Below are 288,358 nucleotides of genomic sequence, written 5' to 3'. Positions count from 1 at the left end.
CAAAAAAGAAAACTACAGGCCAATATCCCTGATTAACATAGAAGCAAAAATCCTTAACATCATGTCAGCAAACCGAATTCAATAGCGCATTTAAAATACCATTTATCATTGATTCATACCAGGGATTCCAGAATGGTTCGACATATATAAATTAATAAATATGATACATCACATTAACAAAATGAAGGACAAAAGTAGAAAAAAAAAATCCTCAAATTTTTATTGAACCACAAAATATTTCAAATAGCCAAATCAATTTTGAGGAAAAAGAACAAAGCTGGAAGCATCACACTACTTGATTTCAAAATACACTACAGAGCTATAGTAACCAAGACAACATTGCACTGGCATAAAAAGAAATATATCAACTGTTAAAGAAAACTCCTTACTTCTATATTTGAGTCCTTGTGGTTGAACTGTAACCTAGCTTAATAGTCAGGCAAAATTGAAAACCTAACTTAATAGTATACACCAGTAACAACAGCTGAGTGTTGGCCAACCCCGGCGGCCATACTTCAACCACTCATAGACTGCTGAATGTTCAAATTGGGTTCAAATAAGGCAAACACCTAGCTGTAACCAATCTCGCTGTTTCTACACCTCACTTCCGATTCTTGTAAGTCACTTTACCTTTTTTGTCTATAAATTTGTTCTGATTGGGAGGCACCCCTGTGAATCTGCTCTGATTCTGGGGGCTGCCCCATTCGTGAATCATTCATTGCTCAATTAAACTTTAAATTTAATTTGGCTGACGTTATTCTTTTATCAGATGGTGTCAGAAGCGGAATCCGAAGTGGAGCTTCTAGAGACACCCAGGAACGCTGAGTGAACACGCAAGGTACCTGCAGGACCCTCTTGTATCCATAGATCTCTCAGAGCCGCTGGGGATTATGGGTAAGCTCCCTCTTGGATTTCGGAGCTCCACAGATTTGTGTTTTGAGCTCTCTGAGTTTCTTTGAGCAAATTTCTGATCCAAACTGGGTTTGGAGTTGAGACAGAAACTGGACTGGGTCCAGGAATGGAATTCATCTGGGAATTAACTGGCTTGGTTCCAGTTAGAGGCCACTTACATCTGACTGGGTCAGAAAGGAAAGGTAGTAAGCAGTGAAAATGCAGGGGTTATAAAATTTGGTTTTTGAAAATTCACAGGGAATTTTTTGCTCTACCCCCTTTGTTTTATTTTTCTTGCCTGCTTAAGTAGGGAAAAAAAAAAATCACTGGCTAAGTTAATCAAGAGATCCTGAGAGTAAAGCCAATATTTTAGGTAAAAATGGGATCCTTAATTTCTAGAAAACTGAGTTTCTTCTGGGTTGTACATTAGGCCTGGGAGGCAGCAAAGTCTTATAGAGACGGCAAAATCTTACTAAAGATAACTTACAGTGGAATGTTCCAAATGAACAACAATGCATTGAAGTACATTTGAAAATGAGGGCTCTCGGTAAAGTCCCTTTTGGCTAAGAACAGGTTTGGCACTACAGGATGGCAACTGCTGTTCTCTTTGGAATAATCTGCTTTGCACTCTTTGCTGACAACTATGACTGACAGAATTAGGCATCTACAGGATAGTGGGGCATGGGGAGCTTCTTCCTCCCCAAAAAGGGGAAACTTGGGAGCTTATGGGACTACTGGAAAAAATCCCTTCATGACAGCAGCTGCAGCTTCCTGAACTTTTCAGTACTGCTGAAATGGATGGGTCTTTCTCTGGCCTGCCTGAGCATTTCACCTTCTCCACCATGCAACAAGCAATGTTTTTCTCTGTCTTCTTGCCCTTTTTTGTCTTTTCTGTTACTCAGGGCAACTGTCTTGCCCAGACACCAGGTGTAGAAGCTGCTAGTTGGAGGTTTGGTTAAAGATGATGGGACCCATCTGAGGGCAGATTTAAGCCTTGCCTGTTCGATATTGGGTGCTAAGCAGAGTAGCTAATAATTTATGTTTTATCACATGTATTTTGCTCTGGACAGAATGAAAAAAGATAATTTTCCTTTATATTGTGGTTTGGTCCCCTGGGAGACGGTGTGGCAAACTGGGTCACTAGGGCTACTCAAGAAAAGGGAACCCAGAAGTCTGGCATACTGGCAAAAGGGTAAGAGAGTTTCTTACCAGTCAGATTTCTGGCTTCTCTCTCTATGCAAATGGTTGAATGAATGGTAAAAATCACTGTTTATCTCTTCTGTAAAGTTTTGATTAATGAGAAAAAGAATTTGGAGGCTAGTCTTAAACTGATGTATTTGTGCTATGAATTCGTTTTTCTGAGTCAAAGGGGTTCCGTAGAATAAAACCTGGGCTTAGAAACTCATAAGCTTGCTGCTCAACATGACCCAGCAAGTTGGTCAGTGACAAACTTTGCTGCAGGTCCCTGAAACAAACAAACAAAAAAACTGGATAGGGTCTCAATCTTGTTTTATGTCCTTGGGAGCTTGATCTTGTAACCGTGTGGCAACTTTCTGTTGGTCTCTGCCTTCCAGGGAACAGGAATTTTAGAGTTTATGTCATAGCTCTAAAAATTATCTTGAGTAGTTAAAAGGCTTCGGAAACTCAAAATTAACTACTCTAGACTTCTTCTGGGAAGTTCAATAAAGACTGCCCTGTGCTGTAGCTCAGGGACCAAGATTCTGGCCATTTCACATTGGTGGTCTGGGTTTGATTCCCTGCTTAGGAAGTAATTCCTTTCTCATTTAATATCTGTATAACCTTGTCTAGTCTCTTCTCCTCCATAGTCTATCTTAAATTTTTCTTCCTTGAGTACCTGGGAGGTTACCTTTGGTAAAGTTCAAAAGCCAGAAATATCAGCCGTTTGGCCTGCCTAAAACCAGGTAATAAGAAATTTTAAAAGGTCTTTATTACAGAGTGCTATGCTTAAAAGTCAGCTTCGTTAAAAGTAGATATTCCGGCTTTTAACACCCAGGACTCCTTAGGAAAAACAAGAGGCATGAGAAACCCCTTTCTTGGCCCTGTGCTTGTGAGGACTACACCATAAAGCCAATAATCAGTTAAGAAACTTAAAAACTGGGAAATGAAAAATCTTACAACTACTATAGTAATCTTATTCTGTCTCTCTGTGTGATTACATATATGTTGTGTGTAATGTTTATATATAAGAGCTCTAATTAATTGGCTTAAGCAAAAATAAGCACTTAAACCAAATATATTGAAAGCAAAATAAAAACTACAGTACCTTTTAGTTCATGTAACTTTTGTAATATTGGGGAAATAAAGACAACTTTAAAAATTATTAATAAAATAAAGACATTTTTTCTAAATTATGCAAGTCAGATATTAGGTTTGCTAAATGCTTTAAGATTATAAGCTACTTTGACGTTTGAAAATTGTTCAATTTATTTTGGAGACATTACGTTCTAAATAAGGCCTGGGGATATCTGGAATTACCCATGCTCCCTAGCTATGAAAAGAAGGTTATACAGAAAAGAGATTTTATATAAGAAAGAATGTCATATAGTAAATTCTTGTCCTAAAGTAAAATGAGTGGTTGTTTAAAATGAGGAATGTTTAGGTCAAGTCAGAAAGTCTAAACATGTTGTTCATGGTCTGTGGAAGTCGTGAAATAATTTATAAAAGGGAATTTATGCCAGAAATGTTATACAATTTAACATTAGGCCTCCTAAATGCTTCATAAAATACTAATATGGCTCTTAACTGTATAGTTTGCCTGCTTACAGGTAGCTAAGTCCTGGGACACGTGGAGTTAGAGATTGGAAAGAGTCAGACCTCATCTGCATTTCTGTCTGGGTCCCAGACTCCACACCTAGTACATAATTAAAATCTCTTACTTACCAAGATTTTCACCAAAAGTAAAAATTGGTAAGAGTTAACATTGTAATATGCAATTGAGACTACTGGAAAAATAGGTTTGCATGCAAGGTGTATAAGGAGAATGAAACCTGTTTTTGTAAGAGATTATAAGAAACTATGGGAATGCAGATTTTTGCCTAGGTTAGAGAGTTAAAGATTGTTTTAAATTAAAGCTAAAAGTTTGAACAAGTTGTGGAAGGTTTATGAAAGTTAATTATAAGAGATTCTATGTGTGAACATAGTGGCTAAAGTTAAAATGGGATTGTTATTGTTGTTTTTTTCCCCCATAAATTGGACATTGGAATAAAACCACAGCAGAGTTTTCTTAGAACATTGTTCTGCTATGAGGAAAAAAAAAAATGTAAAAGGTTATAAAAGGTTTATTAAAATCTTACCTTATGGTCAAACTAATTAAAATTGAACAATCTATAAAATGTTACTAAAACCTAGCTTTATCATTAAAAATACACTAATGGAAACATAAAATTTGGTTTCTCTTTTAAAAGGATTTTTATGTAATATCAAAACATAATGAAAGGGTTTTGTTTACTTCTTAAGTAAACTATAAAAAAGGAAGGAGAAGGAAAGAAAGGAGACAGAATCAGTTGACCTCATGCTATCTTCTTTGGGTCTTGTTTGGAAAGCTGGGTCTCTTCTCTATCAGAATAATATTTTTTCCTTTAAAAAATTTTTGAGTTATCAGTTTGACCAAATGAATGACTTTTGGTAACTTAAGATTCTATTTTGTAATATCCAATGTTTTAAACCTTTGGTATTTAACCTTTCAAAATCAAACTCTATATTATCGTGCTAAATCAATCAGCCAATACTGAAGTTGTTTAAATATACAATTTGAATGAACTCCCTGGTCTAAGTCGAATTACCTGTGATAACTTATTAGTTATCAGTGCTATGCACCTGAATTAGAGAAACAGCTGGTATTCAAGAGGACATAAGTCTAATGTTAAGCATGGGCTCATGAAGAACCTGGATGGCCACCTTGTCCTTCCTGAGTCCTTAAAGCTTTTGTTATTAAAGGTTCTGCATTGCATGATTCATCATGAAAAAATAAATAAATAATAATCCAAATAGATAAATAGCATTGCAGTAAACTAAGAAGCTTCTGTATAGCAAAGGAAATAATCAACAGAGTGAAAAGACAACATATATAATCAAAGAAAATATTTGCAAAATATATGTGATAAGGGGTTAATATCAAAAATATACAAGAAGCTGAAATGACTCAATAGCAAAAAAGCAAATAACTCAATTTAAAAATGGACAAAGACCTGAAATAGACATTTCTCAAAAGATGTACAAATGGCAATAGGTATATAAAAAAATATGTTCAACATCGCTAGTCATCAGGGAAATGCAAATTAAAGCCCCAATGAGCTATTACCTCATACTTGTTAGAATGGCTATTATCAAAATGTCAAGCGATAACAATGGTTGGAGAGGATGCGGAAAAAAGGGAACCCTTGCACACTGTTTGTGAGAGTGTAAATTAGTACAGCCGTTATGGAATACAGTATAAAAATCCCTCAAAACATTTAAAATAGAACTACCACATGATACAGCAATCCCTAATAGGTTTATATTCAAACCAAAAATGAACTCAGTATGTTGAAGAGATATCGGAACTCCCATTTTTATTACAGCATGATTCACAATAGCCAAAGTATAGAATTAATCTAAGTGTCCACCCATGGATAAATGCACAAAGAAAATGTGGTATGAATACACAATGGAATACTATCCAGCCATCATTAGCATTAATCCATAATCATTCTATCATTTGCAACAACATAGATGAACCTGGAGGACATTATGTTAAGTGAAATAAGCCAGGCATAGAAAATTAAATATTGCATGATCTCACTCATATGTGGACTCATATAAGTAGGGTAGATTGGTAGTTACCAGGGCTGGGGTGTTGGAAGGATGGGGAAGCTGAGGAGATATTGGCCAAAAAATTAAAAAAAAATTCTTTGTTAGGTAGGAGAAATAAATTTAAGAAATCTATTGTAAAACATGTTGTCTATAGTTAGCAATGTATCATGTTCTTGAAAAATTCTGGCAAAGTGGATGTAATGTGCTCACTACAAATCTGGTAGTGATGCATATGCTAGTTAGCTGGAATTTTGTCATTCCACAACATATATATACTTTAAAGCATCTTATTGTATATGATAAATACATGAAACTTTACTATTGTATGAACAAAGTGCTTCAAACAATGTTGAGCACATATTAAAAAATTGCTTAGCACTACCTTTAGTTCAAGTTGTTAAAGGACACTATTAAAATGTAAATGTTACCTAGAAAACCATCTATACAAATACATATACCAATTTAAATCATTGATTTTTGGGGGGTTGGGGGGAACATCAGCCTGTAGTCCATTCAGATAATCACTGGCACATTAATAAAGATCCCAGCTGAGACTGATGCTAGGACTCATAGCAGGTTTTTTTGGGCAGACAAGAGCAAGAGGCAGGATTTGCATTGTGAGTGTAAGAGGAGATAAGAAGAACACAACTGATAGGAGAAAACAATGAGCAGAAATGGAGGGTGCTGAACTGTGAAATTTATGTTGGAGCACCTAAATCAGGCATCCTAATTTTTCCAGGAGTGAGTTTCAGTTCAAAGAAATAGGAGCTTACCTACTATAAGCTCCTATAATAGTTCAAATGGAAAAAAGACAAGAATTATTAAGCAGTCAGGTTGCAGAATCTCTCTCTCAGTCTTCACTTTCTAAAAAGTTTCACTTGGGCCCTTGCTGACCCTTCCTTGAAATCTCCAGTACCACACCCTCTTTCACATTGGAAAGCATCAAATGTCGGCTCTGTTTATTATTCTGACATGTAATCTAGCTCCTGAATCAATATGCAGCACAGTTGAAATTACTGGAATAATGCTCTGAAATCAGGCTAAGCACACACTCTGTATACACGATGACCTTCAATAAAGATCACAAATGCGTATTTTCGTTTTCGAATGAGAACATTTAACTCCAGGATTACCACCCAGAGAACCATGTTCGCATTGCTGGGGCATGATTAATTTTGAATTATAAAAATAGAACTCTTTACAATCATATCTTAGATTCCATTCAAACCTGGTATGCAAGCAAGTATAATACACAGAAATACTATGAAGGGTGCAAATTAAAGCCACACAAAGAGGGATTTGGGCCAGATTTCTGGAAGAACAGTCAAACTTAGTTCATGTCACTGTTGTGCAAACATAAATTAAAGAAGGGAAAGTGCCAATATCCTGACCGCGTAACAGCATGAACTTAGCCTCAGGCCTAAAGTCTAAATTACCCATTAATAATATTTTCAGTCTTATTCAAACTGGGCATGATCCTTGGAGCAATACAGGAGAGTTTGATGCTTGGTGAGCATTACTAGCCCACATATGTGAGGTAATAACATTCTCTAGTGGGAGGAGGAAACAGAGGTAATTTACCAAATGGTACCCTACTGACCTGAAAGAACTGATTTACCTCATATGGAGGTTTCATTTTAGCGGAGATTTTATTTACCAGGCTTTATTGTGAGTCTGAGATATTTTACACTGATTAAGAGTGAATTGGAATATTCTTCTTCCCTATGGTCCTTTTTTTTGAAGTAGGAAGGTTCAGATTTGGTTTCAGATTACAAAGTGCTGAGTTAATATTCTAGAACTGGAAATTGGAGGTATGCTATAGCATATTGAGCTATATTTTCATCCTCACTAAGTCAGGATTACAACTATTGTGGAATTTTAAAACTGCAGATTTACAAAGGAGATTATTTTCTTTTTGAAACAGTCAGCATACGTTATTATATCAAAGTCTGAGTTTCTCTGTGTTCTATGTTCTATGGAAAATTACATTTAAATGTGATATATTGGGAGCATCCTAGTCTTTGGTTTAGGATCAAGTCACTAAAAATTAAACTGTTTCTTTCACTAAAGAAAAAGAGAAGCATCTTGGATAAGTAGGTAAAGTGAAGAATTCAGTTATATAGGTAGGTACAAAGACAGGTTGTCACCTTGCAGTGCATGATGTCACTGTAATTTCTGTTTAGAGAAATCATTTTCAGGATAATTTTGAGACCACTCAAAAATTTTACCATCATAAAAAACAAATTCCTTGTCAAGCCCACAAAGTAGAAAACCCAATTGACTTGAGGAGTTAGAAGGAGAAATAATTATTGAAACACAATTCCAAATGCTCTGAGAGCTGCATATCATATTTTGTCCTGTGGGTCTCTAAAGGACTCAACTGACAATAACACTGTTGCTAACCCCTGTGATACTCCCGCTGCGTCGTTTAGAGTTCTCTCATCATTAAATAACAGACGTTTTGTGGAATTGATAAACATAGTCCTCAACATTAACTAAATAATCCTCCCAATAGTCTGGTAAAACAGATGGAGAGAATAAAACAGAGAAGTTGTTAAGGGGCTTAACTCAGTCCATAGAGAAAATCTTGTGACTTAGTTAGTATTGGACCTCCCTAGTTTAAGTTTATGACACCTTCTCTTCCATTTTTTACTAATAAATACCAACCATGCCTCCAAACCACAGCCATCCCAACCCCCCATCCCTGGTGATGGTCTTTCATTCTTTCCATTTAATTAAGAACAGGACACAGTTCTGCTACAAAGCAAATTGTAGCTTTCTCATGTGTGTATTTGCTTATGTATATATTCATGAACATTAAAATAGCTTTTAATAGGACACAATTTCAAACAAACATATATATTTTTCTTTTTTTTACAGGACCAATTTAGTTTAAAGCACATTGTTTATATCAGCTACTAAATTAATTCCACTTTTTACACTTTGCCACAATCAACCCCGCTTCATTAAATAAAATCCATTCTCTTTCTTTGTGTTTCCTCTTGATGACAAGCACTGTATGAGGCACCTAGGAGAGCGTAAGAGAGTATAATCTGGCTGCAGTCTTGCAGTAAGCCATAGTGGGAAAGGAAAATGATGACTAAACAAATAATTATGGTCATACTAATGATAATACTTCCTGGAAGTTGACTATGTTCCAGACCGTATGATAAGCATACCTTTCTTCATTTGATTCCTTGAAGTAGGAACTCCATTTTCTGTTTTCACAGACCATGGAACTGAAGTTTTCCAGGTTAATGGCTTTACAGGTTGAATTCCTGTAAATAACTAGTACCCCATTCTCCCATTCAAGGCTTATCGAACAGTCTTTTAATACCTTTATTTTTTAATATAATTTTCCCACATAAAGCTTGTCTGACAGTTTTGATTCCCAACATAATTAATACTTTTCATTCTAGTTTACATTTTTTCTTGGCTTGAATTCTATTCCTAACTCCAATAAACTCTGGGTCAGTGACAAATAGCATTTCAGAACCCGCGGAGTTGAGGGTTGTTTTCAAAATTATTATTAGGTCATGCTACCATGTCTTTTTGTGGTTAGTGCTTTTTCTCTCAAATATCAGTTGATCCTAGAAAACTTCTTTGAGTTTCAGATGGATGTAAATGCCACTTTTGTAGAGCCTTTTTGAAGTATTCCTACAGTGTTATATTTATTTTTCTACCTTATTCATATGATATTCTTTTTCAAATAATATATGCCTTATGACAGAAACTACATCTTGCTACATTGGATTCTTTAGGGTTGACATTGTATGGTATACAGTGAGTCTCAATAAATACTTGATAATTGAACTGAATTTTACTTTCTTTAAGAGGCCTTTATGATACCTTTATCTTTTCTTTGCAACAACTGTTCAATATTTATGTTTCTTTACCTGTCTTTTGTTTATTCCTTCTCATTTCAGAGGAGTAGAGAGGTCTCTTCTTTTATCTGAATGTGACACTGACATTTTTGCACTGTGGTCATGATTGATTTATTTTACTTTTTGACCAGTAGCTACTCAGTGTTCGCCCTTCCTGTTTGGGTGCTCTTATAACTCTCTCTTCTTTTCCATTTAATTATGTCTTATTTTGAGTTCTCAAAATTCCTTCCAAAAGGTACAATATAAAAAGGAGGGGAAAAAGGGCAACTTCTTAATGGATAAACATACCTGACCCTGGTGATCAAGATCAGCATCTACAGTGATAAATCATGCTAATAGTACATACACTTGATAGAAGAGGCATTGTGCCACTATGGTCTTCCTCCCAAGAACGCATAATCCCACTCTAACCAGGAGAAAAACACCAGACAAATTGCAACTAGGCAAACTACCTGACCAGTACTATCAGGACATTCAAGGTCATTGTTTTAATTTCCTGTGGCTAACATAACAAATTACCACATTCTTGGTAGCTTACGAAAAACAAAATTCCTTACAGTTGTGGGGACTAATAATAGTCTAAAATCAAAATATTGGCAGGGCTGTGCACACTCCTGAGACACCAAGAGAGATTCTGTTCCTTAACTCCTCTAGGTTTCAGTAGGTGTCAGCGTTCCCTGACTTATGTCTGCATCACTCCAGACTCTGCCTCTGCCACTTTGCTTCTTCTCTTCTTAGTGTGTATCTGTTTTCTGTGGGTCTCTTATAAGGGTGGATAAAATAAAATAAGGTGATCTTGAGACCCTTACTTAATCACTTCTAAGAGAACTTTTTCATAGAAAGGTTCAAAGAGATTAGGACATGAAAATAGCTTTTTCGAGGACCACCATTCAAACCACTACAGTCATCAACAAAGAGGAAAGTCTGAAATTGTGGCAGCAAAGAAGAGCCTGAGCAGAAATGATGACTCAATGTCACATGGTACCCTGGATGGGATCCTGAAATAGACAAAGGACATTAGGTAATACCTAAGAAAATCGGAGTAAAGTATGAACTGTAGTTAATGATAGTATATCAATATGAGTTCATTCATTTTAAATAATGAACCATATTAATGTAATATGCTAGTAACAGAGGAAAACATATGTGGAGTTTATGGGATCTACAACTATTCTAAAAACAAAGTTAACTTTAAAATAATTCTATGTTTACTCTTCTATAAGAGGTCTGTTCAATAGAAACATAATGCATACCACCTGTGTAATTTAAAATTTTCTGGACGTCACATTTCAAAAAGTAAAAAGAAATAAAATTAATTTTAATAACACTTTAGCCGAGTATGTACAAAATATTATCAGTTCAACATGATTGGTATCAAATAATATCAATTAATAATCAATAATTGGTTACTAATATTATTTGGTATCAGGGTCTTTATAACCAAAACTGGAGTACAATGGTGTAATTATAGCTCACTACAGCCTTCAGCTCCTGGCCTCAAGCAATCCTCCTACCTCAGTCTCCCGAGTAGTTAGGACTACATGTACTTGCCAGCACACCTGGTTAATTTTTGTTATTATTTGTGGAGATAGGGGTCTCACTATGTTGCCCAGGCTGGTCTCAAACTCCTGGGCTCAAGTAATCCTCCTGCTTCAGCCTCACAAAGTGCTGGGATCACAGGCATGAGCCATAGAACTCAGCCTGGTATCAAATTATTAATAATATGTATTACAGTCTTTTTTGGTGGTGTGTTCATGTGTAATACCAGATGTCTGACAGAACTACGATCCAGTAACAATACAATAGACAATAAAACCATTAAAGTGAAATGTCATCCTACCAAAATAAAGTTTTGTTTAACAGAAAATTTATTTTGCATTGCTTCAGTTTTTAAACTTAATACATTAAATCACACAAAATTCAAAATTCAGTTATCAATCATAACCATTTTCCTAGTGGCTAGCTCATTAACAATATGTCCATATGTGTTGTTTTTTTCCATTATCTATTACTGTATAACAAACTATCCCCTAAAACAGTGACTTAAAATAACAACAGTATGTTATGTCTCAAGATCCTTTGAGTTGACCGTGTAGTCATTTCTCTGGTCTTGCTTCAGGTTTCTCATGCTTTTAGAGTCTGAGAACTGCTGGGCCTGGAATGTCCCAAATCTGGCTCCTCAGCAGGGAGAGGTGTATGGCTGGGCTGGTCTTGGACGCTGGAATGGCTGAGCCACTCTTTTTTGTGGTCTCTCCAGAAGGCTAGCCAAATTTATTGCATGGTGGTTCAGGGCTTCCCAAAGCTCAGAAGGAGAAACTGCCAGGCCTTCCTAAGGCTTAGGTCTGGAACTTGCACAGTGTTACTGCTGCTGCCCGCTATTTTTTTAATGAGACTCACATAGCCAGCACAGAATCAGAATGAAGGGGAAACACACAAAGGCATAAATACCAGAAGGCATGGTTTACTGTGGGCCATCTTGGAGATTAGTGTTCTTGACTGTTGGTTAACTTTTCAACAAGTATTTATTTTTTCAATCTATTTTTTTTTAAACACCATAAAGACCAAACCATGCCTCACTACTCAGTTTTCCCCTAGTAAGTGAGGCAGGTGGAGTGCAAATCTAGGTAGTTATTCAGATTTTTGAGCACCTGCCTTTTTTTGTGAATTGTTTAAGTGTTACATTTGTTGACTCAAACAACTTCTAAGCAGTGGGGCGAAAAAAAAGAAGGAAATGGGTCTGCCGAGCAGTATTTTAAATCCCTGATGTTATGCTTCTTATGCTTAGAGAAGTTCTAATTAACTCAAACTTCCTGCAGTCAAAATTAATTAGATTTGTTGTGAAAAATTCTTTCTCTCTCTCTCTTCCTCCCTTTCTCACTCTCTTCATTCTTGCTCTTGCTCTCACTCTCTCTTTCTTCTTCTGGATAACTCCTGATGGTGCCTTGAAAACTTCTGCCAGTTTTACACGATATTTTCACTTAAAAATCAAAGGGAAACACATTTATCTAATCACCCATTCAGGGCTCTTTCTGCTGACCTTAACCTCTTTCTCCTTGTTTGTAATCATTGCAGACTCATCAGTGAAATTTCCAGTTCCGTGTAATCTAATATGTTTGCATTCCATATTTTTCTTAGGGAAAGAAATCAACTCTGATAAAGTAATGACCTCAACATAATTGTCATTAACAAAAAGGTTACAATGTTCTCACCAGAATAATAGAGCTGAGAATCACTCTGTTTTGTGACTCTACATCTTACTTGGCTCTGAACTCTTTTAACACAACAAATAATCATGCCTTATTAAGCACCTGCTCAATCAAGTTGGGAAATCGGACTGTGGCAGCATTAAATCCTGACCTTTGACTTCTTCTGTCAGATGCCAGAATGATGATTTCTACTGGATCTTGGCTTGACATTAGGGAGCAATTGGCTAATCCTCCGACTCTTCAAACTTGCTCTCTGATCCTTTGCTAAAGCCCATCTTGTTCTGCATCTTAGATTTATTATGATTTATTTACCATGTGGGGTAACAATATCTCCTTTTATCTTTTAAAGGAAGAGCATCTATATGACTTTAAATCCCGATTCTCAGGGGGAGTCAGAAAAAAAGTTTTAAAACTTAGAAATAAGCTTTTGTCTCTTCCTTTTGTCTTCCTTCCTAATATAGAATTTGGAAAAATGAATAAGTGAAGAGAAGTGTGAGAGGAAAAGGGACTGGGTCTGGTTAGTTGAGACTTCGCAATTAAGGGGGACATATTAGAGAAATACTACACCCAGAGCAAATAACTATGGATTTAAATCACTTTTCCCAAGGTTGGGCCCAACAGATTTCTGTGGAAATGTAATCACGGGGACTTTAGGGTTTTAAAAATGAAGTGTCATTGGCTTTAAGTCACAAATGTGATGAAGCCCAGAATTGTGAATAATGTCAGCCCAGATAATGTACAAAATGAAGCGAGGAAAAAAAAAATTTGGTAGACCAGATAGGAGAGATGAACAGATGTACTCAAACAGAAAATGTAAGAATAATGAAACTCACATTAAACATCTATTACGTGTCAGGCATTTTGCTGGGCATATCATAAACAGGAAAACTCAACAATAAGAGTAGCAGCCTTTGATGCACTGCTGGATTCAGTGTGCCAGTATTTCATTGAGGATTTTCGCATCGATGTTCATCAGGGATATTGGTCTAACATTCTCTTTTTTTGTTGTGTCTCTGCCAGGCTTTGGTATTGGGATGATGCTGGCCTCATAAAATGAGTTAGGGAGGATTTCCTCTTTTTCTGTTGTTTGGAATAGTTTCAGAAGGAATGTACCAGCTTCTTTTTGTACCTGTGGTAGAATTCGGCTGTGAATCCATCTGGTCCTGGACTTTTTTCGGTTGGTAGACTATTAATTATTGCCTCAATTTCAGAGCCTCTTATTGGTCTATTCAGGGATTCAACTTCTTCCTGGTTTAGTCTTGAGAGGGTGTATGTGTCCATGAATTTATCCATTTCTTCTAGATTTTCTATTTATTTGTATAGAGATGTTTATAGTATTCTCTGATGGTAGTTTGTGTTTCTGTGGGGTGGGTGGTGATATCCACTTTATCATTTTTTATTGTGTCTATTTGATTCTTCTCTCTTTTCTTATTAGTCTTGCTAGTAGTCTATCAATTTTGTTGATCTTTTCAAAAAACCAGCTCCTGGATTTATTGATTTTTTGAAGGGTTTTTTTGTGTCTCTATCTCCTTTAGTTCTGCTCTGATCTTAGTTATTTCTTGCCTTCTGCTAACTTTTGAATGTGTTTGCTCTTGCTTTTCTAGTTATTTAAATTGTGATGTTAGGGTGTCAATTTTAGATCTTTCTTGCTTTCTCTTGTGGGCATTTACTGCTATAAATTTCCCTCTACATACTCCTTTAAATGTGTCCCAGAGACTCTGGTTGTGTTCTGGTTGTGTCTTTGTTCTCATTGGTTTCAAAGAACATCTTTATTTCTGTCTCCATTTCCTTATGTGTCCAGTAGTCATTCAGAAGCAGCTTCTTCAGTTTCTATGTAGTTGTGCGGTTTTGAGTGAGTTTCTTAATCCTGAGATCTAGTTTGATTGCACCGTGGTCTGAGAGACAATCCAGCAGCACATCAAAAAGCTTATCCACCACGATCAAGTTGGCTTCATCTCTGGGGTGCAAGGCTGGTTCAACATAAGCAAATCAATAAACGTAATCCATCATATAAAAAGAACCAAAGACAAAAACCACATGATTATCTCAATAGATGCAGAAAAGGCCTTGAACAAACTTCAGCAGCCTTTCATGCTAAAAACTCTCAATAAACTAGGTATTGATAGGATATATCTCAAAATAATAAGAACTATTTATGACAAACCCACAGCCAATATCATACTCAATGGGCAAAAACTGGGAGCATTCCCTCTGAAAACTGGCACAAGACAGGGATGCCCTCTCTTACCACTCCTATTCAACATAGTGTTGGAAGTTCTGGCTGGGGCGATCAGGCAGGAGAAAGAAATAAAGGGTATTCAGTTAGGAAAAGAGGAAGTCAAATTGTCCCTGTTTGCAAATGACATGATTGTATATTTAGGAAACCCCATTGTCTCAGCCCCAAATCTCCTTAAGCTGATAAGCAACTTCAGCAAAGTTTCAGGATACAAAATTAATGTGCAAAAATCACAAGCATTCTTATATACCAATAATAGACAGACAGAGACAAATCATCAGTGAACTCCCATTCACAATTGCTTCAAAGAGAATAAAATACCTAGGAATCCAACTTACAAGGGATATGAAGGACCTCTTCAAGAACTACAAACCACTGTTCAGTGGAATAAAAGAGGATACAAGCAAATGGAAGAACATTCCAAGCTCATAGATACAAAGAATCAATATTGTGAAAATGGCCATGCTGCCCAAGGTAATTTGTAGATTAAGTGCCATCCCCATCAAGCTACCAATGACTTTCTTCACAGAACTGGAAAAAAACTACTTTAAAGTTCATATGGAACCCAAAAAAGAGCCTGCATTGCCAAGACAATCTTAAGCCAAAAGAACAAAGCTGGAGGCATCACACTACCTGACTTCAAACTATACTACATGGCTACAGTAACCAAAAGAGAATGATACTGGTACCAAAACAGTGATATAGACAAATGGAACAGAACAGAGCCCTCAGAAATAATACCACACATCTACAACCATCTGATCTTTGACAAACCTGACAAAAACAAGAAATAGGGAAAGGATTCCCTATTTAATAAATGGTGCTGGGAAAACTGGCTAGCCATATGTAGAAAACTGAAACTGGATCCCTTCCTTAAAGTTTATACAAAAATTAATTCAAGATAGACTAAAGACTTAAATGTTGGACCTAAAACCATAAAAACCCTAGAAGAAAATCTAGGCAATACCATTCAGGACATAGGCATGGGCAAGGACTTCATGACTAAAACACCAAAAGCAATGGCAACAAAAGCCAAAATAGAGAAATGGTATCTAATTAAACTAAAGAGCTTCTGCACAGTGAAAGAAACTACCATCAGAGTGAACAGGCAACCTATAGAATGGGAGAATATTTTTACAATCTACCCATCTGACAATGGGCTAATATCCAGAATCTAAGAAGAACTTAAACAAATTTACAAGAAAAAATCAGACAACCCCCATCAAAAACTGAGCAAAGGACATGAACAGACATTTCTCAAAAGAAGACATTTATGCAACCAACAGACACATGAAAAAATGCTTATCATTACTGGCCATCAGAGAAATGCAAATCAAAACCACAATGAGATACCATCTCACACCAGTTAGAATGGTGATCATTAAAAAGTCAGGAAACAACAGGCGCTGGAGAGGATGTGGAGAAATAGGAACACTTTTAAACTGTTCATGGGACTGTAAACTAGTTCAACCATTGTGGAAGACAATGTGGTAATTCCTCAAAGATCTAGAACTAAAAATACCATTTGACCCAGTCATCCCATTACTGGGTATATACACAAAGGATTATAAATCATGCTGCTATAAAGACACATGTACATGTATGTTTACTGCAGCACTATTCACAATAGCAAAGACTTGGAACAAACCCAAATGTCCATCAATAATAGACTGGATTAAGAAAATATGGCACATACACACCATGGAATACTATGTAGCCATAAAAAGGATGAGTTCATGTCCTTTGTAGGGACATGGATGAAGCTGGAAACCATCATTCTGAGCAAACTATCGCAAGGACAGAAAACCAAATACCGCATGTTCTCACTCATAGGTGAGAACTGAACAACGAGAACACTTGGACACAGGGTGGGGAACATCACACACCAGGGCCTGTCATGGGATGGAGGGAGGGGGGGAGGGATAGCATTAGGAGATATACCTAATGTAAATGACGAGTTAATGGGTGCAGCACAACAACATGGCACATGTATACATATGTAACAAACCTGCACGTTGTGCACATGTACCCTAGAACTCAAATTATAATTTTAAAAAAATTAAATAAAAAATAAAAAGAAAGAAATGATTAAAAAAAAAAAAAGAGTGGCAGCCTTTAAAACGGAGTTAGAACAAAGAGGTTGGAATAGAAAGGAGAAAGCAGTATTTTAATAATGAATTTATAACTTGGATTTGCTGAAAACATCTGAATATCCCTTCCAAATCCCAAAATAGGGCACACTAGAGCTCCACATCAAACTATGAAAATTTAAATGGAGGGCACACAGTTTTCTACTTCCAGCAATTTACTGTTTTATCAATTCTATGAGGTCTCAAATGTCCTTACAATTCATTCTTCCCCTTTTTGCTTAAGTTGTTCACAGTGTTTCTGTTGTTTGCTGCTATGAAGTGAAACTAGCTCCCTGTCACAGTTGTAGACATTTTATGCTGTTGTTGGTCCATATGTCTTCATTTTGATTCGGGGAATGGATCCCTTTTAAGAATCTGGGATGATGGCTGCTAAACGGAATCCAAGGTCAATACCTAATAAACTGTCTAACAGTAGGGAGAAAAAGAGGATAAGAATAGTCAAAAGTCTTTAATGTAGAGAGGAGGGCCTATATCAGGGGCTAGGATGATAAATTATCTAGAACACAGAATTTCTGAAGAGAAACAAGAAGTAGGGAAATGGTGATTGTCGGGGAGGTAGCTGTGAAGTCACTATTGCTTTTTTGTTTTGTGCTTTTTTACACTAATTTAATTTGTTTTGTTTTCAATCACTGTTAGGAAAAAATTAAACTTGAAATTCAAAAAGAAAATAATTTAATCCTATTGAGACATTATAAGAAGTGAAGGAAATAATTTAAATAAAAACTGAGAGTGGAAATTGTTATATTTGCAAAAGAAAAAGTCTGAAAATGCTGGGTCTCATGCCAGGATCTACAGAATAAGAGAAAAGACAAAGAATAGTTATTAGAAGTGCTTAATCTGTGGTTGATTTCTGCAGTGGCCCTAGTAGGAAAATTGGCTTGACCAAGAACTTGACCAAGTGGACTGAGCAGTATGAAACTTACAAGAAATTCTCAATATTCAAATAAAATTGACCTAAACTGCACTTATGAGACACACATCCATGACCTTTGCCTTTGTAGTATTCAGTTTTCATCTCATCCAACATGCCTGCTCACAACATTTATTCAGTAACAGAGGCACTGACACTGAGATCATCATTATTACATCTCAAACTAACAATTAAGACATCTGAAACTTGGTGTTCCTATAGATTAAGATTTTAGGAGTTATTTAGGACAGTATGGTTGTGAGAGAGAAAGTAAAATTAGGAGGATATTGAAAAAGATGCTTAAAGGTAGAGAAATGTAGGATTCATGCAAGGCCCTTAGCTCTTTTGTTCAGCTCTTCTCCAGAACTAGGCACACTATGGAAACATGATCAGAACTGAGAGACAAAACATGTAAATTGTTCTTGGCCAATGCTTCAAAACTGGGGTAAACTGGGATAAACTGAAGTAGTCTCTTGCAGCTATAGAGTATTGACTTCTGGGCTCCCAACCTTGTAAGGCCTTACTGGGATGCCCAAATGACGAGCAATCGAGTTCCTGAGAACCTCTCTGTGTTGTGGCCCATTGCATGGGAAGCACTAACCTAACCTATGAAAACTTCATTTTAAATAGACTCTTCTTCAGGTCTGATATTAGCCTATCCTGACCCTTGTACCTGCTGGATTGCTGGCAGTTTTGTGGGGTAAATATGCTCTCCTTCCTCTGGTTAAATGCAGCCCCTACTTTGCAATATCTGAGACCTGGCAAGAGGTATGTGAGCTGGATTTAGCTCTTGCTCACTCATCTACTGGGTACCCATGTATAGTATGTCTATTCTATATTCTATTGTCCTTTCTTTTATTGAACTAATTTTATGCAATCTCCAATATAGTGGTCATCGATGACTTTATTCTTTTAAATTTATCAGTTATGCTTCTGTCTTCATGAATTCTTTCTTTGGCTCAAATATTCCCTTCTTCATCTAATTGTTCGTTTACTCAAGTTTAAGAGTTTCATATTCTCTTAAATCTACCTAAAAAAAAGGAAAAAGAAACCTAAAATGTCTCTTCCCTGTCGTCTTTTTGTGTTGTTGGTTTTGTTTTAGTTTGTTTTCTGTCAAAGAAATTCATACCTCATACCGAATCACATCCTCTAATAGTTCAAGAAAGTGTTGAAGCTCACTAGTCATGACGTCCAGGAACACACCTGTAATGTTTGTTTCCCTTGCTGTAGACATGTGAGGTATCTAGAGAAGATGTTTTTAAGAGGTGCTTGCTTATTATAGTACTTGGCTTAGACTGTGTGATTCTAAGAAGGGATTAAAAAAGTAAAGGCTCAGTTTGAATTGAGTGCTGTCAGGAAGCTAGAGTTGTCATTGATAAATAGTAAAAAGAACTGTTATTTTTGTATGCAGAATATTTCTGTCTCTGTCTTGTTTTAGGTATCAGTATGGAGCAGTTTTACCTGTCTTGTCCACCACAGTCCACGGGTGGCCAAGTCTGGGTTTTGTTTATATTCTGCAAGGGTTGTTTATGTTTAGTTGAAAATATTAGACCTAACTACTACGTCTCAACTGCCAGGTATTAATCTTTTTCAATGCATAATCTTTTTATCAATATGCTTGCTTTTCTCTATTTGCTCTCACTTCTCTCTAGGTCTTTTCTCATGGAGAGTGCTGATGCATAGTTATGTGGAAAATAGAATGGATCCTGTCAGATAACAGGGTGAGTCCTTTCCTGAAATCTTCAGACTACAAAAAGAAGAAAAATAGAGCTAATGTGAACTTGAACTCACTTTGCAAATATCAAAGATCTTTGCTGGAGAGTAAAGAGTATATAGGTCACAGGAGTGACAGTACAGAGTTTTGCTCCTGTGAAACCATCTAATGGCATAAAGGAATCTTGTCACCATCTGCATTCTACCTTCATTGGCCATACAATTCAAGGATAGCCCCCAAGTATCTACTTTTTGGATTGATGATCCCACCCACTTTAGATTCCCCTTTGTGGTTTCCATCTTGTGTTAGGGAGATTAGTGGGCTTTTGTCAGAATTACCTACAAACTGCAATGATATGAGGGAAATCCCAAGTGTTTCTTCCATGCTATACCTTAAATTCATCCCATCTGGCTAGATACAGCAAAAACTCTAAAATGTCTGGAAGGTCTTCAGCAACAGACTTCTTTAGTTTTTACATCTAATATAGCTTTTCCTTATTTTTATATTCTCCTGATAATTTCCATGACAACTGGTGTGAGAAAAGAGTAATTGGTTTGAAAGGTAATTATTTCACTCACTTATCTAGAGAAATGTATGATTTCTAAAGATTGAAACAGAAAAGGTATATTGCCTATGATAAGTATTTAAGTTTTTATATGTAAATGGTTATAATCTCTGCAAAATTTCATTAATCCAAAATTCTCAGAGTACGATAAACTGTATGCCCCATTCTTTCCAAATGAGAGAGAAACAAACTAGCAAGCAGAATTAAAGATGCTTTCAGTACCCTTTGGTAAGGAAAGTTTCGAGTGTCTTACTGCTGTATAACCCAACACTTCAAACATAGACATATCTATCAAAGGGATGACCAGATAGCCAATTTACAAACCTGCTGACCTGTTCTTAAGGAAGAATTCTGTGAACAGGAGTTAGTCTAATGTTAAACCTCAAGCTGACTTCCTCTTGTCATCCAGAAAATCCTAATCACTGACTCTTGAAACCAATGGATGTGCAGTAAAGGAATGTGGGCGTTTTATTATTATGTTCAGAAAAGCATAATTTATAAGTAAAAAATACTACAACCATCAATGCCTGATAAAGGAAAAATACCTTAAAATTGTTTTTATTTGTGCCATTGCTCACTAATTTGAATGAGATTGATAAGGATGAATTTATTTCTCTCTCTTTCTCTCCTTCCTTCATTCCTTCCTTCCTTTCTTCCTTCCTTCCTTCCTTCCTTCCTTCCTTCCTTCCTTCCTTCCTTCCTTCCTTCCTTTCCTTCCTTCCTTCCTTCCTTCCTTCCTTCCTTCCTTCCTTCCTTCCTTCCTTCCTTCCTTCCTTTCTTTCTTTCTTTCTTTCTTTCTTTCTTTCTTTCTTTCTTTCTTTCTTTCTCTCTCTCTCTCTCTCTCTTTCTCTCTCTCTCTCTCTCTCTCTCTCTCTCTCTCTCTCTCTCTCTCTCTCTCTCTCTTCCTTTCTTTCCGTCTGTCTGTCTGTCTGTCTTTTTTGAGACAAGGTCTTACTACATTTCCCAGACTGGTCTCAAACTCCTGGGCTCAAACAATCCTTCACTGACCTCCCAAATGCTGGAATTACAGGTATGAGTCACCACACTCAGCCCTAGGATGAATTTCTTTTTAACTGGCATATTATTTAGGTACTTTAATAACTACATTTATAGATTTTCAAAGTGTGAGAAACTTTGGAAGTCATCTAGCTTATAAATGTATCTAGCTTAGAAAATACTTTAAAAATGTGTTCCATTTTGTTAAGTACATAGTCCTTTAAAAAGGTAAATTGCAGCTTTAATTTTTTAGACTATAAATATGCCCTGTGAATTTTTCAAGACAGGATAGAAAATAGAGAATTGCCCAAACTAGTCTTATCTGACAACCCATTTTCTGATTCATATCTGTTAAAATTTTCTAGAAAAACATTTTAGGAAGCACTATTTAGAAACCTCAACATCTGTCCCAACTTTCTCATTTTCTTCAATGAAATCTGACAGAGATAAGCTAAGTGATATGTCCATAATCTGTTATTGTCAGTTCCCAGAATAGTACTCAGCTTCCTGATTTCCAGGCTAATTTTTCCACTGCATCACAGACTTGCAACTTGTAGGCATATCACTACCAGATGATCATTGTTATACATACTTATCTGTATAAAATTATATTATTTATTCCTTTAGAATGTATTAAATAGTTGTTTTATTATTTAGTGAATTTACAATCAAGTAAATAATTCAAAACTCCCAAAGATGCTATGTTTTAATTTTGTCCATATTTGACTATGCTGCCAAATATATCTATTTTTAATAAAAAATAAGTGCAAGATTGCTAAAAATCAATGCAAATTGGATACTTTTGTTTAAATCTTCCATTACAGCCTGTAAAATATTGTCAAGTAGCTCATATTGGCCTAAAATATGTTTCTCTTCATTGCCACAGCTGTAAATTAAATCTGAATCTAATGTTTATGTATCTACTGCATATTTAGAATAAACCATGGCTTGAAGTCCCTTTTATAAATAATCAGTTTTGCTATTAATCAAGTTAAACATTTCAATAATATATGAAATACATTAATTTCTTGGAGGAAAGTGTCAGCAGTAAAAGTATCATGGAAGCACTTAGCTCACTCAGTAAACAAAACTAGGGTGGAATAGTGACTGTAAAAGATTGAGTCAGGGAAAAAATAACAATGTTATACAAAGGTCTTTTGGAATTTTCCCTTGAACATATTTTTAACTATGTGCTAAATTGAAAAGCAAGTATAATTTTACCAAACTGGAGAGAAGTTAGGAAATAAAATATACCTAAAATCTGATTATTGCCATTAGTAAGAACTATTATTTTTAAACCAAGATAAAATTTGGATTAATTAACTCTCTTAGACAGTAATTATCACGCTAAGTGAATATATTTATTAATGTTTATTATTTTAAAAGATCTTTGATTTAAGTGTCACAAACTTTCTTATTTTAATAAAGAAGAAAGTTTATCAAAATCCAGTGGAGAACTGGCTTTTACATGAAATAAATCTACTTATTTTTCTTTCTTGGAATTCAGAGGCATGGGTTTCTGAGTCCTTGGGAAACCTGATAACATGTCATATGAGAGAAGAGAAGCTTATTTCTTCCAACTTTTCCCAAGTGTATTATTCTACAAATGTTTCTCCTCTGTATTGTCAAGATCTTTCTTCCAGATTTTTTTTTTTTCTATCCCACCTAAGTACAGGTTAAAAATGCCTCCAACCTTTACACATTCCCTATCTCTTAAATCAGTCTGGTTATTCAGCCCTAGGAAGAGTCTGTATCAGACGTATCCATTGTTATGATTTTCTGCCCTGAGTTCACACATATTTATAAAAAACACTTTAAACTGTAAATTATTTTGAGGTGTTACGCAGGGATCCTTAAGGAACAGTAATAGCAAAATCATCTTTGTGTCCTCAAAACCTAGATAGTGCTTGTGAAGTAATAGCAGTTTGGCAGTTATTGTTTGTGTGAACAATAAATGAACACTAAATTCACACTGTCGTAATTTACAAAGTGTGTTTCACCTTACAATATAGTAGTTTATAAATAGGGTGACCAAGTATCTTGGTTTATCAGAATTGAGGAGTTTCCCAGAAAACAGGATTTTAATGCAAAATCTAGGACAGCCTTGGGCATGCTGGGATGATTTTTCAGCTTATTGGTATATAGAAAATGAAGACAAGGAAGGGGCAATATAAACCTTCACTAGATCTGAAGAAAGCTAAGAATTATTTCTGTATCCTCCCATGCACCCCTGTTTTCTTGGCAACTTGTTTTAAATTTTCCCTTGCCTGGAGGCTCTTGACCCTGTCTCACCACTTCTCTTCCTTCACTTACCCTGGGACACAGTTGTATTCTGACAAGCTCTAGCCTCAGAGAGTCTTTTTTTTTTCTTGCTGTTCATTGAAACTCACCTATTTTATTCTATTGTTTGAGAGACTATACTCACACTACAATGAATAATGTTCTCATACACCCTAATCCTGGCATATATTCATTTTCATTTTACTTATTCAAGAAATATTTATGTGGTATCTACTATTTTTTAAGGATTGTTCAGGCCCTGAAGATAGACAATATGAAAGGATAGAGTGACAACCATCAAAAAAAAAAATACACATAGACGTGAAAACAAATATATAATTGATACTTATTGCTGACTGTAGTAATGTTTTATAAAGTCACTGTGAACACTGAATTAATGAGTACTGAACCGATGGTTCTAGGGCAAACACAGGTTTAGCTTCCTCTGAGTCTCTAGTCACAATATTTTTGTCAACCAATCAAGACGTAACTTTGTTCTATGTAAGTTTCTGTTTTAAAAGACATTATCTAAATATATTGTAGATTTGTTAACATTGAACTCATGGCCAATAGCACAACTGATGCCTGAGCAAAGCTTATTCATATGCCTGTGGAGAACTTCAAAAGGGTTGTGAGCATTGATTTGGGGGTTACAAATAAATTATAGCAAGTCAGCAAGTTCTCAAATATATAATACATAAATAATAAGGATTCATTATAATTCAAATAAAGATATTTTGGGAGAAGAGGAGGAAAAAAAACAAAACAAAACAATACACAACCCAAGACTGATGAGTGGAAGATTCAGGGCAGGATTCACAAAAAGTAATGTTTAATACAAGACTCTAATGATGTGTGTAGACACAGATATGGGACAGTCGAGATGAGGGAAACAGCATATGTGGAGGCAAAGAAGGAAACCTTCATTTATTGTTTAAATGTAAAGGATGGAGTGAGAGGGTGAATACCATAAGATGAGGCGGAAGGTTAAGGAAAGAGAATTGCTTGAGCCCAGTAATTCAAGGCCAGCCTGGGCAATGTAGCAAGACATTTTCTTAAAAAAAAAAAAAAAAAAAAAAAAAGGCAGGAAGTAAGCAGCCAGCTTAGAAGGGTTTACCATGACAGGAAGTGTTTAAACTTTGTGAATCATAAAGAAATACTAGAGGCTTCTGAAAGAAAACCAGCAAAGTGATTAGATTTTCTCTTTAAAAAATTTCATTGGCATCTCTGTGAAGGATGGATTAGAGAGGCATATGACAAGTCAAGAAAATCAGAAAGTAGGTGATAACAATTCAGTAATAATTAGCAGAAAAGTGGAAGTGCCTATATGAAAGCAATAATAATTGAGATATTAAGAAGGTGGACATAAAAAGTGATTAGGTTCTTCTTTGAGTTAATAAATAAGAGTTAATCAAATTAAAGTAATGAAAGTTGATGTCAAGTTTGAGGCAAAATAGGAGAAAAAGTTTTGGATGTTGCAATCCACCAGAATAAGAAATATATATAAAATCTTGTGTTCAGATTTGGTCAAGTTACTTGTGGTGAATTGTAAATCCAGAAAACAATAGATAAGAGAAATCTTAGCATAAGGGTCTGGAGCTCAGGAGAAGACTCAGAACAAGATACTTATTTGGGAATCTTCAGAGTAGAAATAGCCGATGGAGTTAAAGGCATGAAATAAATTGCCTGTGCAAAAGAACAGGCAAAGCTAATACTTACGTTATATATACTATATTATTGTTGTCACTCCCAATTTATAGGTGGGCCACAGAAAGAATACATGACTTTCCAAAGTCACATAGCTGTCAAATAATAGGGCCTAGATTTCAACCAAAGAAATATAGCTTCAGGTAACCTAGAAACCTCATTGGGGCATGTCAGAACACAATAAATAGATAAGATAAAAAGATGCTGGGGGAAAAAAAAAAAAAAAACCTTCAAAAAGAATACCAGGGAAGCAGGAATAACCAAAAGATTGATGATCTTCAACAAAGGTGCCAAGAACACACTATGGGGAAAGATAGATTCCTCAGTAAATGGTGTTAGGAAAACATGATGTCCATATGCAGAACCACCCCATATGCAAAAATCAACTCAAAGTCGTAAACATAAGATCTGAAACTGCAAAAATAAATGGACGGACCCCAAAAGTACGGGCAACGAAAGCAAAAATAGACAAATGAAATTATATCACACTGAAACCTTCTGCATAACAAAGGAAATAATCAACACCGTGAAGAGACAACCTACAAAATGGAAGAAAATATTTGCAAACTATGCATCTGAAAAGGGATTAATAAATAGAATATATAAGGAACTCAACCAGTTAACAAAAAGTCCCAAATAGTCACGTTAAAAATGGGCAAATGACATGAATAGGCATTTCACAAAAGACAACATACAAATAGTGAACTGGTATATGAAGAAATGCCCAACATCATTAATCATCAGGGAAACACAAATAAAAACTGCATATCTCCTCTCACATGTTAGAATGTTTAATATTAAAAAGATGGAAGATAATGAGTTAGGTAGGATATAGAGAAAGGGAACCCTCACATACTGTTGGTGGTAATGTAATAGTATAGGCATTATGAAAAATGGTATGGATGTTCTTCAAATTGTTAAAAATAGAACAACCATACAACCATATGATCCAGCAATTTTACTTCTAGGTATATCCAAAGAAAATCAAATTCATATGCCAAAGAGGTATTTGTAGATATCTGTATTCCCATGTTTCTTGTAGCATTATTCAGAATAGCTTATGTATAGAATCAGCCTAGCTCTCTATCAATGATTAATGAAGTATGTATAAATATGTATGTATATATGTATATATACACACATAATTATAGATTATAGTTATAGACTATATATAGCATTCCATCATGTGTATATATGTACACGTTCTATAATATAGTATCTATAGTAATATATAGTATTCCATTTTGTGTACCTGTACTATTCAGCTTTAAAAAAGAAGGAAACCCTGTCATTTGCAATAACATTGTTGAAGCTACAGAATATTATGCTAAGTGATATAAGTCAAAGAAAAAAAAATACTGTATAATGTCACTTGTATGTGGAATCTAAAATGTCAAACTCATAGAATCAGAGTAAAATGGTGTTTACTCGGGGATGGGAGGTTGTGGGAGGCGATGAGATGCCGGTTCAAGGATACAAAATTTGAGTTAGACAGGAGGGATATGTTCAGGAGACCTATTGTAAAGCATGATGACTATAGTTCATAACAATGTATTGTATACTTGAAAATTGCAAAGAGAATAGATTTTAAACATTTCCACCATAATGGTAAATCATCTGTATGTGAAGTTATGAAAATAGCTTGATTTAGCCATTTTGCAACATATACATATATCAAAATATCATTTAAACCATACATATTTACAATTTTTATTAGACAAATTCAACAATTTTTTTAGACAAAGTCTCATTCTGTCACCCAGGCTGGAGTACAGTGGTGTGATCTCAGCTCACCGTGGCCTCCACTTCCCAAGTTCAAGTGATTCTCCTGCCTTAGGGCCCCAAGTAGCTGGGATTACAGGTGCCCACTACCACACCCAGCTAATTTTCGTAGTTTTAGTAGAGACAGGGTTTCTCCTTGTTGGCCAGGCTGGTCTTGAAATCCTGACCTCAAGTGATCAGCCCGCCTTGGCCTCCCAAATTTTTGGGATTATGGGTGTTAGCCACAGCACCCAGCCAAAAATTATTATTATTTTTAAGATAAAACAAAAAAGAGCCAAAAAACTCATTTGATAGAATTTGAAGGTGAAATTAGTTCAAGACAGTTAGTTATCAGTGAAAGAGGTGGTACATCAATAAATAAAGAGAAAACTAAAATGTATCTGTTGGAACTGAGACCTCCTAGGTCATTGGTTATCTTAGGAAAACTTTAGTTTTTCATGGCTTAAGAAATATAAGGAAAGAAACAAAATATATGCAGCAATTTGTAGTACCTTTATGTTGAAACACTACTGTAAAAGAAAGGAGATTGGAAGGGATATAACAAAAGAGTATAGGCCAGGAGAAGTGATGTTGAAAATAGAAAAAAAAATGATTGAAGCAGTAAGTTCTGGTGAAGGCTGAAGTGGATGAGATCAAGAGCACCATTAGAAAGTTATCTTCAAATTCTAAGGCACAGTTTAGAGATAATAAGTGCAGGTACAATATATATAATGGAGAAAGTGAAGAAATTTGTACTAGATGTTTTCTTTTCTTTGAAAAATAAAGCATAATGCATATTGGTATTTTTTAAAAAGAAATGAAATACTTTATCCTTAAAAATCAACTCTACCCATTTCTAATAACAATGTTGTCAGCCATCATAAGAGATGAGTAGAAGAGAAGGTTCTTTGGTCAAAGGGGAGTTTATAATATGTCTTCATATATGCCATTGAGATGACTAAATTACACTTGACAATAAGCAGAATCTTGACTGAAAATTGAGTTATTTGGCAGAAAAAGAAAATTTAGTGCTAGGAAAATTTTCTAGTGATGATTCACTTTATTTATCTTAACAAAACCCGGAGTCCCAGGCTAACAGTGAAGAACTACTCTTCTCTGGGTACTCCCATGTGTAAGCACAATACACATGGGAATAAAGTTCCATTTGGTTTTGCCTGGGGCTTTGTAAATTAGACTGGCCAAACACCCTCAATCTGTATTTGGCCAGTCTAATTTCCAGAGCCCAGCTTGAGAATGTAAGATGGCTAGAGGAAAATATTTTTTCATTTCCTCCAGTTTTGGTGATGAAAATGAGATAGCTGGGACACTTCACTTGCTCCAGATGCAGTTGAAATCTGGGACTCTCTGACAACACCAGCCCAAGATAAATTCTTATTAAAGTCAGCCTCCCGGATTTCTGTCTGCAGGTTGCAATACAGTAGGGGTGGGAAAAAGCCTCTGTCTTTTTTTTTTTTTTTTTTTTTTTCAAATTTAGATTAACTGAAGAAAAAATAATTTGCTAAAATTTGTTCTGTGGATTGTGACTTCTGTGGATTTGTTCCCAGTATTTGTTGGTTATTGATCCTTTCTTTCCCGGGGACAGCTATTGCTTTCCTGTGTTTCTCAGTTTGTGTCATGAGCACCTGGTTTGACTTTCTGCAAGGTTGTACATGTTGTGGGGCCTACACCTTAAGGCAGTCAACTGCCTGGTTGCAGATCCTGAGAATATGTAAATGCAGGGGCAGAAATGTGAGATGCACCTCCTTTGTGGCTGATATCCTACCAATTGTTACCAGCTCAGAAGGTTGATCAAAGTCTTTGAGTTTATCTTTGGGAGTGAATCTGGATCAGAAAGGCTGACTCTTTTGAATACTCTTTGGAGACACTTCTTAGCTAAGCTACAAAATGACTGGTTTGGTGTTGGGTCACAATTAGAATAGGTATACTTTTGGCTTAAGAAAGGGTGGGGAGTGAACTAAATACTGCCAGGAATATTTACTGTTTGTCATGGTGGCATTTTTTCAGTGCACTATGGTCAGAAGTTGGCCTAATTCGAGGCAAAATTTCAGAGCCTGAAATGAACTATGTTTAAGGCCTTTTCTCCTAAGCTAAAATGTAACTGTGTACTTAGAATGAAAGAGAATATCCTGAATTATGTGTGGAATGATTTATTGAAACAGTTCAAAGGCACAAAGTTCTAAGTCTCGAACTTAGGAATCTTTTCATTTTCATCTTAGTTGGAACTCTTCTCCCTGATATAAAGAAGCAAATTCAAGATAATATAACTGGATGAGTGGGTCCACCCTTTGACATCATTCAGGCTGCAAACCAGTTCTTTGAGGAATTAAAAACAACTGTCCAATCTAACAGTAACAAAGGAGAGAGGAATGAATGCCTCCATCTGTCCACATGGCTGAAGCCCTGATCTTTGTTTGCTTTCTTGCCTTTAACACAATTCTCCAACCCCTGTCATGAAGATGTGAGAAACAGCATCATTTGACTTGCGTGTTGACTTTCATCTCTATTTTCCCTGGGGCTCTTCAAGCTGACAGGCGTTTCTTTCTCTGGAGTAAAATCTCCATGCACCATAACTCCACAATAATTCATATAATTCTCCCTATATCACTGTCCAAAATACCAGATTCTGATGTTTAAATTGTGCGTTTGTCAGTCTCAAAAGTTGAGTATCATCATTCAAACCTCTGATTTTGCCTTCTTTCTGGTCTTTAATTTGGATTCTTATCCAGGTTTTATTCCCTGTCAAGTTTCTAGCTGTAATCTCTACTACTATTTGGTTTACCATTTCAATTTTCTTTCCTTTCTTATCCCGATACCCTTGCTGTGTTTACTCCTCTTCTCTTCTACTTTTAATATTATTATCAGATGTACATATGCTATGTGTGTAACTGTGGGCATAATGTGTAACTAAACATGTAATTGACACCCACTGTTCAGTGCGGGTATTCATGTCCACCCAGGAAGGGCATGGGCCATAAACTGAAGATTTGCATCCCCCCAAAATTCCTATGCTGAGACCTAAAATCTGACGTGATGGTATTTGGAGGTGGAGCTTTTGGGGGTGGGTTATTAGCCCTCATAAATGGAATTAGTGTCTTTATACAAGAGGCCTTGAAGAACTCACTTGCCCTTTGCCATGTTAGATTATAGTGAGAAGATATCTGTGTATGAGCCAGGAGGCAGGCCCTCACCAGACACAAATCTGCTGGCACCTTGATTTTGGACTTTTCAGCCCCCATAATTGTGAAAAATAAATTTCTTTTATTAATAAGTCATCCAATCTATAGTATTTTGTTATAGCAGCCTGAATAAACTAAGATGGCGTGTGTAAGTAGGTTGTTGAATATTTGTGACTTGCTAATTTCTGGAGACATGACCAGGAAATATATTGTATAATTTGACCAAGCTGGAAGGAACTATTGAAATCTTGTGGAAAATTATGCCAGGAAGAGGTAGAGATAAACCTCTGCCAACCTCTTAACATACCAAGATTCTCATAGAAAAGCATGGGATTTCCCATACACTTTTTGCTTTCTTTTCCCTGGCCGGATTCAATTCTTGCTTCCCATATCTTCAAAGCAGAAAAAGTCAGAATGATGAGTAAAGATTGCCTATGAACACACAGATACACACCAAATCTGAAGAGTTTAGATTCTGCTTCTAAAAAGATTATTATTCAAATGGAAATATTTTTGATCCTGTTGCTTTAGGGATATCTCCATTTCAACAGTGATGTGAGAACTTTCCACAGTTTAAGAGGGAAGCAAAGATACAGTTTGACAAGCCTCTCTGGGAAGCTTCAGTCTCTCTTGTAATATTGGATAATTGTGCAGTATGTATTAATCCACAGTGTGTTCACACAAGTCATTGTCAAATTTTAAGAAAAATGGACAGAAGATAATTTGGAATAAAGCATAAAATATTATTTATAACATTATTAATAACTATCTCCTATCATGTCTTTTTCTATTTCTGTTCCTTGTAAGTCAGTCTTAGAACAAGATGTTCTCTCCAGTTCATTGTTTTTCTAAATACACATTATATTAATTGACTGTAATTCTCTTCTAGAATTCACTCTTTGATGTGTAATCAATGGAATATAATCAGTCTTGCACTTTTGTCAGTTCAGAATATGCAAATGCTATTCTGGAAAAAAGTACAGCCTGCTCCTACTGATAGTGTTACCTAACTATGTCCTGATTACAAACTTGGCTTCCTGGGGAGAAAGTGATCTATGCCAAAATGGAAAGTGTAATGAAGTCCTCCAAACCTCCGGGAGAGACGGTTCTGTCTAATATGTCTCTTAGAATGGAGTCATAATTTACTTAATTTCTAGACGCTATCACTCTTCACTTCTAGGCAGCAGAGCAACATTTGACAAACAGAACCCCTCAAACTTAGCAAAGAGGCTTTATTTGATATTTATTCGATACTCATTCCAAAAACAGCAATTGGTCTTAGCTGAAAGGCTAATGTTAAAACAGAAAAGTAACTAAATGTTTATGGAAATAAAAGAGCTTTGACTTCACAAATGTGAATGAAAAACTAAGTAGAGTACTATTAACAATTTCTTGACTGTGGTGAAATAACATAGATATTCTTATAACAGAGTTTAAGGGTTGGACGTGAAAGTCAGGGCTTGCTTTGTCAATTTTCAGCCTAAATCAATAGAGAATAAATGTCAGAATAACCGAATTTGGGTTCGAGTCCTATCTTTGTTCCCATGTGGCCTCAGACGAGATATTTCACCTCTCTGTGCCTTATTTTCCTTATCTGTGAAATCTAGATCAAAATAGTACTGACTTCAAAGAGGTTGTGGGAATTAAATGTACTAATATTCTTAATACACTTAGAACTGAAACAAACTATGTGTATTAGTATGTGTAAAATAAAATATCCTTGGATAATTAATCTAATGTGGAATTCTAAGTTTTTTCATTAATAAATATAAATTAAAATGGTATTTACTTTATTAGATTATTAATGGATTAATATTTTGCATTACATAAATACTAGCTTCTATAATTATTGCCTATTAACAAAAAAAAATTAAATATCCTTTAGCAGTAATAAGAATACTTACTACTGACATTTCCAATTTACTAATGGGCCAATATATAGTATTGTTATTGTTAACAACTTGGAATTTAGATCAGACCGCCTGGATGTGTATTTTGGTTCTGTCATTTACTAGCTTTGTGATAGCTGTAACCATGGTAAGCCACACATTTATTCTCTGCCAGTCTCAACTGCTTCTTCTGAAAAATGGAGCTAATAGTTCCTATGTCTAAGGGTGGTTTTGAATACTGAATGAGATTATATCTGCATAGTAGCTGGCATATAGTATGCATTCAATAATTGGTGGATATTAATAACTTCTTTAGTTTTTATTATGTTCCCAGGTTTGAAACTCATATCTCATTTTTTCCAAGAAGCTGTATTTGAGATTGTTGCCAGTAAGTATCCTGGAAAAGTCCATGGGAGACTATTTCACTGAAAAATTAACTAAAATGAAAGTAACATTCCAGTGGAAAATATAGTGGTCTAAGTAGTTACTTAGGAATTCTGGACTATGAGTGCCGTCACTGGAAGGAGTCCTCTTTCTGCAGTAGCATCTGTGGTGGGATCTGTGTCCACAAAGGAGCAGATGCTCCCATGAACAAGTAGCTCAATAGCGGTCCTCTCTCCTGTGGATCTGCACAAACTGCATTGCTATTTCTTTCCCTTTAAAACTTCAGTTACAGAGACTTGAGTTGATTATAGCCCACAGTTCATCACACATTATTATCATTGGTTTGGGCAAGTCCACTCTCTTAGCCTAGCCCACTATATTTGTTGGGCTGGGGCAAGAGTATAAATGGAAGCCTCAGGCTTCAGGTTCATGACTTACTTCTCTCTGCTCCCTGAACCACAACCAGCCTCAAGCAAATGCCATGTGAATACCCTAGCCTACACATCTGTATTTCATCCTCCACCACTAACTTCCCTTTTGGGCCTGGGAGTGCCACACTGATGAAGACTCTCCTTGATCAAACTTTAATCAAGCTTTCTAATCCCTCCTCTCAACTAGACTTTTATCTTGTGCTTCAGTGTCTATCCTTGTTGGGCCTGCCTTGCTGAGTTTTAGCAAGAATCCTGTCTAGTTGATGTAGCTAGGATCCCTCACCCTTGATATTTTATCCCCCTGATTATCTAACCAAATTCCTCATTCCCAGCATCCCCCAGGTAATATCTGATCACCTGGACTGCCTTCAGCAGGAATACTGTCAAGGCAGTATTCAAGGCAGGTCAAAAACTTGCCACTCACCCTGATGTTTCCTCTTAGTAATTTTCCGTCCACTGACTGCCAAGTGGTTCCTTGGCTACAAAACTCCACTTGTCCATGTTGTATTCAGAATTGAGCCCAGCTCTATACTAAGGTCTCTTTTCTCCTACTGCAGTAATTCCTGAATAAAATCTATTTTTATTGCTTTAACCATTGTCCAAGTCTGTTTTTTCTTTAATAACATCGTGGATTACTGGACTCAAGAAACAGAAATTCACAACCCTGGAAGTGTGCTTGAGTTTCAGTTATGGAGCAGAGGGTCAGAGCATGCAGCTGCCCAATTCCTGGGGTTTTATGGCAGATACTCCACTTTTAATTTCCTGTCTCTCCTTAAACTATCATTTATTTATGTTAAATTTGTATATTTTGAAGTTTAATGAATATATTTGTGAACATGAGTGTTTCAGCTTCATAGGCACACATTGTTAATGTATAAAATGATAGTAGGTTGGATATTTCAATCATTTCATTATTAACTAAAAATATACTGTTCTTTTTCACTTACCTTTCATAGATTAGTTCCTTGTGAATCAATAAAGCACAGTGTAAATGTTCTATAATAATTTTGATTGGAATTCAACTCAACTTATCTTATTTGGAAAAACTTAAAATCTTTTATTATAATATTAATATTAGCTTGTTCCATCCTTTAGCATAGAATGTCTCTACATTTGTTCAGATCATATTCCAGTTAAAGTTTTTATGTTTACTCCATAGAAGTGTATGTATTCTTGGTTAAATCTAAGACGTTTTATAATTTTTCTTATTTTTGTGTTTTAGTCCATTCTCACATTGCTATAAAAATGCTACTGGAGACTGGGTAATTTATAAAAGAAAGAGGTTTAGTTGGCTCACAGTTCCGCATGGCTGGGAAGCCTCAGGAAATTTACAATCATTGTGGAAGGTGAAGAGGAAGCAAGGCACATCTTACATGGTGACAGGAGAGACAGAGAGGAAGAGTGGGGAGCTCCCAAACACTTTTAAAACCATCCGCTCTCGTGAGAACTCCCTCACTATCATGAGAACAGCATGAGGGAAACCACCCCCCATGATCCGGTCACCTCCCACCAGGTCCTTTCCTTGACACGTGGGGATTACAATTGAGATGAGATTTGGGTGGGGACACTGAGCCAAACCATGTTATTGTGTGATTAGAATTTATTTTTAGTTTATAATTTTATTTGTTAATTCTGTTTTAAATAAATGCTATAATTTTTAGGCTAATTTTGTATTTATATTAATAGATGTTGCTTACTAATTTTCCCCATTAGAAGACAAATGTATCATCTATCAATAATGATGTATTTATCACTTCTTTTCTAATTCTTTTAATTATTGCCTACTTATCTTTCTTTTAATATTGAACAGGACTCTCAGTACTATGTTAAACAGTAGCATTGATAATGGGCATCCCTGTTTTGTTCTGGAATCTAAAAGGAATGTAACAAAATTTTGTCCATATATTTGCTTTATACATTTGATTTATAACCTTTGCCAAATTACAGATTTTTCTTCTACTTAGAATTGGCTAAAAAATTAAGTAAAAAAATCATTGTTAATCTCTATCAAAAGTTTTTTTTTCTTTTTTCCAATTAGAATAATAGCTAGGTTTAATTCTATGTAGTCGCTGATAAATTACATTTATCAGTTCTTTTTTTTTAAATTTTATTGGGATATAATTAATGTACTATACAATTTACTTGTTTAAATTGTACAATTCAATGGCTTTTAGTATGTTCGCAGAGTTATAGATTCCTTTGTTACTGAACTATACTAACTTTCTGGGATAAATCCTTACTTAATCAAATTATTATTTGTCATGTTGAATGTAGATTTTATTCAGCTATTAACTATTTATCAATTGATATGTAATGCAAAACTCAAAATTGTGATAAATTAAACTCACTTCTGCATCTGTCTTCCAGATCATGAAACAACATTCTTAGAACCCCAGAAGCCCTTATTCTCTTCCTGTTATTTCCCTTTCCCTCAGAAAAACTACTATGTTGACTAGAGATTACTTTTGCCCATAATTTCTTTATGTAAATGGAATCATAAAGCGTATATTTTTATTTTTGTGCCTCACTTTTTTTTTCAACCCTGATATTTTGAGATGGATCCATTTGTATGCAGTTAAAGTTTACTAATTCTCATTCCTGTCTGAAATTCCATTTGCATAAATGCACTATAATTTAATTACTCATTCAGTAGTAGAAAGAAATTTGGAATGTTTCCAACTTTTGACGATTAATAGTGCTGCTGTGAACATACTTGTCAGTGTATTTTAAAAATGCAAGTATACCTTTCTTTTTTTTTTTTTTTTTTTTGAGACGGAGTCTCTCGCTCTGTCGCCCAGGTTGGAGTGCTGTGGCCGGATCTCAGCTCACTGCAAGCTCCGCCTCCCGGGTTCACGCCATTCTCCTGCCTCAGCCTCCCTAGTAGCTGGGACTACAGGCGCCCGCCACGGCGCCTGGCTAGTTTTTTGTATTTTTTTAGTAGAGACGGGGTTTCACCATGCTAGCCAGGATGGTCTCGATCTCCTGACCTTGTGATCCACCCGTCTTGGCCTCCCAAAGTGCTGGGATTACAGGCTTGAGCCACCGCGCCCGTCCAAGTATACCTTTCTGTAGGGGCTGTGCTAGGAGCAATATTGATGAGTTATAAGATACGTCAGCCTTTGAAGATTTTGCCGAACAGTTTTACAACATTTGCTTCTGTTAGCTATTTTCTTTTTTTGTCTTTTCTTTTCTTTTTTTTTTTCTTTCTTTTTTTGAGACAGACTCTTGCTCTGTCGCCCAGGCTAGAGTGTGGTGGCATGATCTTGGCTCACTGCAACCTCCGCGTCTCAGGTTAAAATGATTCTCACTTATAATTGGGAGGTAAATTATGAGAACACATGGACACGTAGAGGGGAACAACAAACACTAGGGCATTTCAGAGGATGGAGGGTCAGAGGAGGGAGAGGATCAGAAAAAAATAACTAACGGGTACTAGGCTTAATATCTGGTGATGAAATAATCTGTATGAGAAACCCCCATGACACAAATTTACCTATGTAACAAAACTGTACTTGTACCCCTGAACTTAAAATAAAAGTTAAAAAATAAATAAAAGAAATAGGAGCTATGTCTAACGATGAGAGTGAAGGAGAAGTAGAGAAGAGCAGAGATTTAAAAAAATCTTCATGGAATTCAGATCGCTCCTTCTAGTTATTTCTGGGGTCCAGCCACATCTTTGTCTTTGTATCTTATTATGCATATAACAAATTCTCTTTTTAGCTTAAACTAAAAAATAATAAAAAAATCTTATAGACTAATACATGATCTATTTTTGTGAATCTTTTATATTTCTTCAAAATGCATATTACCTCGCTTATGAATGTGGTGTTACAGTGTTATATATATGTTACTGTATTCTTCACTTATTCTTTTGCTACTTGTACTATCAGCTCCCAGGAATAATGTATTAAAATAGCCAACTAGGAGAAATAGGAACACTTTTACACCACTGATGGGAGTGTAAGTTAGTTCAACTATTGTGAATGACAGTGTAGTGATTCCTCAAGGATCTAGAACCAGGAATATCATTTGACCCCACAATCTCAGAACTGGATCTAGACCCAAAGGTTTATAAATCATTCTATCATAAAGACACATAAATACATATGTTTATTGCAGCACTAATTACAATAGCAAAGACTTGGAACCAACCCAAATGCCCATCAATGATAGACTGGATAAAGAAAATATGGCACATATACATCATGGAATACTATGCAGCCATGAAAAAGAATGAGTTCATGTCCTTTGCAGGGACATGGATGAATCTGGAAAACATCATTCTCAGCAAACTAACACAGGAATGGAAAACCAAACACCACATGTTCTCTCTCATAAATGGGAGTTGAACAATAAGAACACATGGACACAGGGAGGGGAACATCACACACAGGGGCCTGTCAGGAGGTGGGGGGCAAGGGGAGGGAGAGCATTATGACAAATACTGAATGCATGTGGGGCTTAAAGCATAGGTGATGGGTTGATGGGTGTAGCAAACCACCAAGGCACAGGTATACCTATGTAACAAACCTGCATGTTCTGCACCTGTCTCGCAGAACTTAAATTTAAAAAATAGCCAACTAAAGTTATTGATCATTTAGATTTTCCTAAATTAATCATACAGTTATTGCTTAGATTTTGTGATATTCAATACATATGCATTTTAAGTGGGTGTATTTTCTCTCTATTATGACTCTCATCTGAATTTAACACCATTTTTTGCCCCTTTACATTTGCAAACTTCCTTATTATGCAAATTTTCAAAAATACACAGAAGTAGGGAGAAAATAAGTTCCCTGCATCTATAAGCTAGCTTCAGCAACTATTGTTTCAAAAGTATATATTCTACTTTTTTATTCTAAAAATTGTCTCATTTCAAGCTTTAATGTTTGTCTTAACAGATAAAAATGTCTTTAAGTATAATCACTAAGCTGCTTATATTTCTTCACCTAAAACGTATTTTGTCAGATATTAACTATGTTTTGCTCATTTTTGCTATGTATTTCTTTCCTTTAAATAATACCCTTTATTATTTAGAGCCGTTTTAGATTTGCAGCAAAATTTAGTAGAAAGTATGAAGATTTTCCACTATCCCCACTCATGCATAGGCTCTTCCCACTATCAAAATTCTCTACCACCATGGTACATTTATTACAATCGACTACATTGACACATCATTATTACCCAAAGTCCATAGAGTGCATTAGGATTTATTCTTGGTATTGTATATGTTCTATGGGTTTGGACAAATGTATGGTGGCATGGAGCCTCTCTCATAGTATCATAGGAATAGTTTCACTGGCCTAAAAATCCTCTGTGCTCTGCTTCAATTTATTTAGCTCTGCTCTGATCTTGGTTATTTGCTTTCTTTTGCCGGGCTTGGGTTTGGCTTGTTCTAGTTTCTCTAGTTCCTTGAGGTTTAACCTTAGATTGTCTGTTTGTGCTTTTTCAGACTTTTTAATGTAGGCGTTTAGGGCTATGAAATTTCCTCTTAGCACGACCTTTGCTGTGTCCCAGAGGTTTTGATAGGTTGTGTCACTATTGTCATTCAGTGTGATGAATTTTTTAAATCTCCATTCTGACTTTGTTTTTGACCCAATGATCATTCAGGAACAGGTTATTTAGTTTCCGTGTATTTGTGTAGCTTTGAAGGTTCCTTTTGGAGTTGATTTTCAGTTTTATTCCAATGTGGTCTGAGACAGTGCTTGATATGTTCTCAATTTTCTTAAATTTACTGAGGCTCATGTTGTGGCCTATCATATGATCTATCTTGGAGAAGGTTCCATGTGTTGTTGAATAGAACGTATATTCTGTGGTTGCTAGATGGAACATTCTGTATATATCTGTTAAGGCCATTTGTTGCTGGGTATAGTTTAAATCGATTATTTCTTTGTTGATTTTCTGTCTTGATGACCTGTCTAGTGCTTTAAGTGGAGTATTGAAGTTCCCCACTATTATTGTGTTGCTGTCTATCTCATTTCTTAGGTCTATTAGTAATTGTCTTATACATTTGGGAGCTCCAGTGTTTGGTGCAGATATGTTTAGAATTGTGATACTTTCCTGTTGGATAAGGCTGTTTATCATTACATAATGTCCCTCTTTGTCTTTTTTCACTACTATTGCTTTAAAGTTTGTTTTATCTGATATAAGAATAGCTACTCCTGCTCGTTTTTGGTATCCATTTGCCTGAAATGTCTTTTTCTACCCCTTTACCTTAAGTTTGTGCGAGTCCTTATGTATTAGGTGAGTCTCTTGAAGGCAGCAGGTGGTTGGTAAATTCTTATCCATTCTGCCATTCTGTATCTTTTAAGTATTGCATTTAGGCCATTTACATTCAATGTCAGTATTGAGATGTGAAGTACCATTTGATTTATTGTGCTATTCATTGCCTGTATACTTTGGTTTTTTGTTTTGTTTTTTTAAATTGTATTTTTTTCTAGGTCCTGGGAAATTTATGCTTTAAAAAGGTTCTGTTTTGATGTGTTTCCAGGATTTGTTTGAAGATGTAGAGCTCCTTTTAGCAGTTCTTATGGTAGTGGCTTGGTAGTGGCAAATTCTCTGAGCATTTGTTTGTCTAAAAAATACTGTATACTTCATATATGAAGCTTAGTTTACCTAGATACAAAATTCTTGGCTAACTGTTTTGTTTGAGGAGCCTGAAGATAGGGCTCCAATCCTTTCTAGCTTGTAGGGCTTCAACTGAGAAATCTGCTGTTTTTCTAATAGGCTTTTTTTTTTTTTTAAAGTAGGTTACCTGGTGCTTTTGTCTCACAGTTCTTAAGATTCTTTCCTTCATCTTAACTTTAGATAAACTGATGACAATGTGCCTAGATAATGATATTTTTTGCAATGAATTTCCCAGGTGTTCTGTTTCTTATATTTGGATGTCTAGGTCTCTAGCAAGGTCAGGGAAGTTTTCCTTGATAATTTTCTGAAATATGTTCTCCAAACTTTTAGATTTATCTTCTTCCTCAGAAGCATCAATTATTCTTTGGTTTGATTCTTTAACATAATCCAAGACTTCTTGGGGGCTTCTTTCATGTTTTCTTATTCTTTTTTCTTTGTCGTTGTTGGATTGGGTTAATTCAAAGACCTTTTCTTTAAGCTCTGAATTTCTTTCTTCTACTTGTTCAATTCTTTCGCTGAGACTTTCCAGATAATTTTGCATTTCTATAAGTGTGTCCATTGTTTCCTGAAGTTTTTATTGTTTATCATTTATGCTGTCTATTTCCTTGAATATTTCTCCTTTCACTTACTGTATCATTTTTTGAATTTCCTTACATTGCACTTTGCCTTTCTCTGGTGTGTCCCTGATTAGCTTAAAAACTAACCTCCTGAATTCTTTTTCAGGTAAATCAGGGATTTCTTCTTGGTTCAGGTCCATTCCTGGTGAACTAGTGTGATTTTTTGGAGGTGTTAAACAACCTCGTTTTGTTATATTACCAGAGATGGTTGCTGGTTCCTTCTCACTTGGGTCAGAGGAGAGGTCTAGAGCTGAAGAGTGTTGTTCAGATTCTTTTGTCCCACAGGATGTCCCCTTGATGTACTCTCCCCCTTTTCCTATGGATGTGGCTTCCTGAAAGCTGAGCTGTAGAAATTATCTCTCTTCTGGATCTAGCCACCCAGCAAGTCTACCAGGCTCTGTGCTGATACTATGGATTGTCTGCACAGAGTCCTGTGATGTGATCTGTCTGTGGGTCTCTCTACCACGGATACCAGCAACTGTTCTGGTGGAGGTGGCAGTGGGGTGAAAAGGACTCCATGAGGATTCTTAGCTTTGGTGGTTTAATGCACTATTTTTGTGCTGATTGTCCCCCTGCCAGGAGCTGGAGCTTTCCTGAAAGCATCAGCTGTGGTAGTATGGAGAGGAACCAGTGGTGGGCAGGGCCCTATAACTCCGAAGAGTATATGCCCTTTGTTTCCAGTTACCAGGGTTGGGAGGGAAGGATCATCAGGCGGGAGCAGGGCTAGGCATATCTGAGCTCACTCTCCTTGGGCAGGTCTTGCTGCAGCTGCTGTGGGGGATGGGGATAAGGTTACCAGGTCAATGGAGTTATATTCCTAGGAGGATTATGACTGTTTCTACTGTGTCATGCTGGTTGTCAGGAAAGTGGGGGAAAGCTGGCAGCCACAGGCCTCACCCAGCTCCCATGAAATCCTAAGGGCCGGTCTCACTCCCACCATGCCCCGCCCCCAACAGCACCCAGTCTGTTTCCAGTCAGTGGGCGAGCTGGGCTGAGAATTTGCCCCAGGCTACCCACATCCCAGCTGCAAAATCAAATATGGCTTGCTTTCTTCCCCGGCCTGTGGAGTCTGCACACTGAATTCACTCCCTCCCCTGAGTTCTGGCCGGGAGGCTTCTTGATCAATTCAAATTGTTACAAAGCTCAGCTGGAGACTTCCTTCTCCCTGTGGACTTTTTCTGGTGCCTCTGGCTGCCCTCCGGAAGGACCCCTGTGAGGCCAGGCAAAAACCGCTTGCTAGTGAACCCAGTGAGCTTCCAGGCCTTTTTCTGCTGCTTTCTCTACCTCTATATTTCGCTCGGTTCTCTAAATTGACTCAGCTCCAAGTAACGTCAAAATCTTCTCCCATAATCTAGGCCCTCAGTTTCTTCGGTGGAGGAGTGTGTTCCAGGGTAGATGATCCCCCTTTCCCACTTCCACATTTTGGGCCCTCACAGTATTTGGGGTGTCTCCTGGGTCCAGCAGAATCAATCCACTTCCTTCAGGGGCTCTGTGAGTCCTCTCAGACTTGCTGATTTGTTTCTGCATTCATTCTGGAGCAAAAATTCATGATGCAGGCCTCCACACACTGCTCTGCACATCCGAGTTGGAGCTGCAATCTAATCCTGCCTCCTGTCCATCGTGATCACCGTGGACTCTTTGCTCAATATTTTTAATATATATTTGTCTTCTTTATTTCTGTATCTTTTTGCTTTATGTTTATTTCTTATTCATAACTTGCTAGAATTTTTTAAGCCCATCTGAATTCTTTGTCTTAATTAATGAATTAAATATTTTATTTTTCCATTTGTTCTACATATCATATTAGGTCATGTTTCCATTCCCTTGTTTCATATTTGATACACACAATCCACCCTCATTCCTTTCTTTTGTTCTGCTTTTTCCTGGATAAAAATAGTTCTCTTCAATTAGTTTAAATGACATTATTATTTTATTTCTATAGTGGTTGTCCTTAAGACATATATGTATTCACGGTTATGATTTCTTACACTTATTAGTATCTATATTTCCTCACTTATAAAATAAGAATTGAACACTTTTATTTTCATTTGGTTCCTATCATCCTTCACACCATCCTGTTGACATTGTCTTTTAGCATTTCTTTAGGGTTAATTGGGAGGGATAAACCAGAACTTTATCTAATTTGCCATCTTGGATAGATATGCCACAAAATACTTCTCTATGCTATTCACTCCCTTGTTTAGAGTAAATGGAAAATAAAGAAGCGTTGTCTAAGCTGTGTGATTTTCCTTCTTAGATTGCATAGATATACATCTCTATCATATACATCTCAGTTAATTCTCTACATACAGAAATATATTAATTTTTATATTTTTGTTAAATTATTTGTATACTTATATAAAATGATGCTATACGAATGTTAAATAACCAAAAGATACAATTTTGTTTGTTATTTGTTGTTTGTTGTTTTTATGTAATCACAAAAAAAGCAGAGCTACAATTTTCATTAATGACTAGAAATGCTTGTTTCTGAGGAGCTGGTCTAAAAGAGCTGATTTCTGTTTATCAAATTACATGTATCATCCTGGGTTCAAATTCAAATCAAAATTCTCATATATAAGTATTTTATTTTTAAAAATACATAATGAGTTTTATTGTTACTATTTAAGTCGATGATAGAAATTAACTTTATTATAACAGTTTGTGTAAAAGTAATTGAGGTTCTTATCATTACTGTTAATGGCAAAACCACAATTACTTTTGCACCAACTTAATATTTTGCTGTTAATGGATCAAATATGTAAATATATCCAATATGCCTAATTCAACTACATTTTTGAGACAATATATAATGGTAGAAAATGGATGAGAAACTGTTATAATTTTGGTTTGGTCTCATTTAGTGCTGAGATTTAAAGTTCTAATAGAATTTTTTCAAGAAGACTATATCTAAGACTTTGTGCTCTTTAAAGTAAATCAAACAGAAAAATAATAGGAAAAAATAATTTAAAATATTTTTAACCCAAAACTGTCAGAGAAATCTGTCAATATTTTACTATGCCATGAATTTACATCTTTAAAACTTTCTTCAAAGACCTCTTCAAAGTTCCTGTGCTTAAAGAAACCATCTATTACAAATTCTATGGGCCCCCCTGTCTATCAGTTTGAAACTGTGTAGTTTATGGCACTGAGTCCACCTGAGTCAAAGCAATTTGACAAAAAAAAAAAAAAAAAAAGAAAAGAAAAGAAAAAAAAAGACCAACAGCATCAGTTTGTAATTGTTTTCTTTAAAACAGATGAACATTCAAAATGAAAATAGAGCTTCATCAATTTACTAATTGAATTTAAAAATAGGTACATGGGGTAGGAATTTTAGAAAATGCTTTCATTTGGTGGCATTTTTTCTTACTAGTTTTTACAATAACAAATCATAATTTAAAGAAAACTTATTTTGCAAAAGTTTTAACTTTTTTAGTTGATACAGATTGTAGTAGATATTAAGAATATTTAGTCCTTAATAAAATTAGTTTCTGATTAAAAAAAAGGAAATTCATAAACTTTAAGCTCTTTTATACCTTAGAGACATCGCATTGGGGTACAGAGAAATTAATGTTGACTTACATCAAGATATACACTAATTTTAGCACCAAGTTGACCATCCCTTTCTGTTTATGTTCACTGCATTCCCTACTACATTGCTTCTGTCATCTGTAGGCCAGAAACCACAAAATAACCCCAACTTTCATTTTGCCTGAACACCAAACCGATATATAAAACTGCCTACTGGATACTCCTCAAATCTTCTCATACTCATAGAGTTCAATGCTGAAACCATGTTCTCCCAACCCCATCCAGTTTCCCCCACTGTACTTCCTCTTATTTTTAAATGACACTAACATCCACACAGTTGCACACCATGAACATCAAGGAGTCGTTTTAATTCTACGCTTATTTTTCATATATGAAAATTCTGAAATCTCACTATGCCACTTCTCTGCTTCAAAATACCAAAATGTCTCCCCCGCCTACAGGATTAAATCGCTACATAGTGTGAACAAGAACTTTCTAATAATCAGACCCTTGTCTTCTTGTCAAACTTTCTGTAATTTCCAACACATGAATAAAGTGTGGCAATACTCACTCTTAGTTTTGGCCATAGCTACTGAAACGAAAGGCTACTTCCAAATATCTTTAAAGACTAATTACAACAGCACAAATTACCACAGGAGATTCAAAGTTTTTTTGTTTATTCATTTTTCAGTGATAAAAATGACCTGCAGGAAAGCTAGAATTGAAACACAATTCAATAATTGGAGATAATTGTGCAACAGTAATTTGTTTCAATATATTAAAAGCATAGAGAAATATCACCCATTGAACAACCGTTTCCTGATTCATTCAGTCAATTGGTCTCATTTTCTCCTTATCTATGTTTTTGTACTTTAAACTAATACTCTCAGAATATGCTACCCTATACTTCTAAAATACTTGTTTAAACATTCTAGCTCCGGCCGGGCGCGGTGGCTCAAGCCTGTAATCCCAGCACTTTGGGAGGCCGAGACGGGCGGATCACGAGGTCAGGAGATCGAGACCATCCTGGCGAACTCGGTGAAACCCCGTCTTTACTAAAAAATACAAAAAATTAGCCGGGCGAGGTGGCCAGCGCCTGTAGTCCCAGCTACTTGGGAGGCTGAGGCAGGAGAATGGCGTGAACCCGGGAGGCGGAGCTTGCAGTGAGCTGAGATCCGGCCACTGCACTCCAGCCTGGGCGACAGAGCGAGACTCCGTCTCAAAAAAAAAAAAAAAAAAAAAAAAAAAATATTCTAGCTCCTCACTAGCAGAACCCAGTAAAATTGAGAATTTGCAAAGGTCTAAAATGTTGGGCTAAATTTTGACCTATGTCTACACATAAAATTTTCGTTGTGAATTAAAAGTGAAAATTAAATTGATATAGAATCGTTCTTTAAGAAAATAACCATGTGTGAGACCATTTAAAGACATCTAAAGTGATGTAAATATTTCTTCTTTATGCTTCAGGTTACATAAAGAGCATGAGTTGGTTTATAAATTTGATTTGTAAGCCAGGAAAAATAAACTTTATATTTTAAACATTAACCTTAAACAGTATTCAATCTAAGAAAAGGCCAGCTCAGCTGTTCAGAGTCTTCTGGTATATTAAGCAAATAGCTTGATATCCTAGATGTCTCAGGCATTTTCACAACAATATGTTGTTACTTTGAAGACTAGACATTATTCATGGATCTCTGAGGTCAACCAAGGTCTTAGCTGACATATTTTTAAAATAATCAGGGTGTTCAAGAAAGTCCATGTTTTAAGAGCAACTGGAACTGTATCTACTGTATAGTAGCCGAATGTTTACTATTTCTGTGTTATTCTTTTTTCTCTTTACCTCTCTCTTTGTCTTCAGAATTTACTACTGAGTAATTTGTTCTTTGGTTGAGGTAGAGATACTTTATGTACTTTTTATTTGAACTATTTCAAGCACACAATTTTGTTGAAAGTAACATAGAGTACTGAAATTGTAATCTAACAATCAACTTTTTAAAATTCAACTTTTTACTATATTGGGTTTAGATTTTTTAAAAAAAGAATTTTAGGCCGGGTGCAGTGGCTTACAACTGTAATCCCAGCAGTTTGGGAGGCTGAGGCGGGCGGATCACAAGGTCAGGAGATGGAGACCATCCTGGCTAACACGGTGAAACCCCGTCTCTACTAAAAATAAATAAAAATAAATAAAATTAGCTGGGCGTGGTGACGCGCACCTGTAGTCCCAGTTACTCTACTTGGGAGTCTGAGGAAGGAAAATGGCATGAACCCAGGAGGCAGAGCTTGCAGTGAGCTGAAATCACACCACTGCTCTCCAGCCTGGGCGACAGAGCAAAACCCCGTCTCAAAAAAAAAAAAAAAAAAAAAAAAAAGTATTTTAAAAGCTATTGAAACAATTGTAGCTCCCTATGTCCTCATCTTTTCCTTTGATACTTACAGGAAAATTTATTTTGAATTTAGTACTTAACTTTTCCAAAAATTGTTTTTATATATTTACTACTTACATATGAGCATATGTACCATAAGCGTTATCATTTGCTTCTTTAAACTTGATATACCCGGGACAATTTTTTTTGCATCCCTAGACTCCTTGATTTTACTTGTTTAACATTATATTTTTGAGATTTTTCTGTTAATATATACAACCTTTCTTTTTTTTTAATTTAAATTTCTGTATCTATTTAGTAAGTATATTTCAAGTTATTCATTCTCCTTTTCTTGAACATATAGATTGTTTAGTTTTTCTGTTATAATTATCCTGTAATAGAGTTTCAAAAATGTCTACTACTACACATGTGGAGAAGTTTCTCAAGGGTATATATTAATTGTTAAGAGCTTGTTCTTGAGATAATTATACTCCAATACAGTTAAACATATAGATGAGTATTTTTAAATAATCAGACGGCAATCGGAAACCTTTTTTTTTTTTTTTGAGATGGAGTCTCGCTCTGCCTCCCAGGCTGGAGTGCAGTGGTGCGATCTCGGCTCACTGGAAGCTCGGTCCCCCGGGTTCACGCTATTCTCCTGCATCAGCCTCTCGAGTTGCTGAGACTACAGGCGCCCGCCACCACGCCAGGCCAATTTTTTTGTATTTTTAGTAGAGACAGGGTTTCACCGTGTTTGCCAGGATGGTCTCAATCTCCTCACATCGTGATCCACCCGCCTCGGCCTTCCAAAGCGCTGCAATTACAGGCATGAGCCGCTGCGCCTGGCCGGAAACTTTAAAAGAAGTAGTTACTTGTGGTAATAACATTAATCTCAATCCACTAAAATCCAACTTCATTGGATATTGCCAAATCACTCTCCAAGGTGAGTGTTTATGCCAACATATATGTAACGTAAAAGTATATGAGCTTTTGAAACAAACATTAAAGGTATTTTCAACTTCATCTTTGGGCAAGAGTTTTTTTGACTAGTAAAGCCATGTTAATAAAGACAGCAAGTTGTGTGGTCTTACATGCTTTCCATTTTCAACTAAACTGTTACATTCTTGTTTCTTCTGTCTTGGGAATTACTTAAGTGTCTTTATGTATTCCAACAAATATACCTGAAATTTTCTCAATTATTAATCTTGTATTTCATCTACAGTAAAAGCCTGGACATGATCTAGTACCTAACAGCTCTGCTATGGTCTGAATTTTTGTGTTCCCTCTTTCCTCAATTTATACATGAAAATCCTAACCCCCCCCGCCCAAGGTGATGATGTCAGAAAATGAGGCCTTTGGAAGGTGATTAGGTCATGAGAGTGGAACCCTGATGAGTGGGATTATTGCCTGTGTAAAAGAGGCCTAGGAGAGCTCATTCACCCCTTCCACTAGGTGAGGACAAACAAGAAGGCATTGTCTATGAATCAGAAAGTGGCCCTAACAAGACACAGAATCTGCCAGTACCTTGATCTTGAACTTCTCTGGCTTCAGAACTGTGAGAAATACATTTCTGTGGTTTATGAGCCACTCAGTTTATTGTATTTTTTTAGTAGCCCAAATGAAGTAATAATTTTTAAGTGTTTTGTGTGAAAATTATTTGTTCTTTTTAAAGACTATTAGTGTAATCTTACGTTACAAGCTTATCAGTAAAGTCAGAAAACTTGACATTTCTCAACACAGTATCTCTATATTATTTGAGTACCATATTTGTAGAACATTATATTATTTATTTGCGAATATTAAATGTTCTTCATGTGTGTCCCAAATTGGCAAGAAATATGTGTCTGTAAAATAAATTTAAAAAATGTTTTTATAAAGCAAAATTAAAGACAATCCACACCTTACTCTTTAATAAATTATACTCCAATACAGCTAAATGTATAGATAAGTATTTTTAAATGATCAGATGGCAATTGGGAAATTTAAAATAAGTAGTTATTTGTGGTAATAACATATATCTCAATCCACTAAAACCTAAATTAAATCACAATAAAGCTTAGCAATATAATTGTGTCAAATTGGGTGGGACACATTCTTTTCTTTCATAAATGAAATTACTGCGTACTTACAGTGTAAAACACATCTACTGAACATTTCTGAAAATACTGCATCTTATATTTTCTTTAGTCCCATTTTATATATAAAATTTACCATATTTGGAGTTTAAAAACAAAATTTGCACACAAACCAGTAGTTTTCATAATCATAGAACACTAATGTTTGTGTTTTATTATAATACAACCAAAATATACATTTAACAATTTTTAATTATTTCATCTACAAGACTACATTTCTTTTAAAATAGCTAAATTATAAATTCAAAATTGATTGCTAACCACTCACAATACTAGAATTAAATTACATGATTAACTATGGCATCTGACAGATTTTGCCCTTTTCCAAAAACCATCTATCTCAAACACTTCCCATAGATACTTTATACTACAAAATATTTAAATGAGAGGTATAAGTCATATGTACGATCCTGTCTTTGCACTCCTAATGTATGGAATCTGGGAATCTTAGATTTTATTTGCTTTACCTCACTTCTAAGATGAATTATTTAAAATTGTGATCGTTTACGATGACAAAAATACATCTCCTATAAAAACACTTCAAATATCTTTTTTTTCTTTTTTTTGGTTTGTTTCTAAATTATCCATTCCCAATAAGGCTAACCAATTCCAACATGTTTTTGAAGAAAAATGTGACATTCTAAAGGGAGGCTATTTCAGTTTTGATTTCCACTTGCATTATATACATAAATATGAAATATAACATTTAAGTTTAAGAAAATCAGTATTTAATGAATGCCCTTTTTATTATTTTGTGGACAGTTGAATGATATCAAGTTGTTCTTGGAAATTTAATTTTGATAATGAAAAGTAAAAAGTGACTACTGATAACTTATTGTTTAGCTGAGTCTGTAAAATTCAGCAGGAACAAAACATACTAGAATATGAAGAACCAAAATATGAACCAAAAGCAAAATTCAAGAGTAAGACCATTTTGTAGCCAGCATAATGTAAAGAGCATTATTTTAGCCAACAGAATGATGAGACTTTATGAATTGTAATTCTTCAACTACTGTTGTGCCTTTTGCAAATTACTAAGTTTCTCTATGACTACTTTTCCATTTCTTGAGTAATTTGGTTGGTTTCCGAAAGTGTTTATTCAATAATTTGGATGTAGTGTTTTGAGCTCTTTGGAAAAAAGGACTCTACATAAATTAATTAGACTATTCGTTTCTAAATAAAATCTTCAAATTTACAATAAATTGAATGTAAATGAATGCAGACATGCAGGATTCTATTTAGCAGCATAGATTGCAGAAATTAAATTCAGAAAATTCAGAAAAGAACACACAAGGCAGTCAAAGACAAAAGTATTAGAGACAAGAAAAATTCAAAAACGTGAGTAAACAGGCATTTTAAGATCCCCTCCATAGAGAATCAATTTCTTAGAATATTTGAAACCATTAATTATACTTTTCTTTTTCATTATTTTAAGGCAAATTTGATGACATAGTCAGTGGTAAGGAAGTATATAGTGTGTTTGTAGATTTAATATATTCATACTCTCTCTAAATGTTCTACACAACTAAAAAGCTAAGAAAAAAACACAGTTTAGATATTCTTTATCTTTAAAAATACACATAAATATTTGTCCTCTATGTTGTTTTTTGTGTGAAATTTTATTTTACCTATAATATTTTTAATATATTTTAACTAATTATCATAAATTAGGAGTATTGTATCCAAAGCAGCCAGAATATTAGAGGTGGTCATAAAATAAGTTTCCCAAATTTTGTTTGAATAACTAGGATTAGAAAGAAGTAATTAAAAAATGGCTTGGACATTCAAATTTGGATAGAAATAAAATTTATTTTCATAAGTCAATCCTCACATTTGAGCTTCATGTAATTTTTCCGAAGTCATTCATATTTACTCTTGGACCTACAAATATTTTGAATTTTTTTTTAAATTAAAAATGTTCCCACTTAATTGCTTTGAGCTCACTATGAGTTCCTGAACATTTTGTCCAAGCAAATCTATAATTACAAACACTGTTGTTATGCTATTCAATTAGAAGTCTGGTCATGCCACACAGTTCTTCTGAATTACTTTTTAAATGAGTGATTTGTTCTGGTTCACTTTTATTAAAATTATTCCTTAACTTTTCCTTACAGTGAAATACCTACAAATATTCATCAGTATAATATCAAAAGGGAATACTCAATCTCATATATCATTTTGACCAGTTTGACTACTTTGAGATAGGTAACCAATGCAAATAAAATAAATATAACAGAGAGATAATGCTCTCAACATAAAGCCACAGATTTTGCATTAAGTTGCCCTCTAATCACTGGGTTTCTCACAGACTTTTCTTTCAAGATATGTAGAATGCATGAGAAACGAGCAATGTCTGTTATTTAGTTTTCTGAAAGGCTGCCTTCCATGTGAGGAAGTGACTAATTTTTCATTTCACACTATAAAGGGCGTGAAAAGGCAAAACCGAAGAAGGGTAAGGGTTCTGTGTTACAAGAAGGAAAGGTGAGTTCTGCTTAAACAGACAGGAAACACACCATACATAGTCAGAGGGAAAGTCAAATTGAAAACATTTGAAAGTACTAATAAAATATGAAAGATGTTTATGTTAATATTGTGAGTTTGGTTCTTTTTACACGTGGCAGGCTTATTTATTGTTAAATTACTAAAACAATAATACTACCATTACAACAGATTAACTCAGCAATGCGAAAAGGTTGCGTGAAGAAATGATGTCAAAGAGTTAATTTAACCCTTTCCGTTGTCAAAATTTTACACTTGTTCTGCTATTCAACAAATATATATCCCCACTCCCCAGCAATGTCATTTTCTTAATTCTCTTTGTGTTATACATTGTTTTCTCCTATTCACTGAAACATAATCACAAAATCCAATATACAGGAAAGAAAAAAGGCAGTAAAAAGAAATAATATACAGAGAATGATAAATATTTTTGAGAGAAAATATATATTGAAATATCATTGGTTATAAATAAAATATGTCTACCCTTCCTATGATTCTTCAGAAAAATTTATTTTTTCCTCAGACTTTTGCTAGCAGTTTGTTATAATCTAGATTTTTTTTAACAGATGAATTACAAATTGGCAGCTACTTATACTCTAGTGAAAAGAGCTCCATTACATTACTCTCACTTTATTTGTGATTGTTCTTTCTTTTCATGGGGATATGAGTTTTCCCCAAAGACAGAATTTATGGCTGTCTTTCCTTCTGTCTTCTAACAAATCCCATCTGCATGCCTTTCCATCAGGATGCATTATACATCATTATGTTTTCCTTGTTTTATTAAAATATTTTCCCATATCTTATTAAAATATTTATTAGGCATTCTGTCCCTGTAGAGCTTAGCATATATTCTAAAAACACATAACTAAGCACCAACTTCTCTCTGTGAACCTGTTACTCCTGACTTGTCAATAGAAATGCTGGGGGAAACATTAATGCCTTTCAGTAAATCAATGTTGTAGTACACTAAATTTAACCCCTGTGGCCACAAAGAAATAATGCACCTCTCCAAATTCCTATACCATTCTCCAGGAGCGAATGGCTCACTGGGAAAGTTCCTGTTGATAATGGAAGTAGTCTTAATTTGTGTCTGACCTCTAATTCTCTATCACAAGGTAGCTGGTTCTCAATAGGAATGATATATCTGTTCATAAGAACGTAGCACAACTGCATGGTAAATTCCATGCTTAATGGACATTTGAGGGAATAAAGCACCTTATATACTATCAACTTTGGTGCTTACTTAGCTCAATTATTTACATGACAATAAATTCCAAAACTCAAAACATGGAACATTAACAAATGTAAAGCCCCTATTTTTAGGATAATTCTTATGCTTTGCTGGTGCAAGATTTGTTCTTGGAAAACTGGTTCAAATGACTTTTTTGCCCTTTCTTATATTCACCACATATTGTCTTGATCAGATTATTGTCTTGTGCCTCAGCAAAACTCCATGGGAAGCATTTATGAATTATTTTAAGGGATATACAAAACAGAAGACAGTGTTTTTGTAGGTAAATAATTCTTTTCTTTAAATTAAGTAGAAAACTACGTGGCCACAGCTCTAGGGAGCTCATCCAGGTCTCTGTGATGTCTTCTATTTCTTTTCTTCTTCATTTCCTGCATGTGCTTCCACTTTGGGCCCCCCTTGTTTCGCTGTCTCCGCTTCTCCCTGTGCCACATCTGTTCGCAGTACTGGTCAAGGCTGAAGTTTGGGCTGCTAAGGATTTGGATGTAGTCTTTGTATCTCAACCGTGACTCAGCCAATAGATCCTTGACCTGCCCCTCCTCATGCTCTGCCCTCTGGGTATTTTCCATCTGTTCATTCTCAATGACATTCAAAGTCAGCTTCACTATGGTGTGGATGAAAGTGTGCTCCTGTGCTTTGCAGTAATACATCCCAGAATCCTTCTTCTGCAAACTTCGAATCAGTAGCCCATATTCCGTTTTGATGATTCTTTCATCAGGCTTCAACTGCAGAATTGGAAAAATATAGGTAATAAATTAAAAACAGAGAGCTAAGAGCAAATGAAAACAGGCTACATAGTTTTACTTAGATGAACCTAAAAGACATATTCACTGTCTCTTTGTCTCTGTCATCAAGCATAATATTGTCAGCCATAGTTTAAAAGGTAAAAAAATTCAACTAAAGTAATCACCCCCAAACTCTATCCTTAATTTTTCACATTTGTATCTTAGTAAGTCTAACAACCTTTGGAATACAGTTATTTTTTTTCTCCCAATTTACAGATAGGAATGAAAAACTGGAAACCATCAAGTGACCTTCTTTACAGAGATTTCATATACAAATTACTATACCAAGATCATAAATTAGCACCTGAAATGTGGAGCGAGAATGCAACATTTACAATCATTGTATAGAGAACGAGCTTCAGTACATGCTACTACCTAAAATGTAGAATAGAACAATAATTCCAAGTGGAATTTACTGTTTTCCAGATATCACCAAATAAGCTATGTGAGTAGCATATGAAAGCTGTAAATGATGACTTCTTTAAAGTCAAACCCAAAGGTATGGGTATAGTCTTTTGGAAGTTAGAGCTGTAATTGAGTAGGACCCTAGTCAGAAGGTTAGCAACATTGAAAGCTGAATTTCCCTCTTTACTGTGGATTGAATTTTCATACTGTATGTATACGTGATACTTTCAACTGTCACTTGTGGAAATATTTGCCATGCCTTCATATACTATGACATGGTAATGTGATTTCAAGTGTGAGAAAGCACAATGAACACAAAGAACTTCCACTGAAATGTGATGCTCTCCAGCCTTTGAAGCAATATTACTAAAAGACAATTCTAACATTAAGCTTGCCTGGCCCATGATATGGTGTGAATAATGAACCTATCTTCAGTCAAACTAGAGGCATGTTTACCCACAAAAGAGCCCTGCTTAATGTGGAGTATTGTTGAGTGGCTCAGCATTAAGTGGAATAACAAAAACAACAACAGCAGCAACAAAGAAGTCTGGAAGATTTCCCAGTTTACACATCTGCCCCTGTATTGTAGACTTTTAGATGATGGAAATCAAGGAGGCATAAAGATGGTTAAATTAAATTTATTCACAGTGGGTGGACTGTACTCTGCATCTTTATGTGAAAAATATGTAGGAAAAAATCTCCCCAATTCTAGAAATATGAGAAAAGGAAAAGAAACATCTCTGGCTACCGGCCCAGTTAACTAACAAGTATATGGCAAGCCACCCTCTGTGCCAGAGAAGTGCAGCTGGCGGGGAACCATTTGAGGCCAAAGGCAGGTCACAGCTCAGATCCCTGGTTAATGAGGCTGAATGGTCTCCAGGCCTGCCTTTGCTCTGCACTGAATCCACACCATCAGAGCTTTGTGTGTTTGTTTCTCTTATGTTGCCCATTTGGTAAGCTGGATGTGGTATTCTTTTTCTTATGGATTTATTCTAAAAGCCCAGACATTTAGAAATGCTATTGTAATACAAACTAACTTTGAATTAATTTACATTCTCAGAAACCATAGGAGTCTCATGCCTAAAATAAACGTGATTTGAATTAGGAGAGTTCTAAATGGCCAATCTTAAACAGAAATGACAATGTCAAATTTAATACACTACATATAATTATTTTTTTCCCCTTAGATAATTTCACTGTATTTTTTTTTCTTTTTAATTTAATACATTTTAGGTCTCAAAATACTAGCTTCATAACCGAACCTTCTGGTCTCTACTCTGTTTCCTATGATGACTCATTTATCTTCCCCCATTGGTCTCCCATCTATCAAGTTGTGGTGCAGCATATGGTGTATTTGGGGGATTAAAAGCAAAGCTCTTTGAAGGTTAAAATGTGAAGTATTATTAGCAACATTACATACTACTGCCATGCTGCTTGAGAGGTAATATTTTGAAGCCTTTATTACTGTAATTCTTTTAATAGAAAATGGCCTGAGGTTATTAGCATGACAATCAAAGTGGATATCTCCAGTTCTAGTTGATCTCTAGATTTCCTTTACATAACTGGTACTCTTGATAATGTTTAAATTACATTTAATATGGCTTTTAGAGATTGTCACAGCTCTGACTAGACTTTTGATTGTTCTCTTTAATCTTCTGACAGGAAGAAATTATGACTTCATCTCACACATATTGTGCAACACTTCATCATTGCTTTTGCTATTATCTTTTTGTATCCTGTTTATGTTGTTGTACTTTGAGGTCTGGTCCCCTTCCATCCTTTTCCCTCTAATTCTGTCCCCACAGGACTCAGGATTCCATAAACACCTGGCATTCCATTACGCGGTCATGATCTTTCAACTTTCTTTTCTTCTGTGGAGTGCTGGATTTGTTCTTTGGTTTTTCACCTACTGATATCGTACTTGATTTAATAAATTTTCAGCTTTCTACATCTAACTAATGTCAATTAGATCATTTAACAATTTTTTTCTTGCTAAAATTTCAATAATATGCTTTTAGTAAACTGGCAGCTCTAATAAAAGACATTTTGAATAGATACATTTACAGAGAATGTTTACAATCTAGAGATAAAAATCTGTGACCCAGAAACTAAGTAGTTGATTAACATTTGCCTACTTTACATTCTCTTTCTCTGTAATGCTTTCATTCTTTGCTGAAATAGGATGCATTATGCAGACTGTATCTCAACAGTGAAATGTCAGCACAGTCAATTTAGAAAATTCAGCTCCTCAACAAAGAGATAATGTAATCTCTGGTCATTGATTTAAACTCTTGGAATTTTCTCCACTCTAGAAGTGATAAGTTAAAACTGCTCAACTTTACAAATTAAAACCACGTTTGAGCTGGGGTCGACTATCCATTTGCCTAATGTGAACAAGGATAATATATCTGGCATTATTAAATGTAGATCTCCAGTGAAGGGCAATTCATTTAACATGAGAAGAGTAACATGGAAGGCACAAAGGACATTTAAGTATTAAGCAGCAGGTAAAGGTCAGGGACTTTATCTCTTATAATAGCAGTCTAATGGTAGTTCTGTTACAGATAATTCACCTGTCAGTTCTTCCATAGTAAAAGCACTGCACATGCCTTGGAAGAGGTCAGGGCTTCAAAAATATCTCCTTTCTCTAACAAACAGAAAATATTACTAGTGGGAAATTAGGATTAAAAAATAAAGCAAGCTGCTTGTGTGAGAGAAAAAGATGTCTGCAAAACTGTGGCAAAAATTTTTCTGTATTTAAAAAATACACTGAAAAGTTTTCTTATTTAATTTGGAAGAAAGGAAAAGGAATTGGAATAGAATCATTGGTATACATGTTTTTAAATTTATCAGAGTTTACTTACATGACACTGTATATGATCCATCTATTAATATACCACAAAACCAATAATTAATATTTTTAAGCAAACATTAGAAAAAGGAAAACTTGCTAAAATGGATGCTAGAGCAATGAGCTCATTATTAAAAAGAAAAATCAAATATCTACATACATAAATAACTACTAGATTAATTTACTATCTTTGGGTACATGTAAATATAATATGTAAAATGTAAATGTAAATGTAAAAAATCATAAAATAACTAGAAAAAATATATAATTGCTGTCTGATTGGGGAAAGAGTCTTTAAGCATAACAGGTGAAATATCACAGAGCCATAAATAAATCGATTTGCCTGTATAAAACAAAATGTGTAGGAAAGTCAGAAATTGTCAGAAACAAAAGAAATGTAAAATAAATGTATAAAGGTATAACATTAAATTATTAACATATGTAATATACAAAGGACTTATTACAATTATTATTAAATAAATATGCCCATATAAAGTAAGCAATGACAGGCAAGACAATTCACAAAATACAACTGAAGCCAAGAACCAAGACACTTAAGAAGGTCAGTTCGCATCCACTAATATGCAAAGTAGTAGATATTAAGGCAATACAGTTTTCATATTCAACTGGTAAAGATTTTCTTAAATTGTGAACCATAATTTTGCCTCAGGGATTTATAACAGACACTAATACAGTGATTTTTATGTGAAATTAGCAATATGGTGTTGTTTATCAAAATCCATAAAGATAACAAATGTCTTTAACTTATTTTACTTCTAAGATTTTTTCCTAAGAAAATAGTTAGAAAAGCAGAGAAAGACTCAGATATAACGAAGTTCATTATTATTATTTCAAACAGGAACATGATCTAGTGAGAGAACACCTGGAATACCTATGGATAACTACGACATCAGGGTGGGATGTGTGGGAGACAGAAAAAGCATGGTATTGACATTAAATGATAATGGAAAATGCTCACAGTGCAATGGTGAGTGGGAAAAAAAGCTGGAATAGACATCAAAATATTATTTATGCTTATCTACACTTAGTGGCCTCATACTTATTTTATGTGTTACTATAATTTTAAAATCATTTATATTGCTTTTAGAATAAAAATAAAATAAGATCTACAAGTGGAATAATGCAAATATTTGAAGATGTTTTTAAAATGTTATTAACATAAACAGAGAAAATATAGTACGGCCTCGTTTACTTATTCAGATCCCAAAAGTTCAACAGAAGCTTGGGGACTGCCAATTGACTCGCTAGTTACAGCATAAACATCATCCATTTTAAGAACAGTTTTATAAGAAAGTCAGCAGATAACTGACTCATGACCTCCCGTACAGCACCCAACTGTGAAACAGCTCAGTAAGGAAATGTTCTCCTCCTGGCAGAGAATAACCTGGTGACAGCCTCTGTGCCACAGGAGATCACGGTCCCTCCTGCAGGCTGTTTTTGAGTGGAGGAAAGATTCCAAACTGTGACCTTATGGGTAAGAAGCAGAAGGCATCCTGCTGGGAAAAATGCTTCAAGTATAATCTGGATATTGCCCTTTTCCTCAGCTCAGGAAGCAGTATTGCATATCCTGGATAATGTGAAACTCTCTATTTACAAAGATAAATTAAAATACCAGTTGAAATATTACAGTGAAGATACTTTTAAGTAAAATTCAATAAATATTTCTGCTCCATTGAAATTCATGGAGCATGGTACCATTATGAATATATAATATACTTTTAAAAGGTAAATTAAAGTAATGCACGGAATTTTCAAGAAAATGCAAGATGTGAATGCAAACAACCACAGGCAAATGTTAAGTATCTAGAGCTGAGAGATGAACTCAAGCAGAGGACCACATATTTTTAAAAATCAGATTAAATTTCCCATGAAGAAAAATCCATTTATTAAAGAATTATATTTAACTGAAAAGCAATTATCAAACTTTATTTGCTATGAAATTCAAAATATTGGTTTGTGACACTTAAGATTAAAACATTGCAACATAATAAAAAAATCTGCAAGTTAAAAAATTTCAGTATCGTTCTTTCAATATTTCTAGTAAATGCCTTGTATTTTGAAATTAAATAATCATTTCTCTATCAAACAATATTTCAATATAAAGGTAAAAAATTGGACCCTTAAAATAAATATGCAGTGTAAATATGAATCTGCCATAGTCTTAGGACTTATAGAAGTCAGGAATGATGATGTATCTAGTTTTATTGGCGAAATTTGACTTAACAAAACATGAAGTTATTCTTTTATTTATATATTAAGTATGTAAAGAGTTAACACTTAGAAAAAGTTATTCTTGTAGCTGTTAGATGAAGAGAATGATGTTAAACTCTTCATGTAACAGTATAACTATATCTTTAAATCAATTTCTTATGATAAAATTTGATTTTTTTTACCTGAAGTTTTCTTAACCTCAGCATCTTTGACATTTGGAGTGACATAGTTTTTTTACTGTGAGGGACTGTGCATTGTAGAATTTTTGGAATCATCTCTGACCTCTACCCAGTACACACCAGGGGCACCCACTTGGCCACCCACCCACCCAGCTGTGATGTTCAAAAATGTCTCCAGACATCGCCCAATGTTGGTACTCTGGAAACAAAATTACCAGAGGTTGAGATCCACTATTCTGTACTAATGTTTGACTTAATTACATGTACTATTTTAAATGTTTATAGACTTGTCAATAAGGCTGATATTTTAGGGAAATTTGATCTACTTATATAAGAGAGAAACTAAGTGCTAGAGAAGTTACGATCTGCTCATGAATTCTCAGGAGTCAAGCCAAAGGTAGAACTAGTATTTTCTAAACACATGATTAGTACTCTTTCCTGATGCACATGTAAAATACCCTCATTAATAGAGTATCTGTAATTTTACATGCATATTTTACAGTTGTGAGAGCCTCTTTATTGAAATTCTACATTCTCATATGCATTTTTTCACTTATAGTAACTTTTGAATTTATTTTGTTCACTTAGAAAATTGGGGGCTCAGGAACATTACCAAAGGTTTAAGGACCATGTTTCAACTCAAGATATGTAATTCTGAATCCTGTGTTTTTTTCATTATTCATTACAGTGTTCTTAGTTTAACATGTCTGGATACTTACCTAATTTGCTCATATAATTTGATAAACATAGATATTTCTGTTTTGTTTGTTTGTTTGTTTTTAGATGGAGTCTTGCTCTGTTGCCCAGGCTGGAGTACAGTGGCACAATCTCGGCTTACTGCAAGCTCCGCCTTGTGGGTTCATGCCATTCTCCTGCCTCAGCCTCCCCAGTAGCTGGGACTACAGGCGCCCACCACCACGCCTGGCTAATTTTTTTGTATTCTTAGTAGAGACAGGGTTTCACCGAATTAGCCAGGATGGTCTCGATCTCCTAATCTCATGATCCGCCCGCCTCAGCCTCCAAAAGTTCTGGGATTATAAGCATAAGTCACCGCGCCCGACCAGATATTTCTGTTTTAATACAACCTCAACATGCTTCATTTCATGATCTAAATTAAACACAATGCGAACTAAAATGTAGTCACTGTGCTACTGTGGGAAGAAAAATATGGTGTTCTTGTTATTAGTCAGGGATTTGTTCCTAAATATAGGCAACCTATGAAATATGGAATTTGGAAAAAAAATGTAAAAGTCTTTAAAAAATTCAGTCTACTTTTAAATATATTTTAGGAAAACATTTGTGTGAAGTTGGCCTATTCTTATCTAAAAGCTATTGTTACTTTTGGTGTTAGTAAGCAAAAACATTTTTTTTTTTAATCAAATAATGATAAAAGTAGCATACAGCACTAAAAGTTGAACATCTCTCAATCGTACACTATTTCCCTCAAAGTGAGTATTCTTTGATGACAACAGCTTACCTCCTCTCGATGCTCATCCCCTGACCTCTGGATATACCATTTAATAGTTGCTTGTTGGGATTTAGGTATACATTCCAGAAAGGTTGAGTTAAATTCAATGCCAAAAATCACCTTTTCATCAGCAGTTTCATGACTAATGCCTGGAAAGCAAACATGGAATAAGAGATTAACCTTGACCTGATTTTAAAAGCAGTGGGAAAACAGACTGATTCAGAACAGATGCCATGGGGAAAGAATCATATACATTATTAAAGAGAAAGGAAATTCATGTTATAATATTGTTACCTGAGACAAATATTACACAATAGATGGATTTTAAAAATTTTATCCCTGTATTGTAATTTTTATTCTTTCATCAATATATTAGCTATTTGCACTTGATTTTAAAAAATAATGTTCATAATATCTAACTCTATATATTGAGATTTTTTTCTTTGAGCTGAATAAATCTTTTGCATCTTTTAGTGCTTTAATACTTTTTTGTTAATATAAAATATAAACAATGTTTTAGATAGTTCTGGAGCACTTTGCTTTAATTTAAGGGCAATTTCTATCATGAATTGCTCCACAGAGCTGATCAGATAACATAAAATTTTGATATCAGAAAAGTAAGTTATAGTGATCTACGCTTGATAAAATTCTATGATGATGATCATGAGCCAGATGCACTAATACTCAATATCTGGGCCTTATCTGTATTAATCTATCATTTTTATGCTTTTTTATACAGAGGGATATTTTAGCCCAATATACATTTGCTATGAGATAGTTACTGGGATGCTTAAAAGAACAGTGTCTCAGACACCTTATTCTCGTAAATCAATGCACCATCTGAAATACATTCCATCTAGAGTAGCCAAAGGCTGTGTCCCTTGTGTGATCTAAGAGCTCTAGCTCAAATTTGATCAAACAAAAAATGACAGCTGCTCAGCTTAGCCCAAATATGCACTATTTCATCATATATTGAGATATCTCAAATTTACAGATTGGCTTACTTAGCACTATAGAACATCAACTAGAGTAAGGTTTAAAAGACCAAGTGAATCCTAAACCTAAGCATACAAATGATCAGCAATGGCATAAATGCACATATGTTAGGCTTCTTTTCAAGAAACTTATTTTGAACTTACTTGTGTTTTACCAGCAAGGATTAAGTCAAGCATGCTGACACCATTATGAATTAACCTCATCTAACCTTCAAAATGTGCGGATTCCATTTAAAACCTGTAGTCAATCAACTATCTCCACCAATTCAACAGATTATAGCTGTGTTTTTCACAGTTAATAAATTCCTAATGCACAAAAAGATCACTGGTGCCAGTTATGGAAAAGAAAGATATGCACCATCTTATAATAACAGATACAATTTTCCTGAGAAAAGGATTTTGTCAACAAAGTAGGGGAGGATGCAGGTTAATTTTTGGGATATGGGGCAAGGGCTCAGGAGAAATGCCATTAGACTGACTTGACCAAAGAATTGGTCAATTTAGTAAAAGATAAATTGGTGAAATCAACTGGAAAAGTGATAGCGAGCTCACTATCTGAACTCTTTTTTCAAATTAATAAAAATAATGTCTGACATCTCTACATCAGTTTCACTGAAAATGAATTTATTGTTACTTCCAACATTTGTTTCATTTCTGAATTCTAAGTTTTCCACTTTAAAAGTTTTTAAACGTATACAGATGTGTGCATATTATATACACATACACACATACACACACACACACACACACTATCATACACAAAGGTTCTGCATCCTTAATTCAAAAATCTGAAATCCAAAATGCTCCAAAATCCAAAACATTTTCAGCACAGACGTGAACCACAAGTGGAAAATTCTACTTGATGGGTTGCAGTCAAAAGACAGGGACACAACATACAGTTTATGTGTGAATAAGAAGATGATTGCTTATTGGTAACATATAAATTCAGAGTCAGGAATGGTGGTGATGGCATACAACCACAGATTGTCCGCATTGGTGGCTGAGAAAATAACACCTTTACTTTCTTATGGTACAATGCACACACTTTGTTTCATGCACAATATTATTTAAAATACTATACAAAATCACCTGAAGGCTATGTATATCAGGTGTATATGAAATATAAATAAATGTTGTGTGCAGATTTGGATCCCAGTCCAAGATATTTCATTATGTATATGCAAATATTCCAAAATCTAATAAAATATGGAATCCAAAAACCTTCTGATACTAGGCATTTCAGATAAGGAATATTCAACTTGTTTTATTCTATCATGACCTAAATTTTAAATGTGTAAAAGTTATATAGAATAGTGTTTGAAATAGTTAAAATAGCTTCTTACGACATGTAACATAATTGTGGAGTATTTTTTTCCTCCAGATTGCAGTCAAAAACATTTTTTATAGTAAAATGCCTAGAATACCTCTTTATAATAAATATATATCTTATCATTGAAGTGCAAGATTGATCTGTTTAATGTTGTTGAACTATTTTTCTGCATGTATTGCTGGTTTTATGTCATCAATAACCATGCAGTTTTGCAGCTTTTAACAATAAAAGCAATAAAGAAAGAAAATAAAGAAGAAAAGAAAAATCTTTGCCCATTATTCAAGACTTGACTTCCTAATAAAATCCGGCACACATTTATGATGGATTAGAAACAAGTCAATTAATTTGTAAATATCTTTACAGTCTCTACTCTAACTCCCACAATTGATTCTCCGCCTCTAGCATCTCATATTCCAATCAATGTTTTATACAGGTGTCAATTACTTTTATTTAAAAAAAAAAAAAAACTTTTCTGAACAATATGAAATAGCTCCTAACACCTATAAAGTAAACATAAAATTAATAGAATCATGTAGAAACTTTCACAAACTTTACCCAATCTATGTGAGGTCTTTCTGATTTTAATTATTGTTTCTTCATTTACTTTATAAAATCTAACTTTCTCCTGAAGGCATGGCTCAAATGCTATCCATCTGAATATCCCTCTATTTACTTCTCTATTACACAACTGCTATTGTGTGCCTAACACATTAACATCATTTTAAGTGCTAGGATAATATGACAGGATGAATATGAAATTCACTGCCCTCTAGAAACTTACATTCTAGTGACATAGACAAAGTAATCAAGTAAATGAAAAAAGAAGGAATATCTGCTACAAAACAATAAAGGAGAAAATACCAAGGGCAAAAAAAAAAAAAAAAAAAAAAATACTTTAAATGGGATGATCAGGAAAGGTCTCTCTGAATAATTAACATGTAACCACAGGATTAATTGATGTGAAAAGATGGAGCTAAATAAACATCTGAAAAATGAGTTCCTCAGGTACAGAGGACAATGAATGCAAACATATATAAGGCAGCAACTCATTGGTGCTTTTGAAAAGAGAAAGCTACTAAGTGAATTGAGCAACAGTGATGTGAAGGAGGGTCAGAGAATATACTAGAGATCAGGTCAAGAATAATCTTACATGCCATAGGAAAGCTTTCCAGTTTTTTACCAATTGTTCTAAGAAGCCATTGAAAAATGTTGAGTAAGGGAGTGACATGCTCTGACTGAAGTTTTTAAAAAGATGACTCTGGCTAGTAAGTGGGGTATATAGCTAAGTGGGGTACAGATAGAAGTGGCACAAGTGTGGAGGCAGAAAGACCAGTGAAGCAGCTACTGAAGAACTACTGTGGCTTCAGTTAGGCTGGCGTTTGTGGGTGTGATGAGAAGTAGGAAAGCTTGGCCATGGGCCAGAAGGACAAATTGAGAGGTTGGTGATAGGATGGGAAGGAAAGAAAATAATATAAAAGTGACTCCTAGCTGCTTTTTGACATAAGTAGCTGGGTGAATGGTGTGCAATTTGTTAATATAGGAAAGTCTGCAGAACAAATAGGTCTTGAAGAAGATAACAAGAATTCTTTCTCGGACATAAGTTTCAGATGCTAATTAGGCCTTCAAGTGGAGCTCTTTAGTAGGCATACAAGTGTCTGTGTCTGGCATGTAAAGGTGAGTTCAGAATTGGACTATGAATTTGGGAGGGAAATAGCCTCTGACAGTGTTGAAATAGACAGTATTAGAGAGTGAGTAGACAGAGAATGGGAAAGTGGCTCAGGACACTCCAATATTTAAAAGGTGGGACAAAAAGGAAAGTTAAGGACACTCAGAAGGCACAGTCTGCAAGGTAAGAGGTAAACCAGAAGGATATGGTACAAGGGCACATAGGTATGCTGGAACATCATTTCTCTGAAAACACAACAAAACAACAAAAAAACTAATTTATGGTGCTTGCTGATTTTGCTGGTGTAAATACTCCCAACATGTCCGATTCAAGCTTTCAGTGGTTTAAAATCAGCTCACAAAATTTCAAAATTTTAAGCAACCAACTTATATGAGGCCACATGAACTGGGTCCAGCACACGAATGCATGGAAGTCAAAAGAAAGTGTTTCAAAAAGGAGGGAGTTACAGCTTAAGTAAAAATGAGAACCGAAAATTGGTCATTGGATTTGGCAAGGAGGAAATTGCCGGTGACCTTGACAAGAATGGATTGGATAGAGTGATGATCATGATGATTAGAAAAGACTGTGTGCAGTGGGTTATAGCATGAATAGGATATGGTAAAGTGAAGACAAAAATTGTGAGTGCCTTAGGCAGCAACTATGTTTTGTGTCAGTTTCTTTATAACATTTATCATTGACATAGCATTTATTTTACTTGTTTTGGTATTTATTGTCTGCTCTCTCCCCTAACACACTCTTGAATATAAGTATCGTGAACGCACAGATTCCGTTGTTGTTTTCTTTGTTGTTCATTGCTGTATCCTCAATACCTATAATCATCCCTGATACATTTCATATGCATGTGTAGAGAATTGCATATGTATTGCACAGTAATGATTGGTAACTAAACCAATGGACATCACAATGAATCACCTACACATTAGAACAAGAACCCAAGCATACTAATCTGGACGAAGGCTTATTTTTCAGAAGAATTAAGTTGCAAGTTAAAAATAACTGTTTTGTTTTTAAATCAAGAAAACACTACCAGACCACCAGTTATAGGTTATGAAATCTGGGTTACTTACATCACTGGTGGAGTGGTCAGTAACATTGTGATGAATGTGCACTACTTCTACCAGTTTGTGTGTGTGTGTATGTGTGTGTGTGTGTGTGTGTGTTTGGTGTGTATGTGCATATATTTTCTATCTTAAGGTAGAGCTTGAGAATGGATAGTAACTGAAGCTCTGGAATACATACTTTTATCAATTTTTTTTTTCTCTGTTTTCAGAATCACTCATCAGGCCTCCTCTCTATTCCACTACACTGGCCTTCTCCTTCAGGCTTTCAAGATCTTCTATTCTATGATTCATTTTTCTAAACAATACAGCCTCTCTTTCACTAAACTCCCCTATCACTAATTGTGCCTTATGACATTTCCCTAAAGATTCATAAGCTCTCTAAGGAGTTTCTTAGTCACATAGTATACCCAGGACAATTACATGCATATGGAAGTCGCTTAATAAATATTTATTGATTAAGTGAATATATGATTTGATAGGTGAATATAAATAAAGTATAGGCTACCTAAAAACTTCTTTCAAATAAGACTTCTGGGAGGTCTATTTGAGTTTACTCTAAATGTCCAAATGTTTTCTGTTATATCCTGTTTTATCTCTAATAGCAGTTTTCAAACTTTATAAGGATGGAAATGGTAGTAAAAAGAAACAAAGGCTACAGTTTAGGAATTTTAAAAGACATATGAAACAAATAATGATATAACAAAGGATTATTCAATTAGGCACGTAGACAGGGGTTGATTTATACAATTTCCTGTTCCTCTTCCAGAACACGTGCATTACACAAAATGGAGATATTCCCAGATAATAGATGGGTTAAGTCATATAATAAAAGTACACAAAAGAATGGGCTTAGCATTTTAAATCAGAGAAAAAGCATATCACAGCTGTACTTACTGTCTTCGATGTCCCAGCACTGGGTGATCGGGTCACCATATTTTACGTCTTGGCGTCTAGCTCTCCTACGGAAAGGGGATTACACTGATTAGAACCTCAAGCATGATTACCATCATATAGAAAGGCTACATCTAACACTAACAACAGTAGCAGATGCAGTTCTATGCTTGTCTTAGAGCTCAACTTAAATGCAAGTCAATATTCCAATCAATCTAACATTGATTTAAAAAACTACTGGTAATGAGGTCCTAATAGAAGAAATCCTGTTCAGACAATGAGATGACATGAATTTTATTTAACTGTGCTTCTTTTTCTCTGATTTTTCACAAAGTTGTCAACAAAAAAGGTTAAATAAAAATACAATCCTGGTTTTATATAATTAAAATGAGGATAGCTACTCTTGTTTTTTTTGTTTGTTTGTTTTGTTTTGTTTTTTGAAACGGAGTTTCGCTTTTGTTGCCCAGGCTTGAGTGCAATGGCGCGATCTCAGCTCACCGCAACCTCCGCCTCCCAGGTTCAAGCGATTCTCCTGCCTCAGTCTCCCTAGTAGCTGGGATTACAGATATGTGTCACCACGCCCGGCTATTTTTTTTTTTTTGTATTTTTAGTAGAGCCAGGGTTTCTCCATGTTGGTCAGGTTAGTCTCGAACTCCTGACCTCAGGTGATCTGCCTGCCTTGGCCTCCCAAAGTTCTGGGATTACAGGCATGAGCGACCGTGCCTGGCCAGCTACTCTCTTTAGGAACTCTCTTTTTAGTCAATCATTGAGAAATAAAAATATATAAAAGAGTTCAGTCAGTGGATAGGAACATACACACAAATACAAAACACCTTGTCATGTAAAGATTCATTATTGCATAGATTTAATTAAGCAACAAACTAAATATTGTAACTTGAAATAGAATTATAAGTTCAATATGGTATAAAAGACTACCTGTTATTTCTATCTGCTGATGAGTAGCTCAAATTGTTTTTCTGGTAGTTATGATAATAATAATATTAAACAATGGCTTTTGTATTACATCACACATTTTCCTTAAAATAAAGTAGTAACTATTTTATAAAAAAGAAGGAAAAAAAAAAAACCTGCTACATCTAAGCAAGTCTTACATTCTTACAGCATATTTTCATTTGCTTTGGCTATTTTATTTTGTCATTTCAGAGATCAGAAAAGTATCAATAAACGTTCTGTGATATCTAGAGTGTTCCTTGAGGGTAATGCTGAACAGATGACAACAGATGACAAAATTCATCCATTATAAACATCTTTTGGCTCACATGACATTATGTTAGGTAAGGGAAAACATCACAGTGGCATGTCTGAAAGATCAGAGATACAGTCTTGGGAAATACAAGAAGAAAAAATTATGATGGTGTAAGGTACATAAGGTCAAGAATGTTTTTAAATCTTGGCTTCTTAAGGAACAGGGTCAATTCATCACACTGAAGGTTTATTACCAACTAATGAGCATTCTTGTTTTTCAGCTTTCCAGGAAAGCATTCCCCAAAGACTATAATGAGTATGTTCTTGGCCAAAAACTATAACAAAATGTGGGTGACTTTTAACTTGTAATTTCTAATAATCATATGTGCCCATTTCAATTTAATTCATGGATTTCAGGGAATATAAAATGTTTTCTAATTTTAAGTAATATTTGCTATTGCACTATACATTCAATCCATAATTTCTTAGAAATTAGAATTTGAGAAATCAATAAAATTCCAAAAAGAAAAAAGTGTACATGTGGTAATGAGACTAGCATGTGCCTGTTAGTTTGAAAACAGACCTAAAAATACACTTTGCTTACATTTCACCTAGAGGAAAATATACTTTGAATACTTTAGAAAATAATATTACTATAATTGACATTAAACTAATTAATATAATATATTTAGCTAGCGGCAAGCATATCAATGGACATTCAGATTGTTTGCAGTTATTTTGCTATAAAAATAATGCTGAAATAAACATTCTTGAACATAGAACTTTGTGGTACTTTTGCACATGTGTATATAGAACAAATTCCTAGCTTGGAATTGTTGGCTCAAAATAGCACTATTTCTAAGAACACATAAAGCAATGAACTACAAACAGCAAGGAAAATGTTCATTGTTTAATTATATGAGTGGCAGAAATTGACCAAGTTATAATTATTAGAGTAAAACTAAAATTATGCCAAGTCACTGGGCTACACTGTGGGTTTTATACAATCTGTGCTTGTACCATCATATATATTTATATATTATTTGCAAAACAGTAGGCATCAGTATATGCATATTTAGAAATAAGAAATAGGGAAGGAACAATTATAAAAAAGCCAAAATAGTGAATAAACAATTTATTAAAATTGTTCGAAGTTCCATATTTCAGAATTTCAGAGCGTCTGTTTTATCCTCCTTCAAAATTAAATTTTATGTAAAAATATAAAACAACATTTTGATTTCAATATTCCTTCCATAGGCCATGTTTGGTATATATTTTCTGTTTAACTTAAACTATAAGACAAGGCATTAATGTGAGATATTCATCTTGTAGAAAGGAAGGCTTTATACTAACTCAATGTGCCTCTTACCTTTTAGAAGTAGGAGCATATCGAGAGCATGCATTTCCATCCCAGGCACAGTAGGGGTCTCTGGCAAGACAACAGTCTGCACAAGCTTTCCCATAAGTGTCGCATCTGTGCAAGGAGAGCTGAACTAATCCATCTCGGGAACCAATGTACAATTGTTGCTGCAAATCGGGTAAAACAAATGAGTTAGAAGCATCTTTCAGACTAGTCTTAAGAATTTTCTTTTCTTGAATGTCACATAATACATATAAATCTGTTTCTCTGGGTGTCCTGCCCATTGTAAACACTTGTACAGAAACATAATGAGGAGAAAAATAAGTCAATCATTTCTATTATGGTTGGATGGTAGTTTGAAGATTTTGATGCTGAAATAGCATTCTACAAGCTTGGCAGTAATTTCAGAAGGTCAAAAACCAGCTGCTAGACAGGAATTAAGATGTCAAATTCTTTCTCAATACTAGAAAATGTACTTTGAGAGATTATGTCCAGCACAGATGCTATAGGCAAAGCTCACGGTCTTCCCAAGACTTCCCATGACTCCTTATATGAGATGACTGAAAATAAATTTATAAAGCATTCCCCTGGTTTCAATTAACCATTTCATTTGTTTCATTTGTTATTGAAGTACTGATCCTTGAAAGAACATGAGTTATTAGTGGGAGAGAGAGTATTTGTTATCATTCTGAAAGAAAGTATTAAACAAGCTTGAGGGATGCCATATCAAAAATGCAAGGCTGCATGATACTGAAAAACCCAGCAAATAAGATCACATTTTCAATATGAGTCCTGAAAGTAATGAATTACTTCCCTTATACATTCTTTTGAGTATCTGTGGTAGTAGTGGTGGAGGAGGAGGGGTGATAAAAGTGAATAAGCCACAATCTGTGCCAAAGAACTCATGGTCCACTCTAGTGGACCATTTCAAGAGTTAAAGGAGGGAAATCCATGTTAGAAATAGGTATCGGCATAATAACATAGTACTCAACTTACAGAAATAGGTCTTACACCTCTAGCATCCATTAAACTGTCAATTAAGACTTCCTAGTTGCTAAATGCAATGAACACTGTTTCGTATTTGTTTTACGAAATTCTCTATACTGTATGACACTAATGACTATATATTCCTTGAAACTTTCTCCACTTTCTATTCTCCCTCTTTATTTCAGATTAAGACACTTGTCTCCTTTGTGATTTCTTTTTTTGCATTAAATGTTCGGTTTCCCTCTTTTCGCTTCTTATTTATTTACCTTTTATATTGTACAAAAGACTTACACATATCTTGAAAACAGTATAAATATGAACATAATAACCCCCCTAAATCTGTTCCTCCTGCCCTACTTTGGAGAGCAGCACCCTCATCCACCAAGTCATCCAAGACAGAAATCTGGGATTTGTCTTTGAATCTTCTTTCTCTCACATTCAATCTGTCATCACTTCATTTCCATTCTCTCATACAGAATTTTCTAATCTATTTTGTCTCCTCCCTCTCTACCGCCACTGACTTTGTTTCAGTCCTTATCACTTCTTTCCTGGATTACTTGTAAGTGTCCTATTCTGCTGGCTTTGATTTTGTTTTCCAACAACCCCCACCTCTACCCCAGTACCCAATCTATCTTCCACACTGCTGCACCAGACTGATTTTTCTAAAAAGAAAATCTTATTATAATACCCTTCTGCTTAATCATTAATGTATTTTTGTTTGTTTTCCTTTTCAATGGCTTTTTTCTTTTTTTCTCTCTCTCTTTTTTTGAGCCTGGATCTCACTATGTTGCCCAGACTGGACTTGAGCTCTGGGGCTCAAGGTATCCTCCCACTCTAGGTTCCTGAGTAGCTGGACTACAGGTGAGCATTATTGAAGCAACCAGGGGTTTTCATTGTTTTTAAGATATGCTACTAAACTTCTTAGGAGGATATATAAAGATGTGTCTAATCTTGTTCTGTCTTACTTCTCCAGATTCATTTCTAGCCTTCCTCCCCTTTGAACACACATATGATCCATAACCTAATTGTACACACACTTATTACAATAAGCTATGGTCTCTCACTCTTCACACTTTTGCAAAGATTCTCCCCTTCCGGTTGGCACATGCTCTTCCATTGGCTCTTCCATTCCATTCTCCTTTTAATATATCTGGTTAACTAGGACATCCTTCATAATTCAAGTTGTATGTCTCGTCTTTCAGTTATCTTTCCCTGTTCCTTCTGGCTCCCTTTAGGCCCCTTTCTTGTCTCTGTCTCTCTAGCATATACCCTATTATTACTGGGCAGTGTTAGCGTCTTCCTTTGACTCTCAGCTCTACTGTGAGCTTCTGGAGGTTAATGGCGAGCTGTGTTATTCATTCATTTATGTACCCTCCAAGCACCTTAGGCCGTCAATAAATAAATGATAAGTGAATGAACAAATAAATGACAAAGACCTGAAGAAGAAAACTATTTAGATCATTTTCTAAAAAAATCACTCTGCCATAGGAACTGTAATAGATTAAGACAATTTTAGCAACACCTTGATGTTGAACATGTCATATGGCTTTCTTAAATATTGGGGGTGCAAATAGAAATAATAGTGCAGTCTGAATCCCTTGAATCAATTACAATTTGGAATATCATCAGACAGTTATGAAATCATATTGAAGATTATTACTATTATTATAATTAGTTACCATTTACTTTACACTTGTGTGTCTGCTCTCTGTTTAGAACGTTACATGAAGCATCCTCTTTAAACTCCCAACAAACTCTGGAGGTGGATATTGTTTTTCTACCTTCACTGTTGAGGAAATTGATTCTGAGAGTTTGATATTATGTGACTTGTTGAAGGTTGACTTTTGGATTGTTTGTCACCACAGTTCATATTCTAAATCCTAGACTCCCAGATTTAAAACCCTTTATAATGGTTAGGGTTGATATTCTACATGAATGTCTAATGGGCTTGAGAGAAGGACATTCTCATGAGACTAGGAAAGTGAGTTCAGTTTTTAAGATCCAAAGGAAGGGGAGAATGCATCATTCAATTAATGAAATTTAACTCAATTTCTCCCAAGGCAAGGCTGAAACAATGGTCTCTAATGAATTACAAGAGAAACAAATAACATTTTACATTTCTTAAAATTTAACTTCCAATTTCAATGGATTGTTTTCCAAATAAAGTTTGATTCAAGCAGCCCGTTGCTTTTGTGGTTAACTTTCATCCAAAAGTTAAAAAGTACCTGCTTCAGAGACAATTCCATGTTCAAGATGATCGACGGGTGCTGAAAAAAGAAGTTAAATGTCAATAAAGATAATCATTAACAGGTTTTTATATTAAACAATATGTTGTTTTATCTGATGCCATATATCACTGAAGTAAACATCAAGTCTATTACATGAGGAAAAAAATTCTTATTGTTTGCTATTTTCTTCAAAATTTAGTGTTTGTACCTTAACAGAAATGATAAAAATCATTATTTATAGTATCCTGTTAAAGATAAGTGACCTAAATACGTAAGAAAACACTCTGCATTGAAAATTGTTCCCAGTTACTCACAAGTGTTCTTCTTCTAAATCTGCTTATCTTAACGGCTTCCATATAAGTCAAACTAGTGTTGACAAGAACATCTCTGTAATTATTTATTACCTCTTTCTGCTCTTACTTAGATCAGTGGTTCAAAAAGTTGTTTTAAGTAGCAGAGTTTTGAAAAGTTATAGTGCTCCTTGTGGATGACCACATTCTTTACGGAACACTATACAATACTGGTGCAAATGATTTCACGATATGAACTAAGGCTAGTTTTATTTATAGAAAATATGGCTTGATGCATGCAAGATAAAATCAGAAACATGAACAAAAAAGCTACCAAACGAAAAAGGACAAGATGATTTAAAAAATTTCCATCTACCTATCATCTTTCTGCTATTTTTCATTTAGCACCAGCTCATATTTACTAATTGACAAGAAATACCAGATGTTAAAGTTTAAAGAAATATATTAAAGAAAAAATTTCAGTGAGAAAGTTCTATCAAATAGCATTTTTGGTTATCAATTTTAAAAACATGGCAAAACATCAAATCATATACATAAAATATATTCAGTTTTTTGTTGTATTTCAATTATACCACAATAAAACTGTTTTTAAAATGAGAAAAGAAAACAAAAGCTGGTCATTATGTAATTTTAACAGAAGAATCCAAGTAATTCTTCTTGACCACTGTCTAACACCATTGAATGAGACTTGTTCTAATGCAACTATGTGTGTTACAGGGACTGTATTTTTGGCCTCTGGGTTCACACTTATATTTGACATCTGGCCTTCCCCTAGGAACCACCCAAGATTTTGTTTTGGTAGACACCAGATAGCAGGTCTTGTTCTTGTTAACTCCTTGACCACTATTATCATCACAATGTAAACAGGATCCTGTGGAACTCAGCATGTTAATTAACTTGAGCCCCTCACAGAGGAGGGCTTTATTCTCTTTTAAAGCATTAGATATTGACATGGAAACAATCTGTTTTAATAAACAGTCTCAATAAAAATGTTTCAATAGACAAAGCATATTTTTAAAAAAGTTTCTCTAAGCAAAAAAGTATTTCAAATGTTATTATCAGCAAATAATTGTAAACTTAACTTTACTGAGGATTTACAAAACATGCCACAGTTGAGAGTTACTGTTAAAAGTCAAAGGCATTCATTCTCCAAATCTGGAGAACTATTCTTCTAGATCTACTAACTCTTTTTGGCGGGTGAGAGGAATTTAGCATACATGAAGACATAGTATCATGCAACCTATATTTTTTTTTAAATTTCCTTACAGAGAAGCAGGGACACATGATTTATATACTCATCTAGTTTTCTCAAATTCAATTGGGGAAAAAATTGAAAAGTAAAATTTATAAAGTAGAAAAGCATCTGGATAGTAAAAGAGACCCCAGGCTTTCATTTAATGTGGCAATTTGTCTGACTATATGCTTAGAGAATGCAGTAATGAGAGGCAATCCCGGGAGCCCTGAATTCAGCGGTATGCTACAGAGGAAGGTGAGTCCCATTCCTAGTCGCCTATAAAACTTTTTCCACTGCTTCGGGAAAAGAAAACTAAGAAAGCTAATTTCAAAGGCTTCTCTGGGAAACGTGATGATGTATTAAAACAAGGGTGCCCTATAACAAGAGCTACTCAGTTTCAACATCTCTTCTCATGGAACTCTGGACTAAGTCTTACCTTGAATATCTGCAACTCCTCCAGCACTACCTCTTCCATATTCCACTTTTCCTTTGAAATGCTGACAACTTTGAGGACAGTTCCAATGTCTGAAAAAAAAAAGCATAACGCATGATCCCATTGTTTCTATCTCAAAAATCAGTGGTAAACATATTCCCAGAAACCTTCAAATTACTCCCCTCCTCTTTAAATGCCTTACAAAAAAAAGATTAAATGAAACACATATGAAATGAAGTTTAATGTATAAGTTTTGTCCTCCTAAAATATAGCTTTTAGCTAGTAGAACACCCATTTATAGAGAGAATATTAAAGGATGAATATTCAGAGTATATTCTTAACAAAAGTAATATATGTAATGTCTAATTTAAATATTGTTTGAAATGTTAACAAGGGTAGAGCAAATGTTTTGAACCTTAACTTAAAACATTAAAAATACATTAAAATAACAAGTTCTCTCTCTTCCTTCCATGTAATATATATTTATTTAATAGTTATTATATCCAGTTCATGAAAGACAGATATATATTCTTTTAATAACATGGCCAAATGAACAAAAAATTCATCGCAGCTATCTGAGGGAAATTGTAGCTCACTCTTCAAATGTATTCTATCTCCAGAATCATTATTAATATATGAGAAATGGAAGTTTGTTTAAAATTATTTAATGTCAACTTAATACAAGGTTGATAATGCAAACCAAAAATTGACATTTAAAAGAGGTATCTTAAATACATCATCTTACATTGAAATTCCATGAGGTGTAAGGTTAGTACAGAAAGAAAATTAAAAGAACAGTTTAGAAAAAGAAAAAAAAACAATCCCACTTTAATTTATACAATATAGGCATTTTTAAACTTCTGAGCACTGGGGTTGGAGTATAGTAACGTATATAGTAAAGATCCTGTTTGCACAAAGTAGTCTGAATTATGTAATTGTTTTTAAATAACTCTGGGAATTTTAAAGAATATTAAATGTACATTTTTTTCCAAATATCAAAATTAAAAACCTATCTTAGCAGGGCTAGAATTTTCTCAGTAAAGGTTAGATAGTACCACCTAGTGGCTAACTGACATTCATTGCAGTGAATTGCTGAAGACCTAGTTTTGGTGGACAGTGCAAATTAAGTGTCAAACTTGTAGGAATTAATAGCAACTAATTAATTCTACTTTTGACTCTTTAACTTCTATCTCTGTTGTCTTGGGAATATCCCTTATTTTTCTGGTTTGTGGAATTGCCATCTGGAAAATAATCAGGTTTGACAATCGATGACAAAGGTCCTCTGAGTCCGTCACACACATACTTCCTAATAAACCTAACTTCTATAAGACCCATATTTTTTAAAAATAAAATTATTCTAAAGTTGTTTTGAACTCTTAAATATCTATTCTAATAAAAAGTTTTGTTTCTTGAAAATTCTTAATTTTTAATCTTTATGAAATGCTTGATCCATTAAGTTATATAACATGATATGGAATACAGTGCTTTTGTTTTAATGATACATGGTATTTTTACTGCCATTAGAATTCCCATGACATTATTAGTTAATATTTTTACCTTTTTTGAGATTAAATTTTTCTTTTTATAAAAACATTTTAATCATTTCATAGTTATTGAGTTGACATGCAAAGGAAAATACAATGGGCTTAAAAACCAAGTCTGTGAAATACATTTTAATGCACAAAATTCAAGAAGAAAGATAATCTCCAAGAACTTTCTATTTAAAGACCTTCACAAAGTAATGCTTAATGTTTTTGAAAATCTATCTTAAGTCAACTAAGTTAGTGATTCTCAAAATCAGGTGAAGGAATCTTTTGGGCATATACTTGTAAAGAGAGGGAAAGGCAAAGTTTGAAAATAAAAATTGCTTTGCCCTACCTGTTTAATTTTAGTTCAAAATCATTCAACAAATATGTATTGAGCATGTAAGGTAGAGCAGGCACATTGCTGTCAAATACATTTTGAAATCTCAAATATGAAGTTCGGAGATATTTATGATTATCAATTAAAAGCTACATAATTTTAAGAAATGTTGACAAGGTTTTATCTAATAATTACTCATTTTGATTTTGAACAATAAATATTTTTGAAGTTTTTCTTCTCTTTGTCTAACAATGAAAAATTCCTTTTGAAAAAATCCTAATCCAGTTTTAGCTTACCTGTCCCAAGAAACATTACATCGTACTGGCCATCTTCTGCAGTGACATGATCCACTACTATCTGTGTCAGTCTGTAATCCACATTGATTCTCTTGAATGTTGGTCCTCCTGCAACTGGGTATATGGACTTATACATCACAGAGTGCCGCTTTATGAAACTGATGACATCATCTGGAAAATCTCGGGTGGATTTAATCAGTGGGTCATAGGTTTTGCTTGGACACTGAAAATAAATGTGGAGGAAAGTAAAGACATTGTTTATGCACCTGAGAAGTTCACACTTATTTCCAACAAAGTTTGTATAGCTTATCATCAATAGTATTAAATGAATGGACAACACAGTCAATATGGAATCATGTGTACTTGTAAATAAATGTAGTGTGCCTCCAATAAATGTAAACCCAGTTTTCTCCTTCAAAAATTTTCTAAATTATATCTGCATTTTTTAACGTTTCCATAGTGAATTATTTTCTTATGAAGATTATTTCTTCTGAAGATTGTTTCTAATGAAGATATTTGAAATCTAACTTGAAATAACTGTTAAGAAACTGATCTATAAACATGAGAACATGTGGAAAGCCATTATTTTCAATTTCCTTTGAGTAATTTATAATTTTGGTTCAAATGAAACCATGTTTAATTAAAAAATAAAAAAGGAACAAACAAACAGTTCACAAAAATTAATTTCAAAGTATTTAATAGCTTGAAATTGTAATTATGTAGTTTCTTTTATAATTAGTGTGAAAATTACACTTCGAACAATTCAACAGCTCTTCTCCTAAAGAGTCTGCGAAGAAACCCTTAGGGAATTTTATACTTCTGTCTAAAATTGACTTATGTGCCTTTCAGCATCCACTAAATCAATAGTTAGCATGACCTGCCTCCTGGTGGTAAGAGTAAAAAGTTCAAAATGATACAAATCAAATGAATTTTATGTGCCTTTATCCAAAAATAAAGGGGAAAAAACACTTTATGATTAGACTTTTTTTTTTCCAGAAAATATCACCTCTCCCATATCCTTAGTCTATTTTATGTTTAAACATATTGCAATTTAGGAAGGTACCTCATATAGAACGGTCCTGTTACAATATTTGAATTCTTAATAGACTAACGCATTCTTTTGGAGTGGAAAACTTTAGTCAATTAATGCAGTCATGGAGAATAAAATGATTGACAGTAAGGAAAGTTTTGTTTTTGTTTTTGTTTTTTAATGGTGCCTTTCCTTTATTCCAGTTTTTAGAGAAATTGGAAACAGTCTCCATGGAACTGAACCATTTATACTTGGCACAAATCAGAATCATGCCAAGGCTCCAAAAACATAATGTACTTCTCAAAATATTCAAGAGTGTCATTCTTAGGGAGCTGAAGATACTAGAACTAGTCCCGATATTTGACTTTGACCCCAAATTTTATACCAATAAAATAATAATGACTTAAATATCAAAGAAGTTTTACTAAAAGTCTGTTAATGTTTTTCTATAAATACCTTAAGAATATCTTTATCTAACAAAAATTTTCAATGTCTGGTATTAAGAAACTGATACTTTCTTGATATTTACTTATTTGTCCCAGGTCTGCATGACAGAGATTAGAAATGTTCTAGAATATTAGCCACTTGCATTTACTTAGCACACTCTTAACTGGATGTCGCTGTAAAGATCTAAGTCTGCAGGTTCAATCATTATTTCCAGCACTTAACCTTCAGCCAAGCGGAATCCGTCAACTCGATAATGGAAGAACCCTGCATTAAGCAGATTAAGCAGGGACTCAAAATGGATATGGAGCTCAAATGATACAAAGCTCTTGTCCAATTATAGGCTGCATGTTTAAGGCTCAGTCAAAGACGATTCATAGCAGGCTTATAATGCCTGCGGTTCAATCTGGTTGGTGTATCATTAGAATCAAAGCCAGAGCAAGATTTCGCCTGCACACATTTTTTAAAAAGCCCTCCAACTTAAGAAAAAATCACTTTTGACTTTGCGGCTGTAGTTGTGCAGTAGCCAAAGTTTTCAAAGAAATAATATCATGACATTCAAGCCATAGTTTTTGATATCAAATTGTTAAATAATTGGAAATTTTAATGTGAGAAAGTATAGCTGAATGAAAATATAAACATTTAGGAAAAAATAAATATTAATTTTCCTCATTGCTCTGACAAAAAAGGTTTAAGTGTAATAAAATCTAAGGGGAAAAAAAGGGAAGGAAAACCTGGTTTCTATTGACTATAAAATGATCTTTGAAAATATGTATTTTTTCTTATGGCAGCTTTTCCTCATGGCATGTTGCCAGTGTTTGGATAAGATCTTTATCCTCTCAATTGCTATGCGTGATATCTCAGGTCTGCGTCTCCACTATGCTTGCACAAACGAAAATGATTTGGTAGAGTTACTCTCTGAGGTTTAGGATAGTACAGTTTGAATTAAATATTGTTATTTTAGTACATTCAAACCCGGGAAATTTTTGCTTTGATATCATATAGCTGTGCCGCACACAGATCTAAAAATAACGAGATGCCAAGCAATGTATGTAGGTAAGAGTAAAGTAGGAAAGAAAAATTCCATAAAGGAAAAGAGACAGTGTAGGGAAATGCTACATCTAAAGCAGATGGTCATTCATATTCAGTTATTTTCCTTTAACAAATTCTAGAAAATTCTCCTATGGCAGCTATACATCTCAGGTATTAGAAATCTAGTGGGTTTTTCTCTGTATGTACGTACTTTTAATTTCTCGGTATTAACACAGCCCACCTGAACATACCATAGGCGGTCATTTATTTCTGCCTTCAGTTTTCCTACATTTGCCAGTTTAGCTACTAGGAGTGTAGGAAATAAATCAGGAAATGTATCTGTGTCTCTACCCACTGTTGTAAAATACTCAAAGACAGTATTCTTCTCTTGTGCTGGAAATTTTAATACCAGAGCAAAAGAAGAAGAGAAAATAGAACATGCCTAAACATACCCTGAGATGAAAGGGAAAACCCGACAGCAACAAGCCCTGGTTCAGGGCCTATCTCCCATAGCTGGCTGCCACAGCTGGCTAGGTGTGATCACGTTATGCTTGGCAAGTCCGTGTGTTTGTCTAGGGCCTTTAGTAGTGGAGTGGGAAGCAATGGATAAGAGGAGAAAAATGGATTTTATCCAATGAGAGAACTTTTCCCCTTGGCAAGGCCCCAGATAGCTGCCAAAGGATTTTTCTCCCTGCAGCTTCAGGCTATTCTCTACAGGTTGCAGTTTCCTTTTAAACAAATCAGAGGAATGACTAACGTGAGGGAAGACATGGCAAAGGAAAGACAGAACTAGGCTTTCGTTTTCAGAAGCTTGAGTTTTATTTATGGAGTAAAAATGCAAATGTAACAGTTGCCATCTTATCCCCCTGCTTATTCATCGAAGAGTCAATCTACAACAGATAAGGGCAAGGAAAGATCCTATATTAAACATCAGAGACAAAAAGGCCTGGGGCAAACATATAGAGGTAAATTTCTGTCCTTCCCTCTCCCTCTCTTTCTCTTTAAGGTTCCCTTTCTCTTAGAGGAATTTCTATGCCAGAAAAAGCAAAACACTATTGAACACAGTAAATAGCCTGGGATTTGAAGAACTTAATTTTAAAAGCAAATTACTTGCCCTCTGGAAAATAAAGCTGAAGCCAGTTGGAAAGGTCAATTCCTGTTGGAAGCCTCTTGACTATCTCCATTTTAGGGAAAAATGGCCTACACACAGTTAAAGGGAAATGACAGTGATATATGATGTATCTCCTTTAGTGTCATTTGTTTTAGGAATCTGGACTCAGAATGTCCACAATCTAGTCCTGCCTCTGCTTCTCCCTTCTAGAACCAAAACCAGGACTGAATGAACAGAGCTAGAGGTATCCTCAGTAATTTAGAGAGATGATAAAGTAATTGTTATCCAATAAGTGGAAGGTAATGGAGTGAACAAATATTAAGGAGAAAATAAAACTGTGAATTCAATATGCTAGAGAGACATGAGTGAGCTACTGATGCCTAAAATGAGATATCCCCAAAAGTTTTCCGCAGACTTTGAATTAATTAGAAAAGACTTGCTTAAATGAAACAAACAATAACAATAAGATGTTAGCTACATTCCTCAGGCAAACAAATGGGAAGATAGTGTGAGACACTATGAGAGAATTCCTGCATCATACTCTGTAGTTTTCAATGTCCTTTGGAAAGACTATCATAGTCCAATACTAGACAAATTAATAGAAAGTTCTGGATATTATTTTGAATTACATTTTTTTTTTTTTTTTTGGTAAGTTACACTTTGAAAGTCAACTGTAAAATATGTCTTTTAAAACTCTTACTTAATAGGATCAGCAAAGTTTACAATTAAAATCTAATGTATGAGGTTAAGAAATACATATATTCTGAGAAACATCACCTCTTTAGGAAAAGAATGTATTTGGAATCATGCTGAAGCTTAAGTAAAATAGTTTAGGTGGAGCAGGAAGAGAAAACAGGGTGGCTAAAGAGTTTTGACTTGTGGAATCCATGGTTACCTCAAACCCTTGCTGTTGAGAAGATCAACCAAGGTAAAAGTTGGAATTTCTAAGCAATATTCCAGTTCTAGTTGAAGAACACATTATGTACTTCAAGTCCACTATGAAATCCCAATTGTTGATATTATGTGTTATTATCCTATGATCCATCTTCTCCAAGGTTTGCTTTTGTAAAGCAAAATCAGAAACCAAGCTCAGGCATGGCAGTGATGTCTTGATATGTTAGAGTGAAAAAGACCTTTTTACAACAGAAGGGTATGCCAGGACCCAGAGATGGTTCATGGTAGTGCATTTGTAAGATGAATTTTTCAGTGGATCCAGAATCAAAAGAACTTCATAATTTCTCAATGACTTACAATGTTAGAAAGTCTAATGATTTGATGGGAAATACATGACTGTCAGACATATCTAAACCTATATCTCAAGTTTGAAGGTTTTATCATATAGCAAAAAAGAGGAACAATAAAGGTCCTACAGCAAAAGAGGGAAGTTTTAGCATTTATATTTGATTTTCTCTAGTGAAAACCAACGTGAGTTGTACATGATGGGGCCTTTTTTTTAGACAAAGATTTGAAATCTTGCAGAAGGGGACACATTTCATTATTTTACATTGGTGGTAGTTGAAACAAATTTTTTTTTCTTAATAAAGTTTTACAGAATATTCTTAGTCAAATTTTGTTAATCAAGATTTATAGGGTATTTTATTTTATTTTATTTTCTCACTAAAAGGACATATATTCAGAAGAAAAACCATGGAAGACAATTAGCAGGAAGAAGGAGGTTAGCTTAGTGTTTTTGATGGTTTATGTGACTTAATGTTTGTTTTCTCAACATAAAAGGAGTATTAAACAAGGGTTTCATTGAACACAGCGGCAGCCTTTGGGGTTCCTGTGTCTCACTTTGCAATCTGAGCTGAGTGTGCACACAAACTACCGTGGCTCACGGACCTGCAATTGGTATTGATCTTGGCACCACCTACTATTGTATGGGTGTTTTCCAGCAAGGAAAAGTAGAGATAACTTCCAATGATCAGGGAAACCAAACCATGCCAAGCTATGCCACCTTTACAAATGCCAAACAATTGATTGGTGATACTCCAAATAATCAAGTTCCAATGAACCGTGCCAGCATGACTTTTGATGCCAAATGTCTGACTGGATGTGATTTTGATGATGCCATTATCCAGTGTGATATGACCCCCTGGCCTTTCACGGCGGTAAATGATGCTGGCAGGCCCAAGGTCCAAGTAGAGTACGAGAGAGAGACAAAAAGCTGCTACCCAGAGGAGGTGTCTTCTATGGTTCTGACAAAGATGGAGGAAATTGCAAAAGTTTACCTTGGGAAGACTGTTAACAATGCTGTGCCAGCTTACTTTAATGACTTTAATGACTCTTAGCATCAGCACTATCAAAGATGTTGGAACTATAGCTGGTCTCAATGTACTTGGAATTATCAATGAGCCAATTGTCGCTGCTATTGCTTACAGTTTAGAGGAAAAGGTTGGAGCTGAAAGAAACATGCTAATCTTTGACCTGGGAGGTGGTGTTTTTGATCCTCACTATGGAGGATGGAATCTGTGAGGCCAAATCTACAGCCAGAGACACCTACTTAGGTGGAGAGTACTTTCACAACTGAATTGTTAACCATTTTACTGGTGAGTTCAAGTGCACACATGGAAGGACATCAGTGAGAGCAAGAGAGCTGTCCGGTGCCTCCGTACTGCTTGTGAACGTGCTAAGCATACTCTCTTCCAGCACCAAAACCAGTACTGAGATCAATTCTCTTCATGAAGGAATCAACTTCTATATCTCCATTAACTGTGCCCAATTTGAAGAATTGAATGCTGAGCCTGTTCTGTTGTCCTCTAGATCCCACAGAGAAATCCATTTGAGATGCCAAACTAGACAAACCACAGATTCCTGATATTGTCCTGGTTGGTGGTCCTAATTGTATCCCCACAATTTAGTAGCTTCTCCAAGGCATCTTCAATGGAAAAGAACTGAATGAGCATATCATTTGATGAAGCTGTTGCTTATGATGCAGCTGTCCTATCTGGAGACATCTCAAAATGTTCAAGATTTTCTGTTTTTGGATGTCACTCCTCTTTCACTTGATATTAAGACTGCTGATGGAGTCATGACTGTCCTCATTAAGTGTGATACTACCATTCCTACCAGGCAGACACAGACCTTCACTGCCTACTCTGACAAGCCTAGCATGTCATTACCAAGGATAAAAAACTTGTTTGGCAAGTTTGAGCTCACAGGCATACCTCCTGCACCCCTTGGTGTTCATCGGATTGAAGTTACCTTTGATATTGATGCCAAGGGCATCCTCAATGTCTACTATCACTGATGACAAGGGCCATTTGAGCAAGGAAGACATTGAGCCTATGTTCCAGGAAACTAAGAAATACAAAGCTGAAGATGAGAAGCAGAGGGACAAGGTGTCATCCAAAAATTCACTTGATTCCTATGTGTTCAACATGAAAGCAACTGTTGAAGATGAGAAACTTCAAGTCAAGATTAACAGTGAGCACAAACAGTAGATTCTTAGCAAGTGCCATGAAATTATCAACTGACTTGATAAGAATCAGACTGCAGAGAAGGAAGAATTTGAACATGCACAGCAAGAGCTGGAGAAGTCTGCAAGTCCATCACAAACAAACTGGACTAGAGTGCAGAAGGCATGCTAGAAGGAATGTCAGGGGGATTTCCTGGTGGTAGAGCTCCTGCCTCTGGTGGTGATTTTCAGGGCCCACCACTGAAGAGGTTGATTAAGCTAACCCAAGTATAGATGAAGCATTGTTCTACACAGTTAAAGCACCAAAGAACCCAAATTTGCAGCAAATTCTATGGCAGTTTTAAGGTCAAGTTGGTATAATAAATTACTGGGCATTCTCAATGCTTGAATATGGAACATGTGCACAAGGAAAGGAAATAACATTGCACTTTATAAACATTGTATTGTAAGTGGAATGTCTTAAACAAAACTGTATTTAAAGTTGGTATCAAAAAAAGATTAAACAAAAGAAAACTAACCACAACCTCCACCCCTGAATAAAAAAAAAAGATTTTGAGCTGAAAATGAGCATTTACTTAGTGTCTCTAGTGTTGGATAGTGGAAGAGGCAATGCTGGCATGAGAAGTCCAATCTCTAGGTACTCTACCCGGGATGTTTCTTACCATGTTATGATGTTCCTTAAATATGGCTTTGTTTCAAATTTTTGAACCAAGAAATTTTCAGGAATCCTTAGAATCACCATTTTTCACTACCTATTTTTTTTTAAACAATGTAGATACAAAAAAGTAAAAATAAAAGGCTTTTCTCATGGTTGAGCTATTAATAGAAATTATCATGCCTTTATGTTCATCAGCGTCCACATAGTAAAACGAACTTATGAAATATTTAAAAAATATTTATAACTACCTCCTTTTATTTCCTACCAAAAAATGGAGACTTAGTTGGGAAATTCGTGTGTAAACTTTTATCTGTAAAAGTAAAACTAAAACAACTAACATTTAACACAATAACAATTTGGGAGTAAATAGAATTTAAAAAGGAATTGTTATTTTTACAAAATCAAACATTTAGTAGTTGTTTAAAAATGGTGGCAAAAGGATTCAAGAAAAGTAAAACATGCATTCTTTTTGATAAGGGAATGGTTTAAAACTGAAACTCACTTTTGAGCAAACATTTATTAATACTTTACATTTACACATAAATCTTAAAAATACCTTGACAACACAAAATAAAACTGCAGAGTACATCAGTTATAAAAAATCAACTATCACATTGGAAATTTTCTGCCTTTACAAATCTTTCTTACATTCTGGGTTTTCTAGTAGTTTGTTATTTTGGGTTGGATTCAATTTGGTTTCTGTCTCTGACCTGTATGATTGATTCACTGTATCATGGACTCTTTAATATTTTATTTCACTTAGAACTTCCTATTACCAAGACCTGGCAGGTCAATAATGATTGAAAAAATCCTCCTGAACAAAATATGGCTTGTTCAAATATTCTATCTGGACAGCAGAGGGCAGAAGAATCACTTGAAGTGAAGGCATTCTATAATATATCCTTTTGCATCCTTGCATTTCTAGGCTTATTAACATTGCAGAGCAGTGATGTCACGGTTAAGCTAGGAGTTTAAGTTTGACTTTTTGTCAAACAAGTACAGCATTCTGTCAAAACCAAAAACTTAAAGTAAGCATGGCACACTGCAAGTTGTAGTGTTTATTTAACTGAGTGATAATGTCAACAGAAGTTACTACTGAAAGAACAACTTAGAATTCAATCTTAATAGCAATACAGGTGCAGAAAATGTAAAAACAATTTTTTTTAAAGTAATCTATGTTAAAGCTTTAACTTAAGTGTAATACAGCTTTTAGTAAAGGTTCTAACAATTTCATAGAAAGCAAATTATTCAGCAATACTTTTATTAAAGTAAGATGTGTTCCTCCGAATTGCAGTAAGATAAGTGTAATAAGGTTTCAAAATTCATTATTATTTGTGCAGAGAATAGACAAATCTCTGGAAAAAAATAGCATAAGGTTCTGTTTGGTTGTTCATTTGTTATCATTTTGAAGGTAGAACAAAAGGTGGGTTAATGGCTTTTGATTTGGAGTTAAGTAGAGTAAGTTTAATTCCAGTCATAACAATCCATAAGCTGTGAGATCATGAACATATGTTTACCCTCACTGGGCTTGTTTCTTATCTATAAAATTGGGATAATAATACCTACTCTATGTGTTTGTTTTAAGAATGTAGTGAGATAACATATAAGGGCTTATCAGAGTGTCTGGATCGGAAGGAGTGTTCAATCATGACTTTGATCAAAATATGCTGGATATTTAGAGAAATAGAATCATAACTTCATGTAAACAAAAATTACTGAAATTGGGCTGCTTTTAGAAAACAAATAATAAAGAATGCCAGGAGATAATGTAAAATTCAATGCAGCTAATTTTAGGTGGGACATTTGGCAGTATATCAGTGAGATAAATATTAGGAAATAAGTGCATATTAGAGAATATTAACGAATAGAGAGAGAAGACTGATCAGAAAATTTAACATCCCTCTTCATTCTGCTGTTTTTGGCAATATGATATTGGTAAAGTTATTTAATTATTCTGGGTATTCATTCCCTCCCCTGTAAAATGAGGGTGAATTATGTGGTCTTTATCATTCACTCCAGTTCTTACATTCTCAAATTTTACAAGCATAGTTACCTGATATGCTGTGAAATATAATTTCAGTGATTTTATGTGTAATGTTATTAATGGTAAAGTTAGTTTCTGTAAAGTGTATTTGTATAACAGATTTTCACATCACATATATGATGCCCCTAAATTCAACATTAGTATTCTAAATATAAGACATAATGTAGAAAAGCAGACTAATAGCATTTAATGCTAATAAAAAACAAGATGTTGTAAAAATGACTGAAGAAGCAATGAAGTAAAAGGCTACCTATCTATGCATGATTTTAGACATTTTCAAATTTGGTCACAGTGATTTCAAAGAGAATACATAAGTAACTAGTTATTTGGAAATAGCTGATGTCCTTAGCTACCACAGATTTCTAGATAAAGTCTGCAAATATGTTAGTAGAAATGATTGTCACTATTCTAACACAGAACCAATTGGATAGGGTTGATCAATAAAAATATTTTAAAATACCTCAATATTGTTAGTCTCATACTAATAAATTTATATGATGTGGTTTCTACTTATCTAAAGACAGCATAGATACAACAGCTTAATTCAGTACAACGAAAAGAAAATCCTCCTTCCTTTAACCACACCTGTATAAATAAATAAATAAATTTTGACAGTAACTGGCATGTTTAAAATCTCTCTAAGTTCTATAAAGGGACATAATATTTGATGAAAGAGAGTTTTCTAGGTGGAGTCTTCCAGAGCGAGACTTGGTCTTTCTGTCTCTATTACCGATTATCGTCTTAATAGAGGCTACAGTGGAAAGATTCATTATTAGGTATGGTTCTCAGAGCTCAACTTCACGTGCAAACGCTTTTACATATTTTTAAAGGCATATAAATTGTCTGATAAATATTAATGTTGAGGAAAAATTGAGTAATAACTCTCTTAAATGACCCTTCTCTAGTCCTAATAATGCTTTTGTTTTCTCAAGTTGTTAGAAAGGACAAATTAAGTATTTATTTGATGATTTGGATACAGGCTATTTGCTAAATAATTTTGAACTTTCAAGACAATTTCTTACAGCATAAAGACTGTATTCTGAGTAGCCAGCAGAAGAGACAACTATGTTGAACATAATTTGGTGTTTCTTTTCTCATCAATGAAAGACACTCCTCACTGACATTTTTGTTTTCCTACTTTTGGGGAGTCATTTACTCATATTTCAGAGAAGTGTATGTGTACTTATGAGGACAGTCATGTAAAACGTGAGTTCTCTTTAAGCTTTGCATGACATTCACAGCCGTTCTAGGCAGCAGCAGGGAAAGCGGTGACAACCACCACTTGTAAAGCATCTTAACTTACACTCGAGTTGGAAAATAATGTAACCGTGATGCATCAGCATGTAGTCATTTTGATGATTATTTTCTATTTCTGAGTATTATAGGACTCAATGTTTACATATGCAAATAATTTGTTATTGTTGTAATAAATGTGAATAGTTTCAGCTTCCAATTCATTCTCCTATGATATCTAGATAATTGAGAAAAAAATGACCTGAATGGTGACAGTCTTTATTAAAAACAAATAAAAACAAAAACAACCCAAAGCCAAAAAGCTTATGTAGTAAGAAAAGGCTCAGAATGTGACAGTCTATAATATGTAACCCCAAAGTATTAATACCGTAAAATTTACCCAGCTAGAGCCGTTTCCCAATTTTAATCTCTCTCTCTCTCTCTCTCTCTCTCTCACACACACACACACACACACTCCCATGGAAGGTTAAAAAATTTAATTTAACATTTTTATAGTGCAACATCATAGTATAAAAACTAATAACTTGGACTTACAGTAAGAACAATGACCTTGAATCACAGTAGAAACCAAGAATTTGGAGCTTGGGGTTGAAACCCAGTCCTATCACTAATTAGCTTTGTGATCCTGGGCAAGTTTGTACTTGTCTGTGCCTGACATTCCTCATCTGCATAATAGAATTAATGATAATAGCATGTGTTTCATGGGATTATGATCAGTATTAAGGAAGTTAATATTTGTAAAACATCTAGAAGAATATCCCCATATCCTAAGTGCTATATTACTGTTCAAATATAAGTAAATGAAACTAGCAAGTACAGCTATGATATTCAATGAATAAAAAATAGTTAAAAAAGAGAATGACCTAGGCCAGGTGCAGTGGCTCATGCCTGTAATCCCAGGACTTTGGGAGGATGAGGTGGGCAGATCATCTGAGGTCAGGAGTTAGAGACCAGCCTGGCCAACATGGTGAAACTCAGTCTTTATTAAAAATACAAAAATTACAGGTGTGGTAGTGCACACCTGTAATCCTAGCTACTCTGGAGGCTGAGGTAGGAGAATTGCTTGAATCCGGGAGGAGGAGGTTGCAGTGAGCCGAGATTGCACCACTGCACTTCAGCCTGGGCAACAGAGCAAGACTCTGACAAAAAAAGAAAAGAATAACCTAAATAAAAAATGGGCTAAGTACTTGAATAGACATTTCTCCAAAGAAGACATATGAATGGCCAATGGGTACATGAAAATTGTTCATCACTAATCATCAGTGATATTGAAAAAAAAAACACAATGAGATATCACTTCACATCTGTCAGGATGGATAATATGGATAATATCACAAAAACAAAAGGTGAGTAAAAGATGAGTATTAAGGAGGATGTGGGGAAACTGGAACCCTTGCACACTGTTAGTGGTAATGCAAAATGGTACTACCACTATGGAAAACAGTGTGGCAGTTACTCAAAAAATTAAAAATAGAACAACTACATGATGCAGCAATCCTGCTTCAAGATATTTATCTAAAATAATCAAAATTAAGATATCAAAGATATACGAAATATTATCACTCTTAGATTCATTGCAACACTATTCACAATATCCAAGACACAGAAACAACCTAAATGTCTGTCAATAGATGAATGGATAAAGAAAATGTATGGCGTGTGTGTGTGTTTGCACATTATATGTATACAATATATCTGGGATTATATATTATATACTTATATACATATATATGAGACTTGTATCATATATATAAATGTATATATGATACATTTAGACATAAACATATCATACATATATGTATATATGATATATGCATCATATATGTATATATCTATATACATGTGATATATATATAATATCTCTATATGTGCATATAGATATACATATGGGATATGTGTGTATATGCATAAAATGGGACTGCATTCATCCTTGAAAAACAAGGAAATTCTACATACACTTTGCAACAACATGAATAAATCTTAAGGATGTTATGTTGAGTGAAATAAGCCATTTGCAGAGAAATAAACACTGCATGATTCCACTTATATAAGATATCCATAATAGTCAAAATAATAGAATCAAAAAACAGAATGGTGGTTTCCAAGGGCTAGGAGGGAGCAAAATGGGAAGTTACCAATCAGTGGATATAAAGTTTCTGTTAGTTAAGAAGAACAGCGTTAGAGATCTGCTGTACAGCATTGTACCTATACTCAATAATAATGGATGGTAAATTTAAAAATTTAAGGGGATAGGCCTCATTTTAAATGTTCTTATCACAATATTAAAAAGTGAGAAAATTAAAAAATGACTCCTGAAAATCATAATATTATTTAAAAAAAACACGCTTCCACAAACGTCGTTATTACTTTATAATCAAGTCAGAAACCATCCTTGAAACAAATTTATATTGAGGAATTATTAAGGGGAAAATAGAGACGGTTGTATAGCATGCTTCCCAAATTTAATTAAGTTATATAACAGGAAGATGGAAACAGAATTTAGAAAGCATATCTACCAGCTGGTTCTCCTTTAAGAATGAACATATGAAAAGATAATATTCAGTAAAACTTGAGGAGTTAAGTCAATATTTTTTCTCAGATATTTTGGTAATTATTTTATACCTCTTGGTTGTAATATTCAGAATAAATCCAAAATGAAAAAACACATTTTTTCCTCTAATATTAGGTCAATAAATAATCCTGATGTTAACATAACTTAAACTGTCATAGTAATATCAACAAACGTTTTAAAAATCCTTTTACTTAAAATGCATATAACAGCATTTTGAACTGCAGTTGTTTTTTGTTTTAAACAATTGTATAAACTCTAAAATACATTCTTACATAATTTGTGCTTTAAACATGATTTATACTACTTGAAAAAAAATTTTGACTGAGGGTTTTCTAAAATTCTTTCCCATTTAAAAAATGCATGTTATTCTAAGGTACAATTAAGTAAAGAAAAGACAAATGCATACCAAAAAAGAGATAAATTAAGTGAACCATTATGATGTGGTCTTTTCAAAGTAGAAGTGGGGATTAGAAGACTAGAGCTATCTGCAGAGCTGTGTGTGAGAAATAATACTTCTTTGACATTTCCATCTAATTTAGAATAGCTGTCATTCTAGATAACTAAATCTTTCCAGTGATTCTATAAACATAAACATGCTGGGGATAAGCTCCATATTGTCAGCATGGTTACATCCTTATGACATAGTCCATTGTTTCTCAAAGTAACTAAAATTCTTAGTGAAATGTTAAATTTCAATGAAGGATGAAAATGCTAATACATCACTGCAAATAAATAATGGTTATTACAGCACATGTGGCTCTGGTGAATAGCAGAATTTATCACAATTAAATTAGGAATTAAATATGAGCTTAGGAAAATAATTTGATTATTAGGTTGGATACATACTGTACCCGGCCGCGGATAAGGAATTCTCCCATCATACTGCACCCAACGATGGTCTGCACTTTCCTTATGAGCATATGGACCGTTAAAAACTGCTCTGATGTCAGCCATGCTATACACACAAACAGCAGAGCCTTTGAAGATGGAGCTGAAAAAATAAGCGACATCATTCAATCATTCACTGATGAATTCAATAAACATTTATTGAGCACATACTATCAGCAGGTGCTGTGGACAAAATTTACTTAGCACATTAAATTTGATGAGCACTGTAGACACAATATACCTATGTCCTCAAGCGGCTTACAGCCAAGCAATTCTAAACAAGGTGCAATAATAACTCCATTGCCAGTAAATATGATAAGCAAAGTAGAACATGCATGGGTACCCAGTATTGGGCAGCCAACTAAGTTTTCAGGGAGGAGGTGTCATCTAAATTGACACCTGATAGATAAACAGAAATTATCTAAAACAAGTCCTGGAGGATAAAGAGGAATATATGCATGAAAGATTGTTATATTTTTCTATATGTTCTTCTATTTTATTTAAAGTTATCATAGCATAATGCATTTCAAAGAGCTTACAAAATAAAAAAAGTGATATTATTTACTTTTAAAAAATAATTATTTAAATATTTTAATAATAATCCTCTCATTTGTTTTCTTACAATGAATGAATATCCATAAATATTAGTTGCTAAATTACTTATATGATTTTTATTAAACTGATTTTAAAATGTTGAAACAATCTTTTTCTTTTTGGTCCTCCTTAAATTTATGAGTTTATGTATTACAGCAGGTCATCTGATACTTAAAGTAATTCTAATTACACAGGATTAGAGAAAGTATTAAGAAGCAAAAAACTCCATAGGAATTTTTTTAAACTTTTGCAAACTAATAAAAATGAACACTAATCAGATGTCTTTTTACTTTGCTTTATTTCTAGAAATTAAAAGATACTTTCTTTGAGTTGAAAATTTTTAATCATTCCTATTTCAAAAATGAGATCACCCTTTATGATCTAAGAAATATATTAAACATCTTAGCATTAACAAGCTAATGATTCTCTAGCATGGTAACTCAATTATTAATATTCTTGGAGTGACATTAACGGGAACCTTTAGAGAGGTAACAGTAAATAGGTAGGTGGGAGAAAAGTAGCTGCTGAGAATAGAGGTGGTGTTGCCACAAAAATCACAGAATCTGCCTAGGATATTTTAAGGGTATGATGCCTCATGCTTAATGGCATTGCCATTATTTCAGGTTAATTATGTCTTCTTGCTGGACAAAGGATGTGACATACATTCCAATGTCACCTTGGTCTTTAGGATGGCATTAAAAACAAAACAATAAAGTATAAGAAGAACAAAGAGCTAACTTGTAACTTCAAACTCTGGGTGGGCAGAAACTTAATAGAATAAAAAAACGAACTATCTTGGGGCTATATTTTCCTGGCACATATCCGTGCCTTGTGTGTGGAGCACAGTGACTTCAAAGAAAGTGCTGCAATTGGAAAGGTGCCAATGGAACTGGGATTGAGATACTTGACTAGAGGCACTTCTTATACCTTTTTACATTAGGATATAAATTAACAGAAAAATGGAGTCCAAAATAGCAGCTTCCTAGGATATTGTCTTTATTCTCATATTTAAACATTCACATCCTATATATTATAATTAACCAAATAGGGTTTTGTTTTCTGATATATTCTGAACCAGCAGTGCATTTCAGTTTATGAATAAGGTATTGTGAACTAAATAAGGATTGTGCCACAGAAAAAAATTATATTGTGCATATAAATAGATTAAAAATTTATTCACTAGGAGGCAGTAAGACCTTTTCTTCAGTACCAATATCAGTATCTTCAATTCCTTCTATACTGATGTCAATATACATTGATAATGATTGACAGCAAAACTGGAAAATATGAAAACTATTTCCAACAATGTAGGCAGTCATAGGGAACAGGAGTAAGGGTGTGCTTTGAACAGAGTCAAATTTAAATTACTGAATTCAATAAAATTAAGGCAGGGGGGCCTACATATTATTTGAGAAAGTTTCATAGATGCTAGTACAACTTTTTTTTTTTTTGAGACAGAATTTCCTTTTGTTGCCCAGGCTGGAGTGCAATGGTGCAATCTTGGCTCACTGCAACCTCCACTTCTCAAGTTCAAGTGATTCTCCTGCCTCAGCCTCCTGAGTAGCTAGGATTACAGGCGCCCACCACCACACCTGACTAATTTTTTGTATTTTTAGTAGAGATGGGGTTTCACCATGTTGGTGAGGCTGGTCTCAAACTCCTGACCTCACCTGACTAATTTTTTGTATTTTTAGTAGAGATTTGGTTTCACCATGTTGGGAAGGCTGGTCTCAAACTCCTGACCTCAGATGATCCACCCGCTTTGGTCTCCCAAAGTGTTGGGATTACAGGCATGAGCCATCACGCCCAGCGATGCTAGTACAGCTTTTAAGGAAGTCAGAAGGTCTCAATGATAAGTACATGAGGGCATTATGCAAAAAGAAGACAAAAATACAGGAGTAGAAAACATGAAATTATCATTTTGAATCTTTTTTTTTTTTTTTTTTTTTTTTTACTACTAATAGGCTACTTCTCTTTGAGCAAGTAATGTAAACATTCTTTGCCTAAATTAGTAACACGGTGAATAATAGCCACACCTATCTTTGTAGGGTAACTGGGAAATGATAATAGGATAGCATGTGATGATGTTTTAAAACTTAAGAGTGTCCCATCTCATGATTATAGCCTTAAAAATGAACTTAACTATTTACCCACATATTTCCTTAGTATTATCAGTATGACACATATCTTGGAATTACTATGATTAATATATGCAAACACCTTTTTTTTTTTTTTTTTTTTTTTTGGTGACAGGGTCTCTCTGTGTCACCTAGGCTGGAGTACAGTGGTACCATCATGGCTTACTGCAGCCTCTACCTCCCAGGCTCAAAGAGTCCTCTGACCTCAGACTTCCGAGTAGCTGGGACTACAGACATGTGCCTCCATGCCCAGCTAATTTTTTTTTATTTTTATTTTTGTAGAGACTGGGTCTCACTGTGTTGTCCAGGCTGGTCTTGAACTCCTGAGCTCAAGTCATCCTCCCCTTGGACTTCCAAAGTGCTGGTATTATAGGAGTGAGCTGCTGAGCCCAGTCTGCATATGCCTTTTGTACACAGAAAATTTATTTTAGGATTTTATCTCACAGATATATTTGTTCCTATGGGGAATGGCATTTGAACAAGATTAGTCACTGAAGCATTATATGCAACAGTAGGAGTTTGGAAATAATAGAAATGTCCACGTTCAGATGACTGGTTAAATAACTTGTGGTAATTATTATAGCGAATGCTATGCTGGTGTAAAAAGAAAAAAATATGATTTTTACATTGATATTAAATGATTTTTAAGGAACATTAAGTAAAATGGTAAAATGAAAAAAAAAAAATGTTTACGACATGCTACTACAAAGGCAGGGACAAAAAGATCCTATAACTATATCGGCTTGCATACATATACAATTCTCTAGAAGCATTAAAAGCATTTTGTTGAACATACCTGGTTGTAGTAAAGACTCCGTATACTACAGGATTTCTTTCATCTCTTGTGGGGAGTAAATATATATCTTCTATTAAAGGGGAAAAATAAATATTTACTCTTATTTTTCAGTATTACATTTGCTTTTTTGTTAATAACACAACGGAAACTCTGAAAATCTAAACTGTTTATAAGGTTAAAATAACAGAGGCACGCCGGGCACGGTGGCTCAAGCCTGTAATCCCAGCACTTTGGGAGGCCGAGACGGGTGGATCACGAGGTCAGGAGATCGAGACCATCCTGGCTAACACGGTGAAACCCCGTCTCTACTAAAAAATACAAAAAACTAGCTGGGCGAGGTGGCGGGCGCCTGTAGTCCCAGCTACACGGGAGGCTGAGGCAGGAGAATGGCGTAAACCTGGGAGGCGGAGCTTGCAGTGAGCTGAGACCCGGCCACTGCACTCCAGCCCTGGCGACAGAGCAAGACTCTGTCTCGAAAATAAAAAAAAAAATAAAAAATAATAATAATAAAAAAAATAACAGAGGCACTATATTATGCCTTGAGTAATCAAATATAAGATTGTTTTTTTCTCACTGACTATGTATAGTATGGTACAATTGATAATCTCTAAGGCAGTTTCCAATTAGAAATCTTTGATTTCATAGAAAATACAAACCAAAAAATAAGTAATTTTTACCCTCTAATGTAAAAAATTCTGTCCTATAATTGTGTCGTTAGTAATTAATTTACCTTTTTTTTCTTTTCTTCTTTTTTCTTTTTTTTTTTTTTTTTTTTGATGGAGTCTTGCTCTATCACCCAGGCTAGAATGCAGTGGCACGATCTTTCCTCACTGCAACCTCTCCCTCCTATATTCAAGCAATTCTGCTACTTCAGCCTCCCAAGTAGCTGGGATTACAGGTGCCCACCACCAGCCCGGCTACTTTTTATATTTTTAGTTAAGAGACAGGTTGAACTTCTGACCTCAAGTGATCCGCCTACCTCCGCCTCCCAAAGTGCTGGGATTACAGGCGTGAGCCACCACGCCCAGCCTCATTTACTTATTTGGTAACGGTAAGGAAATAGTTACCCCCAAATTAGCGCAGTATTGACAGTAAGTTATGTGCGAAAAATATTCTTTAAAAGATTAAGATGTGAATGTGCTTACATACAATATGAGAGGTCATCCATGATTACTCAATATATACTTTAAGCTTGTAAAATACACAATACTGATGAAATAAATTAATGATATAGATTATCATTTATACATTACATGGCAAAAACAAGAACAAGTTCAAGAAGCTGATGATGCTAACATTATACACAATCAAAAAAGAAAATCATTCTAGGACTTGGAAGGAGTTTTTGAGGGAGTGAAGAGGAGAAGTGAAATAGAAGAAGCTGTCTACTGCTTGTGCTTATTCTTTTCATCAACAAGTCGGAGGGACAGTGTTCACCAAATCTCCTGTACTTGCCAGCAGAGGGCATCCGTGGAACAAGGAATCCAACTTTTCCTACCTATAGAAGGTGGCTCCTTTCAAAACGAAAGACTGCACGGAAAATGGATGAACTTTGTAGTTTCAGAGCTCATACCTTTCTGTGTCTTGCTGGAGTTTTGTTTCCTTCACTTACTTTGAGGACTCTTACAAAGAGAAGAGTTACTGCATTACTATGTGTGCCCAGACCTAGAGCACTTCCGTGTACTTTCCGTGTGAATTTCAGTAAGAACCATTCCTGTAAGGTTTGCTCAGCTATAATTAATCAGGCCAAATTGGACCCAAAGGGAAACAAATGCCAAGTTACTTAATTAGGCAGTAAGGCTTTTCCAAGAAAGAAGGAAAGAAGGAACTTACGAAGCTCATCAAAGTAAGTATCTGCCCCATCACTTCCAGGAATTGAGCAAATCAATCTGGCCTTAAGAAAAGTCGTCCACTTGTTTATCAGGCTGCGTTGTCCTCCTACATCATTCTGACATGAGAGAAAAAAAAAAGATAAATATTTACCAACACAATTCTTTCACTCACTAAAACTGGTAGCTATTACAGGTATTACAGTGTTTTATTGATGCCATTGTTTACAAAGACACGGGATCCAGATATTGAGTCCTTGAACTTTAAAATAAGGGAAAAGATAGTATATGCCTTCAATCTTAAATGTTTTCCTCATAGTTAAATGAATTCAATATAAGCAATTCAGCTCTACTGGATGAGTAGATGCATACAAGGTAATAGTAAAGGCAACTTGAAATTAAATCCCACTTGCCAATTTTTTTGCTTCATAATCTGCAAGAGACTATTTATTTTTTTAAGTCTCTATTTTCTCATTGATAAAAATGATAAATCTCTTGAAATATGATTAGTTATTTTTGTTGTTGTTTTTCAGAGATGAGGTCTTTCTATGTTGTCCAAGCTGGAGTGCAGTAATTATTCACAGGTAAGATCATAGCCTCAAACCTCCCACATTAGACTCCTGAGTAGCTGATGCTACAGGTGCATACAACTGCACCCAGCTGAAATATGGTTAGTTTGATGAGTAAATGGGGAAAAAAAAGTCTATAAAATGCTTAGCATAGTCCCAGGCAACTTGAGTTCAATGAATGCTAGTGCTGGCTTGTATAGTATTTATAGGATTAAAAACAGTATTTGTAGCCTTTAGCAATATGTTTCTTTATAGGCTTAAAAGTCTTTTTCAAATTTAATGTCTTACTGATTAAACATCAATGCAACATAAACATATGCATAATAATACATATATAAAAACCATCCTTTTGCCTATAATCACAGCACTTTGGGAGGCTGAGGCAGGAGGATCAGTTGAATCCAGTAGTTCGAAACCAGTATGGTCAATATAGTGAGATCTCATCTCTACAAAAATTAGTCATGTGTGGTGGTGTGTGCCTGTAATCCCTGCTATTCAGAAGCCTGAAGGAGAAAGATCGCTTAAGCCCAGAGGTTCAAGGCTGCAGTGAGACAGGTTTTGTGCCACTGATTCTAGTCTGGGTGACAGAGCAAGATCCTGTCTCAAAAGCAAACAAAACTAAAACCAAAACAAATCTTTTAAATAATATTTATCTATATTTTCCATACTTTATTTTTACTCTGAAGTGGTTCATTAAAAATGTTCTTTAAGCATTTAGCAAAACATAAACACTTAAATCAATTACACAATACAAAAGATTACAGGCCGGGCGTGGTGGCTTACGCCTGTAATCCCAGCACTTTGGGAGGTCAAGGTGGGTGGATCACGACGTCAGGAGATCGAGACCATCCTGGCTAACACGGTGAAACCCTGTCTCTACTAAAAACACAAAAAATTAGCCGGGCGTGGTGGCGGGCGCCTGTAGTCCCAGCTACTCGGGAGGCTGAGGCAGGAGAATGGCGTGAACCAGGGAGGTGGAGCTTGCAGTGAGCCGAGATCGCACCACCGCACTCCAATCTGGGAGACACAGCGAGACTCTGTCTCAAAAAAAAAAAAAAAAAAAAAAAATCACAATATTCAATAATTCAGCATAAAAATTTATATTCTCATTTTTAAATTAATATATACCTGTTGATATGGTTTGGCTCTGTGTCCCCACCCAACTCTCATTTTGTAGCTTCCATAATTCCCACATGTTGTGGGAAGGACTCTGTGGGAGATGATTGAATTATGGAGGTGGGTCTTTCCCATGCTGTCCTCGTGATAGTGAATGGGTCTCACGAGATCTGATGGTTTTAAAAACAGGAGTTGCCCTGCATAAGCTTTCTTTGCCTGCTGCCATCCAGGTAAGATGTGACTTGCTCCTCGTTGCCTTCTGCTATGAATGTGAGGCCTCCACAGGCATGTGAAACTGTGAGTCCAAGTAAACCTATTTATTTTATAAATTCCCCAGTTTCCAGTATGTCTTTATCAGAAGCATGAAAACAGACTAATACACCTGTGAACACTGAATAAGTATGATTTTTCGTTCATTTGACTCAACTAGCTCTGCTGTGCTTATGATAAAACTAATTTATTTAAATTACTATTGGAGCCTATCTTTTCCAATAATGTATTTACATTTAAGTATAAATTACATAAAATCATTTATCCTTGAATCAATCTATGTTCTGTAAAGTTAATGAGAAGTTAACTGTTAAGTTTCAAGTTTGAATATCTAGAAACTTTCTTCTTTTATCTCTGAAATTAAACTAAATTAGAGAAAGGCATTTAAATGACTACAACAAACAGGAGAATTTGAAATCATATAAATACTATGCTTGAAGAAAGGGGGAAGGGAAGAAGGAAAGGAAACCAGAGACCAGAGGTATGTTTATAGCCTTAGCACCTAACACCACGGGCATCTATGGTATGTGATACCCAGAGTGAATCATTTTTTACATTCCTTTCCCACTAAACAAAAGATACATTTTCAGTAATAGTTCTGTAAAATTCAGGAACAATTATTATTTTCTTTATTTGCTCCTTAGTTTATAACACACAATTTTAAAATAATAACTTTGAAATTTAAAAGCAACAACACTCAATAAAATATTTCTTGTACGAACTAAAAATTGGCACTAACTATAGGAACTAACTATCATACCTCATAGTTTGCAGTATGTCTCACTGTTTTAAATTTTAAATGATTCCAAATCATTATGAACTTACTCTTGGAACATGTGTGTAACTGAGTACATGTGTGCTGGCGGCTGACTATCCTCACAAATATCCATATATCCATATATACATATATGTATACATAATAGATACACAGTAGTAAGCAACAATTTAAAATCTAGACCGAAAAGACTCTTCTATGATTAGCATATTGTCACTGATACTGTTTACAATTACTGGCATGTGGTGATAATAAAAAGCACAATAATTTTTAGTTGGTTTTTGAATAATTTTTAATTCTTGCTAGACAATGCACTCCCTAAAATTCCCTCCACTCAACTCCCGATATGTCACTAAATCCCTATCGCTGTTGAATGAAGACATGATTAGTAGTTAATACATAACTAAGAATAAAAGACAAAATTGAAAAAATTTTCGGAATCGTATAGACTAAGGGCCAAGGAGTTTGAGTTTCCTCTAAAATTTCATTATGGTGGGAAAATGGCAAAAGCTTCACTGAAGAGTTGGATTTAATGCTAACTTTTTACAATAATAGATGGGACCAAACTACATATGGAGAAATTGGTTCAGGAAATACACTCAGTGCTGGAAACTAGGGAAAAGGACAATGGGTGGAACAATCCAGGACATCTAGGGAGAATCAGGATAAACTGTTTAGTTGAAGACTGAGATCAATTAAAATAGTGAGGGAAAAAGTTATAAAAGTAAATTGGGGTAAGATCAAGGAAAGCTTTAATGCCAGGCCAGAGTGTCTGTATGTTATTAAGTTCACATGAAGAACTACTAAAAAAATTAGTAATTGGCAAGGAAGTTAAATAATCAGTTTCCTTTTAAGAAAATGCATAATATATTCTATATAGTGACTCTCTTATTAAAAAAGTCAGTAATTGCTCTTACATTTATATTTTATATACAATACCTTTATTATGAGTATCATTGTTAAAAAATAAAGTATATTTCCGCCAGTTATTGGATGATTGCAGATGTCTGCAGATGCAGATTTATCTAGATATGACTTGTTTTTAATGCCAATATCCTCAGATCATTTATGAAAAGATATCTATACATTAATAAGAATGAGCAAAAATATTAAATCTTTTTCCTAATGTAACAGTGAGTTCTGTGTTCACATATAGTAGAATTCCAGTGAGAAGATGTATATCTGGAATTATCAGAAACTAAGATAATTTTAAATAAATTTAAAAATATAAGATATTTCCCCATCTATTTCATGATCTTTGACTTAGATCTTTTTAAAGTAACATATCTAATCTTTACATTTTTCATCAGCTTTCTAGTGCTAAGAAGAGCACTGGTAAAAACAATTTTATTTTAATGCATTCTTATATATTGATAGTATTTATTAAATTTTCTTTGCCTACATTTGTATGTTTTGAGAGGGTCAGCAGTGAATACTGAAAATAGTGTTGATACAATAAATAAAAACAAAGATATCAGTGATCATGAATATAATGCCAGAGACTAAAGTTTGGGTTACCCAACTCAGAATATGTGCTGAAATTATTTTGTTAAGTGAATACATATATAAGCAGAATATCAGTTTAATGACATTCCTTTAACAGGCATACACAGTATTACTTCATAAAAATGAATAATTGTATCCTCTTTTAAACATTTTACTAAGTAAAAGTGACAATAAATGTTCATTTTCAAACATTTCCTCCCTTTCTATTTATAATTATCACTGATATTTAAGGTAACCATGAGAACATTCTAACTAGTAGAATAATCTTATTTAGATTTGAAGGAGAAGGGATTTATACTGTACCTGCATTTCTTTTAACCTGATAAAAAAAAATGAAATTTTCTGAACGAAATAATCTTACCTACCCATCCTACAGCCTTCTCTAGCCCCTCAGAAATAAAAAGATAAAAAACCAAGACAAAACAAAACAAAAATAATCCAAGCCAAAGATGAAAGCCACCTGCTGTCAGAAGGGAAACAAATACAGTTCCCGAGATAACAGCACTCAGGAATGGATTATAAGCATTTAATGACTGGATAGTAACTCTTACAGACATCCAGAAGCATGACCTGAGATGGCAAAGTTCAACTCACAAGGAGTTGTATTTCTCCTGCAGGGAAATGTCAGTTGGGTGTATTTTGTTGACCAGTTTCTCAGTCCCTGGATTTGTTTGCATATCCACACAATCTCCTCTAAGAACTTTAAGCCCAGGAGAGGGCTGAAAGGGAGGTAACCACTTTTGTACTGAATTGTCACCTCCTTGCTTATTTTTGTGAAGTTCTAAAGAATACAACCATCTCACTAACACAATAGATTTATTATTAAGATGTCAAAATCAGCAGTTCTTAGTCACCAGTCACTTCTGTGAGTCTCTACACTGTTTATCATTCACTTTTTGTAGTCAGGTTTCCAAAAGCCTTGACACCCTCTACTCAAAGATGCAGAGGAAAGTAACAAAGAAATTATATGTAAACAAGCCTGATCACATGTGTTCAATTTGGGTGGTAAGTAGAGAGGCTGCCTGTTTTCTTTTTCCTGTACCTTTCTAGGTGTTTGTAATATTTCTTAATTTAAAATGATTAATTAAAAAAAGAAAAAAATAAAGACAAAACAAACCACAATTTGCAATACTTCAGCAGCTTTAAAATATAGTACCTCTGAGTCGTTTGATGGTATGATGGCTGCATGTTACGAATTACTAAGATCTTCTAATCATAGCATCTACTAATAGGTAGATCAGACTTAAAGCAGGGTAATATGGCATTACATTTTCCTTCTACTGTCCCAGAAAAACTCAAACTCTTATAAATCTTACATAGACATGTAAAGTAGCTAGCAACTGTCACACCTGAACTTTTATTGAGTGTGCCTTTTGACCTTTAGGTCACTATGCTGGGTTCCTCTGTTAAACATGATTTTATCTGTATATACCATCCTCTTCAAGGATCCCTCAGTACTTTATAAACGTTGTCATTTTAACCTATATATTAGATAATAGTGGCTTTTGGAAAATGTAATAATTGACTTTCAGCTCCTATGCTCTTAAGTCCTGAAGATTTTATAAAATCAGTTTACAAGATATTTGAAAACAAGTGTTTTGTTAATCTACTAATTTGTATGCAGAGATTTGTAACCCTATTAATGAGTTTAAGTTGAAGGACACTATTTTCAAATCAATAGAAACTGAATAATGACAAAGTTTAAGAACTTTAAAAAAATAGTTGATGCTGGAGTTAGAGGTTATAAATTATTCTTTGCTTAACATTTAGTTATTTTGCCTAATACTGCTCTTCTGTATCTTTGTGTAAGCAAGAGAATGAAATTCTCAGACTCTTTGAAAACCATGATATATGCATCCTTTGTGTGCCACACTCCCTGTTCTACCCATTAGTAACACTTATGCTTATAGATTTTAGTTTGAATTAATACTACTCACCTTCTTTTGAAGCGTGATATAAATACTACAGTATTACAAATTAATAAAAACCTATTCCATTACCCAAACTAACACGGAGGCAAACACACAGGCTTCCTGTTGGCCATTTTTACAAATTCAACAAATAAGATTAGAGAAATTTAATACTTTTATCTTTTTGATTTAATGCCTGTTATATTTCAATCCATCATTCATATTATTTGCTTGATTTGTCATTTATAATAGATCCCACAGCAACTGTCCAATCCACATCTATCTGTGTTGTCTCAATCTTCACTGGGTTATTTCTAGAGACAGATTTTAGAATCTTTCTTTGAAAACTTAGTACAAATGATCTTCATGGGGCTGTATAAATAAATAATGATAAGGATAATCCAAACTCAGGGTGGCTTATTCAGAAGGTTGAAACTATGAACGTGACATGGTAGAAACAAAAAGTGAAACCTGGCATAAGCCCCAAGGACACTCATTAGAAGTGTATGCCATATATTGACCTATATTACTATATTGTGAAGAAGATCTTAAAGGAGTATATTTCAATACATTAAGTGAACTAATGGAAGATAGTGAAGTTATGCTCATTAAATCAAATGAAACAAACTATGTTGAAATTCACTTTTTAGCCTGTGGGTCTTCTTTTGCAATAGTTGCAATGCTATAACTATGTTTCATGTACCTGGTTCATTGGGATTAAAAAAAAAGGGTCTGACCACTAAAAAGTAAAGGCAAAAATAATAATATGAATTTAAAAAATAAGGTTGTGAGTTTTCACCTAACCATATTTGGCCACCAACTCAGGTAGGTTAAGTTGTAGAAACAAATGTAGAAACAACTATGTAACATAGAACATGTAGAAATATAACATGTAGAAACAAATATCTCTTCACTTATTTTCTTTGGCAACTGAAATTATAAGCATTTTTTAATATAAAGAGAAATGTATGGATACCATTTCTCTTGACTAGAGGAAGATCTATTGGCACTTGCCCTTTACTATTTTCAAAGGTTTTGTCCCCTTTCTGATACTTAGGAATCCCCCCAAAATTCTTGACATATAATAACATAGAGTCTTTTACCTCACCTACTAATAATCTTGAAATACCTTAGAGGAAATAAAAATATACAAACTCAAACATCTAAGGAAAAAGATAGACAAAAAAACAAACAAAAAAAACAAAACAAAACAAAAAAAACCTTTTGTGGCAGGTATTAAACACACTAAGTTTTAACGGATAAATTCTATAGAGGCTTTCAAGGTAATTTTTTTTTTTTTTTTTTCCGAAAAAAACACCTCGTATTTAGAGACGACTATTTGTGATTTGCTGTTAATGACTAAGCAAACAGAAATGGAGAGCATGTTTTTCTAACTACTTCAGAAACTCATAAAAATTATTGGAAATACAGGACTGGTGTAATACACTATCCTAAACAACTCAGTTTCTAAGATTTAGCACATTCAATTAGGTAAATCTAGGCATGTGAAGCAGTCCTTTTCAGGTAGAATCAGAGTTGATTCAATTAAAAAAAAAAAAAAAAAAAAAAGCTGTAGCAAACAGTATAAACCCTTTCCTAGGAATTTCTCAGACAGGAAAACAGATGGAAGTGAAGCAAAAGCACATCTGTAACTCGTGGGCACTAAATCTCTCATTTAGGTTGTAAGTGACATGCTGAAAGTAAGCACAAAAACCACAGCTCAACAGAGATCAATAAATACGGAAAGTGTCATCGGCCTAAAAACACAAATCTTCAAAGGCAGTAATTGTCCAAATAGGACCATATATCAAAATAGACAATGCAAGTGGAATTGAAGCAAAGGGCTATTAATGAGACCCCCAGGCAAGTTATGTGAAAGGGCCATCCAAACTGAATTCCTGGCACGGGGAAAGGAAATACTGAAAAACACAAGACAATTGGCATAAACTACAGCTGGGATCTGGAGTAGACTCCCGTAAGTATAATGGACAGCTCTTCCAAAAATGAATAGAATTAAAAAATAATGCAAAACAGCGTTGAGGTGAAAAATTGAAAGCAAGTCTCACTGAAGGAACTAGTATTTCCACCCATTGGCTTAAAAGGTGGGTCATGAAGGGAAACACACACACACACACACACACACACACGCAGAGTAATAAACATCACACAGACATAAATAATGGTATTTTGAAAGTACTAACTTGCAAAGTAAATAGACACAAATCTTTTCATGAGTTTATTTCATGTGGTTTTGGCTATTCATTCAATTAGCATTTAATACCCCATCACAAAGATCTCTGTTATTTACCATCTACGAGAGCAGTTCTTTGGGGTGTAAGTTGCACCATTTTGTGCTTCAAAATATTGACTGCTTCACAAAATGAAAGAATTGTAGAGCTTGACAAGGACTTTAGAAATCCTTCAAGGTTAAACAATTTATTGGAAAAATAGAGTAAGTAGTTTGACTGGAAAGTGGGAACACTACTAAAAATAATTCATTAGAAAATGTGCTCTACCATGTACAATTATAAACATATTAAGTTTAAAAGATATTCTGTGGATGAAGGTACTTATTCTCCTCAGGCTCTCATTGATCAATATTGCCAAGTAAAATTATCTTTTAAAGCAGTTTTTTTATTGTGTGTCTCTTCATTGATATCCCTTGACCAAAATTTGCATTGTTCAGATCATTTATGCAACTTTGTCCAAATACAGCTCCAAATTACTTTGACTGTGTTCAGAAATATGATCAATCTTCAAAGCACAAATTCTCTTAAAGATAAAGAAAAATAATAATGGTAACTCCAGCCTTTAAAACTAATAAAATGACGTATCTTATCTTTGGTAACTAACCTGCCCCTAACACCGCAAAATACACACACCACTACCATGAACACCAACTTCTTCCACTCCTAAGGACAGGTACACTGATATGACTCCAAATGTATGTGTGATATGTGTGTGTGTGTGTGTGTGTGCGCGCGCGCATGCGCGTGCACATGAACATATGCATATGTGTGATTGTTGGGATTAAATTCACTGTAGTGTGACCAGATATTTACATTATTTATTCGTCAATCTCTTATAGTAAATTGTTACATGCTTGTAAACTTAGATATCTAAGTTACCCTTGTTTTTGGTAACTTCCTCAGTTTCTGTCACATCCAAATTCATATGATCTCATTAAAGCCTTACATTTGTTTGGTAAAACAGTCATGGAAGCAATAGGTCCCTGGTGTCCTCATTTGTTTAGGTTAAGAAACTGAGAGAATGAGAAGTAGAGCAAAATGTAAACCTAGATCTGATTTTAAGTTGAACATTCATATACTCCAGGCAAAGGTCATTGATGATATCTTTACTGCCAAATCTAACACCTAGTCTTTAATCGTAACCTTACTTGACCTCTTTTTGATAAGCGACATTTTTGATAGCTGCTTTCTTCTTGAAGCAGTCTTTTCCCCTGACTTGTGACAACACTCTTCTCCAGTTTTTCCACTCAGCAATGACACCATTCCACTCTGCAAATTGTCTTTGCAGACATTCTTCTCTTCTATTTCTTAAATGTCATTGTCCCTTTGGATTCTATGCTTGCCCTTTGATCTTGCACTACAAATCTGTCTGAGCAATGTCAGGCACTTCCATAACTTCAAGATCTGCAAGTATACTGGTAATTTTCAAATTTATTAGTCTAGAGACTACTGAGCCTCAGGTTATATTTTCAACTGGCTATTGAGTCCCCATATCTCAGAACCACATCAAGTTCTTCATGTCCAAATATAAAAATCTGTGCTCATAATTTTTTTTTGTTATTTACTGTCTCATATCAAAATATGTATCTGTGCACATGTTCCTGGTCCATGCTGTATCTTCTAGGAATCACAATTACGAAGAATAAAAGGGTACTTGTCTACAAGGTGGGTATCAAAATCTCTGTGATGGGAGAAAGAGAATTAAAATGCATTAAAAAATTTGGCTCATGAGTCATGCCAGTCATATTTGAAGACTAACATCCACATGGCTATTGGATAGTGCAGGTGTAGAACAGTACCATCATTACCAGAATGCTCTATTGGTCAGCCTTATGCATACCAGGCAAATAATAAAAGAGCAGTAATAAAGTGAGGACTTTATAGAAATCTACATATACTTTCTCCCTGAACTATCTCTTGAACTTACTCTTAGTGCTTATCTCTTTGTTCCTGTTGTCTTTAGGGAACAACCTAACAGGTTCTCCCAGTCACAAATATTTCTCGATCCAGATACATTCTTCAAATTGCTGCTAACTGTATTTACCTATCTTGTCACTTCTCTGCTTAAAACATTTTATAATCCCTCATTGACTAAAGGATAGAGTTCACACTCACTAACATGGAAACAAGACTTCTTATCAACTAATTTACCACTCTAATCTCAAAAGTCATTGCTCCCCAGACACATCCCTTGAATTCCAGTTAGAACAAGATTTCACTGTTCCATAAACAAAAAATAAAACCAAAACAAAACCAAAAAAAAAAAAAAAAAAAAAAAACTGTCACCACGCTGCCTCAAATGCCTGGCGTCCACTCCTTAGTGTTGTTCCACTTCCTCATAGAACTCAACTAAAGCACCACTTCCTTCGTTTTTGGGCTTCACCGAATCCTTAGAGTTCTCAGCTCATAACTCTATCACATCACATTATGATTATTTGTTGATATGTCTATTGCCCCCACTATACTATAAACTTTGAAAGAAAAGGGACAGTGGTTGATTATTTACACTAATTGTCTAGTATAGTGCATTTTGCACAGAAATTATTTTATATTTTGTTGCTGTTGTTGAAAAATGAGATGATAAAATAATAAACAAAAGAGTTATAAAATTGAGAAGATTTACCCTTGTTCTGCGAATAATCCTTTACCCATTTTTATATAATGTTTCTCTATTGCCAAAGCCTTTTCCCCACCAATCACAGTTTACTACTTAGTCTAATAATAATATCTTTGACAGGTCAATAAAACGAGTTTTACAAGTCAATAAAACAATTGTTTTTCAGTTAGTAGCTGAAGATGAAGGGAGCTCTTAAATTGTCAGCAGTTCTTTACTGTGCTAACGTATTCAGTGAAACATGAAAACAAATGAACAACTATAACAGCAAGAACAACAAAACCTGACTATTTCCAAATATGTTCTGTGGGAATATGCTGATGGAACAAATAGAATAAAGGACTCTCATGTTACTAAAAAATCTTTGTAAATTCTGTGAAGCATACAGAGTTTACTCTTAGTTTCCTCTAACGTGATTTGTTGCTTCTTAGATCTTTACTTGTATCTATTGAACTCAATTTTGTTTCACAGCATAGAGGTGCATTCTGTTATTATTTGTCAAAAGAAAAAAAACAATATTATAATGACGTTGGGGGGAAGAAACAACAGAAAGGAATAATAAGTTTCAAATAATGTCAAAATAATCTTTTTTATGTGAAAATAAGATACCACAGCAATAATGATGCTGAGGTCTTTTTAAACTATTGCTAAAGTTGTTACAGTTTTGTAGGACATCTTGTCATATTTTAAATAAAGATTTTCAGTCATTTCTCATGTTGTCAGTGAAATCTCCACTTGAAAGTGTTCACTTTTTGACACAACTTAATCTTAGATTATTAAGTTAGAAACATGGGCAGCATGTGATGCAACTAAGAAACTGCAAAGAAAGCATTTAGAAGCAAAACATTATAGACATTTGACCAATGGATTATATGTACAGCGAGAAAATTCTGAAGACGTGCTCATTTAAAAGAGTGATTGAGTAGAGATACACTAATTAATGAAGAACCTCTTTTTTTAAAAAAGTAAATTCATCCATTATATATTCTTTTTTGATCTCACAATTTGTTAGCTTTTTAACCAAGAACAATAGCATGACAGAATCTTGCTGTGTGGCCTCAGAGGTTTTGTGTGTGTGTGTGTGTGTGTGTGATGGGAAAACTCATTTATGACAATTTTCTCTGCCTTTCAGTTCTCTAGGTGTTTTTTTCATAATATAAATAAAATATTACATGTTGATGTTTAGAGAATAGGTTATAATTTTAATATAGGAATTTATACATGGGGCAACTACATTTTTCTTGAATACATTTCTCCACCTCTGAGATTAACTTTCAGTATATTTATATTAGGGTAAGACATTACTTTGTTATAAATACATTTCGGTTAAATGGATTATATTTATCAAGAAATAAGCATTGAACTGGTGCACAAAATATATACTTACTTGCAATGTATGTTCATCAGAAAGTGACTCTTGAAATTCATTTAATTGATTGTAAATCCCTTATTCTTTATTAAACAGAGCTCATTTATACAAATAATGTCAATCCACAACACAGCTTTTCAGGATCAGGATACTATTGCTATAAGGCATGCTTCAATACACTAACACACTAGGACTACTCCAAACAACAGGCATTCATCTCTAGGCAAGAGGCTTCAAGAGAAATTACTGTGAATTCTTAGAGTCTGAAAGAATGAGAATGCTTTTTAGAGAATCTGTCCCCTGGGGGTGAGGGGATCAGTGGGAGACAGCATTATTGGCTAGGACACTAGGTAAAGAATGATCTGGGCTCACAAGTTGGCCTCATTCAAAAGCCATGTTTTCATTAGCACTTTTAAGTGCAATGATGGTTTGTATTTCTGTCCCCGAAAGTGTTCAGAAGCCTGAGGGTACAGATTGAAACAAAAACGTGATAGGTTCAGATGGAAGAAAATGAAAAGTTTGTACAAGACCAAATAAAGCTTCCCACTGAGAGTATTTATTAACAGCTCTTCCCCTTAATAACTGAGTTGATGCTAAAGGTGTGTATTTAAGAAAAGTTATTTCAGTGGAGACAAATCTAAGGAGAAAAATAATATACTGAAGTCAAAGTATGATTATACTAGCATTATTATTCCATAAAACTTGTATTCAATCAAAAAATGGAAGCTTCTCATAGAGTATCTGTGCTTATCTATAATTTACATAAAATAGCAAGATTAAAAACTCATTGCAGTTTTCTTCAAAATAAATATTTTTCCTTGTGGTTATTTGTTTTTTCCTCTTTGCTTCATTTTCTCTCAGAACCTAATCTAGATTACAGGTCTAGAAAATATTTAATAGAGTAATAATATAACAAAATTTCAGCTTATTTGATGCATGTAATGATATATAATTTTACATATGTGATGTGCATGATGATAAAAATATAGAATATACATCTGATGATACTTAAATTACTCTAGGCATTACATTAAGTTACTTTCATTTAGATTATTTAACATTATATAAAAACATTTTAAGCTCCAGGGATCAGGACAATGCACTGATGTTACTGGGAATAGCAATCACTGGCAAAGGAATAGCCCTTCAATAAAAGAAATAAGCTGCCAAAGATGTGTAACTCACACCAGGGCAACAGTTCAGGCACTGTTGGAAAACAAACTGTAATGTTTGAAAAATGTGAATTCTTTTCTTTTTCTTTCTTTGCTTTTCTTTTTTAACATTTGGATCTCAAAAATTACACATCTAGGGTAGTATGAATCATATCATTTATGAATAATGGGCATTAACTTTGACTTAAACCTTGCATGTTTTTTTCCATATATATATGCTTTAAGTAATATATTATGTATATATACTACGTATATATGTATATATTATGTATATATGCATGTATATATGTATGTAATATATTATGTATATATGTATGTATATATACCCATACATATATATATATATGCTTTAAGTAAAACATATAAATATATCTTGCCTTACAAACTCTTCCAACTCGAGAAAGAATGGTTTTATCGGAGGTACTGCCTTCTTGAGATGATTCACGAAAGAAGAAATATATTTTATCGTCATCTGGATTGTAGGTGTCTGGTATGGGGAAAGTTCCAATAAATTTTGCTCCTGTTTGAAAGAAAAGAAGCTATACATTAAGATGCTGAAACAATCCAGTCATCATAGTGTGGTGATATTTCCATGTAAAAGCAATTAGCAGTAGGATTTAAAAAAAATGAACTATGGGCAGGATGTGGAAAATGAGATGTTGTATATAAATGAACATGACACAATGTATAAATATGTATCAGCATAGAGGTACTGAACAAGTTCTCCAGGAATTCCAGAGAACAGGTGAGAACATGACTAGATTGAATTACTTGTAGATCTTTTCAGATATGGAGATACTATGACTTTATATTCTCTTTCTATATAATGAAGTTTTTAACCACCATGTCTTTCTTTTTCTTTTTTTTATTAGGAGACTAAATTTTATTTTTAAAACTATTCTTCACAACTGAAAGCTACAACACAGGGCAGAGGTTGCATATTTCATATTTGAGTGCTTGTAAGGTTACTGTTCTCAAACATTTATTGTGTGTTCTGCTTATAAATATTTAGTTTCATGAATATTCTGGCATCATGGCTCAGTTCCTCTTTTCTCATTATGAGTAGAGGCAGGGTTATGTTAGCAAACATAATAAAAAGCACGTTGGTATTGTTGACCATGAGGTTCTGAGGTCCAGGTGGAGTAGGCTCTGTTTATTTCAATTTATTTGTTCACCTACATAAGAGATTCTGTTGCTACCCCTCTCTGCCTCTCATCCTCCTATCTTTTACTGATGGATTATAAATTACAGCTGGGAAAGGTATATACTGTTGATTTATAATCAGTTAGATAGGATGTGTCCTTTGAATTATGTCTCTATTGGTGGGGCATGATAAGATTTCTCTGAGGCAATAACTTTTGTTTTTTAAATCTTCTTTTCCTAATTGAGTACCCTTTCTTTCTTTCTTTTGCTGATTGCCGTGGCCAGAACTTTCAATACTGTGTTGAATAGGAGTGGTGAGAGAGGGCATCCTTGTCTTATGCCGGTTTTCAAAGACAGTGCTTCCAGTTTTTGCCCATTCAGTATGATATTGGCTGTGGGTTTGTCATAAATAGCTCTTATTATTTTGAGATACATTTCATCAATACCTAGTTTATTGAGAGCTTTTAGCATGAAGGGCTGTTCCATGTCCTTTGCAGGGACATGAATGAAGCTGGAAACCATCACTCTCAGCAAACCAACACAAGAACAGAAAACCAAACACCCCACTCTCCCACCCACAGGTGGGAGCCGAACAACGAGAACACACGGACACAGGGAGGGGAACATCACACACCAGGGCCCGTCTAGGAGTGGGGGACTAGGGGAGGGATAGCATCACGAGAAATATCCAATAGAGATGATGGGTTGATGAATGCAGCAAACCACCACGGCACGTGTATACCTATGCAACAAACTTGCATGTTCTTCACATGTACCCCAGAACCCAAAATACAATTAAAAAAACACACCCTAAGAAATCTTCTTACTTAGTGTCTGGCCACAAATAACAATCATATGGTGGCCAAGGTTAGAGGGCCCAGTCTGTGGTCAGTGTTAGGGGTTCAGTCTGGAGCCAGGGTTAGCTAAGTGCCAGGGGACACATTGAATGATTAGTTCAGGTTAATCCTCTCTTAACTTTTTCTGTACCCCAGAAGGGTATTTACTTTTATGATCCACCATCTACCACATTCTACTCAGAGAACACAGCCCTGAGGGAAGCGATCCCAGAGCTGGAAGGTGGAGGGCAAAGGAAGGAGGAGGTGAAGTCAGAAGCAAGTCCAGGCTGGGGTAACACATGCAGCAGCTGCGACTGTGGGAAGCTCAAGTAATCACCATGTCTTTCATAAAAGGCTTAGGAAATAGTAAATATCTAGCACTGATTTTGACATATTGTGATGTATTACTACTTTGATGAATTTTGTGTAATTGCCCTAGGGGTATAAAAATGGAAACAACCAATAACGTTTGGTTCAAGTTCAATATACCAGTATAGGCTCTAGATAAACTTTCTGAGTGTATATCTTTTCTCTGCCACTTACTGGAATGGTGACTTTTGACACATTATTTAACTTTTCAATGACTCAATTTACTCATATGTAATATAAGACTACCAACGTCATCTACCTAATAAGATAATTTATATTATTACCAAGTGAATTTATATGTGTGTATATATAGCATTTATATACATAAAGCATCTATATAAGCATTAAATTCCTTTTTATATGTGTATATATGCCATATATAGCATTTATATATATCATTTTATATATATAGCATATATATAACATTTTATATATAGCATTTATATATATAGCTTTATACAACAAACATTTAGCTTTAACACCTCCAGTATTCCCCCCAAAACAATTTTTTACAATACAAAAGCCAATGTTTACCAGAGTTCTATAAAATCAACAATGACTGAATAAACAGAATAAGGCTATTTATGGTATATATTAGTTAAAAGGTAAAATAAATAGGACTTCAAAAAAAATCCATGCTTTTTCCTCCTCCCACCTCATTGATGTCATACTGAAATGTATATAGCATATATATATACAGCATATATATATATGTATAGCATTTAGCATCAGGCAAAGGCTGATTATACAATAAGTGTTTAATAAATGTGATTTATTATTAAGATAGTTATGGGGCTGATAAGCATTATCATTATGATGACAATACAGAGGGGTTAATAGAAAATTTAGTACATCCATGTACTTGTAAAAACAATATGTCATTATTAAAAATTTACTAGATCTGTATGTACTGACCTGGAAAGATGGCCATAATATATGTACAGTGTAACAATGTTTGCAATATGATAAACCTCTTTTCACTGTATCAGTGACAAATCTATTTGGGTTTCTAAATCCTTGTTTAAGAGTTATTGGGCATTTTAAGTCTTGGTTTTAAATAACTGTGAATTAACCAGGTAACAGATGTGTAATAGGACGATATTAGTTCAGAAATAATTGGATTAAAGCAAGGAAGACAGACCGTATGGTTATTGAGAAATGAAGGAAAGACTTTAAGTAGGAAATGTGTGGCACCTGGAAAGAAGCACAGAGCACTGAGTTTTTAAGAAGTAGAAGCAAGAGAGAAGAGAAGCCAAAAAGGTTTAAAAGAAAAAATAAATTGGCGGGGAGTGAAAAAGATCAATATTGCCTTTTCTAGAGTTTTGCCTAGAGCTCTGATCGCTGTGTGCCCCATGTGTTATGAAAATCACTCTCCTGCAAATGCACAGTAATTGGCCAATATCCCAATAAAGAAAGCTTCACAGTAGCCTTTTTCAATAGACAAAAGTTAATGTTGGGGTTGGGTATGGTGGCTCATGCTTATAATCCCAGCACTTTGGGGAGGCTGAGGTGGGTGGATCACTTGAGGTCAGTAATTTGAGACCAGCCTGGCCAATATGGTGAAACCCTGTCTACTAAAAACACAAAAATTAGCCGGGCATGGTTGTGCACATCTGTAATCCCAGCAACTTGGGAGGCTAAGGCACGAGAATCCCTTGAACCTGGAAAGCACAGGTTGCAGGGAGCCAAGATCACACCAGGTCACTCCAGCCTGGGCGACAGAGAGAGAGACTACGTCTCAAACAAAACAAAACAAAACAACAACAACAACAACAAAAAGTCTCAGCCTCTCTGGGTTGGCCGTGTATCTCCCATCCAATCTCTTCTTTGCTTTAATGCAAAGCTTTGAAAGGAAAACAGAGGAGGGAAATACATTCATGAAATTTCTTCTCCTTATTCTATATTATTTTCCTGTTTTGTTTTGTTTGTTTTGTTGGTAATTTAGAACTTCAATGGACTTTTTATATTCTTGATAACCTCACTTTGGTATGGTTTTTCAAAAACATATAAAAATAAAACTTTAGAAAACCACATAAAGTATTTATTTATTTTTTTTCTAACTAATCTCAAATTGGCAAGGTCCATTAACAATTCCATTCAACGTCTCCCCCCACCCCCGCCCCGGCCCTCTTTCAAATTATTAGTAAATCACAAACACTTAGTTTTAATCACTGAGCAAAGTAAAAACCTTTTTTTTTTTTAAATCTCAAACCAGTACTTCAGATTTTTTATTTAAATATGTTTTCTTTTAAAAAGCAACTCTTGGTGTGGCTCACACCTGTAATCCCAGCACTTTGGGAGGCCGAGGCCGGCAGATCACCAGGTCAGGAGATCGAGACCATCCTGGCTAACACGGTGAAACCCTGTCTCTACTGAAAATACGAAAAATTAACCAGGTCTGGTGGTGGGTACCTGTAGTCCCAGCTACTCAGGAGGCTGAGGCAGGAGAATGGCGTGAACCTGGGAGGTGGAGCTTGCAGTGAGCCGAGATCGCACCACTACACTCCAGCCTGGGTGACAGAGCGAGACTGTCTCAAAAGAAAAAAAAAAAAAGGAACTCTTTGTGGGATCAAATTGTTCTATAAATGTGAGATTCGGGTTTCTGAAATTTAAGAAAACAGAGAAATAATGTATTTAATTATTATATTCAAGGAACTTAGTGCAAAAAAAGAAAACTATTGAATTAATACAAGAATTAATAACAACTGACACTCTATATCAAACCAAATATAATCTGGATTAAGGAAATATTGACATGGCTAAGGAGAATGCCTAGCCATGATTTTCCCATTGACTTGAAATGATATTGCAACAATGAACAGAGAAAACCAACCAACTGTGGGTTCCCACAAACACAGACCAGGGATGAATAAGAATCTACAGAACTTTTTGAATTTACAGATGTTTAAATCCAGTGCTGCCAAACTGGATGGAATTCTCTAGCTGGACTGCCATGTGTATTTCAAACATATACAAATACAAAAATAAATAAAACCCTATGTATACATGGAATGGGAAAAAGATACATTTAGACTCATTAACTCAAGGTAAGTATTACAGTTGTATGGATGGACAGGGCGGTATGGTGACTTAATAATAAAGTCTTAAGTAATATAAATGGGAAAAATATATAAAACTGAAACTATGCAGAAATTATAGGAAATGATTAGCTTTCCTTATCTTCACAAATATGTGGGATTAAAATTGGTATTAACATTAGTAGAATTTATCGTGGCACTTACATATAATTAATATAGAAATTACACATGCAGCATGATGGCCCTTGAAATTTTAGTGTCCTGTCAAACCTACAAAATGATTGAATTGAATTTATAATTTAAAAAATAACATAAAGGTACAAAGTGTATAGAATCTCCTCTCTAGAGAGAAAAAAAAAATTAGAACTCAGTGATTTGAAACAGGAAAACATAACAGTTAAAAGGGATACCAATATGAAGAAGACAGTCGCTTATAAAGCTTTCCTCAGTCACTCAAATGGGAGAAGAGGTTCCATGAACTGATTTCTGCTCACTTATTTTCATAGTTCAATTAAAAGAAAAAAGAGCAGAATAATAAAATAGAATAGAAAGATAAAAGATGTCTAAAAGGAGTATAAATAAATATGGCAATTCATTGTCATATTGTAGAAATGCATAGGACAATCCATTTAGCATATGAAAAAAATCATCCAAGTGTTGACAGGTATGGCTATTTGAAATGGCCAATAGGTAGGCTATGACACCAGTCTATGTTTCAGAAATTTCAGTATGACATCAATGAGGTGGGAGAAGGAAAGAGCATGGATAATTTTCCAAGCGATATTGATTTTACCTTTCAACTAATGTATATCATAGATAGTCTTATTTGTTTATTCAGTCATTATTGATTTTATTGAACTCTCTTTTAAATATTGGTTCTCTTGCCAGCACTGTAAAAAATGTTTTAGAGGGGAATACTGGAGGTGTTAAAGCTAAATGTTTATTGTATAAAGAAATTTAATTATAAGAAAAAGAGTTAGTATCAAATAGTGCTTTATTCTGTGATTTAAACAGGAAGCATACTTGAGAGTTAAAAATAAATACAAGTTGCAAGAACAGAATTCCTTTCTTGTAGATTCTGCTGAGGTCCAGTCTTAGAACTCTGATGTTAGTATTTTATGACAGAAGCTCTTCCTGATTTGTTGCCAAATTTGGATAAAAAGAGGTATCATTTAATCAGTGCATACTTGATGAATTCAACAATTTAAAATTATACCATTAGGCACCTGGGCTTTATTATAGCACATTTTCTCCATTTGGCATTTAAGTACATGCCCCAAAAGGAATGCAGTTTGAAATCATGCATTTTCAGATGAACTTCTAGCATGACACCAAGAGGCACTGCCAAAAGAAAATGGCATAAACTCATGTGGCCTGCAGCACACACTACTTCCCTTTCTCCCTATAAACCTCTTTTCACCCAGATGAGCACACTAGCATTATTGAACAGACAGTAAGTTCCTAACTTCCTTTTACTACTTCTTATTGTCTCATTTTCCTATTACTATTTTTTAATGTTCTCCTTTCATGTGGAAGGAGAGTTTACGGACAACAGATCACTCCAAGAGAAACTTCAAATGAAAACTGTCTCCATATGTTAAAAATGAAACTTTAAAACAAAAGTTCTCATCTATTCCAAGAAAGAAAACAAAAACATCTGCTTGCATCTGAGGCGTTATTGCTCGCTTTCATCTTCCAAGTGGTCACACTTCTTAGTTTTATCCTAAAATTGTAACAAAAGCTCAACTGCATTTGAGTAAACACCCTAGTTTGCATCTATATTCCTATTTCCTATATGTTTTAAGATTAAGTTGATAAATCAAAGTGTGGAACCATCAGTCTTCATTTAGACATGCCCATAAAAGTACTGTAAAAAACACTTTTTACAACTTCAAATGAAAACTGCCTCAAAGATGAAAAAATTTCATCTTTGCCATTTTGTATCCTCCTCGTAAGGTATTTGCTAGATGGATTAGTATCTTAAGGAAGGAATCAGGATTCCTACTTCTTAAATCTTGAAACTGGATTAAACAGTCCTAGAATAATTCTAAGAAGGATCTTTATACTGTTAAGTGGTTAGCTGATCTCACTCTGGTTAATGCCAAGTGGGGCACAGAACACAATATGGCATGCACACATGTATCAAGAATTTTAAACTCCCTAAGTGCTTCAGTGATAAAAATGGATTTATAAAAGATTCATGAAGCATCATATTAAAAATGATAATTCTTTAGAAACTGCATCTTAACAGTTAAATATTCAGTTGTCGCAGTTCATCTGTATTCTCTCCCCTCCCACTCCTGACTCCAGACAGATGACCCCATTGACTTTGGACCTTAGGCTGACTGTATCTGGAAAATGGCCATTTCTCATAAAGGACAGAAACATCCTCTTAGCAAGCCAATATTTTGTCTAAGTCCATCAGATCCCTCTTCATTATAAGAATATCATCGTTTCTATAATTTCTCCCCTTACTCTGCCCTAGTTTCTGTGGACTGGGGAACTCCTGAATGACTGAGTCTCCTGAAGCATTGTGGTCTTCTAGCTCTGGCCTGCCTTTCCCTCAGCAAACATCTGACTGGCTGCTTGCACTTTCCCTGCTTTCCCTGGCTCCAGCCAGACGGTGTAGGTCTCCCTCACTGCTTGCTGAACTCCAGTCCTAATTCCTGCTACCAGACCCACATCCTTGGTTTGCTGTTGCCCTACATGGCATGTGCGTATGGCCCAGTTTGTAGTGAGGCTGCAAAGAGCTGGGGATATGCCATCAAAAGGGCGGATTTTGAGCTGATGAACTGTATCATACAACGGAAATGATACAATGTCGGGGGCTAGATACACATATTCCAGCTTCAGTCTCACCTCTACTAGCTGTTTAACTATCAACTATTATCTGACATCTAATATATCACCAAATGTAAAACAGTGCAAATAGTAATTCTCTCAGGATTATAACAGTCAAATAAAATAGCACTTTAAAAGTGCCAAAGATAGGACTAGCATGGATATTATATAAAATAAATTTGAATGGGAAAAGAGAAATGGGGAGAGCTGTTAGTAAACAATAAAATGGTGGTAATAAAGCAGAGATGAGGTAATGAAGCCCTATAGGAAAATAGTAACCATAGAAATAACAAAGTCAGCAGATATTTTCAAGGAAGTAAAAGCTCTTAGCAATAGATTAGATAAAGGAGAGGAAGAAGAGGAAGGAATCAAAGATAGCTCCAAGGTAACCGGGTGGATGAAATTAAGAAAGTTAAAATAGATAAAAATTAGGAAATGGATATTGAAGGACAGATTTTAAAGAAGCAGCAAGATCTATAACATTCACAAGATTTTAGACTTTAGATCCAATTAAAACAAAGGGTCATTAAACCACTTGTAAAAACCTTAAAGCAATTTAACAGCACAGTCAAAACTAAGGCTTACATATCTTGATTTTTATATAAAACAATAATCTTTTTTCTTTTAATCTAGAATGAAAATGGAAGTCATCCAAATAAATTATTTTTAAGGCCACTTAGTTACAGGAAAAGGTTGGAAATACAATTTTAGGAAACACTGGAACACAGGAAACAGTGGAAACTATTCGGATGGATGAGCTCACAGAATTATGAGGTGTAGAGGGAGAGAATGAAAAGACGGTCAATAATACAAAATGCTAAAGAGATGGTAGAGAATCACACGGAATTCAGGTTTTAGCCCCACTTCTACCTCCCACTGCTGCCTTCAGGAATAATAATGATCACGATGACATTGACATTAATTCAGCTCTTAAAATTGTCTTCTAATAGACTTCCCAATATGATTTAATTTAATCCTTATAACACCCTGTGAATAGATCCTATTGTTAATAGATTCCATATTTACAGACAAATAATTTGAATGGACATTAAAGTTTGATCAAAGTCACCATTCAGGAATTAAGCACAAATAAATAAATTCCACGGAAACAAAGCTATAATTTTGGTCTAAACTGGGATACTTTTAAGAGTAAAAGAACAGAAGCAAACTGAAAATGTCCTGGGCAAAGTAGGTCATATGATCACCCTGACTTTTAACTGCTAAGCAGTCTGCCTTGAATCTCCTAGAATCATAAAAGTCAGTTTTTCTGCATCATAATTATTTACTTGAATTTGGTCAACTGAGACTTCCTCTACCATTTGTCTTTTCTCCTACCTTCAATTTCTTCCATTCTACTGGCTTCTTTAATTGCAAATTTTCCCAGCATCCAAATCTCTTGAGTCCTGCCTCGTGTCCTTGGATTCTTCTATTTATAAGCCAGTGTATTCTCTCTCAAATATTCTTTGCAGTATATTCTCATGCCCATCCCCACTTCCACTACCTTTGTTGCTGTCCCTTTCTCATTTCCCTAGTTTCATGCAATGGCCTCTTGTCTCTCTGTCCTCATCCTTCTTCAGTCTTCCATTCATGCTATTATAAAACATGCTATTGTTTTTGTAAGTTACCTTCAGAAAAACAAAGTTCTGACTCCTTGATTAAAAAGTAAGCCATCATGATTTCAAGATAATATTTACAGCTTTGTAGCCTTGTCTCCCACTCTCGCTTTATGCTTCAGGCTGAGCAAGGCATTTATCATCTGTGAGGTCAGTGACCCTCCCCTATCTATCTATGCAGGCCACAAGGGTAGAGTAGCACCCAGTAGGCAATAGGGTCTCAGAAGTTATTTATTAAGCAAATTGTTAAACCAATTCAAAGGCTTCCTAATCTCTAATCTTCTTCATACAGCACTAAAAATAGCATATCTAGGCAAATAAGAGTTGAATGCATATTTCCTACATTTATTGTATTGACAATGCTGCTGACTTATTAATGAATATGTTACAGTAATGGAAAAAATACTATTGTCTTTTAGATGAGGAGAAACGTGATATTTGCCATCCCAATACAGAGATACAATCTTATACTTCATTTTAAGCCATAAAATATCTTTTTACTCAAATAGGTGTCTAAGCTATTCTATAGGTGACATCTAAGAACTTACTCTCAAACCAAATAATTCCACAAATATCTGACAATGCACAAAAAGATAGCTTTGCTTTTCATGTGTGTTAAGAAATTAATGGGTAATCACATAGTCCTGGATATTCTATATTTGTTTTCCCTTTTAAGACTACCTATTAAGGGTACTTTTTTGGCTGATGAGAAACACATTGTTGTATAAACAAATAGATCTGGAGTTTTTGACTAAAGAAATGTTTTCAAAGTGTTTTTCCTTTTGTTTATGTTGTCACTGCTTAAAAGGCACTGAGAGATAAAGAGATAGCCCCTAGGAAATCTCTACCCTGGCCTCTTTCACTAAGGTCCAATATTTATTATGGGAATGAAAAATGCCTGCCTGCTTAAATTATAGTGTTAAGTCATTCTGCCACGCAATGGAATAAAGTCATATTAGAGAATCATGATAAAATTTGATCTGTTGTAAGGCGGTAGTGGGGAGTGGGGTGGAGTTGGATGCCTTGTAGTGTTCCTTGGATTAATTAAATAAATTCACTTATAAGATTCTTATGTTTTTTTAAAAAAATTAAACTCAAAATATTGTATGATTCTTAAATAAAATGGTAATGAGACAAAAATATGTCAGTATTAATATGCTTAAAATTTTGAAGAGAAGTGTCTTAACCCAAATATATATTATTTTTAAGCAATAGAAGTTATCATTATAATCTAACCCCAGTTCATTGGGCTAACAGACAGTACATGCCTTGGTCTCAACAAAGACTGCAAGAGTAAGATTGCCTGCTTGAATTCTCACTCTGCATCTGACAAGTTGTAAGACCTTGACCAAATTACTTCTCCGTACTTCAGTATTTTTATAGTATAACAGTTTATGCGTATTAAAGAATAAAATAATCATACATCCCAGATGTCATTGTAAATATGTAAAATATTAATTAGAGCATAGAAGAGTGTTGAGGAATAGCACACACTCAATAAATATTATGTATTACTATATAAACAAAAGGGTTTGGAGATTTTCTTAGTGAGGAATTATTTCAAATGTATTTTATAATGTTGAGCTAAATCAGTTATTCCAAAATACATTAGAATGAATAATAATGCACTTCTTATCTATCTTAAACCAAAGGCAAGGCAATCAAAAGCGAACAACAAAAAATTCACTAACCATTGAGCCAGTAATGCTCTGAAATGTCCGTTCTGATGTAGTGGTGGTCATGAGTAGGCCCAAGGGATCGAGTGAATGCAGTATCTTTGCCAAGGAAATCAGAGGCTGTTCCAGAGTAGAGGTACTCATCTGAGAGGGAGAAAAAAGTACACAGAATGTTTAAGAGTACAGCAGTAGATGCTATTTAACATATACAAATTTTACAGCATGACACCAAAGATGTTTGTTGTTTAATATCAGAATGTATTGTTTCATAAATTTCACATTCAGATTTTGAAAATTTATCTCAGTTGAAGAAAGGATAACTCAATTTACTTTGGTAAGCTGATGCTGAATACTTGAATATAAAACAGGGCAAATTCTTCTGAATTAATAATTGCACATGCATCAGCTTCCCTTTTCAATAAATAATAATAAGCAATTCCTCTTTCTCTTCTCCCCACAAGTAATTCAAATAAATATCATAATTAAGAGTTCTTCTTTAGAATAAGACACAAAAAATATGAAAAACTAAATGCCATAATGAGGAATGGATTGTGTAATTAGTATTTACTTAACTGACACAACCTCAATGACCACAAATTTTCTTTGCCTAACCTCTGCTGAAAGGGAGCTTTCAGCACTGAAGTCATTCTTGGTAATTATAACATGTTGCATTCTTTGTAGCTAATCATGTCTCTAATAGTTCTGATAAATAGGAATTCTTGAAAGGGGAAAGATGTTGCCATTACTGCATACCAAACTTCTTTGTTCTGTTATTTGTGTAAAATGCATGTTCTGTTTCACCAGAGACAGAAAGAAAAGAGAGAAGGGGAATGTCAAGGAGAAGAAGAGAGAGAAGAGAGAGAAGAACAAAGAAGAAAGGAGAAGGAAAAGGAGGAGGAGAGAAGGGATGTTGAGAAGGAGGAAGAAGGGAAGTAAGAGGAAGAGGGGGAAAAGTGGAGGCAGGAGAAGGGGAGGACAAAGAGAAAAGGCAGGTGAGAGAGAGGAAGAAGATGGAAGGAAGGGGAGTGAGAAAAACATAAGGGAAGGAGAAGGGAGTAAGGATCCATGTTCCCTAATGTTAGTCAGGATGTTAGGTAGGGGTGGGGTGGAGTGGCAGGAAGAAGGCTGTCCCTGCAGGAGAATATGTTGTCTCTTTGAGAGGTAAACCTTTACTATTTCAAGAAACTTGTTAGTCAACCACTTGGCTTTACATTTAATAGAACAATGTAAAAAATGGCTAATTCCTACAAAGCATTTAGATTTTATGAATGCCTAAATATGAGAACAAATACATTGTGTTGTCACTGAAATTTATTTTTGCTCAGAAATATATCTTTAAAATTCTGCCTTGTATAAGAAGGCATGAAGATACTTTCTATAGCCCCTGTTTATATCCATCGAAATAAGATTTCAATGAATGATCAGGGATAATTCAACCTCAAGAATGAGATAGCTAACTTCTAAAGAAACACACACACACACACACACACAGAGAGAGAGAGAGAGAGAGAGAGAGAGAGAACTCCAGCTATGTAAAGTAGATGTAGATTAGGTACTGCTTCCATCCTCTTACAGTATTTCCCTACGATGTATCAGGTAAATGGCAATATTTCATTGTGGGCATATTTTTTAAAAAGAATAAAATAATAACAACAAAGACATTATTAAAAAGTTTGGTAAACAAAGTGAAATGTCACTTTGAAAACTATAAAATTGCAAGTATTTGAATGTTTTGTTAGGAAAAATATATTTCAACATAAAAATTAGATCTGAATATCCAGGCTTTCAAACTTCTTTCTTGTACCTAAAATTACTTGGAGATTCATAAGGGGTGTAACAACTGCCACCAATCTATTGTTTTGTTTTGCTTTTTATTAAGAGTGTGCCAACTCCACTTCACAAATCAGAATCACAAACCATGTATCTCATTTTCTCAGAATAATGACTGATCATTAGTCACATAATTTTCAAAAAACACAAATACACACATGTTGTCACTTCAAAGCAAAATCACTAGTTTTCACTAAGTGAAAATTAAAATGTCATGGTGCTTCACTCTTATCGTCTATTCAAACATTTGACAGACAAGTTAAATAGAAAGAAACTAAAGTCATGAACCAAACCAAGACAAAAGGAGTCCTTATAATGGTTGAAATTCAGAAGTCTTGCCGACATTCCTTGGAGCAGACTTCAGACCACACAGCACTGCTTCTTTGAACAAGATAGCTATCTCATAAGAGAATTTAAGATGTATACAAAGTGAGAGAAGACTAGCTACGCTAGCAGAAATTTCATGTTTCCACTGATAAAATCAGGTTATAGTGAAATTGCAAAAGAAGATGTTATAATATTCTATTATCTGTATTCTATAACTTGATTAATTTGATTTAATTCACCCACATAGGGAATTGCTAAATTTAATTTCCATATTAAGTCAGATAGGGAGATATAACAACATAAGAAAATCCCCAGACATCTAAATATAAAATATAGAACACATAATTATGTGTTCTTTTACATTATAAAAATTCAATCAGAAGTTCATTTAAAAAGTAACTGTGCAGACATCATGGATTGCTGTGGCCTTCCTTTACTGAGAAGGATGCTCAGTACAGACAAATCTGGCACTAAAATAATGGAAACAAATTGCTGATGGTAGATTAGTCAACAATTACTTTAACTCAATAGGAAAATGTGGTTCAGTCAACAAATAACTCTTAGAAAACCATTTAAGGATAAGAACTGCCTATCATTGATCTTACCTGTCATTACTGAAGCAAAAGGCTGCTGAGGATCGAAAGGACATTTCAGTCTGCCAGACTCCAAATTATGTGTGTCTAGTTTGAATATAACATCCTGTTATGAGAAATATTAATATCAGTGAGCTTTTTAAAAATATTACAAACAGTAAGAATGTGGGAGATATAAACTGAATTCCAACTCATGAATTTGATAAAATTAATTGAGTATACAGCATGTGCATCATGCTGGACTCCTTAACTTTTTAGCACACATATCTGGCAAGACTTAATAACCATGTTTTGGTCTCCCTTTGCCCAAAGTGGCAATGATAATACTGAGTGAGTTTTTCAAATGGAAGTAGTAATGTACTCATCAGTACATTTAGTCTCCACCATTATCAATATGAAAATCACCACTAAGAACACACATTTCTTGAGCTTCATGACTAACTTATTAAGCCTAATAAAACCAACTTCATCTTTTAAGAAATAGATTTGCTATAATAATCATACTTTCAGGATAATGATTATGAGTTATATAACTAAGCATCTTCAACTATGTCAAATGACTTAAACCTTGTAACAGTTTTTAAAATTATAGTAACATAAAAGTGTTCTAAGGCGGACAGCTCATTTTCAAGTTGTGGATACATCTGGTTAAAAAAAAAATCCTGTTGTAGTATTTCACTATTACAAAAACACTGTACACATTTAACCACATAGTTACTTTGGCTGAAACATCTATTTTTATAATAGTGGCCACAGACAGAATGACATTGGCAGACTTTTAGTATTCGGGAAAATAAATAACATCTTAAGTTGAACTTTCCAAGAAAAAATATGAATGTATAATGAATATGGCCCCATGAGATTGAGTGTTTCATAACAATGACAGCACTACCATCCAGCAGAAAGGATGATGACTCACTCTGTGCATGCACTAGTTACAGAAATCCTGCACTTCAGACATTCTGTCTAGGTGACGTATCTATTAGGTTATATCACAGCACACATGTAATAAAAAAGGACCATTCAGTGCAACTTACGTAGAACACAAGCAACAAAGCAAAAGAGACAGAGAAAATTATGTGTTATGTTGCACTTCAGATCTTTGTTTTTCTTTTGAACAAGACCAATAGTAACTACTGCCTAATTTAAAAAAAAATACTAAATACTAATAGCAATTTAAATAGCCTGGTTAACAATTTATGGATCATAATTTTAAGTAAACACTTTAATACAAATAATAAAGGTACCTAAATAGGTACTAATCTAATGCCAGCAACTTTATGCCCTTTATCTCATTGAATTGCTACCACCAGCCTAATAATGTAGCTGGTAATACTTTAATAATTCCAGACTTGCAAATATCGCATTGAGGATAGAAAGGGTTATTGACCTTATTCTCTCACATAGCTCGTAAGAGGCAAAGCAGAGGTTGAATTAATGACTGTCTCCAAAATTTATCCTCTTAACTAATCTAGTCTCAGAATTTCAAACACATAAATTTAAAAATGTGTTGAAGTTAATTTGTAGACTCACTGTGACCACAACATGATCAAATCCAAGTTTGTTTTGTTAGAATAGGCCAACTAATGAAAAGTTGTAATAGTGGAACTGAGCTATGAAAAAAAGTTTAATGAGAACACATTTAGGGCATGCTTCCCAACTGCGGATGGGGTCAGAGATATGCCAGGGGAAAACAACTGCAGATGGTGACTCGGAAGCATATTTAAATATCATTAAGGGTACATTATTCTCCACAAATCAAATAGATTTATTGACTCAAAAATCTGTAATGGGATATTGTAAAGAGAAAAGTGAACTGAATCCTGATGCCCCAGAAAATTACAGTAAAAAGCTGGAAAAAAAAGGAAGGAAGGGAGGCGGGGGAGGGAGGATCTGAGGGAAAGAGGAAAGAAGGAAGTATTAAAGAAAAAAAAATACCTGGGAAAATGTAACAGTGGATCCAAGGTACTAGATAAACTCTTAAAATTGTATAGACTTCTGTTTTTGAATACAATATTTGATTAAATGATCCATGGAAGCCCATTATATTGATATTTGTGGAAGATGAGGACAAGGTCTCCCTTTATAATCTACTGGAAATAGAAGATAGCAAGAAAGCAAGTTTCCTTGAGCCAGTCAAGGACACATACAAGAAAATAATATATATTTAAAAAAAAAATGGATGATTCCATGTGCTTCCTGAAATAAACTGACTGAATTAATGGCACTCTATATTTTGAGACTTCAACTTTATAAGATTGCTTCCATGAAGTTCCTTATTCTTGATTAATTATGCAAAAAGCACCTGTCTGAGCTATGCAGATGGAAATATGGGCAGAGAAGTAAAGATGATACAAGTAGGTAGGAATGATAGTAAGAAAACATTTAACGATCACAACAGCTAAGCAACATTATTGTCAATATCATGGCAATTTAAAGATAAGATCTGCAGCAGCAGAGGGGAGGTCCCAGAGGAAATGATACCAAGCCAAGTATTAAACAGCTTTCAAGGTTTCCCAGCACTGTGGGATACAAATATTATTTTATAGAAATATGTAAAATATACATATTGTGTATATTCACGCCTCTTTAGCTTTCTGTGTTTCTGTTATCTAGAAATAGATGAATGTTAAGTGAATAGAATGATGCAAGTGCTATGCCAAATAGTATACAATCATTTCCTCATTTTTATTCTCAAAATAATTCTGTGAAATAGTTACTATTATCATTATTTTACTGAACAGGCAGAAGCGTAGAAAGTTTATAGAGTATGCATACAGCAATGGAGTTAGTAAACGACTGGAACCATATTTCAAACTCTGGCCATCTGTCCTCAACTTACTATTAGAAGTTGTTGACAGCAGCACTGACTTCCTTCCTAAATTCCAGCTCCAGTTGGCCACTTGGCATGACCTACTGAACATGCCTCAAACGCAGAATGTGAAAAACTAACTCACCATATTTCCCTCAAACTTGCTACTACTCTCACCTCAATAAATAATGCCACTCTTCAACTCACTGGCAAAGTCAGAAATCTGGGATTCATCTTAGCTTTTCCCTGTTTCTTCCCATTGCCCCAGCCACACTGCATGCAGTCCCTGAAGTATACCTTCTGCTCCTTTGGTGTATTGCTGTTCCCTCTTCCCAGCCACCTTAGGAGGAACCTTATTTATTTGAAAATGGAAGGTACTTCTAAACTCCCTCTAGAAGTACAATGATTTCTTGGGACTAATGATTCATTTAAAAAGTTAACAATTTTCAAGCAGGGCTGCCATACAATTACCTGTGTGCCAGACCAGCTGAAAACTCAAGGTTCAATGCCCCTGTTTACTCATAATTCTGTTATTCATGAAACTTGTAAATTTGACTGCCCCAGAGCTTCTTGACAGTCCCAAGCTGCTAATTAGCTACTAATTAGCTCCATCTAAAATCTAAATTCCCTTTCAGCACTTGTGACTTTTTTTTTTTTTTTTTTTTTTGGAGACAGAGTCTTGCTCTGTCACCCAGGCTGGAGTGCAGTGATACAACTTTGGCTCACTGCAACCTCTGCCTCCCGAGTTCAAACAATTTTCTTGCCTCAGCCTTCAGAGTAGCTGGGATTACAGGCATGCACCACCACACTCGGCTACATTTGTATTATTAGTAGAGACGGGGTTTCACCATGTTGGCCAGGCTGGTCTCGAACTCCTGACCTCTGGTGATCTGCCTACCTCGGCCTCCCAAAGTGTGAGCCACTGTGTCCGGCCAGCGTTTGTGACTTTTAAGAAGCTATAGAACACTATTTGCCCCCTTCAGCAGGTTGTGAGTTTGGCCTTTATCCTTAGGCCTCAAAACACACTCAAGCTGTGGGGTATATCACATAATTACACCCTATGCTATGAGCTAACGTTATATATTATCCTGCATCAGAGCTAGACAAGAGAGCATTACACCACCAACAAAGAATGATGGATTCAAGTTTCCTAGTCTCCTAGTGGTTCCGAAATTTAACTGTCAGGGTTGCTTTATTTTCAAACAGTTGATTCTGGGCTGGTTAGACAAGTTGGTTAGAGAGCAAAATCTATCCATCCACAGTTGTGGGTTTGATTTCTGTGTGAATCAGTTAAGTCAGTGTAAAGAAACCTTTTCCATAAGCCCAGACTTGACTTTCAGAAATGCAGCCAATTATCCTGCAAATATGTGTGGTCACTCACAAAAAGTACAGTCATGCATCACTTAAAGACAGGGTATGTTCTGAGAAGCACATCGTTATGCAATGTCATCGTTGTGTGAACATCACAGAGTGCACTTACACAAACCTAGACAGTAGAGCCTACTGCACACCTAGGCTATCTGGTATAGCCTGCGGCTCCTAGATTACAAACATGTACAGCTCGTTACTGTTGAATACTACAGGCAACCATAAGACAGTGGTAAGGATTTGTGTATCTCAATATATGTAAACATAGAAAAGATACAGTAGAAATAGGGTAATATAATCTCATGGGACTACTGTATTGTATGCAGCCTGTTGCTGATGGAAACTTTGTTATGATGCACATGACTGTACTTACAGAAACATGAGGATGACATTGCACATCACCAAGAAACAACTGGGAGCACTTATCCTAAAGCTCAGTTGCTCATGCTTGCTCTAGAGTTACATTGCCTTGATTCCATTTGTTGCAAGACCATTTATTAGTTGGGTGATTTAGCATATTATTTATTCCATTGGGACTTAATTTTTACTAACCTGTAAATTGGTAATTATAATGACACTGGCTTTATTAAGAGTGTTGTGAAATTCCAAAGCAATAATCCATGTAAAGTGGATGGCATGAAGTTCATAACACAAGGACAGTAAACTAAATTATTGGTAAATAATTTAATTGCCAAAATATGCATGTTTCTCACTTATTAAAATTCTAATTGATATCTGGAATACATTACTCCTAATTAATACATCCTTTATTTCCATTATGCCAATTTGGTCCAGCTGAAACAATAAATTCATTGTGCCAATGACTATAAAGTTTTAACAAAATTATTAAAATATTCTTTACTTAGTGTCCACTATTATACATAACAGGTAAACTTTATTAGATGGGAAAATGAAATTATTTATATAATACAATTCCACTACAAGATCTTATGGAAAATGAATTTTTACCAACAGCAACATTCTATATATATATCTAGTTAAAAAGGAAAGTCAACAGAAAATAAAGACGTACATGGAGCCCATAAAAACAAATGCTTTTAACATTTTACACTATTAATTTTGATCATCCTGCTAAAAACCACTTTTAATAGAAAAACATTTTTATTAGGTAGATCAAGTATATGGTGAAAACGACAGTCCATAGAATGGCTAAGAACATGAGTTACTATATTGTTCATAAACTATTCGTTTTTTGTTTTGTTTTGTTTTGTTTTAAAACAGATCTTACTATGCTGCTTAGGATGGATTTGAATTCCTTGGCTCAAGGGACCCTCTGACTTCATCCTCCTGAGTTTTGGGATTACAGGCATGCACCTCCATGCCTGGCCATATATGTTTCAGTCTTTATATTCAAGTCTGCCTCTTTTATGTCATAAGAATTAAATAACAATGTATTACAATAAATTATGCTTTTCATGCTTTTTCATTATTTACCTCCTTGTAGACTCCAAGATCAATATATCCACATATTGGATGAAATGCTCCGGTTCCACACACATATATGTGAGTTTTGTTATATGGCTGAAGTACTCTGATGAAATTTGCACATTCTGTCTATTGGGCATAAAAATTAAAAGCATTAACACATAATTCAGGTTTTTGAAATATTATCATTTATGCCACCTGTTTTCCAAGTAGATTAGTCTTCAAAAGTAAGAGCACAAATGAAAAAAGATTTATGAGAAATTCTAGACATCTGTTGTAGCAAAGGAGGCAAGACAAATATAGAAACCATGGGATAAAGGAGTAGCTTTTTAGATTTTTGAAGTTATAAAACCATTGAACTAATCAGAATTAGGGTTAATTAGAATGCAAGCCTCTAAAGTGGTACTCAGTGAGGCCTAGAAAACGGATATAAACAGAATATGAATTAGACGTCCATATTTAAATTTTTCTCTTTTTTATTTTTTTAGAGATGAGACCTCTCTATGTTGTCCAGACTGGCCTCAAACTCCTGGGCTCAAGAGATCCTCCTTACTCAGCCTCCCGAGTAGCTAGGACTACAGGCACCAACCACTACACCTGGTATCTTTACTTTCTACAAGAAATACATAGAACACAAAATCTATCATGATCTGTTGTTACCACATAATTTATACTATATAGCTACTACTGTGTGCAATGTCATCTGTCTCAGCTACACTGAACAAAACACTGAACACAAACGTGCATCTCTACCTATGTATTCTATTCTTATTGACCAGATGCCCTACCACTTATTGCCATTTATTTTCCAATGTTTCAGAGCCTTTAAGAATCAGATTATTTCTGGTTAATTTCAATAATCCCTGATTTTCTCATGGACTTTTTTTACACCAAGTCAAATTTTTGAAGAAATTTTTGTTTCTTTTTGTTTTGCATATGCTTATGCCTAAAAATATTTCCTTACGTCATCATTATCTTTAGAACTTAATTATTTTATATGCTTCAGATAGCAGTAAATAGTGACTCTCTCTTTTTCAAAGTATTTATTCTTGTTATTATATATTATTTTCAATCTATCTCCTGCAAGTGATACTGTATTTTTACATAATTGTTAGATGCAATTTCTTAACCATGGCTTCATGATTCTTAGATCCAAAGACGCCTAAGTAAACACTGGGCTGGAGTACACTTTTATTCTAGATTGACTTTACCCAGGAGACAGGCAAGTGTTGGGTTATTAAGGAAGTTGGTAATCTGATTATAAACCGCTGGATTTCATAGAAAAAGTTCAGTTTATTTCTGCCCAAGTGGCCATAGGTTACTCACCAGTCAGGCATGGACCTAATGGTCCGCTGTTGTTGTTGGGGTTCCTAGGAGGAATATATTTAAAAACACAAACGAACAAACCCCAACGATAGATGATAACCTTACTGGTAGGGTGTTTCTTAGAATGAAATAAAATTTTTTAAAAAGGCAGACAATGACTTAATGATAGGATTGTTATGGCTGTTATGTAGATTAAGTGAAATAATAAAAATTTATTACTTGTGTATTCCTTACCCTGATTTTGAGCTACAACGTTTCAACTGGCGCATACACACACACACACACACACACACACACATACATACACACATACATACACACACACAGACATACATATATATTTGTTTGTTGTTTGTTTCTTTAGGCTGCTGGAGTACAGTGGTGCGATCTCGGCTCACTGCAGCCTCCGCTTCCTGGGCCCAAGCAATTCTCCAGCCTCAGTCTCTTGAGTAGCTGGAACTACAGGTGCAAGTCACCAACTCCTGGATAATTTTTGTAATTTTTTGTAGAGACAGGGTCTCGCTTTGTTACCTAGTCTGGTCTGGAACTCTTGGCCTCAAGCAATCCCCTAGACGCATGAGCCACCATGGCAGGTCAATACTAATAGTTTTGAACAAACAATGAAGACAAAGTAATATGAGAAAAGATAAGATAAAAGTATGAAAATGTACTTGATCACCAGGTAAATTTTATTGATGACCTCATGGCTACAGTAGGAAGTTTTATAATCCAGCCTTTAATTTGCTCACTCATGCTCGCTTTTTGAAAAGACTTTTATTCCTTGGTTTTTCCTGCACAAAGACGTTAGTGCATCGGGGAGAGCATGCAGGGCAGGGAACAGTAAAATCATATGGCTGGAGTGAGGGGAGGACTGACTCACCACCAATTAGTTCATTTTTTCAAAAGCTCAGTTAGAATTTAGAAAGTAATTTTGCAAGATTCTGAGATAAATATTTGGATAAAGAAATATAACTCCCTTTCCAGATTTTAAATTATGGAGTCAAACAGATTAGAAGCCACCAGTGACGCAGCACTGTTTAAAAAGACAAATATGATCCAGGGTAACATTTTATACACAGTGGGGATATAATTTTGGTGATTATTTAAAAAAAAATTCTGAATCACATCTAAAGTATTTCATTTCCTTTCACTTTTCTAGGAGTACTTTATTAAAATGGTGCTAGTCCTAGAAAGTAGCCTAATATGCCAATTTCCTGACTTGACAAGGCATACCTCAGATTAATTTGTGAAATTCTTACTTCTGTCTGATTGGGCTGACATGGAATAATAATAATAATAATAAAAAAGTATGGGTGAATCTTGAATTATCTGACACAGTTTACAAAAATGTCAGTTGTGTTCAAAGTTTTCTGTAGGGAAGTTGAGAGAGGATGGTTTTCTCAGCAGCCTAGAGGCAATAGAAAGGCCTTGGCTGCCTGAGCAAAAGAAACCTGTGAACAGAGATCATGAAAGATAAGGTCTCCCACTTTAAATTTTGGCTGAGGCTGACATTTAAGCCAAACAATCCTTGTTGCAAAAAAAAAAAAAAAAAACTTTACAATGACTTCCCTTTCAATTCATAACTTCACTTTTTTAAGTCTCAGAAATCTTGTATTGTTTTATTCTTATACACAAAGTTTCAAAGATTTGTTTAAATAGCATGATCAATAATTAACTTGATTTAATTCACTTAGTGACCTGCAAGGCTATCAATGGTAGTGTAATTCTGTGAGGCATGAAGAAAGATAACTTTGAGAAGCAGCCTTTGTAACTTTCCCTGAAAGCTAATTTGTCAGCTATTGCCCACAATGTCAATCACCGCACGTGACCAGACAACCCAGGGAATAATATATTCACCTTAGGAAAAGTATTGAATTTCTCCTTCCTTCCTTTATTCCTCCTACCTACATGACTTTCCATAGGCCCTACCCTACCCCCATTGGGAGAGAAAGAAAAAGAGAAGAGGGGGAGAAGAGAGAAAGAACCAAAGAAAACATCAACTTTTTAATTATCCTAAGTAATATTAGATGTTTCAATGTTTTATCTCTCAGACATATTCATACATATATAAATAACTAAATAGACAAGTATAAAGATGAATTCATACTTGGAGAGAAAAAAAGCAAAAACATATTAGTCTATGCATTAACACTTAGAATTTTAATTTCTCCCCAGATACCTGGGAAGATAATAGAAAAATAGAAGTACTTGTAATTCTCAAGACGTACGTAGTGTCCAATAAAATCCAAAACAGCTTTATATCTAGTATGATAATTGACTTACAATAGCTAATTTTAATTTATTTATGTTAAATATTAGAAGATACTAATGATTTAGGAATCTTATCTGGTTTTTTTTTAATGTGTGTTGCAGAATATTGTTATCATCAAACATTTTTTGACTTTTCACCTATATCTGTCTCTGTGCTACATGTTAGGCTTGTCTAGAAGTTCTCAGACAGGATCCAGGATGCAGAGATATCAGTTTAGGTCTTAAAATCTTTAAAATAGGACCGGGAGCGGTAGCTTACGCCTGTAATTCCAACACTTTGGGAGGCTGAGGCGGGTGGCTCACGAGGTCAGGAGTTCAAGATTAGCCTGGCTAAGATGGTGAATTTTCTCTACTAAAAATACAAAAATACAAAGAAGAAAAAAATAGCTGGGAGCGGTAGCAGGTGCCTGTAATCTCAGCTACTCAGGAGGCTGAGGCAGGAGACTCACTTGAAGCCGGGCAGCAGAGGTTGCAGTGAGCTGAGATTGAGCCACCGTACTCCAGCCTGGGTGACAGAGCGAGACTCCGTCCAAAAGAAACAAACAAACAACAACAACAACAAAACTATTTAATAGATGGTTAACACTTCAAAATAAAAATAGAAAATCTCATATATCACATTTATACTTAAAAATGGGAAATCTAACAGTGAAGATTTCTACAGAGCAATAATCAGTTACAGTAAAAGTGCAAAAGAAAACATTTTAAAGAAAAAGATAGAAATGACTATTTAAATAAAGTCTATACATCAAATAAGGTAACTGATAAAGTGATAAAGAATATGTTTTCATGCGTGGAACACAAGGCATTATACCTTATGTATACTCTATACATATTTATGTTATTATATACATCTACATATACGTGTGTGTGGGTGTGTGTGTATATGTTTTATAAATCTGTAAATAATCAGCACAAAAAAGGCAAACAGGAAAATTTAAAAAAATACAGGCCGCAGGGATATGCTATTTAAAAATTTTATTTTACAGCTATATAAGATGTTTAGAGTAATGAAAAAAATTCAAGCTAAAACAGCAAATTTTCTTTTTATTGGCAAAGAATATACATATCTTATTCATTCATATGCATTTGTATTAAGCATTAATTGTATGTTGTATCCAATATTAACAATAAATACACCCTCCGTTGATCACATAATGCTGGTTAGAGCATATGAGGCATAAACTTTCTGGAGGGCGATTTGGCAACATGTTTATAAAAATTTTTATGTCCTTAACTAATAAAAGTCTACTCAATAATCAAAGATGTTCATAATATTTACATAAAAATTTTTCATGTACAGTGTCATTTTCTATAGTAAAACTGGATATGTACCAAACTTCTAACAATAGGGGATTGATGAAATAATACATAAAGAAATGCAGTGTAACTATTAAAAGTAGTGTTATAAAAAGGAATTTAATGACATGGGAAAATGCTCATGGCAGTCTGTGAAGTAAAAAAAATAAGTGTTTTAAGTGACTATGTATACAATGATTTCATACTGAAAAATAGTAAATAGATAAGATAGAAAAACATCAAAATGTCACCAGTTATCTCTGGTCAGTGTTCATGGGGAAGGTATTTATAAATGACTTGTTTTTCTTTTTTTGCTTGTATATAATTTGCAAACTTTCTACAATGAATGTTCTATTTTAGTTTTAGACTTTCTTGAGAGAAAGAAAGGAAGAAAAAAGAAAGGGAGAGGAAGGAAGGAGGGAAGGAAGGAAGGAAGGAAGGAAGGAAGGAAGGAAGGAAGGAAGGAAGGAAGGGAAGGAAGGAAAGAAGGGAGAGAGGGAAGGAGGGAGAGAGGGAAGGAGGGTGAATATAATCAAAGAACTGAAGTTACGGAAGACGCTTTAACTCTGTGTAATGTCTGTGTGGACAGGCTGTGCCCCTCTGTGGTTAAACTGACAAACAGCCCAGGCTACCCTCACCCTGTGGTTTCTTTTGCTTGGAGTAAGCTGTTGAACCCACAATTATATAGTCAGGACTAAAGACATTTCTTTAGTTACTTTCTTTTGAATAACTTTCCACTAAACAGAGGCAAAATACTACCAAATATCTTCCTGTCACCTCTACCCTTCTTTGGATTAAACTGGGGACTATGTTCAACAAAGGGGAATAGTTCCCTTTTGTTTCCTCATCTTCTACTATCCCCACCCCAATTAGCTAACTTTCATTGGGGTAAATAATTCACTGTTTTGCAGTTATATAGTACCTTTGTGTAAAGGGACAGTCTTTCCAAACACTTGTTAATCCTAAACACACTCTTGGGAAGTAGGTAAAAATTACTAGAGAGGAAGGAGAAGAGAGGGTAATGCCAAACATAATAAAAGATGTCAGTAAAACCACAGAGCTGTCTCAGTTTTCTGTCGGCCAAAATCTATGTAATACTGTTAAAAATGAGGATCTATGTTCTGGTGATATTACGGAGAGAAATAATTTGAAGGATATAGTTTTTGGATCTTATATGTATATTTTATAATGTTATATAAGAGCACAGACCTTGGGGCAAGACTTTTGGATTCAATCCCTGGCTTTACCGTTTACCAGATGCATGATATTGGGCAAGCCATTTAAGATTTTTGGCTTTAGTTTTCTCATCCAGAAAATAGAAAATAATAATAAAATCTAGCATATAGTGTTGTCGTAAGGATTAAATGAGGTTATAAATGTAAAGCATTGAAAACAGTTCCTTGAACATGGTAACTGCTACAAAAGTGTTAGCTATTATCAGTAGCTCTAAAATGAAACATTATTTTAAAGGAACAAGTTAAAATGAGGCAAAAATTAAAAATTATCACTACATGATTCAACAGCAAACTATAGACTTCAGCAAAAAGCAAAAAGCTCCTCATATCTTTAATCCTGGGTTAGCAGCAAATGTACTTAAAGGTTAGAGGTGGTTGCTAGCTCACAATTATGACCGAATTGGAATAATCTGTTCTATATACAGAATCCTACATGGTCAAGGATATCACCTCCAGAAAAGTTTATCTCCGTTTGCTTTAACTTAATAAGAGAGGCAATTAAGTTACTATGTAACTGGAATTAGTGAACATACCCAAGTGAGAACACTGTCAGAATTTAAACCTTCACTGACTGTTTGACCTTGACTGTTTATCCCTGATCTACTCCATGGGAAAACCAGTTTATTGGAGTCAATTGAAAACATCCTTTTCCTTCTTGCCCCCTTATCGTATACTCAGTACTGGTGAAACAGAAATATAAAAATGTTCATGGTGGTTATGCCATGCTTATACTGTCCATTAAATGAAATAATTTGAAAAACTCTCATAACCAAAGCATTTTTTTCTCTATGAGTGTTCAGTAAAGTACTGGTGCTTTTGCAGACCTGAGTACCTGTTTGGTGTTGGAATATTGAACTCGATGAAGATACCAAAGCCATGGGAGGAAGAAGAATACATTACAGAATAGTTTAATCTCTTTCATCTCTAGTGACCGAAATGTAAAAACTGTTTCCCACTGCATTTTATGTTAACACTCCTTGATATATTTCTGCTAATATAAATATGCTTGAAAGGATGACATTTAATTCTGTTAATAACTGAATATAAAATGAGGGGTCACCACAATTTGTTTTGTTTCATTTCAATTATTTTACTTTGTAGTTACTACGTAGAAGTCATCATTTGAGCAATATCTGTATCCCCCATTAGATTGAAAGCTGCATGAGGACAGATATGATGCAAATTTCATATACATATTTAGGATCTCTAAAAATATTTTTTGAATAAATGAGTAAGAAATGAGTGAACTAACTTGTTGTCTGAGATTATTAGCTGTCTGCGCTTCTCACATCATTAGGCATTATGTGTCATATTGTTTTATTTACATCATGTTGATAAAGGATTCTTTATTCATCCTGTCATATAACAAACACTATTTGTTATTATTAAATATGATGGTATTACTGAGTTTAACACCCCTGCATTATTGTGGTTAGAGGTACGATGAAAGGATGGTGCAAAAAAGCCTCAAGATGTCCATGTTTCTGCCCCAGGTTACGACCTGCTGTCATCTTGGGTTACAACTTGAATGTGATTTATTTTGCCAAAAAAAAAGAGCAATTCTCCCCATTACCATAATGCAAGAAGTCAGGGCGCAGAAGACAGAATATCTGGCCTGAATCAGAGCACTCGGATGAGGAGAGGAGCCAGTCAGAGTCATGGCCCTCATTGCTGGAGATAAATCAGATAACACGATTAGAGAGAGCATGCAGGACAGCTTGGACAGTGCAGAAATCAAGGTAGATAAGACCATCCCGGAGACAAAAAGTCATACCTGTCTAAGGGTTTTCTCTGCTCTTCAAAGCAGCTTAAACTAAAAGCTTCTATTAGTACCCTCTAGTTGTCTTTTATGAGTTATTTTATATAATCATTATTACTAATATGTAAATTTCAGAGGAAGTAATTATTAGTTCTTATGCCAGAATGCTGTCATTCATGATTAACTAATTCTTATTGTTCTTTCCATCATGTCACTACATAAAGGAATTCTTATAGATATTTTAATTTCAACTCAATTGAAATTACATATCAATTATGTGTTTGTGATGCTAAAATAACTGATGGTTTTATGTACACTTACAAAATACATGTGCATACATGAAAAATACAAATTCCTAGAACTACAATCTTTTGGATGGTTTATTTTTGAATATTTTAATGTGTTTCTAATCTTTTTTTGTGACAAAAATAATATTTAGAATTAATACATTAGAATGTTTCTAGATTTCTTAAATTTTATAAATAATATCATGGCTTTCGGTAAGGTAGAGATATTTTATTCCACAGTAATATTCACATGGAATATGTTAGTTTAGTCTGAAAAATAATACACTAATACCATTAATTCAATAAAGCCCAATATAAATATTTACTCTCATATCAGTAGAAGTTTTACAAAGATAATTGTTAAAGTTTCATACTTACATTGGCATCTTTCCCAGCTAATTTACATAATTCCACCCGTTCCTTTGCAGCAGGCCAATAAATCTGCAAAACATTTCAAAGTATGTTACAATCTGAATATCTGAAACACCCTAACACTCTGCAATTCTGATTAGAGAGTGATGTGTGAAATTGAAAGAATGGGTATTAAGCATGTTGTTAGAGTCAGTGTGGGAAATCTGAGATTTAAGTATTTCCCAAAGCCACTCTGAAAGTTTCTAAAAGAAAAGTGTCTAGTACTATCCATTTTTGTTAATCTTCTAGTTTCTAATTTAATGTATGTAACAGTAGATACATTATGTTCAGAGGTCCACAAGCTTTATCATGATGTCAACAGAATTTCACATGAGCATTTGTCCAAATAAGAGGCTGTATGTACCATGTTTTTCTGTGTTTTCTCAGAGTAGCAGTACATCATAAACACGTGCCATGAAGTGTTAGAAACAACTCTCTGTCAGAGCATAAGTTCTTTCTTCAAGCCAAGGACCAGTGTGAATTTGTTGACAGTATTTAACATGCTTGGAACTCAGATGCATTTGACACTTAGCTAAATGTTTTATAAGCATTATCTTATTTAAATTTCACAGTGACCCTCTGAGATGGCTGTACTTATTCTTCCCATTTTGAGATCAGAAAACTTAGTCACGTAGTCTTTAAATAGCATGTTGAGGACCATAACACTTATGGCAGAGCCACAATCTGACTCAAAGTCCGTCTGACTCCTGAACTGGGGGGGTCTCAACCATTATATAACTCAAGGGCTCCAAACTCATTGCTTGATAGCTTTTAATTATGCTTCACAATCTTGTGTTCAAGGCTTGTGTTTCTTTCTTTTAAATTCTGTCAGGAAGTTTTTGTAGGAATTCTGTAAGAAAGTTTTTGAAAAATAAAGTTTAAGCAGTTATGTAACTTCATTAGCTTACAGAAAGAAATGCTCTCTGTTAAGATATAAGCAAGAAGGAACAAGAAAAGCAACCTCTAAAATCTTATAATATATGCTCCAGGAGTTCCGGACAGACTTTTATTATGTTTCTTACCAATGGTAGCAGAAAATATTTTAATAGGTGAGAAAAAAAGAAAATATCCTGAGGGAATATACTGAAAGAGACTTGTTAAACCTGGAATTAACAAAGGATTTAGAAGTCATCAATGTTTATATGATATTATCTTTGTGGTGAAATTTTAGGGTTTTATGTCTCTAAATAAAGAACAGAGAATAGCATTCAAAATAGACAAATACAATGAAATTTTTGAGATTTTAAAAGGAAGCAAGATTATTTACTTAGAGAAGATCTTAACACTCACAAATTACAATCCAGGTATGTATATAGGCAGGCGGTGGAGACAGCAGGAGGCTCAAGTGATGAGCTAACCTTGACAAGGTGCACAATGAAGACCAGAAAATGCTATTTATTCAGAAATGGTTTGAATCACTGTAGTTCTACTATCACACAACTTTAAATAGCAGCCAGCAGTCAAGTATCAATGAGCTACAGCAATGAAAAGCAATATGAATGGAAATTAGCAACTCAGTAATAGGTCAAAAAAGAATATGTCCTCAAATTGAAAACCACATGATCTTGCTTTAGATTAAAGTTAAAAGCAACTAAAATAAAATGGTTACATTTCAGGTGTATAGGTGGGTGCATTTAGAAAAATGGCCAGCCAAAATGGGAGACGAGGAGAAGGATGACTTGGTGGTAAGAAACAGGTTATTTATCAGATTCTAGCATTTGTATTTGAGGGTACATTTTCAGGCATTTAATACATAATTAAGAACAAGAGATTAATGTAAGTTAGTAAATAGATTAAAATGGGCAATGCATGGACCAATGGACAATGGTTAGTCGTAAACCCAGAATCGTGAAGCCATAACTTAATAATCCAGATGGAACACTGCAGTTGGCCACAAATTGGAGAGTTTCTTCCAATGTTGTTTGTTATTTTTGTTTTGGTTGTTCCTTTGTTATTCATCATTGCTAGCAAAAATAGTGGACTGAGTGCTCTTTTAAAATTGCATTGGCCGGGAGTGGTGGCTCATGCCTGTAATCCCAGCACTTTGGGAGGCCGAGGCGGGAGGATCACAATGTCAGGAGATCAAGACCATCCTGGCTAAAACGGTGAAACCCCGTCTCTACTAAAAATACAAAAAATTAGCCGGGACTGGTGGCGGGCACTTATAGTCCCAGCTACTCGGGAGGCTGAGGCAGGAAAATGGTGTGAATCCGGGAGGTGGAGCTTGTAGTAAGCGCAGATTGTGCCACTGCACTCCAGCCTGGGCGACAGAGCAAGGCTCTGCCAAAAAAAAAAAAAAAAAATTGCATCTTGAATTCAGAGTCTTTGCTTTAGATATGAGATTATGAGATCTCTGGGTATCTTCTCACTTTTTCCCCCATCCAATGGTCCAATTTTATTATTATTTTTAATTTTGGTTAAAAACGCATAACATAAAAAATGTATCATTTTAACAATTTTCGGTGTAGAATTCAGTAATGTTAAGTATATGTACATTGTTCTGCAGCCAATCTCTAGAACTTTTTCACCTTGCAAAAGTGAAATGCTGTACTTGCTGGTTCTTCAATATTACAATGATTTTACAAAGGACAACTTTATGTCATTGGACTGAAAATAGTACACAGACTACTTATCTATAACCTGTCAACTGATTTAATCTTTTTAATGCACTCAAAATACATTTATTGACGCAGATCTTAAGCCTAGAATTTTTTTTTCTTTTTTTTTTTTTTTTAAAGAATATTTTCTTTTTTTTTCTCCTTTCTTTGTAACCTTTATTTTAAGTTCAGAGGTACAAGGACAGGTTTGTCACACAGGTAAACTTGCGTCATGGGAGTTTCTTGTAAAGACTGTTTCTTTACCCAGGTATTAAGCCTAGTACACACTAGTTATTTTTTCTGATTCTCTCCCACCTTCCACCCTCCACCCTCCAAAAGGCCCCACTGTGTGTTGTTCCCCTCTATATGTCCATGTATTCTCATCAGTGAACTCCCACTTATAAGTGATGAGAACACATGGACATACAGAAGTCCATTTTATAAGTATTTGGCTTTCTGTTCCTGTGCTAGTTTGCTAAGGATAATGGCCTCCAACTCCATCCATGTTTCTGCAAAGGACAACATCTGTTTCTTTTTTTATGGCTGGGCAGTATTCCATAGTGTACATGTACCTCATTTTCTTTGCCCAGTCTACCACTGATGGGCATTTAGGTTGATTCCATGTCTTTGCTATGGTGCTAGATTAATATTTCTTTGAACCATTTCAGCATGAAAGATCATGTTCTTTTTTTGTTTGTTTTAGATGACAATCAGGTTTAATCGCAATTCAGGAATACATATAGGGCAAATATCTATAGATTTGTTCATAATTACATATCATACAAATATTAATAATGTAGGAAACAAAAAATACATAATTCTTTCATATTAAGAAAATGAGTCTTAAAAAGGATAAAGGGTTTTAAGGGTTTTATCTTTTACTTCAAATCATAGTATTAGGTGATTGAGTTAAATTATGAGATAAACGATGCCACCAAAATTAAGTGTGAATATATTCATTAGTAATTCTAAGAGGAGGGGCTTATTTAAAGAATGACAAAATGTGGAAGCAATCGTTTTTGAAATCTAAATCAAGATTTCAAAGTTAGCATCAAGTAGTTACTCTTCATTAACTGTTTGTTCACTAGACATATAATTATGAAGGGCCTTCTGTATGTCAGCCAAGATTGAGGTGCTTGGATCTGAGTCAGGATGGGAGAGACAGAGCGAGAAAAGGGTACACAAGATGAAACCACTGTGCCCAGGGAGCACTGTGGAGCGCTTACTGGTAAACAGCATCTTTAGCAGTCTCTACTTTTGAGCCTCTGTTTTAAATTACTTGCTCTTAATAGTTTCAACTCTAATATAATAGTTTGGTTTAGTTAGGTGGTTTCAACTCTAATTTTGTCTCAGGGACTTGACACCAAAATAGCAATTGCACATTTATTCTCTTTGTAAAGAAATACAAATCTGTAAAAGATGCTTTAATGTTTTTGTTGTACATTTTCGGTTATTGCTTATAAGTCACATAATTGTAATTTGAGTTGCATCATTCTAGTTGATGAAGCCATACAACTAATTACAAGCTTCAGAGAATTGACTTTTTGATTAGCAAGTAAATGTTACATACAAGCACAGGGATTCTGAGATGGAATCACAAAGAAAATTTTACTTCTTAATGTAAAATTAAAACCTTCAAAAATAACGATTTATTGAAATTACATATTGGCTTATTTTGACACAATGCTGCCAAGGTTTAGCAATCACAAACAGAATTACCTTAAATAAAAACAACCCATGATATATCTGATTGTCTTTTAGACTCTAAACCTTTACTTAGAAGAGAAAAAGAGTCATTATAGCTGTGTTAATATTGAAAAGATGTCAGCTTAATTATGATTTGTGGTGGACTTTTTTCTTACAGACTACCTAGTCATTAGAATAAAGAAATTTAAAAAAAATATTCATTTTTATTTCTAATTGGAAAATAATGTAAAGAGACAGAATTTCCCTTAATTCAATCTAAAAACACAAAAAACAAGACAAATTCATTTTTAAAGATCCACTCTTATTCTTACATAGAATTGGCAAAGTTTCAACAATCTTTTGAAGTGTTATATGTATATATATCACATTATATATAATGTTTATAGAATGCAATATATAATGTACAATACACGCACATATATAATAGCATTCCACTATTTTCATATTTTTCTAGTCTCTCTCTCCCACCCCGCCCCGTGTGTGTATGCGTGTGTGTGCGTGCACGTGTGTGTGTGTGTGTGTGTGTGTGTGTGTGTGTGTGTGTGTATAGGTGCATGTGGAGGGGGAAGTAAGAGAGAGAAAGTCAGAGACACACACAGTTATATAAAGGGAAAAATAGAGATGTTAACTGTAGGGTGACTGGGTATAGAATAAGATATGTTTCACATATAGGTTGAAGTTTCAGCATATTTTGTACAACAGCCCAAGACGTACCTGTGTTCCTTGGATTATTTTAGTAGCCTAGTCAGTACGCTTTGAGATTGTGTCACTATTAGACAAAAGTCACATGATATAGTTAAAAATATAATATCCACATTATCTATTAAATGTCAACCCTCAGGATCAATAGTTAATATGGACAATTTTGAGACAGTGATGATTAATATTCTTACTGCATTTTGAATTCATTGGCAATAAAATGCCTCATAAATCTTCTTGCACTGTAGTGTGTCTTGCACACAGTATCTTGACATATTAAAAGTTGCATGAAACAGCACACAACAAAGCACATGTCCCTGTTTCTAAAAGCTGATGCAACTGTATTTGTCCCTTAGAAAGTCATCCACAGATATTTTTCCTTCACTTATCAAAGAGAATCATATCAGAAGCAGAGATGCCATTGCCTAATGGCCCGGTTTTAATTGTTCTGAAATATTCCCACATAACACTAATTCTTAACTAACCTTGTGCTGATGCACCAGATACAGATTTTAAGGATATAATTTTGGTGGGTTGTGGTCTTTGGGACCTTAGAGCCTTGATATCAAGGACTTCAAATATGCGGAGAGCTTACTGTTGCTATCTATCCACATGCAGGAGACATCAGAAATCAAATGGAGATCTTTCCTGTGGATCCAGAAGAACCTAAGAATTCCTCTCAACTTACTTATTCAGGGTATAATTACTAATTGAACAATTATTAAACAATACTTGCCAATTGGTTTTAATTTGAGTGCTAATTCTTATAGATCTAGTTGATAACAGAAAACTGGCAAACAGAAGTAAATAAATTTATAACATTTCTTCACTTAGAAATAAGAGTTTATGGGTCAACACTGTAAAACAAGTATGTCTCATAAGCCAGTCCTCATATTCTATAATTTACTGACTTACCCATATTACTGTATTTATGTTGCCTTTATAGTATTTCACAGTTGATCATTTGCAAAGGATTAATTTTTTCATGCTAACCTTGGAAGGCTCAAATATTATTGTCTAAACATATATCTGTATATTTTCGTTTAGAGTTGTATAGCTTACTAGAACAAAAAGAGACCATATTACTGAAATAAAAATTGTCTTGAGTTCCTCCTTAAATAGGTTTTGTGCATAAAGTTATAGTTTAAACATATTCTTAAAAAGATTTAATAATATTTTTAATGAAAATGTAGTGGAAACTGTGTGAACTTAAAATACAAGCTGTGATCTAGTTATATTGATTTTATTTGCTTATCTCTGTCCAAAATCCAAAACAACTTTTTGTCCTTGTAATATTATTTTTACTTCACTTTGAAAAAAAATACTTAGAAGGGACTCACAAAATATTGCAGTATCCCTAACAATTATTGTTTCATTCATGAACAGTCATCTTTTAGTAAGGTAAAAATGTCAGACAATTAATTTTTAATTATTCAGTGTTAGGCAAGTCACAGAAACATTCAAATAATGATAAGACCTTATAACAACATCAAATGGAAATTCTAATTATATCTGCCCTTTGTTTCATCTTTGGAGAAGTGATTTAATTGTCTCAAGTTAGCAAGTGCATGGTCAGTCAAATGCCCCTTGGCCTAATTCAGAGATGTCAAAACAACTGAATGAGACACACAAAAGGAAGTTGAAATTTGTTCATAGAACCTAATTAAAGACAAAAATTCAGAACCCTTGAGATAGTGGCCATCTCTTTCAAAAAACAGGATACAAGTTTTTGAATGTCTTTAAAGAAAAAAAAAAAGTCATTCTGAATGCTATATAAGTATTTGAACAACTAAAAGAGCAATGGTTAATCTGGTTTCCCAGGACAGGGAGGTGTTTTCCTATTGCAAAACAAGAGCAACAGCGCCAAAGGTAAAGCTTGCACAGTGGGTACTGGCCTGGCCTAGACAGAAATTGTTACAGAAGGGAAGTTTAAGTTCTCCACTTTTATTTTTTAGATTTTTATATAAGGGCAGGCCTACAAATTTTGCAAGAAAATGTGCTTCAATACAGAAGATGGAGTTCCAGGCACAGTCTAAAGTGGTCTTTTCCATGATATTTCTTCTTGAAGCCTTGGGTGACAATTGTCTTTCCCTTTTCCCGACTCAGCTCAGGAGCCTCACCTGCATTTTAGCCTTCTACCACTAACTATCTCTGTCTTGTACTACACTTTTGCTTATCACATCCATTTGGTACTTTCTTTTTCAAAAGTAAGTTTAGTTTGAGACCTTTTTCCAGGTGTAAAGATCAATTAAATGCAGTGCAATCAGAAGATGTGAATGTGAGTCCCTACGGCATCGCCGCTTGATTTGTGACTTTAGGTAGGTGTGAGTCTCAGCTGCCCAGCCTTAAAATACAAATCATCATCTCCACCAAGTTAATACTCATTTGAAAGAAACGTTCAAATGCCAATTTTATTATCATCTCCCTAGAAAGGTCTTTTCTAATAACAATCTGAAGTAGTTTCCCAGGAACACCACATATTTTTTAACATAACACTTCACAATAAGTGTTATTTTATTTGTTTCTTTTTTTCCATTAACTCTCTATTCCCAAATTGAAGACACTATGAGCACAAATGTCTGACCTGTTTTATTTTTCACTATATTCTCAGGATCTAGAAGAGTATCAGGAATATAGTAGAACCTCAATAAATATGTATTGCAAGACCGGGTGTCATGGCCCATGCCCTGTAATCCTAGCACTTTGGGATTACAAGTGAGGTGGGCAGATTGCATGAGCCCAGAAGTTTGAGACAAGACTGGGCAATGTGGCAACACCCTGTCTCTATTAAAAATAATAATAATAAAAGTTAGCTGGGCGTGGTGACAAGCACCTGTAGTCCCAGCTACTCGGGAGGCTGAGGTAAGAGGATTGTTTGAGTCCAAGAAGTCAACGCTGCAGTAGGCCAAGATCACATCACTGCAGTCCAGCCTGGGTGACAGGAGTGCGAACCTATCTCATAAAACAAACAAACCAACCAACAAACAAACAAAACCTACCAATATGTATTGCATGAAAGAGAGAGAAATGCTAATATACCATACAAATTAAAATACATTCAAGGAAATTAACAAATGGTCAGTAATTTAGAAGTTGCGGTCCAATTACTCTTGTGGATGGACTTCAAACTTTTGTAGTGAATCCTATTCAACACCTCTAATCTATGACTCACTGAAGTTTAATAAGCACTGATGTCCGGTGTCAAGGAACATTGCTTTTTCTTCCTACCACCTTTAGTACCTGGCACAGAACCTGGCATAGTGAGCGCTCAATAATTATTCATTGAAAAGTGATCTGCAGAGTTTCCCATAGAATTGGATACAGAGAATGAGTTCTTGTCAGAGTTCTGGCGAGGTCTGAGCAGTCTGACAACATCCTGACAGTCCATTACAGTGACCAGATGGGACCTGCACATGAGCACCCGGGCTAGAGAGCCAGCACATCCATGAACGAGTTGATTGTTTTAGCTCTGTGATTACTAGACAGCATATGCTTGGCAGGCAATGGAAACAGATTAATCCCATGAATCTAAGCAGGGTGCCTTATACCGAAGTTAATTTATTAGGCTGTCCACATGCTTTCCATGTGTTTATATTTTCTTAGTTTCAAGTATTAAATAAGAATTAAAAGACTGACAATTTTATTTTACCAATAACTTGATTTTAAGTGAGAAGGTTATTTATTCTATTCTTTTCCCACTATATAATAGACTTCTTACAAGCTAAAGCATTAGACAGAAATGTCTTATTTAGCCATAGAGTAAGTTAATAGAACTGGAGTCAGAAAATCATTCTGATTTATAATAGTATTTTTGCTTATACTTAATATCAAACAAGCAAGTGTAGAGTCCCCATGTATCAAAAGTCTTGTTGTAGACTTCCTTAAAGAAAGGGAAATAACAAAGATCTTTTTATGTTAGGCAAAGAAAGGTGTTTAAATAGTCCACTGAAAATTATTATATGTAAAATTATAAACTCATTTAGGTTAGTTATTTTCACAATATAAATGCTCAAACATAAGGGTGTAGTATTAAGGATTTCAAGTAATCTGAGTAATTTTTATAATTACATGCAAAAAGAAAGAAGAAAGAAAGAAAAGAGAAAGAGAGAAAGAAAGAAAAAGAAAGAAAGAAAGAAAGAAGGAAAGAAAGAAAGAAGAAAGGAAAGAAAGGAAAGAAAGAAAGAAAGAAAGAAAATAAATAAAGGAAGGAAAGGACAAGAGAAGAAAGAAAGAGAGAGAGAGAAAAGAAAAAGAAAGAAAGAAGGAAAGAAAGAAAAAAGAAAGAAAGAAAGAAGAGAGAGAGAGAAAGAAGAGAGAGAAAGAAAGAGAGAAAGAAAGAAAGAAAGAAAGAAAGAAAGAAAGAAAGAAAGAAAGAAAGAAAGAAAGAAAGAAAGAAGGAAGGAAGGAAGGAAGGAAGGAAGGAAGGAAGGAAGGAAGGAAGGAAGGAAGGAAGGAAGGAAGGAAAGAGAGAGAGAGAAAGAAAGAAAGAAAGAAAGAGAAGAGAGGGAAGGAGAGAGAGGGAGAGAGGGAGGGAGGGAGGGAAAGAAGGAAGGGAGGAAGGGAGGAAGAGGAAGAAGGAGAAAGAAAGCAAGCCAACAAATAAATCCTTGAATAATATAGACACAAAAGCAGTACTCAGCTTGGTAAGTCATACGTCATTCTCTTTTTGACCCTTTGCTTTCATACTGGTTTAGAGACTCGTTCCATCCCTGCAAGTCTGAACTGCTTCCAAAATAAGTAACATTTTCATATGGACGAATCCCAATAATTCATTAACTCAGAAGTCCAACTAAGTAACATAACCAAACAGAGAGTATTGGATACATTTTTTTTTACCATCAACTATGACTCCATTAAAAAAAAAAAAGAGTGAGAAAGAGGGAGAGGAAGACTTTCAGTTTGTATACATTATTCCTGAAGTTTACATAGAGAGGGCTCTGGATTTTATATGAATTATTGCTAGGACTACTTAAGGCTGGCTGAAGTAGAGAATGTTCACTTGTAGTCAAACTGACAGTTACTATGTAGTTTTGAATCATTTGTTTGGAAACCATGGGTCCTTAAACCATATTGTACAAATGTCACACACATTCATTATTATAATATCTACACTGAACAGGCTTCTAATGCATCACTTGTAAATGAATGATAAATAGACATAAATGTCTATTCACAGTTGGCCACCTTTCTGAAGGACTATTAAAAATTCTTCTTTTATATACTTCCTCTGACTAAGGAGATGGAGTAGGATGTTAAGGGCTGGGGCAGGAAAATGCAGCTCCCTTAATTTAAACTATGAGAAATCTACATACAATCGCTTCTCAGCCTTTTGGCTAAGATCAGGTGAGAAATCTACATACAGAATAGAGAATAGACTCTCTTCTGCTCCATTTTTCAAACATATATTTCCCCATTCAAACTGAACAACAAGGAAACAACAAACCCCAGTTCCAAATTTAAATGCAAACATTTTAAACTAACCAGTTAACATTAATCCAAATTTTACTCATCCATCTTGCTAGTTCAAAACCATGAACAACATGTAATTGTTTTCCTCTCTCTAGGTTTCTACCATATGTGATCTGTCTTCTTATTTTGGACATTTAAAATTTTCTAACTTTCCTTGTAACTGTATTATGCCTTGTCGCCCTAACTAGGATTTGAGCAATGACAAGATCTGAGTTTTATATTCTATTACAATATGCTTAGTGATAATAATAGATACTCAATGGATTTTTGTTGAACCAAATGAAAAAGAAATGTTGGCTCAAGTAGAAGGGCAAAAGAAAAAATATTCAAAGTGTAGTCACTTATAAAGTATCCCAGGTTTTATTTCTATAATGCGTATCAGTTGTTTCGGCTGCAGAGACTGACAAAACCAAACCAATAAAAGCAGCATTATTTTATTTATAATTACACTAAGATATATATTAAATGGTGCTTAAGTCATATTTAGTTATTTGATTTTTAAAAAATATGTTCTCTATATATTAAATAATTAGCATATAATGCTAAATACTATGATTATGGAATAACATGTAAGTTTGAACTAAGTTACAATCCACTCTTTCTCATCAAAGTCAGCCCCCCAAAACAGTCAAAATATTAAAGGGAGAAAACTTACATGATACTACCATAATTAAAAAGATTTGCAGCAGACCAGATTTCATGAAGTTTACATTAAATCAAGACAGAGAAAACTTTTGCAGAGGCAAATAAACTCTTGGGAAGGAAAATAATTATTTATGAGGATTAGCAAATTTTTCAATTTTTACTATACAAGATGAAAAAACTACATCATTTTTAGGATTTTTACTGGCAACAAATACCTTCCGAGGCTATCTACTGAAAGAATAATAAATTCTTCCAGATAATTTTCTTGTAGAACTAGCTAATATTTATAAGTCTTTCCAAATAGGCAATATATCCTCTTCTTTTTGTTTGGCTGAGAAAACTTTTATGTTTCCCTTGTGTTACCTGTGTTAAACTGAAAAAGAAAAAATCAGTCTTCTAAGTCAATTAATTTTTAAAGAAAGTTTATTTTCTGCTCCCTCTCTGTAAGTGTTGTAATCAAAGTGTTTGGTTCCTAAATATTCCTTCAACTTGAGGTGATTGATATAATCACCTTATAGTTACCCTCTTTTCCATGCAAGTTTGAGAGTTGAAACTAATGTATTTCTGGCCAATGAGATGAAAGAAAGGGTTTCACAAAAGTATTTTTGTTCCTAAAAAAGAGATATAAGTGATTATCTATTTTTCCATTTATATTTCTTTGTCTGGATGTGACCCATGAAAACTGTGGCAGCCATCTTGCTACCAACCTAGAGATAATGCAAACCCTAAGAATGGCTGACAGAGAAAGAACTGGGTCCTCGATAACATCATTAAGCAGATGATATTTTCATCTGTGTAATCACTAAAACTCTGAACATATTTATATTATATGACTGTATTTTCTTAATTTTTAATAGAAATTTAGGTGTCTTTTTTTCTGTTAGCTATCTATTCCATGCTAATTGATAAAAGCAATATAGTAGTTTCTTACTCAAAAAAGGAAAACTAACAAAATCACAAATTCAAAAAAATTAGAGAAACACACCACTTAGTGTATTTTATGTATCAGACATTGTGCAGTGTGATAAAAGAGAATCAGAAGTGCATAAAAGATTATCCCCATATTCAAGAAATGTATAATGTGGATGAAGACATACTGACACAAATCAATACTGACAACACTATCAGCTAGGACATCTGACATTGACATAAATATACAAAATGCACCAGTAAACGTGAAGAACACTTAAATTTCCCAAGGGTGAGGTGAAGCCTTGGAGAGCAAAAGGTGAAGCCTTGGAGAGCAAAAGAATATAATTTGATAAAGTCTTTCAAGAATGAAAAGCAGTGAAATGAGCAAGAAAGTGAAATCCAGGAAGTTTTAGAAAAGGCATAGAACTTGATAGTAAATTCTTTATTTTATGAAGAATAAACAGGATGCTTTGAGTAAAGTAGAAAGAGAGGGGTGGGGAGAGAGAAGCAGAAAATAGAGTGCATGTGAGAGAACAATGAAGAATAGTTAACAGTGAGACTGGAAACAGGGTGGAAATGCACTAGAAGAGCCTTAAAAGCATTGGGAGTTATATCTGATGTAAATAATGAGTTGATGGGTGCTGACGAGTTGATGGGTGCAGCACACCAACATGGCACAAGTATACTTATGTAACAAACCTGCACGTTATGCACATGTACCCTAGAACTTAAAGTATAATAATGGAAAAAAAAAAAAAAAGTCAATGCGAAGAAGCCTGGAGTTTATTCAAGTTGCTAGGAAAAACTGCCAGAGTTGTATAAGTGAGTGAGACACATTCAGACTTTTAATTTTGTGACGATAACTCTTATGGTTGTGGTGAATAGATTAGATAGGAAAAAAGGATAAACTAAGTTAAAAATGGTATTATCACTCACACTAGAAAAATATATTGAAGTGTTTGCCACATTATCAGCTTGGCTTGTCAGCTGAGGCTTTTGCTGGGACTGTCACAGCTCAAATCTCCCTTTGCCTAATACTGCTTCCTAGCTTTCCTCCCACTGGGCTGATTCCAAGAACACGCTCTGATGATACAATCTTCATCGCAGAGTTGGCTTCTGGAGAAACTCAACCTACACAAAAGTGTCAGAAATGGCAAATACCGTTCTAGATCCATGTCCTTCCCTCACAATGTGATCACTTCTGGGTGGTTCTGATTGCTCCATGTTGATCTAGTATTGGGGGAAGGGGCTGTCAAATCAATAAGCATCTTCTTTCCAGACCCTGTCCCAGAGAAGGAGTCCACGAGTATTCCCTAGCTGAAGAGAGGCCTTACGGACCAAATTTGGAATCATTAAACTTCGGAATAGTTAAGTTGTGAGGTGTCACATCCTTGCAATGTGTGCTTATACTTGCTTTTAAGTCTAAGTCCCTATAGAAATAGTCCTTTCTCTCAAAAAAAAACTTCAGAAAAGACAAAAAGAAGGTCATAATATCATCCATCTTCTTTAAATGCCAGAGAATTTAAAAAACAGAAACAAAAAAACAACTCAGTCTACTTAATTTTTATTTTCTAGATAGTGGAAATGTTCCCTAAAATTCTAATTAATTATGACTTTCTTCTGCAATCATTTATTTGTCAAATATTTACTAATTATATACCTGCACTATTCACTCTAGTAGACTCAAAATCTAGTCTGAACAACAGTAAAGATAGTAAAAAGGTATTATTAAATAATTATTACAAAACGCATTTTGTGAATGATTTTGCTATAATTTCTGGTGATTCTACGCTAAATGCCCATGACAAATATGAATGATAATGGCCTTTTTTCAAGAGGCACAGCCTTGTTTGTACAAAACCTCAAAGTTCACATATATTGTAAATTTTGCTAACTTCGAGTATTTTCTACAGATTTTTCTTTTAAACTTTCCAAGGGAAAAAAAAAACCCAACCAGTCACTGATAACTCAATTATATGTTGTAGGTTGCTTTAACCCTAAAGAGTACAAAGGACAGCCTTCAGACCCGTAGAGTCCCAACATGTGTGGTTTCCTCCGCAGAAGAGTTTGGATCTTTGCCGAGGGGCACTGAGCCAGTGCAAACCAAGTGGGTCTAAACACTGCTAAAGTACTACATTTTGACACTTAGGTGCTACTGTGGAGTATCCTTAGCAATGGAGTGATTTATATAAATTGGAATGGTGGATACCTACATAATATAAATTATTACCTTTGCATACATAATCCCCTTATGAATTATACATTTTATAGAGATATAAAGAAATATCAGTTACGTAGACAACATCTAATTTTACAATGTATTCAAATAACTTTATTTTAATGATATCATAAGATAAATTGCTACTTCATAAACATTTGCTTTATTAAATATTAGCACATTTCATGCATGAAACATCGCCAAAGAGAGACTTGCTTAAAATAGTCACAGCAGGAAGTTATGCTATAAGAATTTATTTTAAGCAATGATCTAATACACTCAGTTCAGATAAAGGGACGTTTTCTTCCAATCCCTGAAGGCAGAGAACAGAACAAGAAGAAATTCCCTTAAAAGTATGAATTGCTTTTTCTAGTATAGTAAAACTGAGACATATTTGGAAAAAACGCCTTTTAAGCTACGTGGCATCTCTTAAAGCAAAATTGCAAAGTTAACTAAGATTTTTTCCCTTGGCCACTTTCATAAAACATGTCATCTCCTGCTAAGATATTTACTGAAAATTAAGATGTTACTTGATGCCATCGATTGGCTCATGCTAGGAGTGTCAGTATTTTTAAAAGAAATTCCTGAAGAAAAAAATACAGCCTTAAGTAAAAAATGGAATGGAGCTATAATGTTAGATTAGAATGGAGGACAAACTTTCAAATTCTAGTACATAATCAACTGCTTATTTTATTTTACATTAAACAATATCCAGACTACCAGATAACTTTAATTTTTTTAAAGATAATCATATGAGATTCTTAGTGTGTTTGGATTAACAGAAGTCAAAAACAATTGCTAGCAGTATTTTAGCCCTCAGTTTTTCATCTGAAAACACAGATTACATGAAATGTATGTGTATACATTTGCAGCAATAATTTTTTTAAGTATGAGCCTTTATAAGCAATAAGTCCTGTTCCTTTAGCAGACCTTAAAAATGTGTGAAAGAACTACTTAAAAGTTAATTGAATAAAAACCAAATAACATTGTTCTATTGCAGAAATTAAGTAAGTAATATACTGCATATTAAGACAAATGTTTTGTGTAGACTAAAGCCCTGAGAATAAGTAATTCTAAAATAATTGAGCAACTGATATTTGGCTATTAAATCTCACAATTAGAGAGTTAAAGTGGTCATTGTAGATGAATACTGTATGTAGCTTCAAAGTCTAAAGTCCTAGGATGGCCTATAAACAATTCTCTTTGAAGAATAACTCAATATTGGTAACTATTGGATTTAAACCTTGCAATTGCTCCTAGTCTTTTTTTTTTTCAATACTTCTGAAAAAGATGGGTTAAAAAGACAATAGAAGATAATAATAGAAGATGTCTCAAAGATGCAGAAGAGATCTGATATTATGTAATCTTATCAGCCATTCAATCTCTGCCAGTCTTAGCATCTATCTCTGCTTACATAGATATTGATATTTGCTAAAGTACTAGTTAGTAGACGACATCTAAAGTGTGGCACCCTTTCCTCCCGGTTTCACACTGGTAGTTGAAAATGTAGGACATGGTAGTAATTGCCTTTTGATTTTTAAATTACTAGTGTACGTTTCTTTGTCATGGTAAGATTGTCTTAATGAACCCATAGTTGGGAGATTATCTATACTTGCTGAGAGTGATTGACTTGTAGGAGAAACCTATTCGGATGTGAAATGGGAGTGTGGAAAAAGCCACATGGTGTTTGTTATTATAGCCACATTATCATTTGAAAGTATGCTTATTTGTGAACTGAATGTTAATCAAATTTAATTTTACAACTATTGTTATGGACATATTCATTCTTGATGTATAACTCATTTGTCATTTCTTCAATCTCAAACTTTGCATTTCTATTATACAGCCTAATGTACATTAACTAATTTTTGATGTTTTCATTTATATTTTCAAGGCTTTTATTATATTTATTCACTCTTAATAAAGAACATGCATATGTACTTAAATCCATAAAAATCCAGAGTGTGCATCAGAGGCAATATATTCTTCAAGTATACTACCTTTTGACATGTACATGATGCACTGCATTTGACATTGCGTCCCTTAAAACAAAGCAAAACAAAACGGGAGAAGAAGAAAGATGAAAGTAAACGAATTTAACCAAATATATACATAAATATACTGACCTTCTTAAAATTTTTGTTTAAGTCAACCAGACTGAGTAGAAAGATGTGGTCTTTGGCTCCCAAGAGCAGCCTGCCTCTTTCCTCATCTAACAGAAGAGTTTGAAAATCCAGTCCTTCTGATGAACCCAAAAAGGGAATACAGCTATTTGAAAGCAGCAAGTCTATGGAAAGCAAAAAAAAAAAAAAAAAAAAAAAAGAAGAAGAAAGAAAAAAAGAGGGGAAGGAAAGAAGGAAGGAGAAAAGAGAGAAAGAAAGGAAAGAGAGAAAGAAAGAAAAAGAAAAATAGAAAGAAAGAGGAAGGAAGGAGAGAGACAGAAAGAAAAAGAAAGAAAGAAAAAAAGAAAGAAAGAAAGAAAGAAAGAAAGAAAGAAAGAAAGAAAGAAAGAAAGAAAGAATTAGTAATAAGCAAAATATTTACTTGCCTAAATATACATATTGTCCCACTTTGTAAATGAATACATACAGCATAAAAAGGCCAATATAGCTATATGTAATTACAGTTTTCAACATAATTATTTAGAAATAGATGTATTAGATTTGTACTTTAACACAATATTTATGTGTGAAAAATACGCAGTATTAAAATGAATATAAAATATGTAAACACACAAAAAGTTAGATACGAAATATTTTACAACCCTATGTTCATATTCTTATCATTTAAAGCATCTATCTATATGAATATTTGCAAACCTATAAAATTAATTAATGTATACAAAGTAAATATCAAATCAAGTGTGTCAGAAATCTCTTAGCACTTTTTTTCCTAATTTAAAAAAAATGCACTTCTTTTTTTGTAGCGGTTTTAGGTTCATAGCAAAACTGAGAGATACAGAAATTTCCCATATACCTCTTACTCCACACATTCATAGCTTCTCCCATCATCAACATCCCTCACTTCAGTGGTATAATTATTACAATCAATAAGCCTACAATGGCACATATTATTCATTCAAACTTCATAGTTTACTTTAGGGTTTAATTTTGGTGTTGTATATTTTATATATTTTGACAAAGGAATAATGACAAGTATCAACCACTGTAGTATCATATAGAGTACCTTCTCTGGCTTAAAAATTGTCTGTGCTCCACCTGTTCATCCTTCTCCCCTACCCCTCTCCCTGGCAATGACTAATTTTTTCTGTCTCCAAAGTTCAGCTTGCTACAAGATGTCACATAGTTTAAACCAAACAATATGCTGCCTTTGCAGATTGGCTTCTTTCACTTAGTAACATGCACTTAAGTTAGCTCCATGTTTTCATGGCTTGATAGCTCATCCTTTATTAGTGCTAGTATTTTATTTCCTGGATGTACCACAGTTTACTTAAATTGTTACCTACTGAAGGACATCCTCGTTGTTTCCAAGTTTTGGCAAGTACGAATAAAGCTTCCATAAACACCTGTGTGCAGGTTTTTGTGTGGACATACTGATATGGTTTGGCTGTGTCCCCACCCAAATCTTATCTTGAGTTGTAGCTTCCATGATTCCCACATGTTGTGGGAGGGACCCGGTCAGAGATAATTGAATCATGGGGGTGGTTTCCTCATACTGTTCTCGAGGCAGTGAGTAAGTCTCACGAGATCTGATGGTTTTATAAGGGGAAACCCCTTTCACTTGGCTCTTATTTTCTCTTGCCTGCCGCTGTTGAAAACAGGCCTGTTGCCCTCCGCTATAATTGCCAGGCCTCTCAGCCGTGTGGAACTGTGAGTCCATTATACTTCATTTTCTTTATAAATTACCCAGTCTCGGGTATGTCTTTATCAGCAGTGTGAAAATGGACTAATACGCATAGTTTTCAACTTTTTTGAGTAAATATTATACTAAGGAGCATGATTGTTGGGTCTTCTGTTTAGATTTGTGAGAAACTGCCAAATTGTCTTCCAAAGTGTCTGTACCACTTTGCCTTTCCACTAGCAATGAATGAGAATTTCTGTTGCTCCGACTTCATTAGCATTTGGTGGTATCAGTGTTTTCGATTTTGGCCATTCCAATAGGTGTGTAGCAGTATCTTATTATTTCAATTTGTATTTCGTTGATGATATGTGATATGGAGCATCTTTTCATATGCTTATTTGCCATATGTATACCTTGCTTGGTGAGATATCTGTTAAGGCCTTTTGTTCATTTTTAAAAATTAGGTTGTTTGTTTTCTTATCATTAAGTTTTAATAGTTCTTTGTATATTTTGGATTACAGTCTTTTATCAGATATATATTTTGCAAATATTATTTCCAGTCTGCAGCTTGACTTTTGCCCATCCTACTTTTGATAGTATTCAGATTGATGCCTGTGTTTGAAGAACTAAACTTTTTCTATTTCATATGTGCAGAAAGAAGATGTAAAGAAAGAAACTGAACCCCAGAAAATGTACTCTGAAAGAGATATGACCCTGAACCAGTAATCCAGTAATATCAAAAATTTAATGCTAGAATGGGCCTTGAAATTAAATTAATGCAAAAGCATAATTATACAAATGAAGCTCTTTAATCGTTTTGAGGTGAAGTCACATGCCCTAAAGTTACAAAACTACATAGCAGCAAAGTTGATAATTGAATTGGATTCTGCAGTCTTGATTTTTTTTTTTTTTTTTTTGACACTTCTCTTTAGGTCCCAATTCTTTGTTTTATTTATAATTGTAATATGTACAGACTCCTATAAGTTATCCGGATCCTTTCACTAGATTTTGCCTCAGGTACTTACAATATCATCTTATTTTTAAATCCTAGAATAATGAATGCTAATAAGGTACTAATATTCATCACTTTATTAAAGCTCATTATGTGCTATCTGACTTTTAACCAATTCATTATTTAAAAGTAGCTTATCATTAATTGATGAGAAAGATAAAAAGAGATAATGTCTAGGATACAGACACCAAGATAATTCTAAAAAGTATCATGGCAGTTTTAACCTCTGTAAAAATGATATTTGAGTCCCTTAAATACAATGGCTGTGTATTCTATCTACCAACAATGGGCTTTATTATTATTTCATATTTTTTAGCTTTTCCTTCCTTCTTTTTTCTACTTTATAATGGTTAAATGTTATTTACCTTAGTTTCTAAGCTGGGTTTTGTCTTAGATTTTACAAAGCAAAAGGCAGTATGCTGAAGAAGACATGATATTTGAAATCTCAAATGAGCGTGACTTTACCGAACATAAATGTCTCACTAACATTTATGGTTCATGCTTTGTGTACATTGGATAGAAGTCTGAAATTGATACTAATTATTTTTCTATTAAGCTAAATATAACTTTAATCATTTTTCAGACTAGAGACCCAATGGTGTAATATTTTATAGCAGTTCCGAATGCAGGGATAATATCCAATAAACACGCCATACTGATTGTAAAGTGGAATTGAGAAGAATGGAACCAAGACAAGAGGTAAACAAATGTAATCTAAAGCCTTAATGAGAAAATACATTTCACACAAACCTTATTTCAATCAGGCAGTTGCCTTCCATGCAATTTCCCTTATTTAACAAAGACTGAAATCAGCAAAATCAAAAGTATGTAAAAGCATTCCCAGGGATTTATTTTGACCTAACTAGTAGAGTAAGTAGTTTATATAATCAAAATCCTTATTGTTTCAAGTGCCTATGAATAATATTCAATTATTTTGAACCATGCATTGCATTGTTAATTACAAAATGAAATATTACTTCTCATAATGAGTAAGAGTATGAGCTTTAGGTCCAGGCCACCAGGGCATTATCTTGCCTCCCAACTCACTGGCTGTGTAATCTGGAACGAGTCACTTAACCTCTCTGTGCCTCAGTTTCCTCATCTATAAAGTGACGACAAAAACAGAAACGATGTAATAAGCCATGTTGGTGTGAGGAATAAACGAGTTAATACATGATCAGCATTATGAATAGTGTCTGGCACATCGTAAGTGCTATGTATCTATCAGTCATTATAGTGATGATGATGTATTTTTAAAAGTCTATACAAAATGTATAAAAAGAAATCATAATATTTCCCAACTCATAGTTCTCATGATGATTAAAGGAGGTAATTTATATAAAGTTCTTAGAACCATGCTTGGTAGATAGGAAAAGTCAATAAATATTATTTTGAGTATGATTATTAAACTCTGCTTTGGGCCAAATAAGATATATTTTAAAATCATATATCTTATCTTCCATTAAATCAGAATTAGTAAGATGAGAACATCTCTGCATTTTTTATGATAATGGAATAATATTAAAATGCTATTAAAGCCACATATATTTAGAAGTATTTAGTGTGTATTAAATGTTGAGTATGGTGTTAAGATTGTGGGATTAGTGAGCCTTGTTTGCAAGGGGCTCACAGATCAGTGTGGAAACAGTTATGTATATAAAACACAACATATGTGAAATAAATTCTAATAGAAGTATATATAAAATGTTAAACCTTTCAGATAATTAATTATACATCACCTTCTAAAAGGAGGTGACATTTGAGAACAGCCTTGAAAGACAGCTAGGAAACACATAAAGAGGAAACACATAAAGAAAATTTTTTTCCAGGCAGAATGAACACTAGGCTGTACAAGGGCATATGTTACTCCAGGTTGCACATACGTACTGCACTTCTAATATGTCTCCTACTCTGGAGTGTGACCTCTCTCAGGGCAAAGACCATGGTGTAATTATCTTAGAATTCCCAGCACCTAGCTCAGAGTCTGAGACAAATTCAGTACTTAATAATTATTTGTAGAACTGAGGAAATGTGCTTTGCTGAAATATAGGGACTATGTGGGATGGAAAGAATTGAGACTAGACATAAAGGCAGCATCTAGATGATTACAGCCTATGATGGCAGGTTGAAGATTTTGGTTATTACGTAGGTGATTGGAAGCTACTAAAATGTTTTGTTCAGAAAAGTGGCAACAACTATAGCTGAGTGTTGCAAAGATAAGTCTGGCTAAATTATTCAGGATGGGTGAGAATGCGGAAAGGTGGGGTCAGGAAGACTATCCAGAGGTTCTGAAACATGGGGAGTCCCTGAATTATGGCAATGAGAAGAGGAAGGTGTTTAAGAGCTGTTTATGTCATTTTTTGTCTTTACTTATACAGTGAGAAAAATAAATATAAAGTTGATATAGCCACTTGCTTTATTTTCTTTAATCAAAACCAATTCTATGGGGTTTAGTTTCAAACCAACTTGACAAGAAAAACAGCTGAAAAAATAGTGACTAACCTGGGGTATTATCATTTCCAAATGATTTAATATTGCCCTGTGACAATGCTAGCAACAAAACGATTAAACATCCTTCAACAATTTGTTGTAGCCAAATTAAATAATTAGATTTAGGCATTACATATGAGAATTTCTTAGGCTGACACACACATTATGAAAAGACTTTGGGACAGGGATTGGAACAGGTTCCCTCTTTTCCAACCAGCTTATCTTTCTTGCATTTCTGCCAAACCAAGCAAAGACACTTTTGTGTCCACAGGATTATTAACCAAAACTGAAAAAAAAATTGGTAATTTTAGAGTCTGTATCTTAACACATAAAGCGAAGACACTCAGTGGATTTCATAAATCAGAAATGGATGCTGGCTCTGCTGGGTTCAAACTCATCAAAGTTGAAGACTAATAATTTGGCAATATACTTTGGAGCTTTTTTTAAAACATTCTAAACTGGAAGTTGTTGGGCATGTGATTTTTGAGATTGTCCATAGCTTTAAAGCTCTTTGGACAGGAATTTTGTTTTTTTTATTTTTCCCCTTAGGTAAAAGGGTGAGTGTGTTGCTTCACACATGCCATTGAGAGGAGGCCAGCTCTGTGCTTGGTTAAACAGCCTCACCCTTCCTCGGGATGTCAGCAGCACTTACCTCCTAAATGACTCCTTTGTTCTATCTCCCTAAACCTTTGACCTAATCCACCATAATTCTTTTTCACTGTTCCTTTTAGCAGTGCATTCTCCTATTACCTTGTTCCCAGTTTGTAATCTTAATCTCACAGATGTTCAAATTCCCACTTTTGCTCTAGCAACACACTTTTGGAAAAATCTACAGTCTCATCATTTCTAAAATTAATGAAGCAAGGACATGATTTTTTTATTTATCTACTTGGTTAAATATAGAAATCATTGCATATTATGGATTTTGATGCATGGGTGACACAGAGAAGATGTTCTTGACCCATTATCAGTAAACCACCATGGGACAATGAAATGGGTCTGAGGATTGAATTTCATATAAACAACATGACATTTTCACGTTTGTATGTATGTGTGTATTTTTTGAAGAGTTTCTGCATGTGTCTTTATTAACACCTCTTGATATCTTACCAGAAGTCACAGGGAAAATTATATGTTTTCCACATGTAGTTAATAATCATATCTAAAATAATTTCTCATTGCTAGCACAAGAAAGTGAGCCAATACCCTCCTAAAACGTGACTTTTGCAGGCAATAACTGACTCATCTAAGAACACCAGGTATCTGCACATGCTGGAAAGACACTGATTACAAGTTTGACACACTCCTGTCCTCATGTAACTCACAGCCTAGTGGTGAGAAAATGCTCATCTACAACAAAAATGAAAATATACTTGTGACAAAGGACAACCATATAATGTAATAGATCAGTAAGTACCTCTAATGGTAAAATGGAAATATCTTTTTATGTATATTTTCTTTAGCAAGTCTAATAAAATGAATCTCCTAATTGACAACCAGATGCTTCCCTATTTAAGGGAAGGCTAAGGATTAGGTAATCTCTGCTCTTATTTGAAATACTTTTGTTCTAAAAATAATTCTTTGTGTCTCCCTTTTAGTGTCCCTTAATACAATTGTTCATTCAGCCTGAGGAAACAGTTGACCCAATGGTCTATATTCTTCCTCTTCACCCCAGAAAGGAAGGGAGTGGTGAGTCATATTGAATCTAATAAATTTAGGATTAAGCAACACAGACTTCCTCAGTATTTGAGTGTTAAATGAACAAGATCCTATAACCTTGAAATCCTGCATTTATTGCCAGAGATCCCGAACTGGGTGGAGTTGTCAGTTTCTCTCACGAGAAGACTACATAGATAAAGGAAAAAAAAAAAGAAAAAAGAAAAAAATGCTTCCCACATCCTTTAAAGAACATTTTATGAAAGACAGAAATTCATGGGGCTAAAAAGAAAATCAGCTTTGGAGAAGCTTAAATTCCAATGTATTCCAATCTAAAGAGTAAAATTCCTCAGCAGAGAAATGTTACGACTAAAAATAGATCCAGATCAAAATACAATCACCTTTCCCTGCCATCTCAGGATATTCAGCATATATTCTTGCCCTACCCACTTTTCTTTTTCCTTCAGGAAATAGCAGTTTTATCAATAGGGCTATTCTCAGTTTTCTTTAGTGTAGTCAGATCTCCAGTGTGTTCTCTACAAAGCTGTCTAAGTAAAAACGTTTCTCTTTAAGCCTTTCAGCATCCTTTCTACTTCTGCCTTCCCCCTAAATTCAGTATTTCTCCTCTGATCTCTAAAGTTCCAGGCTTTTTATGCTAAGTTACTATCAGAGCATCATTTCTATGAAGTGCCTTCAAAGCTTCTTCCCATAACTTCCAGAAATACTACAGCTTTTTGTCCAAGGCAAGACACTGATTCTCCCTTGGATTTAACATTGGGAAAATCAGCTCATCTTAACTTGGCATCAGCTGACTTCCAATATGTTTTCTGAGGCTTGAGATCATGTGAAAACATTCTGGTTATAAAGATAACTCATAATTCACCTCTACCAACACAAAAATACCAATGATTCTCTACTGGGTACATTTAGTCTTTAAAGCTAATCCTTCAAAGCATATGAAGAAAAAATATTAGTCAAACCTAAAAGTGCTACAAAAGACTGCTTCAAAATTGCAGGTGTAGATTATGTTATTATTGTGCTGACTTAGATATCATTATGCTATCCATGCTAACCATTATCTCCTTGCAAATGCAAGTCCAAATCAGAAAGAACACAAACAAATCAAATTCTCTTGCTTTTCTGTGATGGAATGTTATAGATCATTCTGTTCATTAGGTCTTAGAACATTATCTGTATCAATAATAAAACAGATGATATCACATAGGGAAACATAAATTAGAAACAAATTAAACTTATTATGTCATGGGGCCTGTGTTCTTGCCAAGACAGGTTGTGGAGTAGGAGTGTGGCAATTATACATGGTTGTATTTCTGTCATATCCATACTTTTAAATTACATTTTCTTCTTATTTGGCCAGCTTTCAATAGTGGATGCTTTATATAATCCATCACTGTGACATTTATGATTTATAGTTATGGAGTAAATTCATACTTTGAATAAGAAGGAGTCCTTTTACATTTTCAAAAGCTTTACTGTGATCTTTTTTTCTACTGACCTGTAAAAAATTTAGTATTATAAATATCTAGTACATTTCAAGAAAAGCAATGTCACGATAGAATAAACTTCCTGATAAAAAGTTGAGAGTATCATTCTGAGCACGATTGATACTACTTTTACAATTGTTTCGTAGCTTCCTTCAGGTCATTCAGAATTTCTCCTTCTTCAAGTTTCAAAGAATGTTTAAAATGAAGCACCATGTCACACATATTTGGTACTTGTTTCAATCAAGTATATACATTTAATGTAAAAAACCTCGGATGATCTTTTTTTTTTTTAATTTATTTATTATTATTATACTTTAAGTTGTAGGGTACATGTGCACAACGTGCAGGTTTGTTACATATGTATACTTGTGCCATGTTGGTGTGCTGCACCCATCAACTCGTCATTTACATCAGGTATAACTCCCAATGCAATCCCTCCCCCCGGAAGATCTTAACTGAATACAACATCTATTATTGACTCTAAATAATAGACAAATATGACAAGAGCAAATAATTCCTCAAGGTAAGATCCCTATAAATTAAGGAATAAAGCAAAAAGTTATGTGTGTAATATAAAACAGATAACACTTTTATAACAATACTGTTTTATAAAATTAATTTGATTAATTAAAGTCAAGTATATGTATATAAAAAATAATGTTAAAAGGTACATGTGAAACTTCTCAATTGTGAGAGTCATAGTTGAGATGTCTCATGCCATCTGTAGTAGTCTGTTCTCAAGCTGCTATGAAGAAATACCCCAGACTGGGTAATTTATAAAGAAAAACTGGTTTAATTGACTCACAGTTCTGTATGGCTGGGGAGGCCTCAGGAAACTTACAATCATGGTGGAACCCACCTCTTCACAGGGCAGCAGGATGAAAAATGAGTGCAAGCAGGGGAAATGCCAGATGTTTATAAAACCATCAGACCTCTTGACAACTCACTCACTATCAGGAGAATAGCATGGGGGAAACCGCCCTCATGATTCAATTACCTCCCACCAGATCCCTCACAGGACATGTGGGGATTATGGGAACTACAATTCAAGGTGAGGTTTGGGTGGCAACACAGTCAAACCATATCACCATTTGTATTTCCAAGCCTTTGAATGTGCCTTCTGTTTTTCTTGGAAGCTGTTCAGATCACATCCTCTCTCTTGCTATTATGAAATTTAAAATAATTTATCAGAATATATATATAATTATATATATCTGTATCTATATGCAGATAGATACAGATATATATAATTGATCATTGATCATACTGGCCACTCAGTGTGACATTTTATCTAAAATTCAATTTTCATAGATTCAAGAAAATTTCAGTTTGGCTTTTCATCTACAACAAATTAATGTTAATCATCTGTGAGACTTTTCTCGAGGTTTTTTCCAGATGAAAGTTCTTAATCACTTGCCCAAGGAGCATCACCCTGGTAAAGGTGTGCAGAGAATTTGCATCAGAACTTGCACATATACTTCAAGAGGGAAATTTAAAAATATCATCATGGAATATTGTTCTCAATTTCAGGTACTATTCAGTGGGTATAAGCAATGAAGAAATGCTTTCCATTTATGCATTATCTTCCTTAAATAGTTTCTCTCCCACAAATTGTTAGTTCTCTGCTGATGACTTTAAAATACACAACCACAACCCCATCATCGCTCCCAAGTGTTCCAGTTTAGAATTTGCCATCGCTTGCTAGGTATTGTCAGTTTTTCCTCCAATCATCTGATCTCATTGATTTTAATGACTTCAATGAAATTATCTAGTCATGAGGCTCAACATTTCTGAATCACTTTTAGTTTTTCTTCCTTACTCCTTTCCCCCATTTATATAATCCATCACTCTAAATCTGTTTAACCCCCACCTCACACAACATCCAGCTAAATTTAAAGCCTTATAGAGTCTATCAAGCAAATTTTCTATTCTCCCTTTTTGAATATTTATTCTTATTGCCTATCATATTACTACTTCTCCAAATTACTGTAAAAGGTTCATAAATTATCTTTTGCTATACCCACTCTCCCAACAGCATCTCCCGCATGATGCTGCCTATTTCATTTTCCCCACAATCACAATTAAATTAGGTCAATTTCATGATTAAAATACTTCAATACTAACATATGCTTCATTGAATAAATTTTAAACTTTCTCCAGTGCTCAAAGTTCAATTTCATATCCAAATTCTTCTAAATTCTTTTAAACTTTTGGTTTTATTTATACTATAGCACTGGTCTTTTGGCAGTTATTTTGTGTAGTTATTCTGTCCCTTAAAAACACTAGAAGCCCTAGAAGATAAGAATAATGTCAAAATCATTTCTGTATTTCAACACCACCTCTTATAGATAAGTCTAATAAAGTTTTAACTCACAATATCTTAAACTAGTGGTTTTTGTTTGCCTTGGTTTATCTACCTTCGATATAAATCAGGATTTATTACCACCTTATTAATAATTTAGAGAAGTGAAGTGCTATTTAGAGACCCAATTGTGATAATGTTCTGCAGTCATAAGGGGTTCCTTTTGTGATCTCCGTATTTCACATGCATCGCGGGGATCCCTAAGCATTACTTTTCAGGATGTAACATGCGTTCAAGGATTCTTGTTAAAATACAGTTATTTTTGTTTAGAAGTCACAGAGTATATCTGAGATTCTGCATTTCAAACAAGCTTTCAGATTTTGCTGATACTACTGCAGTTTGAACCACACCTGGAGTAGAAAGGTTTAAAATAAATACAGGGTGTGCCTGTTATTCTCAGCTTGCCTGCATTAAAGAGCTGAATTATTTCATTCTTCCTCACACTAGAATTTCTCTCAAACCTTTACCTCATGGTGTGTGTTAATTTATGCAAGGTGGCCAAAGTATTTTTTTTTCTTTTACGATTCTAAATTGGTCACATTTGTACATCCTTAGCTAGCTTATTCCTTAATTTCTAGAAGTGATCAATGAAATGTTTAGTTTAAACCAATGATAGTAGAAGATTTTTCCCTTCAGCTTTTTTTCATACAAAGAAGTGAAGTACGTTAATTTAACACACATTTACTTGGGGAAAAAAAGTGTCAAGATGAGTATCCATTGTAGACTTTCATTTCAAATATCTTTGCTGTTATCTGTGGTAGCAAAAATTCTACCCAAGATGCTAAATTACAATTATATTCTTAAACACCTTACATTTTCTTTATATATTTAATTAATTATAAACATGTATGGTCTGTCTTTGAAATCTGTCACAACCTCCATTTTGTGGTTTGTAACATCTGAGGAACTTTCCCATTTATTATTTAATTTGATCCCCAAGAAGAACTTAATTTCCAGATGAGAAAACCTAGACTCAGAAAGACAATTTACTATCCTAATGGTGCATAGACAGTTCATGTCACAGAAAGAGCTCAAACCTATCTTTATCTTCTGATTCTAAGCCCCATCACCCATTACAGCTATATTTTATATTTTAATGTTTAGCATTACTTAGATAAACAAGATTCTTTTTCAAAAGTTCTCTACTTATATTTCCACTGAATATTCCAACAGACAGGTTCACTTCTATTGCTTCTTCCACTTCACCACTCCATCGGGATTACTGAAGTATTTATCTTAATTTCCAAACTGTGTCTGGCTCACTGTGGCTTTAGTCAAATAAACCCCTTTATGACCATCTTTGTAAGTAAAAAGGACTTTCGTTCTAATTTATGCCCCTTTTGAATTAGTAGGATTAAAGCAGTATGTTTAAAGGATTCTTACAAAAATGCAAACTGTATATTACTAGTTCTTAAGAAATCAGAGAATTGTTTGTCAAATCTTCTGTTTAAAAAAGACCTAATGACATTATTTTTAAACTGCCATTGAATTTATATTTATACACATGTATGGAAAAATCTCACTGTGAAAATTCCTTTAATAAGGCTCAAGAAATTAGCGCCAAATTTAGGGAAGTTGAATTGTGAAATGAGCAGTTGCATATAAAAACTTTTGCTCCTCAATAGTTTATAGAATAGTAAACCAGTTGCTTACAAGATCTATTCAAAAAGAGTTTTCCACCAAAAGATAGTTGACTGGATTTTATCGCAATAAAAATTGCTTTTAGACAAACTATGCCCTTTTTAAAGTTAGGCTGAGCTCTCTTTTACCCTGCTAGGAGTACATAGATGATCACTGTAGCCCTTAGTGATTTTTATCTATCTTCTTAATTCCAGGAAGGCCTCTTGTATGTTTGCATGGCAATACTGCATCATATATTACCTTATATTATTGTGTCACTCCACCACTCTGTAAAGTTCCATAGACCAGTAATGTTTAGAACAATGTTCCATATACAATGTTAAATGGATTTCAATTATTATCGTATAAAGAGATTGCATGCAGGTAAGTTGTATTAATAATACAAACACTATTTTACTAAAAAACAGTGGATTTAGATCTGAACATCAGGTTTTTTTTTTTTTAATTATCTACTTATGTGACCCTAGCATTATTATTTAATCTGTCTGTATTTTTGTTTCCAAATCTTTACATATTAATCTCCTAAACATATATAGTGCCTACAGCCTGTATCATTATATCGTACTTAAGCATTCCTCCTTGAAAACTTGTTTATGTTTAACCTAGCTTCCTTTCTAGACAATAGTTGCAACTGATAATGAACTTTATTATGCAAAATAAGCCACTTTTATTAATACATGTTCTAAATGTACCCTGTTTTAGGGAAAATAATCTCATCAATACTTTCTTCAATAAGGTGTAGATTATCCGGCATGTCTCCTGTATCATCAATTATTATTCTTCTAGATTATTTCAATTAAAATACAAATATGTTGTTATTTCTTGCATTAAAATAAGTCTCTTGATCGCTTTGCTCCTCCAGCTAATGCCTATGTCACAATTATCAAAAATTTCATTGAGAGAATTATCTATAGTCAGTGTCTCCAGTCCCATGCTCTCAAGAATCCATCCTAATTGGGCTTTGGCTGGCACATTCAGACACTGCTTTTATCAAAGTCAGCAGTGAGCTCTGTTAAATTTAATGTTCCTTTTTAGTTGTCATCTCTCTAGACATATTAGCTGACTTTGACACCGATTATCTCTTTCCTTTTACTTTTTTCATTTAATGCCTTCTGTATTATAACTCCTAATTTTTCTCCTATATACCTGGGCATTCCTCTTCAGTTCACTTTGCAGTTAATTCTTCCTTTATCCCATCTCCTGACTTGATAGTACACCACAAGCCAATCTTTTGAATTCTGCTTCATCCCTTAATTATTTCACAGTCTTGTAGATTTAAAAATTTCTATATGTTAATGGCCAAATTCATATCTCCAATTGACATCTCCGTGAACTTCAGGGTTATATATGTACTCAAATGCCTTCTTGGCATCTCACTTAGGTGTCTAATAGCCTTCTCAAACAAAATATGTCCACTTGATCTTCTCCACAAAACTACTTCTTCCACAGTATTTACCACTTTAATTAATGGTACCTCCACCTGTAGACCACACCAAAACAAAACAAAACCACAAAAGCCATGGAGTCATCTTTGACTTCTCTCTCACTTTATATTCAGCTCATCAGCAAATCTTGTTGGCTCTATCTATGTGTATCCACTCCTATCACTTTGTGCCACAGACCATTAATTCTCACATGAATTATTACAATAGCCTCAAATTTGGCTCCCTATTTCTTGAGCTCTTTCTTTCTGTGTATTCTCAGCATGCAAATTACACTGATTCTATTATTCTGAGAGTCAGATCATGTCAGACTGTGCTCAGAATTCTTCAGTGGATTCCCATAATACTCAGACTAAATGCCAGCAGTAGAAGATCTAATCCCTCCTCCCTCCTGTTAACTCTCTATTTAGTCAATTTTCTTCTTTCTTCCATCCTGCTATTTGTTTAGCCATACCATCTTCTTTAGGATCCTTATACATGCCAGACACACTTTCACTCCAGGGCCTTTGCACTTGATGTTCTTTCTGCAAAAATATTCCTGATATCTGCATGACTAGCTTAAGCATCTGTGAAAATATTCTCTCGGGAAGTGCTTTCCTGACCACAGTATTTGATGACTGCACTCCCACCACTACTGAGCTCCCTGTCTTGATTCATTTTTCTCCATAGTGCTGGTCACTTTCTGTCTTGGTTAAATAATTCACTGCTATATCATACTGAATCCAGATAAAATACATATTATTAGATGTATCAATACAAATCAAACAAATTAGATGAGTTAAATGACATCTCTACTTGACACACATGCTAAATTTCACAGCTAAATAATTTGTAAATTACAGAAAAATATATAACCTTACTTATTCATTTTTTAAAAAATTCTGATAAAACAAAGAACAATTATAGAAGATACAGTAATCCCTAGTTATAAGATAGGCAGATAAAATTTCAAAAGGGAAATTTGAAGTTTTTCTTGTCAATGAATATACATCTAATAAATGTTGGAGGTGCACAACATAATTACTACGATCAGAAGTTATTGAAAATAGCTTGATGCTAAAGAAATAATGGTAAAACCTTGTTATTTCTTATATCTTAATATTTATCCTCTTGAAAATGTAATGTTTTCCTCAAGGGCATGGTGAGTTGACAATAACATGGACCTTGTACTAGATAAATGTAAGCACACAACTTGGTTGGGCTATTTAATAGCTTTTTGTTTCCGGGCAAGAGACTCTGGTTCTAAGCCTGTATCTTATCTATAAAGTAGGTATGAAAACAATGAGTATAAAAACAGTGTTGTGAGACTTATACATGATAAAGTCTGAATAGGGTACCTGGGCCCAGTCATTCTCTGGCTTTCTAGTCTTGATAGCACTATCTGAAATGATATTCACCTGTTTGTTTGCTTGTTCATTGTTTGTCTCCCTAAGTGAAAAATAAGCTCCAATGAGACAGTGACTTTTATCTAAAACAATGCCTAGTAAATAGTGATTCCATATTACGTATTTGTAGAATGGATGAATATATGGTAAATATTAAATGAGTTACTTTTCTTGCTGAAGACTTACACCTATATCATCTTCTGGAGTTTTCCAAACAAATAACGTTACAGACACCAGTGATTCTTGAGTATAAATATCTCCAACACATTCAAAGTCTATAGTGATGATAGTGAGATACAAAATACTTATATTATTGTGCAATTTAAGAAGATCGTCTCTCAAATATTATTTTTACAATTGTGGCATAAACTGTAGAAGTCACTATGAGAAGCCCAATTTATAAGACAATATTTATAATAATAATCATATAATACAAAACCTGGAAATATAGAACATTCTGATCTCCATGATTCCTTACTTATTATTCAAGAAAAAAGTTTAGTAGTCATAAATATGCAAGAATTCACAACATGGACCAAAGGGAAATTTCTTTGCACAACAATGGAACCAAACTACCAAGCTCCTGTGGATTCAGAGGTTCTCAGTTAAGTCTTTATTAAAGAGCATTCTTTGGATAAAATGGTTGCTACAACTCTCTTGTTGTTTAAGAAATACTTCAAGAAATCCCTCAATAGGCCGGGCGTGTTGGTTCACACCTGCAATCCCAGTACTTTGGGAGGCCAAGGTGGGAAGATCACGAGGCCAAGAGAATGACACCATCCTGGCCAACATGGTAAAACCTCATCTCTACTAAAAATACAAAAATTAACTGGGCTTGGTGGCAAGTGCCTGTAGTCCCAGCTACTCGGGAGGCTGAGGCAGGAGAATCGCTTGAACCCGGGAGGCGGAGGCTGCAGTGAGCCGAGATCGGGCCACTACACTCCAGCTTGGCGAAACAATGAGATTCCATAAAAAAAAAAAAAAAAAAGAAAGAAAGAAAGAAAGAAAGAAAGAAAGAAAGAAAGAAAGAAAGAAAAGAAATCCCTTAATATTACCTTGCAGCTCGTCCAAGTAGCTAACTCTACTACCATAGATACTGCCTGCATCTTTGGTTTACACTAAGAAGATATGAATTATGGACAGCAAAGAAAACAAAGCTAATTTTATGCCCATAAAAGTTAATTATTTTTAAAACTAAAATTAGTATTTTTTTTTTATTTTGGCTGATTATTTTTAACTTCACGTTCTACCAGTGTATTAGTGCCCAAGAATAACCTTTCAGACTCTCAATACTGTCTAAGCAAAGAATAGTCCCAGCTGATCTCAAGTCAATAAGTTATCATGAGAGAAAAAATGAAAATGTCAAAGAAATATTGTGGTTCTTACCTCAGAAGCAGGAATCTGGTATGTAAGCAGTTTGCCCCACCAGAACACAAAATTAACCGTAATTTTTGTGTCACAGCTTTTTAAAATCCAGGAAAAGACAGCTTTTAAAAGGTGGTATGTCAGGATTTGAGCTACTTTCTTTCTAAAGTGCTTGATTTTACAGAGGCGGATAGGAAAACTTGAAATTTTTGGAAGTGAATGGGAAATATACACTTCACAGTGCTGAACAATTGTGATATTCAAAATGAATACTCTGCATTCATTAAAATGGTTCAGCATTCCTTAAAATGGTGTGTTGTGAGCAGCAAAGGATTATCAGTAGTTCTCTTAACAAAGGTGACTACTCTATTATTAGCATACAGTCAAGAAATGACTCACTAACAGTAGCCCTGGGGAGCTGGGAGGGAAGTATGGGTGTGTGCTAAGGGTGTGTTGGAAGATATCTAGGATTTCTATCCTGCATTCAGGCTCTGCTTCTCATTACCAGCACGTGACAACCTAAAACATCTGAAAAAATTATAAATTTGAAATGAATACTGAATATAAGAAGCATCAAAAGAGTACAGATTTTTGTGTTTACTCCAAGAAAAACATATCAATTATCCTTATATATAAGAATAAGGTGCTGAGAGGAATGAAAATTTAGAGAAAGATAAATAAAACAAGATTTTTAATCCTTATAGAGTTGGCTCTAAGGCCAAAAACATACATTAATACAAGCTGTTATTTTCAGATGACAATTTATACATTTGATTTAATATTAAGACTCACTTTTCTATGAAATTTTGATTATGAAGACAATTTATCACAATCAACTTTTAAAAAATAAGTTTAGCAAATGGCATAAAATCCCACAAAAATCAAATAATCTTTTTGGCTACCCAGTGATCTTAAGGAGTACATGTAATCTTCTTCAACTTCATTTAATGTTGACAATTGAAAATCACATAATCAGTTTTAGTCAAATATCAGCATGATGCTTCTGTAAATTTATTCACTATGACAGGTAAGTGCCTCAGGAAGGAAATACTTATGTCTACAGTGAGAGAGACTTGGCTAGAATCCTAGCTCTAAGTAGCCTGGGGTTGACCCAGGAGTTGAGCCATGAATTAAATTTGTGACCCTGGCAAATTTCTCAATCTCTCAGTACCTCAGTATCCTCACACATAGGAAAGGGATGATAATATGCATCTCACAGCGAGGTAATGAGATAATTCACACACAGTCCTTATGCCAATGTTTTGTTCATTATGACTCTTTAGTGAATATTATCAATTATTAAAATATATTTGCAAGTGTGATGTTTGCATTACCCATGTTTGTCAATGCAGTGCTTTTGCGATATTCACTGTATTAAAGAAACCAGAGTTTCCCTTTTTATGTCTTCAATTCCTTTAGTTCAAACTTTCCATATCCTTTCTTTATTCCTTGGATTTTAATGTTTGTTTTCTACTCTTTTTCTTTTTAAGGCAATATTATATGTAGGCAAATGGACAGACCTTACATGTGCAATTTAATGAGTTGTGACAAATCTGTACACTTAGGCATTCAACATCCCTGTCAAGACAGAAAACGCATCTATACTCCCAGAAAATTTCCTCTCATGCCCCTCTCAGTCAATCCTCTCTGTCCCCCAACAACAAGGGCAACTGTTATCATATTTTTAAACCATTGATTAGTTTTGCCTGTTCTAGAACTTCAAATGAATGGTAAGTGCATGTATAATAGTATAAGAAACTGCCAAAACAGTTTCCACCTTAACTCTTACATCAGCAATGTTTGCAAGCTCAAATTGTTCCACAGATTCACAAATATTTGATATAGTCATTGTTTCATGTTTTTAGCTATTCCATCAGATATATGAGTATTTCATTGTAATATTAATTTGTATTTACCCAGTGACTCATGAGGGCCAGCATTTTTAAGTGTTTATTGGCCATGTATATGTTTGTGAAGTGTCTGAATAAGTACTTTACCCTATATAAACTTGTTTTTTTATCATCAATTTGTTTCAGATATATATATAAGAATTTATACGTATATATATATACACACACATATATATATGTATCAACAATACCTCCCATGCCACAGCTCCTTACATATGTGACTTTGACACTACTATGATTGAGAAGTACAGTCTTTGTGCTCTCCTTTTAAAATTGAGTGAAGCTTTCTCATGGTTCAACCAATAGAATACTCTGGAACCAATGCCATGTAACTTCTGAAGCTAGGTATAAAAAGGCAATGAAACTTCCTCTTTGTTTGCTTAAATGTATGCACTTGAGGCCCTGAGCAAGCCCAAAATACCCAAGTGAAAAGACTCCCTCGGAGGAACCTGAGGATACATCAAGGAAGAGATGCCAGCCAGACCCTTACTGTTATAACTCTAGCCGTTGTCTGATTACAATTCCATTAAAGAGTACAAACCAGAACCACTCAGCTAAGCCTTTCCAAATTCTTGACCCAGAGAAACTGAGAGATATAGTAATTGTTGTTTTATTAAGGGAATGAGTTTTGTGATTGCTTGTTAGACAGCAATAGTTATCCAAATTACATTTTGGTTTTAGAAATGGGCACTGCCATAACAAAACATAAAACCTGTGGCTTTAAAGATTATCTTTTGGCCAGGTAAGGTGGCTTACTCCTATAACCCCAGCATTTTGGGAGGCTGAAGCATGCAGATTGCTTGAGCCCAGGAGACAAGCCTGGGCAACATGGTGAAACTCTGTCTCTACAAAAAATACAAAAATTAGCCATGCATGATGGCTCATGCTTGTAGTCCAGAGGCTGAGGTGGGAGGATTACTTGAGCTTAGGAAGTCAAGGCTACAGTGAGCCAAGATCTTGCCACTGTACTCCAGCGTGGGAGACAGAGCAAGAGTATCTATCTGTCTATCTCTCTCTACATACAGGAGACAGAGCAAGAGTATCTATCTCTCTCTCTATATATATAGTATCTTTATTGAGAGATAGATACTATATATAGAGATACATATAGATACTATAGAGATAGATATAAATATATATAGATATAAAGATATATGTATTTTTATAGATAGATACAGATGTAAAGAGATATATATATATATATATATGTATTTAAACAATAGAGCTTCAAAGAATTTAAAGATATCCCATTATAGTCACACAAAGAGCATAAGGAATACAAAAGAACTTTCTAGATAGGCTTTGGTTTAATGGAATATGTTATAAATTGACATGTAAAAAACTCAAGGGTTCTTTATATTGGATGATCCCTATTTCTCTATCTTCTGGTTTACTGAATGTTGTTCTGCTATCTCCAATCTTTAATTCATGCAGTAAGTTTTTAATTTCAGATACAATTTTCATTACTAGAGTTTTCATTTAGTTTTGTTAATACATTTCACTTCTCTGTTGAGATTCCATATCTGCTTATTCCTTTTGATAGCATTTTCTTTTAAATTCTTGAACATATTCATAATAGCTATTTTAAAATCTTTGCTAATGTGAACATCTGCATCACTTCAATTTACCTTCCATTAACTGCATGTTTCCCTTGTTACCATTAAATTTTCCTGTTTCTTTGTAGGTCTAGTAATTTTTTTTTTTTATTGTATCTGGACATTATGGATATTAAATTGTTGAGAATATGGTTGATTTGGGTTTTCTTATTTTAAACATTGTTGAGATTTTTTTTTTTCTCACGGATATTGAGTTTACTGGAAGATCAGTTCAATCCTTTTGAGACTTATTGTCACGTTTTTTAAGGCAGGACTAAAGTATCCCTTACAGTAGGAATAGAATAGCCGAGCTCTTATAATATGACCCTTGTAAATTTGTTTAAGTTCCTCATAGATGCTTTATATTAGATCTTTGTCAGATGCATAGTATGTAACAGTTTTCTCTGATTCTATAGGTCGTCTGTTGACTCAAGCCTGCTTACTCACTGTCAACTGTTGATAGTTTATTTTGCTGTTCAGATGCTCTTTAGTTTAATGAGATCCCATTTGTCAATTTTTGCTTTTGTTGCAATTGCTTTTGGCATCTTCATCATGAACTCTTTGCCTATGCTTATGTGCTGAATGGTATTGCTTAGGCTGTCTTTCAGGGTTTTTATAGTTTTAAATAAACAACACCATTAAAAAGTGGGCAAAGGACATGAACAGATGCTTTTCAAGAGAACACATACATGCGGGCAACAATCATGTGGGGAAAAAAAAAAAAAACTCAACACCACTGATCATTCTAGAAATACAAATCAAAACCACAACAAGATACCATCTCACACTAGTCAGTCAGAATGGCTATTATATAAAAAGTCAAAAATAACAGATGCTGGCAAGGAGAAAACTGAATGCTTATACACTGTTGGTGCGAGTGTAAATTAGTTTAACCATTGTGGAAGACAGTGTGGCAACTTCTCGAAGATCTAAAGACAGAAATACCATTAGAACCTGCAATCCCATTACTGGGTATATACCCCCAAAATATACATCTTTCTATTATAAAGACATATGCATTTATGTGTTCATTGCAGCACTATTCACATTAGCAAAGACATGGAATCAACCTAAATGCCCATCAATGATAGACTGAATAAAGAAAATGTTGTACGTATATACCCTGGAATACTATGCAGCCATAAAAAAAGAATGAGACCATGTTCTTTAAAGGGACATGGATAGAGTTGGAGGCCATTATCCTTAGCCAACTAATGGAGGAAAAAAAAAATACCACATGTTCTCACTTATAAGTGTGAACTAACAAATGACAACACGTGGACACACAGAGGAGAATAACATACCCTGGGGACTATCAGAGCATGGAGTTAGGAGGGAGAGGATCGGGAAAAATAACTAATGGGTACAAGGTTTGATACTTGTTTGATGAAACAATCTGCACAACAAATCTCCATGACACAACTTGCCTATGTAACAAACCTGGGCATGCGCCCTTGAACTTAAAATAAAAATTAAAAAATAAAATGACCCTTGCAGCATGTCAACTGAGTGCCCCAGGTTTTGGTAAAGTTTTAAAATTCTGGGTGGGCAGAACTGCTATATCATTCGGCACTCCTTGACCTCCAATATTTCAGCTCAATATCTCGGCTCAGCGCATAAATTCCCCGTTTGCCCCAAACCCTTTCCGAGTTGCGCCATTAAGTTTTTTTTTTTTTTTCTTTTTTAGAGATGGAGTCTCGCATACAGTGATGCAATCCTAGCTCACTGCAGTCAAACCCCTAGGCTCAAGCAATCTCCCTTCAACCTCTTGAATAGCTAGGATTATAGGCATGTACCACTGGTAGTTTCTTTCTTTCATCTTTGCTGCCTATTGCTCAATGTCTAAAAATAGTTGCTTCATATAGTTTATCTAGATGAATAGTTGTTTATGGAAGAAGGCATAATTCAGTACTATTTATACTGGCATGGTTAAAAGCCTTGACTTTGCTTTTTATTTATGGCCTAAACCTTACCATAACTGTTAATGTTCACTTGAAACTAAGATAATTTTAGGGGAATGACAGAAAATTGAATATATCTATGATTAAGAAATGGAAGACAATCAAATACAGGTTTTAGTTATTGATTATGGCCGGGCGAGATGGCTCACGCCTGTAATCCCAGCACTTTGGGAGGCCGAGGTGGGCAGATCACTTGAGGTCTGGAGTTCGAGACCAGCCTGGCCAACATGGTGAAACTCCATCTCTATTAAAAATACAAAAATTAATCAAGCGTGGTGGTGGGCACCTGTAACCCCAGCTATTCGGGAGGCTGAGGTAGGAGAGTCGCTTGAACCCAGAAGGCGGAGGTTGCAGTGAGCTGAGATCATGCCCTGCCCTCCAGCCTGGGCAACAGAATGAGACATCATCTCAAAAAAAAAAAAAAAAAAAAAGGTTTTAATTATTGATTAAATAAGACATCAACAAATTATATATCATAATGTGATTAATGTTTCCAGATAAAAACATCCTAGATGACCAAAAAATAGACTTCCAATTCAAATGAATTTGATACATATAAAAACATAAGAACTCAAAAATATATAAATTGTTTAACTCTTTAATACATGACATATATTCTGTACAAATACCAACATATAAGATGTGTAATGGATATAATGTGCTAATTCAACTTACTCTTAGATTTAACATCCAACATGCTTTTATTAGTATTTTGTTTGTCTATAAAATGTCATCTTAAAGAGATCAGAGGATATCAAATTGCCAGCGTAATTTTTGCCCACCACATTGAGAATAAAGAAGTTTTATTCTCCCTACATCCCTTTTATTTCTTGAGGTATTAATGAATCCCAGAGTACATCAAAAAGGAAAACCAAAGTAAAAACTATTTGGGCATGAAACTGGACACAGACACACACAAAGATGACCAACCGTAATTCATATAAACTTTGCTGTTATATCAAACATTTAAAAACTAGCTTAGCAGATTTCATTTCTTAGCAAAGTTGTTTCATTCTTTTTTGTAGTTTAAACCTTTCACATTGTCTTTTTCTATTACCAAATACATATGTCGTTGAGAACTTGAAGCTATCCTGCTGTCTTAAGTTCTTTTTGAAGATATCTTACTGTGTTTTTTAAAAAAATCCCCTCAAACTAGGAATAAACTAGCAAGAGTCATGTGAAATTAGTTAACATTTTTCTATTTTTAAGGATTGATTTGTTTTAACACCAAACCATTTACCACTTGCAGATCAAACTGATTATTATAAATACTGGGCTGAAAAGCATACTTGAATAGCTTTAGCATATTTTTCCTCATGAAAATGAGTGATTGGGCTTCGTGTTCTATAATTCTATTTTATGAATTGATGCCAACATAATAAACATTTCACAGAAGCCAATATGCTTTTCTAAAAAGAAAAAATATAGCAACCAAAAAAGACATTTAAAAATCTTAATACACAATTTAGAAAATATGTATATATTTACCTTTGTAGGTTAGCTTGAGTCTTGGAATATTTTGTTTCGAAGTGCCAATGACTGGAAGAAACAACACGGCCATGCTTAGCATCATCAAAGCAGGAAAAAGGTGAAAATCTTGGCTTCTGGCCTTAAGTCTCTCATCTTTATTAGCATTCATGATGAAAACAATGTTCTCTTTCCAACAGTGTTAATTTAAATCTAAGAAAGAGTAAAAAACAACAATAACAAAAAAAAAAACTATTAAGGTATCAGCAAACTGACACAGGAACAGAAAACCAAACACTACATCATCTCACTCAGAAGTGGGAATTGAACAATGAGAACACATGGACACAGGGAAGGGAACATCACACACCAGGGCCTGTTGGGGGCTGGGGGGCTGGGAGAGGGAGAGCGTTAGGGGAAATACCTAATGTAGATGACAGGTTAATGGTTGCAGCAAACCACCATGGCACGTGCATACCTATGTAAGAGACCTGCATGTTTTGCACGTGTATCTCAGAACTTAAAGTATAAAAAAACAAAACAAAACAAAACAAAAAAACTATTAAGATAGCAGTTGGCAGGTTTTCCTCAATTTACTAAATTATAATTTATTGAATGTATATAGATTTTTAAAAATAATTTCTCCATAGCTCTTATTTTACTCTTACAGAAACGAATCAGAACTGAGGAATAAAATTAAGGACTGGCTTTGCCCAGATGTAGAAATAAAAGCACCACTAGAATTTAAACTATTTTGATATTTAACATTTTTTCCTTGATTAAAATTGTTTCTGTGTTTTGTTTAAGCAAATATCTCAAGAACCAACTTTTTTTGAAACGAATTATTTAATCAGATGAGACCACTTTCACTGATAGAAGCCCATACTTGCCCCATGTCATCGCCAAATAAAAAGGTCCACCAACTAAAACAGACAAAAGCTGTCATTTTGAGACAAGTTATCTTGTTTCTGAGTTTAGAGACATTTAAAAATTCCACTTAAATGTGAGAAATTAAATTTAATTAGGTCAGGGCCCCAGTATAGGTGTTATGCCTAGAACAATGCAATCTTCCCTGAAACCTATATTATTCCACACAGGGAAGTAATGAATAGAAAAACAAATTCTAAAATATAAGCATTTATAAGAAGGAGGGGGTGGTTATTAACTGGGTTGCCATAAAATAGGCTAACTTCGTTGTTTTCTGTGAGATGTAGAGTAAATCAAAACACGTATTCCAAACTAAGCCTGGTAATAAAAATTACAAATCATATTTATTGAGCATTTATATGTACCCAATACTTTTTGAAAAGTGCTTTACATAGATTAAATGATTTAATTTAAAAACAGCCATTAAGGGTGGGTAATTATTTATCTCACTTCACCAATGAAACAAAATTGAGGTACAGAGTTAAATAGTTCTTCCAGGGGTACACAGCAAGTAAGAGATGGATCAAATCAATGGATGATCAGGACTTTAGCTGGAGTCTGCTTTCTTCGCACCTAAGTCTTCGGGTGCTTTGCATTATGGTAGAAACCAGTGATCTTCAGCTCCTGCTAGAGTCTTCAACTTCTCTTCTATGTTAATTAACTTACTGCCATCTTACTAGGAAATAGGCCACAGAACCCATAATTTCCTTGATGAGACATTGCATGGTGATAGTTTTGATCATAATAAAAAAGTATTAGACTTTAAGTAATGTTCTAATTAGTTAACATTCAGAATCAATATTTTATGCCTATATGGTTTAGTTTTAAGAGAAAGCCTAATAAGGGATGAATTTTCCTTAAGTGAGATCAGCTCTTCAGTGTATTAAAATGTCTCCCAGATTTTGAATACCAAGTTTTCAGTTGCTTTAAATCTCAGCAGCTAAATCAAGTCTTTGGAAGTAAAATAAAATCAAATTTTGATGTGTATTATGTTTATACATGATAAATAATTAAGGATAGACTTCAATTTTATGCTGAATTTCTTCATGAAATGAAAAGTGAGTGCTTAATAAGTTGTTTCTTCAATCACTTTCATTACATTCAAAGATACCTACAAGAAATACTAAATTATTCTTCGTATAAAATCTGTCAACATTTAACTCTTCTTTTAGAAGGTTACTCCATATGCAGATAATCAAGTTGATTTAGATACTCTTTCAATCATATTGTATTAAATATCACAAACATTGCATATTTTAGTCACATTTAATTGACATTTCCTGAACGTTTCCCCTAATTAGATAAAATGTGAGAGACAACAGGAATGTCCTTCTGACCAAAAACACCTACACCATCAGCAGCCATTTTGAAAATTTTAGTTTTAAATATTTCAATTATGCTAATTTTAATATAGAACACTAATAAAGCCTTTTTTTAAAAAAAAGACATAAAGTCCTAAAAATTATATTATTTGAAGGCCAGTAGGAACATATTAATGCTATTGCCGCAAAACAGTTACTTTTACTGATCTACAGAAAAAAAAAAATCAGATTAGATTTGAATATATGAGTTTTGAATCATTCAATCTCAATGCATTCTTACAACTTGTTTGTTTTAAAAGTTAGTTTTAACTTGTTAGAATACCAGTATTCTTTGACTTATAGATTCTCCTTAAAAACTTGCTGCTTTTACACAAATTCCAATACAAGTTTTAAATATTTACATATTTATACGCTAATAAATATATATTTATATAACTTATGATGGTATTTGAATATATCTAACATATATTCACTTATATATATTCTTAGCCATTGGCATCATATCTAATCGCTATTTATAAGGTGAGGAAATGAACAAGATTTTTTTCTGAAGGGAATGGTTGATTATAAACAATAAAGTACCATAAAATAAATTTAAAATGGAGACATTTGTGACACGCTATGCAAAATAACTCAAAGGAGTATCATATAGGCTTAAACAAGACAAGTATACTTTCATGGAGGACAGAGAATGGAGGACAGAGAATAGAGACTGGGAAAGCAAACAGAGACAGTTCCAGAAAACAGTGAAACCTTGTTAAAGACTCCTGAACAGTGAGGCAGGCTGCATGATAGACTGGGTTATATCGCTATGAGAAGGAAGAGAATGTGGCATAATTCAGTGGCATAGAACAGAAGCACACCAAAGAGAATCTTTGGCTAATTCTTAAATTTGGCTCATGCATGTTCTTGTACCTAATATATTATGACTCGAAACAATACATATGATCACTCCATACTGCCTTTTGGTACTGATCAAGTGTGCTGTTCCACCCACATTCATCAGTGCTTCTCCAATCCCATTACCCTGTTCCTTCCGTTATTTCTTGTATTCACATTATTAGCAAAGCACTGATATCTGATTGCAGCAGACTCACAGCCTTGGCATACAAACATGTATTCTCCCTCCTACCCATATCCTCTAAAAAAAATGAAAGGTAAAAGAAATGTAGAGACTAAATATATTAAATTTCTCATTATACTTGGTTTTTTTTTTTTTTTTTTAAGCTTCTGAACATGTGAAATACTTTTTTATGACATGTAACAATGCATGTAATGTGAATGTATATTTATATACATAGGCAAAAAAGAGGGAATTTTCCATATGTGCATTTTATTAGCAATAATGACCTTAGTGCAGGACATTTCCTGGGAATTAATGACTAGTTGGGGTTAATGGCCCTTGGCTATGCATTGAGATATCCACTCCTCCAACTGGTCATTAATCGCTAAGACATGCCCTGTGCCTCTAATGTCGTAAGTTAAGAAGATTGATGTTTTGGTTTTCAATGAACAGTAGTAACACTGTTCCTTGTAACCCAACTAATTAATATTGTTAAATAAGTTAAAAATCAAAGCCCTGCTTTCCTACTAAGACATTCTGAGAAGTGCCTACGTGTGCTGAACCTGTACTTGGAACAAATATAAAGCAAACTTGGAACAAAATAAAGCAAAAATGGCGATACTTCTGGAACTTAAAATAAAAGCCTTTATATATTTTTCTACTATAAAACAGTCAAGACCTACAATCTCCTGGTCCTGATTCTTTGTTTTTCTTCCCAACAATCCTATAAATTCAATAGTTAATCTTTTAATTGAGATAATTTATGGGTTAAACGTCTTGCCAACAACCTCCTTCCTACTCTGTTGATATTTTGCTGTCTTCGTGTGTGTATGTGTGTGTGTGTTACGTGCACGTGTGTGTGTGTTGTGCATCTGGGATGAATTATGGAGAGAAGTAGGTGTGATTTAACCCAAAGTGGGTGGATTTAGTGAAATGCATAGGTTATACTGCTTGCTACTGTCTGTAACAAGCTTGATCTGGAGCCAATTAACTGAATATAATCTATTCCAGATGCTCCCTGATAGAAACAGCACTCTTGGGGATCTTCAGATGTGGAGCCAATAGGGAGTGTTCTGATTATGAGAGACTTTTACACACTGTTCCACTAAATCAGAGATCCAAATGCATAATCTAAACTCAGGAAGACCTTGTGCCATTTCCCTAAGGAACACAAAGAGTCCAGAACTTATTAGATGGATGGTAACTTGTCAAAAAATTTATTTCAGGAGCAAGAGATACAAAATTTTATATGTGAACTTCATTGATTTGTCTTATTTATTCATATGCATTTGTTCCAAAAGTCATTAAGCCAGGATCAGGTACTATTTGTGTGAAAAAAATAGTTTCTATGCACAGAACAATAATTAGAATATATAAGTCTTCATGCCTGAAAATCTAGAACACTTAGATTTAGGACTCTTTCTCAAGTGTGTGTGTGTGTGTGTGTGTGTGTGTGTGTGTGTGTGTGTAGGTGTGTAGGTTGGGGAAGGGAAGAAAAGAACCCCTGATTTTTTAATTTTATAAAGAGCTCTTTGTTCTTTATAACTAAGTGGTACGTATAAGGTCACCTGAGAATGTTTTTTACCCAATTCAGAAAGCACAAGGAAATATGCCTATCTCAATATTAAAAGCAATATCTGTATTAACTCATTTTGGCCAAATTGCTGCTCCTATTTTGAGCTATTGTTTGATTAGATGGTTTTCCGGAAGGTGCACATGACTGATCAATTATTGGTAACATTGCTTCATGGCATGGCTGTGGACAGAACAACAAAAAGGGATTATAGAAAAACACTTGAAAGCCAAAGAGGTAACATAGGCAAACAAAGAGAAGCTTTATGTTCCAGGGGGCTGTTATACATTCCATTGATCAAGTGCAATAATATCAAAGTAGGATTCAAGTGGTATGTGAAAAGGTCCACAGGAGCAGAGCTTGGAATGCTAGAACTTTCACTTAAATTTATCCTATCCTTTCTAAGTTTCCTTCTGTGTATTTTCTAATAGGCATATAAAATATCCTACTACTTTAGTAAGATAGCAAGTATTTGTTGAAAGACTAATTGTCCATTAATGGACTTCATTGTCTTCAGATGTCATGAATTCTCCATCAATTGATATATTCTAAAGGAGTGTGGAAGACCATCTGACTCCTCAGAGATCATGAAGAGTCCTATATTTGATTAAATGCTAATCAAATATAGCATTTAATTGGCCTCTTTATGATGGCCAATGATATTTCTCCACACACCAAACAAATTATGATTATCATCAGAATTAGTTGTAGAGCTGAGCTAAGCTATTTGTCAGTAAATATAAATTAAACTACCTACATTTTTATTTTTTAGTGGTTTAAACATTATGTTTGCATTTCTAAAATACACTGAGAGTATATTGTTTTATAATCCTTGTTCAACAAAGCAACACTGTTAACATTTTACTTGGGTTTGCATGCGTTATAGCCATGTACTAAAAGCCAAATAAAATTCCGTAAGATCTCACCTCTAACGAATTCAACATACAATAATACAATTGTGAGATTTTAGAATGTATGTGTATAATCTCTTAGGTTTAATATTGTGAGTTTCTTTTTTTTTTTCTTACCTTAACAGTAACAACAAAATAATGTTTAAGTTGTAAAAAGGTCCCAAAGAAATAAAGTGCCTCCAAGGTCTAAACTGTTGAAGTTGTTAACACGTTTATACAAATTTAATAAAATACTACTGTGAATGACTTTATTGATATTAATTTTCCTCATCCTAAATCTCACATCAATTTGCTGTTCAAAGCAGCAATTGATACTTATCAATTTGAAGGGTCAGAGAAAGTACTAACAACATCATCAGAGTTGGCTTTTCTTCAAATCAGATTAATTGACAGTCCAAAGTTTCAATATTTTCCTTTCAAATTCTTACACTCTTGGGAGCATTTTAACTCATGCAACTTTTCATGACCAAGATAATCTTATAATATGCTTTTGGAGAATTATATAACATTTTGTCAAATTTTAATGTGCACACTCGAAACATAAATTGGTTGTTTTTTAAAACTCAAAAGCATCGACCTCAAATATTCTGATATGTGCCTTTTAGGTACTTCTGCTTTTTTTAATGAAGTGACTTGAAAAAAGCAGAGTAGGAATTATTAAAAATATGAAGGCAAAATTATTATATTTTCTTGGAATAATGAAGTAAGAATTAACTTTTATTTTATTTTTTTTATTTTTTAATTTATTTTTTATTTTTTATTTTTTATTTTAAGGCAGAGTCTCACTCTGTCAACCAGACTGGAATGCAGTGGAGCGATCTCTGCTCACTGCAAGTTCCACATCCCCGGTTCAAGCAATTCTTCTGCCTCAGCCTCCTGAGTAGCTGGGATTTCAGGCACGTGCCACCGTGCCTGGCTAAATTTTTTTATATTTTTTAACAGATATGGGGTTTCACCATGTTGATCAGGCTGGTCTCGAGCTCCTGACCTCATGATCCACCAGCCTCGGGCTCCCAAAGTGTTGGGATTACAGGCATGAGTCACCACGCTGGGCCAACTATATTTTTATTATTGAGATATGATTATTTCTAATTTAGTCAAGCCCTTTTATTTTTTAGAAATGTCATTTTTTAAATCAAAACTAAACAATATTTTGGCAAATATCCAAAATTTCTCTTTATTATTTTCTGAAATTCACATTCAGTTATTCATTTAGCTGTTGAATTACATGTCCATTTAACATTTTCCCAGAATTTATAATATATATCTAATATTATAAGTATTCTGCTTATGTGAAGAATAAATGGATTCGAATTTTAAAAAATTGATTATTCACAATAATATGTACAGAATATTCTGTTTTACAAACCAAGTTAGTGGCTCCATGGTCTCTGTGGCAGCATAAATAATTCTGCACTTGGAAACTTGTTTTTCAAAGCAATACGAGTATTTTTATGATATATGTATATTTCCTCTTTTTTTTTTTTTTTTTTTTTTAAGAGATAGATAGGCTCTCACTCTGTCACTGAAGCTAGAGTGCAGTGGTATGACCACAGCTCATGGTAGCCTGGACTTCCTGGACTCAAGTGATCCATCTGCTTTGGCTTCCTGAGGAGCTGGTGTTATAGGCATGTGCCATCATGCCCAGCTAATTTTCTATTCTTTTTGTTTGTTTGTTTGTTTGTTTTGTTTTGTTTTGTTTTGAGATAGGGTCTCACTATTTTGACCAGGTTGGTCTACTCTTGAACTCCTGGCCTCAAGTGATCATCCTGCTTCAACCTCCCAAAGTATTGAGATTACAGGCGTGAGCCACTGTCACTGTGCCTCACCTACTTTATTATATTTTAAAATATTATCATGGTGTTTGTTTTAGCAGCACTTATTCTAAGGTAAGAACAATACAGAGATGCACGAAGAGAAGAGCACAACAGCTAGATAGGAAAGACAGACAAATGTGTAAAACAGAATTTCTTTTCATTTATTGACATGTGTGGTAGTCGTGTTTTCCACAATCTTCATGTGTATATTTTAATTTTCCAATTAAAAATATTTACTGAAAAAATTGGTTATGCCAAAGGAGGAAAAATTGAAATTTTTTAAAATTATTTAATACATGTCTTATCAGATTGTGAGATGGGGATTTCATCTTATCATCAAAACAACATACAGAGGTTATAGTTGCCAATATGTAAAACTATATAAGCCTGCTTATACAAAACCACTTATGTATAGGAAATAGCATTTTGATAAGTTCCTACACTGAGACTAAATTATAACATGGGGTTATACATACTTAGTTTAGAATCTTAAGGTTGTAACTATTGGAAACCAGTAAATAATTATGAAGTAATTAAATTACATTTTTGAGATGTATGCTGTAGGACAATTATACGTATTCTTCATAAAAATCCTAACCCTTTTATATAAACAGATAAAGAAATGCCATCAAATCTACCAGCAATGCCCATATTTAATAGCAAACTTTTAATCTAAAAAAACTGCACATAGCAGGAAAACTATGACCTTGAGTTTCATACTCACATATATTCTTCAGGAACACATGTACTGTTGAGATCGAAACACTTATAATGGGTTAAATGAATCCTATATGGCCTTATTTTATTTTATTTTTTTTTTACAAAAGATGTGCTAAACACATTAACACTCTTTGTTTCTTTCTTCACTATTTAATGAAACACCTTAGAGAAATAAACACCCTAAGGAAATAGGAGAAAAAATTTAAATAATTCACTTCATAAACATAATGCTATCTGGGAACACAAATAGGGAGCATGTAAAAAGAACTTAGCATCACAAGTGGAATTTAGGAACTAAGTCTTCATATCTGATTTGCATTTCATTGTATTTGACCCAACTCATCAACTATTAATAATTAACATTTTAAATTCAACACCTGATGATAACTATGCAATCAAAAAGGCAACTTTTCTTTCAACAAATAAAATAATTGTCCAGCACTCTTAGCAGTAATAGTTATTTAGTGATCATTGTTTATATCTCTAATGATGATGACATATGTTCATGTGTTTCATCTTGTTTTAACATGCTTCAAATGCAATTGTTCCAACCCACTTGTATTTCTAATTGTGTCATTATAAGGTAAACATTGTAGAATACGTTTGCACATGCTCATTATTGGGGTCTCCTGGCCCAGAAAAGAGCTGGAATCTGGAAAATCTTATCCATAGGAGAAATCTGAATTTTGCCATAAATAATCTACCAGCTTCTACCAGAAATTCAAAAGTTCTCAAATCCCTGGCTCAGTAAATATTCCTATGTTTGGTTTAACTCTGCTATTGAGAAAGTTTTATAAATAAATTGATATCGTAAGTTCCATTATTTGTACCTTAATGCCTTGTCATACAAGGTAAAAGCTTCTTTTAGCTACACTTCCACATATCCCAGGTTATATCTTCCATAACTCTTCTGAGACATGTCAAAAGGATAGTAGCACTGTGGTTAAGCGCACAGACAAAAAGCCCAGGTCTATCACTTGCTTTCTGTTTATGCATGGGCCAGTTACTTAACCATACTGTGTCTCATGTTTCTCACCTGAAATTGTGGATAATAAGGGTATTTGATTCCTTCGTTGTAAGGACTCAGAAACCATAATGTAAAGCGCCACATCCTGCCCAGTACACAGTAAGTGATCTATCAGTGTTAGTCATTAAAAATCATTATAATCAATTTGTCTTAATTTTCTATTAAAACTCGATTTAAGAACAAGAGAAAATTATGGTTTTAAAGACAACTCATGATTATCTGAAAGTACAATTACAGTTTATAAGGCCTGTAAAGCAGAGTTTTCAGGAAAATACTATATAACATCCAAGAGTGTGAAAACAAATGAAGAAAATAATTTTAATTCTTTGAGATCATAAACACAAATAAACAAGCAAACAAATAAATTTCTTTTCTATACTTTAAAAGGGGAGAATAAAAGTGATGGTTTGAATCTGATTATGAAGGATATAACATAATTGTATCTGGAGAGCCTCTAATGCTACTCATTTAAATTAAATCACATAATTTATCAAGAAAGAGAAAATAACTAAATACCTGATCAACAATAACTTCATATAAAATTTTAAAATCAAAATAGAATAAACATTGGTGAATATGTGTAGTACTTGACTTGAAGATTTTTACTTGGATTAAAAAGATTAAAAGAAGTATGCTTCCCTGAGTGCCTTCTCCAGAAAGGATACTACCTTCTAAAGGGGAAAACAAATTTTAAAAATCTTGTGGATCCTGTGAAATACAAAGATATAGTACATTCTACAGTATACTCAAAGTATAACGATTATGTATGTCTGCAATTCAATATATTCTTTGTATTGAATCTTAACAGGTTGTAATTTTAAAAAAATTTATGCATCTATGAGACTTAATTCAGTGTTCTAGTTTCCATTGCCACACCTAGTCTTTAGTTTTACAACTAGTATAGTATGGTTTAAAGGTATAAATATCTTTAACGAACTCTTATTAATGTTATCTGTTTTCAACTTTCTTTAAAAAATTATTCTTCATAATTATGATGTAACTTAGGCACCTCACCAATTTATATTTTTGAACATATGTTTCTGATCATTTTTGAACATATGCCTGAAATCATTTTAAATAATTAATTAAAATAATTTTTACATGAAAAAGTAATCATGTTTAAAAACAGCTATATTGTGTTTATGATCAATTTTTGAAACTAGTTTTACTTACATTAAAATTGTTATGCTTTTACCAAGTATATTTCAAAATTCATACCAGCTTAAAAAACCGTTTTAATCAAATTTCATTTATAATACCCTGTGATTATATATCAAGCATAGCGAAACTTTCATATATAGCAGGAAAACAAAAATTATTTTATTGACTATGGTAACGCATAAAACGGTGAAGCAATGTTTCCTAAGTTAAAACATGGCAAAATTGGATATCATATTGAGATTTAATTAGGTTTTGGTAGGTTAAACATACAAAAATACTTTTAATAACATTTTAAACCATTTCACATGTGTAAACTTGCCAGTATTATTTGTAACAGTTTTCAAAATTACTGTATTTGTAGCATACCAAGAGTTGAAGTTGTCTCTGCCACAGATTCAAAGAGCTACTATGCATCTTAGAACATCTTAATATTTCTGGTAGTTATAAGATGGACTATTAAACGAACACATCAAAAATTTATTTCATATTAAATAGTTATTGAAATTCATATTTGCATAAGGATGAACTGTTTCTCTAGCATGAACTTTACTGTCCTCAAATATAAATTAATAAAATTAAAAATTAATATCAATATATTACATAATTCCAAATAACATAATAAAATGTAGAAATATCATCTTATAGTTAATACAAGTTTTATACTATCTATATATATGCCTTCACATGAATTTATTATATTTTAAAGTATGACCTTATAACACTCTTTTAGAAACATTATTTGATGTACTGGACATGCAATATAGAAGCATAATATGGATCTTATTGAAGAGCTTCTATCATTAAAGCTGAATTCATATCTTTTACCTTCTCTTAATGTGTATAAGAGAGGAGTTCCTGGACTAATATATTTGTGTTTAAAAAGTAACTTGCAGTTACCCAGTGCATACGCAATGCATATAGAATGAGTTGGGATGTTGTCTTGTAATAGTGAGACTAATAAAGTGCCAGAAATTTCAGCTTCTTTATCAGGCAGTCACACATTTATAAAAAACCTCTCTGGTCTTCCTATGTAGATATGTTTGCTTTATTTCTTCTTTTTGCATGACTGTTCTGTTGAAGTCATGTGTTGAATATTTGTGCTATCTAATTTCCCCTCCACCCTTATCACCCTCCTTATCTAGTTCTCTATCAACATAGTAATATCACTTTCTGAGCTGTGTTTAGTCTCATCCTTATATCCTCAGCTACATCTTAACAACTGGACTTACATGAATGTTAAAAAGTGTCTCAGTCAGGATAAGCAGGGAATTCCTGAGTTGAGCATACAGCTGCCAATGGATATTTCTCCATTTTTATTTTTTACATCTTTCCCTCTTGGAGAAAATATAATACCTTTTACTACAAGATCTCAGAAGTTGACTTGAAAGCTAGCACAATGTTCTAAAACTAGCACAACTTTCTGAATTTTTAAATACAGAGTTCAAATCAGATAGTCTCTCAAAATCCTCAATAATTAAATGTATTTGTTTTTACCAAGTGTTATAGCAACTGAGATAAAATTCTTGAATTTTCCAGGGATCGCTCAGCCTACTGGTTAAAATTTCAGGTTCTGGCTATAAGATGGTTTGCTTGTAATTTCTATTTTGTTACTTATCAACTTTATCCTCTGAGAGAATTCACTTAATTTCTCTAAGTCCAGTTTCTGCATCTACAAAATAGGATTATCAGTTCTTATCAAATATGATTGTTGTGAGAATAAAATGAAATAATGCATGAAAAGCACTCACTATCTTCTCTGGCACATAACTAGCTCTAACAAATGTTAGCTTAATGGTCTTTCATTTTTACATGGACTATGATAGCAAGTATTTTCTAAAGATAGTAAGTAAATATGAAACTTAAAAGGAAGTCTGGAAACTCCCATATTCTCCTATCATAGTTACAAATGTGTTTGTATAATTTGGCATTAACGTTCTCAACTCTCAATCCACAGTGTACATGTTTTTCAATGCACAATTAGATAAGATCCCTATTGCAGTATTAATAATACATTGTTTTCCTCTGAACTTCTAATTCATTGAGCCCCTATGCATTGCCAAACTGAAATCCTAATAAAAAGAACATACTTAATTGCTTTATTGGATGTGGAAATTGTTAGACTATACAAAATAAAAGGGAGAATGAAAATATTTTTTCTAGAATTTTCTACTAGAGATTACTAAATATGTTTGAAGAAAAAGTCTATGAGGGAGGTCTTGGAGCTGATATAAATGCTTAGAAATGGTTTTGACAGAAAGCCAACCTAAAGTTATTTTTGAAGGCTTATTTAGATATTATAATAACCAACAATGTTTATGCATATCAAGAAATTTAGTTTTAATTATAACTTCTGTACTTTTTAGAGTATTCAAAACATGAGTTGTTATATCATAATAAAATCACAGTTTAAAATATATTTCCAAGTCATTAGAAGATCATTCCCTAAATCTTGCAAATTTTTCATTTGTACCTTCCAGAACAAGCATAATCTCCATCTACCGAATCATATACTTTTTCTTCTTTTGTACCACATGAATTCAGGACATCTATTAAATGTACCACTGTATCCTCAAAGCTTAACACAGTCCCTAGTATGGAGTAAGATATGAGTGTTTATTTATTAAATAAATGAAAGAAGAACTCAATCTCCTCTTTCCTTCACCAGCCCACTTCTTTGACATATGATGGAAAAGCTTTTCAAATCTCTTTACAGCATCCTTATGTGTAATATCAGAAAAACTCAAAAACCTTGTGTCTCCCCAAGAGTCCAAGGAACATATGGGAATGTGGGGACTAAACTAGAAAGAGGTATAGATGTTATAAAGATTCATACCCTCCAAAATGGGAAAAATATCTGAGCGATTCAGGGACATTCTTTGTAATTCTGGGTATCTTTTTGCAAGCTTTTAGAACAACACTTTTTTCTAACATCACTTGAGAATATCCTAGAAAACCCCTGCATGTAGAGAAGGGCCATGAGATAATGGTAAGCATTTGAACTTTGGAGTCAGACAGGCTTGATTATGAATTCCAGTCTTACCATTTCCAGGGTAAGATTTTCTTTGAAATTTAGCAGGTAATGACAACTTTGCTATGTTTTTGCATTTGAAATAATGTACATTAAAATCTGTACATAAATATTACTTGCAGAAAAACAGTGGCTATTATGACAGCTATTTCTTTTTTTTTGAGACAATTATTTCTTATTATAGATTAAGATAGTTCCATTCCCTCAACTGGGTATGATTTGTCCATGAATCATGTCGGTATTTATAATTCAGAAGTGAGCAAATGCTCATTTAACAATTTGGAAAATTTTGTCAAGTTTCTCCCTCTTCCTATCCCTGCTGGCTCAGTAAAAAATAAATAAATAAATATAAATATATGTATATATGTGTGTGTGTGTGTGTATACATACACACATATGAAAATGATATATTTACTGATATTATTTACTATCATGTTTCTACTTCTCTTCCTCTCTTCCTGTGAATTGTTGAGTTGTATCCAGAAGAAAAACCATAAAATTAAGTAGAATTTAAAGACATATTCAAGAATTATCCATTAAGCATTTATCCTATCTATACGATTCCCACATTTCTAGAAAATTCACAGCACGGACCTTTTCCTAAATAAATGCACACCCAGATTAAAAAGAGGTTGAGAGAGCAATGTCTAAGTGGTAAAATATGCAAGCTACTCAGAGGAAAAATGTAGAGATGTAGAGATTATTGCTATCTTGGGTAAGAAAGAATGTGGAGTTCAATTGTAATAGTGCATGAGTGCGTCCTTTGGAATGTCAATGAAGAGTAACGAATTCTTGATTATAAAACAATGAGAAAAAGATATTTTTCTATCCTTGTCACTACAATAAATCAGTTTTCAGACAATGCTTCATTAAACTCTTGTACTGCATTATCCTCATAAAATTAAGAATTCTCCTTTAAAACGTTGACTTGTGTACTTTACCTAATCATTCAACAGACTGCCAACTTCCAGGGATTATGATAAGCATCAGCATTAAGTATACATGGAACTTTGATTTTCCAAATACTGCATTTGATTTATTTAAAACAAGCTTATATCATCTATCTATTGACCAATCAATGTAGCGCAAAAGGGTAAAGTAACATATTTAAAAAAACATTTTTATAATATGTAAATGGTATTTCAAGATTATTTCAGTTTAAAACAAATTATACAATTGTCTATAATATGTTTTTATTTAAAATATTAAAGAAAAGTAAAAACATTATGCATTGAAAGGCATATTATGCTTTGTCTTGCTAAAAATATGTGTATCAACTGGGAAAATAATTTTTATTTTTTACTATTTACAGATTTTTATTATCATTTAACTTGAACTATTAAATTCTGATGTTTTATATAAGTGTCAGATTTTCCAGTTACTCTTTGATAAAGAATGCAAAGGGAACATGAATAAGGATCCACTATGCTTTAGTGGAAAGTGCTTGAGTTAAAGGTCTAAAGACATGACTGTAGTCCTGGTTTGCCTCATACAGGACATCTTATTTTCGGGAATTCAATTAGCCACTCAGGGTCAGGGTTTTTTTAAATGTAAATTTAGTATGTTGATATGTCATCAATATAACAGGAATATGATGTACGTAGTTTTAGCAAAGCAAAGTGTCTATGAATATTTTTAAATGATTAACAACATACATAGACTTTTTTCTTTAAAAATAGATTAACCTTTTTGACTTAATTCAAGTTTACTTTTTTTAGGGATCAATGTTATTAAATCTTATGTACAGCAGAGTAAGATATGAGAAACTCTGATTCAGATATTGCAATTTACTTTTATGAAATAGAGAAGTACCATGTATTACATATGGTATATATGATATCCATAAAAGTCATATAAGATGTATATATATGTGGTGTATGTGTATATATGAGCTATAGATATGACATATATAGTCTATACATCAGGTACATGCAGGATATGATATATGAGACATATATGGTATGTACATAGGAGTGTGTGTATATATATAAATCTCATATATACTCACATATATAACACAGACATTACAGATATATGGCAAGGGAATATCTGCTCTTTTTCAAAGTTGTCATCAATATTAATGATACCTTTAATAATGTACATGTTCTTTTTTACCTAAGATTAATTTTTCTACTCCATTTTCATGCCACTAATGTAGCATCAAGTTGCTCTGATTGAATGCCTGGGTTGCTACAATTGGTATTCTGGACTTGACCCGTAGACTTCAATCCTGGAAATGGATAACTTGTTTTCCATACTTGTTTTCCTCAAATGTTTGCTTTCATAATGCCATCTCTAATTTGAAATATAAACTCCCTAGGTTGGTATCTAAATCCCTTCTTTAACTACACAAATTACTTTCCTTGTTCCTCAATGTGCACTCCCTGTTCCAGGCAAAATAGTCAGTGAACACATCCCATCTAAATTAGATTCTTTCCCTTCTTCCTGTGTGTGATGTTCTGCTGTCCTGATCCAATCTCATCCAAAAAGCATTTCTGGGTAAGTTCCAGGTCAACACACTCACACACTTTCTACCAGAGTAACTACAGCAGATTTTTTCTCAACTACATCGACTTACAGTCAAATTTTCTTGCATATAGCCTGAATTTTACAAGCCTCTTACCTCTCCAAAAAATTTGGAAAGATGCTTAGGCACAGAAAATGTATACTGTCTTAAATCTACTTCAGATAGCTCATAGAAGCTGAGTGGGCTCAAAGTAAAAGCATAATAAATGTTTAGTAGACAGATAAGAAGTCAAACAATTATATAGAGGAAACATAATAGAAATCTGCTATTCTGATTCATTAAACAATTAATTAATTTTAGGAATAAAAGGTTCTGTAAATTTTATAAGAGCAATAACTGATATTCTTTTTTAATTAATAATTTTACTTTTTTTTTTTTGATACACTCTCACTCTGTCACCCTGGCTGGAGTACAGTGGCACAAAATCTGTTCACTGCAACCTCTGCCTCCCCAGTTCAAGAGATTCCCACATCTCAGCCTCTAGAGCAGCTGGGATTACAGGTGTGCACCACCACGCCTGGCTAATTTTTGTTTACTTTAAGCTTTTTTTCTTATTTTTTGTTTTGGTTTTTGATTATATAAAACATGTATGTAACTCAAATATCAAAATTATATTACATGTATATTAACATGAATAACTTTCATCCCTGTGTTCCATTTTGTGCCTCCCTGTCCTTTTTTAAAAATATATATATATAATTTAAGTTCTAGGATACATGTGCAGAATGTGCAGGTGGGTTACATAGGTATACACGTGCCATGGTGGTTTGCTGCACCCATCAACCCGTCATCTACATTAGGTATTTCTCCTAATGCTATCCCTCCCCTGTGATGTTCCCCTCCCCCTGTCCTTATGTTCTCATTGTTCAACTCTCATTTTGGAGGTTGCTGGAAGATCAAGATTTGGTTTTGTATATATTCTAGCTTTCTATCGGACGTTCACCTGGCAACATTGAGAAGGCAGCTGAATTAAAGTCAGAAGGTGAAAGTAGTAGTCAGAGATAGATGTATAATTTTGGCAGTCATCAGTATATGGGTGGCATTTATGAGAGGTGAGATTGCCAAGGGAAGAAATTCAGATAGAGGAAAAAATGGGTGCAAGGAGTGATCCCTGGCACACTCCATTATTAAAAGATCAGAGAGATGAGGTTGAACCAGCAACTGAGACTGGTAAAAGCTACTTGTGGAGAAGGATAATGAGAAATATGTGAGACTCTGTATTCCTTTGAAATCTTCACAGGAATCAGAAATCAGAGGAAGATAAATGATCAACAGAGCCACCGGATTAAATGTTACTAATATGTCAATAAGGTAAGATCTGAGCACTGATTATTAGATTTAAACAGTATTAAAGAGTCATGCAATGGATCAAAAATATCAAGTTATTCAAATAGATATATACATTTATATATATTTTTTTATTTTATTTTCACAATGGAAACATCATTTTATATCAGCAAATGCTTTAAAGTTAAGATTTATAGCATCCTAAAATCCTTGTAATAATATTTCTGTCTTTTTCACAAAGGGACTACAGATGAATGCTATTCTTTAAGAACAATGCTTTTGAACTTATAATGAAAATGTCTCTAAAGAAGTGAATAAATATTTATTATAACTTACTTAATCTAACCTAAGATACCATTTTAATATACATTATTATTTTAGGTGTCACTAAGAAAACGATCTTGTCAATTTAACTATGACATGGCATTGGTTGTAAGACGTCGTTGATATCAGAGATATTGAAGTGAGAAAAAAATAACCATCTTAAAACTTATGAAATACTATTGTATTTTCTTTTTCTGACTATATTAAGATGTGCATTCTATTTCTCAATCAAAGAATTAGACAAATGATAAATACTGTTATGTACAGTGCTGTTGCAGAATAAACAACTATTCCCATGACACAACAAACACACCTAATAAATGCCTTTTACCTCCCTGAGTGGAGGGCAACATTGTAAACTATTATAACCACAGAAAAAGTGATTAAAACAAATTAGATCAAATTAAATTAGATAAATTTGTTGTATGCTGTAATTATTACACAGGCTACTATTAATTACATTAATATATTAACAATGTATTACTGCAGACTACTATTAAGTATCATATAATTTTCAAAATGTTTATATATTAACATATTTACTAATATTTTAAAAAATTAACTTTATAAGAGCATTTACTTAATGTTTTTTAACATCAATAAAAATGTTTTATTTTATGCAATAAAAAAGAATAATTGATTTCTTAAATAAGACTTCTGCATTTTCTCTTTTCCTCAAATATGCAAAACTGATTGTGACAGAGTGAAAATGCACAGCATTAGAAATCATGTAAGCTAAGGTCTGGTTTAAGCCCTGCCAGTAAATGTTGTTAAATTATTCTATTTTTGTGAATTGCAGTTTTATCATTTTTTAATGAAGGGACTAGTGAAGATGGGATTTAAGGTGACTTACTGTTCTGATATGTACAGGATCACTTACATTAAAAAGAAAAATTGAGACATTATTGATCATAGTCACTTCAAACATCAGCACAAATTTCTATCCAATATGTTACAGCAGAGTTTTATGTATATATACATGATATTTACTCCTTATAATCTAAAGCCTACAACCTGCAAGACATGAACACATTATTAAGTGCTTCTGTTAAGGAGTCATTATTAAGAGATAAATCTATTTAATACAAGTTTCTTCTGGTTTCCCTGGGGATTGGCCTAATAATGAATGAATTAATGTATATATATTTTACTGCTGTTTAATTATTCTATTAATAATAAACTGTGATTATTATAAAAGTAGTTTTTTACATTCTACCATTAAAAGAAGGTAGGTATGCGAAAAGAAAATCAAAACACCATCTTCCTATCAGCACCTCAGTTAGAGATGATCACTGTTAAAATCTTCTATATTTTCCCTATTTTCTGTGCATATACATAAATGTATTTCACAACAATGAGATTATATCAATAATCTAGTTTATAAATTACTAATGAGTTAATTGTTTCCACTTTACCCATCACTATGTTTTCATTTTATTTAATATTCAGTCACATTAAAAATTTTAGAGATGTTTCAGAACTGTTTTTATGGCGGATTTGTCCAATTTGGTATCTAATTCTAAGCACACTATACCTACCTAGTTGCAGCACTATCATTTTTAATATAGTACACATATTAACCCCCTCTCTTATTTTTCATGACGTTAACTTGTTGAAGAGGGACAAGTTCAAGTTATTCCTTTTAAAATGCTTTAATCTCTTCAGGAATTTTAACATTGTCAAAAACTTAATAATTTATTTCAAAACCATGCGTCAACTAACTGCACAATATGCCCTATTTCTCAGTTTTTATTGGAATCCAGAGAAAATTAATCATTGTACTATTGGGGATTCTGTGCTAATATTAAAAAAAAAAGATCGGTCTCTTGATCTTTCTCCACTGGGAGAAGGACATGATGCATGTCCTCCCTAGCACAGGATCACTGCCCTACATGATTGAGCACAAAGTCTTTCTAAGGATAGTTTAACTGTTACTGAAATTTAAATTACTTAAGTTCCCTTCTTTTTTATCTCTATAAATCATTTCTGGCACATATTATTTCACCTATCAGAGCAAATCTAAATAAGAACATGTTCCTTTTGGGCTGAATAGTACCAGTTTACCTAAATTAATGTTTATTTAGTATCTAATAATGTTTTCTATTGAGAGGAGCTGGGCTCTGTTTTCTCAAGGTTTTTGCCAAGTCTCATAAATCTGGGAAAAGGCAGTCAGTGTAACCCCTACTAATAACCAAAGTGGCCACACACGGAATAAACAAGGGCCCAGTTTATAAAGCCTTCACTGAAAGGCCTTATTGGCATAAATTTAGATTTCTCAGTATTAATTTATGATGTGTGCAATGCACTTTGCATTAAAAAAATAAAGAATAGGAAAAAGAGTTAATGCATTAATGTACTATTTAAATTTAATAGCCAGCAAAATAGAAGGTAAGAGAGAAAAACACAAAACAAGTTTCTGTGAACTATACGGAAGTTGGCAATGCATTTTAGTTTTGATGTATTAAAATTTCTAAGCAATTAATAATACATATCAACATTGCTAAAAGGACAATTTTCTGGGTGTCTGTCTACCAATTTCTAAATTACTTAATTGCTTATTTAATCAAGGTTTGAGATATCGTCTCTTTACCAATATAATAAATTTTTGAACCAATAATATCTGGTAAAACACCGAGAAAGTACTTAGCTTTATCTACACATTCAGTATCAGCCAAAGTTAATTCCATATGAATTGTATTGTTTTAAAATCGAAATTTATTTCTCTAGACATGAAATTATAACCTTATTTAAAACTCAATAATAAAATCTTTCTAAAGATGTCATAATTTATTTACAAAAGACACAGATTACATCAGGGAAATAAGGCATCTAGCTCATGGTGGTCTTGTTTTTATTTAATCATTCTCCATGGTAATACGGTATTTTCCCCAATTTGCATTGGACATGGATCTCAAGAACAGAATGTAGACAAGTTTTAGGAAGAAGAATAAAGGCTTTGGATATTTGTTTTATTTCAGAGAGTCCAGAAAGAGATTCTTTAGAAGAAAGCAAAGGAGGATGGCGTTTGTGTGTGTGTGTGTGTGTGTGTGTGTGTGCGCGCGCGTCTAAAAAACCCCATCAATGTTTTCTTTAATTTTATGACTCTTCTTGCTTTTACACTAGAAAGATTCCCAGACTAACCACATGATGTGAATGGAATAACCTTTTCTCTCTTTGGCTGGGTGATGGTTTCTCAAAATAAATATAACACATCTTATACATTTTTTTTTTTCTGAATATGTCTTTCTTGAGCCATGTCCATGAGTTGAAAAGACTTTCTCTGGGAATCCCAAATGCTGAGACAATGCCACCTTAATTAGGAAAAGTAACGTCAAGAGGAATTCTACCTCAGACAACTTACTAAACGTTTTTCTTATCTTTTCAATAAATACTCCTTTCATATGTTTACTCATAATGCAATAATTATTTATAATACGACAATCTTAAAAGTAAGTTACTCACAATAATGATAATGAGTACTATCACATAGCTATCATGATGCCACACATAATTAGGTATGAAACTGACATGACATGGTACCTGCAGATAAAATCAGATTATATGAGAAAAGTGATTAGCAGAATGCCTAACGTATAAGTTCTAAAGTAAATGTTAATACTTTCATTATAATTCTAGTGATTTCAAAGTTATTAAAGATAAGAATAGCATAAAAATATACAGCCATGCTTTAACAATGAGAATATGTTCTGATAAGTTTGTCATTAGGTGATTTCATCATTGTTCAAACATCATAGAGGGAACTTAAACAAACCTAGATGGTACAGCCTACTACACACCTAGACTATATAGTATAGCCTATTGCTCCTGTACGGCATGTCACTGTACGGCATGTCACTGTATTGAACACTAAATCTGTACGGCATGTCATTGTACTGAACACTAAAAGCAATTGTTACACAATAGGAAGTATTTACGTATTTAAACTTACCTAAACATAGAAGAGATACAACAAAAATAAAATACTATAATCTTATGGGAACACCATCCTATATGTAGTCTGTCAGTTGACAGAAATGTTGTTATGCAGCACATGACTGTAATATATAGCAATATAATCCAGTTGTATAATATATAGTGCTCTCTAGTAAAAATATAATATAAGGCATGTAATTTTTCTTTCTTTTTTTTCTTTTTTTTTTTTTTTTTGAGATGGAGTCTTGCTCTATCACCCAGGCTGAAGTGCAGTGGCATGATTTTGGCTCACTGCAATTTCCGCCTCCCAGGTTCAAGCGATTCTCCTGCCTCAGCCTCTCGAGTAACTGGGACCACAGGCATGCACCACCACACGTGGCGAATTTTTGTAGTTTTAGTAGAGACGGTGTTTCGCCACGTTGACCAAGCTGGTTTCAAATGCCTAACCTCAAGTGATCCACCCACCTAGGCCTCCCAAAGCACTGGGATTATAGGCATGAGCCACCGAGCCTGACCCGAGACACAGTATTTTAAATTTTCTTGTAGTTATATATGAAAGTAAAAAGTAACAGATAAAACCAATTCTTATATATTTAATCCAATATATAATCATGTTAACATGTATACAATATAAAATTATTAATCAAAAAACCATTGTCATGCTAAATCTTCAGATTCAGGTGTGCATTTTACACTTTCAGTATTTCTCTAAGTGGATGCTGAATTTTTATTAGCAATAAAAATTGGTTTGTATTCTGATTTCATAAAATTTACAACTAAAAAAGGAGATTGAATTTACTCAAGTTGTTTCAAGCAAATGTAAAAGTTTTCTGATAACTGAATCGAGTATCATTTATTAAATTTAAGTTAATTAAATTAAATAACATACAAGTTGAATTTAAAGCTAGCTTTGAAACTAAAGCAAGATGTAAATACCTGCAAACTTCATCCTCTTCCCCAGAGGTAGAAAATATATTTTACATGAGATAGAGGGCAAAGATTCTCAGAATAAAGATATATTTTTGGCCTTATGCTTCGTGTAATAGAAAAATGAACACAACGCACACAACCATCAGGATTTCTGTAAGGACCTTTATCAAGGTTTCTAAGAATGTATACTCATATATACATTTTTTTTCCTTTGGGAACTGGCCTGCAATATCCAACATTTAAGTCAGCCTACAGCCCAAAATTAAAGCTGCGTTTGTTCTTATTTTTTTTGTTCCCCCTGCCTCTAGTATGATATATATGAGTAGTGTAAAGCAAATAATAATATGTCATAGAATTGGATTAGGATTTATTATAGATTCCTACTTTAATCCCAGCCCAATGATTAACATTTCAAAGATGGGAGAAATTGGCATTATAAATTAATCTGGCTTTGGTGTCCACTGTATTTAACTAAGGAGAGCAAATCAGTTTGAGAGAGAAATCCTGGAGCAGCTGGATGATATACACAATTCCAGCTTGGATTTTATTTGTGTTTAGTTTGGTTTAATTTTATTTGTTTATAAAGCATGGAGGAAAAATAAAATACTTGAAACCTCATTAGGAATGTTTCAAGGGCTCTGAATTATGAATAGACATGAGAGCATCACAAAAATCGAATTCCAAATTTTTAAACTCTTTCTGGAACGATGCCATGCAAGTATGGGAATTATGTTGACAGTGTTTTTTTAACCCTTATTTGATCCCAGTCTGGCATAATACATGTCTCAAAAGATGTGTTAAATTTATTATGTAAAACCAAAGAAAAAATGCGTGAATGAAAAAGTGAAGTCAAACATAAAGCGTAAGGTGACATGGATGTGATGGTCTGAACAATATATCAAAAAGTTTTTAATGTTTTATTGGTTTGGGGGGATAGACAAAAGTAGTATACTTAAATAATGACATAAGAAGCAGAATTGGACATATTTTTATGCTATCATTGTTAGTTACTTTTAGTTATTTGGTATTTAAGTACTATATAATAAATGAAGAAATGCCATTCTAAAAGCTACATTGCTGGAATCTTGGAATGCTAAATCTACAACTCATACGTAAGAGCTCCCATTAAAGGAACAGGAAATTCTCAGGAATCACATCTTGTCACCAAGCAAGATGGTACAGTATGTTTAATAATACAAAATCTGGTGGAAAAAAGGATCTTTATTGGAGGGAAATTATAAGGCATTTGCAAAAAGAAGTGATTTCTTATTCTCAAATACAAAACTTTGAGATTAAAAACACAGTCGTCCCTCAAGATTCTTGGGAGATTGGTTCCAAGATCCTTCTTGGATACTAAAATCTGCTGATGCTCAAGTCTCCTATACATGATGTTGTATTTGCATATAACCTACTCACCTCTTCCCCTATACATTTTTTCTTCTATAAACTTTAAATCATATCTAGATTACTTATAAAAGCTAATACAATGCCTACACATAATTTCATTCCCATGGATTTGGCATAGAACTTAGTGGGCAGCAAATTTAAGTTTTGCTTTGTGAAACTTCAGAGAATTTTTTTCCCAGATATTTTTGATCTGTAGTTGGTTGAATCCACGGGTATGGAGCTCAAAGATACAGAGGGCTAATTGTACATATAAAGAAAAACCAGTTGGTATAAATAGATAATTCAATCTTTCTTATTCAATCAACTTTATATTTGTATGACATCTTACAGTTCTTTAATGAGATATATACACATATGTATACATATATGTATTTTTACACATACATACAATCACATTTCACATATACTATTAAAAATCCTCAGCCAGGAGTGGTGTCTCATGCGTGTAATCTCACCACTTTGGGAGGCTGAGGAGGGCAGATCACTTGAAGTCAGGAGTGCGAGACCAGCCTGGCCAACATGGTGAAACCCTGTCTCTACTAAAAATACAAAAATTAGCTGGGCGTGGTGGCGGAGACTGTAACCCCAGCTACTCGGGAGGCTGAGGAAGGGGAATCACTTGAAACTGGGAGGCAGAGGTTGCAGTGAGCTGAGATTGGGCCACTACACTCCAGCCTGGGTGACAGAGTAAGATTCCATCTAAAAAAAAAAAAAAAACTTTTACTTAACAATTCTGCATTTAAGATATGCAATTGTACTGGTAAAAAGAAATAAGTCATATTTTTGAAAGAAAATAAAAACTAGCCTAATAACAGGTATCACAGATAAAAGAAATGGAGAAATAAGATACAAGCACCAGTCTTCTGTTTACAAATATATCTTTCTGGAAAAATGTACAGTAAAATCTCCAGATATGTTTGGATGATGACAAAGCAGAAGACTCCAGTGAATGGAAGCAGGCTACAAAAGCATGTTGCAGATTTGTGGGGATACTCAGAGGAGTAGCAAATTTAATATGAACAATTCAAGGGAGTAGCTTCAGGAATAGAAAGTCTACAAGAAAGAATGTTGGTACAGCAATTAGGAGGAAGTAAGTGAACCAGAAAAACATAGTTCATTCCTCCAGAGAATGGGCTCATCTTTCCATATACCACAGTGTCAACATTAGATGGCTACAGTTCCAGTCACGGAAGTGGAATTTTCTGTCCATCTTTCTTTCCTTTCTTTTTCTTCTCTTTTCTTTCTTTCTTTCTTTTTTTTTTTTTTTTTTTTTTTTTGAGATGTAGTTTTGCTCTTGCTGCCCAGGCTGGAGTGCAGTGGCATGATCTCGGCTCACCGCAACCTCTGCCTCCCGTGTTCAAGCGATGCTCCTGTCTCAGCCTCCAGAGTAGCTGGGATTACAAGCATGAGCCACCATGCCCAGCTAATTTTGTATTTTTAGTAGAGATGGGTTTTCGTCATGTTGGCCAGACTGGTCTCAAATGCCTGACCTTAAGTGATCTGCCCACGTGTTGGTCAGGCTGGTATCAAAACCTGACCTCAGATGATTTGCCCACCTCGGCCTCCCAAAGTGCTGGGATTACAGGCTTGAGCCATGGCTCCTGGTCTCTGTCCATCTTTCTAATGATCCCTATTTCTAACTATCTGTAAATCTATCTATCTATAGACGTGCTGTTAGCAACCAGGCTAGAAAGCAATTCAATACCAATGATGAAAAATACGATGCCTCGATCAATTTAGAAGCAAAATCTTGTGTCTATAAGTATTTTTTTCTGATATTTAGATAACAGAATTCCATGAAAATCTTAATCAATTTTTTTCAAGTACCTTATTATTCAATTTAATACCAATAATGAAAAATACGATGCCTTGATCAATTTAGAAGCAAAATCTTGTGTCTATAAGTATTTTTTTCTGATATTCAGATAACAGAATTTCATGAAAATCTTAATTTTTTTCAAGTACCTTATTATTTAAATATTATTTATCCTAATGCTTTAGTATCACTAATATTGTTTCACTTACCTATATATCTGCTAATTTATTATTTTCTGATCTTGTAGTTATGTATGAAATAGCCAGACTCAGTTCTGGATATACAACATAGGAGAAGTACCCTTCCTATTATTTCCTAGCAGCATAATTCATTTGACCAACTTCCTGCCTCATCTCCCTATCAATTTTCAGGAGTCTTTCAACTGGGAGAGTGCACCCTGTCCCTAACATACCAGCCCACTCAGCACTAGCTTTGGGTTTCATTCTCTCAAACACCCACTGCCTAGAAGGTGTAAACAATTTCAACCATTGAACAAAAGTTAATCAAATTATCTCTGCTATGGTCAGAGATCACGATGACAATCTATTTAAAGGTATGGAAACTTGATCAACGAAGCAGGTTCTAGGAAATGAAGATTAAAAATAAACATGGAGATGAAAAATTTGAATTTAAAATCACAAGAGTGTCAGAAACAGCTGCTAAGTATCACTATTAATGATGATCATTAATTAACCCTCCCTGAGATCCGTAAGAATTCTCTGTCATCATATCTTGTTTCCCTTTTCACTTACAAAACAATTTATATTTTTTACTATTCATCTTAATATGACTTGTTTTAGTTTTCTGTTCTGAGCTTTCAGTGTGGACACTGATGGCACTCACAGTTTACTGAGCAGGAAATGGTTAACATCATCTAGTTCAAGGACTCTCATATTTGAGTTCTCCTAATAATCCAGATAAGATTTCCACTAAGGTCCTTAGCTGAGAGAAAATACACATTTCTATAAGATACTTGTTTTTAAAAGGAAACAGTGTTTATATAGTTAACTGGGTTACTGAAACACGAAAATGAGATAAACTGAAAAATTAGTTCAAATCTCCTTCCTCAGAGCACCCCCGGGTTTATTTGCAGTTAGGATAGACTCATGAGAAGACAGAGTTTTCCTCTCAGTACAATACATCTCACAGGAACTGTTAAAACAAGTAGCTCTTCTGAATATAGTTAGAAACTTTGAAAAAAATTAGTTAAATCAGTCTCAGTAATATCAGATAATGTCTCTAATTATATATGCACAGTGTGTATGTGTGTGTGCATGTATGTGTGTGTGTGTACAATTTTTTTGTTGTTGTGGCTAACAGTGCTACATTAAACATTTATATTGCTTAGTATTTGAGAAACTTTCAGGTGATATTAAACTTTTAAATAGGCTAAGCTTTTAACTGAGTTAAATTATTTTAGAACTTTAGAAACTTTTAAAAAAATATTTTATTTTTCTAACATTTACAATAAAATGAATTAACAAGAAACAAAAAATAAAACCATTTGCACAATAAAAGGGATTAAAAGGAAACACAAAATAGCACCAAATCTTAAAATGCTATGTCAAAATTTAAAATGTCTTAATAAACTGATAATATTATTTTCTTAAAAATACAAAAGTAACACTTGGTCGGGCGTGGTGGCTCATGCCTGTAATCTCAGTACTTTGGGAGGCCAAGGCAGGTAGATCATCTGAGGTCAGGAGTTCAAGACCAGCCTGGACAACATGTCGAAACCTCGCTCCTCCAAATAAATAAATAAATAAATAAAAATACAAAAAGTTAGCCAGGTATGGTGTCACATGCCTGCAATCCCGCTACTTGGGAGGTTGAGGCAGGATTGCTTGAACCCAGGAGGTAGAGGTTGCAGTGAGCCAAGATCATGTCACTGTGATCCAGCCTGGGTGACAGAGCAAGACTCTCTCTCAAAAAACAAACAAACAAAGAAAACAAAAAACAAAAGTAACACTTGCCTTAAACAATGATAGTGGTCCCATTTACCATCACTGTCTAACATCAAATTTTCAGTCACAGGTTCTGTGATACTGTAAATCCTAGGAAATATTTGGCGTATTGGACTGAGAAAAATCAGAAAACAATGAGATTAAAGAAGATACTGAGCTTTTATAGTCGCCATACAGTACCTCCATTCACTTCCACCATGTCAGAGGCTTTTGGACTTCTCAATTAAGATTCAGGGGCTACGATTAACATTAGCATCTAATAGTCTAACACTGTGATTCCAAAACTATGTGCAAGGCACTCTGGAGTAATACAGTGAACTCACCAGGAATGCTGTAAGATATTTTAAAACTTCAAGATAAACACAACAATACTCACTATTTATCAGACATTGTATTAACTACTAGTCGAGCTGTTTCTTAATTTCAACGCTCCAGGGGGTTACATTTGAGGGGTCACAGGTATGTGAAGTTGGGTTCTCAGTAAAGCAAGTGTCCTCAAAAGTCCTTGTGGAACAGGTACTAAGGATCGCAATGTTCAATCCGATTCCAAGGTTTGAGAAGCTGCACAGTGCCCAACACACATGCACTCCCCATTAGTAAGTAATTCACATGTAATTTAAGGATATTTAAATTTAAAACATGTAAAGCATTTTTTTTTTTGTTTTAATTTTGTTGTCAGGACATAAACACTTATTAAGTTGTTTGGCCTTAACTATAAAAATCAGAATTCTTAGTATTTGTTTGTTGGCCTAGAAGTGTGATGAAAAAAAAAAATTGAGCTGTTATGGTACTAAGAACTGAAAATCTTGGAAAGATAGTTCTGTTCTAAATACTTTTCTAGAAAAAAAAATATATATTTTATAAAATATATATATAAAATATTATATATATATATAATTTTTATATATATATATATATATCCCTGTAAATCGAATCACTTCCCAAATCAAACCTGAAACCTGAAGGGGAATTTGGGTATGCAATGTACTAATCAATTTATTGCTTACATCTTAACGTTCATTTTATCTCCTTTACTCTTCAGTATCTTCCAGCTTTTGCTACATTTATACCCAGAAGATTATAGTCATTGCAGCTTTTCTATGTTTTGGTTCTCTGAGTTTAGGTATAAGGTAATGAAGTAGGTAAGACCTGGCACAACAATGTCCCTATTGTGGTGCCACGATTAAGCCTCACTGGAAAGGATCCAAAGATGACTTTCTTTACGTTGACTTCCCTCTGTGGTGAATGGTGTTATTTTGTGTTTCTTGTTAATTCCTTTTATTGTAAATGTTAGACAAACAAAATAATATTTTAAAACAATGTTTCTAAAGTTCTAAAACAATTTAACTCAGTTAAAAGCTTAACCCATTTAAAAGCTTAATATCACCTGAAAGTTTCTCAAATACTAAGCAATATAAATGTTTAAATAGCACTGTTACCTACAATAAAAAAATCTACACACACACACACACACACACAAACACACACACCACACATGTATAATTAGAGATGTTATCTGATATTACTGAGACTGAAAGTCTAGTAAAACTATGTAAAAAAAGTTGCTGCAAAAACCCTATGTAAAACTGAATAGAGAAAGTGTTGTCAACTCAAGAAAATGGTTCATTTTCTCATTCCTTAATTTGGGCTTGTATAGTCAGTCCTCATTTCTTCTTTCATTCTTCACTTTGGAAATCTTCAAAATAAACCAACTAAACATCTCCAAGTTTATACATGTATAGAAGATTTCTGGAAATTTTTCCTAACCCCAAACTGAGACAAAGCAAACAAAAACAGTGTCATACTCTTAACAAACAGTAACAGATTATTTTCAAAATCAGTTCCAGAAAGAATATACTTCTTAACCTGAACTAGGGATTACACAATATATATTTCTATATTGGTTAAAATAGAACATCGTAGTTGATGTGTGACTGCATCTGTGTGTGTGTGTGTGTGTCTGTGATCAAGGTATGCAATTTTCAGTATATTACAGTGTATTTAGTACTATTTCTTTTATATTCTCAAAGCATCTTGTACTGACACACCTTTTTGTGATAATATTTTCTGTTTAGTTCATCACCTTGACCTGAAGGTTCTAGACAAACTTAAACTATTATATTAGAAGAAAATTTTAAATTCCTATTTAAAAATTCCAAAGTTTAGACTGTCTGGGGGGAAAAAAAAAGGATTTTTGACCTTACTATGATAAAAATAATGAAAAAAGTCCACAAAACTTTTTGCAAAGAACATCTCTTACAATTGTATTATATACCTTGAGATGCTTTCTTTATTTTCTAGTTATATAATAGTTAATTATCTTATAGCTTCTATGGCTGAATATATGAAACACAATTGTTTAAATTTCATAATCATTGATTTCATAACCACTTTATCATTTTTTCTCCCTTTGATTTATTAAACATTTATCTCTTCCTTGTTTTATTTTTATGTTTTATTTTATACCTATACTTACTTGTAGGACAATATTTGTTTGTTCAGAGTGAGGGTTCTTTAATCTTTGGTTTCGATTATTTCAAGTACCTGTTAAACAAATTTTGCTGTAATGTGTAAATAAGTAATGACTGAATTACCTATTACTGATTGTTAGAATAAGCCAAAGATGCATGTAAAAGAATCATTGTCAGCCATAAGCAAATAAAAGAAGAATCAATATTTACAATTACATTTGATCTCTGATCACCAAATTAAATTATATGGTAGTCAAAAGACATCATTTTTCTTGCCTGAAAATTAATAGTTTATAATTTGAGGACGACACTATGTCTAATTTGTGGAAGAAGACAAGTTAGCTAGGATGAAAGTGATCTCAGACTAAGTGTCTAAAATGTTAATCACAATCTTATAGTAAAAGGAAAATGAGAGCTATTAATTATGCCTATCAAACAATGAAACAACACAACAATAACAGAATATGATGTTGATTTTTGGTATAGTAATAACTCAACAGAGCATTGCCAAGATTACATACAAGCAAAGTGTCTTCAAACATAGATTAATAATCTCATCAAAATGATTTTTATTGAAAGAGTTTATTTAATAAAACAAATACACACATGTATTAGGATTAGAAACTGATAAATTACTTGGTGCTTACATGGTATATTTTGTTATTCTATACAACAAATAAAGTAGTAGAAGGGACTACCGTAATTGTTCATCTTTAGCTCTGGAGCTGAAGCAAAAGTAGTCACTGATGCAAGTCAAAGTCAAATCTAGCAGCCTAAGGAACTGGGACACTGTGACATGTTCAAATCAAGAAATCACAAGAAAGCTATGTCTGCTAATTCTGAGAGAGGTAAATAACTATCTGCAGGTGATTACTAATGTAATGGCAACATTATAATGTATAGTCATCCCTTGATACACACCAAAGATTAGTTCCAGGACCTCTGCCATTCCCATATGCCCAGGCGTGCAACATTCTCCCACAGTCCTCCCTGCAGAACCCTGCTATATAAGAAGACTGCCTTCAGTATAAGCAGGTTTTGCATCCTGAGAATACTGTATCTGTTTGGAAAAAAAATATTCTAATATAAGTGAACTCACCCAGTTTAAACTCATGTTGTTAAAGGGTCAACTGTATATAACTAACAGGACTCAAAGCATTACAATTACTTTACACTATATTTGTTTCGAGAGTCATTGATACAGCAGAGACCCAATCATTATTTGCATTCCAAGGTCTTGGAGTGATCATGTCTAGAAATAACATCGTATGTAGTGTGGACATAGATGATCCAAAGTTTGCCCTAACGAACCGTCCTGTAGAGTGCTTCCTCTCCAATCACATCAGCCCAAGGACAGTGTATTAGAATTATTCAGAGAAACAGAACAAATAGGAGAATACATGCATCTATCTATCCATCTATCTATTGAGGTTTATTTAAGAGACTGACTCACATAATTATTGAGGCTGACGACTCCCAAGATCTGCAGTTGGCAAGGTGAAGATTCAGGAGAACCAACAGTGTATGTTCAAAAGCCTGGGAACCAGGACAGCAGATGCTATAGTTCTAGTCCAAGTGTGAAGGCCTGAAAAACAGGAGAGAGAATACTACAGTTCCAGTCCAAACACCTTCAGGTTCCAGGACCAATAAGGGCAGACGTTTCAGTTCAAGTCCAAAGACAGAAAAATAAATATTCCAGCTCAAGGTAGTCAGGCAAGAGGAAATTACCTCCCACTTGTGGGAATGTGAAGCTTTTTGTTCTATTAGGTCTTCAACTGATTGGGTGAGACCCACAACAGGAGGCACAACAATCTGCTTTACTCAGTCTACCAATTCATATGTTGATCTTATCCAAAAATGCCCTCTCAGACAAATCCAGAATATTTGCCCAAATGTCCGGGCACCCCATGGCCCAGTCAAGTGGACACATAAAATCAACCGTCACAGAAACCCTTGGCTGCTCCTTACTGCTAGGAGTGCTTACTGCTTGCTTCTGCTTGCCTGACCTCCAAGTCATCATATTTCCTGTGCCTGCTAAACCAAGGAATGTTCAGACACTACAGAGAATTCCCAAGTTCCAAACTCTCATCATGCCCAGTTTTCTCAGGGTTGGCTAGAATATACATTCATCATGCTCAGTTATTAATAACTCTTAGTGGTTGATAACATTTACCTTTCAGTAGAAACCTTATTTTATTTTTTAGAAAGATGGAACAAACATGGACGTTCCCATTGAAGGGAGCCTCAAGGAAATGGCAGGGAAGCATACTCTTGGTATCCCATCAAACCTCATACAAACCCTACCATGTGGGGGGGCCTGTGACCTTCTCTGTGCCAAGGCTGACCAGACATTTACTTATTAACACCTTGGAAATGAACATGTATGAAATGCACTTGCACAGTTTGTGACTTTTATTGCAAATGAAGTAATGGTCAGGATGGCAGTGATTTGAAATACAGTAGAACAGATTGTTTCCTTGTTTATAGGAAACTAGAAGTGGAGTATAAAGTGCACTTTGTAAATGTACCAGAGAGAACCATAAAACTGAATAAGTGCATTGACTAAAATACAGCACAAGGTGATAAGTTTAGGTTGGCCCTAAATAATAGACAACCATAAAAGATAATTAGGTTTGAACACATAATCTAAAGAGAAAAGAGTAAAACCTTTTTACAAAAATATGCAAAAATCTGAAAAGAATTTAGCTAAGCTCAGATGTCATTATTTTTAAAGGTATTCATTTAAAGATAAAGCACAACTTGTCTTTCTACATATAAAAAATTGTCATGTTATTACTGTCATCTCCACAGTTTTTCAAATTGATTGCTTTAAAAATAATGTAATGATCTTGCATTGCGAAGATTTTTCAAACATTTTATTATAAAAATTTTCACACATACAGAAAAGTTGAAGTATACAAAAAGCATCTGTATACCCACACCTAGATTCTACAATCACTCTTTTTTTTTGACATTTGCTTTATTATCACATTATACATTCCTGCCAATCCATCCGACTTAAAATATTTTTTTCAAAGCAGGACAGTGATATCCATATATGTTACCCCTAAACACTCTAGCAGAATAAAAATATTTGTATTTTCTCTTGTAACTTAAATATATATATTGCTAAGGGATAAAAATATATAACAAAATAGATGTCTTACTGTGCACTAAATCTGTTGTACACTAGTTACTTATCCATTAGAGTTTAGTGCTTATGAGGCTATCATCTTAGTTTTAATCTCCCTGAGGGTCCATTAGTTATTTTGTTTTCCATAGGTACATATTAAACCCCTAATAACATTTAGTCATACTGAAACTTAATGTACTTCCAACAGGGGTGTAACATGCCAAAGACACAAATCTTAAATAATAGACAAATCAGGGAACAGATCCAACTGATGATGTTAATTAAAGACATTTTACAAATGATTCACTTATACATTTAGATACTATAAAACAAACCTATTATTTAAAAAATATATAATAATATTTTATTTACCTTTTAGAGATGTCATACTTACCTATATTCATGTTTTATTTTAGTTATATATTTATTTCTAATGGGGGTTAGCTCTTCAACAGAGTATAAATTATAAAATGTCTAATATTGCCAGAGATAATATTTGCATTTATCATACAGCAGCAAGTAATGAGCCCTTGACATCTCATAAAATTGTGGCACCTCAGTAAACGACAATTAAATGCTGAGCTCTTGCAAATATGAATGAACAATATGACTTATGTCACACTTACACAATTCCTTTTATTTTAGCTGATGTGCTTCTAAGTCCAAATGTGCACTGGCTTATCCAGTTATTTTTATTTTTCTTCTGATAATTGTTAGTTTTATCACCTATTTGTTACGTGTGTGTGTGTATATATATATGCTTAGAAATGTAGACAAAATAATATTTTATCTTGCATTATGCTGTAATATAAGTGATTTTTTTAAATGAAGTCTCGCTCTGTCGCCCAGGCTAGGGAGCAGTGGCAAGATCTCGGCTCACTGCATCCTCCACCTTCAGGGTTCAAGCAATTCTCCGGCCTCAGCCTTCTGAGTAACTGGGACTACAGGCACGCACCACCACACCTGGCTAATTTTTGTATTTTTAGTAGAGACAGGGTTTCACCACATTGACTAGGATGGTCTCTATCTCCTGACCTCTTGATCCACCACCTCAGCCTCCCAAAATGCTGGTATTACAGGCGTGAGCCAGTGCGCCTGGCCACAAGTGATTCTTAAGATAATAAAGCAATCTCCAACTTCAATGTATTGCATAGAATTCTAGAGTTTGATTCTTCCAACTTAAAGGAATAACTGAATTTTCCAGAGTATAAAGTTATAAAAATCACATTTCTGAAAAATAATATCTCTTTAAGACCTATGGTGTTAACTATATTTTAGTTTGGTATTGAAAAATTTTAAGAATTTTACTAATTTATGAGCAAATTTCAACCCCTTATCAGTTGCTTACATTTTCCACCCAAGTCAACACCTATAAGCCATTTACATTCATGAAATATAGAGGACACACAAAGAAAGAGAGCTGGCACAGATTAAAAAGTAATCTTTTTAACAAGCTCTTTATGAAGTAAATCAACCAGTTTACCAAAAACACCACAAAATACCATTAGCATAACAGACAGTAAGAAGAAAATAGTTATATCAGCAAATATCTTAGCCTACAGACACTTTATGGAAATCACCACAAGAAAAATAACACACAAAGTAATGGTTCTAAACATGCTTTGTTTGGAATAATGATGCCATTAACACTTGGCACTACAGTGCCCAAATGGAAGTGTGTTTGCATAATGGTTTACTTTACTCTTTATAAAGATAAACACAGAAGGTCACTGTGCAGAGGCTGACATGCTTCGGGAATAAATGGCACTTTGAAATACAGAATGTCTCACTGTTTCTGGCACAAACCTACCTTTTTAGTCTGATTTAAAAAATAGACCTAGGGTTTTATTCTATTTCTTATTTTTATAATAACAAAATTTCATCCTTATTTGCTTAGATGGATAAAGAAAGTCAATACTAAAAATGTAGCAGTTAACAAATTATGTTAACAATATCAAATATGGTAACAATTTTGATATCAATGTTAAAATATCATACAGTGTAATAAAAATAACTTGTATGAAAGATTCTGGTTGTATTCAAAATATTATTGTTTCTCCAAGTGCGACTAAATTCCTGAAAAGATGCTTTTATAAGTTGACAATTTGGTATGCTTAAACAGCTCCCCGTTGTACATTTTATGCGCCTTTTCTTCATAATTTGACCCTTGCCTACACTTTATGTATACTGTCTAAAATGTACTCACTATAATACTCTGATGTCTGAGTTCTTTGTACCATGTGACAATATGATCTTATATTTCTCTTGTGACTTGTATTTTACAAGGCTTGTAAGGAAATAAACTGCATTAATTTATGCTGTACATACATCAACATTGTTTGGGGAGAACAAAGCAAAACAAAACAAGCCAACAAAGGCTCTGCTGGGCGGAGATGTAGCTCCTCTCAACAACGCCCATCAGTCCTCACGTTTTCACTTCAGTTCCCCAAAGCACACTGATTTGTATCATCAGAATTTTTTCTGTTCCACTAAGATCAGAAACTCAATTTCTGGCCCTTTCCACAAATTCCTCATAGTGACTTATTTCTCCCCTTCTCACTGACTGTGTCTATAGTGTCTACCTGCTTTGTTACCCACATCACTGTCTTTACTATCACCTCAGCTACTGGCAGGACCCAACACCTGTAGTTCCTTAACCCCCTTCGTCTGTTTTTTCCTCCTACTTACCTTAGACCCTGATATTCTCTTATTTTGACAATGACTGGCTGCACTTTCAGCTAAAATTTTGTAACAAGTATAAACACATAAATCAAATGTCAGTGAGGGTAGAGAAGGGTGTTAAATTGCAGTTTCCAGGCCATCATCTTCAAATATTTCATTGCAGCAAGTCAAAGAGGGGTGATAAGGAATCTGGATTAATCATGAAAGCACTCCAGGTGGTAGGACAGAATCTACCCCTTTTTAACAGTCATTGACTTTAAAATCGGTTCCCAAATCTAAAGTGCCAGACTCAGATTTTCCTCTAACTTTTGTCCTCATCTGTCTTTATTACCGAATTCATGAACCATTACATTATTTTCTATCTTCTGTCACTTCCGTCCTCTGGTCATATACAAACCACATGTGTACTATGAATGTGTTTTGATACAATTGATTTGGTAGGCAATGGGGAGCCATGTGTTATTTTGTAAACCAGAAAGACAAACATTTCAAGTGGTCAAGGTTCTTCTCAGTATTATCCGAAAATTTATTATGGCTTTATCTCTAACTAGGCTTCTAATTTGTGAATAAAATGTTGTCTTATTCTCACTTAATCATCACATTGCTGAACTCCACTCCAGTTATGAGTAAGAACATAGTGACAGAATGTAAATGATTTGATGTAGCTGCAGAGCTATTCACTTTGACAGCAGGCCATCTAATACCAGTGCGCATTCTTTCCTTCACACTGTCCTGCAGATGGTAGGATTTCAGTAACCATTACATAACTGGAGGAAGGAAGCAAGAAAGATAGGAAAGAAGGAAGTGAATGAAGAGAGAATGACCAACTAGTGTTCAAGAAACACAAGCCATAAGTTCTACAGTAACTACTCCAGAGATGATACATCTATCACATCTCTCCACAAACTATATCACTTGTGGATAAAAACTGAACTGTTATTTTATTGAACTGAAAATAGTAATATTGAAAATAATATATATCTCAATTCAACTTTGATAAAATTGAATTTTCAAGCCTAACAGGATAATGTCAAACTATTTATTGATCTGATAAAAAAATAAAAAGGTAAGGCATTATATAAAATAAGGAAATATGTATTTTTTTTTACCATTGAAGTGTGAATGAAATTGATATGGTTAAGAGATGGATGAACATGCAGTCAGAGTGACAGAGATTACTATCAACACCAGCATGAAAGTATAGCACTGGGAAGATAATGGATCTGATCAAGATACAGAAAAAAAATAAAGAGGTCAATAAACACACGAATAAGATCTGAGTCAGGCAGAATGAGTAAAAATAAAAACTATAAAGAACAAGAGAGACAGAGTCATAGTGAAAGAGAGAGAGAGAAATTGAAACCGAGATTTCCACGATGGAAAAAGAATTAGCCAGAAGGCAGCTGTAGGCAAATGGGGGCGATGCAGTGTGCCTGACTCTCTGCCTGTAGAAACACGCATCATCATTCTAATGAGAACCTTGGGGAACAAGAAAACATCATAGCAGCACAGGAGGTAATGGGACCCTCCTAAACAGGACTGGTGGGACTGCACCTGGTGTTCAGACCCAGGCATCTCGTTATCTAAAAGGTGCAGGGAAGCTGGAAGGAGTTCAGAGACATGATGGAAAAATGATTAAGATACAAAGAAAGATGATTTCTGATGGAAGATTAAAGCACTAAAGAAGCTCAACTTGGATGAGCAACAAGTTGATGGGCAAAGTATCTCTCTACAAACCAGCAAAATATATCAAAATTCTGGAGGAAAAGAGTATTATTAAATTTGGTACTAGGAGAAAAGGTTTATGAAGAATAATTGCAATGAAGCAGAAAAGAAGTCAACCCTAAAATTAGGAAGTGAAGTATAAAAATGCAAGCAATGACTACTTGCATGTATGGAGGAGGGGAATGGACAACATCAGTTGGACAATGTAAATAAAATACAGGCAACTTGACCACACAGAGGGTGACCATGATTCTGGAAGACAAAACAATCAACATAAAATAAGGAAATATTGGAATTATATTAATAATACAAACTCAATTTTCAAAAGGATGAAAAATTTTAGCTTTATCTTCCATGTTTTCTTGTTACACTAGCCTTCACCTGAAACAGTAAATTAATTTGGTAATTTCCAGAAGGGAACTAAATAAAATCGAATAATTGGTCATTTTAACGTGGCTTACAGTGATTCTTTGTGTTGATTTGCAAATTAATATTTTAAAATATTGAAATGTGAATAAATCACTCATATAATTAGCAATGGGGGTAAATATAACATATATAAATAATATATAGATAGATATGGAAATAAATCATAAATATTTTATAATGTTTTAATCATTAAATTATTCCTCCCTCCCCTGCTGTAACTTTGCGGGGTATGAAAAACCCAGATACCCATGGCCTCTGGAGGGGCAAAGAAGACAGGGCTGGAACTGAGGATGGCTGCAGGTTGAGCAGGCAGGGAGAGTTGCAAGAAGCAGGAAGAGAGGAAAACCACTATCATTCATGTAGGAGTGAGGTGGCTCTTCACAGAAGGAAGCAAACAATTCTCAGGTGGGACTTATTTATCCATAATAACACAGGCTGTTGCATGTACATAGAGGTCAATCTGTATTTTTTTCTATGAATCACTCTGTAATACCCATCATAGGAAGAAAGTGAACTACCCACACAGGTATTATTTTTAGATTATGATATTTGAGTTAGCAAAACAGGTATGTCGTCCACCATCTCGCAACTTAAATATTCACAGTGTTGCATACAAATATATTTTTATTAAAACTCAAAGTGAAGTTTTCTGCATTTTAAGAAACATTTGATGCACAAGAGAAAACTCTGAAGAAATGAAATTCTCACTCTAGTCAGACTGTCCATTTGTTTGCATTTTATGCATTTGCTTGTCTGACACTCATCTCTGTGCTTTGAGAGTCAATGTAATAATAAACTGCACCTGTTTTGCAGCTGTTCCCAATTTGTAAAACGTGTGTGTGTATGTTTTTTTAATCTCATTTTAATTTCAGCTTTGGAGTTAGATATTGCTCTTCCTCTGTTTCACAAGTAATAAAGAAAGAATCAGAGGGGTTTCTGAGCAGCCTAAGTCAAGTAGAAAGAAGGGCTAACAACAACAAAGACCTCATCCTCCAACTGCCCAACAAGTGATCCTTCCACTGCATTGTATGTCCTGAGCAATTCATGTACAAAGTCACAGCATCAATAAACACAGAGTTAACAAAACAGTGATTACTGCATAAAACCACACCCTTATCATGAGTTTGTTGGGAAACATAAGAAGTGCAATTATTGTGAAAGAAAAATGAAAGAAGCAGGTGAAGTAGATCAAGTAAAAATTAATAACAAAAGTTATTAGTTTAAGTTTCCAGAATGTGTAGCCATTTGTTTTCATAGAATGACCTTTGTTTTCTAAGAATGACATGTCATAGTTGATTAAAATGCAACTCATGCCACAGTGAAAAAAGCCAGAAATTTCAGGTAGGTTTAAGCATTCAGAACAAAAGTACACTCTAAAGATGCAGTGGAGTGGAGCAGTAAATGGAAGGAGGAACAATATGGGAAAGGTGTACTGGGAGGGTGAGGAAAACCTGAGGAAGAATTTGGAAAAAGAGTGGAAGCTCTGACAAGTTTCCAGAAACTGAAAAGAAGCATATGCACAAAAAGAAACTTGGCAACGTCTTTCCAAATGCACCAAGGAGCAATCTGCAGAACAGAAGGTTCCAGTAGCTGAGAGGAAATGCACTTAGCAGAGGCAAACATCATCTTGGAACTGACTGAAAGGAAAATAACATTTAAAATGTTCAGACTCCTTGGAAGACAGAAGTAAAGGAACTGAGTCAGCGATTGAATGTCATAAGGCAGAGGTTTAGAGGCCGAGGACATCCAAGGAGGTGAGCTAACGAGAAGGAAAGACAAGGATGTGAAGTAAGAATATAAAAGAAGTATACATAAATCCAAAATATACAGTAAGATTAGAAAGTAAAACAGAATACAAAGAAAAGAAAAAAAAAAAGGCACTTGGAAAGTGGCCTCTCCATAACAGTGAAGGAAAAAAAAAAAAAACAAAAAAAAGGCATGTGGAAAGTTGCCTCTCCATGAAAGTGAGCTAACGCTTGTGCAGCAGTGAAGAGCTTAAACTCTAAAATCCAACTGCCTGAGTCCAAATTCTATCTTCACAGCTCAGTAGGAGGAAATTGGGGCAAGTTATTTAATCGCTCTATGCCTCAGTTTCTTCACTTGAAAAAGGAGAAGGTATCACCCACCACACAATAAATCAAGAGAATTCAGTAAGAAAATTGTTATAAAGCAAAGAATACAGTGCTTGTCATCAGAGGGAACAGTAAACTATAATCTTAATTTCCAAAGTCTTGAAAGATTTATAATACTTCAAAGATCAGAAATGGAATCTGAACAAAAAAAGGCTATAAAAATGATCAGCATAATGGAAAAAATAAGAAAAAAAGAATCAGTCCAACAGAAAGGATAACAGGACAGTAGGAAATAATTAGGCAATCTAAAGATGAATTTTTTAAAGTAATGAATAAAGTGAAAGATGTTACTTACAATTTATCTGATCCAAGACAATTTACTATGAAAAATGTAAATTCATGGAAAATGGGCAAAGCCCTTTATTTCTGAAAGACCCAATTCAGAAATCCAGCTTCAATCATTTAAAGTGGCTCCCTTATTCTCATTCCCAGAATTGCTTTCAACCAGCCAAATGTTTCAATCCTGATTCAAGTAAATAACCAAGCATTTCATATCTGAATGTTTTTCAGAAACAGTAAAGGAAAGTAATTTTTGCCAATCTTGCAAACATAACTTGAACTGAGTAAAGTTACAGACTTCCATTCTAACAGGAAAAGTTTCAATTTTCATAAGTTAAAAATGTTTACTTTGTAAATGGAAACATCAATAACAACAGTAATAATCATCAATCTTTTTTGAATGTTTGCTATGAAATAAACTCTACATATCTTATTTCAGACTCTTTTGGAAGACTTTTCAAAAATGCTAATTAGTTTGCAATAAAGTTGATGCTCAGAGAAGTGTAGTGAGTGCTTCAGGTCTTACAGTCAGTCAGTATCAGAGCATGGACTTGAATAAAGGTCTATTTGAGCAAAAGTATGTCCTTTTCATAACGTTGCTACCTAGGAGCCTTCAGTGAATAATAACTTGAATAGAGTCACTACGTAATATCATTGTATAATGATACCATCAATCACGGATTTAAACTAGTTATTTAAACTAATTGTTATTGTTTGTTTGAACTGAAACCTATCTATCTGTATGTATCTATACATGTATTTATTTATCTAAACTCTTATGAACTTGATAACCAAATTTCTTAAAATTAAAGCAGATAGAGAGCATTTTTGAACTGCCACTCTTCAAAAAATATTTTTTTGGAAAGGAAAACTAGATTCCCTTAGTCATTCTAAGTTCTCATAGTCTGAGTATCTCTGCAAGCTGCATTTGATTTTCATGCTTAAAGATGCATGGATTTTTTCATACAACACAGCCTCTAAAGACAAGCTAATTACTTCATCTGGTGCTGAAGTGAAGAAAGTGACTTGACACAATACAGGAAGAAAACTTTCAGTGTTGTAGTTTATTGAAAGACTGAATGTCAGCCACTTTTGTGGCACACAAATTTTGTGTAATACATTTTATATATTACGTTAGGATTTGTCTGGATAATGCTGACAGTAGTAATTTTAACTTTAAATATTGACTTTAGAACTTAGAACCTGTATAAAACTCAACTCCATTGTATTTGTAGCTGGTAAATACAATATGGTCTTTTATTCCAGGAAACAATAGGCACTTAAAGATATAAAACATGTATAAAAAGAGCTGTAATTTAGGTAGAATGAAAGTGCTATACAAGAAATATAGAAGATGAATTAAATAGTAAAACAAAAACAAAAACAAAAAAAACTTATTGAGTGAGATGAATGGGAGATGTAGTAGAATCAAAGAAAATTTCACAGTAGAGAGAAATCATTTAAGCTAGAGTTTGTAAGTAGATAATGTTTCCATAGACACATAAGATATGGCATGAGAAAAGATGTGATGTAATAGTTTCATGTGGCTAAGATAAGCACGGACTAAACTGCAAAGTTAGATTACGACCCAATCATGACAAGGGTATTGTGTTTACAATGGATTCTGCCATCACTTGCAGTAGGCAGTGAATGACACCAGAGGTATCTAAACAAGGCAGTCACTGTATTTGAGTTTACCTTATCAGGCAAAAATCATGCTTCACCCACAGTAGTTTCATCACTTGTGATGTTGCAATATCTGAGTACATATGCATACCATTTTTCAAAAAGTTAGCAATATATTTCTTTAAACCCAATTCAGGTCATTCCCTTTAAATTAAGAAGGACATCAATTATTCCTTACAATTATTCTCATATAAAATAGGAGCAAGTATGTGGTGTAAGTCTCCATTTATGGAGAAAATGTGTAGTAGAGAAAGCAGTCATGCATCTCAAACACTATGAAGTATTTGCAAAAGTCAGCCTTTTACAGAAATATTCAGAAAAGACACTAAAAACATAAGCAAGAGAAAATGCAGATGGGTTCATATGCCTTAAAAGGACATATATTATTCCTAACAAAATTATATAAATATGTACCTAAGTATATAATGTGCTTCATCAATTTTTTAATAGAGGAAGGTGCCAAGAAGATGGTTAATGGCATAAGCAGGTTTAAAGACCATGAGAATCTGACTTTCTTAGAATGATATTGTTTTTCATTTACTACTATATTTCATATACCTACACACATATACACATTAAAACATACTATATATGCACGTGATACTTAATGTCATTGTTAGTTTTGCTTAAATTATATATTTTTCTACACGATGTTGATCTTACCAAATAAAGTCTTACTAACAATGACAAAAGTTCTTAAATGCAATATCTTCACTTGATTAGGGCTTATGATAAAATGAGAACAGAAATATGAGTTAGAAAATGAATAAAATAGTTCAGGCAAAAGAACATGAAGGTTTGAATCATGGTGTTGGCAGTGACGATGGAAAGGAGGCAAGTTTTAAGAAAACTTGCTGAAGTAATTGGAAATAAAGAGCAAAGGAAAGTGATAATAATAGTAGCTAACATTTATGAGGTATTACTAAGGACCAGACATTATTCTAAGTTGTGAACACATATTAACTCAATCCACACAGTAATTTATTAAATACTCTTAATACTTCATTTGCAGATGCTAAATCTAAGGCATAGAGAGATAAAGCAAGTTGCCCAAGGCTACAAGCTTGTTAGTGACAGAATCGGGATGGGAATCCAGGTGGGACTAGGTTCACAGGACCTGCTCTGTATTGCACTGGGGATGACTAATGTGTAAAGGTCAAATTACTAGCCGTATGGTGCTGATAAAAACAAAGAAAAGAGGTTCAGTGAGTTGGTGAGGGAAAAAATAAAAATGAAAGCCCTGTTTTATTTTGAACATTTTATATTTGAAGGGCTGAAAGAATATTAAAGTGGATAAGAAAACATGAGTTTGAGGTTTTGTACAAAGGTGATAATGGATTACAGTCAAAGCAACGGATCAGAGGTATTAGATGAATGATGGCATATAGTGAATGTGAAAGTAAATTATCAAATTAAACAAAATTTAACTGAAACAATGTCCTGAAATGAATACAAATGGATTGGCCTTAGAGAAATATCCATTAGCAAAGGTGGCTGGAGAAACAGCAGATATTTCATTAGACACAGGTAAACTGAGACCCTGAAGATCATAAAAAGCCAAAACAATATTATGTTTCATCATGCAGGGAGCTACATCAACTACACTGAAATGTCAAGAGAAGAAATGTTATAATAGGCTGAACATTTTGCTTGAAATGCCTCATCTGGAGGTCTTGGCTGGTTAAATAGAGAAGTGAGGCCAAGAGTATCTGGAAATATACAGAACAGTCAAGGGTGGAGATGTTCTCATGGAAACATAAAGCATTTCAACGGGAATGAAGAAAAGTAATTAGAAAGCTAGAAGGATAGGTGGTTGTGTTATAAATTTTCACCTTTGAATGATATAATTTACTGTGTAGCTGATACTAATGTTGGAGGTCTATTTGTGGTAGATTAGTAAGAATGTGACTTTGCCCATAAAATTATCTTGATTTACCGTGATAAATATACAGAAATATCTTCGGGAAGCATTATAAGCATTCAAGGTTTACCGGTATAGACATACAATCAAAAGACCAATATATTTAAGAAGGAAGGGTGTATTTTCATGTCAAATCTCCAGTTTAAAAAAATATATCTAAAACTTGGGGAATTATTATTCCAGGAAGGATGGAATTTCCCTCTACAGGAAAATATCTACAACTGAAAGATATAATGCAATAAATAAATACATGATTTAAAAGAAAAATAAGACTGCACATCTGCTTCCTGATAGAATTATGATGAATACATTGGGAAATGTTTCTTTTGGTTTCTATTATTAAAGGTGACCACATCAAGAAAACATGATATTGTGTAAAAACATTATCTTTCTCTTTGTTCACATCCAGATATCAAATGGAAAATGGTAATACTTTAGATAAGTCTACCTCCCACAGACAAATAGCTATAAACAAAACACTAGTAGGGGTATTCTATACTGTTCCCATGCATATTTATGATGAAGACATGTATTTTGGACTAAAGTGTATATAATAATTGAAAAGTTTGATAGAATTTTATACTTTTCTTATCATAGTCTAATGGCTGAAATAGATTAATCAACCTGTGGCTCTTACTATATTTTAAAAACAACTACAACTATGTGGAAAATGGCCCGTCTCCACCTACAAAGCCTACCCATTACTTAATATTTGGGTGGCTTGGTGGGGAGAGGATGCAGTCACACAGTAGTCTCAAGAAAGTTTAATCCTTTCTACAGGCTAGTCAAAACAAGTTTTCCAAGAAACATCTAACAGCAAATACCACTTTTTATCAACGTATGATCTAATTTTAATTCTTATTTTAAAATACCTCTGTGACTTTCAAAAACCTCTTTTTTACAAGTTAGTGTATGAGTGCAAGTTCTCTTCAAAACATGCCTGTCCCTGGTTTATACTTCTTGAATGATGATGTCACAGTAAAAGTAATAGATAAGAGCTATGTAAATCCAAGGGTACTCAAGCAAGACAAAGAAAGCCAAACAATGATTAACAATTTAAAGTTGTCTGGAAGAATTGTCTTGAATAACTTAAGTCAGGGTGAGCATCACAAAGCACACTTGATAACATTTATCCTGTAAAAACATTAATTATTTTACACTTATTGAGAATCTACCATGTATTTATAAGTACCATAATGATAAAATGGTCATCAAGACAGACATGTTCCTCCCCTAATAGAGTTCATGTAATAATGGAGGAAATAGAGTAGTAATAGGCAATTTCAAGGAATAAGTGTTATACTTGGAGGAGAAGCATTTGGGTCAGTGTGTGATTTCATGCTATTACTGTCATTATAAGAACTACTTTACACAAGAAATCTCTGAAAGTTGCTGTCTGCAAACACTCTCTTATGTACAATATATAGTATATGCAATCATAGATATACAGTATATACAATCATATATACAAGATAGAATTAGCATGTTATATAATAGGCATTTATGTATACATGCATATACATCGGTATATATGGATAAATAGAAAAATATAAATTTGTATAGTGTTAATAAATGGTACGCATGTATAAATGTACTATTGTGATTTCGCTGTTGTTGTTGTTGTTGTTGAGACACAGTCTTACTCTATTGCCCAGGTTGGAGTGCAGTGGCATGATCTTGGCTCACTACAACCTCCACCCGCCAGGCTCAAGTGATTCTCCTGCCTCAGCATCCCAAGTAGCTGAGACTACAGGTGCACACTACCATGCCTGATGAATTTTTGTATCTTTAGTAAAGACAGGCTTCACCATGTTGACCAGGCTAGTCTCAAACTCCTGACCTCAGATGATCTGCCACCTTGGCCTCCCAAAGTGCTCGGATTACAAGCATGAACCATGGCACCCAGCCAAGTTTTTATAAGGAATATATTCTAGGTAGAGACCGTACCAGCTTTATAGATTTGCGTGCTCATAGCAGAATAGAATCCTTCAGCATCTGATACAAAATTTAATTTGTTCGTCTGGAAATGCTCATTTCAATATGACTATTATTTGTCACCTTGCTTTGATATGTGTCAAGAATTCTGGCATTACAGGCTTCTTTCTAAATTAGTTGTCAACCTCAGTAAGAAGCAAAAAGTTTACTCTTGTGGGATTGAAGAGGCTTCAGTTGTAATCTCAGCTCTGTGATAACTCAGTCATGTGCCTCTGAGCACACTATAACCAGTGTCTTAGATTGGTGCAAAAGCAGTTGCGGTTTTTGCAATTTTTAATTTTAATTATTTTTTGTACCAACCTAAGAATTGGATTATGAATTACTCAAGCCCAGGGCTATTCTCTTCTGAACACTTAGCATTTATTTTAAACTATATATATAGTTTAACATATATATATATTCATGTTTAAAGAAATAAGGATGAAAAAGAGAAAGAAAGAAACAAAGAAAGAAAGAGAGAGAGAGAGAGAGAAAGAAAGAAAGAAAGAAAGAAAGAAAGAAAGAAAGAAAGAAAGAGAAAGAAAGAAAGAAAGAAAGAAAGAAGAAAGAAAGAGAGAGAAAGAAAGAGAAAGAAAGAAAGAAAGAGAAAGAAAGAAAGAAAGAAAGAAAGAAAGAAAGAAAGAAAGAAAGAAAGAAAGAAAGAAAGAAAGAAAGAAAGAGAGAGAGAGAGAAAGAAAAAAAGAAAGAGGCAGTAAAGCATTGAGGCAGGGGAAGGAATTCAAACCAGCTTGTGCTTAGTTATCCATGTAAAATTAAGAAATTAGACTAGACAATATCTCTGTTTTTTTATCCTGAAATACTATGAGTCCATGAGACAAATTAGATAAAAAATATTTTATCATTATTTTCTTATACTATGAGTCCATGAGATACACTAGAAAAAATTATTTTATCATTATTTTATTAATTAGAAAGATTTTCAAATAAATATTCTGAAACCGACAGTTTGTCACGCTCATACTCCAATTACATCAAAAACTGAAATTAAACAAAACAAATAAAAACCTTCAGATACTAGTTCTGTTAAACAAGTTTTAACAAAATGCAGCTTGTTGGAGAAATTCAAAAATTACTTAGTGGATATACACTAATTTAATATATTTAGAATAAAATTGAACTTTAGAGACACTGTTTTCTGAGCACTAACAGGTTGTCTGCTACTTTCACAGTATATTTTGCTCGTAACATTCCTTTGAATGAAGATAACCTAAAGCGAAATGGGCTGATAGTAAGGAGGCAAAATAGAGTACTTAGAACATTTTCATAGCTTATTAATGTTACGGAGGTTAAAATGTACATCCTTCCATCTAACATATGTTTTAAATTAAATCAGTACTGCCACCTAAGAGACTGATTTTGGGTATCTTTGTTTGAGAAAAGGATAATCATCTTAAGTCTTTCTGATTCTAACAAAAATTGGAAAAGAAGTGCTGTGGTATCTATTTCATTATGTATTTAAATAAAAATATTTTACTGATGCTACATACAACTCAGGATTTTAGATTCTTTTCTCAAAACTCTACTTACTTTTTTTTTCATTTGCAATTACAAATCAACAACTGTTGATTGCTATGCTAGGTATCTCACAGAATGAATATGAAATGTGGAACTATCAGTTCTTAAGAACTGGTAGATTGCTAGTGAGACAAAGTATCCATATGAAATAGTTTTAAATTTAAATTATTTATTTTGATGTGTGAATGTGAGTTTGTGAATGTAACAATAAAAATAAGTTCAGTATATATGTGATCTGATTTGATATTCTGATGGATAGAGAAGGTGAAATGTGATTTGGTTTTTAAAAAATAGAATAGCACAAGATTTAAAAAAAAGAGATAGAGAGAAAGAAGGAATTCCCTTCAGGAAGAACAGCATGAGCAATGCTGGGCCCTAAATATTAAATATAAATGACAACAAAATAAGTATTCACTACTTTATTTCACAAAATAAATATTTAGTAAGATTACCATTGGTTTCTATTTCAAGTTCTATGATGTATGTTTGAAAGTTGCTGCCTCTACAAACCTATTTTCTGTACTTCATTATTTCAGTAGTCTGAAACAGTCATCTTCCTTTATCAGGAAAAAGATCATGAAGTATTCTATATACTGCTAGAATCAAGTCTGACCTCAGACTTCTATGTATGTGGAAAGATATTTCTTGTTCCATGGTGAATTCTGGGAACAATACAACAATCATTTCAAAAAGTATAATATCAATGGAAAGGTATGGATCTTAGGGAATCTAGGTCCTGAGAGGTATAGAAAAAGTTCTATGTCAGGCAGAGTGTTTTGAATATAGAATAGGGCAAAATCATAAACCATATGACTATCAGGCAAAGTCTGCCATAATAGTCTAAAAAATTATTTCTTATAATTTCTCTGGTATCCTTCTTTTATATTATCACGACCATTGCAATAGTCTAGTCCATATCACATATGTGAAAGGGTTAATTAATCTCCTTCAAAATTATTCATAGGTTCGTCTTCCTAAGACACTAATTCTTGGGTTATTTCATTGTTCAAACATATTCAGTCATTCCCTATCAACTATGGAATAAAATCCAAATTCCAAGTCACAGCATTTCAAGTTTCTGCAACCAGCAGAACATGCTTAATATATACTGGTGAGAAGACATCAAAACGCTAGTGTTGACTTTTAAAATAACAATGGTGTCAGGCACCAGAATAGATTACTTCTTTATATATTCTCTTTAAAACTCATTGCATTTTGGATGCAAAATTGCCATTTGCCTCTATCTCAATATATAAGTACACTAAAATTTTCTCAAATAATTAATAGAATAATTGTGACTGTGGCTCAAAAGTGAGCTTCCTTTCCACCAAAATACAGTGTACACACTTGTGCATACAAAGTCACAACCAGTAGAAGACAGCATGTGACGAAATCATAAGAATATAAACCCCTAAGTGGACGATTCACTGCTGTAGACTAGGGTCTACTGGAAAAGCATCAAGGCTGAGAGGTTAGAGTTAATAATTTATGTGTATTTCCCATTTAAATAATAACTGGAATGAGCAAAGTGAGTGGGTCAGTGAACAAAGTCTATAGAGAGAAAAAGAACAGAACTATGAACAAAGAGAATGTAATGAGAGGAGGAGAAAGCAACCGTGATGGAGCTAGAGAGGGAACAGTCAGGGGAAGCCTGGGAATTATGGGGGCCTCAAAATAACCCACATGAAAGCCCTAGGATTGGTCCATCTTCCCTACCTGTGTTCAGTCCTAGGCTATGGACTGGGAACAACAATTGTAACCTTGATCAAGATCAACCTTTCTATTAGTGTCCTGGAACTACCCAGAAAACCCACTGTTTGATAGGCATGTTCCTTGAACAACACCTAAAGTTAATAATTTGAAAAAGGACACCCTCTATGTCTCCCACAAAATAATTAAAAATTAATATTGTTTATCTCATTTACTAAAAATCTCATAATCAAGCCAGCATTTTTATAATATGTATTCACTAAAGTAATAAAAGTACATAAGGAATGAATGAATTTATATATAAAAAAGGAAAAATAAAACAAAAATGAACCTTGAATTGAATTGACTTTGGTTTTAGTCTTTAAAATTGTTTCCTTCTCTTGATTTGCTCTAACAAAATTATCCTAAAGGACTCATGGAATAGAAAATTACACATGCTAAAGCGGTGTGTGTGTGTGTGTGTTTACACATGCTAAAGCGGGGTGTGTGTGTGTGTGTTTACACATGCTAAAGCGGTGTGTGTGTGTGTTTATAATATATGTAGAGAGAGACACACACATACATACATAGACACATATATGAGTAAAGGCTTCTTTTCCGTCTGCACTTGAAAGAGTACAAGAAACATTTTATACCAATTTATCTGCAAACATGGGGCAATATTTAATATTCCCAAGATGAATATTGTAGAATGATTATTTAGAAATCAATAAATAATTATTTGTGATTACTTAGAAAATATTTAGAGTAATTGTTATTTATCCTATCTCTAAAACATTTCACTTTCTGTAGATAGGGTTTTGTAAATTATTATTAAAATCTGATATATTGATGAGGACTCAAAAGCAAAAGAGACAATTATGGGAATAGCCTAATTTGAAACCATACCAAGAAAAGCACTCAACAAGTATTTTCTCATAAAATAATCAGAACATTATTCAGTTTCACTTCAACTTGCTCAGAAGCTGAAGTGACTTTCAAGTTCAATTTCTGGAAAACATCATTGATTAACATATTTTGCTGTTTCTATTAAACTGTATTCTAGGGAATGGCCAAGCCAATAAAGCAGCATGGAACAAAGATGTACTTTGCACATTAGATTCCCTACAGATGCAGAAGTTACTCATTTATCTCTGGGTTCTCCCTAAACTTGCTTCTTGAGGGATTCGTGCTTAGCTTCTATTAGGCAACTTGATTGTACAAGTGCTGTACTGCAGGTTCCTACACAGTCCTTTGAAGCCCAAATTTAGGGAGCAAGCATTCTGGGCTCTCTTAGTAACTAGACAGCTCAAGTAGGGCAAGTTGAGCACTGGTGTGTGGTCTACAAATGATCCTGTCTCTGGGCATGAGACTGCACTATGGAGAATGTTTCTGGGCTGAGTTCCAGACCCTTGAGTGAGTGGATGGTGAATTAGGTCATTTTGTTTCCCCTCACTTTCTTATGAGGGAGACTAAAATAGAATATTCTGAAACAGCAGAATAGTGAGAGCGTTTAACAAAAGATCCCAAGAGCAATACCTGGTTAGAAAAGGCACAAGGAACAAGGCACAAAAGAAACAAGGTAGTGATCACACAGTGGAGATAAACTGTGGACAAAGAGATGGGAATGAGAGCAGATCCAGCTTGGAAGGCTAAGTAAATAACTATGCATTGTGTTAGAAAGAGAGAGAGAGAGAGAGAAAGGGAGAGAATTGAACAAATATACATTGCACATTTGAGGGTGTATAACTGGAGCAAAAAATATGTAATATTATGAATCCAGTAGTAGATAGTTTAAAAGTGAACAGAGAAATGCTAGGAAATAAGTCTGGGAATTCAGAGTGGGGGTGCTTAAGGCTTTTACTACTTGCTGTTCTATAACTGGCTGATTCTTCTGTGGCAACTAGGATTAAGGGTTTACACTGTCCTGCCTTCTTCCTCACATCACTGTAACATGATCCATTGCAATGTGCCCCAAAATTATCCCTTTAAACACACTTCCGTGCCAAAACAGATGGGATATTCAATTCTAAAACACCCTTCTCTTATGAAAGTATATACTTGAAGTAGGCCACCAAGGGGCTATTCTTTGAATGAGATGGATGCAACTCAGTAGATAAAAAATACAAAGGCAGGAGAATGGAGTGGGAATTTGATCTATTGTAATACACATAGTCTGTGTAAGACAAAGAAAAAGTAACATACAGCTCTTGGAATATGCCATATAGCATTTGGTGTCCCTGTATTAAGCCATGTATTCCTCACAATAACTCTATGAGATTAGTGTTTTCATGAACTCCAATTAAAAAATGGGATACTGAGATGTAGAAAGTAACTTGTCTGAATCACAAAACTAAGAACTGACAGAGCTAGGATCTGGACCCAGGATGTCTGCTTTCACAGCCCATAGTCTTAGCCACGACACCACATTCATTTCCATACTTTAAAGCTTCAGTTGAAAGTTAAACTAATCAAGGACTCTAACACTTTTAGTTACTAAAATGAGTGACTGCCATTATAACTGAAATATTGAGTAATCAGGACTAATACCAGGTGTTGAGCCAGGGTTCCTTGTGTGCTGAAATAGCTGGGGCCCAAGAAAGAAAGAAGGGAGATAATATTCTGAACATAACCTCCACATAGATAAAAGCAGGTGAGGATGAAGGCGATGTAATTAAGCATAGGCTGCAGAGAAAAAAGACCAAGACTACAAACAGATCCTTTTGTTGATTTGTGTTTGATACCCTAAGGATATGTGATTTAACCCATGGGGATAAAGAATTCTTTTAAAATTGTCTACTTCTGGGCACTAGCCATGTTTTTTCATCTGTTTTTCATCAGTGACTATTATAACACCTGGCATGTAGCAGATGAACAATAAATACTCATTAAAGAAAAGAAAAAAGGGGAGTTGGAGTTAGGAGGGCTTCAACAGCAATATAAATGTATGGGAAATATAGGAGTGACATAAGCTTTGTGATAAGATCCATAGCCCAAGTTGTCACAAGACAAAACAAAACAAAACAAAAACAAAAACAAAAACAAAAAAAACCAGATGCATTAGATTCTAAATGGATTACTTTCAATCAAGTATTAGAAACTGTGCACTCATTTTGTGCAATACTTGGTAATATGCTAAAAGAATATGGAAAAAAGATACCTAGGTAACAACCATTTGGTTTGTATCCTTTAGAAACAATCTCGTGGCACTAGAAGAAGTAAGGGACAGGGCAAGAGCTACTGAGGACTGAAAAAGATCTTACAAAGAAGTGGGTAGATTTGGAATGAAAAAATCTTTTCCAGGTAAGATTAAGTGGGTGTCTGTGGGTTAGGGAGTAGGGGCATCGGTTGATAACTGGGAGAGTTGGTAGCAATAAAAGATATAAAATTATTCCAATTGAAAAGGAAAATCATAGCCAGAGCCCCTTAGGGAAAGAGCACAGCAAAACTATAGACCCCTATGCCTGGTCCATACGGCTAATGCTGGTTTGCTCTGCTTATCAATTTAGCAAATTTACAGTAGATTTTTCTCATCCTAATACACTATCAACTTAAAGCACACACATACTTCAACACTGTCTGTACCCAGTTAGTAAAGGAAAACTCAAAATCTTCATGTACGATTATTGAATGTAATAAAGGGTTGCAAGTATACAAAAGAATGATTGTTTGTTGATGTGGAGATGATGGTTTTGTACTGCTAAATACTAGGGGAAAGTAAGCCTGAATGCCATTGTGATTTTTAATAACTCGAGTGAAAGTGAACAGGATATGAAATGACTATTCACTGTACACTATTAACTTCTGAAATATGAATCCAAGTACTATTTCCTGAAATATGAAAAGACCCACGTGATAGTGACATAACCAGAGAAGGTTTCTAAACAATCAACATCCAGAGACTGGGGCTGGGATAGGGTGAGGAATCCTGTAATATCTTAGCCCAGGCTCTCTGAAGGTTTATTGAGTACACATGTGTAAGTATAGCATTCCTTCTCTTTGCAAGTTATTCTGGCCAAAAACTTGCCCTTTTTAAAACCTGAACAATGAATACTCTCTGCCAAGCCTCATCATAGTGAAGTCTAAGTCAACAATCCCCACAGCTCTGTGAAATGTGCATCGAGCCAAAGAAAGGGAAATGTTATTTCACCCGTCTGTACATCCAGTATAAGTGCTTTTGAACAGCTACTTTACAGGTGATAGGAGTCAATTTCAAAATCTACTACTATAATTTCTTAATTTGTATTAACTTCCATTTCCAAAATTATAAATAATTTGTCTTACACTCTGTCATCATGCAGGTAATTTTGCAGACAGAATAATCTGGCTACTTTTATAATTGGCCAATCTACTCGGGAAGAAACAGATAACAATGAATTCAGTTATGATGGGGAACTATATAAATACATGAAGAAACAAGACCAAAGATAGTGTGGTCAAAAGAATGAATTTTGAATTTTAAAATATGTCAAGGATAAAGTTAATATATATAACTGCAAAAATATATAAAGAATTCACTCTCTGGTGTGTAAAGTCAAACCTAAAATCTTGTTAACATTTGAGATGGTTATTTTCATTTACAAATAAAATTTTAAAACTAATACTCTCGTTATGATTAAGTATTCACAAGCCATCACGATGATATATATATTGATAAAAGTTTAAAATAAACAGGTAGACAACATGAGTCTGTACAAAAAAAGTGAGTTGCACATACATAGTGTGCAAATTAGGTATGCATTTAAAGAATTTTAGTCAGAATATTATATTGCTTCATCCCTCTATTGGATTGGCCTAAGTTGTCAAGACAAGATCACTCTATAAAACATTTTAAAATTTATTTTGTGTAATGGAAACTAAAACCCAAAATCTAAGATTCTAGTAAGAGTCCAAATCATATTAGTCATATTGATCTTAGTCTTTTCAGACACTTGTATTGTTTCAGAAATTTCAGTGGGATATCACCCTTTAGTCACACATTCTGGGATCAGGTTCCATGACATTTTCCAAACAAGTTCTTGAAATGTGTTTTGTATGCTATGACTCATACAAACTAAAACCAGAAATAAAAAAGCATGCCTAAACTTTCAGCCATTGCTCTGGGATAGCACAAATTCAGCAGAAACTCCAGTTAACTGTAAAGCACAGAATCAGGTCATTATTAAATAAGTATAAATATAAGGTAAAAAGAGTATGACTTTGGTATGTATAAAAGCTTATATAGAAAAGGGAAAACAACTTTGGGTCTGACTGAAGGAAAGCTTCCTGAGAGACAGTAAAACTCAATTAAAAAAAAATTCAACAATTTGGAACACAAGGAAGAGAAGGAATAATGTGTAAACTAACATGTATATGCATGTGTGTGTATATATGATATATACATATATATGTGTGTGGGTGTGTGTGTGTGTATATATATATATAGAGAGAGAGAGAATTGACATTTAGAGATATATCTGTGCAGTCATGTGATGTATACAATGTTGTATTCAAAAATGGATCACATATATCATGGTGGTCCCAAAAGTATAATATCATGTTTTTACCGTATCTTTTCTGTTTAGATATGTTCAGAAACACAAATACTTCGCACTGTGTCACCGTTGCCTACAATATTCAGTATAGTAGCATGCTGTATAGATTTGTAGCCTAGGAGCAATAGGCTATACCATCTAGGTTTGCATAGGTTAATTCTATGAAGTTTGCACAATGACAAAATTGCCTAATAACATATTCCTCAGAACGTATCCCTGTCATTAAGTGATACATGACTGTATAGTGCATGTATTCATACATGGATGGATGGATGTACAGATATGCACATAGGTGTGTAAAATGTAATAGGGAGATAGTAAGATGGTAGCCATATTTGCTGCCCATTCTATATTGTCTGGAACACATGTAAGTCTCAGCTTCTAAAAGTTATTTTAGGGGGAGGCAGAAGCCTTCTGGGTATAATTTAATATTCAAAATTGTCATGGTCTATATATTACACATATAACATTTGATGGCAAGTGATTTTTCAAGCACTTAATGTGGTAGACGTTATTGAGATTGAAAGAGAAAAAATGAGTAAGTAGTCACACAGTAATTTTGGCAAGAATCTTGGAAGCATAATCATCATCTAGAATTGAAAACATCTGGCACTGATGTGTCTTGTCAATATCATTAAAACAGCAAAGACAGAAGTAAAAAATTCACATATTTTTTAAATGTTTAAGATTTATTTATAGAGATGACTAATAAATAGCATTTTTGCATGACAGCCTTTAATTATAATCATAATTTGAATTCTGAATGTTTTTAATAATTCAAGTGTTATTTTATTAGAAAAATAAGTAATTACAAGAACAGCTAATTTACAGTACTTATTTATTATGATAGTATTATCAACAGAAAAAAATGGCAGCAAAGTAGTAAATGGAACTAGAGGAAAACATAAGCATTCAGTTGAAAGGCACTGATATGGTTTGGCTCTGTGTCCCACCCAAATCTCATCTTGAATTGTAATCCGAATTGTAATACCCATGTGTTGTGCAAGGGATATCATGGGAGGTGATTAGATCATGGGGATACTTTCCGCATGCTGTTCTCATGATAGTGAGTGAGTTCTTATGGGCTCTGATGGTATTATAAGGGGCTTTCCCCCACTTCTCTTTGCACTTCTATCTCCTGCTGCCATGTGAAGAAGGACATGTTGCTTCACCTTCTGCCATGATTGTAAGTTTCCTGAGGCCTACCGAGCCATGTGGAACTGTGAGTCAATTAAACCTCTTTCCTTAGAAATTACCCAGTCTCAGGTATTTCTTCATAGTAGCATGAAAATAAGCTAATGCAGTACATTGGTACTGGGTAGTGTGGTGCTGCTGTAAAGATACCTGAAAATGTGGAAGCGACTTTGGAACTGGGTAACAGGCAGAGGTTGGAATGGTGTGAAGGGCTCAGAAGAAGACAGGAAGATTTGAGAAGGCCTAGAAATACCGAGACTTGTTGAATGGTTTTGACCAAAATGCTTATGATGATATGAACAATGAAGTGCAGTCTGAGGTGGTTGCAGATGGAGATGAGAAATGTGTTGGGAACTGGATAAAGGTGTCTCTTGCTATGTTTTTGCAAAGAGACTGGTGGCATTTTGCCTCAGCCCTAGAGATCTGTGGAACTTTGAACTTGAGAGAGATGATTTAGGGTATCTGGCAGAAAAAATTTCTAACTGGCAAAGCGCTCAAGAATAAGCAGAGCATAAAAATTTGGAAAATTTGCCTCCAGATGATGCAACAGAAAAGAAAAACCCATTTTTGGAAGGGAAATTTAAGCCTGTGCAGAAATTTGCTTAAGTAACTAGGAGCCAAATGTTAATCATGAAGACAATGGGGAAATGTCTCCAGGGCATGTCAGAGACTTCACAACAACCCTTCCTGTCACAGGCCTGGAGGCCTAGAAGAAAAACATTTCATGGGCTGGATCCAGGGCCTCCCTGCTGTGTGCAGCCTCAGACTTGGTGCCCTGTGTCCCAGGTGCTCCAGCCGTGGCTAAAAGGGGCCAAGTTACAGCTCAGGCCATTGCTTCAGAGGGTGCAACCTAAGTCTAGGCAGCTTCAATGTGGTGTTGGTCCTGCAGGTGCAAAGAAGTCAAGAATGAGACTTGGGAACCTCTGCCTAGATTTCACAGGATGTATGGAAATGCCTGGATGTCCTGGCAGAAGTCTGCTGCAGGAGAATAGCCCTCATGGAGAACCTCTGCTAGGGAAGTACAGAAGGGAAATGTGGGGTGAGAGCCCCCACAAAGCAATAGAGTAGTGGCCAGAGCCTCCTCTAGGGGCACTGCATAGTGGAGTTGTGAGAAGAGGGCCACCTTCCTCCAGACCCCAGAATGGTAGATCCACCAACAGCTTGCACTGTGCTGGAAAAATCACAGACACTCAATGCCGGCCTGTGAAAGCAGCCAGGAGTGGGGCTATACCTTGCAAAGTCACAGGAGCAGAGCTTCCCAAGGCTTTGGGAGCCCACCTCTTGTATCAGCATAACCTGGATATGAGACATGGAGTCAAAGGAGATCATTTTGGAAATTTAAGGTTTAATGACTACTTTATTGAATTTTAGACTTGCATGGGGCCTGTAGCTTCTTTGTTGTGGCCAATTTCTACCATTGGAATGGGTGCATTTACCCAGAGCTTGTACCCCAATTATATTTTGAACTAAATTGCTTTTGATTTTCCAGGTGCATAGCTGGAAGAGACTTGCTTTGTCTTAGATGAGACTATGGACTTGGAGTTTTGAGTTAATGCTGAAATGCGTTAAGACTTTTGGAAGGCATAATTTTGTTTTTAAATGCAATAAAGATGACATTTGAGAGGAGTCAAGGTCAGAATTATATGGTTTGGCTCTGTGTCCCCACCCAAATCTTATGTTGAATTGTAATCTGAATTCTAATCCCTATGTGTTGTGGGGAGGGACCTCATGGGAGGTGATTAGATCATGGGAGCAGTTTTCCTATGTTGTTCTCATGATAGTGAGTGAGTTCTCACAAGACATAAGGGTTTTATAAGGGTTTTTTCCCTCTTTCACTCTGCACTTCTCTCTCCTGCTGCCATGTGAAGAAGGACGTTTTTGTTTCCCCTTCTGCTATGATTATAAGTTTCCTGAGGCCTCCCCAGCCATGTGGAACTGTAAGTCAACTAAATTACTTAATCTATAAATTACTTAATCTTGGATATTTCTTCATAGCAGTGTGAAAATGACTAATACATGCATTAATCTTATTGACACCAGAGAATGGTTCACTATTAGTAGAGTTTTCCACTATATAATTTAAATATACATTTAAGATAGTCTATTTTTTGAATACTTTTAAGTTTACAGAAACATTGAGAAAATAGTACAGATAAGTCTGCCATAAACCACATCCAGTTTTTCTTATTATTTATTGGTATGGACATTTACATTGGTATGGACATTTTTTACAATTAATGAATCAATAATGACACATTTTCAATACTCAAAGTCCATACATTATTCAGATTCTCTTTGTTTTAATCTAACTTTTTTTTTCTCTGTTCCAGAGTCCCATGCAGGATACTATATTACATTTAGTTGTCATATCTCTTTAGGCTTAGGCTTCTCATGCTGTAACAGCTTCTCAGACTTTTTTTGCTTATTTTGAGGCTTTTGTTTGTTTGGTTTTGTTCATTTGCGCTGAGGACTGATGACTTTCTTTGTTTTTGAAGACAGTTGTGAAGATTACTGATCAGGTGTTTTGTAGAATGCTACTCTAGTGTAAGTTATCTGATTTTTTCTTGTGCTTAGATTGAAGATTTGAGTTTTGGGGAGAAAGATCACAGAGGCAAATTGTCGTTTTAATGCAGTAATATCAAGGGCATATACTATCAACATGATTTACCACCCACTGCTGATTACCTGGATAAGATAGTGAGATAGGGCTCCTCAGGCTTATCCACTGTAAAATGCTACCCCATGCCAATCTTGCTTTCTAATATTGTTCTCCAATAGAAAGAACCAGTCATTTTTGGAGAAATGGCTCATTCCAGGACTGGATCAGGGTGAGCATACAGCATCTTGAAATGCCAAAAAATAAAGACATGCTTACAACACACACACACACACAATGCTAGGGGTGTATTGAAAAGACAGAGGAGCCAATTGAAAGAGCTCCCAGAGGCCAAAGCTGGAAAAATTTGAGTAATAAATAAATAAATTAAATTAAGTAGTACTGATTATAATGCAAGTATAAAATAAATAACCGTGATAGTATGCTAGTATAAATAAGTGACTGAATAAATTAACAAGTATGGAGGAAAAGACAATTCTTCCATGCACAATAATTTCAAGTAATGTATGTAGCTACTCTGCCCACGAGGAAGAGAAGCCTGTCTACTCCTGAAGTGTGGGCTAAGCATGCTGACCTCCTTCCAAAGAGTACAGCATGGAAAAAGCAGGGGAGAAAAAGAAGGTAATCTTTGTAGCTTATTGAGCTTTGCAAATGAATGAGCAAACTGAATAAGTTGACAAGTGAAAGATTAGCATGCTAGTTAAAGATGACCTAGTTGATGGCTATTAAAATAATTAAACATGAACATGGATCTAAAGCATCCAAGATTAATAATGATGGATTGAAAATCATCACAGTTATTAAAATGCAAATATAAACAGTATAGTTCATTACAATGTCAGCTTTTTAAAAAGACTTACCTATGTATAGATGTTTAATTGTTTATATTATATATAAAGTCTACTAATCTTAATATCACTCAAGTTTCAAAATAATCTCAAAAGTGTTGCAATTGTTTATCACTGTATTTCTTGGTTACAGTGAATTATTCTTTTATTTTATTTTTTTTTAGTTATTATTTAGGTATTTAAAGTTAGGATGAATTAACATGGACATACATGATGTATACCTATCTTTATTAATTGGATCCTTCCAAACATTGCAAAAAATAATTTTAAATAATTTTTAACTATTATTTTTATATACTCTATCTGATCTGATCTTTACACTATTTCTGTATGTTATGCATTATCATAAAACTCCCAGTCTCTCACAATTTTTTATGAGGGGTAAAATCCTAATATTATAAATAACACTTTTTGCTAAAATCTCAGAGAAAGTAAATTATAAACTCCAAAATCTTTAGTTTGACTTTTACAGTCAATAAAAAGATTCAAAATCACTATTACCTATTTAAACAATTGGTTATACTTCAATAGTATTTAGAATTTGTTCAGCATTGAACAACAGGAAGGTATAAAAAGTTAGGGAAGACAAATTCCTACCCTCAAGATTCTTATTACCTAGTAAGGGATCATAACCACAGAAAAAGTAAAGAAGAATACAAATGTTTGAAAATAGACTATTAGCTTGACAGGTATGGAAAATGTATAAAATTAAAAAGGATTTTGGCTATGTTTCCTGGAGAATGGGAATTGTTTTAAAACCATGTTTTCAGGCAGGAAAGAATGTGATCAGTGTTATTGCCCATAGAAAATCATCATTACTATTATTGTTATTATGACTTATTCCACAAATGTGAATATTTGTTTCTCCTTTCAAGGATTATGTTATGGAGTGTTGAAATACTACTTTACTTAAGGACTCTGTGCAGCTCCAGGTGTTTAGAGGAAGAATAAAAAGAACTTTTCAAAACAAGCCTATGGCTACTCTTGTTGATGAAGAAAATTATTTATTAATTGACAAGGATGATTCTCAAGGAACATGTGTCAGCAATGTAGTGAACTGCCCAGACAGAACAGCAAAGTTCAGAGTCAACATTTGCTTTTCCAAAATAATGAAGCTATAACAAACAACCTGAAGACATAATACTCATTAAACTAGCACCAATTAGAATGTCTTCCCCTTGAGATTGAGAATCTGATATTACACGGGCATAATAAAATTAGTAATGAGTTAGCCCAGTAGCTGTATTAATGTAGTAAACAGATACTGAGACACAGAGATGCTTGCCAATCCCTGAAGTTATCTTCAGAGACACCTCTGGTTTATGATAACCCTTTTGATAGTTAACAAATAAATGTCCATGCAATGGAATGAGAGCACAGTATGAAGAATAACTGGAGATTATGAAACTTCTTGAATTAATTTAACTTCAACCCCTAGCAATATCCTTCTTAGTTTTGGAAAAGAAAAATATGTGAGAGTAAATCAGCTTGGTGACTCAAGTTGAAACCTGAAGTCCGGTCTGTTACCCTTTCGGAAACAGTAGAAGATGTGCTTCCTCTGCCTTTCCAGTTGTTTATATTCCTGACTGTCTCTGCCACCAAAAATAATTCCCATTCCCACGCTTACTAGTCCTCCCCCTATATAAAAGACAGATTATAAATTCAGTTTTTCTTTGTGTATTTTCCTTCTGCAAAATATAAAGCAAATCATTAGTAAAGACTTACCTATGAAGGCAATTCTGGTGAAAGGCAAAAGAAAGCCACAGCAATTACTTTTCTATCTTTTATCATTAGTTTCTGCTAGTGTTGATTATAGTTTCCTGATAATTCCAAAACATTTTACATTGCCAGATCCTTTTTCTTAACCTCCCATCTCAAAATGTCAACAGGAAAGTAACCAGAGCAAACTACAAAAGTGAACCAATGGTGCTGAAACACGAAGTAAATTCTTAGGTATTCAGGTTATGAGGACAATAAGTAGACAGAGGAAAACTTAACTAATCTCAGGAAATGTTCTTAACATAACCATGGGATTTCTATTTGATAAATTATTTTCTTTTTTTGTTCCCCTTTATGGACATTGTTAAAGAAACTAATAATTCCTACAAAGGAAAATGAAACCTATAGGTATGAATAGATCTTTAATATCATATATATATGATTCTGGGCTTATCAATTTTATGTGGTTCATTCTCATTCTCAACCATGAATTGCATTTAAATTTTTGAGTGTCCTCCATATGTAAATGATAACAGATACAGATACAGCATCATAACTGACCTCAGAAAGTCCTCCCATTAAGTGGGGTCATGACAACTTGCTTGAAGTTTCTGAAAGGAGACCCACACCCAGGTAAAACAGTTCCTATCTCAGCCCTGTCCCTTACTAGCTTATATCTGGGCATATCAAGCAACATTTTTGCATCCATTTATTATCATGTCTAAAATAATAACTACCTAGCTTATTCCCCCATCAACACAACTTTTTAAGAATTATGATTCTTTGTTAAGAACATAAAAGCCAAAATGGGACAATACCCATTTATAACTATTTATGTCTCTGTTTTTTTTTTCTTTTCTGTTCAAGAAGAAAAGAAAAGAATAAGAGAATAATAACACTTGTATCATATTGTTGAGGATATTAATTGTGATAAAGTTCACCGCACCTGAAACACGATAGGTGTTTGATAAATGTCTTTTCCCTTCTCTAGCAATTTTCCGTTTCACAATTGGGCAAATTCCATTGGAAATGTTGGCAATCCGAATCAGTACTGTGTTACTGTCTCTCAGCCCTTGACCCTACTCTTATCTCGTCCCATATCACCTTCCTGTATTTCCTGGCCTTTCCCTTCCAAGAGCCAAGGTCTTTTCCCATCTCCCTGACCAGGGTCATCACTTTGCGCCTGTCAGCGATGGCACCCCTGACCAGCCTTAGCTGCTGGGGCGAGTCTCAGAGACTCTTAAGACCGGAGTGGGTTAAAGCAGTGGCCAGCTGGGGCTGATCACTCCCAATCCCGATCTTCTTGCTCATTCTCCTTGCTGTCTGACCTCGGAGAAGGAAAAGGAGAAGGGAGGGCATCACTGGAGTGATGATATGTGTGTCTTCTTGCTCATCCTCCTTGCTGTCTGGCCTCAAAGAAGGAGAACGAAAAAGAGAAGGAAAAGGAGAAGGGAAGGCATCACTGGAGTGATGACATGTGGCTCTCTCCCTTCTCCGCCTTTCACATTTTTCTTTCCACGTGCAGGACTGGGAAGGCTCTGACCGCCCTTGCCCCCGCGGTTGTCATGGTTACACAATAGCAGCAGCACCAGACCCAGGAGATGTCTCAGACCTCTCCTCTACCTCCGCCTCAACCCTTCCCTCTCTGTTAGGAAATCCTCCCCCTTGTCTCCGCGCGCCCCCACCACGCCATCCCCAGCTTGCGCACACATTCAGGAGAACCCTTTTTAGGCTAAACCATAAACTTTAGATCCTCTCCTCTCTTCTTTGGCTTGTGTAAATAGCACTAATTTAAGGGAGAAGTGGTGGGGTTTTGGTGATGAAATAAGAGTCCACGCAGAGAAGCTGCATTTTATTACCGCTTCGCTCGAGGCGAAATCGCTGAAAATTCGCCCGTTTAATTCCTGTCCCCATAACTCGGAATCCCGGACATTAGATCCAGTCCCCTGGATCCAAGAGCGCCCTGTCAGAGCGCGGTGTCTCCTCCTTCTGTCAATTTCCTTCCTTGCACTGGGACGGAGTCAAAGCAACTCAGCCCCGTATGTTGAACTCAAGTCATCAGAGGAGGAGAATCAGCGCCGAAAACAGCCCCTGCGCTACCAGCGTAGCCCATTAACGCATTAACTCCGGGCTTGTTGGGCGGAAGCCGGGAGGAAACACCCGGGGGACCGCACTCCTGGTTAAATGCCCAGCACGAGTCAAATCCGGCCTTTCCAAAGTGAGCCAAGCCCACTACTACAAAGGGATCCCCCGAGTGTTTTGCCTTAACCACATTTCAGACAGCCAGCTTTGTGGCTGCTCTTTGACTCCAACTTTCCCTCTAAATCTAAAAGGATGCACACTTCCATCAGACGGAGCGTCGCGATTCCCCGGCGAGGAAAAGGCGTTGCCCATTCCTCTCCCAAAATGCTACAAAAAAACCACCACGCTTCCCTTCCCTCTTCCTTGCCCCTTTCGCTTCCCCCTAGACCAACAGCGAAAGGAGCGAGCGAGGGCGCAGATGCCCTTTGGTCAAATCCTCCCCGGATGTTCCCGACCAAAGCGTCTCCAAATGAACCTGCAGCCGGCGGAAGCCCGGGACACGTTCATAGGCGCTCTCCGCTGCCCAGAACTGGAGGGGTGGTGGGGGAGCGAGGAAACCAGGGAGAGAGCAAAGTTCCTGGGTGCGTCTCGGGAGGAAAACTTTGTGCGGTGCTGCCAGGCGGAGGCTTGGGAGGAGTAGGCTCCGCAGCTGCTGAGGCGGGGTGGGACTGCGCCTCAGGGGCCGCGCTGAAGCCGGTGCCGCGCTTACTGCGCACCGATTTCGCGTCTGCTCCCCTGGGCGCCCACTCTCTGTCCGCTCGCGGGAGCCTTCTCTGTCTCAGGATGGTTCCTTATCTCCCAGACCCTGCTCATCCACCACTTCGGACACAGCCACCCCCAAATCCCACTACCCTCGCTTAGCACGGCGGTCTCCAGCACACACTCCCACTGGAGTAGCAGGTGACCCAAACCAGACTTACCTGCTGTGAACTATTTCTCTCTCTCTCTCTCTCTCTCTCTCTCTCTCTCTCTCTCTCTCTCTGTCTCTTTTCCTGGTGGCTTTTCAGGGAGAGAGGAACGGGATGCAGGCTGAGGTCCAGCGGCGCGGCGACCCGGGACACCGGCGCGCGTTCCTCTGAGCCGCAGCCCTGGCTGAGCAGCGGAACCGCCAGCAGCCCTGGCAGAGCCGGGAAGCTGCGGCCGCAGGGGCCAGGCCGGGCGGCAGGGGGCGCTGCTGCCTCCCCGAGCGCCGGGCTGGGACAGGCGGAGAGCGAGGCACCAGCTGGAGCTTTGGGGAGGCGAGGGTGGCGAGGAAAGGCACGCTCCAAACAGGAGGGCGGCTTTTAAGTTTGTGGTGTGACCGCAGCAGCTGTCCTGGGAGAGACTCAGTCTTTCTAAAAAGAGGATGCTGAAAACGCCGGGGATTACCTTTCCCCTTCCGATCTCCTCCCCCAGCCCCCGCCCCTCTTCCACTGCGCACGCCAGAACTCCCAAGCGTGCAGAAGTTCATCTCTACTGCGCCGAGGCTGCCAGTAGCATGGATTTAGAGGTAGCCCCGGTTGCGCTGACGGATGTCTATCAGGACAGGGCACCCTATATGTAAAGCAACCTCCGACGTCTGATCTTCCTTCTGGGTGGTTTGGGGACCTCTTTATTTCCTTCTCTATACCATAAAACCTGTTAAGGGACCCCGTGAGGAAGAAACAGAGTGACCACAAGCACCGTCCTAAAAATGCTAATCCCACAAAACATGCGTTCCACTATGTAAAACCTCAGTCCATAGTTAATGGCCTTGACAAGGCAGGCATAGGGATGAAGAACAGGGATCAGCCCTCTATTAAGGGGCTGGCGCCCAATAAAGACAAAACAGAGAGAGATAAAAAAGTAGAATGTAATCCTTTCTTCCTCTTTCCCTTACACCAGACCTACAAAGAGATATGCTTCATATTCTTGTCTTCGGGAGTTTTTTTGTTTGTTTGTTTGTTTTTAGATTTTTGCACCCCTTATTCACATAATAGGAACTTAGAAGTATATGACGACAAGGAGAAGATTTAAGTTTTGATGAACCTGGAACCTATGCAATTTGAATGCAGGATCTTCTTTAAGAAAAAGTAATGCAGAAATATCTCAATTCTACCTCTTTAAGCAAAAGTAATACAGAAATATCTCGTTTCTACAGATTCTGCAAAAATATATGACAATGTGAGCTCATGAGGCCACCGTCAGGAACATTATAAAAACGCCTGTGCATTTGGTGAGCCCTGTAAGTCAGGCATTTTTAGCTGCATGGTAAATCCTTTGTGATGGGAAATCCATGTTTATAGTCACACACCTTGTCCTTAGTCCCAAACATAAATCTGACATGAGGTAGAGACATGGAAAGAAAGCAGCCATGAGATCCTGCATTTGTCAGCTTGATATAAGAACACAAATCAAGGGTCCCAAAGCTTCCTTAGCAAGTAATAAGAGATATCTTGATTTGGAAATGGTGAACAGACAAATGCAGTAATGGAATAACTGAAAGGGGTAGAAGACATTCTTCACTTGACCTTTTATCTGTGACAGAGGGCTGAGGGCCACAGAAGCTAAATTAGTCATTTTAAGTTATAGGTGGTTGATAGCAGAGTCAGGCTAAGGAAAGGCTCAGGTTTCCCAAATCTGACCAAGGCTCTTTCTTGTGTCTCATGCTGCCCCACTCTATAACCTTGGTTTGCACTCACAACCAATCAACCCCATAAATACCCTCTTTGGATAGAGAAAAAAAATTTTAAGTTCTCATAGACTATTTCAAACTATAGCAACTTTTATTTCATTTTTTTTCTGAATGCTTTATATTTAATGTTAGACCACTCATTATGTACTTAGTCATGCAATTGTTTATTGTATTTTTCTATGTTTTTATATTATTTTCATTTGTATATGTCATTGCACTTCCCTCCAAACTGCAAGGTCATTGTGAAAACAAAATATCTTTTTGTCCCCCATATATGGTGGGTCTATAGTAAGTAGTTTTTGATTTAAAAAAAAAAAAAAAAACCCTATTTTTAAACTTTTAAATAATTTTGTCAGTTTATTGGCCAGAAGTTTGTGTGTAACTTGAATTGTGGTAAACTTTGGATTTCCCATTTTCCTCTTTTCTCTTTTAAGTTGTAGCTTAATATGCTTAAACCAAATGACACCTTCCTTTGCTACCATTCAATCCTTTCCATAAAGCCCCTACAGAATTAATCATTCCCTCCTGTTTTCCCAAAGCACTTTGATTTCACTACTATAATAAGCTCTTTTCATGTTATATTATAATTAGTTATGCATGTGTCTGCAACCCTTACAAAAGTGTTGGCTGTTTTGTGTCTTTGTTTCTTCAGCCTCTAATATAATGCCTATGACATTGTATTGTAGTGATTTAGTTTAAGATGTTCAGACTTCAAATTTAGACAGAATTTACCAGAGTATCCTGAACATACCATGAGAAAACAACATCTGGAACGTGAGTTTTGTGCTTTCCTTCCTTTTAATGACTCTGAGCACAAAGCAGACAGAATCAACTGTTAATATATTGCCCAATGTGACAAATGGCCTCAGCTGTGTCCATGGCTCCGTAATCTTCAGGCTGCTTCCCTGAATGTCTTGAATGTGCTAGGTGTTTAACCAATATTTGTATGTTAAACAAGTTAATGAAAACAGTAGAAATAATGTTAATATTCAGTCACTGGATTTATTTCTCAATTTCTAATAACTGTATAGGGTCCCACCAAGATAGCTTTAACAACCCTTTCTAAGAGTTTGAGATTTACTTTCATCAAAAGCAATTTAGTATTCTGTCCTGTAGGGGTAATACCCTATCTAAATTCTTAAAATAAAACCCAGTGGGGAAAAAAATATATTTTACAAAAAATATAAGGTGTGGTTTAGTTTGTCTTCAAGGGTGACTATTCAAGATTTAACAAGTAAGCCTTAATTTCACTGAAAGCGATGTGTATATCATCAGTTAAAACCACCTAATTGCTGCTTGTATGCCTGTTTCAATCCAAGGGGAAAAATACAAACAAAAAGAAAAAGAAAAGAAAACAAATAACTTTCATGTTCTTGGAAACACTATTGAATAAATAAATTTTGTGCCTTGAGAATCTAGGCTATTCTGAGACATACTACTCCTCACCCATCTCTATGCAGGCTCACAGATATAATATGAATAAGTAATTTTCATTTTATGGTAGTAATATGTGTTAGGCAATATGAAATACACTATTTCTCAAAGGATCACATTTGATGCCAAACAAATCCAAAGAATAAAATTCTAATTGTATAATTTCAGTAATCATCAATCTATGTTGAGAGCCATGGGAAAAGGCAGCAGGGATGGGTTAGGGTAGAATAGACATATTGTAGACTTCTCCAATTCCACATATAGCTACCTGTGCCCAGAAGACAGGAGAAAGGTAATTATTGGGTCCAGAGCTTAAATCTAGCAGAAAATTTGGCTGTACTCTCAGCAGAAGATACTAAACCCAACAAAATCTACGATCTTAGTTCTCTCTGAACAGTTTTATATTCACAAATCAAATGAAAACTTGGTGAACGTGAAAGAAAATTATTGATAAAGGAGACCCCAAAGTTTATGCACAGAGGTAAGCAAGGAAAATTGAGTTAAAAAGCATGTCATTTTAATGCTTACTTCTCTAAAACTAGTCATACCTTAGTCATACACAAAACCTCTCTGTCTTATAATAAATACCACTTTACAAATGTTTTCTCATATATCAATTTATCAGCACTGACAGATAAGGAATGTTGTTATCCTCATCCAAGAGAATCGGCATATATGTTAAATTACATCTAATTGCAACAAGTGAGGGCATGAGTTTAAAGCAGCTCACCTAGCTCCTTATCTTCTGTTAGCTATTTTCTTCTTATAAACTCCAGGTATTTTTTCCGTCTACTTCATTTGATCATAGCAATACACTCATCCCTGGATCATTAGATATTTACATTATAAAATCATTTGATGTGTTTAATGGTGGAAAAAAACACACATGACTTTCATCTTTTATTTCTGTATTAATTATACATACATAGAACTCTCAGAAGTAAATGTATCCCTGCTTCTCATCATCAGATAAAGACAGAAAACAGTTTATGTTTCGCTAATTGGGATGTAAAACTGTCCAAACTTTGCTTCATACTTTTAAGTTTTAAACTCGTATAAAATCATAAATAATCATAAACATTCAAAGTTAGAAGACACCTCAAAACCTTCTAGCCCTCATGTTAGACACAAGGAAACCAGGGCCAAGGAAGACATAGTTATCACTCAGCTGCTTGTGAATTCTGCCTCAATGCCCTCTATAGAATATTTCACCTTTCTATAGAGACTTTTCTTAAAAATAAAGAAAAGAAAAGAAGAAAATTTAAAAAAAAAATCGGCTATTTTTCAAAACTGTCCAAGCCAGAATCTTAAGGCTATATTTACTTAGCTGGGTTGGGGTGTGGTGAATAATTAAACTCAGCAGGAATGTACTTCAAAATAAAAATAAAAACACAGTCCAGCCTCTTTGGCCTAAATCCTGAGACTTCAGAAAAGAAAATCCTCCTTGACTATGAACATTCACTAGAAGTTGGAAAGGCTTTCCATGCCTGATATAGGAGTCTACATGGCTATCGCAGATTGGTAGAATTTAGTCAGATAAATGACTCTTTGTGTTTGATTTGTAACAATGTACTTATATCAATAAACAATCCCCAAGGAAGGACTTTAAGGAAAAATAAACAACTTTCCTATGCATAATATAAAAAATCATATTTAAGTTTGCTTTTTAAAAATACCTTCATACCACCATCATTCTACCCTTAGAGCATATTTTAGACACAGTGTATCCTTCTAAGAAAATGAGGTTGAAGAAGGAATTCCTGTGATACCCAGCTGAGGCAAGCCTTATTTGTATATGAGTGATGAAATAAAGAAAAATATGCCCTCTTGTGGCTTATTTGTTCTGGTTCACAATTAATCAACAGTACTCTATTATTTCCTGAAACCCAAACATACCTGTATTCCATGTGGAATTAAACTATTTCTTTGTGCAGTAACTGGCAAGCGTAGGTCCACACAGACAGCAGGAAGGCATTCCAAGACTTCTGCTTTGTTCAAGGTCATAAGCAGCTGCTTAGCCACAATGAAATCAGTATCCCTGAAAAGCAAGATTTTCCAAAATAACCCATAAATTTGTATAGATGTTATCAAAACCCCTTCCAAATAAATGCATTAGATAGAGTTTCCTTGCTAAAAATTGAAGTTTATTTTGGATAGACTTACACCATCGGTTTCCACAAATGTGAGAAAATTCATGATTCTTTTTCTACTATATTTGTGCCTCTACTATTTCTTTGACTGTAAAATGTGTTTATTTTTCCACTACAAAAAGTGAAGTATATAATAAAGCAATTAAGAGAATAGTGATTTTCATTCTTGCATATTTTTCTCTCCTTTTGCCCTACTTTACTCAGAAATAAGGATGTAACAAGTGTGTTCATATTGTGGGCTGCAGATGTAATTAATTTTATAATATCACAAAAATGCCCACCATGTTTTTCTAAAACAACAAAAATTTTTTGTTAGTGGGAAACAGTTTCTGATCAAGAAAATGACTTTCATACAAACTCTCATTTAAGTAGCTCAGTAACTAAGTGAATGTCAAAGGCTTAAAACAGGCCAGGTTGCTAAATTTTTACTTCAACTCTATAATAATCACTATTATTATTTTTAGTATTATTATTATACAGATAATGAAACTTAAAGATAAGTGACTTAAAAATAAAATATTTACCATCTGACTGTATCTCCTTTGTTCATTAAGTGAGCTAGTAGGGTACTTCTAATCTTCACCCTTAATTTAGCAAGTTACTACCAAACTAAACCAAATTCTGTCTTACTAATCAGAAAGAATAAATGCAGTTTCTCAAAGTGTCCAATTTAATGTCCAGAGTTACTGCTTTTCTAAGGCACACAATAACATAGAATCATGTTGCTTTAAGTCTATTTAGCATAGTGAACATTTTGACCTTTGATGCACAGATGTACTTTCATTAGAATTATTAGGAAATAATACTCATAAAGCAGTTTAGAATTTTTAATTTCATTTTATTGTAGTGAATAATATTGTGTCATCATAATACCATTAACAACTTGTATTCTTTTTCTATTTGCCACTTCAATAAAATTATTTTTTCTTACATCAAGCAAAGTTTTAGTTTCCAACTTTTATTCCTGAGTTTGTCAAAAGCAAGTCTACATTAGGAGTCTATGATAACCCATTTATTTTTTAAATATCTCTAATTTTACTATATTTAAAACTTATAATTCTAAGAAAAGAAGATAATTACAAAAGATGATACCATAGCCATTAACTTCTGGGTTTCAGTCCAGCATGTAGGAAGATTAGCGGCCAGCACTTCATCCCAACAACAAGTAAAAAAACTGAACAAAATGATGAATCAACAGTTCTTCTTGTATCGCTCAGAGAAGTAAGGTCACAGGGCAAATTCTGTCCACCAAATGGGAGAGAAAGACAGGGGGACACAGTATCACAATTTACCAGGACAAAAATCACAGGAACCTTCTTTAGGTGGGAAAGCCTGCACAGAAATTCACAAATTAATGGAGGCTTAGAGAGGACAATTAAAACATTCCAGGGAGACCCAAACAAAGGATGATCCCTACATTTTTGTGAGCTTTACATCCTGGAGCTGTACCTGGTACTCACAATAAGTATCAAGAAAAAATGTCCCCTCTGCCTTTAGCAGGAGAGGGAAAAAAAAGAATCATTTTAAAATACTCTGGAATATTCTGTTCTTGTTAGCAAGGCTACCCTCAGCAGAGACTGTGACCAGAGCTTTACCTGCTGGGATTTTATCAGAGCCTAAGTGACATGGGAGAAGGGGTATACTCAAAGCCAGCCTGCTCTAGCCTACCACTTTGCAAGTAGAACTTTGTTAAAAAGCAGTGGTGAGAGGAGATAACATTGCTTATTTCTGATCTTAGTGATAAAGCTTCCTATTTCTCACCATTAAGTATGAAGTTAGTTCTAGGATTTTTGCAGGTGTTCTCTGTCAAGTTGAGGAATTTTGCTCTATTCCTATTTGCTGACAGTTTTCATCATGAATGGGTGTTGGATTTTGTCTAATCCATTTTCTGTATTTATTGATATAATTGTATAGGTTTTTTTTCCCTTTCTTTTGACTGTTGCTAGGCAATTAGAAAAAAAAATAGCTTAATAGTTTTAAGGTAAACTCAGTCAGTAATTATTCAACCATTTAACATTTTAATCATATCTCAATCCAGGGTTCTACCATTTTTTTGCTTTCTCCCAATGGTAGCATTTAAATTCAAAGTGGGCTTAAATAAATCTAGGAGTGGAAGGAAGGTATATTGGTTTTCTAGAGCTGCCATAATAACTAACACAGATCAGGTAGTTTAACAAGAGAAATTTATTTTCTCACATTTCTGGAGGCTATAAAGGCAAAGATCAAGGTATCATCAGGGTTGGTTTATTCTAAGTTCTTTGTAATTGGTGTGTAGATGGCCATCTTTTTTGGTGTTTTTTCATCATCTTTTGTGTGTGTGTGTCCTAATCTCCTCTTCTTATAAGGATATCAGTTATATTGAATTAGGGCCCACCCATGTGATCTATTTTACCTGACTTACTTTTTTGAAGGCCCTATATCCAAATACAGTCACATTCTGAGGTGCCAGGGTTGAGGACTTCAACATATGAATTGATAGAGGTCACAATTCATCCCACAGAAGGAGTGAAGGGAATTTTTTGTTTATAGACATTTTCTTTCTTCCACTGGCATACACTAAGATGAATACAAAGTTCCCTACTAGGATTTATCTTGTTTTCCCATTGTGTCTGTGAAATACCTATAGTTTAGTTACAGCATCCACTTATAAATCCCCCTTAGTCTGCCCTTTATTTTAAACACTAGGTTCCTTTGGTTAAATGATAGTAAAGGACATTAGTACCTTGCTTCTGGGCCTCTGCAGCCAGCAACCTCACAGTTGTACCCCATAAATACAATGGGGTAGGTTTAACCAAAGGTACAAGATATTCTATAATCCCCAGACTTTGCCAAACATTGGGAAACTGAAGAAAACCCACTTTTTCTTTTTCTTTTTTTCTTTTTTTTTTTTTTTTTTTTTGAGACAGTGTCACTCAGAGTCTAAGTTGCTGTCTCATCCAGGCTAGAACTGGAGTGCAGCATCACGGTCACAGATCACTGTAGCCTCGACCTCCCACGCTCACGCACTCTTCTCGCCTCAGCCTCCTGAGTAGGTGGGGCTACAGGCATGGGACACCACACCTAGCTAATTTTCAACTAATTATTTTACTTCTCGTCAGCTCAGCGCTGATTTTTCCCAGAATGTTCAAACTTCATATAGCCCTGAGTAGGGATAGTCTTGTTTTTCACCTATTATCTTTCTTAACTCTTTTTTTATGGAATATACTATTTTTTTTTTTAGAATTTAGAAAGTTGAAAACAAAGAGACTTTTTGTGAAAATACCAACCCTTGAATTTTGAGATACTGCTAAGCATTTAAATAAGTCTATTTGGAAATCTTAAAGCTGAAAGTTGGCTTTGTTTTATTCAATTCATTTGTCTTCCTTTCAGTGAGTGATCACATAGTTCATGGAACACTTAGTTACCCAAAGCATGACGAGTCCTGAGGCAATCAGGAATTGCTGGGATAAAATATTTGTACCTCAAAAATGTTATCTCCAAAATGCATGGCACATATCACCAAAGATGCTATTTAAAATCTGTGAGACAAAAAGATATAATCAATAGTTTTAGAATAGAATGATTAATTAAGTATTAAGAAAAGTTAGCAGCTTTTTTTCCCCACAACTTTCCTCCAAATAGAATGCCTGCATTAACATTTGGAATGTAAAAATGAACTGACATGCTCAAGGAAAACTGGAGACCCCTATTACAAATATAATAAAAGTTAATCTAAAATCCTCCTTCACACCCAAACACAATAATTCCAGAGGGATGTGATCTAACAGTGAAAGGAAAACCAATATCATTTAGAAAACAACAACAGTAACAACAACAACAACACATGGAAGAACATCTTCATGAGCTTAGAGTAGAAGAAGGAAGTTTGAACAGTACACAAAAAACGTTAACCGTAAAGAAAGAGATTCATAAATTTGACTGTATCAGATTAATAACTCTGGTCATCAAAAGAAACACTTAAGAAAGTAAAAAGTCAAGCCACAGAGTGAGCGAAGATGTTGTCAATCCATATATCTTCACATCCTTTACATATACAGAATATGTAAAGGATTTATTTGAATGAATGAGAAAAAGGCAACCTAGTAGAAACAGGGAATAAAGACTTAAAAAGAATCTTCATCTAAGGAGTATTCAACAGTTATTAGATATCCATAAACATATTTTTTAAATTTTAGAAAAGAAGATTCAAAAGGCCAACAACTTGTGCAGTGATCAAGGAAATGCAAATAAAAACCACAATGGGATTCTACTACATACCCACAAAAATGACTAAAATGAAAAAGACAAAATGCCAATAGTTGCTGAGGCTGGAAGTATCAGAATTCTCATACATTGGGGGTGGAAGTATTTGTACAACCACTTTGGAAAACCCTGAGGACTAAACTCTGATTTTTTTTTTATCTTGCCCAAATTCCTATTTAAGAGGTCTGTGGAGTCATGCCCTACAAATCATGAATTTTCATCAGATGTTTATTTTTTATTCATTTTTTTAAACGCTGTGTAATGTGACTTACTTTCCAACCTGACTCTGTCATAACATTACAAGACAAGGAAAAAAATCAACATGTTTTATCCAAAAACATGTTTCTTTGCCATATTTTGAAATGGTCCTGCAAAGCTGTCATTTGTGGGGTAAAATTTGCAACTGGAAAGAATCTCTATTAACATAGCTAGATCTTTTTCTTCCAGGCCCTCCCAATCCTAAAAAGATTAACTAAAAGCCTAGCACTTTTAAAATATCTGAATAGGAAACAGTTGTCATCTATTGCCTCTAAGGGCAGCCACTATAAGACTTCAAACTATAAGACTTCAAAAGAACCTTGGTCTCCACAATCTTTTATCTTAATCTAAATGTTTCCTTTCTGTGATCCCAGGTTTTTAGATAAACCCAACCAATTGTCAACCAGAAAATGTTTAAATTTACCTATATTTACTTATATCACCTATAGCCTGGGAACCCCCACCACCCCCGCCACCCCTGCTTTGAGTTGTCCCGCCTTTCTGGACCAAACCAATATATTTCTTAAATGTATTTGATTGGTGTCTCATATGTCCCTAAAATGTATAAAACCAAGCTGCTCCCAGACCACTTTGGGCACATGTTCTCAGGACCTCCTGAGGGCTGTGTAATGGGCCATGGTCACTCATATTTGGCTCAGAATAAATCTCTTAAAATATTTTACAGACTTGGACTCTTTTCGTTGGCAACCCTTTGGCAGTACAGATTAAAAACTAAATGTTTTAATAACCTATAACCCTGCAATTCTACTCATAGAGCCCAAGAAATATGTTTTCAACAAAGAAATGGACAATAATGTTCATGGCAACACTCTTTGAAATAACCTCACATTAGAAATCACCCACACTATTTTCAACAGTAGAATGGATGAATATACTGTGGAAAATCCACGCAAAAGAAGGTTATACAGCAACAGAAATAAATGAACTATAACTACACCAACAATGTACACGTCTTTAAGAAAATTAGTAGTCATTAAAAGAGGACACACTCAGTATGATTTATGGTTTTCACCATGCAAAGTCTTCTCATTTTTAGGAATAAACAAAATGATGCTAAGATTCATATGAAAAAATAACTCCATAACATTAGGAGAATTGACTCTTTTTGATATGACTCTTCCAAACCAATAGTAAGAATTTCACTCCATTTCTTCAAGTTTCCTTTTTGCCTTTCAAAAATGTTTTAAAGCTTTTCCCCATATAGGTTTTGTCCATTTCTTAATGATATCATTACTAGGTATTTTAACTTTCTCACTGATACTATAAGTAAAGCTTTTCTTTCATTATATTGTCTCACTAAATATTGTTTTTGTATATAAAGCCTATTGATTCTTGTATGTTAGTTTTATATTCTGCAAACTTTTGGAATTTTTTTATTGTTTTCCTACCTTTATCATGGATCCTTTGAGATTATTCAGGAATACTGTTATATAATTGAGATTAGCTTGGGTTTAAAGATTTTGTGTAAATCTTTAGTAACTATTTCTTCTGTAGAAGTATAACTCTCTCTATACTGGGATAAATTTAGATAAATTATATTTTCCTTTGAATGTTATCTATTTTATCTAGTTTTATCAATTTATTTGCATATTGTTGGGCAAAATCACTTCATGTTTTCATTTTTTTCATTCAATAATTATTACCACTGGTAATTTATTATGTTTATGTTTTATGTCTTTTATGTTTTAATTTGGTTATCTAATAATTATTTTACTTTTTAAAAGTTTTTTCATTAACTGGTTTAACTGTTTTTTCTTTTTAAAATTTATTGACTTTTTGCTTGTCCACTAATTATTTTCTTTTTGCTCCTTTTTTAAAGGATTTTCTATTTGTTGTTTAACTTTTTTGGGAAAATTTGCTTCAATCCTATTCCTTCTTTGATTTGTATTACTATACATATAAATAGCCATACATTTTCTTATGATTACTACTTTATATCGTTAGTATCTCAAATGTAGTGTTTTCATTAATATTAGTTTTCAGAATTTTATTTCCTAATTCCTCTTTCTCCTGCATATTAATAGGAGAGGTTCTTTTTTTTAAATTTCAGGATAAAGAGATGTCATTATTATTTTTGATGTCTAGTTTTTAATTGTGTTATTTTCTAAATCTATTGTAGCTCTGTGAGAAAATGTTGCTTGTAATATTCGTGGTAAGTTTGGGGATTTGAAGGGCCAAATATATGTTTAATTTTCATTACTATTTCTTGTGCACTTGAGATTAAGGCATTTTTCTGTTACCCTATGTATTTGCATAAGATATGCATGTTGCTTAAGTCTTCTTTAACGTTATCATTATTATCATTATTTGCTCTACTTGATTTTTGTACGGAGAATGGTGTGTTCAATTCTTCTACATTTAGGTTTTTCAGTTTCCTTTGCATCACTTGTAGTTTCTACTATATAAAGCTAGTTGTTTTGTTAGTTGTTTAGATATCCATAATATTGTATATTGTGGTCTCTAGTATTATAAAGTATATATTTTAATGCCTTTTGACCTACTGTACCTTGTCTGTTATCAGAAATCCAATCCATTTTTTCTTATTTACTTTTTTGAATACACCTTCACCCATTCCTTTATTTTTCGTATTTTAGAATCACACCATTTTAAGTTTGTCCCATGCGTTCAGCGTATAATGGAGTTCTAGATTGTGAGTCAGTTTGAAAATGTTTATCTTTTGTTTTATCCTTCACTTTTTTCTTGTTGATATTATTTTGAATAGATATGATTTTCATCAGCTGAAATTGTTCATTCTCATTTTCTGCTTTTTTTCCCCACTGAGTTTGATATGGTTTGGGTGTGTTCCTACAATTCCCACGTGTCATGGTAGGAACTAAATGGGAGGTGTTTGAATTAAGGAGGCAGGTCTTTCCTGCGCTGTTCTCATGAGAGTGAATGAGTCTTACGAGATCTAATGGTTTTAAAAGAGAAGTTCTCCTGCACAAACTCTCTCTTTCCACCACCATCCACGTAAGATGTGATTTACTTCTCCTTGCCTTCAGCCGTGATTGTGAGGTTTCCCCACCCATGTGGAACTGTATGTCCATTAAACCTGTTTGTTTTGTAAATTGCCCAGTCTCAGCTATGTCTTTATCAGCAGCATGGAAATGGACTAACACAGTAAGTTGCTAACAGTAGAGTGGGGTGTTCCTGAAAAGATACTAAAAAATGTGGAAGTGACTTTGGAACTGGGTAACATGCTGGGGTTGGAACAGTTTTGATGGCTCAGAAGAAAACAGGAAAATGCACAAAATTTGGAACATCCTAGAGACTTGTTGAATGGCTTTGCTCAAAATGTTGATAGGGATATGGACAATAAAGTTCAGGCTGAGGTTGTCTCAGATGGAGATGAGCAACTTCTTGGAAGTGGAGCAAAGGTGACCCTTGTTATGTTTTAGCAAAGAGCCTGGTGGTATTTTGTTCCTGCCCTAGAGATTTGTGGAACTTTGAACTTGAGAGAGATGATTTAGGGTATCTGGCAGAAGACATTTTCTGCAACAAAGCATTCAAGAGGAGACTTGGGTGCTGTTAAAGGCATTCAGTTTTATAAGGGAAGCAGAACATAAAAGTTTGGAAAATTTGCAGCCTGACAATGCAATATAGAAGAAAACCCCATTTCCTGAGGAGAAATTGAAGCCAGCTGGAGAAATTTGCATAAGTAACAAGGATCCTAATGTTAATTGTCCAAACAATGGGGAAAATATCTCCAGGGCATGAGAGAGGTCTTCAGGGCAGCCCCTCCCATCACAAGCCAGGAGGTCTAGGGGGAAAAAATGGTTTAGTGGACCAGCATCAGTGTCCCCATGCTGTGTGCAGCCTAGGGACTTGGTGCCCTGCATCCCAGCCACTTCAACTGTGGCCGAAAGGGGCCACAGTAGAGTCCAGGCCATGAAAACAGACTAATACACAGTTGCATATGGATTTTATTTTATTTTTGCTACTTTATCTTCTGTTTGAATTGTCTCATATTTTCCTAGACCAGCAAAATAAGTAATTTTGTAAGAGAAGTTTAGGTATGTGGATTCTCAAGTTTCTTTGTTCCACAGTATCCTCTTCTTTTGATATACCAAAACGTGGTTTTGTTCATAGATATCTGTCTTCATTTCAACAGAGGAAAACGATTAATGGGTCTTCCGATTTTGCAATTCTTTCTTGTTTTCATAGGATGCTTGGTTTCCAACATTTGTTCTCTTCTCTTTCACCAGCCCCAATTTCCAAGGAATGTCTCCTCCCCAGAAGCTGTGCTTTCTGAAAACTTCTAGCTTTGATCACCTACACTTTTAAGCCCCTTCATTACAATTCCACAGTAGTCCATGCTGTGACTCTTCTCAGTAACTTCCACCAAGTGTGGAACTCTTTCTCTTGAGTCATTTAACATCTCCTGCTATTGCTAGGCTTCACCACCATCTCCTTTCTATTCAATTTCCTTCTTACTCTTAGCATCAGCTTAGGTTCCAGATCTGACCCTACTCATTTTGGGGTGTTTATTTTATTATTTAAATGTAAATTAGAGATTTTAGTAATTTCTGTCTACTAGTTAATCTCTAGATCTGAGTTAAGAGTGGTTTTGTGTGTGCTCTCTCTTGTTCTAGGTGAGTTTTTAGAGGCTGTGTGGAAAGATTTCAATTGCCATTATTCTATGGAAACCCAGAACTGAGTAGGCTTTCCTTTTTCATTTCCATTATTTATTTATTTATTTTTTCAGAGAGGGTCTGTCTCTCTCTCTCTCTGTCTGTCTGTCTTGCAGGCTGGAGCTGGAGTGCAGTGGTGCAATCAGGGCTCACTGCAGCCTTGACCTCCAGGACTCAAGCCATCCTCCTGCCTTAGCTTCCTGAGTAGTGGGGACTACAGGTTTGTGCTACCATGAAAGGCTAATCTCTCTTTGTAGAGAAGGGGTCTCACTATGTTGCTCAGGCTGGTCTAGAATGCCTAGGCTCACGTGACTGTCTCACCTCATCCTCTCAATGTGCTAGGATTACAGGTATGAGCCACCACACTAGTCTCTGTCTATCTTTTTTTTTAAATATAAAAACAATTGCACTACATTTTTTTTTACTGATGAAAACTATATAGTGGAACAAAAGATACTACATGACTCTAAAGAATTGAGAAATAACTTCTGGATGACATTGTTGCATAGGTAAGAGAGGGTGAGGTCTAATACCAAGTTGGAAAGTTTTCATACTAACAGGAAAGACAGTTGATGTGTGGTAAAATGAGGTAGGACAGAATAAGGTTCCTGCAAAGCAGGTTGACAGGTAGATAATTTTTCATGAGATTTTAGCAATTCTCCTCATATTGTCTCTCTTTTCTCAAAAATACAGGATTAAGCTCAGTAGCTAAAGTGAAGATTGGAGAGGATGTAATGAGCAGAGATCAGAAGTATGCAGGAGATACCAGAAGAGTGTGGGTGTGGTAGTCATCAAGTTAGCATCTTGTGTGTTTCTATCTTAATTTATTGTAAAAATGTAAATATGTTCTTATAACATGTTAAATGCTCAGCTGTATGTGTTTATAGACTGATTAGAGGAAGTGTTAGATTTAACTAGAATTGAAGTTTTTGCCATTTGTTTTGAAGACAAAAATATTATTTTCAAAGAGACTAAACCTAAAGTTTTATTGGAGTTCAGAGGAAAAACATGTAACCAGACATTGTGCAGAAGACAGTACAGGCTTGAGTATATGAATAGAATATTGTTAAGAGGGAATTTGAGCAAGATCTTGCATGATTAACAGAATGTAAGCACCTGGAAACTGTGTGGGTGGAAGAGGTTGTAAGGCGAGGCTATTTCCTGAAAAATATTTCATGTGAAACAACTCCTGATATGAGAATGTCAGCAGTGTTAAAAGGGAATCTGAAAATTTGCAATTTTTCTGGAATGAGGATCTATCAAAGAGTAGGAAATGAGGTTGTAAAAGTAGATGTGGAAGATGTTATGGAAGGTTGTGGATGCCTGACAAAGAAATGAGGACTTTACAGATTGAGCTAGAGAAATATTGAGTGGAAAAAAACAAAAACAAAAACTTTGAACCTAGTAGTAATATCAATGCTCTTCTCTTTAAGAAGGCTAATCTGCCAGTACCATATGTTAGAAGTGGGATGTATTGGAATAAAAAATTCTTTCTTAGAGATTATTCCATATTCCAAGGTAATAAAGATCTGAATATAAGCAATGACCCATGGAATGAGGGGAAGATTCAAGTATGAGAAATATTTTAAAACTACATGTCCTTTATATTCTAGATTAAAACGTGAAAGCAGATTTTAAAATGAATACTTTTTTATATTACTAATTTATAAAAAAACACTTTTGAAAAACTTTGAGCTCTTAAAAATGAATACATAGTTTAACATTGGAAAGGAAGAGACTCTTGCTAGACCAGAATAGACTATTACTTAATTGACCTTTTCCGCCTTAGTTATATGAGAGCAGTGACTTTTCCAACTTGTAAAAGGCATTTGAAATCAAATGAGCATTACACCAAAGAATTTGAATGAATAGACCTTTTAAACTGCAGCTATTGATCTAATACCGTAAAAAAAAAAAAAAAAAAAAAAAAAAAAAAAAAAAAAAAAAAATTAAAACAGACTCTAGGCCACTGAAAAATACCCTTCCAATGTCATTTCTTGATTTAGTTACACTTAAAAAATTATATTTCCTAGATTCAGTTTTTAGCTGGTAGGTAGTTCTCCAGGCCCAACCCAGTGTAAACCAGCTTAAACTTACTACATAATAACAATTTTAGTGAGGAGGCATTTTAATTCTTTCAGTGTAGGATGATGAGAAAAGGGCTCATGATAGGTATGGGAACTTACTCCCTTCTATATTGTTGATTACTATGTTCATCAACAAGGAGAGGCTTCTTGCACAGTGGTCAAACTAAAAGGGAGCTGAGGGTACTGAATAGAGGCTTTTAGAAGTACAGAGATCTTTGGAACCAATGTTTCCCAGTCTGACTCATTTTCTTCCTCTCGCTTTAGGAACCAGCCTCTTGCATCCTTTTGTTCTATTATCACTCTGACTTCCATTCTTTCCAAATATAGTAACAACTCCAACACACCATTACAGTTTTCCTTGGAACACTCTATACCTTGAAATAAACTCAGAGATATTTCAAATATCCTAATAAATAGTAACATCGGGAGCTAGAGAAAAAAATTAAAGCATAAAAGTTTTCTTTTTGATAACAATCATTCTAATATACTTGAGGTGTTATCTCAATGTGGTTTTAATTTGCATTTCTCTAATAATTACATATTTTGAGTGTTTTTTCATAAATATGCTAGTCATTCATATGTCTTCTTTTGAGAAATGTCTATTTAGATTCTTTCTCCATTTTTTACTTGAGCTATTTGCTTTCTTACTATTGACTTGTTTGAGTTCCTTGTATATATTGAATATTAGTCCATTAGAAATATGGTTTACAGATATTACCTCCTACTCCCTGGGTTTTTTCTTTACTTTATTAACAGCATGGTGACTGAAGTTAATAAGAACACATTTGTATATTTCAAAACTGTTTAAAAAGTAGGTTTTAAATGTTCTCACCACAAAATAATGGTAAGTAGATGAAGTGATGGATATGCTAATTAGTTTAATTCAATCATTATACAAATATCAAACATCATTGTACTACGTAACACTTGTAGAATTATTTGTCAGTTTAAAAAGTGCCCTTTAATTTTTTTCTCTTTCCCTTATTACTTTCTATTTTTCCTTCTTCTTGACCCCATCATTTTTTCTGTTCCTTTCCCTTGACATCCCTTAGTTAGCATCAATAATTTAAATATTCCATTAAGTAGTGTTCAGTCTCTTGGATTAAGAAAAATCAAAACCTGGGACAATTTTTCCTTCTTTTGCTTCTTTCCCCTAAATCATGACCCAGTGCTTATGTAGCCTCACAGCAGCAGTTAAACACCAAAACCCTGGGGTATGATGTCTTCAGCTTCTTCTGTCCTCCAGAAAAATATGCCTTATCCATGTGGGTGTTGCTGGCCCTGTTAGTTTCTTCACTAAAGTCCGTAATTGGAACAACTAGTGATGTTTTGCTTTCATAAGGCCCAGCAGTGTTTCACAACTGTCTCAGGCTTGTCTCAGCCCTCGCTGTTTCTATGAAATTGTCTGAGATCTGCCTGCTATGCCCACACAGTCACAGGTCAGGCAGTTTCCTCTGCATATCTCAAAACAGTTCCTGCTAGGACATTCTGACCTCCCTGGCAGTCTCTCCAAACTGTTAGCTAGGTCTCTTTAGCTGAGTCCCGTGAAAACTAATGTTTCTGAGGAAAACGACATCTTAGGACCTCCCTTACAGAGATCACTGAGTTGATGTGAATGTGCCAGGTTTGTGCATGGTTAGGGACATAGCCTTCTTCCACACTAACTTATCTGATGAACTTTCCCCTCATCAGGTTTAAATGGGATACATTTGACAACATCATGATTCTGCTTTCATTCCTCCTCCTCCTTTCTATTCTCCATGAGATGGAAATTACAAATATTTTTCTTCTTTTTACTATTTCCAAATATGTGAACTTACCATACATAAAACTCTTTAGTCCAGCAGGCCAAGCTTGACTCTGAACATATTAAAGGATAAGGGGAAAAATAGACAATTTTCTTTCAAGACATTCCTGCATCACAATACTACTGCTTGCTGTAAAATCTTATTGTTGAACATCATATGCCTATTGTAGTTCTTTTCCTAGAAATTATTTTGAAAACACTCCAGGGCTCTAGGAAACAGACACTGCCGACAGACCAAGACATTTGCCAAATTTCCAAGGCATTTAGAAAGTGAGAAGCACATGAAGAGCTTTTAAAATTTTAACCAGTTATACATGTGCATAGGTATTAATGAAGTGTCTTGGGGATCTAAAGATTAAAGAAAAATACTCAGATGCTTAAAATGATTTCCCAATTTGGAGAAGATGGCCAGATGATTATCTAGATCACTTTTCTCCACCAAAATGTGGGTGCATCTTGACATGGGACTAGAGTGGAGGAGGAAAAGAATGGGTACATTGTGTGGTCATTAAAGTGTGTAATCAGGCTCATTGTTTCATGAAAACATACTCTTTATCAAATGCATATATCCACATGATTGCTATTGTTGCTGAACTTTGAGACAATCAATAGTCCTATAATTAATAAATTTTCATCATATCCAATGCATTCGGCTTCTGCTTTAATTCCTCATTAACAGAATTAATAAGGAATTTGATAAGGATTTGATATCAGAAACTAACACCATAGTCTATTTAAAGAGATTTATGGCATGGAAAATCAGTAATTGCTATATACCTATCAACTTGTCCTAGACAATAGAACAAATAGTGAAAGCTATGATTAATTTAGAAATTAAAAGCTTAAAAGGTTTTTTTTACATACTTTATTTGTATTTTTAGCAAGTGGTTAATGTGACATGTGACAGAATTACTAGTCATAAGTAGAAATATATCAGGGGTGTTTCTATCTCCTTCAGCCAAACACCATAAAAGAGGACAGGCTTTATAACTGCCTTTTCATCTGTTTATGCAAGATGTTTCAATGGGGTAGAATACCAATTTTCATACATTGACAAGGAGGTTTCAATCAATGTCTAAATACAGTATTTTTAGGTAATAAATATTTAATAACATCCAATGGTTGATTACAGAGAAAATAGTTTGCCAAAACCAGCTGTAGAAGACATTAAAATGGTATTCTTTCAAAGTGCAAATGTTTCCCATGATATTTACCGTGAATGCCCCGCTAATCACTCCATTTCAGAAAATTTGTGGAACAAAAGGTGTATTAAAGGAAAGTTAAGACCTGGGTGAAAATTCAGAATTTTAAAAAATTTTACATGTCAATTACATTGCTCTGTTGCCATATATCTAGATTGACGGATTGCTAATTTTTTTCCCAAGTGATTTTGTGAAGCAGCAGGTATTTTAAACATAAACAAACATATAAATTAGAACAATCATGTTAATTTCATGAAAATATTCACAAAGGTTTTCTTTAATCATTAAAAAATTAATCTGTGGATTGCTTCAGTGAAATTCATCCTTACCACTCTTCAAGTTATGGAGCTTATATGGAGATAGATCTTTATCTTGGTCATTTATTAGAGGAAAAAAATCATTTAATGCATTAGTCATAACATTACTATCTGCAATGCATGCTGTCAGTTAGATGAAAATATCTTGTTGTTTTTACTGACTTCAGATGATATTGAGCATGTCTTTCAAAATTTCGATTTCATTTGTTTAAATAATATGCTAAGTGATTCCCAATTAACTCACATTCAATTTTAAAACTTGCATGTGGTAATTAACAAAAGAAAGTTTAGCAACTGTTAATTACAACATACCATATACATGTTAATTTACATAATTGCATTTATCGAGTAACTACCCTAAGTGTAAAATATTACTTAATTAAAAATTTAAAATATTTTAATATATAATATCAACACAAATTGAGACACTGCTTACCTTATTTAACCGTTGTATAATGAATAAAATTTAAACAACTCTGAATACCTAAGATTGACACAGCAACAAACAGATATAATATTTGATCATCCATATGATATTGTAGATTTACAATACAGTACCTGCAGGAATAAAGAAGCTATAGTGTTCAGAAATTAGTGCACCATAATGCCAAACTTGAAATAAAATTAACTGTTTGATTTTTAGCAAAATAATTAATTTTAAATATTTTTTTTTCTTGTTTTCTAGAAATTCATTCTATGCTTGTGAAATTTAGATTTGGTTTCAGGTTCAGTCGAATTTTGATTTTGCTACCTGCTTATTTGGCATTTGTCAAAATATAAATTCAGCAGATCCTTTGTACAAAATCCAGACTTTGGAAATTTGAGCCTGGAGATGCAGCACTAGTAACTTTGAGGAAGTGATAAGCTGCACTGCACTCGCCTGCTCTATCAGATCTCTCCCTGCCCTGCCACTGGAAATGTGAGAAGGGCGGGGGTGGCAAAGAGAGTAGGTAAGTCAAGGCAGCTATGAGCTATATCCTTCTCTCACATGCATTTATGTTTGTTTATTTATATATAGCTTTATATAGAAAATAAAATATACACATTACTACAAATAATCTAGATATGTTCATTGAAAGAGGGTGACTTAGTTTTAGATTTAAAGAGATCAGGACCACTGAAGGAAGATAAGTATAAGGCATGTGTCCATCCCAGTCAAGTGTAGCTAAGGACAATTGACATTTTTATGCCTTGTTAGCCTTATTTAACCAGAGACTAAAGCTACAACATTGCATATGACCAGACTTCCAAGTTAATAAGTAGCAATTACAAAATATATTAATTAAAATCAGTTTATAGCATATAACATAGTATGTAGCACGAAATTTGACAGAATGAACTCAAAATGTATCTACTGACATGATTTATGGCAAAACCAATTCTGGTGTAAGTGGTAAACTACCACACACGTACAACCGGTGCTGTAGCACTAAAGCTCTGTGCAAATTATTGTCATCAAAGTTTACATACACAATCTGGTCCACTGGGTAAATACTAATTAGGCAAATGTGAATCAGGAAAAGGCCTCTGAAGGGATGATGGGGAGGAAGCACGACAGTGGGGACAGACTGAACCATCATAATGCATCACCACTGATTAGATGCTCTGTTTCTCACTGATCGATTACTTAAAAGCTTTGAAGAGCAAAAAGAATTATTATTCTTTATTGATTACCTCCTTTCTTATCCTCTGATTCCCATGTTTGCTTTGATATTTTGTAGTGATCCACTTCTTTCTTCCCCAATACAATTGTTATATAAAACTATCAACCTGTAGAAACTAGAAAACTCACGCTGTCCAATGCAATACATTAAGACATTTTCAACAATAAATAATCAACTAGTTTTTCAGCTCTTAAGCTTGAAACACTTTATATGCAACATGTATGCACAGATTCAATCCCCACAAGGTCAATTAAAACACCTTTTTTTTTAAACTTTGACAAAATATAGTCTTCACTGAAGTTGTCAGTCTTTGTCTTGGTTATTATTAAACCTTGAAAACTATTTATAATGCCTTCAAAAATTTCCAAGAACACCAGTTGTGGATTGATAACTCCTGGGTCTACCACAGAAAACAGTGGAACTCTAGGTTTGGAATGTATTGATCCAACCTCCTCATATACTGATGAATAAAGTAAGGGTCAGATCTGTTTGACCAAGGTCACACCATTAACTAATGGGAGGCTCTGAACAAAACTCATGTTTTGCAGATTCTATTATAGACCACAGCCTCTCTCAGCAGATGCTAATTAAGTAAAACCATTGCAAATCTTCCTTTGGTCACAAAACCTGGGTCTCTACATTAGGGAATATAATCTATTAGTTCTTCTTTCCTTTTTTTTTCTTATTCAAATGTTGGTTTATCATTATGTAGTCATAACAAAATTAATTTTTAAAATGAAAGGTTATTGTTAAACTACTATAACTCTATAAGATACATTTTCTTCTTTTAATTTAATTTATGCTTTTAGTGAATTCCTTAAATCATTATTTGATATTCCAAAGTTAATTGGAAATTATCCATATGTGCATAAATATTTTAGGATTATTAGGAGATTTCACATAGGAAAGGAACAATGATGAAGGATTCTATGTAACTAGACTCAAAGCATAGGTCTGAAATGAATAAAATTATATCAAAGTCCATACTTTGTCCTACATTAGGAACATTTAAAAAGTTACTGTCTACAATAGATATACAAACTTTCAGCAGGATTAAAGGTGATAAAGCATTCACTAGGATTAAAGATTGAAGATACTATATTTAGAAATGGAAACTTGTTTATCTATTGTAGAGTAACAGAAGGCAATAAATTCAAAGTTGCTATGTTAGGCCATCCCAATTATTACTGTCTAATTTGTGTAATCTTCAACACCATTCAATCTAAGAAATATATAATATTCAGGCTATTTGACTTATTACTTACTATGGTCTTTAGTAGGATTAGGCTAAAGTATTCTACTCTAACCTCCTCTCTTTTTATTCATTTATTAATTCATCAAATATAATTGGAAAGTCTATTAAGAGACAATATTGTAGATGCTGGAGAGAACATGGTAAATAAAAATCATCTTTCACTTTATGATTAATATGGGGAGACAGATCTACTGTCAAATTAACTACAAAATAAATGTAAAAGGATTCTCTGATTCTCCACAGTCCCAATTTAATATCTCATAAGAGCAATTATCAATGCTATTTAACCAAAGAGGATGAATGGGCTTAAACACAAACAACAGTTTCTGAAAAATTAATTTAATAAGGTAAATGGATTCCCCAAAGTAGATGTAAATATAAAGAAACATGTGACCCAATTCTAAGCATTTGTTAATTCTGTTTCTATTCTTCGATTTTCCTCTTCTACTTGCTAATCTCTGTGAGGACATTTTCCACATTGAATTCTCAGTTTTCCCTCTGTCTTTCCCTTTGTTGATATGTATTTTAGAGAGGACTCAGGCAGCCCATGCTGTTAGGTGAAGATAGAAAGCCTGAATATTTTATTTTATATTGATACTTGAATTATGAACATAAGAGCAGTTCAGCAGAACAGAATTATGTTTGCTGTTGAAACTTTTTCTTCATTCATTGCTATGTTTGAGGCATCTATAGCAAAATACAAACTAACAATAGAAAGACATACAAATTTATTTAATATAAATTTTAAATGCATGAAAAGCATCAGAAATAAAAGCCTAAATAGACAAGAGAACTGTGTACTGTTGATGCTTGAACAACACAAGTTTGAACTACATGCGTGTGCTAATATGAGAATTTTCTTCTGCCTCTGTTACCTCTAAGACAACACCACCAACCCCTCATCTTCCTTCTCCTCAACCTATTCATAATGAAGTTGAGAATGAACATCTTTATGATGATCTACTTCCAGTAAATTAATAACTATATTCTATCTTCCTTATAGTTAAAAAAATAACATTATCTTTTCTCTAGCTTACTTTATTGTAGGAATATAGTATATAATACAAAAAACATACAAAAATTTATGTGTTAATCAATTGTTTATGTTATCTGTAAGACTTATGGTCAACAGTAGGCTGTAATGATTAAGTTTTTGGGCAGTCAAAAGTTATCAGTGGATTTTTGACCATGCCTGTTGCCATCACTAATCTCCTACTTGTTCAAGGGTTAACTTTTTTTTTTTCCACTTAGGCTTAATAAATACTTGGATAGTCACGAAGAAATATACTTGGACAAATGAGGTATGATCTAATAGTACAAATGGCATAGGGGAATTTAACAAGGCCTGTTTGTTCAGATTATTGTGTGTTTCTGTGTCTTCAGAAATAAAATATTCCTTTCCTTCCAATATAGGGAGGGCATCTCTCAAACGAGGGTCTTATGATTTATTTCAGGGGAGAAGGGCAGGAAAAATTCAAAGTGACTTTCCTAGATTTTGTTACCTCCTTCTGATTCTTTCTCAAATGCCAACATGCCATATTTTAGAGTAACTTGTCTTGAACCCCATCACTGGAAAACCCTTCAGCCTCAGAATAGTAATGTGTACCTGTTAAACTTGTATTTTTCCTGAAACAAATTACAGAGCTGATCAGTTATTCTTCAGAGAAACATGGTACCTATGTAGTTTCTTCCACTTATCAACTTTGATATCCACTTAGGTTAAAAAAAATAAAAATAAAAGTCTAAATGCATGGGCATGCACCTGTGTGTGTGTTGTGTGTTTGTATTAGATGTGAGAAAAAATATTTCTTTTCAATATTAAAATTTTATAACGTTGAAATAAATTAAGCTTTGTTTAATGATTTACTATGGATAAATTTTTTATATTAAAACTTCAACTCTGGTAGCAATGTTTTCTTTTAAAATCTAATTTACACATTTATATTAGTATCCTCAAATAATGAAGTATTTACTCTTTATTTCAGGTATTTTATTTCCACTCAATATATAGCAGTTTTATGCCAAATGATTACATTTCAGGCAAAATATCTGCTAAATGAAACTTCATGCAATCATGACTCGTACAGTGAATTAGATTAAATGATACTCTTAGCTAAAATATTGCCCAGAAGAAAACTTATTTTGTCAAATATTAAAAGAATTCATTCAGGTTTATTCTAGAATTTATAAATTATCAGTTTATAAAAGTATATTAGAATAAATTTAGGAATTGTTACTGCTAGCACTATTGGATGATTAGTTTTCCCAAGTGTTAAGCAATGCATAGTGCTGATTTTCATCAATCACAACAATCACAATCATTATATGTTGAACACACTACTTATGGTCATTGCCTTTCTCACAACCTATTTTATCAGTAGCTAACAAATAGAGATAGTGTGCTTAATTGATAAGCACACACACAGAATTAAAAATTGTCTCTATTTGCAGTAGTATAATTTAAAAGACTTTACTAGATTTTTGAATAGTTTCTACAAATGCTAAAAGCATCTAAAGGGATGTTAAGCTTTAATAGTTGAAATTTATTAAAAAGTATAGTCTTTTAGAATCCAAAATGGTATTATTCACTTCATTTAAATGTTATCAGATGGACTAAATATTAATTGCAAGAAAAAAACTACTTTACAATAAGTTTTAGGTAAGGCCTTTGTTGTTATTGTTATTGATTGATCACTTACTTGTTTTTATACAATTATCTCTTAATTTCTGTGTCTCCAGGGAATGATTTTCTAATTATTCAGTGTGTTGATGGCTGTCATGCATCTGCCAGAGTCTGTATTTCTTCAGAGATGGACAAAGGGAATTCCCTTCGGTTTTGTGTGATCCTTTAAGACGACAAGAGGGGACAGTTTCCTAGGGCATTAAACAGAAGCTGCTGTCTCTTTAATCACTTAGTGTAAGTGCATGAGGTCTTTCACCTCTGTGACCCACAGTATTTGATTAGTACTAAAACTGCATTTGATAAGTGTGCTTTATTTTTAATTTTCATTTTGTTTGTGCATTATTATGCTAAATTTAATTTCGTTTACATCAGCAACATTTCTAGATGTGGCTGTCTTTGGCTGCCTTTCAGTCTCATGGGCTATATAAAAAAGTACATAAATTATTAAGTTTAGCATCATTGAAAACATGTGCATCTATGTAAAAATGTCATACATTCAGTGTGGCTACCATCTGTGGTTATGGTAATATAAACCCATAAACGTGCACAATCCTGTATATTGATTCAAATAAACAATGTGTACTTGGATCCATAACCTGATATTGTGGTTTGGGTAGGTACCATTTTATTTTGTCAAACATCAAATGGGAAGAGTAATGAAATACACATATTGTTCTGGTTAGTTGACACTTCCCTTCTCTAACAAATGGGATCCACTCTTTAGAGTGAAATAACTAATTCCGCATTGTGGATCAATAGCACCAAGGACTTTTCCTTGGTGCTAACACTGGTCGTCATTGGAAAATATGCTTTAGTTGTACACATATTGTAATAAAATGTTCCCACTATATTACTAATTGTACCTACAGTGACATCTCTATACCATTTACATTAGGGTAGAAGGTAGAGAAGAAATATATGACACATAGAGAGAAAAATATTTAATTTTAGCTGGAGGGAGTGAGATGTGTATTTCTTTATTAAACTATTTTAATTTATTTATTTATTTATTTATTGAAATGGAGTTTCCCTCTTGTTGCCCAGGCTGGAGTGCAAAGGTGTGATCACGGTTCCCTGCAACCCGGCTCCCCGAAACCTCCCACTCCAGGGTTCAAGCAATTCTCCTGCCTCAGCCTCCCGAGTAGCTGGGATTATAGGAATGTGCCACCACACCAGACTAATTTTGTATTTTTAGCAGAGTTGGGGTTTCACCATGTTGGTCAGGCTGGTCTCGAATTCCCAACCTCACGTGATCCACCTGCCTCGACCTCCCAAAGTTCTGGGATTACAGGCATGAGTCACCACTCTCGGCCTGTTTTTGGCTCTTATAATGATGATTTCAATGGTTATTTCTACATACAAACCCAATATCAAGCATTCTAAGGACTGGTCAAATGATGTACATATGTACATTTTACTTGGGTTCTTTTTGGCCTCTTCATATGGCAATGATTTTGCAGTATTTTTCCTATAGAAAGAGTAGGAAAAATATTGTTTCCCTATCAAGCTCCTTATCAAGGTTATTTAATGTTTATATTTTATCATTGATTGCTTAGGAGAGGTCCCTTTAGCTGTAATATAAAATTTAGGATTGTTGTCAAATTTGCAGTACATTCTACCTAGTCTTTTTTTTTTTTTTTTTTTTTTTTTTTTTTTTTTTAAATAAAAGCTTTCAGGTTTCTGGGCATTTCAGATTTTCTTGGACTGTGAAGAGTAACTAATCTCAATTGCCCTACACTCATTAACTAGGGCTTTAGAAGTTGCCTGTGAAAATCACAGGGCTTGAAAAGTAAATTTCATTAGTTTCATGTTGCATTCCCCTCTGGAAAGACCCTATGAAATAGGTGTTATTGTTGTTATATTAGAAATAATGAAACTGAGACTTGAAAGCATCAAGAGATTGTCTCTTAGTATCACAGAGTTAGTTATCAGGAGCAGCTTGAATTCTGGGCCAATATATGTAATCTAATTTCAAGTCATTTGTACTAAACTACTTTGTTCTATGCCCTCACCAAAACAAGACCAGGGATCAGAGCAAGAGACGGAGAACTGCAATATTTTTCTCCCTCACCTTCTTCTTTGAGTAATAGTCCTCAAACTGTTAATCTCAGGATACTTTTCACTCAAAAAATTCACCAAAGGTCCTAAGCTTTTGTTTATGTGGATTATAACTACCATTACAGAAATTAAAATGGAAAAAAATTAAATATACATTTATTAATTCATTTAAAAATAACAACAGTAAATTCACAACATGTTAATGTATATTACACTTTTTATGAAAAAAAAATTTTCCAAACAAACCAGACATTTAGGGAGAAGAGTAGAACCATTTTACATTTTTGCAAATTAGTAGCCTTTTCAGATAATTATAGATAATTTTCTTTAAGACTACACTCAAACCTGAAAAATAATAATTTCATATAAGCTAGTTGCAATGAGAAATTTAAAACTATTAGTTTATTTTGCACTTTTAAGATTCTTTTTCATAATACATAACTTTTCCTTTGGAAAATATTGATTCTTTGAGTTATGCAGACCTTCCAAATGTTAACATATTTTTTTATATAATAGCAAACTATCACATTCATTAATATTTTCATTGATCTCATCAGAGATGTCTTAAAATTATTGAGAAGCTGTCAAGCTCACAGTGTGAATATAATTTTTCCAAAGTCCTAATTTTTGCCTGAAAGCTCATTTATCAAAGACAACACGTTATTTTTATTGAGGTTACAAGTTTACTTCATTCATTTTTGAGAAAGTATAAGCCAAACGTTTAACTCTAAATCATACTTTTTTTTTGTTTTTTGGTTGTTTTTGTCGGTTGTTCTTTCAAGTAAAGATAATTTTACATAAGAAAAAGAGTGACCAGTTCAACTTGTAAAACAAATGAGTTTTTTGGTGTGTGTGTGTGTGTGTGTGTGTGTGTGTGTATGTGTGTGAAAATCATTGTAGTTTGTTGTGCAGCAAAATTGTTTTGTGCAGGCCGGGCGCGGTGGCTCAAGCCTGTAATCCCAGCACTTTGGGAGGCCGAGACGGGCGGATCACGAGGTCAGGAGATCGAAACCATCCTGGCTAACACGGTGAAACCCCGTCTCTACTAAAAAATACAAAAAACTAGCCGGGCGAGGTGGCGGGCGCCTGTAGTCCCAGCTACTCGGGAGGCTGAGGCAGGAGAATGGCGTAAACCCGGGAGGCGGAGCTTGCAGTGAGCTGAGATCCGGCCACTGCACTCCAGCCTGGGCGACAGAGCCAGACTCCGTCTCAAAAAAAAAAAAAAAAAAAAAAAAAAATTGTTTTGTGCAAACTTCCCACTTTATCACACACTATATATATATATATATATATATATATATATATGTATATATATATATATATTACACTACAATAGTTAATTTTATTTGTTCAAGAACTCATATTGCAAGCATTAAACCAAGCATGGGCTTTGATTCTATGAGCCCAAATTCACATATTGAAGAAGATCAAAGCAAACTGCGATCCATGTATACGGATGAAAACTAAAGGCTCAGAGTTAATAACATTGTAGTTTTTAAATTTCTATAGCCTAGAGCCCAGTAGTCACAGGTCTTTTAGGTCCTTCTGGATGTCCCACAGGGTATCCGCACTTTTCTTGAGCTGAGCAACTTCATCATCCTTTAGCTTCTGGTTGATAACGCTGGTTAATCCTTGGGCATTGAGGATACACGGAAGGCTCAGGAAGACTTCATTCTCGATGCCATACATCCCCTTTACCATTGTTGACACGGGATGAATCCTGGATAGATTTTTCAACATGGATTCAGTAAGATCAGCCACACTTAATCCAATAGCCCAGTTGGTATATCCTTTTAGCTTGATGACTTCATAGGCACTTTCAACCACCATCTTATGCACTTCCTTCCAATTTTCACTATCATTGTCCGTTCCCATTTCTGGATTCAATTCCTGGAGAGAAACACCTGCCACATTCACGCCACTCCATACAGCCATACTTGAGTCGCCATGTTCCCCCAAAATCCATCCATGGCAGCTGCTGGGATGAATGCCAAGTCTTTCAGCCATAAGGTAGCGAAATCTAGCGGAATCCAGATTGCATCCACTTCCAATCACGCGGTGTTTGGGTAATCTGCTTAGTTTCCAGGTAACATATGTAAGAATGTCCACTGGGTTGGAAACAACAATTATGATGCAATCAGGACTGTACTTGACGATCTGAGGAATAATGAATTTGAAGACATTAACATTTCTCTGCACCAGATTAAGCCGACTCTCCCCTTCTTGCTGACGGACTCCTGCAGTTACCACTACAATCTTAGAATTGGCAGTCACAGAATAATCTTTATCTGCCACAATTTTAGGCGTCTGAAGAAATAAGCTCCCATGCTGCAGATCCATCATTTCTCCTTTAAGCTTATCTTCCAAAACATCCACAAGAGCAAGTTCATCAGCCAGAGACTTTCCCAGAATGCTGATAGCACACGCCATACCAACTTGTCCAACACCCACTACAGTGATCTTATTGTTTGGGACTGTTGCCTCTTCTTCCGCAGCTGGTGCAATGAGTTTTTCCTTATGAGTTGCCATTTTGCACAGGAGGGAGAAGGCGCTGGAGACCTCAGTAAGAGCAGTGCGGAGAAGACAATGTGCACACACAATATTTAAAAGCATGTATACAAGAGTTGAAATTTAGTAAAATTAATATTTTTTTACTGTATCACCGAGGAAATTCTGAAATTAAACTGGCTTTTTTTTTTTTTTTTTTTTTTTTTTTTTTTTGTAAGTGCAAGCTGGTAAAGAACACAATGACTGCTCTTGGAACTTGACACCACTGTTTTCATTTATGCTAATGTGCTGGTAGTTTTACCCACCATTGCTTTTGTGTTATCAATGCTAATAATGTCAACTAAGTGGGACAGATAAAAATGCAAGAAAACAATAGAGTAGTGTTAATTAATAAAATATGTTATTTTTGTGGGTTTTACAATGGCTATGAAATTTGTTGTTTTCTGTAATTGTAATTTATTGAATTTTTTCTCATTCTAAATAAATATTTAGTTTTGTACTTAATTTAATATTCTTAATACTGAATTCTTAAGATGATCTCCCACCCCCAAATTATATAAGCTTCAGGCTCCAAAAAAACTTGGATTTGCCCTTGAGTCTCTGTGGTCATTAAATTAAGTAACCTATTTAAGATTTTAGTATGTTGTCTGATACAAAGCATTTTATATAAATGTTAACTATTTTATTATTCCTAATGCAAAATAGAGCCACATGATTATTTAACATTGAAAGTTTAATAGCTTCATATAATTGCACATAATATATAAAGATGTAATACAAAGCATTATAGTTCTATACATAACATCTTTTTTATTTTCTACTTATCTGCACTTCTCTAACTATAATGCTGTGACTGCTTATTATTTAGAGGCCTTCAGTCCTTAGGCCAAACATGTGCTTATTTGTATTCTGTTTAGCATCCCCCTCAGTGATAGTTTCATATGCCTGTTTCCAAGCCAGACTAATATATTCAGTCACACATTCATCGAATATTTATTTGGCGCTGGTTACATGCTCCAGTAATACTCCTGGGCTCAAAAAAGATAAAGGTGAGTGATAGAAATATGACCCTTGTTCTAACAGATTTTATAGTTTAACAAAAACAGAGTTGGGAGAGTATAAACAAATAATTAAGCAACTAAGATATGTATTCTGGACACTTAATTCAAGGGACAATGATGGATAAGTGAAGAAAAGTTGGCATCATGAAAAAGTGCAAGATTTAGCCAATGGACTAGAGAATAGGAGAGTGTTCTAATTCCCAGGGACCAGTGGATAAGGGTCCTTTTGTTGTGATGTTTCTTTGCTCAAGAATGCCCTTTGCCAATAAGTGCCAGCAAACACTCAATTGCTTATCAAAGGCCAACAATAATGTTCTGTTTTATGAAGCCCATTAGAACTCTACCAAGTAATTTGTTTCTTTTATATAGGTGTTTTCCTCATTTATACATGGAGATAATTGCCTTTGACAAATGTTTAGTGCAATGCCTGTCACAAAGCTGTCATTAAATTATTGTTATCATCATTTATATCATTGTCATTTACATCAATATAGTTTAACAATCTCAAGTACTCTCTGGTGTCATCATTTTCAATGATCGATTGCAACATTCACAGCATTGTATGCTTCAATAATTATTATTAGTTAAATAATCATTTTGCTACAGATTTGTCAACAAAAGTGAAAGTTACTCCTGGTCATGGCCGAGTGCCTGAGTAATGCCACAAGGATAGGAGTCTCAAATAAACATAAATTGTTCTTTTGAGATGAAAGGATATTCAATTATTTTGCATTGATTGGGTTTCTGAGATAAGATAAGAAATGTATCATTTCTGAAGAAAGATGTCCTTTAATTGGATAAAAAAGGCAGGAAACTGTTACATATATGGTCCACAGACTTTTCTAACTGTGTACGTCTTTGAATAAAAACTATCAAAATGTATTCTTAATATATGTATATTTATTTAAGTGATAGGCATGTACCAATACATTGTACACATTATAAAACATTCATACAATAGGAATATATATATAAAATAATTACTAAATAAACCATATTTTGATGTCCTGTCTTTTTAATTTTACTATTAAACGTGTACCATTGCTTATCTTTGATAAGATTCTATATTTCAAATGGTCTTGAAAATTTTGGATATTTTTATATAATTTCTCATTATATTTTATGAGATTATACCTGACTTTACATCACAATGTGCAGAGAAGGTAAATCAGCTCTTTTTTGTCTGTTTCATTTGTGTTTGTATTGGTAGTATATGCATCAGTCTGAGCTTTAACAGATAATTTATTTAATTGGCCATTTATTTTAAAGAAAAATTAATACATACAAGTTGTAATGTTGTATTTCTATCACAAGCAAGCCAGTGATGCATACCTTTTTTGGAGACCAATATATTAGAATTTTATTTGTCATCTAAAATTAGAAGCTATATTATGAGATTTCAAAGCAACTTTTAACACTCTGCAGGCTTGTTTAAAATATGGGTACTTCCAGGTTTCAACTATCACAGATCCTGATTCAATAAGCCCCCAGTGAGCTAAGGGATATGCATATTTAATGTATTACTCAAGTTATTCTGATACCCACTTAAAACTGAGAAGTAGAAGATCAAGCTTCTAGAAATGGGCTATGCACCTATTTTGAAAACTTTTCCCTTTGTTTCTTAACTATGTTTAGTTGTAGAACTTTTAAATAAAAAATGGCCCATATTCTCCTCTTGGGTGGCAGCAAACAATGGGTGTACAGCTTAGATTTCCACATCCTCTGTACACCCAGGCTTGTGTGGTGAAGAACCCTAGGGGAAAGAGTTTGTGGTGACATCTGCCAGAGGAAGAGAATGGAGATTGCTCTCCAGAGCCCACAGAGTTAAAAATGGAAAGAAAAAGAAATAAAGTCAGGAGTCCTTTGGGGAAAGAAGAGGTACCTATGACTAAAATATCAGAATTGGTTATGTTGGCTTCACTGACAGTGCCTTTGTTGTATTATAGCTAAAAATGAACATACTTAGAAAGCTAAGTATGTAATAGCTTATATTATAGTCACTCACATGAATCAATTATATTTTACTCAAGTTTATATATCAGACGCAATTTTTTACCTGATTTATGTTATTGGTACATTAATACAAAATGAAAGTCATTTTATTTGCTTAGCAATACAATATATTACCAATTCTATAGTTAATCTTTATCATATGGTAACTGTATGTGATTTCAACTTACTTTATAGAGGGAATATATATAGTAAAATTAATTAGATTGTAACATCTATTTTAAAATAAGATTTCTAATAGTAGTATACAGAGTCATAAGAGATGAAACTACATACAGGCACACACTCACAGGAGAGCTATTCTAGGTCATGTAGGAGTCTTTCAAGGATATGGTTATGATCAAAATATATGCTTGCCATTGAAGAGATAGTGATGCTGGTGAAAGATTTTCCATAATTCTAAAATTATACATGCAAACTATGTTATTTTACTCCCAGCAATATGGTTTAACAATATCAAACTTTGTGAAAGAAAAATCAATAAAAAGTAATTGTGTGAAGTGTTTTGAATTGTAGATTATTCACACAGCAATATAGAACCTATTTAAGCCACCTACAATAGGCTTATAGAATGTTTTCATTAATTTTCCAATTTTGTTGGTAGTATATGTTAAATAAGCAAGGCTTAAATATGCTATCTGATATTAGCAAATTGTCAGTCAATTTGGAAATTGTCAGTAATTCCCTCCACAAATGTTTGTTTGCTCCTAATTGTAATACTAATAAAAAAAATCAGTACTTTAAAATATTCTACTTTATTTTTCTTTTTTCTTCAAGGTGTTATATTCAAATACAACTGGTATTCTGTCCTAGATGTTCTGAGTCAGATCTGGATACCATGTGTTGTGGCTGTGTATCTAAACAATTCATTCTGTTACCGACACTTTGGTTTCTTGGGCTATGTCAACAAGTCAGCCTAGAAAAATTTCCATAAAAAATACATATGGGTGACAGAGTTTCAGGTTCTTTTTTTTTTTTTTTTTTTTTTAAATCTCTACACAAATTTACATTTACCAATTTATGTTAAAATTCTAGGCACTTCTCTTCCCCAGGGGGAAACAAAAAAATGTTTATTGGCACTCTGTCTTCTCTCATTTCAATTCGCAGTTTATGAATAGGTCAGTCCTATGATTATTGGGAAAACTGATAGTGGTCTCTGATTTAAAAAATTCTGAGCTTATAATGTCAGTTCTGCACCGTGCTTACTGTGTAACTTTACGCAACTAATTAAACTTCTCTGGATTTAGCTTTCTAGCATGTAAAATTAGGAAAGTAATAACACCAGTCTTTAAAAGATAATATATTTATTATGGGCTTTATCAACTCTAAAAAGACTACAAATTTAAAAATAACACATTGCTCTTGCCTGATCAAGAAACAGTGCTGTTTGAAAGATAACTATCAAGACAGTGTCGGCAGAGAAGGCAAGGAGTTCTCATTGTTTCTTTGATCCAAACAGAGTTATCTCTTAAATCCATGGTACAATCAGTTGGTTCAGGTCAGAGAGACCTGACCTGGGCCCAACTACATAGAATCATGTTGCACAAACTGCAGGACAAAGAGTTCAACACAAAAGTGGATCAGAGAAGTGAATAAGTCAGAGTAGCGTACTGAACTTTATTTTTTTATCGAGTTGGGGTCAGGTATAAAAGTGATGAGGGAGTCCACAGGACCTTGGCCTCAGATCCTTTCAAGCAGACATGTGCTCCAATGTCATGACCCCAGAACAGAAACAGACAAAACTAGCATAGATCCCACTGAACCATTAGGAAAGGAATGAAGAGTAAATGTGTAAACTATCCATTGTTCAACTAGGTAATTTTATTTTGGACAGTGTTTGCCTAAACAAGGGAGAGAGAATAAGGAAAATATAAGTAAAAAGCCACTCAGTAAAGAATATGATTAAAAGGCATACCAAGATGCAAAAGTAGAGGAAATAGAGATTCAGGTAACACTCTATTGTTTGAAGTAGAAATTGCCTCTTTTTAAAAGTTCAGACTTCAATATATCCTCACTTTACCACTGAGAAAACCAAACTTTAAAATAATAGATCAGATGCTAAAGTTCACATACTGACCAGTATTCAAATACATATATTCTTTTCTGGTATTGAACACTGTGTTCCTGAAACCTGTGTTATAGTATCTTAGATGATTATCAAGATGTTCTCATTTGGTGGTCACTAATGATAGTGTTTATTATGTTTAGTGTTCTCAAAATACAAGTAAATATAAAACAGAAAGTTAAGTATATAATAGCTTATATTATAGCCACTCACATGAATCATACACACAGACACTTAACAAACAAACAAGATGTCTCATGCAAAATGTCAAATAATGTTATGGGTATCTTTAGGAGAAAGAAAAGGAAAAATCTATCTTAAACTTAACAATCAGTGCTATGAATAGCACAAAAATGTGAAGGATTAATAGCATTGACTTAAATGTCAAATTATCCTTTGATAAAAAACCATAGTGTCTAATTATAGAATTTCAATCTAGATTGTTTTATGATACTCAAATTTATCACACATAGGTTAATATGTATATTAACCTAACTTGCTATTGAGCAAGTCTTTTAGGAAGGCAAGAAACACATAATAATCATTGCAGATAATAAAATTGCTGAAGGCTGCAGTGAGGTTTAGAAATCCCCAATCAAATTTAGCTGTCTGTTCTCAAGATGTGTACATTACTAGACCAATTTTCTTAATATATGTTTTTACTTCTAGAATATACACCCTTAAAATTAGCAAAACATCTGAAAGTCCTTATCTCTTGCAACCTTATTTTGCTACCACTTACTAACCCTGAGAAGTTAAACATTTCTTTGTATGTATGCTTTTGAAGGTGGTTTGATATTTTATTTAAATAAAGCTATTTTCAAAGTAACTAAAGGTAAAATTGGAATTTTGCATTTAAATTTCAAATTACTTTAACATGAAAAAAACATCTAAGCTGGGTGTCTGGTAATATGCAGAAAACTAATCATTCCAGTGCAATGCCAGTCAATATATGCATGAAAGACTATAAAACACTATACACATATTACATGTATTTGTGTATGTACATAAATATATGTATATAGTCTGTTATTTTTCATGTTTTTTTTGTTTCCTACTATTTTTTTGTTTTAAAGATGGATTCAGGTACTTTACTTTTCTGTATGTGGAGTATATTCACTATTTTAAAAGTATGGACAGAATTAATTGATTTCTTTAAAGTTAACTTGAGAAAATATTAATCTCCCCTACCTCAACTGGTCAAGGCATAAGCAACCCTCCATGTCTGCTTCACAGAAAGGAAGGCATTGCCCTGCATTTCAGTTTTTAGCAGTCTTTAGCATCATCAACAAAGAATGTGACCCTCAGCCAGGACCTAGGAGATAACCATGAATTTCTACTTCTGCGGTCTCCATCACACTATTTAGTGGAGATGAGGAAAGGACTTACGAAAATATCAAGGTCTCTTAAAAATTATTTAAGGGTCACACAGAGTGGGAGAAAATTTTCACAAACTATGCATCAGACAAAGGACTAATATCCAGAATCTGCAAGGAAAACTAACAAATCGGTAAGAAAAAAAAATCCCATCAAAAAGTGGGCTAAGGACATGAATAGATGACTCCCCAAAGAAGATATACAAACGGCCAACAAAAAAGAACAAATGCCCAGCATCACTAATTGTCAGGGAAATGCAAATTAAAACCACAAGGCAATACCATCTTACTCCTGCAAGAATGGCCACAATAAAAACATAATAATAACAGATCTTGGCATGAATGTGGTGAAAAAGGAACCCTTTTACACTGCCAGTGGGAATGTAAGCTAGTACAACCACTATGGAAAGCAGTATGGAGATTCCTTAAATAACTATTAGGTTAGTGCGAATGTAATTGTGGTCTTGGCCATTTTAAAGATAAAACCACAATTACTTTTGCACCAACCTAATAAAAGTAGAGCTACCATTCAATCCAGCACTCCCACTACTGGGTATTTACCCAGAGGAATATAAGTCATTATATGAAAAACAGACTTGTACAGGCATGTTTATACTAGGACAATTTGCTATTGCAAAAATGTGGAACCAGCTCAAATGCCCATCAGTCAATGAGAGGACAAATAAAATATTGTATGTATATTTAATGTGTGTATGTGTGTGTGTGTGTGTGTGTCTATACCATGGAATACCACTCAGCCATAAAAAGGAACAAAATGATGGCCTTCACAGCAAGTTGGATAGAGTTGGAGACTGTTACTCTAAGTGCAATAACTCAAAAATGGAAAACCAAACATTGCATGTCCTCCCTTATCAGTGGGATCTATACTATGAGGATCCTAAGGCATAAGAATAATCCAATGAACTTTGGGGACTCAGGGAAGGGTTGGAGGGGGTGTGGGATAAAAGACTACACACTGGGTAAGGTGTACACTGCTCAGGTGATGGGTGCATCAAAATCTCAAAAATCACCACTAATGAACTTATCTGTGTAACCAGCCATTCCAAAAAAGCTGTTGAAAAAGTCTCTAAGAAATAATGCAAAGAAAAGAAACCACACACTACAATTCCAAAGCTGGCAGACAAAGGCAGACAGACACAGGAAAAACAAACTGGAAACAATTTGTATTATATGTTGTTGTCACATGGCAATGCTACCTTGTTATAAAACAAATATATCAATTTTCAAATGAAAACAATTATTTAAGGGTCAACAGTTTATTTGTGTAACTTCTTGATAACACTTTATAAAGAAAGCTACATTATTTACTTAGAAGAGCACTGGAATTATTTTTGTAATTCCTGTAACACACACACAGGTCTGTTTACAAAATTGCTGAATATTAGAGCTTGAAGGAAACTTAGAGATGATTTTTACCTTAGTTTGTATTTGTAGGTGAGGGAACTGAAGTCCAAAGCATTTAAATAACTCTTCTGAACACCTGCAGCAAATATTGAAGTCCTGAGGCCAACTCCTAGTGCTGTATTCCGCATTCTAGAGCACAATTCATCTTCTTGGATAAATGGTAGTCCACCTTGCAACTTAGACCACATCACATCATTTGTTAATGGAACTATGTAATAGGAAAGTTATGGCTGAAATTATTAATTCACCCAATGGAATTTATTACCTTGTAGGTAAAAAAAGTGAGGTCAAAGTTATGTAAAATAGAAAGGAAACTGCCTAAAGTAACAGTGTTAGACGAATGTGCATATTTTATATACTAGTTCAGCATTAGCTAGATTATGTAACAACCTAGTCGTATCTAGGCTCATCTTTTTGTTTTGAATTATTTAAGTGTCATCTTCCTATCTTTCACTAGAAATGGTCATCTAATTATCTTTCACCCTACAATACTAATAAACATATAGTCAAATAAAGATGGCAAAACAGCGTTTAAAAGCAGAGATGCCTTGCTATCCTCCATGGCAATATTTTTAATGCCTTGTTTTATATTAATAAATATAAAAATCTCATTTTCTTTCTTCCTTACCACAAGATGCGTATATTTATCCAAGAAGATTTTGTCCAGTTCCATTTTGAATAGTTTGCCTCATGAAAACAATACATTTGTTTCATTTTCGAAATACAAAATTATTATGTTGGCTATGCTTTTCAAACCATACAATCTGTAGAGTTTCCTTTTTGAGAATCTAGTGGAAATCAGAACAAGCTGTGTTCTTCTGATCTCTGATCCTTCCTCTTCCCTTTCCTCTTTTCCTGTTTTCTTTACCCCTTCTCCTTCCTCTCTCTCTCTTCCTGAACAATTCAGCCCTCCAGACTTTAGGTGATACGGGGCACAGTAAGAAAGGTACACGCTCACTTGGAGATGCAGCCTGGTGAGGGATGTTAGAATCCTTTGTTTAATCAGGAGGTCTTCCAGGTGGAGTGGCTAGAGTGGCCTGGTGAGTAGGGCATCCGTATAAAGTTTGCTGAGTTGGCAATTAAGAAGTCATACTTATCCAGATTGAAAAGTTAAAAGATTTTCTAGATAACTATCGCAATTTTGGTTTAGGTACATATTCTATCTTAATTGCCAGAAAAATTGTGATGAGCCGCCTACAGACGGCTAAATTAAAAGAGCACCCTATAACACACGCCCGCTGCGGCTTCAACTGTAAACATTCACCCCTGGACACTGCCGCGGGGTCAGAGCCCCACAGGTCCCCGCCTGTATGCTCCCTACAGCTGGGTGTTGAGGAGGCAAGCCACACCCCCATCACACCCGGCCAGGGCGACAAGCGGACCTTTCTCATTTCAGTTTCATGTTACAAACATCATTTCTTAAGAAAGATTACATTACCTTGAAAGTTGTACATACTATCCTTTACAAATACAATAATATACAAATATAGTATATAGGACTATAAAGCCTCCACACTGTACTAATTTTCTAAATTACACTTAGTGGCTTCTCTTTCACTAATCCATCATTAAGCTATCAAAATCCTTGTTTAGCTCCTCCCCATCAAATTCCCGTATTTTTTTTTAAACAAACGCATTATTAGCACATTTTCTTATAGTATTAAGTCTGTTTAACATTCCAGAGCTTTCATTTGTTTTATTCACTTTCTCCACTGTAAATAGTCTTTACCAGCTTGAATTTATATGACACTTCGTTCAACAAAACCTCTTTTTTTCTTTTCCTCGTGTGCTCATGAATTTAGTTTCAAATGAACCTAACACATACTCCTTTCATCCTTGTTTTTGAGGTTTGACAAAATGAAACTGCAACTTCATGTTGCAGGTAAAAATACTAATAACTTGAACGTTTTTTTCAACTTCAATCCAGAGATAATGCAGTATCCATATTTTTTTATAAAACTAGCATATATGCATGCTTATTAAATGACATATTCATTCTATGCTTGGTAAGCTCCTTTTTTTACTTAAATATGGAATTAAACTACGAAAGATAGCAAATTTTACTTTGATTTTTGTGGTTGTGGAAACACATTAGATAACATATTTGCAGGTTTTGTGGTACTTGTGGTAACAACAGGATTGTGAACTCATAGTTTGCTTTGGTGGATAGTCACATTCAAGAGAAAGGCAGTTTTCCAGTTTCAACATTGAAAAGTAAGATGAGGATTTTTTTTTTGTTAGTCTTCATATATAAGAAATGTCTTTGTTGCAACAAGTCAAAGTTGCATAAAAATAATTAGCATTGTTTAAAGTGAGGGTTAAACACAGCCTCCTTTATGGAATAGAAACTTTACTGACTACAAGGCGGATATTTTCAAAGTGCATGCCACATACTTCTTTACTGAGTTTATATTGTGGAAATTTATGGTACTGCAAAGATTTATCTATATATCAGTGGATAACTGATGGTAAATGAAAAGCTTTGTGGTTTCTTTTAAAGCATGTGCATTAAGCACAGTGACCTTTATGAGCTTTCAAATAAAAATAAGATTGAATTGTAAAAGCAGTAATTGAGATCCCTTTCCATGGTTTGTTTTCTTGAAAAATGATATTGAGTTAATTGACTCTTTTTATCCTTCGTATTTATATTTTTTGCTGAATAGCATTTATTCTGCTGGAAAGTATTTCTGTAAATATTACAAATGTACTCTCTATGAAATATAAGGATTAGGGCTAAACTGTATGAACATAATAAAAATATTCACGTCACTATTCTTTGAAACATTGTAAACCTACATGATGCCATGGTCTCAATGTTTGGGTCTACCAAAATTTATATGTGGAAAGGTAACCACCAATGTCGTGTTAGGAGATGGGAACATTGGGAGGTGATTGGATCGTGAGGGCAGATCCCTCATGACTGGGATTAGTGCCAGTATAAAAGACACCCCAAAGAGCTGCTTTGCTTTTTCTAACATGTGAGGGCACAGAAAGAAGGCACCATCTATGAACCAGGAAACAGGCCCTCACCAGATGTTGAATATTCCAGTACCTTAATCTTGAATATCTCAGCATCCAGAACTATAAAAAATAAATTTCAGTTGTTTATAAGCTACCCAGTTAATAGCATTTTGTTATAGCAGCACAAACAGACTGAAATACGTGGTATTTAATTGGAAAACATACATGACAAATATATAAAATATATGTAATATATGCATAAATATATTTGATGTCAGGTCTGCAGAAAAAATTACATTCTTTTAGTAGAAAACAAATGTATGATGAATTTCATAAATTAGAATTCTGTGTACTATTTCATTTTGAAGAAAATTTCTAAATTGGACCTTATTAATCATAGTGTAATTTCTTCCAGATTGTTTGTACAATATTATAAAAATGTCTCACGCCTTGTGGTCAATCATATTTTTCCACAGCAAATCACATTGGAACAAAGATTAACATTGGCAATAATTATATGATTCAAGTAATTTAGAAAAAAATAAGTTGTTCTTCCTCTGTTAGTTTTTATATTGATCAACTTGGTATTGCGACTAAGAAAATCTTTGTTTCTAATATTTGTTATCAAAGTATATGACAGTGACCAAAAGCACAATGTTAGGCTGTACTTTTTATAAATTTTATGAAGAAAAATGACACGTATCTCCCTTCAAACTGTGACGTGTGTATCTTTTACTTTTTATGTGTTTGTCATACTGACAAATACTTTGCGGTTTTCTATTCTTGTTTTCCTTGTCAAACATTTGCATGAAAAGCAAGTAAGTATTCTGCACGCTACAGAGTCATGGTTAAATAATTTCAAACTGTGCAGATAAAAATTGGGAAAGAAACACAATCATTCAGATGTTTCCTACACTATACCAATTTTCTGAATGGTAATTTCATTTTCATTTTTTAAAAAAGAGTTTATCATTCACTAAGTGGTATGTTTATTAAAAAATAGAACAAACCAGAGATAGGAAGAGAGATATGTAAGACTTCACAAATACCTACTGGTATACAGTGGTCTAATATTTACTTCCAATGTAAGATCTGGAAATCTCATCAGATAACCTATGTTGATGCCCTCCAGGCCATCGAGTCAAAATTCTGGTCTTTCTTTGTGTAATCTCTTAATTGTATTCCTTCCTTGATCACATATATTTTCTGCATCTGTTTTTCCCCAAAACAGCTGGTAATCCATAAATTTTCTCACCCTTTATCTTATCTCCTCTGTTTATCTTATTGTTTTATGCCATCTTAAAACTGCTATTTTGTGATTTCATTGTTCATGAAAGTCATAAGAGAATTATGAAAAAGACACAGAGAGAGGAAGTCATGTACACATTTTGTAATTCATTGGTCTGGGGTAAGAAAGAAACAACAACAAATAAAACCTGTTTAACGTCTCTGTCTTGTGGCCTGTTTTTTTACAACATTGGTAATCCTAAAGGACAATTAAGTAACCCAGTTTATAAAATGCCTTACCTAGCACAGCATACTCTAGAAGGTTCCATAAAGTGAAAGAACTTCTAGACATTGTTTCACTGCTTTTTTTTCTTTCAGTCCTAAGTAAAACAAAACCTCAGTTAATCACCTTGTCTCTGAAAACTGCATTTCTTATTTTCATTGTATTTATTTACCACAAGAAGATATACTAAGTTGTAAAATAGAGCCTTTGCATATTTAATAAAAAGAAAATATATGACACCATATTTTAGAAATCTTGAAACTACATATAATTGTAAGCCTTCAGAAGATAAACAACTTAAAAAAAATTATGAGACAAAATCTTTGTCTTAGATTTTGATATCTCACTCAGAATACTCCAAATGCTTTTAAAATATAATTGAAAGGCTATATCAATAAAAAACACTGTCTTGATCCATTGCTATTTTTTAAAATACCCTCCAATAACTGAATATTTTTGTTCAATAAAATTATTTTTAAAATTCTCCATATTCAATAAGAGCATTTCATGGAATTAGGGCTTCTACACCATTGGATCTTACCTACAAAAATGGTCATGGCTCTAATAACTATTTTTTATAAAAACATTATTGCTAAACTCCAAAAATTACATGTACTGTTTGTTAACAAGTGTTGAACTTTAATATGAGTGTATCATTAAGTGCTCTTGATGTAAAACCAAAGGCAATGAATAAAATTTCATAGTCTTATTTTATCTTAGCAACATTGAAAACGAAACACTGGAAATGATTAGATATAAATTCCCTTCTAATAATAGAAATTTGAATATTTTGCGTATTTTGTATTTTCCCCTCTACTCTACTAACATGTCTGATCCAATTTATTTCAAATCCCTTGCTTCTCTTTTTCTTGTTTTTCATTCTGTCTCAACTACCTACTTTGCCAGCCTTCTACTTACTTTTCATTACATCTTTTTGAACCTATTTTTAAATAAGTAAGCTCCAATGTGTTTCTACTTTTCAAAACAAAAGAGAAAAACTCTTCTTAACTGCTTTAAATAAAACTCAGTTTTCTGGAATGGTGAAACTCTCACACCTTTTTCTTCTGCCGTGTATTTAATGACATCCAATTAGAATGAATATTTTGTGCCTTGTCAATCCCTTACTACTTCCAGATAAATGTGCAGCAAAATAGCTTTGATTATATCCATATTTCTACATTTTAAGCAATACTCTCCTTTCACATTGTTCACTTCTTCCATTCTCTTGAATCATATTTTTGCTACCATGACATTTCTCTGTGTCTCATTCAGCCACTCTTCACTCAGCTTTTTAGAGGCTTTCCAGAATCACATGCCTCTGCTTACGACCAGCCATTTCAATAATGGCATTGCTTGAATACTTAGAATTTACTATTGCCTTAATCAACTTTACCCATATCCAAAGTTGGGATATCTCTACAACATGTTTCTGTGTTGTTGATTTTGAGCTGCACTTTGGATTCAATGCATATACATGGGATCAATCCTTCAAGGATCCTCAGGGTTTACAGTTCCAGGAGTGTTTCACGTAATTATATTCTAAAATTATTCTTCACCCTCACTAAAACAGTCAACATATCTCATTTCCTGCATTGCAGAGCTTGAGGTCTTCTAATACAAGGTGTTTTCATTTCCCTTTTCCTCGGTAACTTTCCAGTTTGACTAATTAAAAGTATATCTCCTATTAATGTGCTGAATCCTCCTTGCTCACTTATTTTGAATTTTAATTTGTCAATATCCATACTTCTTCCATGGTCTTTAGATCTCCTCTCTTACTTGGCTGTTTGTTGACTTCCTGAATGTATGCTTAGTTCATCCCTTCATTAAAATGCCTTCTACTTTCTCGAACCTTCTACTTCCTCATGTAACCATTAAGCTAGTCTCCTTCCTCTCCATTTTGAAGAATATAATGGAGTAATTTCTACCTGCTTCTTGCATTTTTTATATTTTCATTCAACTTTTCTATCAGTTGCCAAACCAACAAACTCAACAAGAACAACAACTTCCCTCTGATAGTGGACTTTACTCCCAGTTCTTGAACACTTTGAGCTCAGTTTCTGTAATAGTTTACACTTTCTTGTCTTCGAGAAATGTGTTTTCTTGGTATATAGATGTTGTTTCCTTAAAATATTCTTTTCTAGTTCTCTCGGTGTGACAGTTTTTTGTTTTTAGTTTTCAGTTGTGTCTTCTCAGGTCTCTTCCTTTCTCTGTCTTAAATGCAGACAGTACCAGGATTCTATCCTCGACTTTCTCCTTTCTATCCAACCCTTTTACTATGCTGCAGCACTGTAGCATCTACTTTATTGCTCATATCCATCTTGATATGTTATGATTATTGACAAATCAACATCCACAATGACAAATTAATCATTAATTTTCCTGAAATGGATATTCCATTCTTTATTTTTAAAACTACTGTATGTATTTTAGAAAGTATCCGAGTGTTGAAATATCCAAATCATCATTGAATTATTCCAACTCTTCTCGTTAAAACTAAGTATGAAGTCTCATAAGATCAATCTTTACTGGGGTTTCTTATATAGCAATAACGTGTTAAAATTGTATTTTTTGCATTTTTCTATCTTTTGTTTCATACAAACTTTCTTCAAGTCAGTTAGAGGCATTCACATTGGCTAAGGGAAAAGTGGTACTGTTTTAGACAGAGTGAAAAGAAGAAAAACATATTTTTCTTAAAAAATAAGGTCTTTGTGTATCAAAAGGAAGATTGGAAGAAAGTAGAAAATAAAGTTTATGCAAAAATTGTAAAATTAGAATGAAAACGAAAAAGATTCATCCACTCTACTTAATGGACTAGGAAATAAGTGGATGATTACCAGGGTTGGGACAGAAAAGTAGATATGGAAATATGATCTGGAGGCAGGAGTGTTGACTACGAAAAATGAGTGCATTTGGCATTGGGAGGAGTGAGTTGGCCTCAGAAATTAACTGTCCCTCAGACTATCAGTGCTGGGGAATCACATGGAAGCTAGGCCAATATTTTCTTGTGCCATTATGTCATTATGCATTACGTCATTGCTTGTTAGCTTTGCAAGACTAATTGTTGTGGAGTGTGAGCTCAGGATTGAAAGTTGTCTGCAACTCAACATTACATCATCCAGAAGAACAACCACTTAGTCTGGAACACTTGGCTAACACTCATCTGAATTGTCCTGTTTTTCTAGTAATTCAGTACATTTGTAAGAACTTCTAACAAATGGTTGACATACTTCCACTAAAAAAAGGTGGTGGCAGTGTAGAAAGAAAAATCTTGGTATTTATGCTTGAGCAAGGTGGGATGATATCCTCCTGCATACGGACTATGATACAACCATCATTACTCGTGAATCTTGTGCAACTAAGTTTTATTGTAGATAAAATAGCACCCCTAAATGAGAAGCAATACTCTCTTTTTCTCTTTAATTGTTGTATCATTTTTTTTTTCAGGGGATCCCTGGATTGCCATGGGAAAGAGTTAGGTTTGTCCTGAAATATTGATAGTAGGAATACCTACTAGCTAAGAGTGTACAGGTGAAGGTTAGAAATTTCCTTAAAATCAAACTAGATAAATGTGAAACTATTCTAAAAACTGAAATCTACTGAAACAAATAAACAAACAAGTAAACTAGCTCTCTTGGGAATATCTACTATGCTGCACTGTACCAACTAAATCGTGGTTCTAATGAAACTTCATGCATTTATATGCCTGGCCATGAACCCTTTATGAGTCCTATTTCTGAATGGAGAGGAAGGGACATAGAAAATCATCCTTAAACTTGTCCCTACCCTCTAGCAACATCACACAATCCTCTTTAAATCCTCTTCATTCTCTGAGAAGGGAAAGAAAATCCACATTTAACTTATTAAATTTAATGGTAGACCTCTGCTCAGTGTCAAAAATATTTTCTGACCAAGGAGTAAATATGATTTAATCATGAGGACATTATTTTGAGGAAATCATTTTTCTTATTACTGAGAAAAATGTGTTGATGTTATTTTTAGAAAAAAACTTCAATGCCAGGTGAAATGGTTTTGAACAATGGCTAATGCAAATGGAAAAAAAAAAAAAAAAGATGTTACTT

At 34.4% G+C, this 288,358-nt stretch overlaps 1 protein-coding gene and 1 pseudogene across 2 annotated transcripts; both read right to left on the bottom strand.

Moving 5' to 3' along the window:
* Window positions 1–48,091: 48,091 nt before the first annotated feature.
* Window positions 48,092–242,218, bottom strand: SEMA3D (semaphorin 3D). 2 transcript variants are annotated; one of them, XM_007982331.3, is made up of 19 exons: window positions 241,822–242,218; window positions 209,175–209,306; window positions 177,535–177,726; window positions 154,048–154,208; window positions 137,642–137,704; window positions 129,096–129,215; window positions 123,473–123,566; window positions 120,726–120,854; window positions 109,572–109,714; window positions 95,649–95,763; window positions 93,816–93,885; window positions 90,246–90,390; window positions 75,837–76,059; window positions 73,681–73,769; window positions 71,697–71,738; window positions 68,494–68,651; window positions 65,922–65,986; window positions 59,964–60,103; window positions 48,092–52,759 (listed from the first exon to the last, which is right to left on the bottom strand). In XM_007982331.3, the coding sequence occupies exons 3-19, from the start codon at window positions 177,683–177,685 to the stop codon at window positions 52,334–52,336; spliced, it is 2,334 nt and encodes a 777-aa protein (XP_007980522.3). In that variant the 5' UTR covers window positions 177,686–177,726; window positions 209,175–209,306; window positions 241,822–242,218; the 3' UTR covers window positions 48,092–52,333. The 2 variants fall into 2 exon arrangements, with proteins under 2 accessions (XP_007980522.3, XP_072865265.1); XM_073009164.1 differs by lacking the exons at window positions 137,642–137,704; window positions 154,048–154,208; window positions 177,535–177,726; window positions 209,175–209,306; window positions 241,822–242,218 and adding an exon at window positions 133,133–133,246.
* A 28,589-nt stretch (window positions 242,219–270,807) lies between these two features.
* LOC103226622 (L-lactate dehydrogenase B chain pseudogene) lies at window positions 270,808–271,960 on the bottom strand (annotated as a pseudogene).
* Window positions 271,961–288,358: the final 16,398 nt, after the last annotated feature.

This window comes from Chlorocebus sabaeus, chromosome 21 (assembly GCF_047675955.1).
Source record: "Chlorocebus sabaeus isolate Y175 chromosome 21, mChlSab1.0.hap1, whole genome shotgun sequence".
NCBI classification, from domain to species: domain Eukaryota; kingdom Metazoa; phylum Chordata; class Mammalia; order Primates; family Cercopithecidae; genus Chlorocebus; species Chlorocebus sabaeus.
The sequence above is the reverse complement of the archived record's forward strand: the minus strand, read 5'-3'. Positions and strand labels throughout refer to the sequence as shown.

Coding starts and splice junctions, on each gene's coding strand:
- SEMA3D (XM_007982331.3), bottom strand. CDS start 177,685: ATGAATGCTAATAAAGATGAGAGACTTAAGGCCAGAAGCCAAGATTTT. Junction 154,209..177,534: donor ACTCAAGCTAACCTACAAAG/GTAAATATATAC, acceptor TGCTTTCCATAG/ACTTGCTGCTTTCAAATAGC. Junction 73,770..75,836: donor TGTAATGTTTCTTGGGACAG/GTAAGCTAAAAC, acceptor TTTTTTTTTCAG/ACATTGGAACTGTCCTCAAA.